Below are 243,146 nucleotides of genomic sequence, written 5' to 3' on the forward strand. Positions count from 1 at the left end.
ATGGAGTATCAAGCACATTCAATTGCATTCTGTTTCACCATATCAGAAAGTGGTGTGTGGGTGGGCAGGGAGATTGGGAAGTGTCAGGTCCAGAAAGCACTTCTTATAGATGATCATGGCCCTCCTGGCATTGTCCATTCACTCTAGAAACATCTGCTGATGCTGACTACAGTCTAGGCACCATTCAGGTGTGGAGAATTGAGTTTTCATAAAGCCCTACAGGAGCCTTGGTGGAAGAGACAGACCATGAGCACATAAGCAAAGGGGAGCTGAGCATGATGATGCACGCCTTTTGTCCTACCACTCAGGAGGCAGAGACAGGCAGAGCTTTGTGAGTTCAAGGCAGTCTAGTCTACTTAGCAAGTTCAGGCCAGCTAGGGCTACATGGTTGAGACCCTGTCTCAAAAAAACAAACAAACAGAGTGTTTGTGGGAGATTATGGTAGGAGGCCTGAGGGTGAGTTCACTAGAGGAGTTGTATCCCTTTGAATTGTAAGCTAATAGGAAAGGAGGAGCTGAATAAGGCTCAGAGGATGAATGACCCAGATCTAGGGAATGGAGAGGGCCAAGGAGGAGTCTGGGATGTAAGGGGCAGAGTAAAGATGGATAAGATGGCAGGAGTGAGAGCTTAGGGACTCAAGATGCCTCAGGCCAGGGCCATGTGGAGTCTGTGCAGCCAGAGCATGGTTTGAGTGCTAGAGCATGGTTTGAGTTGTCTGCTACACACACAAGGAACAGAAGGTAAGCTGGTGGGACAATGGTCAATTTAAAAGTGTCTACTGTGTAAGCCGGCTGTGGTGGCACACACCCTTTAATCTCAGCATTTGGGAGCAGAGGCAGGTGGATCTCAGTGAGTTTTGAGGCCAGCCTGGGCTACAGAGTGAGATCAGGACAGCCAGGACTGTTACACAGAGAAAACCCATCTGGGGGGGGGGGGGGGAAGAAAAAAAGAAAAAGAAAAAATGTTTACTGTTTTCTGTCTTGATGCTGAGGCTGGAACCCAGGGCCTTGTGCCTGTTAAAACAAGGGCTCTACCTCTGAGCTTCTGTTGTGTCTGTAGATTTTATTACATTTGTGTGTGTGTGTGTGTGTTGTGTGTGTGAAGGTCAGAGGATAAGTTGTAGGAGTTATTCTCTTTACCGTAGGTGTGCTTGTGGTGTATCATGGCCGGTTAGAGGGTAAGTTGTGAGAGTCATTTTCTTCTTACCATGTGGGTCCCGGGGTTAGAACTCATGTCTTCAAGTTTGGCAGGAAGTTCCTTTCCTGCTGAGCTACCTTGTCTGGCCTGGCTTCTACTTAGCCTGCACATTGCGAAAATCTGAGCAAGACTGGAGCTATAGCTTGTGTGATGGCTCAATCACTTGGATTGTGGATCGAGCGTCAGCGTGGGCTACAGTGTGAGATCCTGCATGAGAGAAGGGGTCGGGGAAGTTCAGGATCTAGAAGAAGAGCCAGGGCTAGAAGAAGGACAGTGAAGAAGACCTGATGCAAGTTTGGGGTGTGTTTGGGAGCGCCAGAGTTCCACAGAATTAAGCCCAGCACCCCTGAATCTCAGTAGATATGGGCAGAGGGGAATCCATAAAACCTCTCCGTTATCATAGGTTGTTTTATGGCATACGTCCTTTCTCTGACCCTGAAGTGGAGCCTCAGTGAGTTGCTGGACTGACTGCATGACCCATACTGGACAGTGTAGGACCCTGCCACCCAGGCGCTGGCAGTCTAGCCACTCCGTGCTGCCTTGTCCGTGATCTCAGACATCTGGCGTGTTGCAGGCTGCCTAACGCCAGAGTGTAGAAAAAAGAATGGCGCTCGGTGCACCAATTAATGGTTATGAAAGCTTCAACACAACTTCTAGTGCCAGACCCTCGCACTATTGGGTTGGCAATAAGATGAGGACCGCAAGTGATTCGCTTAGCATAGATCTCATTAGTTGTATCTGCAGGTAATTAGTAGGCAATAAACTGGCCGCGGGAATTCCCAGTTTACAGGGAAACATGCCAAGGGCACATAGGTGACCACGAAATAATACGTGTTTTCAGGCTTGCCGAGCGAGCTGCGTAGTCAGTCGTTGTCTTAAAGGCCCACGCCCAACGCTGGGAGAAAGCCGATGAAAGGTCGCCAGGAACCAACACACACGCAGGCCGTTTTACCTGGAGTCCTTTGCTTTGCCGCTCTATTGGATTTTCTGGCACGGATCCTGTTTTAAGCGTCTTCTAATCAAAGGCGCGCTCCATATTTTGCGAAGCCTTTAAACGAGTAACCAGTCAATGAAATTGTCCTCTGTTGATCCGTACGAGGGCCTCATCCTAGCTTACGTGGTGCCCCACTGCTGCGTGACAGTTGACTGATAGACATTTGTTGTACTTGAGGCCTCTAGGGTTAGTTTTTTAGGGTATAACTCTGGCTGCTGCGCCTCACCTTTCTTTTTCCTGCGAACCCAACCTAAGATTAGCTAGTCACCTCAGTAGATCTGATTGGGGACACTTGTGGCAATGGCCCAGATTTGCTTAGTTATACAGGAACATCACAAGAGGAGTAAGAGAGAATTATTCTGCATGTCTGTAAAGTGCGCACCTCGTCTACCCGGCCACAATATCATTTCCCTCTCTACGGCTGACTATAATTGGATTCGTGGGCACAGCTTGGGCCTTTAGTGGATTAGGAGCGGGCTGACTGCGTACTGCCGAAATCGTACTAACAGTTATGTCGCTTATTCCAGGTTTTTCCCTTGTCCCTCGTATACTTGCCTGTATAGCCCAGGAGAGATTCACCTGATGACCACTCCTAGGCCAAACTCCGCTAAAAGCTCATAGCATTCTAATTTTGGAAGGCTCTCTATCCAGCCTTCATGAGGGAGCTGGTCTCAGAACGTCGCATGATCAATACACTTGGCGCCCAGAAAATCATGTGGGCAGACGCAGGGTGCAGGGCAGGTACACACAACCTTACAGCTTGGATCTACCGCAAAGAGCAGAGAGGAGGGAGAGAGGACAGACAGCACACAGGATGACGAGCACAGACCCTTTCGGTGTGGGCTTTGGCCCGTCCTCCAAATTCAGCCCGACCAGTGAGCGCCAACTTCCTGCCCTGCAAAGGAGCCACCATCTCCTGTGTTAACAACCTACACTCTATCACACATACAAGAGTGCACATAATTTCCTCAGTGACCCTAACGAGCCGCCCGAACATCACTGAATATGACGCCTTCCGAATGGGGTCCATTCTATTTCAAACTCACCACACGGTTACCATCTATATAGGTTGCGCAAAATGGAACCAGCGCCGCCAATATCCACCTGTTATAGACATTTTTAGATAAATAGAACATCAGTTTGTCAAGGCCAGTGGGGATAACTCAGTGCATAAGAGGAAGGAGTGATGATTTCATACCGTCTTATCCTCTCTTGCAGACACCCACCAAAAAGTGGCGTAAACACGGAACTGAACGAACCACAGACTCCACACAGCTCCGTTGTCCTCGTGGACCTTCTGCGCATTTTAATGGCCACCCCTCCCCAACTGCCACCAAAATAAATGTAAATAAAAATAATATATCGGTTCAACATTCTGAAAATCAAAAAGCCTTCTTGGAAACACTGATTTACAGGTTCTTCTCTGTGCAGAGATAATATCCAAACCTGACCCAAAAACACCGCCACTAACTATCGCGTTCAGGTAGCACCTACGAGAACTCTCAGTGCTAGAGGGCAGACTCTCGGAGGAGCAAAGAGGATTGCCAGTGTCTGTGCGACAGGCTCCAGCCTGCTGGTACTTACAGACTTCGATACAACAAAAATCCAAAAAAAGCTAGCAAGAAAGCCCATATTCCTCCCTAGAAACCCAGTGTTGGAGTTGAGCACCCTGTGAAGTTGGACAGCTGCTCTCCACACTGTCCCAACCCTGCCTCGCTGCCGCCTTATCTGCTCGACTCTGACGGGTGTTTACAGTGCAGTAGGTGGAAGCCAGATCAGGGTTCAGAGGCACACAGGAAGTTGAAGTGGTAGACAGTGCATGGAGCGTGGGTAGACATGACACTGGGTCTTGAGGCTATGCTGGCACCACACTTGCCCCATTTCCTTCCCTTCTCCAAGACCTTGGCAAGTTTTTACTTCTTTGGCCCAGAGCTTGTGATTGAAAGTAAAGAATCCCAAGAACCTCGTGATGGAGAGTTGGTGCTAGTGAAACATGTCCAGCTGCCATGGGACAGGTCTTGACTGCCTTCTTTAGTCTTTCCCTTTTCCCTTCTTATCCTCTCTAGCCAGGCCATAAAACCTTTGCCCTCAAATTAGTGCGAGGTCACCATAGGCTTAGCTAAGAAACCGTGGAATGAATTTTGTCATCACTTCATTCTTCTCTCCCTGCATTCCAGACTGATGATCTCTTGAGAGATCTGTCCTTCTACAGAAACTGTGAGCTGTTCTTTCAACAAGCTTCCAGCATCAGGCTTCACGGAACTGCGGTCCAGTGCCGTCCAGCATACTGCCATTCCAGTGCCCATGGCGAAAGACTTTTAGCACCAATCCACGCAACTATTATTAATCGTCTAAATCTTTACTTTTGTGGCACGTTTTTTCTCTTGGGAGTGGTCTGTAGACTGACCTTGCTGGATGTATGCGATGGAATACATGTGTGCGGTAAATAACACAAGTGTGTCATGTTTGTGGATAGCGTGTGTGTGTGTGGTGTGTGTGTGTGTGTTGTGTGTGCGTGTATAGGGAGAGGTCGAGTGCGAGCGGTACTGCTCGTGTATGTGGAAAGACCACAATAGTGTGCTTGAATGGTATGAGGATCATCTAAGGCCTCTTCTACTTAAGTTTCAAGGTGATCGTGCGCAAGGCGTCGTCTCACGGCTCCGCAAAGGTGAACGCTCAGCATCTATCTAACCGTGAGTATAGCGCTGATCTCACTTAGCCAGCTTGGTTCTGGCTGGTATTACTTCACCTTCATCTTCTACGGCGGTGGAATCATCTAGAAAAGCCAACACACAATAACAACAACACATAACAAGCCTGGCCACTATGCAGGCTATCTGAGGTGAACCCAACAACCCATTCACACAAGGACCATTGACCCACGTCCCCAGACCACCCCCTTACCCTTCTTCTATATCTTTCTTTCCTTCCTTCCTTAAAGCAGTTAACAGCGGCTCCTACTCTGACCTCTTAAAAGTAATATCTATTACACTTTAATTTATATTGAGTGGAGTGCGTGCGAGTGAGCTGATTAATCGTGCGACCATCTATTACACAACGTGTATAGTCCCTCGGAGAGACAGAAGAGCGAGAGTGCGAGGCTTCCTATCTGTCTTACATTACACGACAATTTCGGTTGCATGCAACACTGCTAGAAATCTTCTTAAAGGTCCTTTCTCTGAGGAGCCACCGCAGTAGCTGCAGGCATCTCGTCCAGCCGCCTGCTAGTCCATCATTACATCGTCTCAGAGCGAAGCTCTAGACCTGTGAAGTAGTACAAAGTACAGTACAATTCATATCCCGTTTTAATGTATTTTCCATCGAGCTGAGCACAGATTATTTGAACCGGTCGGCTCTGTATGCCATTTACTATACGGCAAGCGCTCATCTACCTTGCTGCGGCTCTCCAACCTGCTTTTCCAGTATCTTTGCCCTCTACGCTTTGCCATCCTGTATGGCCTGCCCATGCTCAGTCCACTTGATGCAGGTTCCGCCTCAAAGCGAGGACCGAACGAACACAAGTGAGCGGGCACAGTCAAAGCCCCTGGAGGCTCGGTTCACTCTGCCTAGTCAGTTGTAAGGGGCAACGCTGCGCTCGAACACATGTACGTCTGGGTGGAAAGCGAAAGTGCACCGGTGCTCCTCTGTAAAGAAGTAATCCCAATGTCCGTCAAAACACTGAGACACTGCATCTTCCACAGCCACTACCGTGAGAAATTACTATAAGGATACGATGTGAGTGCCTCATTACCGCTTGTGCTTTAGTGAGCTGACGACGCGCAGCAGTGGGCCTGTACGCTTCACAAGCACAATTTCTGAGCAGACAGAATGACGAATCTTGCCAGTCCTTGCGCAAGAGGACAAAATATTGGGCTTCTGTTGCTTAGAACCTCCCCTGAGGCGGCACACTCTGGAGCATGATGAAACTAACTATGCTTTCCAAAGGCAGCTAAGCCATTTGTGTTCCTTATCCCAGCAACGGTCCTTTCACTCGAGAGTCCTATCTTAACTTGTATGATACTGCAGCGTGTTGGGTGGAAGGAATATATTAAATGTGAAAACGTAGAATTGTGCGCATAAACTACAGGCACAAAAGCTGACGGACAGCACACGCAACTCCTCTTTATACTTAGAACAACAGAACGAGATATATATAGTCTGTCCTCAGGCATGTGTCCATGAGAGTACGAACTACTTCAACCATCGATTCTCGCGAGGGTACCAACAAGTGCGCGTTTGTTTAGTTACCATGCGTAATGCCAGCATTCCCTGCGAAACTGCATACGCGAGCCACCATGCGCGCTTGTTCTTGTCGCGCGTATCTCGGGATACCTAGCATTTGTCACAACAGCACGGTCACCTATATACTTTTATTCCTCCAAAGCCCAGAAGGACGAGAATGCGGTGCTATACGCACAAGACCTGCCTCCTTCGTGCACGATGCTTCGGGTTCATTTAGCTCTCCAGACTACTTCTACAGAATGCGCATCTTGCCGATGGAAGGGGTCAGCTGGCAGCTCACCAAGTGGAGATCCATTTGCTTTCTTAATTCGCCTATTAATTGCTCTAGGTGAGCCTGGAAGTACAGATTAAATGCTGCATCGATCAGAATGACTGCTTCTCTCGAGCACCTCCCCAGCACTTTGCTGTACTGTCTTTGTTCTAAGACTAGGCTTAATGACCTGGCTGAGGGACAGTGACACATAGTGGTTAAGACAGTCTACCTCTGGCTGCTCTACTTACCAGCTTCCTGATCGAGCCAGTGTCCCAACCTCTTCGGGTCTCATGATCTCATCTGACGCTGAGTAAATAGCGGTGTCTATTTCTAGGGGGCTGGCGCGTTGATACATGTTCCCAGCTTGGAGCCCAGTGCCTGGCACATGCTAAGCACTGGTCACAGGTGCAACCCATGGTGATGGTGATCATGGTGCCAGTGATAGCAATGGTGACAACAGTTAAGTGCACACTTTTATGACAATGAGTAAAACCTTTCAGTCACTCACCTGCAGTTTACCTCTCCTTACTTTATTGGTTTACCAATGAGAATAATAGCATTCCTCTAAAGCAAGAATTACTCAATCCTCAGCACCAATAAAGTACTAATATAAAAAAAGCAAGCCTTTGGTCAATCTGGCCTGCTGCCTGCTTTTTGTAAATAAAGATTTATGGAAACAGTAATGCTGTTTAATGCCTATTATCCCATGGCTATTTTTGTTCTATAGTGGCCAAGTATCAGTGCTAGAGACTTGTAGTCTTATGACCTTAGGTATTATACAGCCAATAATACTTACTGTGTGGCCTTTACTTATCCCTGGTTAAACAAAAGTGGTAGTGGGGGTTCAGGAAGGTACCTCCAAATAGAAGCTGGCTGCAGACAGGGGCTGACTAGCATGGTAGAGCTGTTAGCAGCCAGAGCTGACCTGTGAATGCAGAACTCTGCTCTTGCCTGTATCCCCACCTCTTTCCCCTTCCTGACAAGAGAAAAATAGAGGGAGCAGCTGAATAGGGGTAGTTTAATGAGGGACACCGTGAAGATAGATTTGCATGTGTATTTTTTCTTGTACTATATTTCCATATGCACCAGATTTTACACACATGCATTAGGGCTGCAGTGGTGGGTCTGAAAAGCTGTGTCCTGTACTGTACATTATGAGTGGCTTAAGCTCATTTTCAAGGGTAATTTTGACATGATTTTCCTCTTACCTGATGACTTCCGATGAAGACATGACTCCCTCTAAATGGTAGTGGTGAATTATCTACATCTAGAGCAAAGTAAAACTGAAGTGTCAGATCCTAATCACTGACAATAAATCCTAAGTGCAGATAAAGCCCTTCTCCAGCCATAAATGGAGGGAAACGTGTTCTATTTACAAAGCTCAGCGGGTTCACGTCTCTTTTCATTTCCCCAGGCACACATCTGTCCTCCAGAGTGAAGCACACACATAGCATTTACATTCTGATTGCACGCAGGTCACCTTGCAGTGCAGAGAAAACACCCCTTTCATTTTGCAGGCGGTGTATATTGATATTAATGTCACCTTCTTCCACTTCTCTCTCTTGATTGTTGTAAGGATAAAAATGAGCTACAAGTAGGAAGACACATCGAGATGCCAGATGCAGCAGGCAGGTGCAGTGGAATCTGAGTACGTTCTTTCTGTTTTTGCCAAGAAGTGGTCATCATGGCACTCCCTGCAGGAGAGAGAGGCTCCTGGGTGTGAGGACCCAGCCAGCTTCTAGGGAGGTTAGATACAGATGCTCCTAATTAGAGTGCATTATCTTCATTGGAAGATAAGCAAATTATTTTCCAATTTAATGAATAAAGACACTTCTAATTAACTCCAGTAGAGAGATGTACCTTCAAGTTTTAAAGTAGTTAAAGTCTGTGTGACCTGCCTTCAAGTTTGTTTAACTTTGTTGTTGAAATTTTGTTTTTTTTTTTATTGTATGTGCTTGTGGTGTGTGTGGTGGAACACAAGACCTTATAAATGCTAGACAGACTCTGCTCCCATTAGGCCATTCCCCAGCCCATAATGGAATTTTAGGAGATGAAAAGCAAACCCAGTCATCATTTGGACTAACTCACCTTCATTTCATTTCATTTTTTCTTAGTACATGGCTCTAGCTGGCCTCAAACCCACAGCAGTCTGCCTACCTCTACCTTCCACGTGCTGAGATTAAAGGCATGCACCACCACATCCAGTTTATACACAATCCAGGAGGCAGCTATGCCCCAGAGAGCCTTGGACTTAGCAAAAGTTCCAGATTGCTCTGTGCTCTCCCAGAGCAGAGCCTCAGTTGGTGTGTGACGGGTAAAGGAAGGACCTTGCTAGACTTAGCCTGCTCGTTGGCCCCTAACTGCCCTCCTGCTCCCAGCCTTGCCCTGGGCCAGCACTGTCACCACTGTGGCTGTATCCTAGTTTTGACATCCCTGGCCTTGAGCCCATGTTGTTGCTCAAAAACCCAGAGCGAGCCAGATATTGGGGTAAATGCTGAAAGATCAGAGAGACAAAGGAACAAGCCACAGCTACTTCTCACCTCTGACTGAAAGCCTCTGAGTCCTCCACTGAAAGGAGTCAGCCGAAAAGGGCTTCTAGCTCCTGTCTCCTCACACCTTCTATGCCTTTCTCCACCCAGCCATATCACTTCCTTCCTAGTGCTGGGATTAAAGGTGGGTGTGCTTCCCAAATACTGGTAGCAAAGGCGTGAGATCTCAAGTGCTGGGATTAAAGGTAAGTGCCACTACTGTGTGGCTCTGTTTCTCTCCTAGACTGAGTCAATCTCATATAGTCTAGGGTGGCTTTGAACTCACAGAGATCCAGACAGATCTCTGCCTCCCAAGTGCTAGGATTAGAAGTGTGTGCCACCACTGCTTAGCATGTATGTTTAATCTAATGGCTTGTTCTGTTCTCTGGTCTTCAGGCAAATTTTATTAAGGTACAAACTATATCACCACACCATGTAGTCTCTTTGAGCTCAGACCCATCTGGGTCTGCTTTGTGTGGGCAGACCAGACTACCTGTCATATCATCTTCTCTGGCCAGCCCAAGGAACTGCTTGGAGTCCACAAGCTGACAGCCAGAGCAGGTGTGGTCAATGCTTCTGGATTGTTCTCTCTAGGTCCTGTCCCAGAACATTGAGTTTCATGAGACCATGATTAAATTAGTCCAATAACTATATCTCCTGGTTCTTAGACCCTAGTCTCTTTTTGGTTGACTTGATTTGTTTGATACTAATGCTCCAAATATAAATTAGTAAACTTTGTGTATGTTGGGGGCGGGGGGAGGACAGGTGCCTATGAAGACCAGAAGAGGCTCTGAATCCCTGGAGCTGGAGTTACAGGTGGATGTGGACTGCCTGATATGGGTGCTGGGAATTGAACTTGGGTCCTGCAAGAGAACTATGTGCTCTTAGCCATTGAAACATCTCTCCAGCCCATAAACTTTATTTTAAAGCAAGTTTATATTCACAGCAAAAATAAGCAGAAAGTACAGAATTCCTATATAACTCCATCTCCATAAAACCACCCTCATACTCATTTTTGTGATACTGGGGATGAAATCCAGGGCCTTGCTCAGTACAAGCCTTCCCCACCATGACACTCCGTGTCCCAGTACCTTATTATAGGCTCTTTAAAAATCACTGAATCCTAAGTAGTTCGTTGTCTTGAGTGTGGAAAACATACACTGTCACAAAAGCTGAAGGGGGTTGTCTGTGGATCAGAAAGCATGCTGAAGTTTCATATTGGTCCCTCCTGTCCTGACATTGCATCTGTCTGTCCAGGGCAGGTGATCCAGGGCAATGCACAGCATCAAAGCTCACAAACAGGATTAGCCCCACTTTGCCCCTCTCTTTGAGTATCAAAAACAACTTCAAGTTCCTGGGGCTGAGATTCTGCTGGGCTGTTTCTGGGCGGGATGCCATCCCTGATGTGACAGTATACTAAGATTCGGAGCATGGTGTTACATATGGCTATGGCTGCTCCAGGGGTCTAGCCCTGTGAACTGAGGAAAAGAGAGAAGATTGGATTAAAGGGTCAGTGTAAGCAGAGCAGAGGTGTTACCTGGTTTCTGTTACTGGAACCAATCCTGAAAATATCAGTTTATACAGGAAGTGTTCGTTTATGCCCGCACAGTTTGGGAGGTTTTAGTCCTGCTCTCTTGGCCCATTGGTTTTGGACCTGTGCAGCAGCAGCAGCATGGTGGAAACATTTGAAGGATGGTACTCACCTCATGGTGGCCAGGAAGCAAAGAGAGGAGGAGGAGGGCCGGGTTCCCAATAAGACTTAACTTCCCTCCACTGGTCCTTACTTTCCAAAGGTTTGCCACCTTCCAATAACCCCATAAGCTGGGACCAAGACATGTGGCATCTTGGTCACTTTTCTTGGTGCTGGGACAGAATACCTGAAAACAACAACTTAAGGAAGGCAGGGTTTAACTTGGCCCGTGGTTTTGTGTGTTCAGTGTGTCAGGAGAGGCATGGAAACGGGTGGCTTTGTCTAGCAGCATTCTTCGATGAGGGCCTGTTCACACGGCATGTACCAGGAAACAGAGAACACGGACCCAGGGGTGGCTCTAAGTTTCAAGGCCAACTCCCTGCTTCTTCCAGCCAGGTCCTACATCCTAAAAACTCAAAGCATGACATACGGACATTCAAGACTCAACTTTAGCAGCAGGTAACATGAAAACCATCGAAAACAAACCCCTTTTGTCTGAGCCTTGGCCCCATCTCCCCTCTCTCACTCCACGGTCACCGAGCCTGTTGCCGCTGCCTTCTAAGAGCTCTTCCCTAACAGGACCTGGGGTTGTGGCCGTCACACAGAGCCCCATGGGAGTCAAGTAATAGGGCAGTTTAGTAGACACACTGACAAGAAACGATGACTTCTGTTTTAGATTTCAATACCAAGGCAGTCTGCTAGGAGCTCTTCTAGTGGACATTCCCATCACAGGTGTGAAAACATGCTTTTGGAAAGTGCGTTTGCAGGAGATGATGCCTCCTGACATTACGCATACTTCAAATGCTGGTCTAAGGCTTTCAGAGAAAAGCAACGATTCTCTCTGAAATTGCCCATTATGTGAAGCGCATGTGATTACTGCTAATTCACTTCTGCACGTCACCTGAGCTGTGACTCTAGGGTTTGCTGCAGCGCCTCAGAATGCACCCACCTAAGTTTATGACTATGCAGACAGCAGAAGGCATTTTTATGGAAGGCGTTATGTAATTCCAAACAATTTAATAGAAATGTAATTCGACAGGGAAAACTACAGTCCCTTGGCCCTTTCAGAGTGCAGATAATGGCCCAGATTAAAGGGCTGGAGGTTTGTTATAGTCAAATACTGTGAGTGTGTGAATTACCATTTTCCTTGCCGTTGGTCCATTTCAAAAGTGTGCCATTTTCCCATTATAATAACAGGCTACATTTTCTTAGAATCATCTCATTATGATTGTCCCTGTCTTTCTAGTTTGCAAATAAAAAGCTTTTGTGGTGATAAACTGGTTGTTCCCAAGCAGCCTTAATCTCTGCTTCTGCTTTTGAACTGCTACAGGTCAGGCCCTGCGGGGTGGAGAGAAGTCGGTCCTGCTCTCGAGAGAGAAAGGAGGTAACTGCATCCACTGCTGTTTGCAAGAGCCTGGAGATGGCGAGGGTGTGAACAGGCGTTCTGTGACCTCCTTCTCCTTTCTCTTGAAGAAGAAGGTTTCCAGCCCAAATCCTAGGCCAAGTGAGAGCTGGCAGCTAGACACATCGACCCATTGTCATTTGTAATGATCTTTCACTGAGCACATTGACCAGTATGCGTAATGCTAACTCCGGATTTCAGCGGCTTGGAACAAGAGCCATGCATTTAGTCCCTGAGTCTGTGAGTCAGCAGTCTGGCTTTCCTTGAGAGTCTTGCTGACAGGCCAGGCTCCCTTGCTCTCAGCTAGGGCTCGCTTGTCTGCGGGCTTGTGTCTGCAGGTTGCTGCTAATCAAGGTGCCTTGTTCTCTACATGCTGTCTCCATCTCCAGCCATGGAGCCAGGGTCTAAGGAGGCCACCAGCTGCAAGAGCTCCTGAGTCTTGGGTTTCCAAAGAGTACAGAGTCACTTCATCTTTTCTAAGAATTTAAAGGGTTGTCTTTCAACCTCATCTGGGTCTAGGAGCTTCCAAACAAGCCATAAGGCAGGATAGGTTACAGTATGGGGAAAATAAACAGAAAGAAAGGGGGGAAGGGGGGGATTGGCTTTTTCTTTTTCTCTCTTTCTCAGATGAAGTCTCAGCCCCAGATTGTTGAATAGTCTAGAACTTGCAATAGAGCCCAGGCTGGCCTTGTACTAGAGACCCTCCTACTCCTCTTTTTTTTTTTTAATTTATTTTTTTATTATGTATAGTGTTCTGTCTGCATGTATGTCTGCAGGCCAGAAGAGGGCATCAGATCTCATTACAGATGGTTGTGAGCCACCACATGGTTGCTGGAAATTGAACTCAGGACATTTGGGAGAGCAGCCAGTGCTCTTAACCTCTGAGCCATCTCTCCAGCCCTCTCCTACTCTCTTAAGTTCTGGACTTACAGGTGTGTTCCACCACACCCAGGGCCAGGCCTCACTTCTTGTCTTTTTGGTTGTAAGCCTAGCCTTTAATGGTTGAGCCATCTCTCCAGCCAAGGACTCACTTTGACACAGTACTTGACCATTCTGGAAAGCTGCGCCACTGAGCCTGTTTGCTCAGGACCTCGGCACTGGACTGAGGATAGTGTGACAACAGTTGCTATGTGTGCTGTGTGTACTTAGAAGAGAAGTGCCCCAGGACCTTTGCTCTCCAGCGTGAGAAACATCATAAGGTAGAGAAAGTGGAGAGAAGGGCAGCAACCAAGTCTCCTAACCTGTCTGCAGAATCAAGAAAGGCTCTGCTGGGCTTGAGAATCAGTCAGCAGATTAAGCATATGCCCTGATCTTCCAGAGAACCAGAGTTGGGTTCCCAGCATCCACATAGGCTGGCTCACAACCACCTGTAACTCCAGTTCCAGATCTGACACTCTCTCCTGCCTCCACAGACGCCTGCACTCATATGTGCATACCCACACAGGCACACACACACATAAAATTAGAAATAAAAATTAATCTTAAGAAAAAAAGAAAGGTGGATAGGCCTATAATCTCCCCTCTTTGAAGGTCGAGGAAGGATGATTTGAAGTTCAAGGTCAGTCTAGCATGTATAGCAAGACCTTGTCTAAGGAAACATGAAAGAAGTCTTTGTGGAAAAAGATGATAGACAGGCTCCTCTTAAAGAATAAGCAGGAGTTTTTTAGTCCAAGGAAACAACATGGTCAAAGTCAGAGACATGCATAAGGAAAACACAAGACCTTTAAAGCTCAGGTGGGCAGGAAGTGGCATAAGGACCACATGTTACCATAGGGCCTCTTGATCAAGTCCTGTGTTCCTGGGCGGCCAGGGGTGTGTGTGTGTATTTGATGAATAAATCGAGCTTCCTGTTCTTTCTCCCTCTGCCCTCTCTTAGCAACAGAACCTCTTAATTGCTACTTTCCCAGCATCTCCATTGTCCAATTGCCTGAGAGCATTTCAGATCATTTCTCTTCTAAAAAGTGCTTGAAGTGAAAAACAAAACACAAGGCTGTTTATCTCAACGCCAGGTTGATTCTAAAAGATGTGAAGATGGCTTCAGGCCCTCTGAAAGAGAGGGGTGACGACTGACAACACAGTTCCAGTTTGGTTGAAAAAACAAAGAACAAGGCTAATAGCGCATTGCTGGCTTTTCCTTGGTCCCCAGAACTTGGCCTCCCCAACCCGCCCTCTCTGTACCCGTCCCCTCACTAGTCGTTGGCACTGTGTAGACTGCCAGCCGTAGATCAATCCGTGTCACCATGAAAGGTAAGGCAAAGATAAGCTGTCTCTTTGTCAGAGCTGCTTGGAATAAGCAGCTGGGGACGGGTGACATGTTCTTTTCTCCAGTGAAGTTAGTTCTGTGGGCCACTCCCTCCCCAGAGGGTGGAAATGCCGTTTCCACCTGGGTCAAATGAGGACTGTGCCTTCCTTGGTGTGGGTCACGGCTGACACAGTGAGGGGTGTGGGGGTCCCCGTGAGCTTGCCAGGCCACATTTAACCTAAAGTAGTGCTGTGTTTGGCTCCTGCCCTATTGAAGTCCTCTCTCTCCTACCTCTCTCCCTCTTTTTCTTCTTTCCCCTAAGTGTGTGTGTGTGGTATGCATGTGTTTGAGTCTATGCAGGTGCATGTGTGTGGAGGCCCAAAGTTGAAGTTGAGTGTATTACTTGCTTACTATTGGTCTTCACTTTACGTAAAGACAGGCTCTCTCCCTGAAACTCTGACTTTGCCTTTATCTAGTCTAGCTAGCCAGCTTGCCACAGGGATCCTGTCTCTCTGCCTCCCAAGTATTGATATTATACAGGTGTTGCCACCCCTGTCGGGTGTTGTTATTGTTGTTGTTTTGTTTTTGTTTCCAAGACAGGGTTAATCTGTGTAAGCTTTGGAGCCTGTCTTGGAACTCACTCTGTAGACCAGGTTTGGCCTCGAACTCACAGAAATCCACCTGCCTCCGCCTCCGGAGTGGGATTAAAGGCATGCGCTACCACACCCAGCCCCCTGTTAGGTTGTGTTGGTTCTGGAATCTGAATTCTTGTCCTTGCACTTGTGAGGCAAAATGCTTTATTCACTTACTGAGCCATTCTCCAGTGCCTGAACCTGTGATCGTCCCGCCTCTGCCTCCAGTGCTGGGTTTAAAAGGTATATGTCATCACACCCTGGCCTGTCTGGAGTTTTGAGCTCTTCTGCTAGGTCTCTTCAGACTGGTTCAAGCTCCAGGTGTGGATCCAGACACCCCGAATTTATTAACCAATAGCAGTGCCCACGTGCAGATGAGGATGAGAATGGGTTTCTAGAGCATGAGGCAGCCCTGCTGCTAATCCCCCATGTACTGTGCACAGCCTGCCTGGTACCAGCCCGCTCAGCCACTCACTGACTCCAGATGCCACAGACAGAGATCCAGAGGAGAATGAATGATGAACAGCACAGAATACCCACATAGGCCTCTAGGCCCCAGAGGAAGGACAGGCTCTTCCTGGAAGAGGCGGGCTGAGCTGAGAGGTGCTGGAAAGCCACATTTGGTTCTGAAAGTCCTTTGATGACTGACTCTCTGCAGCAGCAAAATACTTTCAGTTCCAGTTGGTAAAAATATTCTTGGGCTCACCTCTAACGAGTATTCATGATTCCTGTGCCTGTTAGAGATTTGTAGTTTATGGCCTCTGGTCATGAATTATTAATGATTTTGAAATTGTGGCCATTGTAGTTTACTCAAAAATCATTAGGAAGCAAATTTGTCATACGGTGCTTTTTTAAAAAAAGCTCAAGAGAAAAATCCAGGGGAAAGAGACGTTTTTATCCCAATCTAACCTAACCCTCCATCTCACAGTGGGCACACTGCTGACTAGGGCACATGGTGATGGGGACATGTCCTCCTGCTGCGCAGGACCCCTGAGCTCTAAGAATTAGGGCCTCAGTGTACACTGAGGGCCACAGTGTAGGTTTCAGAGTCACATAGATGTCACAGCTGAGCAGGTGGCCTCTAGTCCTTGAGCCCTCTGACTTTATTTGGCAATGCCATCCAGGAAGAGCTAGTATGCAGTGCAGCTACCTAGTTCAATTCCAGCAGCCTTTGCTCCATAGTGTCCCATGGATGTTTGGCTATCTATTGTGTTTATGTCAACAGGAGAAAGCCCGCAGTTACACTTCCTCTAGGGCCCTCCCTGGCACAGGCTGGGTTTTGGGTAGACTCTAGCCTTCCTACTTCCTGGATGGGTATCCCAGTAAGTGAGCCCTATTTAGGTTACCTCCTGAGCCTCCGCTCTTAACCACTCCATGAGCCTCTTGTGGTAATGGACTGCCATCTTTTGCAGTTGATTGGAGATTCTAAAAACCACTCATCTGTAAGCTCACTTTGTAAAGGACTGTAAAAAGCCATTTAACTCTCCCATTTAGAAACCTTAAGCTTGCCTGCTTGTGCATGCGTGCGCACTCTCACACACCATTCCTCTAGGTGCAAGATTAAAGGGGCCTCTCTCATTTCCCAGACAGAGTCGGAGAGAACTGGATCTCAGGAAATAGCGCATCTGTCAATTCAGTGTGCCACCAAGAGCAGGTTCACACTCTCTCTCCTTGCTCTCTTGATGCTTTTGGAATCACCTTTCCCTGTCTGGGAGCTCCATTCAGAGGTGGGCAGGAGGTGGGTGGGATAAAATCAGCTGTCCAATCAATATTTGAGAGAAGGGGCTGGGGATGTGGCTCCATGACAAAGCACTTACCTAGTATGTCTGAGGCCTCAAGTTCAATCCTTAGCACAGCAATAACAAAAGGTTTACTATGCTCCTGATAGTGGTCCTCAGTTCCCTTTTCAAGAGACAACCACGAATGTGTTCTTCTAGCTTAGTAGTCATAGGTGCCCTGTTCCCATCACCTACTTTCTCCTCGGTGGTTTTGTGTGCAGATGGGACTATGTGTGCATTTGTGTGCATGTGCCTGCGTGCCAGATGATATCATGAGTGATGCTCCTCAGGTGCTGTGCTGTTCATCTTTTTTGTTTGTTTGTTTGTTTTGAGATGGTCTCTCATTGTCCTGGAATCTACCAAGTAGGCCAGAGAGCACCAGAGATCTACCTGTCACCTGCCCAGCACTGAGACTGCAAATCTGTGCTACCACAGCTGATTTTCTAATTAAAAAAATAAACATCAGTTTAGGAATTGAACTCAGGTCCCTGGGCTTGCAAGGCAAGCTCTATACTAATTGAACTATCTCCCCAGTGAAATGGGTGCATACAGAAACCAGAATAGCCTCTCCATGGGTGAAAAGGGAAAAGGTTTATTTCAAATTGCCAAGGCTGTCTCCCAGGAAAGCGAAGAGAAGCAACAAGAGAAAGATTTCGAGGTAGAAATGGGAAGAGGAATAAGGGGGCTTGTGAGCTGGGTGGAGCTTGTGTGCAGGACTGGGGGAGCCTGGAGACTAGTATTGACCTTGACAAGTTAATAGACACCACAGTTAGAAGTTCATGGAAGAGCCACATGTTCCTCTTGCCAGAGAAAAGGAGAATGATACCGTTTTTAGCAAGCAGGAACTTTCTTTAAGTTCCTGAGGGAATAGGGGCCTTTATCTAAATGATGACTTTTCTTGGGGGGATCAGATACCCAGCCTTATTTAACACAGTAGTGTGTGATTTAATCTGGCTTCTCCTTTTGTGTTTTTGTTTCCTTGTTTGTTCATTTTTAGGGGAGGAAAGGGTTTATTTCAGGTTACACTTCCAGGTAGCAGTCCATCAATGAGGAATGACTTTCTTCTTTTAAACTGTGGTGCTGTGGATCACTCTCAAGACATCCAGCATCTGCCCTAGGTCCCAACCCCAACAGGTCTCTCTCTCCTTCCCTCCCTCTCTTCCATATCCCTTCTCTCTCCCTCCTCCCTCCTTCCTCCTCACACCTAACCAGTCTTGGAAGACATCCTGTAGCAGGACATGTAGACTGCCTTTGTTCTTTTTACGATGCCCTTCTCTTTCACCACGGATGTACTAGAACATGATCCTTTACTTGGAAACTTTGAGATAAATGTGTTTCATCTCCTTATGTCTGGAAAGTAACGCCATCCCAGTAGGTCCTGCCTGAATACCTGTGATGCAGCATGCTCACCTATGCACAGCACATCATGAGTAGCATACCAAGTGGGGTCAATACAGGCTGCAATTGCATGTCAGCTCAGATTGAATTCGGGTGCTAATTCATAACGTGAGTGTGCTACTAATTCCTGGTAATGACTGCCTAGGCTATTAATGGTCTCTTACTATAATAAAAGTATGTTAAGGGATAATCTAGAGCAGGGACTTAATACACATGTGCTAAAGCAGCCAAAGGTAAACTCCTTAGACTAGAACAATTGTATCAAAGGGTATATGCTTTATTGAAAACAACATTTCCAGTCCGTCTGCTAATAGTGCATGAAAAGGGCAGCGTTCTTTTTTTTTCTTCTTTTTATTACGAGATTTTCTATTCGTTTTACATATCAACCACAGAGTCCCCTGTCTTCCCTCCTCCCACCCCCCAGCCTTTCCCCCAACCTACCATTCCCCCATTCCCACTTCCTCCAGGGCAAGGTCTCCCCTGAGGAGTCAGCAGAGCCTGGTACATTCAGTTGAGGCAGGTCTAATCCCCTCCTCCCTGCACCAAGGCTGAGCCAAGTGTCTCAGCATAGGCCCCAGGCTCCAAAAAGCTGGCTCATGCAACTAAAGATAGGTCCCAGTCTCACTGCCTGGAGGCCCCCTGAACAGTTCAAGCTAAACAACTTTCTTACTTATCCAGAGGTCCTGGTCCAGTTCCATGGTGGTTCCTCAGCTATTGGTCCACAGTTCATGTGTCTCCACTAGTTTGACTAGTTGTCTCTGTACTCTTTCCAGTCATGTCTTGATAAGGACAGCGTTCTTGATTGCTGACCAGAGTCAAGTGTGACTGGCTTTGGCAGCACTGCCTCTTCGAGCCTGTGATGGGCCACCCCAAGCTTCCCCAGGCTACTTGTCTCCTTGTGGATGGCAGCAGGGCAGTTTGCTTGAGAAGGACTTGCAGGCATGTCTAGAAGCTCACTTTTGGGAGCCATCTCTTAGCCCTTAGCTCAGTGAGAGTAGCAAGTCTTCTTGTAGGGTCCCAGTGCCACCAACCGTCCAGCAACACACACCTCCTTCCTTCTCCAACTTAATTCTTTAGCACCCTTGCAACTTGGTCTTCTGGGTGACTGCGAGCTGTCCGTCCTCTCTCATACATATAAGATCTTGTCTTTGGGGGTCGGGGGAGTGTTTATACTAGGGTTGAGGCTCAGGGAGAGAGTGCTTGCCTTGCATGTGCATGCCTCTAGGTTTGATCAGTAGCACAAAAGGAAGAGGAGGAGGAGGAGGAAGAAAGCACTTGAAAGGGAAAAGAAGGAGTGAGCAAGGAGAGTGCACGCTGTGTCACTAGACCCTGCTGTGACAGTGGACTCTCCAAATGCTCACTCTGGCAGGAAGGAAACCTTTGAGTTCTGATTTCTGGGCCGAGAAGAATGAAATCCCATTTTGGATTCAACTGCCAAATGCATTCCCAGTGTGAAATTAGCATTGTCCATCTTCTGCACTGTGAGGTCCTGGTCTCTGTAGATTTTGAGAAATTGGCCAGCAGTGGCCCTTGGGACTTTAAACAGGGCAAGCAAGTCATGCAGCAAGGTAGGAAGCCTGTGACCCCTGCAGGAGGGGCTCTGGGTTCTAGGTTCACTCTGTCGCTCAAGTGACTCAGCCTCTTTGACTCCACAGCTCCCTCTCTAGGGTAGGGATGATACAGAATTGGTACCATAGGGTTGATATGTATTCTGTAGGGTCTAGGGGATGAAGTGCTTTAAGCCATGTCTGTATATCCCCAGAGCTCCAGAGATGATGAAGATTATAGTTTAGGGCTTGCAGGGGGAAGAAGCATGTTTGGAAGCAAATGCCCTCAAAGCCAAGATGCCGGGCTGGCCGGATGGTTAAAGGCACTTATTGCTAATCATGATGACCTGAGTTCAATCTCTGAGACCCATATGGTAGAAAGAGAGGATGGACTACCACAGTTTGTCCCGTGACCTATACACACTCCACCCTCCCCCCACACAAATAATTGTGGAAAGTTGTTTCAAAGCCAAAAGATAGAGTAGAAGTCTTTCTGGGAGAGAGATGAGCCCAGTGTTGGTTACCATGTAGTACCATCAGAGAGCAGCCATAATCCTTCCTGTAGGATTTGCCTTACCTCTGAACCCCCAGATGCCCTGAGACCCCTGGGAGCTGCAGAGATATATCTATAAACCCAGCCTCCCAAACCCTAGTTGAACAAGGGCAAGGCCAAGACTCATGTGCCAAGCAGCAGAGAGAATCAATTTCTGATAAAATGCCAGGAAGGAGATTGACATGTATAAAACCTTTCTGGTATCAGCTAAGCTCCTAGAAGAAGATTAAACTCTAGGAAAAAACCCCTCAGAGAGCTGCAATTTCTGAGCAGAAAGAGTCTGTTTTGGATAAGCAATGTGCCCTTGTACAGAGCATCATCAAAGTCTCCTCTATCCTCAGATCTGAGGCATGAAATTGCCTGTAACGCTTGCCTCCTCCCTCCCCTTGAAAAAAAGCAGTGTGTGGAATAGAGAATGTTATTAGAAATGAGAATGGTACCATCTAAGGAAAGGTGGCACATGCAAGTGCCTCAGGAAAGATGTCTCCAGGATGGAAGCAGCTTTTACCCCTGAGTGGGCAACAGTCGCATGGTCCTGGTCCTGTTGCCACCCCTGACGTGAGGACACTTGCTTCCCCGTCTGTGCTGTTAGCACTCTGGTCATCTAGGTCTGACAAAAGCCAGTGGCTTCAACCTTACTAGGATCCATAGTCTGTGTTGCCCTGGGCCCTGCATGAGTAATAGAAGTCCTTACACTAGCTTCATTGAAAAAGGGGAAATTGCAGCCTCACATTGCTGAAAACTTCATAGTAGGCAACATCAGTGTCTGGGTTAGGGTTTCTGTTGCTGTGATGAGACATGATGACAAAAAAGCAACTTGGAGTGGAAAGGGTTTACTTCCCTTACTCTTCCACATCACAGTTCATCACTGAAGGCAGTCAGGGCAGGAACTCAAGTGGGGCAGGAACCTGGAGGCAGGAGCTGATGCAGAAGTCATGGTGCTGCTTACTAGCTTGCTCCTCGTGGCTTGCCCGCCTGCTTTCTTATAGCACCCAGGGCCACCAGCCCAAGGGTGGTACCACCTACAGTGGGCTGGGCCCTTCCACATCAAACATCAATAAAAAATTAGACCACAGGCTTTCCCACAGGCTAATCTAGTTGGAGCATTTTTTTCAAATGTGGTTTCCTCTTTCTAAAGGACTCTAGCTTGTGTCAAGTTGCTGTAAAACTAGCCAGCATAATCAGGTATAGCAGCATCCAAGTGTTCAGACTCAGTTCCTCTGGACACCTCCTTTTCCTATGGCAATCCCTCTTCATGCATACAATTCCCTGTCTGTAGCAAGGTGGCTGCCAGCTACCCTAGGCTCACTGCATAAAGGCCAGTAAGTCTGTGCCAAGGGCTGGAGTCAGAGAGCCTGGCAATGAGTCCTGGCTCCTCCATTGCTCAGGAAGCTTGGACACCATGGAGCCTTAGTTGTTTCATATGTAATGGTGATGGAAGCGGTACCAGCCAAACTGGGAACCAGAAAGAGTACCTGACTCACTGTAGCCCTGAGTAAGTGGGAGGGTGCTGCTTTCCCTCACCTTACCCCCTCCTTTCTGCCAGTGCCTTCACTGTCAGCAGTTCTGGCAGTCTGGGGGTCAGCCAAGTCGAGTGCCCAGACTGAGACCCATCAGCCAGGTCACAAACGAGGAGTGAGGAGTCCCACGTTTACATAGTTAGAAAGGGATAACTTCCCAAAAGGAAATCAGTTTAGTATCACAGAAGACCAGAAAAAATATAGTGGGCAGGAAAAAGCCATCAAGCACATGGTCACTTTGCAACAGGAGTAATAGAGCTGACAGACACCAAGTGACGTCTCCACTCACTGTACTCAGCAGTGTTGTCCTGCTCTTCCATGTAGGAAGTCAGGTAGCCTAGTAGTTGTAGAGCCAAGCCGGTGTGCTACATTGTGCTGCCAGAGAAAGAGGTGCCAGCAGGAGGCCTTTTAGGGCACATTCTTAGCATCTGTCTCTGTATGTAGAATGGTGCTCAGCAGGCCTTCCTCTCCTAGTGATACATGGGAGGTGGGAGAAACACCAGGCCCAGCCCAACTCTGGCCACAAGCTGGCTCTCTTCCATGCCACATTTTCTCCTTTCCCCAAACCTTATTGTAGGCTCATAGCTACAATAAGGACCCTGGCTGTATCCACTGTCTGGACAGGTCAGAGAGCAGAGGTGGCAATGGCCAGATGGCGTAAGACTGAGATATTTTTCATCTCATACCTCTCCCAACCAAAGGAGTAGTTAACCGCAGTGGGTTCTGATCAGAGGCCATTACAGTCATTGTGTATCTCCCCATCACACAGTCTCTACAGAAGTTGCTTCCAGGGACCCCATGGATATGAGAAGCTCAGGCTGTGTTTGGCATTTGTGTGCAACCTACACATTGTAGACTTATGTCATCTCTAGATGACTTAAATCTCCAGTGCTGTGTGAATGTTCTGGAAGCAACTGTCAGGCTGTATTAAGGGTCTCTGTATGGAACTAGTCTCAGGCTGCAGTCATCTGAAGAGGAGGAAGCTATGGTTGATACTCTCTATAAACAGTCAACATTTGTACTCTGGACAGCCTTTGCCATTCTCCTGAGCCTGACCTGAGGAAGACTTGCCATTTTCATGGGTCTGAGGTATTGGCTCTTTGAGATGGGCATGTTCATATCAACAGTACACATCCAGTCAGGAATTCATCTGCTTCCCCAATAGAGAAATATAACACTTCTAAGACAGCATCCTCAGGCCACTCATGTCTGACTGATGGAAAGAGTTGGCATGGCAGAGCAATCCAGGTCAGGGTCTGGGTCACACGGCCAAGGTTTGCATCCCAGCCGTACCACTTAATAGCTATGCCATCTCTGGACGTTTATAACCTCTCTGTGCCTCAGTTTCTCTCTCTACAGAATGGAGGTGCCATTTACCTCCTTGTGGAGTTGTAGAGATAATTGAGGGGATAATATATGTAGAGTTCTCAAAACAGAATCTGCAGACTCTGTGTTTCAGTTTCTTTCTTCTGACCTAACCCTCTATTGACTGGCACCCGTGGAGCTGGAGCAGGAGGAGTGGACTCACACTGAGGACACCTGTAGAAGCCTGCACCATCTACATACATTTTTAGTCTTTTTCTAAGACTCTTTTGTTTGGTTGGTTGGTTTTGGTTTTTTAGTTTTTCAAGACAGGGTTTCTCTGTGTAGCCCTGGTGTCCTGGAACTAGCTTTATAGACCAGGATGGCCTTGAACTCGAAGAGACCCTGCCTCTGCCTCCTGAGTGCTGAGATTAAAGGCGTGTGCCACCACTACTGGCTCAAGATTCTTAAACTAATGAATGCTGATTGTAGAGAAACTAAAACATATATAAAACTATAAAAATGACTCTATTTTACTACCTAATTTTGTTTTAAAATATTTTTAATCATGTTCATTTATTTGTATGTCTTATTATTTATGTCTTCATGCATGTTCATGCCATGGGGCACATGTGGAGTTCTGAGGACACCATTGCAGGAGGTGGTTTTCTCCATCTACCATATGTGAATCCAGTAGATCCAAACCCAGTTCCTTAAGTTTGGTAGCAGGCATCTTTGTCCATCAAGCCATCTTGTCAGCCTCAATCTTACTTGTTTTTGTATTTTCTTCAAGCATTTTCCCTACAGAATTACAAATACTTTAGAACTTTTGGACATCTCATCATTTAATTAGAGATAGTTGGAAAATGTCTATCTTCCATTATACACCCTAATTAAAAAATTTATATTTTATGTTGTTATATATATGGGTGTTTTATACACCATGTGTATCCCTGGACCCACAGAAGACAGAAAAGGGCATCAAATTCCCTGAAACTGGAGTTATAGATGGTTGTGAGCTGCATGTGGGTGCTGGAATTGAACCCAGGTCTTCTGCACAAGCAGCAAGTGCTCTTAACTGCTGAGCCATCTCTCTCCCTCCAGCCTTAACCATTTACTGATTGAAGAATAATTTATGTATAATGAAATAGACATCCTTCTATGAACTTTTGTGTAAATGCACCCATATTCGCACTACCCTACATCAAATAGAGAGCACACCTAGTGCCCAGAAGACTTCTTCATGAACCTTCTCAGCTAACATTTCTCCAAAGTAACCATGACCTGGACAATTTTGCCTGTTTGAACATTATATAAGACAAATCACAATGTATGTAATTTTATGTCTGGTTTTTCTTTTAAATGTATCTATAAGTTCATCTCTCTCTCTCTCTCTCTCTCTCTCTCTCTCTCTCTCTCTCTCTCTCTCTCTCTCTTTCTCTGTGTGTGTGTGTATTTTATGTACTAGAAGTTCATTCCTTACCATTGTGAAGTAGACCTTCAGTTTTTCTTAGATAATTCAAGTTGCAAAGTAATTAGAATAGAATGTCATTATTAAAAATGTGTCCTTTGTATATTACCTAAATATACCCTTGGTGCTGAGGAGGTGTCCAGTGGTAAGAGAGCTTACTGTACAAGTATGAGGACTTGAGTTTGAGCCCCAGCACCCATGTAAATGTTCATATATGTTATAACCTAAGCATTGTGGGGAAAGATGAGCAGATCTGGAGGACTGTTTGGACATCTAGCCTTGCTGAAGTGTTGACTTGAGGTTCAGTGAGAGACTCTGCCTGAAGGAAAGTGGTTTAAGACACCTGGCATCCTCTGCCCCCCACCCCAACCTCCATGCATATACTCCCTACCATATCCAGTTTACTCCTCATCTCATTCTCTTTCTAACTATTAGCAGTTTGATCAACTAGTTTTTTTCTTTTCTTTTCTTTTCTTTTTTTTTTTTTTGGAGATAGAATTTCACTCTGTTGCTCAAGATAACCTTGAACTCACTATGTGCCCCAAACCTAATTCAGCCTTTGAAGTGCTGGGTTGTACATTTATACCAACACACCTGGCTCAGATGTTCATCTTTCCAGAACTTTGTTTGTTTAAGTGTTTCTTTATTGTTCAGTCAAAAGTACATTTGGTCGCAAATAACAGAAAATCCAATTAAGAATGCCCTAAACCAGGCATTACCAACCTTTGTTTTTTTTAAAAGGACCAGAAAATAGACATTTTAATGTTTATGTGCATATATAGTCTGTGTTACTCTTTTTTTTTTTTTTTTTTTGGCAGAGTTTCTTTACATAGACCTGGCTGTCCTGGAACTCACTCTGTAGATCAGACTGGCCTCAAACTCAAAGAGATCTGCCTACCTCTGCCTCTCAAGTGCTAGAATTAAAGGCATGTGCCACCACACCCCTCAGTTACTCAATTCTGTCACTAAATACAAAGCAGCATTAATGAGTGTGACTGTGTTCCAATACAACTTTATTTATAAAAATATGTGGCTGGCCAGTTTTAATCTGATTGACATTTGCAGGCCTTTAGCCTAATAATAGGATTCACTTGGCTTTTGTGGTAAAACTGCCAATAGCCTTATGAGAAAAACTTAATTTTCACTTCTAACAAGAAACTATAAAAGCTCATCTGATTCAAACCTCTCCAATAACAAACATTATACATCTTGCTGGCCCTTATTTCTGTGTTGTAGGTAAATGCCTCCATGTGATCTTCCAGAGCACTAATTTTCACTCTAACTTTATCGTCAGATCTGCATGGTTTCAATAACTAAATCTTCTTTGTGTGATTTCAAATTAACTCTTTCTTTTATAAGCTCTTATTGTTTGATGGATGTAATATTCCCCTTTATCCTTCTGGTAATAATAAATATTGTTATTGGGTTGTTTTGTTTCTTATTAATTAATTTATTTATTGGCTTCTTTCCAGAAAGGGTCTCACAACTCAGGATCCTTCTGCCTTGGCCTTAAATTACTAGAAAAACAAACAGGACAATTATGTGCCATTGGATATAGCTTAAAATATGTCATAAGGGTTCTATTTAATCACTATGTTTTTCTCTGGTTATTTTTCATGACTATTAAATTGGCCCCTCATCTTCCTGTTGTTTTCCTGGACGTTGGATGATTGTAAATATGTACCTTGATTGCCTGTCTTTTCTCTAGATCCTGATTTTGTCGTTTTGTTTTCTAATGTAATTTATCACTAGTGATTGTTGGGAAGGGATGGAATTTGCTGCAGTAATGTGACACTGATCTATTAGTTGGTCTCTGAGCCCAGGATCCCCCTTTCCTCCAGTTGTGTCTTGCCTTTCTGTGCTAGACATCCGCTGTCATAGTTCCTGAACACTGGGCAGGTGGAAGGACCCCTTTTTCACTTCTTGTGAGTTGCCATCAGTCTCTGACACCAGCTTGGGGCCTCTATCTTCCTGAAGATTTGCTGCCTCTGGGTTTGGAGCAGTACACTACACCCTTCCCTGTCCCCAGCTCCTTCCTACCTCTGTCTGCCATCCAGTTCTCAGGATTTCTTAACATTTAGAATCTGCCATTTGGCACCCTCTCATTTGCCCAGGCTGTCACTGCTTTTGGATGGTGTCACTTGTTTGGATGTGGGTAGGAAAGAGCTGCTGTGTAGATAGCTCCTCTGCCCGAGCTGAGCCAACCTGACCAGTTCTCAAGGTGACTTTCTGTAGGATTTCCACTTCTTGGCCACCTTCCTCTGTCTTGAAAACCATGAAGAAGTCCAGCTGTGGACCACTCAGTGTAGACTGTAGGGACAAAGTGTGTTCTCTAGGGATGACTGGTTTAGATGCTATCTTGCTCCAATCTACTTGGCAAAGTCTTTTTTTCTTCTTTATGTCTTAGCCCCTCACCTGTCAAATGAGGGCAAAGATAATAGCAGCTACTTCATAAGCTAATGAAAGTATCCATTAAAATAGTGCATGCCAAGTGCACAGGAGGTGCTTAAACACCTTCCCTTCTCTCGCCGAGCAAACATTCCTCTCCTTTCTTCTCCCTTCCTGTGTTGACAGTGTTTTACCTTGCCTCCCAAGTGCTAGGATTACGGATTACAGGTATGCACCACCACGCCTAGCTCAGAGCCAGTGTTCCTAGTACACGTATTGCTTGTGTTGTGTCAGTAGTTTTTGGAGCTATAGCATGCTTTGTGTGTATACATGTGTGTGCGGATATGTGCAGAGGCGAGAGGTCAATGGTCAGTCTCTTCCTCAATTGCTCACCATCTTATTTTTTGACAGGGTCTCTCACTGAACCTGAAGCTCGTTGTTAGCTATTTAGCTAATGAGCTCCAAGGATCCATATGTTTTTGCTCTCCTATCCCAGTACTGGGCTTGCAGCCCTGCACAGCCATGGCTGGTTTTTACATTTGTGCTAGGAATCGGAATTCAGGTCCTTCTGCTTCTATAGGTACTTGGTGTCTGAGCCATCCCCCGGGCCCCGGTGCTGTTGACTTCAAGCCCTGTCTTCTTTCTTCCCTGTGTGCTTTCTTTCAGTCCTGCTTCCCCTCCCAGTGCCTCTCCTTGTCTGGGGTCTTTCCCTTCCCAGTGCAATCTATTCTCTAACCTTCCTCAGTTCATCTCTAACCTGTCAAAATTGTCCTGAACTGAGATTCCATCACCCATTTCTTTTGTTTGTCATCCTCAGACTTTATAAACAGCCTCTAACAGCCATTGACAAAATTATGGCCTGGGATGGGACCAAGGACAAAGTCCCATGGCATGCCACCCTTCCTAGGAAGAGTAATTTAGATGGCTAGATAAGATGATTAATTTGTCCAGTTCCTGTAATAGTATGTCCTCGTGGCTTGATTATGAAAATATTAGCAGCCACATGGTGGGTGTTATTTACCATGGCTAGGCACTGAGGTAAGTGTTTTCCATGTAATGCTGGTATTTCTTACGGTACTTTTGCTAAGTATTGTGTTACTACTCAGGACTTGGATTAAAAAATAATAATAACACTATCTGGAGTGCAAAAGGGGACTGGGCATGACAATGCAAGGCTCTGAAGAGGGGTGGCTCTCAGAAGCCCAGAGCAGGGTGTGTGTGAGGTCATGAGCAGATGGACTGCAGACTCCCAGGACACCATCTCTCTGCAGCTCTTATTTTGATAGCTCAGTCTTACTGCAGCTTCTTCATGCTTGGTGCCAGCCAGCTTTCTGGCTTACTTTCTTATCTCTCATTTCCTTTTTCTCTTGAGACAAGGTCTTGCCATCTAGACCTCACTGGTACTTACTCTGTAGCCCAGATGGGCCTTAAACTCATCTAATCCTCCTGCCTCATCCTTCCAAGTGCTGGGATTACAGGAAGGCACCACCGTGACTAATTTAGCTTTCCTGATTTCTTAGTTCATCTGGCAGAAAATTCAGTGACTTCTAAATTCGTTTACCCCCTTTCATGAGAGTAGCCAGGCCTTTAATCCAGCACCCAGGAGGCACGGGCAGGAAGATCAGGCTACATATTGATGGAGGGAGGGAATAAAGCAGGGAGGGAGGGAGGGAGGAAGGGAGGGAGGGAGAGAAGGAAGAGAGAGAGAGAGAGAGAGAGAGAGAAGAATATCAGCTTCCTAGACCTTTTAATCTAAACTTCCCAGGATTATTGGCTCACTCTGGTGTCTGTTGCTCCTGGGCCACCCACAGCCAGCAACATGGTCACAGGTCCTGACCTGGCTTCCAGGAATCTTAGGTGTGACCTTATGACTGACAGGACAGGGTGAGTCCACAGTCCAGCTGTTTGTTTTAGTTTTGACAAATGAAAGGGCCTCAGGCTAACTGTGGTGTCAGGGAGGGCTAACCAATGCCTGAGGCCTGTGACATCAGCCCCTGTCATTTGTGCTCAGTGGGAGCCATGGTCATTTCTTTCTGGAGCTTGCTTGGCACCTTGTCTTTGCAGAAGTCTCAGGACTTCCAGTGTCATGGAGGCACTGATGTAAAATTCCCATTCTAGACCTTGGAGTCAGTGAGGCTAGGCTTCAACTCACACTCTGCCTCCCCGCTTCTACAGCTGGAAAACAGGGAGAATAGCAATGGCTGCTTTACAGTTGGGATGATCCGGTGACCTACCGCATGCAAAGCCCTTGGCAAATCCTCCACCCATCACAGAGCAATGGACCCTATTAACCATGCCATGGTGGGGAAAGGGCCCGGGTCCAGGGAAGAAAGCTTTGGCCTGCAGCACGGGGACCTCAGGAAGAGATGTCACTGAAGCAGCATTAGTGGGTGGAAAGGGGGATCAGGAGAACAGATTCAGCCCAGCTGTAAGCAGGAGCTCAGGGGCCACAAGCAGTCAGTCCCCTGTTGAAGAGAGGATAGCACACGGGGTTGATGTGGCCACTTATGTGGTCTGGGCTTCATAGTGAAGATCGTTCGTTCGTTCGTTCTTTTCATTCATTTCATTTACCAAATGTATGTGCTGAGTGCCTGCTATGTGCTAGGCACTCGTCTACGAAACAATGTATTCTTGGAATATATGTCCTCATGATTGGAGGCAGACTCTGAGCAATAAATAAAATATGAAGGACATCAGAAAAAACACAAGTGGGGTGGAAGCAACATGGAATGCAGAAGTTGTTAGGTCAGGTCTTGCGGAAGTCCCAATTGAAGAATGAGCTTTAGAGGAGGAAGTGATAAACCAAAAGGGTCTCTGGGAAACAAGAGATCTGCAGAGAGGAACAGAATGGGCTAGAGCAGTGGACCCAGGTGAGCACTGTGGGGTCCCAGCCACTGTGGTGGCTGTTTGGGGCAGCAATGGAGGGTGCTGGGAAGGGGCTGGTGGCTGTGTTGTTGGTAGGTGTAGGTGGGAGAGAATAAGATGAGAGGAAATGGAAGGAGTGGAAGTCTTGAGCAGTCAACTAAAGGTGGGAGAGGTTTCGAGGGAATGGCAGGAGGTGGCCCGGAGCAGGGTATGGGCCTCTCCATCTTACCATTGCAGAGGGCACAGCAATGGTACTCTGAACAGAAGAGCCACTGACCTATTTACTTATTTACTTATTTTGGAGGAGAGAGGTGATTTGACTGTTATTCAATACTGCATGAAACTAGCTAGCCTCCTTACGGATAAAAAACTCACTCACTGTTCACCAGGCTGAAATGCTGATCATTTTTCCCATCCTTCCCTAACCCCTCCTGGAGTAACTGTTGCCACTAAAACCTGGCATGTGTTCTTCTAGACTTTTTCTCCATGTGTTTACAGGGCTGAGTGGCCACAAAGTAGGTATAGCATTTGTGGTGGTCTGGACTTGGTGTTTAGCATGGATGGTGTCCCTCTGAAAGCACTGTTTTATAGTGTATGCTACAAGTTGTGATTTGTCCTCACTGCCTGAATGAACTCTGCTTCAAACCTATCCTAGGTGGCTTTTGGCTCATGTTTTTGAACCGGTTATAAAAGGGTAAAATATTTGCTGAATTTTTAAAAAGATAATTTCATCTAAAAACAGGGCATGGTGGCTCATAACCGTAATCCCCGCACTTGAGAAGCTGAAGCAGAAGCTAGCCTGGGCTACATCGTGAGTTCTAGGCCAACTTGGGGCCACAGAGGGAAACCCTGTCTCAAAAATCAAACAAACAAAGAGGACTAACAGGGACAGACATACTGCAGAGAAAGTTTAGCTGTCCCCTCTGGAGGACATCAGGGTGTTTTCACTAGCCTTTGGTACTTTTTCTAGGGTACCTATGAGTCTTTTTCAGTTGGGTTCTGGGGAATAGAAAGGCCCAGTCCCAGCAGATCAAGCAATATAGGGTTTTTGTTTTTCCTATTTCAATGGATTCTACTCCTTTGTTCCTTGAGTGCCTGTGTGAGCTGCTAGGGGTACAGCAAAGGACTCACTCATCTGGTTGAGAGCAGGCTCTTATAAGACCTTGTTCCTTCCTGTTAGATGGCGTGAACAGGAGGTCCAGAGGTCATGAAGGTGCTGGGCTGCTCCCACCCTTAAGCTTATGTTCCTTGCAGGATAAACACTACTTGGGGCAGACAGACCTGAGTCTTCTTTCTGAAAGCAGAGCAGCCTGCAAGCCTGACTTCTTTCCTGCCAGCTTCTGCATTCCTAGATTGCCTCTCAAGCTTGCAGCCACCCCTTTGGTAACAACGCCAGTAGCCGTTAGGAAGCACTATTTTTGATTAGAGCAGGCCAACTACCCTGTCACCAGTTCCCTTATCCTGCTGATGTTCCACATCCTGCCTTCTGGTACCAACCTGATACCATTCTATGCTGCCACTGTAACAACAAAACTTTCAAGGTTGGTGCACAGCCTCAGGCTGTGATTGTCACTCTCTCAGGCTGCCTGATTTGAAGGTGCGATGGCAGTCCCTTTCTGAGAGGCAGACTCAATCCTACCCAGCTGCTTTCCATGAGATAGTCTGCCCAGCCACTTCCTGTGTGAAAAGGAAAGTTGGCATCTTAAAAAAATTATGTTGGCTGAGATGACTTCGTAGGAAAAGTGCAATTTGAGGACCAGAGGTTTGAATCTCCACCACACATGTAAAAATCAGGCATGGTGGTGTGCTTCTGTAACTCCGGTGCCCAAGGTGCAGAGACAGGAGGATCCCTGGGACTTGCTTGCCAGTCAGTCTAGCTGAAATGGTGAGCTTCATGTTTCAAAAACGAAGGTAGACACATACCTTTTAACACACTATTCATGAGGCAAAGGCAAGCGGATCTCTGTGAGTTCAAGTCCAGCTGATCATATAGAGAGCTCCAGGCCAGCTAAGGTTATATAGTGATACCTATCTCAAAGAAACAAAAACCTACAGTGGAGAATGATTCTTCCACTTTTAAGATTCTACTCTGGAGGGAACTGTCAATTTTGGAGACTCTCCAGTTCCTTCCTTTCCTCTGTAACACAGCTCCAGGGGGTCTCACAGTGCTGACTTCCTTGACACCTGCCTTCATGTGTACATGAACGTGTACACCCAGGGACACACACACACACACACACCACAACAACACAACCAACAGCAGAACCCTTCAGTGTGCACAGCCAGCTTCTTCGGTCAGCCTGCTGCCATTTTTTAACCAGGCTCACAGCCCACAGTCCTGCTTCAAGCCCGCCCTCAAATATCAAATGTAGATCCAGGAACTGGGGCTTTTGTGATACACACCTCCATGGCAACTATATTTCAGATTAAAAATTGGAGACCATGGCCTGAGGAGTTAATTGCATTTAGAGACTTATGAGTGGACATTTGAATCTGGGTCATTGTGGGAAATCCTGGCTAAATCAGGATTAACCATGAAATGCACTGGAGGGCAGCCTTTGATGTAATAAGTCTCGGGCCTGTCCTAGGAGCCTCAAGGTCAAGGAGGAATCAAAACTATCTTAGGACCCCAAGTTTGATAACATCCCCTCCCACTTCTGTTCCTAGGCCTTGGTCAGAAAAGTTCCTTCCACCTCCTGCAGGCCTCTAACACCTGTCTGAGTAATAGCATAACTCTGCCTGCACCAGTACCCCCAAGGCTTCCTACACTCCTACCCTCTACTCAGGCAAGCCCTCTATGGCTTCCTGTTAGGTTGGTATTAAGGCAATTGTCCTTGCTTGGTCACATGGTCCTTGTAGTCTGCTACTCTCAGTCCTGTGACATACTTTGCAACTTTGTCCTCATGGTGGCAGGCCTTGGGTGCCCCTGTTCCTTTAAGCGTTCTTGCTCACCTGTGGTCTTGGTCTGGATTGTTAAGACCCTCTTCTCCACACATACCAGCTAGCCCGCCAGACAAGCTTTCACCAGCAGGAAGCCCTTAGACCCCATATAGTCACCTCTCTTTTCCCAAGTCACTGGTAATGTCGTCTACATTGATGCATGCATTGGTGTGTGGATGTGGGAAGTAGATTGTCTGTCTTCCCTGACAGACAACCAGTTCCATAAAGGAAGTTCCTAATTTGCAGGCAGGTCAGTGGACAAAGAAGGGAAAGACTGACCTGCCACATTTATATTCTCGGATAGGTATTACTTCATATGAAAGCTAGTGCTATCTTTTTTTTTTTTTTTTTTTTTTTTGGAGTGTTTTGTGCTTCTAGGGCTCAAACCCCGGACTTCCCATGTGTAAGCTATTGTCTACCACTGAATTACTTGTCTAGCCCTTCTTAATTTATTTTGAGGTAAGGTCTTGCTACATTGCCCAGGCTGGACTCAAACTCATGATACTCTGCCTCAGCTCCAGAGTAGCTGGGATTTAGGTGCCAATGATTGGTTTTGAGCCTAAATCTAGTGTGGGTCCCAGATCCTGGTGCTTTCCCTATATGTGCATGAGATCTTGGCACCAGCCATTGGTTAACCATGGTCTTCAAGCATGCTTCCATGTCAGAAGGCCAGGGCTCTCACTGTCTCTGTGATCAAATAGCATGTTCTGACATGTTCCATCCTGCTCCAAGATGGACCCAGGGTCTCTTCACATTGTGCTTTCACATGCACTGTTCTTTCCTGCATGCCCTTCCACCCCACTTTCCTCACCTAGTGAGTTCCTTTTGGACTCAGTGCCATGGGCTCCCACAAACCACCATAGGCAATGCAGGCTCTGCATTCTGCTTACTGCTGCATGGCATAAGCACCTTGTGTTACCTACCACATTGCATGGGAGCAATTGTTCCTGTTTCCACCTCTCAGATCTCTGAAAACAGGCTTTTATCTTCCTCTCTTTCCTCTTCTTCCTCCTCCTTCCTTCCTTTCCACAATACTCTGTCATCTCCTTGTAATGCCAGGAACCAGCAGCCACACTGAAAGATAGAGCATGAGCCTGTGAGTACCACCTCTGTCCTTGGAGTTGGGCATCATAAGGTGAAGCCATAGGAGAATGAACAGATATTTAGAATGAGAACACCAGGCTGGAAGGATGGGGTGGGTCATAAGACTGGGGTCATAGGAAACAGCCTAGAAGAGCTGCTCACCAAGCAAGCTCACACTTCCTGTGGAGGGCATTCTAGTAGGAGAGGCAGCAAGGGCAGCAGTCTGGAGATAGAGCAGACTTCTGAAAAATGGCCAGAAGGATATATGGCTGGTTCATGGATGTAGTGGAAGATGGAATGAGGCCCAAGGAGAGTGCTGGCAGCACATGACTGCCATTAACCTCTGTCTCCAGCCTGCTGCCTGGCTGCAAGAGAAGCACGGGGAACAGTGGTAGGGTTAATAGGAATGCCCTCCCCCATTTTCTCCTTGCTTTAAAGGTCTGGTGGGCCCCCAGGGTGGGCTAGGAGTGCTCAAAGATTGTCTTCTGATAGAGTCCCTGACTTGGGAAAGTATTGGGGTGTCGGCCAGGCAGGTGGAGACTAAGATGGGAGTCTAGAGAGGGACATTGCCACCTGGTCATCTTTCTTTCCCATCAGGCCAAGGGAGCATTCCAGCAGGACTCCAAAGCTCTAGGAAGTGAACTATAAAAGCATCACTATAAAAGTCTCACTGGAATGTCAGTGCAGGGATGCAAAAGTGGCCCTCCTTCCTTGGCAGTCAAAGGCTGTGTTCAGTGCAAGCCTGAGTTCCCTCCCTCCCTCCAGAGCACTGCTGGGAACTTTGGTCTCAACTGCAGGTCCTTACCAACTCAGGACTGGGTGCCAGAATGTCAAGTCTGTCAAACCCTCCAACAGCTTCCTGGCCACCTCAGCATAAGGTCCTGGGCTTCCTGGTGAGCTGCATGGAGGCTTGAGTCTGGCTTTCTCTGGTCTGGCCACCTGCTGTTACCTACCCCACCTGTCTCACTGGCCCTTGTCATGTTCCTGTCCAACAGCATCTGCATCCTACCACCTGGGTGCCTACTTTTCCAGAGACCTTCAATGTCAACTTCTTATAGGTCATCTAACCAAAGAGGCTTTCTTTCTTAAAAAACATTTACATTTTTTTTAATTTTTATTTTATAGTATGTGTCTGTGTGAGGGACTTGTGCACCAAAGTGCAGTGTCCTTCAGGATCAGTAGAGGGCATTGGATTCCCCTGGGGCCAGAGTTACAAGTAGTTGTGAACTGCCTGATATGGATGCAAAGAACGGAACTTGGGTGCTCTGGAAGAGAGTGTGCCGACTTAACCACTGAGCCACCTCTCCAGCCTCGGAAGAGGCCTTCTTGAGCCACTTGCAGAAACAACCCTCCTGCCTGCCCCTCCTGCCTGCCGGCACTCCTGCTCATGGCCTCCCCCCACTGAACTGTGAACCCCAACTGCTGCTGCTCTATCCCAACACCTTAGATGCACACCAGACCAAAGCAGGTTCTTGCAGAATATTGAAGAATGCGTGGATTTGTGAATGGGAGTTAGCTCCACCCTGCATGGGCGGGGCGTTGGTGTGTGAGTGGGGTGTCTTGCCTAGAGGGTCCGGTTTAAGCAGGTCTGTATTTATACCCACAGTTGCCTTCTGTTTATGGGGTGCTTATATTTTCCACTTACAGCTCTGATAGAAGATTCCTTTTAAAATAAACTCACTGAAGGTTTTTAAATCCTCTGCCTTCACCAGACTAGAAGGTAATTTATAATCCGTGTGACAATTTTACAAGAGAACTTTTCTGAGACTAAAAAAAATAAATAAATAAACGTGATTTTTTTTCTATCAGATGTGGGTTGAAAATGATTCCTCAGATGGCTATGGGGAAGATTTTTTCCCCCATAAAATACAGTATCCTGAGGTATGGAGTCCTGGAGGAAACCCGGATTCCAGATCTGCATGGATACTGTAACTCCTGAGCCAAGTGTGAAATCTCCAGGTCCGGTTAACAGGCAGCTGTGATGCATAGCTGGGAGGCAATGGCAGCCTGAGTTAGTCCAACACCTTTGTTTGCTTGCCCTGAGGAGTCTGTAGGAGACAGCAGGAGAAACCTTGTTTTCTTCTTGTTCTGTTTCATACCACCTTTAGGGGGCAGTCTCAGCTGCTGCTTTCAGTTTTATTGCTATGCTTCTGTTTGTGCTCCAGGCATATTGGATGTAGAGGATTTTTGAGAATAAGAGCCTGTCCAGTGGGTTAGTAAATGTGGTTGAAACATAGGCTTAGAGTTTTGACATTTAACTAATATGCGTGGAGAGCTCAGCACCCAACATTAGCCGTGACAGAATCTCCAGGAAAACAGAGAAGTTGGACCTGGGTGGGTTTTGAAGGAAGAATAGGAGTTGTGTATTATAAGATGCACGTAGTCATCCTTATTATGGGCATATGGACATTAAGAACATTTATCATATCTGGGCGGTGGTGGTGCACACGTTTAATCACAACACTCGGGAGGCAGAGGCAGGTAGATCTTCAAGTTCGAGGCCTGCCTGGTCACAAGTTCGAGGACAGCCAGGGCTACACAGAAAAACCATCTTGAGAAACAAAACAAAAGAACATTTATTATAAACCTCAAGGTATGTCTTAGTACTAGTGTGCTTGGCTAACATGTAGGAGGCCCTAGGCTTGGCTACCATCATCACCAAAAACCCAAAGCAAAGCAAAGCAACCCAAAAAGCATTCATTAAAGTATTGCTTAATCATCTACTGAATGCTTCTCTGAACCCTCCAACATGGCACAGGCTTTGGAAAACCATTAGCCTTTCTGCCATACTGTCCAGAACGCAGATCTAAGCTGTATTTACACAGTGCAAACTGGCCTGAGTAAAGAGAGGAGTGTAGCTGGGCATGATGGCACATGCCTGGAATGTCAGCCGTCAGGCAGAGCTAAGAGGATTGCAAGTCAAGGCCCGTCGGGGTCACAGAGAAAGTTCTAGGCCATCATGGGTTATAGAGCATGAGCCTGTCTCACAAAAAGGAAGGGAGGGAAAGGAGAAAGGGAGGGAAGAGAGAAGGGGGGAAGGAAGGAGGAAGAGAGAGAAAGAGAAGAAGAGGAGGGTGCCACGTTCTGTCTTTTATTAACAAAAATGAAAGCTACCTGAAGTGGTAGAGCGGCAGTTCTAGGAGGCTAGGAGCCAGGATATGAAGAGTTCTGTACATTAGGTCCGGTACCGCTCTGGTCTCAGGCATCCACTGGTGTGTGGGAATTTATCCCCGTGGGTAGAGGGCACCGACCGTATGCCGTAGTTTGAGCCTGGCAGACTAGAGGTGACGAGAGAGGAGAGGGGCTTTGACGAGTCTCTAAGAACTGGGGCCTGGCCTCACCCTCAGGCCCTTCTGCTCCTTTGCTGTTGCATTTGTACGTTTTGTAATGATTCTGTGTCTCTCTTTTGGGCTCTGGATGCCTTGAGAGCCAGTGCAGGTTGTGGACTCTTCCCAGAAGAGTCCTTTGTGTGGGTGTTCCCAGAAGCCCCTGCAGGGATCTGACTGGTGTATGGCTGTCGAATGGTTGCAGTGCAGTGTCCCTGTGGCACAGTGGCAAGGGGTACCATTCACATGGTTCACATGATACATGCTGTGAACGGAGCCTGTGCAGTGTAGCCCCTGTGTGGCAAGTTATTATCAGTATATCCACAGGCTGGGCTTCCATTAAACCATGGTTATGGGGCTGTGGGTAAAAAGCTCTTGCCTCACAAGCCCGGAGACCTGAGTTCAACCCTCAAAGCCTGCTTAAAGGTGGATGGAGAGAATCAACTCTATATAGTTCTTCTCTGACCTCAATGCATGTGCTGTGGCATGTGTGCCCTCCACACACACATCATGCACACAGACACAATAATAAATTTAAACCCCTAAAGTGTATATAAGGGTGCCAGCCCCATAGCAAGTACCCCACAAATGTTGGTTGAAAGTAGAGAGGATGAACTTGACCCTTTCTAGTTCCATTCCATTGTTGCCGGCTTACATATTCACCCCTTCACTTTAGAAATAAGGAAATAAAACTCCTGCTGTGTGAAGTATACATCTAAGTTGTCAGCCTTCGGTTTCTCTAACAGAGTACCTGAAACCAGGTAACTTAGAAAGAAAAGGAGCTTATGTGGCTCTGGGTTCTGGAGGCTGGGAAGTCCAGGGCATGGCAGCAACTTCAGGCAAGGAGCACCATAACATGATGGAAGGTGGAAGGTCGAGCAAGTGAGCACGTGGAAACAGAAACAAATAGACCGGGCCGCCTGCTTCTGTAACAGCCCAGTCTCACAATAGTGATTCAGTCTCACCGGAGCTCATTCACTCCTGCCATTACTAATGCATTGCTTGAGTGATACCAAGTCCCCTCCACAAGGTGGAGCTCTCGTGGGCTGTACACTTCATCCCTCACCACCATTGCTGTGGAAAGCAAATTCCAATCAAAGATCAGAAGGGACAGACACATCGGAGCCATAGCAACCTCTGTTCTGGAGGCAGCATTGATTTGGAACCAGGCCTAGACTCCAAGGCCCAGGCTCTGAGACGGTCAGACTTTCAGGCCAGGGTCTACTGAATGGTTTGGGGGAAAGCTGAGGTGGAGGGTCTCGCTTATTCAAGTATGACCTGCAGCCTGGTTAGAGACCCACAGGGCCTCCCAGCCATCCCAAATCAGAGCTACCCTGTCACCACAATCTCCAGGTGACCAGCATTTGAGAAGTGGGGGCTGGAAGAAGGGAAGCTGGCTGGATGACCTTGTCTATGTCTTTTGGGTGGTACCTGCTTCGTGGTGGAAGAGAACAGATACATTCTGGAGAGGGTCTGAGGTAAAAGCCCATGCATCCTGGCATACGCTTATATCTCTTTGAAGTCTGGATTTCTTCTAAAAATGCCACAAGATGTTTCATTCAGTAGCATAATGTATCAATGGTCTCTTTAATATTTCAAAATGGTTATGTAAATTGCTATGGAGTCAGTGGTGTTTTGGAATATGTACGGGATGAATTTCCTTGTCTCTTAAATAGGATGATAATAACTACCCCAAGAAGGGCTGCAGAGACTGAAAGAGAAGGCTGGCTGTAGTAACTCTTCCCCAGAGTCAGGATGCTACAAGGCTCTCTCTCAGTGCTAAGGTCTTCTGTGCTTTTCTGCATGTAGGGAGGAGCCAGGCTCAGTCCCAGGGACATGAGGAACCTCTTGAGGCAGCTCGGAAAGCCAGAGAGCTCTACCAGTTTTTAAATTTTCTTCTAATTTCATAATGTCCCCTTTGTACTATTGCTCACTGGCCGGGCAGCCAGGTTAGCTAGAATGAAGCTCAGGTGAAACTAAGGTTTGAGGGGCTGGAGATGTGGCTTGGAGTTATTGCCTAGTGTAGGGTCTTGCTTGTTTAAATGTAGTCCACGGGCATCAGCTGGGAGCTGGTTAGGGATGCCCACAGGGCCTTCCCTTCCTCCTGAGAGAATCTCAGGGTCCCAAGGTGACGTGTGTTCACACCATCACTTGAGAGGCAGGAGGCTGGGAGAAATAAGGCTTGCTGGATAAAAGGAAAACTATGGGTGACAGGGGAAGAGGCAAGAAGATGGCAGCGACCTGGGGTTTGCAGGACATGGGGGGAGAAAGGGGATTAGGCCGTTAGCATAGTCTGAGAGTGGTTGCTGTGTTTCCATCCCAGGGGCCCCAGTGCCTGGTGACGGGAGAGGTGAAGATGGAGAGGGAAGTAAACAGTTGTTTAACGTCCGTCCGCAGCTCAAGGTGGAGGAGGAAGGTTGGTTAGAGAAGGCCCAGGCAGAGAGCTGTACAGGAAGGGATCTTAGGCCTGTGGATGCCAAGGGAGAGCCAAGGGAGGACAGAGAGGAAGCAGTGGGCGCCCCTGGCTGGGCATCCAGCAAGTGTGGAGATAGGGGCAAGTGCCACAGATGCTCCTCTACTCACCCAGTGTACATCCCAACAAGCATGGTACAATCTGGAAATACCTTAAGCTGAAAAATGCACAAAGAGCCAGGTGTGATGGTGCATGTCTCTAATCCCAGCACATAGGCTGAGACTTGCAGGACTGCTGCAAGTTCAAGGCCAGACTGGACTATGAAGTTGAGTCTCAAATCACATATGCATGCATACATACATACATACATACATACATACATACATACATACATCTGCTTGGGCTTTCTCTAGCCAACTTTCCTCTTTTGCTCTCAGTTATAGATACTAAGCATTTATCTGCTTCTCTCTCTCTCTCTCTCTCGTCTCTCTCTCTCTCTCTCTCTCTCTATATTATATATATATATATATTATATATATATATATATATATATATTGTTATTTGTATGTTTTAGTATATATTAATAATACTGTATAAAATATCTAAGCCAAGCAAGGTGGCACACACCTGTAATCTCACTACTTAGGAGGTCGAGGCAAGAGGGTAACAAGTGCAGAGTCTGCTGGGGCTGTCATCTCCAAAAAACAAACTATACGACTGTTGTAGACTGAGTTCTGATAGTATATCAGATTATATGGCACAGTGCTTAACAGCCATTTGGACACAGAAGACAAAATGTTGTGTGAAGCTTCAAGGCAACACATGAACTGACAAATGAATTATCCAGATACTCCTTCGGGCATGGGTGGGTCCAGGGACTCAGAGTGAGTGTTAAGGAATCTGTTTCTCTCCATCACTTGACTCTGCTGTTTTTGCTACTGTTATTCTCAGGCTTTCCCAGACAGACCTGGACCCCCCAAGGAAGGAACAGCTCCTTCCTGGGAGTATCAGCAAAGTCCCAAGGTTGACTTGTCTTGTTCCCCCAAACCATGACTCCCTATGGCTGAGCAAAGCAGGTGGTGATTGTGCTTCCAAGCCAAGGCAATGTGACCCTGGGGCCAGAAGAACTGCCACAAGCACCCAAGGGAGCTGCTGAATTGAAAGACATAGCTGAGAGGCTACCAGAAGGCAACGCAGGGCGTTGTTGCCAGAAAAAGAGCTACAGAACCTGTTCTGTGATGACCAGGTTGTTTCTGATCATTGGGGATTCCTCTTGTAGGGAGAGGAAAACCTAAGGTCCTTTTTCAGCAGTTTGGGGTGATCTGGTAATGATGGACTGAAAAGGCTGAGTAGTGTGCATTGAGAAACATCTTAGATGTCAAGTTTGATTTTTGTTTTTGTTTGTTTTATTTTTGAGACAGCATCTCATTATGTAGCTCTGGCTGTTCTGGAAGATGCCAAGTCTTGTCAGAGTCCTGGACTTCATAGGGCATGGGGTGGGCAGTAAGGAGGCTGGAGAGCACAGCCTTCTTTCACAGATTGGTAAAGCTGTGTGTACTTGGGGCCCATTGGGTACCATACAATCCCTGGAGCTCTGGTCGCCAGAGTGATGCACCAAGGGGAGCTGGGCCCTCGTCAAGGTCGGCCTTCCAGCTTAGCCAGCCTCCTGCAGGGTATGTGCAGCGCCCAGCTTTAATAAAAGCGTCCCTGCATTTTCCTCTCACACCGCTCTGTTTCTTCCTTTCAGGGTTATACTAAGGACAAGTGACTGGTGACCAGACTTTGATGAGAAACATGATGAGTATTTAATATTGCTTCAGCAGAGAAACCGGTAAGAGCAAGCCACCTGACGGCAACTCTTGTTATTACCAAAATAAAAATTGATTTAGACTTATTAATAGCACAGGACACAGGAACGGGCACAGAGTCTCCCTCCATGCAGAGGCTGGGGTTATCACCTGCACTTGCAGCTCCACCCCTTCCCGCGATCCCCAATCCCATCCAGTGCTTTAGTTGCATCTTTGATTGACCATAAGCAAAACGGTGGGCTGTGCAGGTACCACTTCTTGTCTCATGATGGAGAGGTAGGGGCAGAGGTGTAACAGACCCTTGCAAGTCACCTGGAAATGGTAGGCTGCACCTCTTGGGCATACAACTTGCCCTGGAAAACTGAGTTTGTGGAAAGGTAAAAGTCATTTAAAGTTAGGGAGGGCTATTGGGTTCTTGTGCTGGTTTTTGCAGAAGCTCACACTACTACAGTATGTAGTGGTCAAGGTCATAGCAACCTGGTGTGATCTGAAGGCCTCTCTCTGTTTTCTTTGCAAGATCAAGCAAGTTTGATTTTAGTTTATTGTGGTTTGCATTCAGACTGAACCTTCATATGAGCTGTATATCCCTACTTAGAGCCTAGGAGTTGCCCAGTATTAAGGAGTGGAAGCATGTGTGATACCTGTAACTTTCCTCTCCACACTGCACAGGCGCTGCCATGGGTATTTGTAGAAACACAGGTGGAGGAGGGGGCAGAGAGCCTCCGTGCGGGCAGAGAAATAAGGATCTAGATTTGTGTTTTATGGTATTGGTAATGAATTCAAGTCAAACCACAAGCCAAATAGAATTCTGCAGAACCACTAACCAGATCTGCCTGGGATGGAAAGACCCAGCAAAGGCAGGAATTTGTGTTTATTGGAAGGTCTGTGTTATGGGAGTAGACTTGTATTGCAGGTAAGTGGTCCGAAAGATGTCAGCTCAAATCCTGTTCAAATCCCTTGTCTGGCTGTCTGGATACCTGTTGGTTTGGGGTGCCCTGGTGATGGTGCTGGGGTGTATGGGATATACCTCATGCATTATAGTGTAGTATCTCTACCCATTATAGAATTTCATTAAGATCCCTGTCTCTGAGCTGAGGATGTGGCTCAGTTGTTAAGATCTTTGCCTAGCCTGTATGAAACCTTGGGTTCTGTCTTCAGCACTGTATACAAGCTGGGTATAGTGCAATATGCCAGTAATCTTAGCACTTGGCAGGTAGAGGCAGAATGATCTGAAGCTCAAAGTCATCCTTGGCTACATAGTGAGTTCAAGGCCAGCCTGGGCTACCAAAGACCTTGGTTATATATACATTCCCTGTATCTATGACAACAAGACTCACTTTCATTTTCAAATATGCCCAGTGAGTTGGCAGTTCCAGAAGTGCTAAGTGGTGCCCTCTGTGCCCAACCACTTAGCAGAACTTTCCCAGCCTCCCAGGGGCAGGCAGCTCAAGTGAGAACAGCAGATAGCTCCTGCTGATTTAGACCCCCATGGGTGTTTATCCTGACATTGATGCCAGGGGGTTGGATGTTTTTATTCAGTCTCTGGCAGGCTGGATGTTGCCACTGAACACCTGGGTGATGGTTTAATCAATGCTCAGGTGCTCATGCTGGGGAGAGAATGTCTTAGCTCCTTATGAGCAGATTGTTTCTCATTAATCGGGGATCAATAAGTGTTATCGCAGAGTGCTGGCTGACAGCATAGATGGGAATTTCACAGATGAGGTTGCAGCATGGTGACAATTAAAAAATATATCGCAATCGAGTTGCTGGGAATGGTGGGGGTGGGTATCAACTGGATTCAGGCAATGAGAAGAAGCTGGAAAGGCACCCTCACCAGAGACTTGTGAAGAAGGGGATGCCCTGAATAGTGGTTAGGTTGGCTTCAAGGCACCTTTTCTAAGGTGCCAGCTTACATACTGGTGTCATAGTCCACTATCTTATCATAGGCCAACCAGACAGGCAGGTGGAGTGATTGAACCCATTTGATAGACAGGGAGTAGTCCAGTGTAGTGAACAGGAAGTGGTGGGACCGGATTATACTTTATTTACGATTATTCGACATTCTCATAGTGATCAAAAGTACCAAACCTGCCAGGCCTGCCAGTGGCTCCAAGTATACTAAGAAACGAGTTGGTGGGGCAAAGCTGTGGCTTACTTGGTGGTCAGCTTGTGTGCCTGGCATGATGGTGGAGGCCAAGGACTGACCTGGCCCTCAGGAGTGAACCCCAGGCTGCTTAGCTGGGTGCTGAGCCCTTAGAAGGGTGCAGTATCAGCAGAGATCTGCTCAGGATGTAATCTGCCCCCAGGATACTTATAGCCACGAGCCTTGTATTTTGGGAGTGCTTTCCATGTGCCTAGCCTCACCTAGGAAAGGAACTATTGTATGAAGAAGACAGACTGTGTTAATATTTTCATTTTGTTTTGGTATTTTTTAATTTAAAATTTATTTATGGGAAGCGTGTACATCATAGGGTGAATGTGGAAATCAGAACTTGTGGAAATCTTTCCTTTCGCCATGTAGCTTTGGGGAATTGAACTTACGTCTTCAGTATGGCAGCAAGCACCTTGACCAGCTGAGCAATCTCAGCACCCCACAGTTAGTAGTTAGCAGCTGATTAGTTTGGTTGTAAAGATAAAAAGCAAAAACAAAAAACCCAGGGTTAAATGGACTTATTAACTAGGAAACTGTTGACTTCGGGAGTGAAGAACTCAATCACGGGGTGGGGTACTGCTGAGTGGCAGTTTTGCTCACTAGCATGCACAAGGCCCTGGGTTCCACCACCACCACGGCACTCTGACTTCAAGCAGAGCCAGTTCCAGGTGCATAACTTACGTCATCAAAAAACTCTTTCCACTTGGATCTCCTCCTGGGGCAGCAGGTCCATCTCCCTTGAGGCCATGTTCTGGATGTTTCCCTCAACCACCTTTCTCAGGGACCAAATAACACAATTTGCCAGACTCTTGATCTGGTAAAAATCTACGTCCCCCTTCTGCTCCCCACACCACAACCCCCTTTGCTGCCAGCTCTCTAGACGTGAGCCTGATCTTCCCAGTCAGTCCTTGTCACTTCAGCCCCTCTGATCATGCTGCTTGATGTTGCTCAGATCTGCTCAGGTGTGATTACATCTCCAGTGCGACTGAGGGGCTAGAATCACCAGGGAGGTGCTAGGGCAAAGCAAAGCTGCCATATCACTTGAGCCTCCTCCCTGGCCTCCCTAGCCCTGCCTGCAGCACGTAACCACTCTCTGCTTCTGGACAATCATGGTGGCTTCATGCTTACCTTACCACTGCCAGGGAGTTCATCCAGGGAGAGGGTTGGGCAATAGACACGTCACCTGTTCCCTTCCTCTGCCCACCAGCTCTCCTCACCTTCCAAATACAGCTCTGGGAGTTCCTTCAGGAACAATACCTTTCCCCACTCACTTCGTGTGACTTGGGTGGGAGTGACTCCATAGTCCAGTTTCTTGGGTGGCCAAGGACTAGAGCACCTCACCAGAACAAACTGATTAGCGGGGGTGGGTGCGGTGGGAGGTGTGGAAATGGAGCTTAAGCCAGGCCCTAAGGAGCCCTCCTCAGGAAGGCTGTGCGGGAAGCATTAGGAAAGAAATGCTCTCTTCCAAAGTAGCATGTGGGTGGGGCCCTGCCATGACAGGACAGCAGTGGGCAGGCTCAGCTGTGGACAGTCGGGGACCCTGCACTCTAGACAGCCTTATGCAAACAGCTATCCATTTTAAGGAAGCATCTTTTGGTGGTGCACCTGAATGTCACTGCATTCATCTGCAGCAGGGGAGTTTCTTTACCCATTCTTTTCACAGTGTGAGCAATTATCTCCTAATTTATCAGTTTCATACATCCACATTCTCATAAATCATCCTGCTTAAGTAAAGGCCCACATGCAGTGCCAGCCCCAGATCCAGGGCCGCGGGACAATGTTTTAACTGTGTTGCTGGGACCAGGGCAGTCTCTGGAGGGAAGTCAGGACATGTTCTCCACCTGGCAGGTCAGTTTCCTGGCGGCCCTGAGCCTGCTCACTCCCCGGAGCACTCTTGAGTTCTGTTGCTCCCAGGAGTGTGTAGATCATCCCTGTGTGTAGATCATCACTTAGCGACTTGTGTTTTCCTTCTGTTCTGTGTTGTTGCCCAACAATCAGGCACATTGCAGGCTTCCAAGGGCTGGCAAGAGATAAGCAGTCTGTAAATCTGTGTTCCTGCCATCTTTGTTGAAAAGATTGATATGTCAGCTGCCGAAAAAATGGTTGGAAAGTAAACAAAGACGGCACCCATAATCGCCACCATCTTCCTCCACAACTGACGTCGTTTTTTATATTTATCATCTTCTGCTCAAGGCCCACAAACCCAGTTTTTCCCTTCCAATTCTGCACTTACTACATGCATACTGTTCTGTTTTGATCAATTTTTTAAAGTTCGTGTACAATGGAATTGATTCCATCATGGCATCTTTATGCAGAGATACCCCTCCCTCCCATTTACTGTTTTGTGTGTGTGCAAGTGTATGTTTGTGCACATGTGTGTGTACATATGGAAGCCAGAGGTCAGCCTCAAGTGTCATTCCCCAGGGCTGTTCTCCTTGGTCTGGGCTTGCCTTGCTAATCAGGCTACGGTGCTAGGATGTCAAGTGTGTGCCACCACACCTGGCTTTTTTTTTAAATCTGGGTGCTTGAGCTCATTCTTTATGCTTGGTGGGAGAGCACTTCACTGAGTGCTGCCCACCCCGACCCTGTGAGGAGACCACAAGTATGTTCCATGCAGCATAATCTCCCAACCTCCACTCCCTAGCATCGGGTGCTGGCTCCTGTTCAGGATTTGTTGGTCTCAATACTAACCTTTTTCGTGCCAGAGTTACTGCTTGGGAATTGCTGGAATGTACTTTCTGGGAAAGGATCAAATATGCAGCATCATCTGTGTTTTCCTCTTCCTCCTGAGAAGGGGCTGTGAGTTGTCAGCAGTGTCTGAGTTTGCCATACTGTCTCACAAGGGGTGACACGTCTGTTTTAATGATGACTCTGTAGTGACAGTACCAAAGTTTGCATCTCGAGCCTCCCACATAGCAGCTGGGTGACCTTGGGCAGGTTATTACCCTCTCTGTGTCTCACTTTCCTTATCTATGGAGAGGGATAATAAAGTAATCATGAAAAGGAATGTCTTCCTCAGTTGGTGTTATTTTTTGTGTTCTATCTGTGATTGGCAGCTCACTGGAACATGTTTCTCAGCATTCCCATGCAATTGCAGCCATCCTCAGATATACAAGGGCAGCAAAAATCTTAGTTGCTTGACACACTTTGAAGAGGCAAAGCCAGGAAGCTTCTGGTCTCCTCATCGTCTTTCCTATATGGCTGTTGAGGGACAGTAAGCACCTTGGTTTGCAGTTCTGTGCTTTTCTTGGTGGTTTTGCTGTTTCAGGTGGCTCAGGATTTGGTGTGTGTGTGTGTGTGTGTGTGTGTGTGTGTGTGTGTGTGTGTGTGTGTGTGTGCGCGTGCTCAAGTGTGGAATCCAGAGGATAAACCTCTGCTTTTGATCCTTGAGTACCGGCCACTTTGTTTCTGAGACCAAGCCCCTTGCTACGCTGATTGGCTAGATGAGGCCTGTCCCCTCCTCCTCAGCACTGGTTACCATGCCTGGCTTTGTTTGCTGCTCTGTCTTTTGAGACAAGTTCTCACTATGTAGCTTGGCTGGCCTGGAATTCAGAGATGCCTCTGCCTTCCTGAGTGCTGGGATTAAAGGCCTGTGCCAGAGTCTGGGGCTCAAACTCAGGTCTTCATACTTGCAGGGCAAGCACTGTACCAGCTGAGCTGTCCCTGGCCAGGTGTCTTTACTTTTATTGTTTGTTTCTGTTGAGGACAGGACTTCACATTCTAGCCCAGGCTAGCCTCAAACTCATTACAACCCTCTTGCTCCCAGTGAGGAGATTACAGGTATAACTACCATGCCTACCAGGAAGGTGTCTTTAAACACAAGCACAAGCAAGATGATTGGTGGACCAGCTGATGAAAATGCTGTGACCAGAGCTGGCAGGGACGCCTAACTATTCGCCATTAAGAGCTATGGATCAGCACAGGGTAGTTCTTTATTCATGGTGGCTTTCAGGAGCATGACCTGAATCCACTGTCTGTGTTGAGAGTCGAGTTTGGCATACAGTGATGGTTATTATTAGTCCAAAACTTTTAGTGTAGCCTCAGGCAGATTCTTCGGACAAGGGCAGAAAGCAGCGTCATTCTTTTGCCAAAATATCACAAGAATGGTCTCTAGTTCAGTTGCTAATATTGTTCTCCTCTGAAACCTTTGCTAACTTGGCTGAAGAGATGGCTCAGCAGTTATGAGATCTGGCTGCTCATCCAGAGGACCTGGGTTCAATTCCTGGCACCCCTATAGAGGCTCACAACCCTCTGTAATTCCAGTTCTAGGGACCCAACACTCTCTTCTGACCTCCATAGGCACCAGACACACATGTGGTGTACAGACATACATGTAGGCAAAACACCCATACACATAAAATAATTATTTAAAAATATTATCAACTTGCTAAGTGCTTGATCACTAAAGGGAAGCCCGTTTGTTGACTCGAGAATCTAATTACCATGGTGTATAAAGGTGTTTGTAAAGACTGAGAATCTAGCATCCCATAGCCATGGCTCTGGAGGTGCTAAAGAAGACTCTGCACACTGTGACAGTGTCATGTCAGCAATGAGTTAGGGACTGTCATAGTTACTTTTAAAATTGATGTGACAAAACCTTGACCAAGGCAACTTTATAAAAGAAAGCATTTAATTGGGCTTACAGTTTCAGAGGGATAAGAGTCCATATCCATCATGGCAGGGAGCCTGGCAGCAGGCAGTCAGGCATGGCACAGGCGCAGCAGCTGAGCGCTAACACCCTGATCTACAGACAGAAAGCAGAGATGCACTCTAGAAATGGCAGGAGTCTTTTGAAACAAGAAATCCCACCCCCAGTGACACTCCTCCCTCAATAAGGCTGCACCTCCCAGTCCTTCTCAAACAGTCTATCACCTGGGGACCAAGTATTCAAACATAGGAGCTTGTGGGGGACTGGGGGTCATTGTCATTCAAACCACCACATTCCATTCCCTGGCCCCTGTAGCCTCATAACCATGTCACAAGGCCAAATGTATTTAGTTCTATTTCAAAAGTCCCCATAGTCTTACACAGTATAAAACACAAATTTAAAAGTCCAGAAAGTCACCAGGCAGTGGTGGTGCACACCTTTAATCCAGCACTCAGGAGGCAGAGGCAGGCTCTGTGAATTTGAGGCCAGCCTGGTCTACAAAACAAGTTCTAGTATAGCCAGAGCTGTTACACAGTGAAGCCTTGTCTTGAAAAACAACAAGAACAACAACAACAAAAAGTCATCTTGGTATGGTGTACACACTTTAATTCCTAGCACTTAGGAGGCAGAGGCAGGCAGATTTCTGAAGCCAGCCTAGTCTACATAGGGAGTTCCAGGATAGCCAGGACTGTACAGAGAAACCTGTTCTGAAAGACATAATGCAGAACAAGTCTAAAAAGTCTCTTCTAAGACTCAAGGCAGTTTCTTAATTGTAGCCCCTTACAAAATCAAAAAGCAGATTGCATGCTTCCTACCCACAATGACACAGAATATACATTATGACTCCAAAACGGAGGAATAGGGGCATAATGAGGAAATACTGGACCAAAGCAAGACTGAAATCCAGGAAGGAAAACTCCAAATCCTCTAACTCTTGTATGATGTCAAAGAGCTTAGATGGCGTCACCTTCCAGCTTTGCTGACTGCAGCACACTGCTTTTCCTTGGGTTGGTTCCACTGTGTGCAGCTTCTCCTGGCAGACATCCCACAGCTCTGGCATCTTCAACATCCTGGGATCTCCAACGAACCCCGGCTTCACTTTCATAGCTTCATACAATGACCTTTCTGGTCTCTATGTAGGGACTCCCCTGCCACATGTCTTGCTTTGGCAGCTCTTTTAACCACAGAGGAAGAGACCACAACCTCTGGTATCTTTCATGACTCTAAAGCCAGAACCATGTAGTAGACACTGCCAAATTCTGCTGCCTGCTTGGGATGGATCCTGACACCTCCTTTAATCATATTTGCATAAGCTTTCTTTGTAGGTGCTTTTAGGTAGAGGAAATCCCTTGGACCTTTTCCTTTTAAAAAATTACAGGATTAGCTAGGTGAGTTTTTGCCCTGAGGGCAGCACTTCCTTTATTCCTTTTTTTCCATCAGTCCTTGCCTCATCTCTTTCAGCAAATGCCTTGGCTCCCACATTAAATTTCCTGGGGTTCTTGTTCTCCTCAAACTGTACATTTTGTATTTTCTTTTGCCCTGCTTGCTCTTTTTCATTGCTGCATAAGAGTGATCACTAGTAACCATGTGGCAGAATCAATATCAGGCTGTCTTGAAGTCTCCTCTGCCAACAAAATTAGTCCAAAACTTTTCAGTGTAGCCTCAGGCAGATTCTTAGGACAAGAGCAGAAAGCAGCCTCATTCTTTGCCAAAATATCAGAAGAATGGTCTCTGGTTCAATTGCTAATACTGCTTCTCCTCTGAAACCTTGAGCTGGGTCCCACAGTCCACATTTCACTCAGCACTACTGTCTTCCAAGCTCCTACTAGAATGGCCCATTAAGCTCTGCTTACAGCGTTCAACTGCTTTCCTATTCCCAAGTCCCCAAATCTTCCACATTCCTCCAAAAACAGCATGATTGAGCCTTTCACAGCAATAGCCCATTCCCAGATTCTAGCTTTGATTTTAGTTACTCTTTAATGTTGTAGTAAAACACCATGAACAAGGCAACTTATAAAAGAAACTGTTTAATTGGGATTACAGTGCCCTAAGAACCCTTTTACCATCATGGTAGGAGCATGGCAGCAGGCAGGCAGGCACGGCACTGGAGCAGCAGCTGAGAACTTACCCCCATACACGAAGCAGAGAAGTGGGTGTGGTGGGAGTCTTTTGAAACCTCAAAGTCTGCCTGCAGTTACACACTTCTTCCAACAAAGCCAAGCTTCCTAATCCTTCCCAAACAGTTCTACCAACTGAGGCCCAAGTATCCAAATATACGAGCCTATGGGGGCCATTCTCATTCAAACCATCACAGAGACATTATTATCACTTTGCCAAAGTAGTTCACTGCTGGCTTTGGGGACATTGAGGTCAGACACTGCTGAGATCCAGGCAGGCAATCTTTTTTCTTCTAGGCTATTAAAGCATTTGAAGGCCAAGGATCCTGTGCAGCTGAGGCTGGAGCACTTGGAACAAGGTTTCTCTGTCTATGTCAATGGGGCCAATTCAGAGCTGAAGACATCCCCACGGAAAGCTGTGCACACAGACTTCTCCAGAAGTGCCTCACAGGCTGAGGGGTCACAAGGTGAGTGTAGACCCTTCCAAGCCAGGCAGCAGTGTTTTTAGTTGAAAATTAAGGGGTGGGATGTAGCTCAGTGTTAGAACACCTGCCTGGCATAAACAAAACTCTGCAAAAGAAAATGAATTAAGGAGATAAGTTAGAGACTTTGGAAATACCCTGTGTGTATGAGCTCACCAGCAAATGCATTAACTGTACCCACCTGTCCAGAAAGATAGCCCAAGAGCAAGGGAGATGAATGAACATGCTTGAAGGTGCTAGGGATGGAGTCCAGGGCCTCACATGTGCTCAGCAACCAGTCCAAGCTTAAATCCATTTTTATTCCTTTTCAAACTAGATGTGGCCTCCACGCCCAAAACCAAAGGCAGCTAGAGCAAGAAAATTCTAGTTTTTATATTACCTGAGGCTCTAATGTCCATGATTTTAAGGGCTATTTTAAATAATACCTGATATGCACATATTAAACTTTAATACTTAACACCTATGAAATATTTTATTCCACCATTCATTTTTACATTTAGTTAATCCAGCCTTCATGCTTTAAAGGGATTTCATGTATCCACTGAGAGCCTGAGAGTATGATGGAAAAGTTCCCCACCTAGTCTACCCTGTAGGTGAACTGCAAAATGATTTGGTATTGAATGGATAGAATAGTTGAACAGGTGGAACCAGGCTTCAGATTGGCTGTGTTACTCTGAAGAATCTACTTGGTCTCTCGGTATTATTGTAAGTCATTGCTTTACAGGTATGCAAAGCTTCCAAGCCATTATATCCTGGGAAGAGAAAAACAACAACAAAGGGACAAGAGGAGACAGTGATATCCCCAAATATTCCCCTAAGAGAGCCACTGTAGTATTTTAAACACAGTTTCCCAGGAGCTTTGTAGGCCCTGGGGCTAAGAAGGAATGGCTTGGCTCTTCTAGCTTTTATTGTGGGCATGCTGCTAGTTGGTGGAATTACAGAAATCAGGGTTATCTGAACTTGGGACTGTAGCAGTATATTCATTCATTCCTCAGATAATGTCTCCATCCACTCTCTTTTACACATGGCGGCCTGCTGTAGGAACTACACCTTACGTCTATGTTTTGGTGATGGCTCTTTGTGTCTGCAGAGCTACCTGATAGGATATTAGACATGTCACTTTACAGAATGGATATTCTGTGACTCTTACACTTTGCTTTCTGCTGGGCATTGGCTTGCTTGCAGCTTGCTTCAATAGGACGATGCATCCATCCTATGCATGGCCTTGGGCAGCTGGACTGGATTGCAGATGTAGGCCATCAGTGTGAACTTGTTTTCCATGTCTCACCAGCCCCTTCTCTGTCTCTGTTGCAGATTATGGGCGAAGAACCCTGTTCAGAGAAGCCGAAGAAGTCTTAAGACGAAGCTCGAGGACAGCACCGGGAAAGGTCCAGCGCCGAGGATGGCACCAGGTCTGGAAATAGGAGCAGAGCCAGGACCATGGCTCTGGCACTTGATTAGGATGAGGAGCGGGCCTGTGGAAGTATTTAAGCCCCTATGGGTTTGGTGGCTATAGGGCACCCTGTCTGCATGGACTGGTTTCTGGGTTCCTGCCCTGCTGCGGAGACCCCCAGAGCCCACAGGGAGTGCAGTAAGAGCAGACTCAGGCTCATTCTTGAGGGTTCATTTATTCACTTGCTTTTTATTGAATACCTACTATGTGCCAGTCTTGGCCAGAGATAATGCAAGTGATCAGGATAGAGCCCTACCTGGTGAACTGAGGTGTCCTTTTGAGGTGGCTGCTGATGTTGCTGAAACATAGCCTTCGTTTCTGAGTCCTGCCCCTGAGTCCCAGCACTGCCCCAGCTACACAGGACCTCTCTGCTTTGCACTCACAGCACACCCAGAGCCTGGCTTTGTACGTTGTCTACTCTTATTAGGGAGCAGAGGAGGCAGGTGCTTAGAAAAACTCAGGGACCTGCCCAAGGTTATGGCTAAGAAGTGCCAGAATCATGACTTAGAACCACATCTTCAGCTCTGAGTTCTATATTCTTGCCCAACTAGACTTTGCTGTGGCCCTTACTAGCTTCTCTTGGGGATGGTTCTGGCTCTCTATGGAGGTGCCTAATGTACCCAAGTGTCACTCTATGCTATGTGTGTACTGAGGCTGAATTATGAGGTTTTAGCTCCTGTTGTATCTTTTGCATTCAGATGGCCTCGAGGACCATATACAACACAGATTGGGAGGCTTAGGCAGAAGCTCATTGTCATTATTAATCTGGGTATGGGGGAAATTGGGCATTGTGTTTCACAGTAGACTGCAGTAAAGGTTTTCATGTGCTTGCCACCTAGCATGTCTTCATAGCAATCCAATTGGTTGATGTGTGTCCTCATGGTGCTGCTCTAGAAATTGAGGCCCAGAAAGCCAAAAGCAGTAGTCCTGGGTCACCTGACCCCTAAGTGAAGAAGCTGGGTTGGGGTATGGAATGGGCCTGTTGCTGCAGACGCCTTGGTCTTCATACCTATGTTTATTGGAAACAGTTGTGCCTGCTTTAGCTGGGTCTGAAGAGCAGGCCCCCAGGACACCAGCCTGGGCGCTTGTGTCTGTCCCCAGCCATGAATGTTAATTTCTTGTTAATGAGGCCTTTCTTGCCTGCCTCACTCCACACAGCTCTTCTGCTTGTTTGGAGTGCTTCCTATTATCACAAGCCATATTTGTGTCTTAGACTGTGACTTAATGGCTGGCCCAGAGTCTGTCCAATTTAAAAGACTTGGCCTAAGATTAATTAGCATCCCTCCATCTCTCCTGTGGCTCCCACTTCACAAGACTTAATCAGGGCTAATTTCCCCTTGCCTCCCAAAGCCGCTCTGCTATAATTGCCCTTCTGCACTGCAGCAGTCAGGGGTCACTCAGTGCCTAACAAAAGGGACGGCTGTTTGAGTAGAAAGCTGGCCAGGCTGGGAGTGGTGTGCACATAGTCCTGGGCTGGCAAGCTGGGCCAGATTGGAGGGGGGCCTCCGGCCCACATTGCACAGCTGCCTGCCCTGGCCTTCTCAGGACAGCTGGGAGAGAGGGGACAGCCTCAGGGATGCCAAGACAGATCGTGTTCTGTGGCATGACCAGTGTGGGATGGAGTTGAAAAGCCTGTTGCCTCCAGGACAAGTGCTCAGAAGTAACAGCGACCTACCCTCTCTTCCCTCCTTGCATCTGTTCTCCCTGTCTGAGGCAATGTGATTGGCTGGACCTCCTTTGCACACAGACCCTGAGCCATGAGGAGCTTCAGTGACAGGCCGCTGATACCACCCTCGGGGTCCAGCACCATGGCAGAGCAGAAGTCATGTCATCATGTACATTATGTACTGTTTGTTCTACCATACTTCCTCTCCCCACCTGGCTCTTCAGGGTGTTTGAACTTGTAGCTCCTGGGAGTGGAAGAGAATGGGATCTGGGATGCTTCTTTTGATGTATGTTTTGGAGCTGGTAATGGACCTCACTGAGCTTTCCTTTATTATTGTCACAACCTCTTGGGACTGTTAGGAAGGCGTGTGTGTGGTGTCACAGGTGGCCTATGAGCAGTGCACTTCTTCAGCTAGGTGCCCCAGTGGCAGGTGAGGAGGCTGTGAGGAGGTTAGTGCTTGCAACCCCTGGTTATGCCACTCATCCTCTTGGTGTCTGCCTTTTCTAGAAGGTGGTCATAAAGGATACCTGCCTCGGAAGGTAGCTGAAGAGGATCCCCAGCTAGTGTCTGTGGGGCTTCCTGCTGTGCCTGGCACGGAGGTGGTGAATTGATAGTGTTGGTCATTGTTGGGATTGATGGAGGGGTTGAGGGTTTCTCAGTCTGGAAGTTTCCAGGCTCTTCAGTCTCACTTTTCTATTTATGTTTTTATTTTATTTGGGGAAGGGGAAGAGTGTATATGAGCAGAGGCCAGAAGGCATCGGCTGTTCTCTGTCTCCTTTTGCCTATCCCTTTGAGGCAGAATCTCTCTTTAAATGAACCCAGGATTTGCATTTTCTTAGCTAGGCTGGAACATAGCAAGTACTAGACATCCTCCTGTCTCTGCCTCTCAGAGCTGGAGGATGCTAACACCTTTCCACCATAGTCTACTGTGCTTTGCTCAGGAGGCCCTTCACGTTCCATGGTGCTGGCATCCAAACTCCAGTCTTCATGACGCTCAGCAATCTCTCTTGACTGCTGAGTTCTCTCTTCTGCACTTCCTCTGCTCAGTCCTGGTCATTTATGGAGCACCCTGAAGTTTTGGATCCTTAGTGCTGGTTGTTAGCTACAAGCGAAGCAGGCCAGCCCTGCTGCCCTGGAACTCAGGAGATAGGAGTAGGGGACAGGCCAAGCCAGCAGTGACCAAGAGTAAGTGGCAAGTACTATGAAGAAGAGCCATGCCTGCAGGAGGGACAGTGGCAGACAGCAAGAGGTACCCAGGGGCCCTGGAGCAGACCTGAGTATGAGGATTAGTGGTCTCCTTGGAAAGACACAGGGGAGTGTGATGGAAAGGTGAGCCGTGGTCAGTGCATGGTGGTGGAGAGGAGGAGCTGGGGACCTGGGTCACAGTTGCATGGCCGATCACACTGGCTGGAGGAGTCTTCATGGCAGACTGAGTGGAAGGGCTCTGGGAAGCACCAAGATGGGAGAAGCGGCCTTTGGAAATCTCTTGGCTGCCGTGTGCAGATAGGACCATCCTGTCCACCCCACAACTCAGGGCTTGCAGGATCTCCGAGGCTGTGTTCCTGAATCCACACAGCTCTTCTCTGCCCCTTCCCACAGCCCCACTCTTTAGCCTATCCTCTGCCTTCACTGACCCATTGTACCCTCCAGGTCATTTCTCACTTCTGGACTGGTTGAAACTTGTAAGAGAAATTATTTGAGTGTCTCAGCTCATCTGTGTTACTCAGGCTGTGGCCTGTGGTAGTTGTGGTAGTTGGACTGGGATAGTTGGCCTCGGTGTGGTGCTGCCTGCTGCCTGAGTGGCTATATGACTCAAGGTCACCTGTTGCTAATCTTGCCTGGCCTTGAACAGCCTGGCCGTGGGGTATGATTACAATTTATGGTCTAGGGTTCTGGAGTTGGGCAGTATAGCCTCGGTGTGTCACTACAATGTTTGTTATTGTCACCAGGATGAGAAGCTCATTGACATGCTCTGGATTGACATCCTCTGGCCCTAAGAAATGGAGTTAAGTGGAAAGTATCTCCAAGATAGAAAGTGCCAGGGACAGGCCTTTGGGTCCACAGAAGAGAGAGGGGACAGTCTCTGCACTCATATTTCTGGAGTTTAAAAAAAAAAAATTTTTTTTTGAGACAGGGTTTCTCTGTGTAGTTTTTGGTGCCTATCTTGGATCTTGCTCTGTAAACTCAAACTCACAGAGATCCACCTGGCTCTGCCTCCCGAGTGCTGGGATTAAAGGCATGTACCACACTGCCCGGCTGAGTTTCAAATTTTTAATTCTTTATTTACTTTTAAAAAGTTTTGAAGTGGGGTCTCTTATAGCCTATGCTGGCCTTGAACTCACTATGTAGTTGAGGCCTACCTTGAAGTCTTGATCCTCTTGAGGCACCTCCTCACGCTGGGATTACAGGTTTGAGATTCGATGCCCTAGCTGCTTCCATCTTTTGGCTGGGCTCCTCTGTCTTTGGGGGTAGCCAGGTGGAAGCTGGTGGTTAAGGTGGCAGGGTCCCAAGTAGCCAGTGGCCAGTTCTTAAAGCTACCCTACCAGGAATGGGACCATGACCCTGTCCCAGTCTCACGGTTTCTTTTATACTGCAGGATCCACCACAAAGGGCCAGTGGGGTCACACTGTCACTTCTGCTGGCCATGGCCTGGTGAACAAGGACTTGGTTATCACAGTGTAGTCTTAGCCTTGTTGACAGCAGCAGACGGCACCTCCCAAGCTGCTGTTCTCTGCTCCTGGGCTTCCTCACTTCTCATGTCTCTGTCACCTCTCCCTGCAGGGTTGAATTCCATTCTTGTAGGCCCAGACCAGCAAGTGGGAAGCACTTTGCTCCTAGCTACCGAAACAGAAGGGGCTTTCCCAGGACTACAGGTCTAAAGCTCATTTAGCCAGGAGGCTATAGAACCACCCATGATGCTCCTGTCCTTGGGGATAACAGAGGGAGACAGGTAGTTAAGGTAACAATGTCCCAGTGGCCAATTCTTAAAAGCCACCCCACCAAAAATGGGACCATGGCCCCGTCCCAGTCTCAGGGTTTCTCTTGTACTACAGAGCCACCATAAAGGGCCCGTGGAGGTCACACCATCACTGTTGCTGGTCATGGCCTGGTCAGTAGTGGGGCTTGGGGGCTCTGAAGGTTGACTGGATGAAGGCAGCAGGCTCCCAGGCCGCCGCCTTTCCTGTGGAGCAGCCTGCAGGTGATACCCTGGCATCATCCCTGCTGGCCGTTCCCTTGCTGCTTCTGGGCCTTAGATCTCTCTGCTGCCATCAGTGGATTAAGATTTATGGCTTCCTCAGCCTTGTAATACTTGGGTAGACAGTGGCCTAATCAACAGAGCCGCCGTTTACCAAAATGCTGTCAGCTTTGATAAACGTCACTGGCTCTCGGCATTAAATCGGTAGTGAAGGGATTGGCCTTCCGGTGATTTACTGTGGGCTAGACTCTCAGGAAAGGTCTCCATAGCAGGTTTGCTGTGGGATGAAAGTGGCCTTGGCTGCCCCTCACGGCAACATCTGCTTCCTGGGTCGCTTCAGCCGTATGAGCATCTTGAGTATAGCTCACCTCTAGGTTGGGAAGCTGGATCCCTTTGCTACCTTCTGACTCCTGACCATGTCAAGAGCTGACAAAACTGGGAGGAGCTGATCAAAGACCAGCTCCGCACCCCAGCCTGCTTTGGGGGATCGGTAGAACCCTTCTACCTCTAGAGGGTGCCATTAACATATTGCACAACCCGTACAAGCATGCAGGGCATCCCCTGTGCTTGCTCCTTTTGTGCTTGACAGTACACTTCAATGCACCGTCTTAGAACACTTTATGAGGAGGTGCAGAAGACACACAAATAATCCGGGCATGAACTGGGTGGAGTGTGGGCTGAGCTTGAAGTGAGCAGCTTTGGGAGGTTTGTATGGAGAGGCTTTTTAAAATCCTCCTCCAGCATAGGTACTGCAAAGGTCTGCCAGGGTCTGGGTTTGCAAGTAGGCAGGAAGGAGCAGCCACTTATAAACACCCACTCCTGGTAAAGCCGCATGCCAATTGGGGAGCCAACCCAGAGCGTCATCATCCCTCCATGCAAGGTGGAAGGTGGGAGACCAGGAGCATGCATGTGGCTGGGGCTGGAATCTGCCAGCCTTGGTGTGGGTGGGGCCATCCCCCAGGTTGTGGGCAGAGGAGGCTCCCCAGGCTAGGGCGGGAGAGCAGGCCAGATGGCGGCTATTTATTACCTCTGGGCACCCACTCAGTGTTGTGAGCACTTTCTGGACCACAGAGTTAATTTCAGCACTGTTGCTTCATAACCTGCAGTGTTCACTATGGTGCTGAGTGGACTCAGGGGCGGGGCACTGGTGTCTGGAACTTGGTGCAGTGAGAGCTTCGCGAGGCCTGCTGACTAAAGGCCTTGGGGCTGACCACAAAGCTGTGTTTGAATATTGGATATCCCTGGGAAGCTCTGCTGTGCTGAGCTGCTGGGGAGGAGGCTGGAAGTTGCTGAAGGTCTGTGATCCTGGTTCCTTGCTGGGTGTAGAGCTCCTCTGGATGTGCCAACCCAGAGCCGGCCAAGCTGCACCTTCTACTGTCACTTGCCAGCTTCCTTTCAGGTAGACCTCAACCTCCTACCTTTCAGGAGATTTTTCTGTGCTCAGGGTGTAAGAGAGCCCTAGCAGCTCCTTCCTTACATACTGTCCCTGAGTCTCGCGTCTCTCCTGTTCCTGGGAACTATCACTTAGTATGGTAGGCAGGAGAGGGAAGTGATATCTGCAGCTCGGGTTTAGGTCACATGTTCCATCTTATCCTGGTGGAGGAACTCAGTTCTACCAGAGCCACAGGATCCGTGGTTGACAGGAGTTCCCAAGAAAGAACTAAGGTGCTTTCTCCAGAGGCAAAGGACAGGACAGACAGGCAAGGTGTGTCCAGGCTCGTTGGATTTCTAGAAAAGAGGGGAGGCAAAGGTTAATATTACAGGTTCACAGGCAGCATTCAGCAGTAGCAAAGCCCTGGTCCAAGCCCTCCCCTTTCTAGAGAAAGGGCCAGAAGGCTCTAAAGGGTCTTGGTGACTGGTGATTCTGGCTACCCCTTCTGACCTAAGTCTGGTCAGCCACTTTCTTTTCTCCCATCTTCTCCTGGCCAATAGGTCCCAGTGTTAGGGTGTTGCTGGGTGGCCCAGGAGAAGAGCGTAGCATGCCTTCCTTGGCCTGGAGAGAAGAACGAAGTAGTGAAGTCTAGAAGGAAGCCATCCACCGCTAGTGCTAGCCCTGGGCTTTGAGTGAAGCGGGAAGGGGGATACAATGCGGATGTGTGGAGAACCATCCCAAGACATGGTTAAGAGTGGCCTGGTGGTCCTTCTTGTTTCTCTGCTGGGACATCTTCCTTGCTCCCATAGACAGTTGCCTGTTCTGTTCTCACTCTTGAGCCACACATGGACTGAAGGCAGGGAGGCAAACAAGCCGCAGAGACACAGGAAGGGGCTTCTGTGGGCTCAGCAGACTGGCTCAACAGTCACATGTGACAGAATGTGCAGGGATTAGTGTGGGAGCCTTGCATGCTGGGTGTATCAAGTAAGGTCTGGGTTTGCTGAGAGTGGCTTGAATGATGTGACAACAGATGCCACCTGTCAGCTGACTGAGTCCTTTTGTTCTACTCAGGGGGGGACCATGAGGAAGTGGGAGCAGCTCCTAGTACTGGCAGTCTTGGGCCCAAGGGAGAACTAAGGTGCTTCTCCAGAAGGCAAAGGACAGGACAGACAGGCAGGCTTACAGGCTGGACTGACAGACTCAGAGCCCTGACAGTCAGAGACAGCCCTAGGTGCTGGGGTTAGAGGTCCCCTCTTCTGAATACCAGTTGCCAGTAGTCAGGCGCTCAGAAGCTAGTAAGGTCCTGAGCTCTATGCAGTCAGGCAGCAGCATGTGCTGAAGCTCTGCAGCCAGTCTCTGTGGGAGGCTCAGTGGCTACCGTGGCTAGTGGTATAACTCTCAAGACCATGAGCTTTGGGGGTTAGCAGCTTCCAGAAACCAAGACCTGCAGCATCTTTTGTGCCTTCCACAGCCTTGGCTCACAGCCTGCTCTTTCTTCTCCATACCACACTGTCCTCAGTCATCTCCCCACCCCCTCTCTGCCCCACCCACTCTCTGGAACTCTAGCTGCTTTTTTTTGCCACTGGCTGCAGCTGCCACCGCCTCTGCTGGTCCTCTTTGTGTCACCAATTCAGCCCACTCTGCACAGGATAAAAACCACAAGTGGTAAAAGCTTTCTGTGTGGTCTGATGGTGCAACATCTGGGGGCAGCAGAGGAGCGTCTCCTTGTAAATCCGAATGCTAGCTGAGCTGGGCACGGGGCACTCCGTCACTCCCTATGACTCCTGCCTTTTGTTGTTCATATGGGCCCTTTGGTCCTTCTGAGCTGCCCAAGGGTGGGTGCTCATGCTGCGACGTGAGCACAGGGGAAGAACAAACGGGCAATAGAATTCTGGAGTGGTCTATAGCCCCCAACACCTGGTACAGGTGTTTGTTCCTCAAAGAAAGATGCAAAGAATGCTTGAAGGAAGGGAGGCTGCAGCAGGGGCAGCTCGTGTAGTCCAAAAAGCTCTTCAAGCTTCCTGTACATTTCACTTAAGCATACCTATGGTGTGTCAGCCAGGCTTTCCCAAACACAGGGTCAGGTAGTTCACAAGGCTCTTTGGGAAAAGGCGAACACCTATAAAAATTCTACTGAAAAATAATCATTAAAATTCTGAAAATTTCTACTACACACTTTGCAAATATAAGGGAGAAACAAGCAGAGTAGGATGACCCTGTGAAGCCGTAGCTGCTGAGCTAGGCACAGTGGCACAGTGGTAACTCCAGTGCTCGGGAGGCTGAGGCAGGGGTTTGCGGAGAGCTAGACTAAAGAGACCTGATCTTTAAAAAAAAAAAACAATCAAAATCCTGTCCTGCTCAGGGACAGTACCCTTTGAGTCCCATTCTTGTGGGCAGCTGTCCTTGAGCAGAATGGTATCTGTTCTCATTTCAACACTGAATTTCTGTGTCCAGAAATCCGTGCAGATCAGAACTGAAGCTGGCCTCGGCTCCACATTGAACCTCCTCTGGATTGTTCAGAAGATTTTGAGTCACCTAAGGATGTGACTGGCAAGGCCAAGGATACCACTGTGGATCCCACACAGGTAGGGACTGTCCTCAGCCTGCACTCGGGGCTCCCACAAAACGAGGCCTCGGGCAGTGCTCTTTCCAACACCTACTTTGACCATTATTCTCCCCACAAACTCACACATTAAAAAAAAAAAGTGTGTGTGTGTATGTATGTGTGTGTGTGTGTGAGAGAGAGACAGAGACGGAGGGGAGAGGGAGAGAGAGATGTGCAGTGAAGCACATGTGGAGGTCAAAGGACAACTTTGGGGAGTCAGTCCTCTCCTACTGTGGGATCCAGGGATTGAATTCAGGTCATCAGGCTTGTGCAGCAAGCACTTTTACCTGCTGAGCCATCTTGCTGCCCTTATCTCACACATTTTGTTACATATTTTGACACATAGAGCGTGGGCCACACATCTGTGTTCCTGGGTAGGTCAGCTAGCATCCAATCACTCTAAATGGAGAAGGGGCTGAGAGGGGAGGCGAGTGTAGCAGGCTTCCTTTTGGGCTACCAATCTGCTCTCAAATCATGACTCTGAGACTTAAATAATTATGAATGCTTGGCCTTAGCTTGGTTCATTTCTTGTTAGCTCTTATAACTTAATTTAATCTGTTTCTCTTCACCTACACTTTGCCTCAAGGCTTTTACTGTTCTTTCATTCTGTATGTTCTACTCCATGCCTTGCTGGCTGGCAGTTGCCTGGCTGCCTGATCCCGGGCATCTTGCTCTTTTTCTCCCTCATTCTCTCCTTCTCTCCCCTACTTATTCTCTCTGCCAACCAGCCCCGCCTATCTTCTTAGCTTAGCTATTGGCTGTTCGGCTTTTTATTAGACCAATCAGGTGCCCTAGGCAGGCAAGGTGAAACAGCAACACATCTTTACATAGTTAAACAAATGCAGCATAAACAAAAGCAATACACTTTCATAATTAAACAAATGCAACACATCTTTACATAGTTATAGTAACATTCTGCAACATAAACAAATGTAACACATCTTTACATAGTTAAAGTAATATTCTGCAACAGGTCAGGCCTGACAGAAAAGAATAACTTAGCTGGGGAGTCTTCCTGAAAAAGGACAGAATGCTACAAAAGAATCTGAAGGGGCTGAGGTCAGGCAGAGAGTGACACCCCATCTGCTGTATGTGTGTACCTAGGCTGTGAGGCATTCTATATCTCAGTGACCCCAGGCAGCAGACCACCCGTGGAGCACTCAGAGGCTTGGGTACCTGCAGCTTACAGCCATGTTTGTACCACAGCTGATGGGGGTCAATGCATACTTGCTGTCCCTTTTTCAGACCACCATCCCACTCCCAGTAATAGTATGTCCCAGGCTTTCCTGCCACAAGTGTTTCCTGACAGTGCATTCTTGAGCCTTGGCTTATGTTCTTAGCACCATAGACACAGAGATCAACAAAGCACATGGAGTGTCTGTTTTTTAACCAATTAATGTTCTAGGCGAGATAGAAATAGGAAGAATGAAATAAGATAATTTCAGGTATCACCAGGTTCACTGGAAGAAACAGAAGAGGGAACTGGGCATGGTGGTGCACATTTATAATTGCACTGTTCAGAGACAGAGCAGGAAGGCCCTGAGCAAGGGCGGCCTGGGCTACATAGGGAAACCTTTTCTAAAATAATCATAACAAAGTGAATGAAATCAGAAGAGGGAGATGGACAGCATGATGTTGGCTGGACAGGAGCACATAGGCAGGCAGCAGTGTGAAGAGTATCCCAGGCAGGAACTGCCTGTGCAGTTGGCAGGAGGCTGGGTTTCAAGGAGTTCAAGGAGCACGATGCAACACTGTGAGTAGGAGAGCATGGAGTGAGTGGAGACATTGAATAAGGAGACAGCAGAGTGGACTAGGAGGTGCATAGTGGGCCTTGGCTGGAGAGTGGGAATGGGATTGGAAAGTGGAAGTTGTTCTAAGGCAGTGGTTCTCAACCTATGAGTCATGACCCTTTGCGGGATGAAGGACCCTTTCACTGGGTCACATATCAGATATCCTACATATCAGATATTTACGTTACAGTTCACAACAGTAGCAAAACTACAGTTATGAAATAGCAATGAAAATAATTTTATGATTGGGGGTCACCACAACATGAGGAACTGTATTTATTAGAGGGTTGCAACACTAGGAAGGTTGAGAACCACTGTTCTAAGGGGACAAGCTTTATAATTAAAATGAATGACTATGGGGACTGGAGAGATGGCTCAGGGGTTAAGAGCACTGACTGCTCTTCCAGAGGGCCCGAGTTCAACTCCAGCAACCACATGGTGGCTCACAACCATCTGTGATGAGATCTAGTGCCCTCTTCTGGCTGCAGGCAAAACATGCAGTCAGAATACTGTGTACATAATAAATAAATATTTAAAAAGGAAAAAGAATGCATGAATACATATTCTCTCCATGTTACATAGAAACAAAATTCTGAGGAGATTTCAGGTGAAGTCAAGTTGCTCAGCTGTGGGCCTGCCTGAAGATTCATAGCTTCAGCAGGCCTTCACCTTCACTTTCTGTGACTTCTGTTGTTGAATTCGAGTGGCAGAAAGAGAAAGGATCTGGTGTGGGAGGACTGTCAGGAGCCACTTTGACCTCTGTTCTGTGTTTGCGGTTCCTTATTTGCTCAAAAGGGAGACACAGGGAAGAAGCTGGGACCCTGCTTCCTCCTGTGCTGTTGGAGACTTGCACACATTGCACGCGTGGAGTTGTTTTCTTTTTCTTTCTTCTAATATTTGTGTGTGTGTGTGTGTGTGTGTGTGTGTGTGTGTGTGTGTGTACACGTGTGTGCATGTGTACATGTGTGCGTGCTGAGGCTCATATGGGAGGTCAGAAGTCAACCTTAATGGACTCGGTTCTCTTTTCCCTTTACGTGGGTTCTGGGTGGTGAACTCAGGTCACCAGACTTGCACAGCTAGCGCTTTACCCATGGAACCTTCTCCAGCGTTTCTTCTCATCTCCCCCTTCTCCTCCATTTTTAATGTAGTCCAGCTAGCCTCAAATCAAGATGCTTCTGCTGGAACCACCACACCTGGCTCACCATTCGCTTTTGAATCCACCAACAGTCCCCTGCTTGGGAACAGTCTGTACAAAGAAACCTTCATTTTCTTTCAGCTGGATCCTCGCCATGTTCAGTCTGTTATAATCTACCCCCACACGATGTCCAGAGTGCTGTGTGCCCTGTGAGCTGGAGACCATAGTTGTTTGCCCATGGGGAAGCACCTGGCACCTTCTGTTAAATGGATACCTTGTTCCTCTTTGGCAAGCTCCAGCACCCTGCACACTGGACAGCAGATCCTCCCAGGCTTCTCCTGCCCTCAGCATTAGCAGCATTCCTCAGTGTACATGCTCAGTTGCAGCCCCTGCTTCTCTGCCAGCACTTCATGTTCCCCACTGTGAGCACCTGATTATATTTCTTTCTTGCCTTTCCCCGACATCTTGAGAGGGCTCTCCTTAAGGCTTCACAGTCAATTTCCCCTTGGAGTTATTTCCCTGCGAAAGGAGAGAGAGAGAAACAGTGGTGTACTTGCTGCCACCGCAGAAAGAAGCATTGAGAGATGCATCTGCACAGGGACAGAGAAACTCAGGGCGTGGCTAAATATACCCAGCTTGGCACGAAGCAAGGGAGGCCTGAGCTGGAGCAGAAGGAACCCTCCTCTTCATAGAGGCTTTGCACCTCACCTTTGCTGTTGGAACATGCCAGCCTTTTGCCTTCCATCACATCCTGTGAACTCCAGTTTCTTGGTAGCTTTGAGTTCACAGCCTGGAATGGTGGAGGCGTGCTTCGTCAGCCCCCAGCGCTGCTTACATGGTACTGTGGGAAGATTGAATTAGCAGTTGACACTGATGTAATCAGGAGATTCCGTGTGGTTATCTGAATTGGGGATTTCATTACTTTAAGAACAATCAGATGTTGGTTTTTGTTTTGTTTGGTTTGGTTTGGTTTGATTTTCTGAGACAGGGTTTCTCTGTGTAGCCCTGGCTGTCCTGGAAGTCACTTTGTAGACCAGGCTAGCCTCAAATTCACAGAGATCTACCTGCCTTTGCCTCCCCAGTGTTGGGATTAAAGGTGTGTGCCACCACAGCCCACCCCATAATAAAAAAAAGTAAAACCCAAATATAAAAGCATATAGTGTGTCAGGAGGTGATGGGGCTTGTAGAAACCGCAGAGCAGAGTTTCTGTTAAATACTAAGGCATGGCCTCTGATGAGGCAGTAATGAAGTGGGACCCTCAGGAGTGTGAGGGCGTGAGCCTGTGGAGCAGTGTCCCAGGCGAAGGGGGCAGAGAATGCCAAGGCCTGCAGTGAGGAGGGAGGAAGGAAGTGGGGGAGGTTTGAAAGAGCAGCTGTGAGTCAGGATGGTAGGTCTAGGGGACTGTGATAGAGACGGGATTTTCCTTAGGTTGGACAAGTAGCCTTCGCAGGGTTCTGAGCAGTTTTCCAATTCTGACAAGCAGAGGATAACTTTCTAGAGAGTTCAAGCCCAGTCATGGTATGTGTGCTGCGTGGGTGACTCAGTCTCCATTTGAGGAGGTGGCTTCTTTAGGAATCAAGAATGAACCCAAAATGTCTAATAATAGACAGAAAGTTAAAGTTTAAATTTAAAATTTTTTATTTATTATTATTTGTGTTGGGGAGCACATGAGTGCTACTGTACACACATGTAGAGGTCAGAGGACAGCTTTGAGGAGTCAGTTCTCTCCTTCAGCTGTGGACCTAAGGACTGAACACAGGTTGTCTGGCTTGCACCAGGCCATTGAGCCATCTCTCCACCCAAAAGTCTCTTTAGAACCCTGCTGTCCTGTGCATGCCTGTCCAGATTGCGTATAGATGGCCTGCCATTGTATGGGGTGGGAGTGACTCTCATTCTCGGGAGAGACACTTCCCAATTTAGTGATCACCAGACCTTGTTATAATAGCCACATGAAAGAATAATCACTGGGACAGCTTCCAGAAGGCCTTCACGGCTTTTCTTTCCATTGCACGTATATTAGTTTCATTTCTGTTGCTATGATAAAGTACCCTGACAAAGAGCAGTTTAAGGGAGAGAGGTTGTTTTAGCTTAGAATTTTGGGTTACAGACTGTCATAGCAGGGATGTCAAGGTGGCAGGAACTTGAAGCAGCAAGTCTCATTACATTCACACTCCAGAGCAGAGGGCAATGAATGAATTCCTGCATGTTAGTACTCAGCTGTCTTTTTCCACCTTACACAGTTGACGATCTCCTGCCTAGGGAATGGTGCTACCCACATGAGTAGTTCTTCCCATTTCAGTTAATGCAATCAAGACATGTCCACAGGCCAGCTTGATCTAGACACTAGATGTTGAGACACTCCCCAGGTGATTCTAGGTTGTGTCCACATCACAGTAAGGTAGAGATTTTACACTCACAGCTATAGCTAGTGTCCTTATTACTTCTGCATGCTGACATCTAAAAGCTGCTGTTGGCCAGGCATCCCCAGAGGAGCCTGCCCTGCCACATCAGAAGCTATAGCAGGTCCCTTCAACAGTGAGACTTAAAAAGTGAGGGCTGGCCTGCAGAGAAGATATGTTGCATGGTATTTCTGTTGGGAACTCTAGATAATACAACCTTTGAGCAAGTACCTTCTTTGTTTATTTTTATTTATTAGTTTTGGTGGTATGCAGCGGTGAACAAAGGCCCTGCATATGTTAGACAAACACCTTCCTGAGCTATATTCCCAGCCCTTTTTTCACATTTTAAATTTTAAGACAGGGCCTTGACAGGTTGGCTTTGAACTCACTCTGTAGCCGAGCAGGCCTTTGCCTTGCAATTCTCCTGCCTCAGTCTTCCAAGTAGCTAGGCTTGTCTCCCATACTTTTATTGCTGATCTAGCATAAGTGGGTTTGTCATCCATCCTATTTGATAACCCCACATTTTTAACTCCATAATGCAGCATGGCTCTCTTTCCACACTGGTAACTTACTCACCCAGTAGCTTAGAGCACTGCTTGCGGAGTACTGGCTTGGCCACCACGTATTGGCTGTGTCTTCAGTGGTTTTGACAGATGGAAAGCGTGTGCTCAGATCAGCTGTGGGAGTGAGAGCAGAAGGTAGTGGTTAGGAGAGGCGGGGGGGGGGGGCAGCAGAAGAGCGAGACCCCACACATTCAGACAGAGGTGCTGGTGCTGTGCAGGATCTCCGTGCTTAGGCCTAGGCTGCCAGTTCTCCCACCAGCTCCTAGCCCTGTCCTTTGATTTCTCCCTTCTGCACACAGGGACATCCCAGTGCTCCCTGCAGCACGGACAAAGACAGGATTCTCTTAATGATTCATGATGCAGGGTGAGATGGACTTTGAGCATTCACAGCCGAGCTCCTGAGTGAGTCTGGAAATGACCCAGATGAGTGGCAGGACTGCATTAGCATAAAGGCCTCCATGTGGAGGGGCTTCAGCGGGTGGAGCGCTTGCTGCATAAGCGTGAGGCTTTGAGTTCAGGTCCCTGGCGCCCAGGTAGAAAGCGAGGCGTGGAGTGCTCGTTTGTAACCCCAGTGCTGAAGATGAGGATAAGTCACGAGGCTTTCTCACCCAGTAAGCCAGCCAGTTCAGTGAGCTTCAGGATCAGTGGGAGACACTGTCGAAAGAAAAATGAGAGATGCCGGGTCGTGGTGGCGCACGCCTTTAATCCCAGCACTCGGGAAGCAGAAGCAGGTGGATCTCTGTGAGTTCAAGGCCAGCCTGGCCGGCAGAGCGAGATCCAGGACAACCAGGACTGTTTCACAGAGAACCCTGTCTCTCGAAAAAAAGGAGAAAGTGACCGAGGAAGACACCCAGTGTCAATCTCTGACTTCTACATACATACATACACACATCACACCTTTGGTGCACCCATCAAACATCTAAAATGACACCTGAGAAGTTTGAGCTCAGGGTGGATTTTGAAGTGACAGAGCTCACACTGCATAAGCACTGAGCAGTACACTGGTTGAGGCTGTAACATCCATTACACAGTCTGTGAGCCGAGTGCTAGGTGTTTGAAGAAACTGAGGAACAGAGAGACCTGTACTGGATGCCAGGGCCCCGAGACTCTTTTTTGCCTGTGGAGGTGCAGTCAGGCCAGGAACTGCACAGGGCTGGTTCTGCTCCAGAAGGTGCCACGGCTGTTGTGGCTGTTATTGATGTGAGCCCGGGAGCCAGGCGTGCAGCAGGGCCACCCATCAGTGCTGCTTCATGGCACTTTCCACAGTGACAGAGAGGATTCCTCTTAGCAGAATCTCTCCCTGGTGAGTGCACAGCTGGGAATGGCAGTGAGAAATGCCAAAGCCAAATGAGGACCAACAGCCCGAATGGAGGGCTGGATGGAGGGCTGGATGGAGGACTGGATGGAGGACTGGATGGAGGGCTGGATGGAGAGCTGGATGGAGGGCTGGATGGAGGGCTGGATGGAGGGCTGGATGGAGGGCTGGATGGAGGACTGGATGGAGGGCTGGATGGAGGGCTGCTCTACGAGGGGCTGTACAGAGTCCTGAAAACCGTCAGAGGCGCGAGAGACAAGGGAAGGCGAGAAACGCCCCAGGTTAACGACAAGACCTGCACCACACTGTGTGCAGGGGGATCCTGGGCCTGGGAGGACCCCTGAGTTTGGGGAGAAATTCAGTAATTGCCAAATTTGAGGAATAATAGACGATATATATGTCACAATATTGGATTGATGTTAAATTTCCTGAGTTTGATTTTTTTTAAACTGTGGTCTTCTCAGAAAACATCCTTTTTTCCTTTTTTTTTTTTTTACTTTTTTAAATAAATATTTATTTATTTATTTCCATTTTATGTGTATGGGTATTTTGCCTGCATGTATGACTGCACCATGCATGCTTTGTGCCTGTGAGGCTAGAAGAGGGTTGTTGGATTCCTGGAACTGGAGTTAAATAGTCGTGAGCATGTGAACCACTGTGTGGGTGTTTGGAATGGAACCCAGGTCCTCTGGAAGAGCAACCAGTGCTCTTAACCACTGAGCCTTTTCTCCAGCCCCTGAGAAAACATTCTTATTCCTTGAAGACATGTATAGAATGTAGAAGACAGAAGAGAGGGTCACAGTGTTACAAAGGCAACAAAGTAAAGTCTGTACTTAATGTGGGCGGCAGAATAACAGTTGGTGAATGTAGGAGGAAGATATCTGGGTGCCCATTATACTAATTTGATAAATTGTGGATTTTACATTTTTCAAAATAAGTTTTAAAAAAATTAAACAGCTAGGGCTGGGAAGATTGCTCAATGGGTAGCGCTCTTGCCATACAAGCATTGAGGACCTGAGTTAGAATTCCCAGAACAAATATAAAGCCAGTTGAGGAAGCCAGGGCTCCTACTGGGATGGAGGCAGACACAGGAGACTCCCAGAAGCTCCGCACTTAGCCTAGCTACAGTCTCAAACAGGTGTGAGGCAATGACCCAAGGTTGCCCTCTACCTAGCCCTCCATATCCATACTGTGGTAAAAACCATCACCCACCCCACCCCCAACACACACACACACACACACACACACACACACACACACACACACACACACGCCGGCTTGCTCTGCTTTGTCAGAACCAAGTCCCAGTGAAGGATGATGGAAGTAAGAAGACAGACAGCACAGTGGCATCCCATCCAAGTCCTTCTTGTCCCCATTGTGATGTCCGCTATTGTCCTGAAATGGGGGGCGGGGGGGGGGTCACTGAAGGGAGCGACTGAATTCCTCCCCAGTGAGACACAAAGTCTACAGTTAGTTCCAAATCAAGAGTAAACAATGAGCAAAGCCACTGGTTCCCTGGGCCTGCCCACTGAGATGGGTTCTGATCCTGGCTTGGGCTCAGATCCCCTTTCAGCAGCCTCCGACAAGGCTGTAATTGCAGCACTCCTGGAGAGCACACTTCTAAGGAGACAGTGTGATGTGTACAGGTCATGATGATAGTGATTAAAAACTCTGTTGGGGCTTAATTTGTAAGATAACAGAATTTGCATGCAGGGCATAGCCCAGGATCTCCTGGTGCTTGGGAACTGAGCCTACAGATCAGAATCCACCTCAAAAGGAAGGAGTGTGCTTTGAGATACTCTGTGGCACAGATACGGCAATTATAAAAGACAAAAATATTTAAAACCATAGTTAAAAGGCTGAAAATTGTCAACATTTAAAACTTATTTACATTTGTTATTTATTTATTTGGGGTGTGTGTGTGTGTGTGTGTGTGTGTGTGTGTGTGTGTGTGTGTGTCTAATGAGGACAACTTTGGGGAATTGGTTCTGTCCTTCTGCCTGGTGTGTTCTGGGGATTAAACTCAGGTCAAGTTTGTACCACAGTGCCTTTACCCACTGGGCCATCTCATTGATCTCAAATTGTCAACTTTTTTTCCCCTCTAAAAATTTATTTTAAATTATGTATATGTACGTGAGCCTGTTTGTAGGTATGTGCACGTGAGTACAGGTACCCATGGAGCCTAGAGGCATTTGCTCACCCCAAAGCCGGAGGTACAGGCCTTTGAGTTCAGGGAGCCAAACTCAGATCTTCTGTAAGAACAGTAGTACAGGCTCTTAACCACTGAGCTATCTCTCCAGTCTCTAAAATGATCAACTCTTAAGAGAAACCAAGGCACAAGGAAAGACAGAATTGCAAATAGGTTATATTACTCAGGGTTATTATTGCTGTGGTGAAATACCATGACCAAAAGCAACTTGGGAGAAAAGGTTTATTTGGCTTATGTATAGAGTCACAGTTCATTGAGAGGATGCCTAGGCCGGAACTCAAACCAGGTGGGAACCCGGAGGCAGGAGTTGATGCAGAGACCATGGAGGAGTGCTGCTTACTGGCTTGCTCCCCTACTCCCATCCCCTGCTTGCTCAGCCTGCTTTCTTACAGAACCCACTGACAACCACCAGCCCAGGGGTGGCCCCACCCACACTGGGCTGGGTCCAACACACATCAATCACTAATAAGAAAATGCCCTATAGGTCTGCCCTGTAACCAGATTTTATGGAGGGACTTTCTCAACTGAGGTTTCCTCCTCTCAGATGACCTTAGCTTATGTCCTTGGACATAAGCACATGGGTTGAGCAATAATGCCAAGGTCTTAGAGATTTCAAGGGGGTTTCATGTACTTGTTTGTTAGGATAGGATACGACTGGCTTCAAACTTCAGCCTTCAGAGCACTGGGATGACCTGTGTGTCTGTGCTGGATAGTCTGTGTCAACGTGACACAAGCTAAAGTCATCTGAGAGGAGGGAGCCTCCATTAAGAAAATGCCTCCGTAAGATCTGGCTGTAGGCCAGCCTGTAGACATTTTCTTAATGTCTCAAATTAGTGATTGATAGGGGAGAGCCCAGCCCAAGGTGAATGGTACCATCCCTAGGCTGCTGGTTATCCTGGCTTCTATAAGAAAGGAGGCTGAGCAAGCCAGTAAGCAGCATTCCTCCATGGCTTCTGCATCAGTTCGTGCCTCCACGTTTCTGCCCAGTTTGAGTTCCTGACTTGACTGTCATCTGGAAGTGTAAGCTGAAATAAACCCTTTCCTCCCCAAGTTGCCTTGGTCATGGTGTTTCATCACAGCAACAGAAACCTTAACTAAAACAGTGTCCTACCACCACCTAGCTTTAGTAAGTCTTAAAGATGGAACCTCTAGCCAGGAGGGAGATTATGTCTCGGTTGGAGGGAGATTATGTCTCAGTTCTGATTGGTCCAGTCAGGTTGGCAAGCTGTTTTTATAAGAGGGATACGAAAAACTTGTCCCCAAAAGATGTGTGTGTGTGTGTGTGTGTGTGTGTGTGTGTGTGTGTGTGTACAGGGGTGAAGGTGTTTTTCATGAAGAGCCCAAAAGAACAGAAGGTGTTCGATCCCCTGGAACTGGAGTTATATAGGTAGTTATGAGCTGCTATATGGATGCTGGGAACCGAACCTCAGTCCTCTGCAAGAGCGTAAATACTCTTAACTGCTAAACCATCTCTCCAGCTCCTGGGATCTGATAATTTAAAGAATATACACAAGTGAGTTTTCAGAGGGGGGTGGGGAAAGGGAAAACAAGGTAGTTCTTGGGAGAGGGTGGCAGTGGAGGCGTGACTGTGGTGACTCTCAGTGAGACAGAAATGTTGTACTTGATGAAAACTCCATGTTGAACATAAGTATAAGATGTAGCAGTTCTTGGCTTAGCGGACTTCAGTGTGGTCAGAGAAGGAAGCTTGGCTTGAACAAGGTCAAAGCTGAGTTAAACATAATGGGTTGTGGTGCTGATGGTAAGGCACATGCTTAGCACACGAGGCCTGGGTTCAATGACAGCCCAAAATAATTGTCTTCACATAAAATGATTCACTTTTGTTGTTTGGCCTTCTGAGACAGGCTAGCATTGAACTTAAGATCCATCTGTCTCAGCCTCCACGTGCTAGGCTAATAGATACATCTTGTTTTCTGCACTTCTGTCACATTCAAAAACATAATTCAGCTGGGCAGTGGGGGTGCACACCTTTAATCCCAGCACTCGGGAGGCAGAGGCAGGAGGAGTGCTGAGTTAGAGGGTTAGCCTGGTCTTCAAAACAGATGCCAGGACTGTTACACAGAGAAACCCTATCTCAAAAAAGCACAAAATAAAACAAACAAGAACCATACATCAGACCAGAAGGCAGGGTGGGGGTGGGGGGGTGGACAAAGCCAACAAGATGGAGTTGGGTAGGAAAGACCTGATTAGTTAAGACCTGAAAAAGAAGTGCTGAAATCCAGCTGAGGAGGAGGAGGAGCCACAGCCATGGGTGGGCAGAGCAGCCTCAGCGCCCCAGGCCTGCCTTCCGCTGCTGCGACCATCACTGTTGCTGTTTGGCTCTTAATTGGAAGACTTGTGTTTTCCGAAAATGCACATCAAGCTTTCCCTGGTCTGTCTCTACTCCATGTTGGGCGTGGTGACAATTCAGCTGCGTCTCCTGTTTCCTGAGGCCCAACAGCACAGATGGAGCCCACCAAGCCCAGGAGAGTAGACCTGCTGCAAACCTTTTTACAGCCTGGTAAATGGGGCCTTGGCTGAGTCACCTTCTCTGGAGCCCCATTTCCTTTTCCAACAGGAAGGAATGGATTAAGTATTCCCTCTCCCTGCCGTCTCTGAACTTGAGGCTCCTAGGTTGTAGAAGAACACCTCATATTCCAAACTTTATGTCAGCAGAGAAGGCATGCTATTCAGGGCTGCTCACCCTGGCGGTCGTCCTATAGGTCACTGGCGGGTAGACACCCCCAACTCCCAGACCCCAGCTCTGTCTTGTTGTCCAGTATGCTTCTGGACTTCATTGGGTTTTGATTTTTTCAAACAGAGCCTCACCATGTAACTCTGGCTCTCCTGGAACTCACTGTGTAGACCAGGCTGGCCTCCAACTCAGAGGTCGGTCCTCCTGCCCATCCTCCTGAGGGCTGAGATTTTTAAAGGTGTGTGCATGCCCAGCTGTGTTTTTGGACTTTAGAAAACCGCCTGGCCCAGTTAGTATGCAAACAAGTCTTTGTTAAGCAAGGGAATTGAATAATTGAGTGATTGGGTCAGTGAGAGGAAGAAGGGTACAGCACAAGTGTTCACGAGACACACCGCCACATTGCCACATCACCTTGGTGTAATTCTGGGGGCGATATTTTCTAAGCCCTGAATAAGGACACCTGAAATGGTAAAGAGGGGCCAGCAAATGGCCCAGCAGTAGAGGCAACTGCCAGAGTGTGAGTCCTGGGGCCTAAATGGTAGAGGGCAAGAACTGACTCATGCATTGTTGTCCTTTGACCTCCACAGGCATGCCAGGCTATGTGTGCATCCCTCACTCCCACATGTGCACAGATGGGTGAATGAATGTAATGAACTTTGTTCCAAAAACTTGAAAGGAATTTTTGTCCTACTTAGCATAGAGTAGACAGTGGGGAATTGGGATAGGTGTTCTAAATTTAAAGTCTATTAAATCATGTGACTCTAAATCAAGGCATGGAAGAAGTAGGGGGACTGCCGAGGATGGCCATAGTTAGCCATCACCATAAAATGTGAGGCCCTATGGAGTTAAGCTTTCTGTTTTTAACTGAAGCCAGGTAGCTGATGAGAGGTATGTTTAATTTTATAAAATTTTTATTTTTATGTATATGGGTGTTTTGCCCACATATTATATCTGTGCAACACCCTCAGAGACCAGAAGAGGGTATTGGATCCCCTGGAACTGGAGTTCTAGACAATTGTAAGCAGCCATGTGGGTGGTGGGAATTGAACCCAGGGTCCTCTGAAAGAGCAGCCAATGCTCTTAATCACTGAGCCACTGCTCCAACCCCAGATACCTTCCATTTTTAATGTTGATAATTAATTTATAATTTCCCATACTCCAAACAAAACATAGCTACTGGCCAAATTTGGCCCCTGCAACACCAACTTCTAACTTCCAGTTTAGACTGAAAACTTGATAGTCTGGTGAAAGAGGAGGACTTTCTCCTTCCGACTAGCATTAGAATTAGCCTCGGTGCTACCCAGGACCATTCAGGCAGCCAGAGATGTCCAGCCAGCCAGCTCAGAATGAAGCACAGACTGGCCTGTGGTCTTAGTAGGCCATGAGCCAGTGGGGCAGCCGCAGGAGGCCAGCAGAGCAGGGCTGGTGCAGTGCTGAGCGTGAATGATGCATGCACATGCATACAATGCTGAGCCGGCACTAATGGAACATCCAGAAGGGGCCACGTGGCCACCCAGCACCCCATACAGGCTTATGCAAATGAAGCTGCCAGATGGAATGTGGCTCACTAAAGCAGCTTTTCCAATTTACCAACAATAAAGAGTGACCTCCCAGTCAATAATAGTATAAATGGTCTGGCTTATGCCTCACATGTATAGCCTATTTAGAATTTCTTAAGTATTTTGCATTTTTTTTCTGTCATTTTATGTAACTGTTAATGCATAAGTGCTTTCTCACTAAGAAGATTCAAACAATCTAGAAGTAAGCCTGAAAAAGGCTCTCTGCTTTTAGCTGGATTGAGTTGGATTGAGCCCTGTGTACCCCACTCAGGCATCTCGTTGTTTGCTCATTTTTTTCTATTTCATGTCATTTTAGCCTTTACTTCTTCCTTCCCTAAACATTTTGGTTTATTTGGTTGTTCAAGCTCCCTGACCCTACTCCTGTTACCCACAAGTTCGTTGTTCACCCACCCTCAGCCTTGTCTCAGCCACTGCTCTGCTGCTGTGAAGCGTCCCGTGACTGGGCCAACTCTAATGAAGGAAAGCCTTTAACTGGGGGCTAACCACAGTTTCAGAGGGTTGCTCCATTATCATCACAGCAGGGAGTGTGGCGGCATGCACTGGAGGCACTGGAGCAGTAGCTGAGAGCAACATTCCGGTCCACAGGCTAAGAGAGAGTGACACTGGGCCAGACTTGGGCTTTTGAAAACCCAAGTGTGCCAGTGACACACTTCAGTGTGTGCAACAAGGCCACACTTTCCAATCCTTCTCAAACAGTGCTACTCCCTGGTGACTAAGCATTCAAATCTATGAGCCTGTGGGGGCCATTCTCATTCAAACCACCACAGCCCTGGTTTCTAGGTAAACAGGTTGAGTTACCCCCTAAGCAAGGCTCTGTCTTCATCCCACACACCTCACCATAGTGCTGCTGCTGCTGCTGCTGTCATTTGTTTCTGAAAAACTTAGGGTTTTATAGGAGTGTTCCTCTTCTCAATTTTAAAGGTTTTTTAGACATTCTGAGTAAGTAGATTTTATTTTTCTAATTTTGCCTTTCATGTTAATCTCTAATTGGCTGCATTAGTATCCTGGTTTGGAAGTTACTGAGGTCTGATTTATAGCCACCAATTCATATATATCAAATATCAAATATCAAATATCCTCTTTGATATTTCAAAAGAATAACTATTCTCTTTTTGGTGTAAAGTTCTCAATATATCTATTAAATTCAATCATGTTATGTGGTGATTTGAATGAAAATGTTCCCCATAGGTTCACGTATTTGAACACTTGGTCCCAGTTGGTGGCACTGTCTGGGAAGACTGTTAAAGAGAGTATGTCACTAGAGTTGGGCTTTGAGAGTTTAAAGACTTGAGTGATTCCTAGTGTCTTCTCTCTCTCTGTCTCTCTGTCTCTCTCTCTCTCTTTCTCTGCTTCATGTTAGTGGTCAAGATGTGAGCTCTCAGCTAGCTGTTCCAGCTGCTTTGCTACCGGCTGCCACGCCTCTCTGCCGCAGTGGTCATGAACTCTTATTCCTCTGGAACCTTAACCCAAATAAACCTTTCCTATGGAAGTTGTCTTGGTCGTGGTGCTTTCTCACAGCAATAGAAAATGATTACTGCAGATTGTCAATAGTGTCATTTAACTTGCTAAGTCTTAAAAGTCTAGTCTTCAACTGCCCACATCAGAACATCCAGACTGTTATTCAAAATGTGAGCTCTGAGCCTGCTCCCCAAAACCAAGGAAAAAGCTCAGTGTCACCACTAGGGAGGCAGAGGCAAGGAGATCTGTGAGGCTTCCTGGCCAGCCAGGCTAATCAGTGAGCTGGCTCCAGGTTCAGTGAGAGAGCCTGCTCAGAGGGAAGGCGGAGAGTGATTAAGGAAGATGCTCAGAACTGACCCCAGACCTACCCACCTGCACATGTGCACACAAGTCCACATATCCTCTCCCCACTTCCCCCATCTCATCTCACATGCCTAGAGATTCAGAGTACAATCTGGAGGAGGATGAAGTTTGTTCGTGGTGCTGAGGTTGGACTCGGGGCCTCAAGCACACAAGGCAAGCAAGCACTCCACTGCTCAGCTGCAGCCCCAGCCCAGCATTTGCATCTTGAATAAACCTTCCTAGGAATGCTCATTAACCAGCTCCTGCCATAAGTCTCTGCTGTTGGTTTGTTTCATCAGGCTGATGTTCATGGATGTGTCCATTTTCTTACATCTCTTTAGCTTTGCCTTGTCTGTTAAATTCTTATCTTTTTGTCTATGGTGGTGTCAAGATGATTCTTCATGGAGTGGACCTTTCTTCTATATGAATACATCAGTGTCAGTGTCTTTGCCCATTAAAGGTCAGTAAGAGGACTTGAGAGATGGCTCATTAGTTAAGAGCATTGACTGCTCTTGTAGAAGACCTGGGCTCAATTACCAGCACCCACATGGCAGCTCACAACTGTCTGTAACTCCAGTCCCAGGGGATCTAATGCCACCTTCTGGCTTCCACAGGCACTGCATACATGTGGTGCACAGACATCTATGCAGGTAAACACCCATACATTTAAAATTTAAAAATGAAGAAAACCAGAGTAGTTGAGGCTGCTCCATCTGAGTGTTTATCCTCTAGATCTTGATTTGGACAATATTATCTAGACCTCTCCACCCAGTAGATTTTGTGTGGTGCTTTTCTTTTGGTCTTTGGGGCACTGTATTCTTATGAAGTCACTTGGCATGATTTCTAGCATACTTAATTAGTCACCCTTTGGTGCTCTTCCTGACTTAATTTATCTTTCTAGAAATGTTAATGGTGAAATTAAAAGTTGTAAGATTGCTAGCTGCTTCTTTTTCATGGTTGAGTTCCCCATGCGTCTCTGTGGGGATGACAGTCTCCCAGCTTCTGAAGTCGGCTTCTGCCTCTCCTGTCGATCTCTCTTTTCTTGGGTAATAGTTCTTTCTTAAATTAAATTAATCCAGTTTGGTGCCTGTCTTACAAAGGGCTGAGTCACCAGAGTGTCTGTCCCTTCTTGGTTGTCCTGTTACTTTTTCCTGTGCTATTTGGTGCCTCCTGACATCAGGGGAGGGGAACAGGGCATGAGATTGGCTACAACATGCTCTTTATAAGCTGGGGACCTTGGCTTCTCCTCCAAATGGCGAATTCCCTGTCGAATTTGGGGAGGTTTCTTTTTGGAGTGTCCTCTGCTGTCTTGCCCTTAAGCCCACAAGTTGACTTCACATGCACTCTACACAGACAGACAAACAGACAGACACACACACACACACACACACACACACATACATGCATGCACGCACTACAGAGTGGGCCCTAAAGTTGGGATAAAAATCATGTGCTATGAGCAGTTTGTGACTTGAGAGCCCCTTGGCTGTGGGGAAAGGTCTCTAATTAAATGGCTGTCTTGTTGCCCAATCTCGAGTCCCATGAGAACAGGAGCTTCATCTATCCTGTCCATCTCTTCCTTGCCTTTATCAGCTGTGTCTACTTATGAGAGACAGATATTTTCAGCAAAAATAGTAATTTTTTTACATTTGTTTATTTATTTGTATGTGGATGTGCACATGTGTGGAGGGCAAAGGAAAACTTTATAGGAATGGGCTCTTCTTACCATGTGGTTCTGGGAATTGACCTCATTAGGTCATCAGACTTGTACAAGCATCTTTGCCCTTTGAGCCATCTGTCTGGCCCCAATTCTTAATTTTAAAAGTTATATTTCTGTATGTAGGTATGTGTATGTGTATGTGCACTCATACACTTGTGCGTTCTGTGCTATATGCTACAGTGAAGGTCAGAGATAATGTGTGCAAATTATTTCTCTCCTTCTACCATGTGGGGTCTGGGGATCAAAGTCATCAGGCTTGGTGGTGATTACTTTTGCCCACTGAGTCACCTCACTGACCCAAAAAATACTTCTTAAATAAATGAATGAATAAAAATGACAACCAATCAATCAACCAACCAGTGCAGGATAAAAAGTCTTTTGGGCCCAGGAGGTTTGTGTGAATGAACTTAGACCCACTTCATTCTGCTTTCTAAGGATGGTCCAGGGAGTAACGCTCCATCCACTAATGCTCAACATGTGCTATCTTAGCCTTAGAAAAGACTTAAGGGAGGCTCATGGATTCAGAAGTGTCATTCCACCAAAGCAGAGTGGACTGGCTTAGTTGGTGGCAGCACGAAAGGTTGTGCACATGGAAACAGACTAGGAAGAAGAAGTGCTGAAGCCAGGGCCAGGCTACAAAGCCCTCCCAAAGCTTCTACCGATTCTCCAAGTAGCATCAACTAGGGACCAAGGGCTCAAGTCACAGTCTTATGTGAGACATTTCACATCCAAACCATAACATACTTGAAGACAGGTACTCGCTCCTTGCAGCTTTGTGTCAAAGGTCACCAGATCCCTGCTGATCAATGACAGTGGTCACCCAGCACACCCAGTTCTTCTGGAGACATCTGCTGAGTTGGTACCCTAGCCTTGGACTCCGCCAGTCATTATCTGAACACTGGCTCTGCCGTTACCAGCTCTGTGACCCTGGGCTTGTCCTTCATCCCACTGAGCCAAAATGATGCCATTCACTGCAGCAGGGTGTCAGAGAACTGAAATGAGGCACAGAGAGTTTAGCTAGTGCCTGGTGTGGCTGTTACTGATGCCATGGATATTGTCATTGTCATTGTGAGACCTTGGCATTTGATAGTCACCCAGTTTTACTCTTAGCCCAGAGGAGAGAGAAGGCTTGTGGGCAGATCCTGGACTCCTGGCCATTAAACTATGGCTACATTTAATAGTGGTTTCTATAGCCATGCCTCCCATCTTCAGCATCCAGTCCCTTACCCCTCCTAGCTCCCATGGGAGGGTGTTTTTGTGCTCAGTTATGAGCTCAGTTCCTGTGATGTCTGCACCCTGGCCTCCACATGGAAGACTTTGGTTCCTGAACTTAGCATTTGAAACACTGAACATTGAAATTGAATATAATCAAGTTTTAAAGCGAAGTATAAAGTGTGTTTTCCCAGAGAAGATTCTGGGTGACAGCTTCAAAGCCCCTTATAGATCCCACAGCAGGGCATCGCTTTGAAGTGCCGGCAGATTGGCTTTCAAAGTCACCATCCCAGCCAAGGTCCCACTCTGTGCAGATGGAAAGGTTCTGAACAGTTTTTTCTAGAGAGAATGCTGCTTCTTAGCTCAGCTCCCCTTGCTTCTGGAACATATGGTTTCAGATCACATGAGCATCTCAGGTTTCTTGGGTCACTCACCTCCTGCAGGCAAATGGAGTCTTTTTCTTAGTGAAAAAAGTACAGCCAAGTAGAATCTAGGCGCACTCTCTTTCTCTCCTCTGTGTGTGTGTTTATATACTTGTAAATACTGTTTGTTCTCTACATTTACATTGACTTATGGAAGAAAAAGAAAGCAGGTTGAATCAGGGATTATTGAAATTCACTTTCTTTGTCATGAGAAATACTAGTTCATAAATGATCCATAAGCTTAATAAAATGATGAACGGACATTGAGCCTTGGGAATTACCATTTGCTTTACTTTCTGCTAGCTCCCTCAACATACTGTGTGTTCCAGTGAGGGCAGAGGTCTTGTCTCCTTGTTTCTACTGTGACTGGCCATCAGCACAGCAACCCAGCAAGCATGGGCACATGCTTGATAAGACTCTGATTCATAAAACCAAGAGCTGGGACTGTAGCTCAGTGGTAGAGTACTAACCTGCCAGGTGCACAGTCCTGGGTTTTATCCTCAATGTTTAAACACACACACACACACACACACACACACACACACACACACACACACACACTCACACTCACACTCCAAAGTGGGCCCTAAAGTTAAGGCACAAGCAATGTGCTATGAACAAACACACACACACACACACACACACACACACACACACACACTCACTCACACTACAGAGTGGGCCCTAAAGTTAAGGCACAAGCAATGTGCTATGAACAAACACACACACACACACACACACACACACACACACACTCACTCACACTACAGAGTGGGCCCTAAAGTTAAGGCACAAGCAATGTGCTATGAACACACACACACACACACACACACACACACACACACACACACACACACACACTCATACTACAGAGTGGGCCCTAAAGTTAAGGCACAAGCAATGTGCTATGAACAGTTTGTGACCTGGGAGCTATTGGGCGGCCGGGGATTTCTTATGGAATGGCTCTCTTCCTTATTGATGGAGAGCTACCTCATTATGTTCCTGTTGGTGGGCCATGTTGAATGTACTAGAATAAGTCTTTTCTCTGGGTTTTCTAGAAGGAATAAGAACTGGGGGCTGAGCAAAATTTCCACTTCTGCCACTTAATCACTGTGAGAAGTTATACAAGCTGAAGGGCTCTCTCTGTTCTTTAGAGATTCCCATAAATACAGGGCTACAGTCACCTGCCTGGAACTGGCAGTGGGTGGAGCTTCACTCTGCTTTGGATATCAGTGGGGACAGAGTGGGATTTCAAGGACAGTGGTAGGACTCACTCTCCTGTTGGCTCCCATTTCTTCATTGTAAAAGTAACTGGAGCTGGGCCGTGGTGGCCCACGCCTTCAATCTCAGCACTCAGGAGGCAGAGGCAGGCTGATCTCTGAGTTTGAGGCCAGCCTGGTTTGCAGAGCTAGTTCCAGGACAGCCAGGGCTGTTACACAGAGAAACACTGTCTCAAAAAATAAAATAAAATAAAATAACTGGGCTAAAATATAGGGGTTCATGAACAAAGAATGCTTTTCCTAGGAACTTAAGCTTACCCCCTTGAGAGTTTTTGCCAAGTTCAAGTGATCACGGGGCTTCAGGTTTTTTGTCTGACCAGGTTATTGTGAAAATCAAATGAGAAGGACCTGAGTGTTGTACAGAGCTCAGAGCATTATTTTTCTGTAAAAGACTGAGTTGAAGCTAATGCTGCCATTCAACAGCAGGTCTCCCAGGAGCTCATGTTTCCCTGGAGAGAAAGAGTAAATCTGTTGACCTCCAACTGCCCACCACAGCCAGACTTTGATGACATGAGCTAGGACCTCAGCGTGTAGCTCCCACGAGCTCTGCACAGAGCTCTGCGTGGCATTATCTTTTGGACACCAGTGGTGAAGGTGTGCTTGCTCCAACACAGGACTTTTTGACCTCAACACTGTCGACACTGCGACCAGATCATTCTTTGAAGTCAACGTTGTCCGCTGCCTTCCAGCAAGTCCAGCAGCATCGTTGCTGGCTCTCACCTACTAGCTGTCAGGAGCACTCTCTCAATACATGTTGTGATTAAAATGGCTCTAGTCACTGCCAAGAGTACTCTTGTTAGGGAAAACTATGCCCAGTTCAGACCACGGCTTTATTATCATAGTGCAGTGTATCAGGGACATGGTAAGTCAAATGATGGAGGTCAAAGTGTGGCTCAGAGGAGTAAATTAATTTGGTAAAGGTCCTGTCATTGATGTCACCTCCTCTAAGGTGTGTTGGTGTGTCCTGTCTCTGCTAAGTCACCATCCAGGCTTCCATGTAATTTACTCATTCAGCGAGTATTTATCAAGCTCCACTGTGTTCCAGACAGTAGTGCAGTTGCTAAGTAACCAGCCCGGTGCTGATACAGGGTGGGACAGTAGGAGAAGGAACTGGAAAAGACACAAATTCATATTGTGCTCCTGCTGCTGCTGCTGCTGCAGCTTCCCTTTGCCTTAGCAGCTTTCCTGACAGTGCTGGGAGTCAGGGATTCAGACTCACCATCATCAGCCTGAACTCAAGGTGTTAGCAGGCCTGTGTTTCTTCTGCAGGCTCCAGGAAAGAATCTGGGTCCTAGAGGTGCCTGCTTTGCGTGGCCCCATTCTCCCCATCCAGAGCCACCACCCTAGCATCTCCTCTCCTTCCTGATGTCTGCTTCCATTCTTAGATCTTGCTGATGTTGCTCTTCCTGCCTCTCTATGATTGCCCCATAATTCCCTCAGGCCTGCCTTGGTGATCTCAGTAAATCCTTACTTTCGTCTGGGAAGGTCCTTTGCCATAGAAGGGCACATGTTGACAGGTCCCAGGGAACATCTTTTGGGAACTTTTATTAAGTCTACTATTATCTGTTCTCTGCCCCCCCCCCCCCCCCGTCAACAAGATTCACATCTATTTTACCTGTGGAACATCAGGCATAGGCATTGAGACAAGAGGAAGACGAACCCTCCGACTCAAGCAATTTCAAGAGTCCAGGCCTGGGAGTAATTCTCTGTGTCTGCCCTTCACCCTCTCAGCCCCCGGCACAGTCCTCAGGGCCTTGCTTCCTCAGGGAAGACAACATGTGTTTGCAGATGAGTCTCTCCCGTCCCTTTCCTGCGTGTAGACAGAGCACTCTGAGAGCCTTTTTTCATTTGGTCTTTCATGCTCCTGTTCCATTCCAGCTTGAGTGTTTCTGGCAGCTGGACATTCTCAGAAACCACATGGGTTACTATGGGTGTCTGTAGGATTCCCTCCATTAGACGCTCCTTTTCCTACCTAGTCTTTCCTGGATAATCCTCTCTCTGCTAAGGTGGCCCAAGGAATCCACAACCACAGGGGAGATCTCGCCATTCCCTTGGTTTTCTCTCCAGGACATGCTTTCCTGACAGCCGGGGTGGGGCTCCTAGTGTTAGCTTCTTCTACTAGCTGAGAAGAAAATGAGCCCTTGGTTCCCCTCCCCTGGCAGTTCTTCCCTCAGCTCTGTCTCCTGCCTCTTGCCTTTTGCTCAGCAGCTAGAGGAAAGCAGACCTTCAACTTATCACTTAGCAATCTGTCCAGCTTTTAATTACCCAGGTTCAACACTGACAAGCTCTGTGTGCTATGGAACCCCAGGACATAGTTGCCTCAGAATTTTCTACAGGGCAGGATCCCTTTCTTCCAGCTGATTGTCCCTCATTTCCAGAGCCCATGCCAAGGGCAGCTCTCACATCCAGGTTTCCATCATCAGTCAGTTTGAGTTTTCCCACTTATTTTAAATACACATGCAATAAATTTTAATGATAATAACGGACTAACCTCTGAAAGCAAATCCCAACTGAATGTTTCCTCTTACAAGAGTTGCCTTGATCATCGGTCTCTTCACAGCAATAGGACGGTGATAAGACAGTACCAGAAATGCCGCTCCTTCATGTCCCTCTGACCTTTGTTTTACCATCTTCCAAGCAACACCAGCACCTTGGCTGAGATGCTGCTGGGCATTGGGTGGAGTCATTCTTTGGTTCAGAATGTCTGTTTTCACACAAGTCCTTACCTTTCATGTCTCCTGGGCTCTCTGCAGGAGCTGAGAAAAGGTCTGGGACTCAGCACAAACCTCCAGACGCAGGAGGATGGCTCCAGTGACGAGTACGACTCTATTGAGGAAGACGTCCTCTCTGAGACCGAGACTGAGGACCTCATACTGCCGGGCCATACCAGCAATGAGTTTCCTCTTCCCAGCCAGGACACAGTACAGAAGGATGTCCCCAAGGACAAGGAGCTGGAAGGCCCGCCTTCCCAGGGCATAGACACCCTTGTGGTGATGGAGTTTAACCCAGCTTCTAAAAGTGAGCTCTTCTCATGAGCTTTTTTTGGCCTCGAGTGTCTCTGTATCTAGTCCTAGGACTCAGTGTTCCACAGTGTTTGGAAACTCAGCCCGCGTGAATTCCACACCAGGGGAAAACAGCTGGGCCCTGTGTGCTGAGAGGGAAAGGCACCCAGTGGCTTCCAAAGACCATGGGCCTTCCCATGGGAACCTTCTCCGGTGTATTGTGCAAACTTTAGTGGCATTTGCATTTCACTGGCTGATGCAGAAGGGACTAGTTATTGCCTTGGATAACTGTAAAGGCCAGGGCTGGGGTAGGGTCATTGCCTCCCTCCCCTCCCCTCCCCTCCCTCCCCTCCCCTCCCTCCCCTCCCAACTGCCCTCTACTTCTCTTTCTTCTGCCTCTTTCCCCTCTCCTCTCTCCTATTGCTCCCCCTCTCTATCAGATTTCCCTTGGGTCAGTTCCACTCTGAGGCCGCTTTCAGGCAATCAGGCACAGTTGCCTTCACAGGAGACATGGGCCTTGTAGGTCACTAGGAAGTCAGCTTCTCTTTCCCGAAAGTCCTAGGTTTGGCCCTCAAATCACAGCAGCAAGTCTACCACAGGTCACTGCCATCTCAGAGCTAATCTCTTGGGCTGACCATAGGGCTGAGGGATGTGATTGCCTCCACCCATTCACGTGCAGGAGAGGTATGGCTAAGGAGAACCGGAGGGAGTAAGAAGGAAGCCAGGCAGGCGGAAACAGCTGCTGTCCACCTGAGGAGGTTTTTCAGAAAACAGCCTTGGAGAGCTGAGGGAACACTGCTGGGGCAGGGCTGGAGTGGGGGGACACCTGCTTGAAGGTGACCTCTGACAGTTACAGCAAGATGCTGGGGGGGTGCGGCTGGGCTGCTGGAGCAGGAGTTGTCGGGCAGCCTTCCAGTAGAGGTAGTGCTGGTCTGGCGCTGGACCAGCAGGCACAGGGGCTCCGAGGGGGCGAGGCTTGGTGTGCATAAGCACAGGATAAAGGTCAGTGTGGCCGGAACCCACTGAGTGTGAGCAGGGAGTATTAGTGAACACCTTATGCTTGGATGGTCTCCTCCTGGGCTTGCTTGTTTCTCAGGCCAGGATGTCCCCAAGTACAGGGACCAAACACTGTCCTCCTGGGCTTGCTTGTTTCTCAGGCCAGGATGTCCCCAAGTACAGGGACCAAACACTGTCCCTGCCTTTGGAGTCTTGAGGTGTTTTTTCATCTGCCCTTGATCCCCCTCCCTACAATTGTCCTGTGTGTGACTTTCATGTCAAGTTTGGACATGCTAGTTATACATTTTCCCATATACATTAAGATACAGAAATGTGTTCAGGGCTGGGCTGGGGCTCAGAGTGGAACCCTTGCTACCATGCCTGACACCCTGGTTCTGGATTCTGTCCCCAGCACCACATATACACAAGTTCATAAAGACCACCTGCCACCTGGCATCAGAAGTCACCTGTGTGCCCCTAGTGCGAAGGGCTCTTTTGGAAACATTGCTCTGAAGAGGGTAGGTTTGGCAGCAGTCTGAACTCCAGCGAGGACGGGCATCAGCTCCCAAGCCTTCATCAAGCCTTTGCATGTGCTGTTCCCACATCTGGTGGCCCTTGTAATACGCTAGTTACCCACAAGATCTCTCTCCATCATCACCATGTGTACCTTTGCCAGCCTGTCCTCTGGCTGCATGCTTCGTGACTTCTGTCTGCATCCTGTTTTTCTCATCTCTTCAGCCGTCCTTTTCTCCAGCTAGACTATGAGCCCTGAGGACTGTGAATGCATTTTACCATGCCCTTCATCTCCAAGATGCCCTTGCTGGCACCATTATTTGCACCAATTAAAGCCAGCGCCTCATTGGCTTGCCAACCACCCTAACTTTCTGAGCAATTGCCTCACCATGGTTGCTGTCTCTGTGTGTGTGCACACACTGTTAGTAAAGGCCTCTACTGTCTGGAAATGTTAGACACTGAAACCTGTGTCTGTTCCAAAGCATCTCATTTATTTATCATTGCTGTCTACAGATTCCCATAATCCCCTACCAGCAAGGTTCCTGGTACAGAAGAGTTCGATAAATATTTGTTGAGTGAATAAGTGAGCAAATGATAAACAAATGTCTGAGAGGAATGCCCTGCTCTCCCTATGCTCAGTGGCTGACAGAATCCGTTGTTTCCCCACAGGTAACAAAATGGAGAGGGTTTTATCTGCTAAGCGGAAGGACAATGCTGAAGTCTTCATCCCCAGCAAACCAGAGTCAGTCCTGAATCCACAGCCTCCCACTGTGTTCCCAGATCTGGAGAAGGCCTGCTCCAGTAAGAGTTGGGGGGCTTGAATGAGTTGGGGGTGTGGTGAGGTGGATACTCCCAGTGGGCACCACGATGAAGGTCTTGCTTCTTCCTTACCCTCCTTGGAGGGCTGAACTGACCTTGAGTCACTTGCTACAGTTTTTTTCTAGTGCTCATTAAAGTGTTACTATTATTAATATTATTTAAATTACTTTTTCCAGTAATTTAAATTACTGGGTGTGGAACCTATATTTCATTTCCTGTTCCTGTGATAAAGTATCCAGACAAAACAACTTAGGGGGAGGGGGCTTATTTAGCTCACAGCTCTAGGTTATGGTCCCATTGTGGCAGGGAAGTCAAGGCAGGAATTTGAAGCAGCTAGTCACATCATAGTCAAAAGCAGAGAACAAATGCGTGCATGCTTGCACTCAACTTGCTTTCTCCTTTTTTATACAGTCTAGAACCCAAACCCAGGGAAGGGTGCCACCCGCTTCTAGGCTGGGTCTTCACATATCAATTAACATAATCAAGATAATCACTCACAGACATGCCCAGCCTGACCTAGACTGTCCCTCATTGAGGACGACTGTCAGATTGACAATTAAAAGAAAGCATCATAGAGCCCAAGACCTCATACTTCCCCAACCACAGTCCATACCCAGCCTGACAGATGTTAATGCTGCTCATAGTTAATATGAAAACCTTTAAAAGATAAACCATATTTGAACTAAAATTGTGCACACTGAATTCGTTTGCAGGGCTCCCTGAACAAAGTGCCACCCACAGTTGCTTACACAAGGAAGGTGTTGACAGGGACATCCTCCACAGGTGCTTCAGGCTCCCTGCCATCTTCTGTAGCTCTGTGGCTGTGACAGAATGACCCACGCTCACGGCACTCTCCCATATGTGTCTCTGTGTCCACACTTAGCAGTTCTGTAGACACCAGTCACACTGCTTCCACCTTCTGGCCACATTTTAGCTGCTTCATTTGCAGAGACCCTTTTTCCTAAGGAAAACACATCCATATACACTGGGACTAGGACTCAGTGGGTGTGTGTCTGTGTCTGTGTGTCTGTGTGTATGTTGCTGGTGACTAAACCCAGGGTCTTGCACATAATAGGCAAGTGCCACTGAGCCACACTACCAACCCATCAATATCTTCTTAGGAGATATGATTCAAGATTCAACTCAGCTGTCACTTTGACAGAGCCTAATTAACAAATTAACTAATTCATAATAGCTTTCTGTCTCAAGTTTAGCCATGGTTTAACAGATTGAGGAGATGGAGATGAGGGAAAGGGGAAATGATAGCAGGAAGTGAGAAGGAGCCCAGGGATGGATGGTGGGTGCCTGGAGGTGAACACAGTTCTGGTTCCATGGCAAAGAAACACACAAAACACACAGGAATCCACATATCACCAAGTCGTCTATAGGAAATCTGATTATCCACGGTTTCTGGGAATTGTTCCATAGATGCTGTTTGAAATGGAGCCCTCACTTTGAACAGCTTATCAGTATTAAAGGTGGTTTTGTGACAGGCTGTTCAGTACCTGGCTCCTCTAGCAACCAAATATCTCAAGTTTGATAGATGAGGTGAAAGTGGAAAGCTGGCCTTGTCACCACAGTGTCCTAGGTACAGTTGGATCACAATGGCCAAAGCTGTCTTCAGAAGCCAGCAGACTGATGACCAGGCCAGCCATAGATGGCTTTGCAGACAGTGCCACAGTGTATGCAGCATCTCTCAGTAGACCACAAAGAATCTCACTCTAGGATGAGGAATCGTGGTCTCAGATGAAGCACTTGGCTTTGTTGTGGGGGTATAGGTTACAGGGGAAGTGTATTTCAAACCACAGAACTAGGCAGAGAGAGCTGGAATGTTCACACCACTAAAGGTACAAGGAGCCAAAGACATGCTGAGAGGACACTGAAGCCAGCACCCCATTCTCCCGCAGAATCTGAGGGTGGGCTGCTCCTGCGTGTTACCCGCGTTTGGGTGGGTGGTTGTGGTTTGGGTGTGTAAAAAGACTTCTCACGGTTTCCCTCGTTTGGGTGGGTGGTTGTGGTTTGGGTGTGTAAAAAGACTTCTCACGGTTTCCCTCGTTTGGGTGGGTGGTTGTGGTTTGGGTGTGTAAAAAGACTTCTCACGGTTTCCCTCGTTTGGGTGGGTGGTTGTGGTTTGGGTGTGTAAAAAGACTTCTCACGGTTTCCCTCGTTTGGGTGGGTGGTTGTGGTTTGGGTGTGTAAAAAGACTTCTCACGGTTTCCCTCGTTTGGGTGGGTGGTTGTGGTTTGGGTGTGTAAAAGACTTCTCACGGTTTCCCTCGTTTGGGTGGGTGGTTGTGGTTTGGGTGTGTAAAAGACTTCTCACGGTTTCCCTCGTTTGGGTGGGTGGTTGTGGTTTGGGTGTGTAAAAAGACTTCTCACGGTTTCCCTCGTTTGGGTGGGTGGTTGTGGTTTGGGTGTGTAAAAGACTTCTCAAGGTTTCCTCCCAAATGAGCCTTTCACTGTTACTGTCACCTCTCGTCTCTTGTGCCGTCTTAGAGCTACTCGGTTTCTTTTTTTTTTTTTTTTTTAAAGATTTATTTATTATGTATACAGGATATATGACTGCAGGCCAGAAGAGGACACCAGATCTCACTACAGATGGATGTGAGCCACCATGTGGTTGCTGGGAATTGAACTCAGGACCTCTGGAAGAGTAGCCAGTGTTCTTAACCTCTGAGCCATCTCTCCAGCCCTACTTGGTTTCTTTTGGCTAGTGTTTATGGCCTGTATCTTTATTTCATTCTTTTCCTTTCAAACTTCCTACATCTCTGTATTAAGGTTTGCTTTTTTGTAAGCAGGATGCAATTGGTTTTTATTTTTATCCTCCAACAATCTGTGTGTTTTAATGGGAGCACTTAGCCATTTACATTTAATGTAATTGCTGATATATTTGCATTTAAACCTGCAATCTTATTATCTGTTTTTTATTTGCTTTGCCTGTTTCATATCCCTCTTTCTTCCCTCTCTTGCCTTCTTTTGAGCCAATTGCCTTGTATTATTCCTCTTTCCCCTCTCTATTAGATTGTTAGTTATACATTCTTTTATTCTTTTACTCATTACTAGAGATTACAATGTGCATTCTTGACTTATTAGCATCTACTTTAAATTAGCACATTTACTGCTTCTAATTCGGCAGAAAGACCTCCAGCTCTAAATGTTTGTTCCCTCCATTTTAAATGCTATTGGTATTAATTTTAACTCCTTGCAGGTTTTAAATCCATTAAGCATTGTTTTTGTTGTTTTATGCAGTCAGTAGTAAGTTTGAGGCATCTGCACTGTTGACCTTTCCACACCCTCCCCCTGCCTGTTTCCAGGTCACTCACTCTAGGACTGCCCTTCCCTTGAGTCTATCACAAGCCATGCTCAGCTTCCAGCCTGTAGTAGCTCTTCTCAGCATCATGAACACCTTGAGCAGGAGGCCTCTCAGGTGTGTTCGCCTCTGCCTGCCTGCTCCTGGCCCTGTACTATTTACTTCACAGTCCTTCCTCCCCATAGGGACATGCCTTCAAATCGATTCCTTTTGACAAACCAAGTTCTGTAATGCTCAGACCAGGTTTTCTAGTTTTGCTTCAGTGAGCGATGGTTACATTAATTAGTCTGCCATTCTAGGATGGTAACCCATTGTCTGTACTCTCTACAGCTTTGTTTCTCCTCTTACCCCCTTGTCTTTGGCCAAACCCATCCCACTGAGCTTGTGTCCATTAAACACACATTTAACATGGAGCACCATTCTCCTCGCTCCGTGTCATGGTGCCTGCTTCTCACTCCTGGCCTGTATTGCTCCAGTGTCTATCCGTAAGCTTTCTAAAACTCATGGAATCTCTTCACAGAGACCTCTTGTCTTCTGGAAGGTGGGTGAAAATTTGTCTCTGGTGCAGGAAGTTTACTGTCCCTTTTTTCAGCATCTAGGGAAGTGATATATAGGAGACACTTTTCCCAGATAAGCCACCAGCTGCAGAAATACAGTAACACCATCAGCGTGAGTCGAGTTAGAGGATGCTGACAGCCCTTTGGTTAGTGTTCCTGTCCAAACACCTGCAGCACAAGTACCATATGTCAAAGTCCAGAGTCTCGTAAAATTCCAGTCAGTCCTCATTAACAGCGAGTGATAAAAATTCATACTGTCTGGGTATGCTAGTACACACCTGCAACTTAGTACCTGAGAAATGGGGGCAAGAGTGTTCAAGGTCAGACCCAGCTACATAGTGAGTTTGAGACTAGCCTGGGCTACATGATATTCTGTCTCAAAAGAAGAAAAAAATCAGACTTAAGTAACAAAGGGAATTAATTGAAGGTTCACCATAGACACAAAAAGCCCACATCTGTGGGTGGGGTCTTAGGCCTGTGAGGTCCAGGTGCTCACACTGTTATCAGAAAGGCATTTCTTCTGAACTTAGGTATATTTCCTCAGATCAAGTGGTTGTCAAACTTGGACTTGCCTCAGAATGGTTGAGCCCAGCCCCCTACTATCTGACTCAGTGGATCTAAACACCTAAGCATTTGTTCCAAGAGTTCTTGGGTGCCTCTGAGGTTGCTGGTGAGGAAACTCACTGTGGGAACCACTTCTCATTCACAAGCAGGCAGGCATTTTATTGGTGGCCAGAGATAGCCAGGGACTCCAGGCTCCTTTTTCTCTGCTCTGCAAGCCTGAAGGGTTGGGGGAAGATGCTCCTTTCCTAATAATCACAGTGTGAGTTCAAGAGTCTGTGTTTCCTGGCCCAGGCTGCAGCCTCTGTGGACAGGGAGAAATGATCAGACCTACCCAGTCTGAGAAGCGTGCAGAAAGGGTGCTTCTCTGAACGACACCATGGGTGCTGTGAAGGTCCTGTGTGAGGACAGCAGAAGCAGCTGCATGCTCCTGCCACAGGGGAGCCAGCACACAGGCCATTGTGCTGAAGCAGCTGTGGCTGCGGCCCTGTGCTGGCAGAGATGACTTAAGGAAAGCAGGATTTAATTTGGCTCACGGTCTCAGAAGGTTTATTCCCTGGTCACTTGGGTTGTGTTTCCTGGTCTGTCCTAAGAAGAACATCATGGTGTCCAGAGTGTGCCAGGGAACAACTTCTTCATGGTAGACAGGCAGTAGAGGAAAATGGAATACAGGAAGAGGCCAGTGCAAAGTCTAGGCCCCAGGGATGTGTCTCTAAGAATCTACCCATTCACCTAGGCCCTACCCCTAATGCCTTCATATTTCCATCAAGAAATAATCTGTTCATTGGTTTAGAACTCTAAAGGTCTAGACTTGCTGGGAAACACCTCACAGACACGTAGAGGCGTATTTCACTAATCTTCCCAGACAGTTCTTAAGCTAATCAAGGTGACGATTAAGATTAATCATCATATGCTTACACAAGAAAATGCATGTCACTGGGTCTATCTGGTAAAACTCAGATCACCAGCTGTTCCTGGTATTTTGGTTCTTAGAGCAGTGTATTAATAAGGGTTCTCTAGAGCACTGGTTCTCAACCTGTGGATCACAATGCCTTGGGGTCACATGACCCTTTCACAGGGCTTATATATCAGATAAATCAGATATTTACATTAAAATTCATAACAGTAACAAAATGTAGTGGTCTGAATAGGGAATGTCCTGTTGGTCACATTTGTAGAATGATTGGTCTGCAACTGGTGGTACTGTTTTGAGAGGTTCTGGAAACTGGCGAGCAGGACCCAGCTGAAGGAAGTAGGTCTCTGGGGACATGCCTAGACAGAAACCTTGCCATGGCCCTTTCCTCCTCCCTGCTCCTCACCTGCCATGAGGTTGACAGCTTCCTTCTCCCTGTCCTGCCTCCAGGGTGCTCTCTCTGCCTTCTGCGGGCCTGGAATCTGCAGGCGGAGGGCAGTGGGTAGAAGCGCCGAGGTCTTTCCTCTTGTTTCCATAAAGTATCCATTTGATTATGACAATGAGGGAGTGGACTAGTCCAGCATCTCTCTGCAGTTCTTTAAAAGAAACAGTGGAACTCCCATAGCATGTAGCCACCCATGTTTCACTGTTGCAGATCTCACTGTGGGTTGCTGGTTTGTGATCAGAACAATGGGTGCTTACTGATCTCACATTTCATCTTTGCCACTGCAGTGGGTTCCTGGGTGACCCTCTAAGACCCTGGAATGGAGTCAGAGGCAGTTTTGCTGGGGTTCTGAATTAGAGCTTGTTGAGGCGCAGCTGGGAGAGAGGCGGGTCACCTTGTGGTAGGTTCTTTGTGATGTGTTGGATTCATGGCTAATCTCCTGGACAACACACCTTTAGTTTTTAGCCAAGAGAAGAAAGCCAAGCAGCAGGGAAGCAAAGGGAATGGAGTTACTGGAAGAGGGATGGTTCTCCATCCAAAAAGAGCAGTTTGGGATAAATTAAAATGTGCAATTTGGCTTTTGCTAGTGGCTCAGATTTACAGAGTGAATAAATCCACTATTCCCTGGACCCGGTGTGAGAATAAATTCACCATCGTGTGACATTCAGGCCAGTGCTGGTGCAAGTGAGAGATGAGGGCGTCAAAAAGAGTTAAAAGGTGGTTGCGGTGGGAGGGAGCACACAGAAAGGTGGTGGCCGTCAGCAGTGTGACTTGGAGGACTCCGTATCCGGGGAAGGCAGCAGCGGAACAGCACGGGTGGTAGAACGCAGAGCCAACTATTCCTAATGGTGACAACTTCATACCCACCTTCTTAGCATAAGACTGCTAGCAGGGCACCAACAGCACCCATGATCGCGCTATGGGAGAGTGTGCCAAAGCCGTCACGCGGACAGAACTGGCCCCTTTCCCACAAAGTCAAGCATTGTGCTGGGTGGTATAGCCTACTGTGCCCTTGTCCTGGAGGCCATGCTGTGGACTTCCCAGCTGTCTCTGGGCCACTGTTCCAGTGCAGGCCCAGAACTCGGAGTCCAATGTCTACAAACTAGCAGTCAAAAGCCAAGGGTCACCATGCAGCTCTTTGGGCACTGATTTTTGAGGGTTGTGGGCAGGGGAGAGGTGGGTATAGTTAAGGACTGTCAGTGTTTTGGAGTCTGCTGTCCTGGCCAGCCTCCTGTCAACTGGACATTTTCTGATGCTCTTTGAGCTCTGTACATGGTCCTAGCTCCTTATGCACAAGACCATCTGGAGGGTCTGCAGCAGGTGTGGGCTTTTCAGCTGCACTTTCCTAGTTAGAGATTGTATGCCATTCATAAACACTGAGATTTACAGGGTTTGAGACTGAGTTTTCCCCACCATTCATTGACAGAAGTTAGAATGCCAGATTCAGACATGCAGCAGTAAACAAGATAGGGATGGCCTCAAAGAGTAGCTAAGGCCCATGGAACCCAGCTGCAAGCTCCCTAGACTTCTATCGACCCTCTTTAACCTTGCTGCCCATTCCAGCCCCCTGATCATTCTTCAGCATGCCAAGCTCTGCCTTCCTTAGGGCCTTAGCACCTGCCACTCCTTGGTCTGCAGCAGCCTCCTGGTGTTGGTAGTCATGGACTTGTTGCCTCCAGCCTCCTCTCTCAGATGTCCTCTTCCCTGACTTCATCTTGAGTGATAGATATGTCCGCTTCCATCATGTCCAGCCTTTTCCTCTGTGCCTACTCCATATCTGTCCCAGCCCTGTGACTGTAAGGCCAGGGAAGGCTGTCCCACCTGCTGCATTCCTTGCACCCAGAGCAGTGTCTCCCTCAACTAGGAAAGGCCACAGTATGGTGCAGGTCAGGAGCCTGCCACTCTGCACCCCTCACCAGGCTGGGAGTCCATTCCTGCCTCAGCCACCCCAGAATCAGAGTGAGTTTGTGGTTAGGATCTCCAGCAGAGAAGTCCAACCACTGCCTCCAGCTTCCTCCTTCCTTGTTTCCTGGCTCATGGCCGTTTTAGGTACACAAGCCCTTCTGTACCAAGTGTGGTCCTCACCACCCTCTTACCCACCTGGATTCCCATAACATTAAGGATTCCACATTCTAGCCATATATATGTATATGTACAGGTACATGTATGTATGTATGTATGTATGTATGTATGTATGTATATGTATATATAATTTATCTCCATGAGGAGCACAGTCCCTGTGGAGAATGCTGACTGGCATTAAGAAGCACACCTATTCCAGGCACGTGACTTGGCAGGCAGCATCATTGCCAGTGCCTGCCTCAGTTCCCAGGCATTTGCAGTGACTCTGACAAATACCTGAAAGGAACATTTGAGAAGCAGGGAGGCTTTTTGTCCACATCTTCAAAGGTTTCAGTTCCTGGTCTCTTGGCTTCACTGGATGGCCCCTCTTTAAGGTTTGACAGCATGGCAGAAAGGGTGGAGTGGAGCAGAGCTGCTGACCTCATGGTGACCAGGGTCCAGGCACAGTAGCAGATACATGTAATCCTCTGGGAGGCTGAGGAGTGTGACAAGTTCTGGCCAGCTTGGGTTATATGGTGAGACTTGTCTCAACAAACAAATCAAGGTAGGGCTCAAAGATGAGATACACCTTTCAAAGGCTCTCCCTAGCAACCTACTTCTCCACCTTCCTCAGTGGCACTTCCCGAGAGTCCATTCAGATTTTTCATAGAGGGCTGGCAAGACGGCTCAGCAGGTGAGGGAGCCTGCTGCCAACACTGAGTACCTGAATTCAATCCCCAGGCCCCATATGGTGGAAGGAGAGAACCAAATTGTCCTCTACAGTGGACATCATCTCTACAGTGCACCCCCCCACACACACACACGTATGCCCACACATACATAAGTCATTCAGTCACTATGTAAATAATTAAAATAAAGAAAAATGTAAAATAAAATCTGTTGGACTATGTTAATGATCTGACCCTCATGAACACTCACTCTCTGGGTGCTTCTCAGTGCAGTCCCATCCACAGTCAAGGTCAGTAGCACACTGGCTATCCTGGAAACCAGCCCAGGGAGCTGCATGTCTGGGGACCTGGGAACACAGGGCCACTGAGGAGGGCAGGTATCGTTGTATTCACCATGCAGTAATTGAACAGTATATAGCTGATCTAGGGTGTAATGCATGATGGTCACCTTGGGGTAGTGAGGATTGCCGTCTCCTCAGACATCACCATTTCTGTGGCAGGAACCTTTAAGTTCTCCTCAAGCTCTGGAAATGTCTGGTTAACTGCTGTGGACTGAATCACCCACTGTGCCATGAAACGTTAGAGCCAGTCCCCAGATCTTACTGTACCTCATCCTCATTACCCAGCCTCTTTGTATCTTCCCTGTATTCTCTTGTCCCCTGGCAACCGCTAGGGACCTTTCTCCTCAATTCCGTGTTGCTGTGTGGTTTTGTCCCTGCTAGCGAATGAGAATGTGATACTTCTTGCTGTGCCTGGCTTATGTCACTTAACAGAGCACCCTCCAGTTCCATCCACGGTCCTGCAAATGACAGGAGCCAACCTCGTTACCACAGAGTGCTCCTCCACTGTATGTGTACGGCATATACAAAAGATTAGTCGGCCACAAACACCTCGGTTGACTTAACTTTCTCCAATTGTACTGCAGTAAACATGGATAGTTGGGTAATTAATATTCTCTCTCTCTCTCTCTCTCTCTCTCTCTCTCTCTCTCTCTCTCTCTCTCTCTCACACACACACACACACACACACACACACACAGCCATTCTAACTGAGGTCCATAGCTTTTGATCTGCATTTGCTTAGTGTTTAGGTGTGGTTGATCGTTTGTTATATACTTGTTAGCCCTTTGACGAGTCTTTTTAAAAATAGATTTTGATGTTCTCTTTTTTTTTCCCTGAGGTTGTCTTTTATTACTTTTAATTCTGTGTGAGTATGTGTACATGAGTTCAGGTGCCCATAGAGGCTCTGGCCTGAAGCTAAAGTTACAGGTGGTTGAGAGCCACCTGATACCGTGGCTGGGAATTGAGTGATGTCCCCAGGATGAGCAGTACGTGTTTTTAATCACTGTCATTTTCCAGCCCTGTCGATTCTTTTAGAAGCATTTATTCAGGTCTTCAGCCACTTGTTTTGTTGTGGGGGTGGTTTTTGTTTAGTTGTGTGAGACCAGGCACCCTAACACTTTGGCTCCTAGGCTTAAACAATCCTCCACCTCAGCCTTCTAAACTGTGTACCTCCACACCTAGTTTATGTCCATTTAAAAAATATATATATTTTTATTTATGTGTGTCTGTCAGTGTCTGCCTGTCTGTTTGTCTGTCTGTGCATGTGTTCCTGTGTCCATAGAGGCCAGAAGAAGGTGCGAAGGTGTCATTTCTCTTGGAGCTTGAGTTACAGATGGTTTTGAGGTACCTAGTATGGTTACTGGGAACTGAACTCGGATCCTCTGGAAGAGCAGCAGTCACTCTTAACCAGTGAACCATCTCTCCAGTCCCAAGTCCTAATTTTTCAGCATTTTAATCAGCATTTTACTTATTTTTTGTATGTGTGTGTATATGCATGTGGGTGCATGATTTTGTGTGTGCACATTGCACATGTGTATGCATGCTTGTGGAAGCCAGGGTACAGCCTTGGGTGTCATATTATCCTCATGTCCTGTTTTGAGTCAGGGTCTCTCATTGGCCTTCATCTCCCAAGCAGGGTAGGCCGGCTGGCCAGCAAGCCCCAGGGATCCACAAGTCTCTACCCCCGAGCGCTGGGTTTGCAATCTGGTACCACCTAGTCATTTTTTCATGTGGACTCCAGGAATGGAACTTGGGTCCTTGTGCTTTTACATGACAAGCATTTAGCTGATTGAGCCATGAATTTAAAGGAATTTTTTTTGTTTGCTTGTTTTTGTTGTTGTTGTTTTGGTTTGGTTGTTTGTTTGTTTGTTTTGGTGACGGGAATGATATTGACTCTGAAGGTTGCTTTGGTCAGTATGGATGTTTTACCAATAAGAGTTCTTCCAGCCGTGAGCATCTAGTGCCACCCTCACGCTCATTCAGATACAGTGTTCTGATGAGAGCATGGCAGGAGAATTGAGGGCCCAAGCAAGAAGCTAATCAGCATCGCCCAGTGTCTGCAAAGGGCAGGAGTGTAGAACGGCACTTTTCCTCGGCAAGTTTGTACCCAGTCACAGCTGCCCTGGTGTCCATGAGGGGCTGCTTTCTGTCTCCTTTGCCAGTCATCAAAACAGTGACTGGCACAGCCTTTGTTATCTAGAGGTGCTTATAGTATGTATAGGGTGTGGGGGTTATATACAAACATGGTGCCTTTTATGTGAGAAACTTGAGCATCCTGGGATCTTGGTACCTGTGGTCTTCAGGAATCAATCCCCTATAGATCAGGGAGACTGAGGAATGACTCTCTTTGTTTATTCCTTAAACTCTTGGTAATAAGTTATAGAGAGCGTTCCCTTTGCACTCAACACTGCAGCATGGCTTTCCTAAGCACAAGCATGTTAGTTGTATAATACCACCGTCCACTCATAAACTTTGGAGTATTTAGCACTAGTATAAAACTGTTATCTAAGCCACAGGCTATAATCAGATTTCTTTCCTCGCCACAATAACAGCTTTCCCTATTTCTTTGTGTATACGTACATATATGCATGCCCATGCAGGTGCATGTGGTGGCCAGAGGTTAGCATTGGGTATCTTCCTCCATAGCATTGCTACCTTAGTTTTTGAAGCAGGGTCTCTCACTAAACCTGGAACTCACCATTTCAGCTAGACTGGCAAGCCAGCATGCCTATTAGAATCCTTTTGTTTCCATCCTAGAATTGGGGTAGATCTTACATGACTTTGCCAGCTTTTTACATGGCTGGGATATGAACTCAAGTGTTTCAGGTGTGTGTGTGTGTGTGTGTGTGTGTGTGTGTGTGTGTGTGTGTGCGCGTGCGCGCGCGCGCACATGAGTGTTTTACTGGCCCCAGTCCTGAGGTGTCCATTGCAGCTGCTTATTGTGCCTGCCTGGGTACTTTTAATCTGGAACAGTTTCTCCAGGCTTTCATCATCCCTCAAGACCTTGACATGTTTAAGGGGCTGGCCAGTTCTTTTACAGAGTGTCCCTCAATAAAAGCTATTGAATTTCGAGCTGTTTTTCTGAGAACACAAGCTGAAGAACATCTCTGCTTTCTTTCTACAGGACCTGGCAGCCGGAGAGACAGACCCTTGTCAGCAACCCGAAAGCACATGCAGCCGAGGATCGAGAGGAAGATGCCTCGGCTGTGCTGAAAGCCATCCAAGTGGAAAATGCAGCTCTGCAAACAGGTGTTTCTTGGCAAGAGCCTGAGCTAGCCAGCCCTCCACAGCAGGTACGAGCACCTGTGTGTGTGTGGGGGGGGCGGCTAAGGAGGGCTGGGGCACACAAGGCCAGGCAAGGTTGGAGCAGCAGCCCTCTCTGACCACAGACTGCATTTCACCTATTTATGGACCGCTGCTCTCTACCTGTCCAGGGTCCCACTTCAGCCACCATTTTGCAGCTTCTGGGTTATTTCTGACAGCCAAGCACTAACCTGTGAATCATTGATCATTTCCCTGCAAATTTGGGATGGCTTAGGCCTATGCTACAAGATGCCAGGCCAGTGTGGTGGCTGAATAGGCAGTAAGCTGTGGCTCTCCTGAAGCTGGTCCCAGAACATGAGCCACAGGGTCCCTGTTGTTCCCCTGGCCTACTTTCCTTGCTTGTGTAACTGTTCAGACCTCAGGAACAACTTAGAAGGTCAATGGTGGGGTGGAGCAGAGGCCTTGGAAGCTGCAGCCTTACATACTTCTCAGTATTCACAGTCTTGGCTCTGCTGCTGAGACCCTTAGCCTGTCCCACTTGAGGCTCATGGTGACCCCACAATAGGCAGGGTCCTCTGCTGGATTATAGATGTGGTCAACTGGGCTACATCTTTGTAAGGTCAGCCTGGCTGCCAGCTCACATTCTTGTCCATGCTGCTCTGTGCTCTCCGTCTGGAAGTGGTTCTTCTGGTTGGTGAGAAGAACCTTTGGCATATCTTCCCAGAGGTTGCCTTTTGCCCAGTCTGTCGGGGAAGTGTGGAAAGGGCCCTGCTTCTCTGCCTTTCTTTTTATGAGAGGAATGCAAGTAAATGGCTTCATCCCTACATATATCATCTGATGTGGTCTTTGCAGGATACCGAGGAACCACTAGCAAAATCATGGCCCAGTCTGCTGAAGGCCAAGGAGGACAACCCAGAGGTCAGTGTGAGGCTGAGCTCAACCAAGTTGGACATGCATATAACACCCTCACCTCGCAAACACACAGCCTTGATGGTCCCCAGCCATTTCCCTTCCACGGTCCAGGAGCTCCTCTCTGCAACCTGAGCACTGGCCTTCTACCCATTTCACAACTGTGCAAGTTGGAACTTGAGTGGCTTGGCCAAATTTGCAAATTGAAGCTGGAGCCCAGCCAGGCCTGGTGACCCCACTTCCTCCTTCCATTTCTGTTTCTCAATGAGATAACACCAAAGTAGATCTTAGTGTTGAGAATAAATAAGTTCTGTCTATCTGTCCAGGCCAGTCAGGCATCTCATAAAGGATGTGAATTAACAAAGCACCCAGGAAATGTCTTCATCACATTCAGGTGCTCCAGTGTTCTGGATACAGAGGTGGCCCAGATAGTCTACCTATGACTGCAAGGAGCTTGTAGGTACATCAGTGGAGCAATAGACAGATGGGGACAGAGTGCCCAGGAATGAGCCATGCTTGCTCTGACAAGTGGAAGGTGAGCCGGCAACAGCTGGAGGTGGCCATGAGCTAGCTACGTTAAGGACCAGAAAGAAGCCCAGTGTTGTGTGTGGGGTGGGTGACATGCAAAAGGGTGCCAGCACCCAGAGTCCCCAATTGAGTTTCTTTCTTTCTTTCCTAATTGCCTGTGCCCTACTAGATAGGCCATCTTGGCACTAGCCAGTCAGCATTTTCTGACTGCCTTGGGATCCAGGGTTCCTGAGTAGCCTGACCCCTGACCCTCACAAGGTTCTAACTACGACAGTCACCTGTAGACAGACATCCCATCCATTCCATCTAAAATGGAACAGATCATCTCAGGTGAGTGTGTTTGGGGTCCAGTCCTCTTAGGAGAGCCCAGGTGAGTTGAGTGATGAGTAGTGAGGTGACATTTGTTCAGTAGCTCATGGAAGGGTTATTTCCCAGAGCCTCCCTGGTCAGAAGGATCTGAGAATACATACAGGATTCTAAGCTGACCCTCCCAGGCTGGCGCTGTCATCTTTGTGCCCCCATAGCTACGTGGTGGGACCAGGCACCTGAAAAGCCGTGCCTTTGACTGCTGTCCTGTGAGGTGTCGGGCTGCAGGCTTCCACTGGATATCTGTCTAACCAGCTTTCCTGCCCTCTGCCCTCAGCTGCTTGCCGTCACTCCAGTGACCACCAATCCTGAGCTGTTCGGGGCAGCAGGGGAGCCAACGGCAGCAGCCAAGCCATGGACAGAATGGGCCCTTTGGGAAGCAGGTACTCTCCAAGCAGATGCAGAACCCAACCCAGAAGGCCCACAGCGGTGCAGGCCTCGAGGGTCTCACCAACCTTGGGTTTTCTTGTTGCAGTAGTCATTTTTGCTTAGCTTTGACTACAGTACCTAGCAGAAACAACCAAGAGCTTAAGGGGTGCACAGTTCCGGAAGTGTCAGTTCGTCGTGGTTGGGAGGTTGTGGCAGGGGAGAGAAGTTCCTGTCATAACAGCCAAGACAGAGACAGTTACAGGAAGGAGGCAGGCAAGATAACAACTTCAAGGACATTCCCCAGTGACCCCACCTCTCACTCTTTACCACCTTCCAGAATGCCATGATATCAGAAATTCCTCAGTGGGTAAAACTATCTATCGGTCAGAGCCCTTGTGATCAAATCCTGTCTAGCATGCCACAAGTCAGAAGCCTTGAGGTGTGCCTCTCTGTTTCTCAGATGTTCGCAATCCTGTCCAGTGACGATGGAGACCTGCTGTCCCGCCTATGTTTATTCAGAGTGTCTTGACTAGCACTTTAGAGTTGTACCCTCCCCTCATCCCCCAGAGCACAGCATGAGCACCCTCTCCTCACCCCCAGAGCACAGCACTGAGCACCCTCCCCTCACCCCAGTCTCAGAAGCAAGCACTGAGCACCTCCCCTCAACACCGCCCAGCCCACAGCACCACCACTCCCTCATCCCCCAAGAGCACAAGCACTGAGCACCCTCCCCTCACCCCCCAGCCCAGAGCACAGCACTGAAGCACCCTTCCTCCACCCCCCCAGCCCAGAGCACAGCACTGAGCACCCTCCCCTCACCCCAGCCCAGAGCACAGCACTGAGCACCCTCCCCTCACCCCCCCAGAGCACAGCACTGAGCCACCCTCCCTTCACCCCCCCAGTCTCAGAGCACAGCACTGAGCACCCTCCCCTCACCCCCCAGAGCACAGCACTGAGCACCCTCCCCTCACCCCCAGTCCAGAGCACAGCACTGAGCACCCTCCCCTCACCCCCAGAGCACAGCACTGAGCACTCCCCTCACCCCCAGAGCACAGCACTGAGCACCTCCCTCACCCCAGCCAGAGCACAGCACTGAGCACCCTCCCCTCACCCCCAGCCCAGAGCACAGCACTGATATGTTTCTTTCATGCAATGGCTCCTGGTTGTTCATTTTTTTCTGCACCTAAACTGGCTTAATCTGCCTCAGGTTTTCACCGGAGCACCCCACATAGCTTAGGAGAGAGCCTGTCCCCAAACTGACTCGTCACAAAGTGCCTCAAAGCATCAGCCCCTGAGACTCCTTTCTTTGTTGAAGTATGTTCAGTGCAGCATTCTGTCCCTTAGCATGTTAGCATAGGCCCTGAACATTGGCAAGTGCTACTAGCAAAATAGACTCACTTCTGATCTTCAGGGAAAATTGATCCCCAAAAGAAACACACCGTTGTAGCCTACAATGCACAACATGACTTTGGCACATAGGCCATACTCCCAGGCCATTATGCAGGACTGTGCATTGTTGCAGACTGTACAAAGTACCTGGCTGAGGAGCAGGAAGGGACTGGCAGTGAAGCCTGAATGTTGGTCACTAAGTGCATGACCTGCGGTGTCATCAGCCAGGAAGTGGGCAAGGCTATTGAAACTGTTGCACAGAGTGGGGGGGGGGTGCCAGCCAAGCCATGTGCCCTCCAAGTCTGAGTCCATCCCCAGGGAGCTCCTGTTCGTAGTGTGTTGAAAGACTGGATGGCTCAAGGCACAGCTCTCCATTCCTGCATATTTGCAAGACCCCAGATGGAAGCGGCTCCACTTTCACTGCAGCCATAAATCAGAGCTTCCCTCGGTTTCCAGCCGCAGGGCTGGTTTTGCATCTCCAGCTCTTGCAGCAGGCAGCACTATGCCAGAGCCACCTTCTTCATGCCTGGATCCTCTGCTTTGGGCTCTGCCACATGTGGGTGCACGCCAGCTATAGCAAAGGGTGGGTCTCTAAGCCTGGGGTTGGCAATTTCTTTAAAGGGCCTGCTGGGAATCCTGCGGGCTTGGCAGTTGGAGGTTTTGTTATTTGTTGTTGGTTTAACAATGCTTAAAACACAATAAAGCCACTCTTAGCTGCCAGGTTATATAAAACAGGCCGTGGCTTGGCAGCTCTTAGTAAGGCTGACTCCTTGCCCTGTCTGTGAGCAAGTTCTTAGTCAGCTGGAGAGGTCAGCTGGCTTCTCCACCTGGGCTCTGATTTCATTACTAATTGTCCAGCTGTTTACAAAAGGAGAGGAACCTGTATATGCCCTTGAGCTCTTGTGCAAGGTGCATCAAGCTTCTCAAGTGGATGCTAAAGGCTCTGTGGTCCCTTTCATGGGGTTGTTCTCTTGTGTGTATTGTTTGTTATTGCCTCTTTGCTAAAAAAATCCCATTTCAGACAACAACATAAGTTTCTGGGAGTCCTGCAGACCATGGAAAGTGACACTAGCCATCTCAGCCAGGTGGTTGTGCCAACAGAGAAGCCAGTACTGGACCAGAGGTGAAGAGCCTATACTCATGGAGACAGTCCCTACCAATGTCACCCTGAAGGCTGAGGAGAAGGCCCTTGGAGCACTCATTCTGGTTGGTGGGGATGACTCTGATGACGATCATCTGCAACATCTCTCTGCCGAGTCATACGCACGATGGAGCAATAGAGGCAAAAGAAGAAAGGTGTAGGCCAGAAGTTCCTGAAAAGAAACAGAAATAGCCCATAGCCGCAGGAAAATATCCAGAGTGGCCCACAGTTAAGAACTGAAAATTAAGTTGGTGGATGTGGTGACAACGTCTGTAATTGGTAGGCTGAGAAGGAGGATTTTGAGTTAGAGGCCACTTGGACTATATACAAAAACCAGAAGGAGAGAAACAAAAACATAAAATGTTAGGACTGGAAATAAGCTTTGAAGGTGAAGGTGCTTGTTGTCAAGCCTGGTGAACAAGTTTGATGCCAGAACCACACGATAGGAGGGGAGACCTGACTCCTGAAAGCTGACCGTCTTGACTCCACCTGAGCTCACACATGCAGCGCGCACGCACACACACACACACACACACACCACACACACACACACACACACACATCCATACAGTGAATAAGTAAATGTAAAAATGTAGTCATATAAAGTTAGCTGCAGATAACTGGTAGGCATCTCCCAATGCAGTGTGGCTGGAGTGGCTGGGAGCAAGATAGCAGGCTGTCACATGGAGCCAGTCGTCCGGATTCATGAGCACACAGGATGGTGAAGTGCCACTCAATGCCTGGCACAGGATAGGAGGAACCCATAAATAACCTGTTTCAAAGTCCATCTTTGAGAAATACCAAAGCTCCTGGCCCACCCCCATCCCCAGAATGGAACAGCTGCCTCTTGAGCTGGGAAGATTCACAATGTGTTGTAACTTGGGCACATTAGTAAGAACCCATATGGATTAAATTGCTGTATAGGAGACAGAAAATCCAGGGCAGTGTGACTTTCACAACAAAGAGAAACAAATTATAGGCACTTGGCACTGAAAACACTGAGGGTGCCTGGTGGCCACTACACCTGCAGCTCACTAAATCTCTCACTCCTGGTCTCCATGGAGTCATTTGCACCCGAGCCTCATCCCAGTGCTGGCCCCACCCCTGCTCCTTCTTGGAAGCCTCCAGCACTGCCTGTGAGAAGAGCTTGTCTGCACTGGCCTGGAGTATGGTCAACAAATCCCTCCTTCCTGGTGGCCAGAGGACAGCACACACTGATTGCTTAGGAAAGGGCCAGTCCCACTGTACATGACCTTATGACAGAGGAAGAATAAGTGATAGGTGGCTAAGCTCGAAGAAACCAAGTGGTCTGTGAGAGGGGCAGTGAGCGCAGGGACCAGTGCCTTCCTAGTCAGTAACTCCCTCAGCCTGTGTCCAGCTGGGATACTGACACATGGAGACACTTCTCAGTTCAGACTCCAGCCTCTGCATTTGGAATCTCCATTCAGGAATTGTGTGTTTCAGATTGCATTGGGCAGGAGATCCCCAGTCCTTTGCAGCAGTTTTCCTCCCATCTAGTTCCCTCCCTCCCTCCAGCAACAAACTCACTTGTCCCAGCATGCATCAGCTCAGGAGCCTGCCAACCTCAGAATCAGGCAGGCCAGTCCTACAAGCCTGGACTCAGGCCAGGCAGTCAAGACCTGGCTAGGCTACATGCTAGAGAAGGATGAGGAAACTGCATTCTTACAGTTCAACCAATCCAAGCTGGTGCTGTGTTCCTGCCAGGAGCCCCAAGCTGACCTGTCCTCACACCAAACCACCCCATCTCCATTCCCATTCTCATCGTGTGCAATCAGCTGTCCAAACCATGCTGGAGCACTCGCACGTCTCACTGGCTATTAATTAAAAAAATAAGTGGGGAACAGTTGCTGTTCATTTACACGGCTTCCTGCTCACAGAACCGTTGCAGATACTGATGCTAATTAACAGAGGCACGTGCACACAGGGAAATGCACCATTTCGTGAGTGCTGATCCGTGGTGACCAGCATGCAGTTGGGCCCTGAGGGCCTCTAGGAAGCCATGGCACAGGTTGCTGTTTATTGATGGCATTCACACACGCTCCCAGACCAGACAGCCTCCTAGGAAGGAGGGAGGCTGAAATCAGGGAAGGAGACCAGGGAACCGAGCCTATTTCACCCTGATCAATGTGGGAGTGGGAGGATGTTGGTGTGTGTGTGTGTGGGGGGGGGTGTCTTGCTTAACCTCCAGACTAGGATGGTGGCATCCTGCTTCCCCGCCAGGCTGGGAATGTCAAATGACTGACCAAGACAGGGAGACTTTGGTCCATGCCGTCAGACTACACGCGGTGCATACGCTGCAGCTTAAACAGCAGACTGGTCTTTTTCATAGCTGCAAAGACGGCGGTCCAAGGTCAAGGTGCAGCTAGTGAATTTCTCCTACCTTGCAAGTGCTGGCTTCCTCACTGGTCTTTTTCTCTGTGTGTCCTGGTGTTAGTCCCTGTGGCTCCAGACTTCCTCCTTTTCTAAGGCCTCCAGGCAGATGAGAAAGTGCCCTCCCAGCGCCTCCTTTGATTTAATCACCTCTAAAGGCTCTGACTGCAAATGGTCACATCCTGGGACAATGGGTTTGGACTCCAGCACAGCCCAGGCCACCTGCCGACTTCAGATGTTACAGCATCTCCTGAGCCACACCCAACCCAATCCTGCGTTTTAGTTATGACTTTAAGGTTTGATGTTTTATTTATTACTAATATTATTAGTTTGTGCGTGTGCGTGTGCATGTGTGTGTTTGTGTGTGCGTGTGTGTATAGGTTAGAAAACAACTTAGAGCGTCAGTTCTCCCTTTCCACCATGGTTCTGAGGGGCAGACTCGGGTTGTCAAATTTGGCAGCAAATACCTTTACCCATTGAACCATCTTTCCAGTCCACTCCCGATGTTTTACATACCTTACAAACAGGAGTCTTGCCAGCCTCGTAATAGCCACAATGGACAGGTGCTGTGAGGTACCATGGGGCTGAATGCTGTATGAAGGCCCTGGGGGCACAGAACAATGCAGTACTAAGTTCAGGCTTGCTGCCCTGTGGTATTTTTTCTTAGGAAAAGTGGAGAGCGAGAGCAGATGAGATTGAAGATGCCATCTATGTGACCATGGAAATCCTGTCTAACTGGGGCAATGCATCATGGTGGGTCTCACGGAAGTCCAGTTCTTTGACCTGAACAATATAAAGCTGTAGTCTCACCTCACGATGTGGACATCCGGAACGCAGTGTTGCCAGGAGAGCTGGGCTGCCTTGTCAACAGGGACTTAGTGGTAAGTGAAGGGGCCTGGGTTTGCTGTGTGTTCTCTTCCACAATGAGGATGCAGTCTCGGGTTGGGGAAGCATTCTCTGTAGCTAAGTGAGGAGAAGCCCATGGGTGTCTCTCCCTGAGGTCTTGCCTGCTGTGACCACTAAACACAGACCACCAGTGGTCACAGGGGCCAGTGCCTTCATTTATTTTGTAGATGAAAAAACTAAAACTAAGGCTTGGAGATGGGCAGGCACATGGCCAAGGCCACACATAGGAAAGTGGTGAGACCAAGTTCATGAGCTGCAGCCTGGCCCACACACTGTGCCCACACCTCCTCAGGGTGCTGCTTCTTGAGGCCATGGGTCCATACCCAACAGACATTGAATATTTTTTCTTTTAGATAGTTAATAGAGGTTAGTTTCATAAGCAATTATATTTTCCCCTGTTACCATCTTTTTGCTGTTTTTTATGGTTTTTGAGACAGGCTCTTACTGCATTGCCTGGGACATTGTCCTTGAACCTCACTACGAAGCCTAGAGTAACTGAACCAACAGTTCTCCTTCTGCTGTCCTGGTTCTGGTGTTAGAGGTACATGCCACCAAGCCTTGCTTCCTCCTGTCACATTCAAGTTAGCTGCACTGAGCAGAACAGCCAGCCACATGGCTTTTCCTGTGCCATGTCTGGCACCATTTCTGATTGCCTTGAAAGAGCCTGCAGAACTGAGATCAGAGGAGGGATGAGGCAGGTGTCCAGTGCTCTTCAGTGTCTCTTAAAGTCCTGTCACATACCTGGATGATGGACTCCACTGTGCTGGTTGGTTGGTTGTCAACTTGACATAAGCTTGGGTTATCTGGGAAAGAGGAGCCTCAGTTGAGAAAACGCCTCCATCATATTGGCCTGTGGGCACGTCTTGTGGGCATCTTCTTGATTAATGGTTACTGTCATCACCTTGGACAAGTAGTCCTAGGCTGTATAAGAAAGCAGGCTGAAGAGGCCATGAAGCACACTGGTAAGCAGCATTCTTCCATGGTCTCTGTTGAATTCTGCTTGAGTTCCTGCCCTGACTTTCCACAAAGATGGACTGTGATCAGGACTTGTAAGCCAAATACACCCTTTCTCCTCCAAGATAGGTTTGGTCAGTGTTATATCACAGCAACAGAAAACCTAACTAGGCCATCCACCCAAAATTAATGTTGTTCTTTAAAAGTACTGAAAATGAAAATATCGGAGCACCCCATGAGCAATAGAAAGCATCCCTGGGATCCCCAGGGATAGTTCTGATAGTAGCTGTGCCTCGCTCCACTTCCTGGGGCTGCTGAGCTGGCTAGTGGGTGACTTCATAGTTTTGGGTTTTTGGGAGCAGGGACTGAGTTGGGATACAGTTCAGCTGTGTCATCTGGGCTGCTGGATCTCGAGATCCTTCTGTGGGTGGGCTGGACCCCCTCATTTCTTCCATAGTCTTCCACGACTGGGTGACTAGAAAAGCCCTGTCTCATACACATCCAATGGCACTGGCTTGTACCAACCACAGCCTGATATTTTTGTCTCACTTGACCTTCATGTGAACCTTGCCAGAACTATCCTCATTTCATCAATGATAGGCCTCAAGGGTTTGAGGGACCTGAAGCTGGCAGGGTACCACTGACATCCGAGCAGAGAAGTACCTTTAAAAAGAGCAGATTTGAAGAAGTTGCTTCATTATAGGGAATTGGGGGTGTGTTGGTAGACTCTGGGGAAAAACTCCCTTCCTAGATCAGGAGTGGTGAGGATACTTGCCTGGGCTACATAGTGAGACCCTGTCTTAAACACCCAAATGGGCTGAGGAGATGGCTTAGGTGGTAAGTGCTTGCTATACAAGCATGAAGAACCTGGATTTAGATTCCCAGTACCTATGGCAAGGGCAGCGGGTAGGGTGGGGCCTGAGCACAGCAGCATTGTCCAACGCCAGCTCTAGGGAGGCAGATAAGTTTCCTTGGAGCGCACTGACTTGCCAGCCTGGCCAAATTAGTGAGCTCTAGGGTCAGCAAGACCCTGTCACAAAATATAAGGTGGACAGCAAGTAAGGAAGGGCATCTGATGTTGAACCTCTGGCCTACAGAGAGAGAGAGAGAGGGAGAGAGAAAGAGAGAGAGAGAGAGAGAGAGAGAGAGAGAGAGAGAGAGGAAGAGCAAGAAAAGCAGAAACAAAAAAGGAAAGAGCTATCCTTCCTTCTCTGTCCATCCTCTCTATTGCTGGCCCTTCGTTCTGTGCCCACCTCCCTCTTGTCCCTTCTATGTCCACTCTGTTCATCCCTGCCCCTTCTGTGTATACCCTTTCCATCCTGGTCCATGGTTTGTGATGTCTCCACATTACATATCCAGCCCTGTAGATTCTTGATCTTTTCTACCAAACTTCTCTCACCTTGCATCTTGTTCCTCAAGACTTCTTTGCTTAGCTACCCACACCCAGTGCTTACAGCCTTGAAATTAGGGATTCCCAAGTCAATAGTTATTTCCAGTAAATTTATTTTCCATTGTATCCATAAAAACTTGTTAAGAACTAGTATGCATACTTTTTTTTTTTTTTTTTGGTTTTTCGAGACAGGGTTTCTTTGTGTAGCTTTGCACCTTTCCTGGAACTGGCTTGGAGACCAGGCTGGCCTCGAACTCACAGAGATCCACCTGGCTCTGCCTCCCGAGTGCTGGATTAAAGGCGTGCGCCACCACCGCCCGGCTAGTGCATACTTTTATCCTGAGGCTACTCTCTCAGCTATTGCTTTCACGCTTACCCACGAATCTTGTGTCTCTGCTTCCCAGTGGATCTGACAGTGGACCTTTTTCATCTCCCCAGTCCTTCTCAGGTCCCAAATCCTGCAAAAGTGGGCTTCATTTCATATTTTCTCTTCCTGTTCTCCATTCTCTGTGAGTCAGGCTCTCTAGGGGAACAGAACCATGGAATGTATATTACAAAGGGATTTATGTATTAGATTAACTTACACAATGGGTCCAGGTGGAGGGAGCCCAGCAGAGGCTAAGGGCATTAAAGAGGCAAAGACCCCAGTAGCTGCTTAGTCCATGCAGCTGGATGCCCCAGTAGTCCCAGTTGGGTATTGAGGGCCTGAAGGATTCCTAGAGAGCCACAGGTCTCCCTTCAGCCATGTTGGAAGGCTGCAGGAGCTGTCTTCAGTGAAGATGAGGCAGCTTCAGAATAGACACTCAACAAGAGCAGTAGTCAGCTAATGGGAAGCAGGCAGGATGGCCTTCTCCTCAGATCTCATTATGTCTGCCCCCACTTCAGGAGGGGCTTTCCCTTAGCTAATCCTTCCTGGAAGTACCCTTACAGGAAAACAACAACAACAACAAATAACAGTTGCCTCTTGTCACCTGGGCAACTGGGTGGATAGGGCCCATAGTACCCTGTCTGCCCCCGACTCCTTTCTCTAGTAGTCTACCTCCATCATCTCCACATCTCTGGCATGCTGATCCAGATCACCTGTATTTAGATTTCACTCGAGTATCCCTTTCTCATCAAGGCTCCCTGCCCACAGTGTGGAGAGCCCTGTCCCTTCCTGCCCAGTCACTGTTGTCTTTGTTATCCTCCTCAGAGCATGTCTTACTAGAATAAATGCTCCTGTACCTGAGCTTATCAGCCTCCCCCACTTAACTGATTAGCGCTTGTCTGTCCTTGGTCACATCATATCTCTATACATAAAATCATGTGCTGCATAGTTTTAAAACTTTTTATTTGGAGACAATTATAGACCCACAGAAAGCTGTAAAAATGATACAGAAAAAAAAGACCATCAATAGAGAAAAAAGTCAATGGAACCAAAGTTGTTCTTTGAAAAGATCAACAAAATCAAGAACCTTTAGCTAGACTAATAAAAGGAAGAAGCAAAGATTTCAATGAATATAAAGGGAATGAAGGTGTGGTGGTATTTTGACAAAAAAAAGAGAGAGAGAGAAAATGTGGTGATATATTGTTTGTAATCTAGGAAATAAAGCTTGCCTGAAGATCAGAGGACAGAACAAGCCACTAGATTAAACGTAGAGGCCAGCCAGTAGTGGCACACACTTTAATCTTAGCACTCAGGCGCAGAGGCAGAGATCTGTCTGGATTTTTGTGAGTTCAAGGCCACACTGGCTACATGAAATTAATCCAGGCTAAAATAGAAACAGAGCCAAGCAGTGGTGGCACACATTTTTAACTTCAGCACTTGGGATCACACATCTTTAATGGATGAGACAGGAAGTGATATGGCTAAGCAGAGAAAGGAATATAAGGCCAGAGGAGACCAGAACTCTGGCTCTTGCAGTATGAGGAGGAGGTGGTGGCTGTGATTTGCTTTGCTTCTCTGATCTTCAGGCAAATTTTATTTGTTCAAAATATCACCACATGAATGGAGTATAACTACTGACCTTACAGAAATAAGGATTATAAGACTGTATGCCAACAAATAAGATAACCTACTTGTACTGTATAAAATGCCAAGGAGAGCAAATTATCAAAACTGACTCAAGACGAAATGAAAAATTTAAACAGACCAATCCCAAGAAAAGAAAGAAATTGAGCTGATTATCAAAACCCCACAAGGGAAGCCTGGGTGAGATGGTGCCACTGGTGAATCTGGCAGATATTTAAAGAATGAGCCTTTGACAGTCCCTTCAATCTTGTAAAACATAGAAGAGAAGGGAGCGGTCCCAATGGATTTTCTAAGGCCATCTTGCTGAAACAAAGCAAAACATTGTCACAGAAAAGTACACACCAGCACTCAACACGTACTTTTTGAAACCTCAAATGAAGGCCACAGTGGACTCAGTCATACCCTCTGGATGACCAGAACAAATGACAAGTACTGCTGAAAGCCAGTAGACCAGCCACTGTGGGAAAGAGCATAGCAATTCTCCAGAAAGTTCCACTCCTGGGTGTATAACCAAGAGATGTGCTCATCAGAAAAGCAAAAACAGCAACAACAACAAACAAACAAAAACAACAACAACAAAAACCAATGCAAACTCAACAGAAGATGGAAACAATCCAAAACACAGACTGATAGACAAGTAATGAAAAGATGATGTTAGACATACAATATACTGATACCCACCATGAAAAGGAATGAAGTGTTGGTACAGGCTACAAACATGCATGCATGGACCTTGAAAGCTAAGTATGAGAAGGCCACATAGTGAATGATTCCGTTTATGGGAAACACAGCCTAAGCAGATAAACAGACACAGGAACAGGCCAGGCATGGAGTGGGTGACCAGTGGGTGCAGGGCTCCTTCAGTGAGAAGTAAAATATGCTGGCAAAGATGGTGATGCTGTTGTAGCCTGTAAAATATGCTGGGAAATCATAGATTGCACACTTGAAAATGGTGAACTTTGTAGTATATGAGTTATATCTCAAAGCAAAAAGGACACACAGAGTTGCCATGTGTTATTGCTCAGTTTTCCCCAAAGATAACAGAATTGGCCACTGTACTCATAGACAGTCCTCCTATAGTGTGTGTGTGTGTGTGTGTGTGTGTGTGTGTGTTGTGTGTGTGTGTGCGGTTCTATACCATTTTGTCATGCGTGGCTTTATGGATTACGGCCCATGAAGACACAGCACAACTCTATCCCCAGGCCCATCCTAGCACCTGGAGCCACTTGTCTATTCTAATCTTTAGACTGTCATTCCAAGAATGCTGTAATGGAAGTAGTGGTCCAACTCAGTGGCAGATAGCTTGTCTAGCATGTGTGGCCCTGAATTTGATCCCCAACACCAAAAAACGAAAACAGAAAAAGCTGTCCAAATGCACATAAACACAATACAATCTGAAGACATTTGGAGGCTGGCTGGTTCCCAAGCAGAGTGCCCTTGACATCTTCCAAAATGTTGCTATTTTGTCATTAGTAGCTTATTCCTTTGGAAACTACTAGTTTCTTAACACAGTGTTAGTTCTGAGGCAGCTGGCATTTCTCTGCCTGTGCGTGGATCTGTGTTTAATCAATGCTGAGATAGAAAAGCACCTTTGGTTTCTGTAGTTAGTCCCCACATAGGTTTTCTGGGTCTTCGTGTGTCTAGCCCAAGCTGAAGAGGGTATTAAAGCCCCTAGAAGCAACCTTCAGCCCATGCTGGTGTGGGGATCATTGTGCCCCGTGGTTAGAATATTTTTGAGATATGTCCACACTGACTCCTGTCTCCCTGACGGTCTTTTACTCCAAGTGCTGGCAGGAATGGCTAACTTACTCACATACCCTTCACGAGCAGTCTGCCTCCCCTCTCTGCCTAGGTTTTCTAACACTGTCTACACACTTGCCCAGGGCTTTTTGCCTCAGGGTCTGCTACTAGAAGAATGTGAGTCAGAGTAGAACTTATCCCATGCTCCTTCTGGCCCCATAATCGCTATAATAAATGCTTATGATAATCACTGAGACAGAAGAACCCCCCACTCCACCATATGGCTATGGGCATCCTAAGGCAGACCAGAGGCCAAGTTGCACCTTCACCTTCCATCCACAAGGAGGCCCAGCAGTCTGCTTGCCCTAGGGTTCCAGAGTGCCTTATGCTGCACTGTAGCAGTAGCTGGAGGCTGCCATGATCCTTGTGCTGCCCCTTCCTTTCTGCCTGTGTGTGGGGAAGGTGCTATAGATGCTCTGCCTGCTGGCCTGGCTCTGGGTGTATCCAGGATATGCTGGTCAGTCTCTGGCTTCCCACACAGATTCTGTCTGAAGGGGAAACAGCAGAGGACCTGCACTAATGAGCCCGTGAGTTATCCTCAGGTTAATGCACTTGGGTTTCAAATGACACAGTACCCCTTGGTTCTCCTGCCATTCTCCTGCTGACAGAAGTGAGAAGGGAAATCAATTCCTGTCCCCTCTCTGACAGTGTCAGCCACCACAGAGGAGGGGTGAGCTTACCCGCTGATTTTGAGATGAGCATTCTTGACCCAACACAGCTGCTAGGAACACAGAGTTCTAGACAACCAAGGTGCTTCCAGAGTAAGTCAGCATCCCTTGAACCCACATTTCCTAGAAAGACTGCCTCTTCCCTGCTGAAAGCACCCACTATTGTCCAAAGACAAGCCCCAGCTGTTCTTGTAGCTGGAGCCAGGCTTCAGAACCCAGAGTCACTAGCCCTCATCCCCTGCTTCCAGCAATAGGCACATTCTTGGTGACAAGAGTCCTTAAGATGCTCTTAGGTACCAGGTGATGCCTGTTTGGAGTACAATATATTCCAAAGCCAAGATGGCTGTGGGGCCAGGCAGGACCTAAGAGGATGTGAGGGTAGAAACATTGATTGATTGAGGGGTGTGTAGTGATTGGTGGGCACTGAGGTACTGAGAGTGGCAGCCTGGCTTCAGGCAAATACTGGGCTCCAAGCCTGACTAAGTGCCAAACATTCTAAGTGGTTGGAGAATCCAGAAATCAGGCTCTGAGGGGTAAGCTGCCCCATTTTTCTGGCAATGAATTGGTGCTTACTTTTCCTTTCCGACATCTGAAGCACACAGATGGTTTTTTTAATTATATGCAAGGTAGTCTCTTCTGTAAAGCTGCAACCCTAGCATATATGATAGGAGACCCATGTCACTTAGCCACTAGGTCAGCGCTGGGCCAAGGAGCTGTACCTGACGCTGGGATTCAGGAAGGAGGGAGACGAGGGGTTCCTCTTACAGAGCACTGCTGAACTGCCGTGACAGAACACAGAGACAGTCTCCACTCACCTCTGCTACTACAGGCAGTCAGAGCTGCCTGAGGAGAGGCAGGTCACAGGAGGATGGGAATGAGGAACCACGTGACGTATTGTCGATTTCCAGGTTGAAAAGGGCAGCAAGCATGGTCCAGGCAGTGCCCACCAGCTGCCAGTGCTGTGTATTTGGGAATAGCGCTGGCTGGATTTTTTTCTTCTGTTTTAATTGCATTCTTTGTGTGTGGTTTCAGAGGAATAATTCTTAAGAGTTGGTTCTCTCCTTCCAACTTGTGGTCCCAGGAATCAGACTTGGGTTGTTAGCCTTGGCAGCAGGTGTCTTTACCCACTGAGCTATCTTGCCGGCCCAGCTGCAGCTTTGGTTCCCAGAGAGTGTCGAAATATCATAGGGTGTGACTGGAGCAGAAAGTCCCCTGATTGGGCTTTACCCATTGGCCACCAAAGCTCTCCCTCAGGAAATGGTGCTGGTGAGGATGCAGATTTCGGCAAGCATCTGGCTCTGGTGCCCTGTGTCTTCACGGGCAGTCTTGGCAACACCCTGGCCGCCTCCTGCCTCGGAAGGAAATGCAAGCAGAAGCCCCCTGCACTTAGAAACCCTGAAAGGAGCAGCGCTCCATGCTATGCCCTGTTCCAGCACATGGCTCCGAAATTTCTTTTTCTCCTCTCTTCTCAAATTTGAAAAATTCTACAGGGTTTGACAAAAGAAAATCAGAGGCTCTGCTTGCCAGGTTAATCAAACAGTGCCAGCAGAGGCTCTCTCTGGCCTCCTGGCATCCCTCCCTCCCCCAGTGCCCTCCTCAAAGCCCATTAAGCTGATTAAAATAAAGCCCACTGCATTTTGAGTTCCATCTGGCCGGCAGCTTTTTGCAGGGACAGGGCTATTGGTGCTATGAAGCGCAACTGGAGAGGGATGAGAGCAGAGGGCAGCACTCACGATGGAGATACGGTGGCCCCGCCCAGCCCTTGCATGTCTGCTGGCTTTAATTTTAGCCAGAGTCACTGGCCTCTTGCTCTGGAGACAGGCAGAAATATCCCTTACAGTTCCCATCTTTTGGCCTTTCAGAGCAAGAAGGACCCCCCAGTGTGGACCTGCCCCTTCACCCTCCACTTCAGCTCTACTTTATTATCCACAACATGCGACAGCTTCGTGACTTCGGTCTGGCCAAGATCAAGGTTCGGAATTACTGGACAGCAGTGGGGTAAGTGGCAGGCCCTGCCCCCTCACAGCTCACTTGGTGCAGTGTGCCAGTGGCCTGATGCCTGAGTTCTGAAATGAGTCCAACGAGAACCTCCGTGAGAGCCACCAGAGCAGAACTTACAGCTCCTAAGTTTAGGAAGTGGCGGTGGTAATACTCTATCATGTGAGTCTGAGAAGAAGAGCCTGTGGACTCAGACTCCAGGCCCGTCCATTTAGCCACTGCAGCTAGGTGTTACTCTGCAGGGACCAAGCTTGGAGAGCTTGCTGGGAAGCAGACTTTTCCTCCCTCCCTTCCTCCCTCCCTCCCTCTCTACCCCCTCCCTCCCTCTCCTCTCTCTCTCTCTCTCTCTCTCTCTCTCTCTCTCTCTCTCTCTCTCTCTCTCTTTCTTTTTTGTTTTTGAGACAGGGTCTTTCTATGTAGCCTTGGCTGTCCTAGAACTCTATAGACCAGGCTGGCATCAAACCCATAGAGATTCTTCTGCCTCTGCCTCCTGAGTGCTGGGCTAAAGGCGTGTGCCACCATGCATGGCAGAAAGTAGATTCTTTTTTGGGGGGGTTGGAGTAGTTGAGACAGGGTTTCTCTGTGTAGCTTTGGAGCCTGTCCTGGAACTTACTCTGTAGCCCAGGCTGGCCTCGAACTCACGGAGATCCACCTGCCTCTGCCTCCCAAGTGCTGGAATTAAAGTGTGCACCACCACCGCCCAGCCAGAAAGTAGATTCTTATTTGGTAGTTTGGTAGGTGGGACAGGGATTTTGTGTGTCAGACCTGGCTCTCGGGGTATAGAACTAGCTCTACATGGCTAGCTTTCACTGTGGCTGTGGCCCGTTCCAGAGTCCTTGCTGTGTCCCCTACACTGTCCTCTTGTCCCATCCTTCCCTCTCCAGCGTGTTCATGTGTTGATTTGCTTTAGTTCTTCACCTATATGGGCACAGCAGCACTGTCAATCTCTTGATATGTCCTGAGGAGACTGGTGCAAAAGACACAAACTGCCCTGGGGCCACCTTGCTGAGCCGCTGGCAGACAAGATGTAGACAAATCATGCAGTGTGCTGAAGCCCTGGGCAAGGTGGAGCCCCCACGGGGGAAGGAAGTGAGAACAGGAGGCCACACTTCCCGGCACACAGAGATGGCACAGAGTGAGTGAGGAAGGGCAGGGCACTGCCATCCGCCTTCTTGCCCTCTTCAGGAGACATGGGTCAGAAGTAGCCAGGCCTCATGCAAGACCTGAGGGACTAGCACGGAAACATGTGAGTGGAGCTGTCTTTCCAACCTCCATCTTGCTAAAAGACACTAGGGAACTGTGGGCTCTGTGGCCATCTGTAAACCTATAGCCAGAGCACAGCTTCTGTGAATGCCTCCATGGAGGAGACCTGGGCCTTGGTGGCACTTTGAACCATTCCCCTGAGCTTGGGAAATGCGTGGGGGTGCTTTTATTTGTTCCTTCTTTGCTTGTTTACTTATTGAGACAGGGCCTTAATATGTAGTTCAGGATGGCCTAGAATTTACCCTGTAGCCAAATCTGTCCTTGAACTTTTAATCCTCCTGCCTTAGCCTCTAGTCTGTCTCCAGCAGCCTCTAGCTTCTATCAAACTCTTCTGCTGCTTCAAACCCTTTGACCAGAGGCTCAAGGTCAAACTTCTGGTGTGACATCTGAGCTTCCTAATGCTTTTGTGCCAGTCTCAGCCTCCCCAGCAATGCCTCCCTTACTCATGCCAGCCTCCCGAGTGCTGGCTGCTGTGGCCACAGCCTTGTGCCTGCCCACCTCCCCATCTCACTTCAGCTCCAGACGCTTGCCCTGCAGATTCCTCAGGCGATGCTTTCTCCAGGGATCGGCCTCTGCCCTTGAGCCACTTCTGGGCCTCATGAGCCTTCCCTATCCTCCTCTGAAGGTTGTGGCTCCAAGACGGTAGGGCAGAGGTCTCCACCACTCATCTGTGCCAAGGAGATGAGCAGGTGATAGATGGGTGAATAAAAGAACCAGTGGGTGAGTTCACATTCCTGTCGTTCATGAGGAACTCTGCTGCCCTTTCTTACACCCAGGTGAGGGGCCTGAGGTTGAGGGGGTTGAAGCAAAGCTGGCAGTCCTCCAGAGGAGCCCCTAACACCTCTCCCTCTCCTGCCCTCCTCCTTCCTTCCCACCCTACCCTTGTTCTTCTTTCCTCTAGGTTTTCCCACAACCAGCACCCACCAACTGCTAGTAGGCACTGTAGGCCCGAGAGCCATGAGGTGGGCACAGTCCTTCTGGCTCTGTTCATGGGCCCTACTGCTCAGACCAACAGAAAACTCCCTTTGCTTTCTGCCTTTTGAAGTCTTTCTTTGTTAATAAATTCCTCAAGTTTAAGTTTGAGAAAAACAATTATCTGGAGTATGTGAGAAAAGTCCTATTGACCTGTGACCTGTGAGTTCCCTTCCTCCCTGGCCATCTCTTAAGTGCTCAGAGCCGCCCACTTCAGGATCTCAGGTTTGCTGGAACTTCCCTGCAAGTGTTCCTCACACCTTGTTCTAGAATGGAAGTGAGATGCTTGCAGCCTGGCCAAGCCCATGCCCCATGGCTCAGCATGGTCACTTAAGCATGAATTTGGAGCACATTTTATACACTGGACCACAATGCTGAGAAGCTGTGTGCCTCAGCTAAGACAGGCACTTATTTACCTGTACTCAGCCTTCCTGGGACATGCAGAATACAGAAAGGGCTCAGGGCCCTCTGAGTCAGGGGAGCGTCGGAGGCTTACTGTGGTGGGCAAGGCTTACTGTGGGTGGACACTCAGGGTGGAGCATGGAGTGGCACCGTAGAACACTGCTTACACGACATACAACATCTGTTGCCAGAACTTACCGGGGGCAGAAAAAACACAAACAAATGCAGCTGTGGCTTGGTCGATTTAATATTCTCCAGAGAACTCTATTGCTGTGTGTTTTGGAGGAGATAAAATGAGAGTTTATAGGGAATATAACTTGGCCCGCAGACATGGCTTGTTAATGCAATGTTTTTGTGTATGGGAGTTTGAGAAGGAAAGGTAAATGGGGGGAGCGAGGCTTACTTGGAATGGAGGAGAGTCCTAGAGCAGGGTTCATTTTGATTGGAATGTGCTGCTGATTACCTTCCTCGGGTGAACATTTCCAGGCTCCTCTCCCTAACTAGGTTGCATTGTGAGTGTTAGCTGCCCTAAGAAGAGGGACTTGGTAAGGGCAGTAAGAACAGGAGGCCACACTTCGTGGTAAAAGAGGATGGCAACAGCCATGTATGCTTTGACAGATGTTATCGGTCCACTGGGTGAGGCCTGTGAGAGGCACGCATGTGCAAGAATGAGTCACTGAATATGGGAACCATTTTGTGGCTGTTGGACAGTACTCCCTGGCTTGATGTTGAAGAAGCTGAGTCTGGAATGGTAAGACCCCACACAGCAGATGGACGGGGGTCTCTTTCGTCAGCTGATTGGAAGTGGATGCCTGGAGTGCTGCCCTGAGAACCTTCCTCTGGTTCATCGGGGATTGATTGGCTGTCTGCTTAGGGTAGGAGAATAGGATAACATGTCTGCTACATCTTTTTATGTTTCATACACATGGAAGACTTACCCCAGCTGGAAGGTACAAGGGACTGGGCTGGTTGGGGGGGCATGAGGGTCACATGGGTTTCCTTTATAAAGTGACAGTTATGGCAGGGAGGGAAAAACCATCAGTCTCTCTAGTAAGATGATTGCCTGTCTGCTGTGGTTTGGAAACAGACAGGCTCCATCTGATAGAAGCCATTCGGACACTTCCTGGGATGGTTTGACTCTGGAAAGTCACCTATAGGCTCATGTTTTGAATGCCTGTTTCCCAGTGCGAGGGATAGGTTTTAGAGACTTGGGGACCCTTTAGGAAGAGAGACCTGGCTGATAGAAGTAGGTCACTTAGGGACAGAACCTTGAAGATTAGCCCAGCCATAGCCCAGACCCCTGCTTCGCATTCTGCTGTGGTGAACTCTGCCATACTTTCCTCACTGTAGTAAACTGAGCCCTCTGAACCTGTAAGCAAAATAAACTTCTCCTTCCATAAGTGGTTTCTGTCAGGTATTGTTGTAGTGATGAGAAAAGTCATGCACTGCTCTTGGAAGGGGCCGTGCTTGTTCTCACGGGCCCTGTACTGGCTCTCAGGAGAGGGCTGCTATAAAGAGAGCAAGCTCTCTGAGCTCTGTGGCTTTCTGTCCTTGAGTGATCTCCCACACACTCCTGTTGTGATGCTGTCAGTGTTGAGACCTCCACCAAAGCTGAGCTGATGCCAGTACCTTGCCCTTGAACCTCCAGAACTGTGAGTTAATAAACCTCTTTTCTTGATAAAGTTACAGCCTCAGGTATTTTGGTATCCTGACAGAAAACAGGCAAATGAACCATCCACTCTCCATGGCTCCCCATGTGCCGTCTGTTTTCTTTTAAAGCAATCTTGAGTTGTCTGTGCTTTCCTTGTGAGCAGGAACACTGTCACCACCCTCACCATAGATACCAAGTGCAAGAGTCATCTCCAGCCCATACATCACAGGAAGTGACATGAGGAACTGCATTTCAAAGTTTAAATTGCTTTGTGCATAGCCCTGTGCAAGGCTGGTATGTGTGCAATAGGCTGCACTGCCCCCGGTGCTCAACACTGCAGGGAGCAAAAATAGACAGAACCCCATGTGCATAGCCCTGCACTTTCTGGAGGGTAAAGAAGGTCAAGCAAGGATACAAGTGAGTGCAGGATTTCAGGCAGTGCGCAGTGTTTTGAAGACAATGAACTAGGGAAATTTCCTGGCTGCTGGTTGATTGCTGTGACAAAACACCACGGCCAAGGCAACTTATAAAAGGAAGTGTTTCATAGATAAAAGGAAAGTGTTTCATAGGGCTTATGGTTTTCAGACAGAGTCCAGGATGGCAGAGCAAAGGCATGGTGGCAGGTGTCTAAAGAGCTCACATCTTGAGCCACAACCAGGAGGCAGAAAGACATATACTGGAAATGGCTCCAGTCTTTTGAAACCTCAAAGCCTGCCCCCAGTGACACTCCTCCAACAACAAGGACATATCTCCTAATCCTTTCCAAACAGTTCCACCAACTGAGAACCAAGTATTCAAACATATATGAGCTGTGAGGGCCATTTCCCATTCCAACCACCACAGGGAGTGAGGGAGAGGAGGAGTCATGGGCAGAAATGTTCCTGGTAGGGACATAGCAAGAAGCAAAGTCCCCAAGGGCAGGAACATGCTTAGCAGCTCTTAGGACAGAAGCACATGGATGGGCCTGATGGACGCAGAAGTTCAAGAGGAAGCCCTAAGAGGAGGCAGAGCCAGGTGGTGTGGCCCCGAATGGTAGGCGCCTTATTAAGAGAAACAAGAAGAGAAAGTCAGAGTAGGATCCCCTGTTAGAACCTGCCCACCAGGGGCAGTCTACAAAGCCCTTAGTCTGATGATACCATCTTCAGATCCATGGTTTACTGTCATAAAATGTTCTTCACTGAATGCATGTAGAATGCTCAGATGAGTCCTGGGCTTTCTACCTCCATGCAGATATACCAGCCTTTAGAATCACTGGAATGTTCTGAACAGGAGACAATCTGACCAAAGTAATCTAAAAGGCCACCCTGGCTGCTGTCTGAGGGATGCTAAGGCAGGGGGACCCAGGTAAGAGCCTCCAGCCCAGTCTAGCTAGGGACAGCATGGCTTAGGCATGGGTGCCTATGCTTGGGTATACCTGTTTCTCCCGTGATAACAGACGCGTTGGCAGCTGTTTGTCTGGAAGGGATTCAAGTAGTGCAGTGTGGAGACTGTTGAGTGTCAACCCAAGAGCATCCACCCTGCCACTCCTGTTCTATCCCAGAGCCTTTGAATGTGAGCCCTAGCTACGGTCCCTTTCATTCATGAACACTTCAGTGCTCTGCACACTCAAGTTTGTGGTCCTTTCTTATAACCCCAATCATGAGGCCTGACAGTAATTATTGTTTTGCTCTTAAATCACCATTCTGTATTTAAACAGCCCAAACTGTCTCAAAATGTTTTGTTTTTTAAACATTTGGTGTGGGGTCTGATCACAGCTAACATTGAGTCAGCTGAGGCAGGAGGCCTGGTGGCATTAAGCAAAATACTTGTGGCTGGGGCTGACCATCAGCATAAGGCTGCGGTGGTGACACTCAGAGGCTAGGCCTAGGCCAAGCTTTCCGAGTAGGGCAGGTACAAACTCAAGATGGCAGCTGAGGCCCATGCTCTTAGACAAGATCAGAGGGGGCGTGGCAGGGCAGCAGTGTGGCAGGACAGCTGCGTGGCGGGGCAGCTCAGTGGCAGGACAGCTGTGTGGCGGGGCAGCTGCGTGGGCGGGACAGCAGTGTGACAGGGCAGCTGCGTGGAAGGACAGCTGTGTGGCAAGGACAGCTCAGTGGCAGGGCAGCTCAGTGGCAGGGCAGCTGTGGTGGCAGGACAGCAGTGTGCATGGGCAGCAGTGTACAGGACAGCAGTGTGGCAGGACAGCTGTGTGGCAAGGGCAGCTCAGTGCAGACAGCTGTGTGGCAGGACAGCAGTGTGGCAGGGCAGCTCAGTGGCAGGAAGCTCAGTGGCAGGGACAGCAGTGTGCAGGGCAAGCTGTGTCAGGGCAGCTCAGTGGCAGGACAGCTGTGTGGCAGGACAGCAGTGTGGAGGGCAGCTCAGTGGCAGGACAGCCAGTGGCAGGCAGCGTGTGGCAGGGCAGGGGGCTGTGTGGGCAGGGCAGCAGTGGGCAGGACAGGCAGGAAGCAGTGTGGCGGGGCAGCTGTGTGGCAGGACAGCAGTGTGGCAGACAGCTGTGTGGCAGGGCAGCTCAGTGGCAGGACAGCTGTGTGGCAGGACAGCAGTGTGGCAGGGCAGCTCAGTGGCAGACAGCTCAGTGGCAGGACAGCTGTGTGGCAGGACAGCAGTGTGGCAGGGCAGCTCAGTGGCAGGACAGAAGTGTGGCAGGCAGCTCAGTGGCAGGACAGAAGTGTGGCAGGGCAGCTCAGTGGCAGGGTAGCTCGGTGGTAGGGCAAATCAGTCTGAGTCTGTGGATAGTGAGTGGATAGGAGCAGGGCTATAATGTCAGCCGACTGTTTTCTTCAGGAAAGCTTAGAGATGACCACTTGCCCAGCTGGCTGCTCATGGGGCTAGATCCACTGTCCATATAAAGAGAGGATGGAGGAGGGGAGCCAAGGTCACTCCAGCAGGGAGACACCAGGAAGATGGAAAGGTACCCATGAAAGGTCCTTCTCTGAGTTCAGGGCAGTCCCATGCTATGGCATTACTCTTTAGTTCTGGAGCTGTTACTGAGCCTGCCTGCCCGCCTGGTTGCTTTCTTTCCCACCCCTCTTTGCCTGAGTGTCTGTACCCCGTTCAGCCTGCCCTGAGCCAGGCCTGCCTGCCCACCAACCACAGCATCTTGACCTCTCTTCCAGTGTCTGGCTCTCCATCCTGTCCTGCCCCAGTCCTTTTGTCCCTCTGTGATCACCTGAGCTGTGGCCACCTCAACTGCAGTCCTTACCATTTATTTCCCAAGCTTTCCTCCTTTTCCTCACTTCCTTCCTCTTCTATCTGCTACCCCACTGCCTCCGTCTCTCTTGAGAAAAGTGAGTGTCCTCATGACAAAGATGTGTTGCTTTGGTCATCCTCCCTGAGGGACACGTGAAAGAGCGTTGAGTCCCCTCCTCAATAGAGCCAGAGCTATGGCGGCTAATGCGCAGGAGCTTGAAGGAAGGAGCAAATGTAGGCCTCAGGACAGAGGCCCACATCCTGGTGGGCACAGGGTACACAGATGATTAACAGAGGGCAGGAAGCCAAGTAGCAAGTCTGAGAGCCCAGAGCAAAGCCCTCAACAACTGGCATCAAGAGGAGAGACGACGTCAGAAGGGCTAGAGACTTCCTGGAGGAGGCTGTGCAGAGCCTGTCCTGAGACCGGGATAGGCCACTCTGGATACAGCAGCTTGCTCTCCAGAGTCTCCAAAGTCTGGTAGAACAAAGTGAATGCAGCAATATAGGAAGCAGACCCCACACCCCCTCCAAGTGTCCCAGAGCCTCTAGTTGCTTCCTCTTCTAGAACATTCTTTGGGTGCAGATAGGGAGGAGACTGGCTCACATTCTCTGTGCAGTGGGTCTGGTGTATGGATACCTCCAGCCTGGCACAAATGAAGTCCACTGTGGCTAAGTGCCACCCAAGGCACAGTTTGCTTTCCCAGACCTGCCTTGATGTTTAGACTCAGCCAGTTCTGTATTCAAATGCTTTGCTGGATAGGCTGGCCATGCTGAAGTTGGTAGTCACCTCTGGGAACAGTGACTTTAGAGCCCTGCACCCCTCAGCTCTGCCTCAGGGAAACCACATGACCACTCTCCTTGCTGAGTAGTAAGTATATTCATTAGAAGGGGTGGGGCAGTTATCCATGCCAGGCTAAGGAGGAGAGTGGCCTTGGCAAGCTAATTCAGTTATCTAGGCTGCAATGATACGTATAATGTGTTAAATGTGAATTATCATCTCACCGTGTCTGGTTCTAAGAACTAGAGAGAAAAACCGTAAGGGAAAATGAGCGCTGGGAATGGGATTATGTAGCAGTCATGGACTTCAGAGTGTCACTTGAGAAAGCATCACTACAAGTACCACCACATCTCTCATTAAACAAAGAAGGGAAGCAGGAGAGTGTACTTACACACAAGTGCACACTCACAAATGGTTATAGTGAGTCATTTGGAAGGATGGGATTTCTGAATGCACTGGATTCTGGGGTAAAGAAGGAAGAGCTCAACTGAAGCCCTGGTAACTGACATGGGCAGAGCCAAGTCTTCCAGCAGGAAAAGATTTTCCCCAGATCTATAAAGCATCCTTTTTCTAGAGCTTTGCTGAGGGGATGCTGAGGGGTACCTTACCTGCAAGCCCCCAGCCCCAAGGCTCTGTGGTGCAGTTGTGGACCTCCATCCAGCTTCCTAGTAACAATCCTTGAGGTCTGATGATGTTTTATATGGCCACCTACATAGCAACAGCCTTGCCTACCTGCAGGTTCCCATCCCAGAATTCAAACAGCAGTATAAAAAAATATTCAGGAAAAAAATCTCTATCGAATATATCTTTTTTCTTATTCTTCCCTAAACAATGTAGCATAACAATTTCCATAACATTTACATTGCATTAGGCTTTATAAGTCATTTAGAGATGGTTTGAAGGAAGCAGGAGAGTGTACATAGGTTATATATGCAAATTTGTGATGTTTTATACACAGGACTGCAGCATGAGACAATGCTGGTATCCACGGGACCCTGCAGTAAATCCCCCACAGATGCTGAGTGGTGGTTGTAGGTAGAACAAAGTCTGGAAGGATGTGTGTGCACACGCACACCCACTGCAAGGTTCCAGGACCATTACCTCTAGGGAGCAGGAGATGGTATGTGGGGACTTAATTAAGAAAGTGGGGGCCCAGAGTTCTACCCACACGGGTAGTTCAGTCTGTGCTGGCGATAGCCAGAACTGAGTTCTACCTAGACATACAGAGAGGAGGAGAGTTCTGATGCCTTCATATGGGGTGTCTGGGACTGTGGGACAGTGCAGACTTTTGTTTCTGTTCCTACCCAGATATCCCACACCAAACCTGCCCACAGGCACAGTAGTTTTGCTGGAAACATCAGAGATGCAAGCTGCAGGCCAGGCAGGGCCCTCCCTCCCCAATGGCCACAACCAGCTCTTGAACACCCCCGCCTTCCCCAGAGCTCACTGTTTCCTTACCTCCCTTATTCCCTTACGTGCCTTCCTCTGCCACAGTCATAATTCTTGAGGGCTCGACATCTATGGCCAGTGGGGCTCTCAACTGCTTGTGTAAGACATGTTTTGGGGGCCAGACATCCCATTAGAAAAGCTAGGTTGCCTGTCCACCACTGTCTGGATGGGAAGCCCATCTGTACTCCACCACCTCTTTAAATGACTGTTTCTGTCTCCCAGATGTTTCCATGGTGGTAATTTTTCAGAACTGCCCGTTGAAAGCTGCCAGTGCCATCCTCCTCCACGAGCTGTGTTCTGATTAATTCACAGCACACGCTTTGCTCTGTGCCTCCTCTAAACAGAGCGCACATCCATATAAACATGTAAAAGCACACTTTGAACATCGACTTTTCTGACAGCCAGCAAATAGTAGCCTGCCATCCTGCAATTGGATGATTGAAGCTGAGTTCCTGTGGTGGGATACGGGTTTGATGGCTCTCCTTCTGCATTGCTCTGCAACCCTGTCCATGGTGATCTAGGAATTTAGTTAGAGCACGCAGATTTAGTTTACAGGGAGGCCGAGGCATGGAGAATGAGGGCTCTGGGGCCTCAGAATCCATACTTGGTCAAACACAGATCAGAAGCCAAAGATCAGAAGCCAAGGGCAGAGTGGCCTGGGAGGAAAAGCACAAGCTGCCATCGTTCTTGTTCTTTGTCTTAGGAGAATGTCCAGATTAGTCATGTGTCAGTTCCCTCATGACGGCTGTGATCCTACCATGTGCTGTATCCTCAGGCAATTGTGGAGGACTTCTGCTGTCTTGGCAGTTCACTTTGTTAGGAGAGATAAATTAGCAGCCAAGCAGGCATGGAGGTGAAGGCTTTGCAATCCCAGCACTTGAATGCTATATCTCAATTCTGGGACCCTATCTGCAGTGAAATAGCCCCCTTAGTCAGCTCTGGTGGAGCATACCTTTAATCCCTCACTGGGGAGGCAGAGGCAGACAGATCTCTATAAGCTTGAGACTGGCCTGGTCTACATCGTGAATACATCAATAGTGGCCTAGGCTACATAGGGAGACTCTCTCTCCAAACAAATAAAACAAAACAAAAACCTTGCCCTAACCCTCCAGAAATGCTGATGAAGAGACCATTTCAGAGACTGAGGAACTCGAGAGCATCAGGATGTAGAGGGAATGGTGGAGTGCTCTTTAGAGCTGGTGTTAGGGAGTCTCTGAAGCGAAGAAGGAAGTGTGCTGTGGCATCAAGGAGCAGTATATGGAGGCCGGCAAACCGGGACCTGGGACTATTATGTTTAGTTGGGTTGACAGCATGGAGTCACTGGATGTTTAGGCAGGAGGCTGCTGAGCTCTGACTGAAGTTGTTTTTAAGCGAGTCTGGCTGCTATGTGGGAAATGAAGTGTGTGTGCAGGGTGACAGTGCAGAGCAGGCACAGAGAGACCAATTAGTTGATCTGGTGTCTCTGGAGAGATGGCAGTGGTCTACACTGGGCAGCAGTGTCTGTGGAGATGAAGTCAGATTGGAGAGGAGAGAGGAAGGCACTCCTGACAGGCTGGACGTGGCGGGGCCGGGGACAGGGTCATCAGAGGGACTGCTAGGATTTGGGAAGCTGACTGAGCAGGGAGAGGTTCAGCTTGGGGGACATGATGGAGACTCTGTTGGGAACTGTGACTCCAGCACCTAGAAGCCAGGCAGACAGAACCCATGTTCAAGGCTAGCCTAGGCTACATGCCTAGTGTTTTGTTTGTCTGTTATTGATTTCTTTTTTTAAGTATTTGATGATCTGAGGCACATAAAGGTTGAGATTCCAAGAGGAGAGGGTAGGAGAGGCATCATCCCTTAGGGGCCAATCGAGAGGTCAGGACCAGAGAGTCAGGAAATGGCATCTGAACCAGAGAGACATTGAGAACTTGGCCATAGTGAGTACAAGACACTCAGAAAGCTAGCCTTGGACCTAGGGCAGCCTAGTCACTGAGCCCAGCTGAGCTGGTGGGGATTGCAGGAGTGGAGATAAGCAAGGAGGCTGGCAGAGGAGTAGCCAGTTAGGCAGAAGCCAAGTAACACAGGCACATCATCACTGGAAGCCCAGCCATGGACATCATGAAGGGGAGGAGGAGCTGCCTATTCGTCTGCTTGAGCCAACCATGACAGGGGGGTGAAGAATCCGTGACTTTGGACATGGCCAGCCTGTAAACCACTGTCATAGCTGAGGGAAGGGCTCTGCTGTGATCACCCAGACAGCAGAGTAAGCCATGTTCTGCTGTGGGTGCCTTGGCACAGTGGATTCTACACTGAGTTGGGAGAGGACCTGATGGAAATGACAGTGACTGATTTCACTGTAGAGGTAATAGCACTTGTGGGGCGCCTCTGTAGATAGAATACTCAGGAATCAAAGGAAGAAAACACAGGCTCTCATACTCCGGCTGCATCTCAGTTAGGCTAAGTGAGAGAAGCCAGATGCAAAGGGTGCACGTTGTAAGCTCTATGTCAAAATTCTAGAAATGTGAGTGTCAGTTTATAAAAAGGGGGCTGTTGAGGTGTCTCACAGGATGAAACACTTGCTATCAGCCTGCTGACTTGAGTTCCATTCCTAGATACACATAGTGGAAGGAGAGAACTGTCTCCCCCAAGTTGTCCTTGGACAACGCATGCGCGCGGCGTGCGCGCGCGCGCACACACACACACACACACACAAATGTAAAAATCTGTAGTGATGAGAGAAGGTGGGTGGTTGTCTGGGAAGAGAGGGATTTCAAAGTGTGAAGAGGACCTCGGGGGATGGACACATCCTAAGTGTGGAGATTGTTTCAGGGAGATGTACATGTTAAGACTTACGAGTAGTGTGAAGAAGTATTAACTGTTTGATGTATGCATTATATCCCTTGATGGAAGAGTTCCACCACAGAGACGGGGGCTGTAACAGTAGCCGGGGAGGGTGATCTTATTTAAGCATGAACAGATAAGCATCAGATACATAATGACATAAGGCCATGTGTTTGGGTTATGAGGAAGCAGGGACCTTTCTTTGAAGGTCACATATGTCATGTTGTCCTGCATTCTCCACTTCCTTGTGCTATGGAAACATCTAGAAAATTTGGTCATAGGGCAAAGATTCCCTCAAAACTGCATTATCAAGGCTGTGCCTTGGTACCTGTTCACGTCCCTGGGTCTTTCCCTGACTGCAGCTGCAGCTGCAGTGAGTAGATCCCTGGCATGCTGGCATTGCTGCATCTGAGCTGCTTGCTGGGTGTCTGCTGAGCAAACATGCCCGGTTGTGATGTGTGAGAGCATTGGTTGCCCAGGGCCACATTCAGCAAGCAGTGGCACAAATGGACTACTTCTGTCTTTGGGGGGCATTTCCATGGTACGTGCCATGGACTCATTGAAGAGTCCCAGCAGGACGGAACCCAGCTGCCCCAGCAGTGAAGGGCTCAGGCACCTGGGGGCTTCTTCCTACCTGTGTTACTTTCCCACTTCCTGTCTACAGCCAGTCCTTGTCGTGGCTCTGCTTTCAAGACACTCAATATGAGACACTCCAGGAGTCCCGGGAGCCTGCATTTAACATGCACAACAGGTCTCCTTGATGCAGAAGCCTCAGAAACCAACTTCATTTTAGTTTCCTGAAAATACACATTTATTTTGTGTGTGAGTATGTGGGTGTGTGGGTTTTTTCATTTTGGTTTTTTGTTTTGTTTTGTTTTGTGTTTGTTTGTTTGTTTTTGAGACAGAGTCTCCTTTGTAGCGCATGCTGGCCTCAAACTCACTATGTCCTGGGGCCCTGAAAGTGCTAGGATGACAGGCAAATACCCCTAACACCAGCTGGAGCAATCTTTAAGAATGCTGCTACGGCTGTGAAAAGCCGGAAAGGGTGTCGCAGGGAGTGGTGGGGCATCTTTGCTCCTGTAGGAGATGAACTCTGGTGGCAAGTGAACCAGGTTGAAGCAGCAAGAGACCAGGAAGCCACGAGACCAATTAGTGGCCATTACAGTGTCCTGACAGAGTGATGAAAGCCAAGACAGCAGTGAGGCTGCCTCTTTGAGAAAGGGCTTTGATTCCAGAGTGTGGACGCTTTGCGGAGAGAGGAAGGGGGAGTCCGTTTCACAGCTGCTGGCTCAGCTCTCGAGTGCTCACATTTCTAGCATTTACATTTCTGTTTGGGGGCATCCTCACTTCACAGTTTGACACATCAGTCTGATGACACACGTTTTCCTTTGTTCCGTTTTGTGCATTCAGGATCTTGATATTGGTGGCCAAGAACGTGAAACTCTATGTCAACAAAAGCCTCATCTTTGATGGCGTGTTAGACAAAGGAGGAGGCAAAGCCCCTTTTGATTGTACCATCCTGTTGACCTTCAGAGCGAGAAGAAGGAGAGCCAGAGAAGGCCCTGAGTGCTGGCCGGGAAGAAAGCAAAGGTGCCCTTCGGATGGCTGGCATATAAATGGGGTCGAGGAGCTTGGCACAGCTCCTCACAGCCAGCTGAAGCCTTGTGGATATGACAGTTTCCTCACAAGGAGATTTCCTTGGTGAAAGGTGAATTCTACTCATTGCCCAAAGGACAGTTTGTCAAGTTACAGGAAGATGTCAGAGTGTTGGCAGCCCTGCCTCAATGGGTGATGGCCTAGTGTTCCTTCTTCTTCTCTCTTGGGAATATCCTCCTCTGGAAGAGGAGCCCTCTTTGCTCCAACAGCTGGAAAACCTCAAAAGCAAGAGAATCCCTGAACTGCTGGAAAACTCCACACTGGTTACAGCCTTCTCTAGCAGAGGTGGGCAAGAAACAGGCAGGCAGGAAGCCCAAACCCCGTGGCTCAGTCCGGAAAAGGATCTGGAACAGAAGAGTAGGCTTCCATTGGATGATGTCATTGGTGATGATCTTGGGAGAGGTGGAGGCAGGGAAAAAGCCTCGACGTGAGCAAGGAGGACTAACAGCTGGAGTGTCATCACTGAAGAGAGACCCAGAGGGTATCCTCCAAAGCCTGTGTAACGACTTAGACATCTTTAGCAGCCTCCCACCAGGGATCGCCCTGCTAGTGGGAGGAGGGCCCTGAAGAAGATGCCAGCGGTAGCCATGGTGATGACCAGCCAGCCAGCAAAGGTAAGCCTCGAGAAGCTTCAATTGGCATGAAAGCCATTTGTTTCCCTGGACCCTGGTTTCCTTATCTATAAAGCAAGGGGGCTTTTCTCAAGTAGGAGTCACATCTCCACTGTCTCAGCCGGAGGGTGGTACAAATGAGGGACAGCTGGCACTCTGCGTGTGAAACTCCTGGATGTGATTGTCACTGCACCAGCATCTATCTGTCCGTGGCCCATTTTGTTGCCATGCATGGTTTTTCCAACCTGGACTTCATTCTTCACCTTGATAAAGACATTTTCCCTAGTAACTTACCTGACTCTGTTAGAAGACAACCCCAGGATGATGCTGAACACAGCAGCACTAGCCTGGTATAGGAGGAACTTGTGGACATTGTAGGGTGGTAGCCAGAGGGTCCAAGGCATTGGGAGGAGGCAGCCACCCTCCACAGTCTTGTTGCTGGCTTCAGGAATGGTGGTTAGTATCGCAGTCTCCTTTTTCAGTACAAACTAGAGTAGATAAAGCCTTGCTTTATAGGGTTAACAACTGATGGTGATTATTTTGAAACCACTAGGGTGTGTGTGTGTGTGTGTGTGTGTGTGTGTGTGTGTGTGTGTGTGAAGAAATCATGGGGTTCATGGCTCAAGCCTATAATCCCAGCTACTTCAGAGGCTAAGCAGGAGAGTTACAAGTCCAAGGCCTACTAGGCTATAGAGTGAGTTCAAGGCCAGCCTGGTCAACTCAGTGATACTTTGTCTCAAAACAAAGAGGTAGAAGGGCTGGACTGTAGCTCAGTGATGCAGGGCCCAGGCTCATCCCCAGGATTGAAAATAAAACAGAAGGCAGAGTTCAGTTGAAACCATCATAGTCTTTGCGTGGGTTATCTATAAGGACATTCTGAATGTATAATGGGTTCAGGTGTGCTCTGCATGACCATCCTGAGTAAGGAGGGACTATGGGGCATTCTGTATCCATCTGTATAAGAGGCACCAGAGTGACCGTCCCTGTGTTGTGGAGTACCTTATAGTGAAGTCATCTGCATAAATTGGCTGTTCGCTCTCTCTGCTGAGCTCAGTGTCCTGTCTATGAGACAGGTTGGCACGCCTCTGTTGGAGATGTGAGGAACAAACAAGACAGTGGCTTCAGTGAAGCAACAGGGCCTGGCACCTGGGGAGTGTTCAGCGAGCAGTGAGTGAGACATCAGCTTGTGTCACGTACCACCTCACAGACCTACTGAGCCACTGAGTGTTAACTGCTTCCACCTGTTCCACAAAGCCTCTACCGAGCATCCCTTCCTCATCTGTGACGGATTTGAGCTGCACCACAAGAGTTCTAGATGGTTACTTGAGATTTGTGGGCTGTGTTTGGCAGGTACCTGGCAGAGAAGCATGCCAGCAGATGTGTCCCTGCTTCTGTCCCCTTCCCCAGCCTGTCACCTGTTCTCTGATTCTGCCTCTTGTTGGTGTAGCCGCAGGATCCCTGCTTGTCCTTGGTGAATCATCTCTGTTCACTGTGACAGTGTCTGCTTGGACCTCATGTGTCACGTCAGACTCTGAGGGCTAACTCACCTAACCACTGACTGCCCTCTGCATCTTTGCTGATGCCCACTCGCATTAGACTCAGGAATCCTCAGAGGGCATGGTGGGACTAAGCCTGGATCTCTCCACCCAGGGCACTGAGGCAGGAGTATCACCAGCTCTGACTGGCCCTGCTACATAGAAAGACCCTGCCTCAAGAAACACATTAAAATGGTCAGAGTGTGTGGGGGGCGGTAAGTAAAGTACTTGAGGATCTGAGTTGGATCCCAAAACCCACCTAATTCCAGCTCTGAGGAGGCAGAGACAGTAGGATCCTTGCTAGCCAGCCAGTCTAGCAAATAATGATATCCAGGCTAGTGAGAGACTTGTCTCAATGCAGGTCCATCCTGAAGATGACAAGTGTTGCCCTCTGGCTTCACAGACATGTGGATCTATGTATCCATGCACACATACACACACACTGAAGGAACAACATAGACAGAAAGAGAAGCTTCTGAGTATGAAAGCTGGCTCAGTGACATGCCGTGGGCAGGACAGTGGTGACAAGCAGCTGCAGGCCTGGGTCCCTGTGTGCTTGCTCTTGCCAAGGTCTGGTCAACCTTAATGATTCTGAACCCTCTTGACAGCCCCATCTTACAGATAAAAAGTGAAGTTTCAGTACTTTCCCGGGTTTTCCTTCCCACAGCCATGGGGCTAGTATAGAATCTGAACTCTAGTGGTTCAGCCTACCATCGTGCTTGGAGCAGTACTCCTGGGGCTGATTAGCATGGCTGCCAGCGGCTCACTGAATGGTCAGCCAGCTCTAAGCAGACGAGGAGCTGCAGGAGTTCTTGTGACAGGCAACGTCCAACTGTCCAACTTCAGAGGCTCGATCTCACTTTAGTTTCTGCCAGACATTTCCTGCTTGGCTCAGTGACACATTAAGAATCGAGCCCTTGAGATTTAATGCTTGTTAGCTGTTTTGCTAACGAGGAAAGTTGTCTAGAAATCGTGTTATTACCCATCACCCATGCCAAAGCCATGTCTGGGCTCAAGAAGCATGCTGGCTGAGTCCACCAGAATGCTAGTGGGGTGAGTAAGCTCACATGGCTTCAGGGCTCTGTCCTTACATGGGACTCCACCACTGTGTCTTCAGTGTGGCTCAGCAGGAACCAGATTTTACTATACCACATCTGCATTCTGGAAGTGTGGTTCCTTGGCACAATAGATGGGTCTCATCAGCCTTTACTGTGAGCATGAAGAGGAGTAGGAGAACCAGGCACTCTAACACCAAAGCTAACAGCATCCTCTCCCTGTCCCTCGGCTCTCCTCACAAGTCCACCAGGCCTCCATTTCCTCACTAGTTTGTTCCAGGCAGCCAAAGGCTCTCAGACCCGAGTGACTGAGTGCTGGCTCTGGTCCTACAGCCAGTTCCAGAGTCCTAGGGGCCTGATTGGTGGACTTGGGTCAGGTGGCCAGCCCTTGCCCAATCAGCAGTAGCTGAAGCAGGTTCACTGGAAGAAAGGCAGCTCTTGTATTTGCCCTGTCCATCTTGTTTCTTGTGTTAGTAACACTGATGCAGATGTGAGGGCAGTTTATAAATGCCTAGTTCATAGCTGACTACACACAGGAGGAGTCTTCGGCATCTTGGATCCGTCATGTCATCATCAGGGTCCTTTTGATGCATAGACTGCAGATGGATGCCATTGCTTTCAGCTGCCATCTGGTTTAGGATTGGGCCTGGGGACGTGGCTTAAAGAGACAGTGTTTGTTTAATGTGTGCAAAGGCTGTGGGTTTCATCATTAGTACCACAAAAAAGAAAAAAAGAAACTTCTTGTCTAGCAGATTTAGAATAGGATTGTCAGCAGTGACAGGCAAGCTTAGCTTAGTCCCAAGCAGTAGACAGAGCATGTTCCAGCAGACAGACAGACACAGGGAGACACATGGATGTCCAGCTGTCATCACACCCGAGAGGGCCAGGAGAAAGTCTACACTCTCCTTTAGAACCGAGTATGAGACTCAGAGTGGAGTCTGGAAGAAGACTCAGAAGGAATGCCAAGTCCTGCTCCCTGGCAGAGGCACACCAGCCAAGTTCCTGATGTGTGGAGCTTAGTGTCTCCTGGCGTGCTCGCTGGCCAACCCGCCATTGCTTCAGTCAGAGGAATTCAGATCTCAGAGACCAAGTGATGACAGCCCATGCTAGAGCTCCTTCTGCCACTTGTCACACCAGCCCGAGGAGAGAAGGTGGACTTCTGGCTCTTTAGTGGAGGCAGATAGGAAGAAGGGACAGGGCATGCATGGGAGAACCCACAGGTGACAGCTCCAGAATGATGGGGGGGCAAGAAGCTGGTGTCGACAGGCTTCCTGTCCCAGCAAACACTTCTTAGGTATTTCTAGCAGCTCTTGCTGTCTGTGTTGGTACTAGGGCACAGCAGGGAGCAAGGATGAGTGGCAGGGGCACTGGAAGGCAGTGACCATCTGGAGAAGAGCTCTCCCAGCAGAGGGCACAGAAGGGCAAAGCCCCGCTGAAGAAGACTCCTGATGCGTCCTGGACAGACATCTGGTGGTCAGAGCAGAATGGCAGTGTGCCGAGGGAGGCAGAGGTTGTAGAACTAAGAAAAGCCACGTCATAGCCCTGTAGACAGTGAGCAGGTCGTTTTCACTCTTGGTGTAAGAAATGATCATGACAGTGAGAGTGATATGTGACAAACCACTGTAGCTCTTGGCTAGGGTGTTGAAGTGACAGACATGTAGAGACGGCATAAGGTGCGAGGAATACATAGGAAGTGTGCGCTGCGACAGGAAGCCTGTTGACACCGGCTTCTTGCTTTCAGCCCCCGTGTCAGTCTGGAGCTGTCACCTGTGGGTTCTCTTGTGCCTGCCCTGTCCCTTCTTCCTGTCTGCCACCAGCAAGGAACTCAGTGGTCTGGTGACTGGGATTGAGGGACCCTGCAGAAGTGGCTGTAAGGGGTCCGGGAGACCCACGGAGGCTGAGAGGTGGTGCTGGGTTAGCACAGCGCCAGATGGAACCAAAGATCAGGTCTCAGCTACTCTGGACTTTGAACAAGAGGGTGGCACTACTGTGATAAGAAGCTGTGGGTAGGCTGGGTGTTGTGGCATACCTGTGCTCCTGAAATTCTGGAGACTGGGGTAGGAAGACCACAAGTTAGAGGCCAGCCTGAGCTATGTAGTGAGACCCCCATCTCAAAAAAAGGAAGAAAGGAGAAAGAAAGATAGATAGAAGGAAAGGAAGAGAGAGAGGAGGGGAAGGAAGAAGGAAGAAGGAAGGAAGGAAGGAAGGAAGGAAGGAAGGAAGGAAGGAAGGAAGGAAGGAAGGAAGGAAAAGAAAAGCTAGCTACTCTCTGGGCCAGGAGATAGAAAGCTGCAATGGTATGTCTCCTAAACCACTGGGAGAGAGACTGTCAAATTCAAGAGCTTTATCTGGGATGTCATGCATAAAGTAAAGACTGACAGAAGACTGAGAAGTCGCTGTCTCTTGTGGAAAGTCACGTCAGTGGGGAGTTCTGAGAACCATAGGTGTCTTAGGCATCCAAAGTACAAAAGCCACCAGGAGGGGTCTGCTCTTGGGAACAGGTGGATGCAGGAACTCAGATAAGGCCATTGGGGTTTCTCTGTATCTTTTGGCTCCTGCTCCCAAGTTGGCAACATTTTTAGGCAGGTTGCCCACTGTGTAGTCAAATGGGCCCTCACAATTCTGCCCTGTATCCCATCAGTCTGGCTCAGGCAGGGAATGAGAGTTCCCTTAGCTTTAGTGTGGAGGTCCTACAAGTGGGATGATCTCCAGAAAGCTGAGGCTTCTTCCCCAAAGAAGGAAGGCTGCGTTTGGGTGGGGTTGAGAGGCTGCTATTACCAGGAAACAGGGTGTCTGCACAGGAAAGGGGAGGACAGGCATGATGGGGTAAGCCACGGGACCTGGTACCCTCCCTTTTCTAGCAGCAGAGATTTATGCGTGTCTGCAGCAGAGCGAGCAGCAGGAAGCACTGGAGGAAGCGATGTTGGAAGATTCTAGAGAGAGGAGATAATTGATGGTACCAAGCCCCAGAAAGCAGCAGGAAGTGGAGTGCAGGCACTGCCCAGTATGAAAGCAACATAGAAAGGCAGTGCTGTGTGTCACTGTATTCAGAATGACACCTTTGGCCGTAATTGGCTGTGCTTGGCTGCCAGGATGGGCCACTACAGTGTTCACACTGGGCTCGTAGATTCTGAGAGGTGCTTCAGAGCATCCCTTGGAGGACTGCTTTGTGTCCTCATGCTCAGGACTCAGGCTTTGTCCCATGCGTGGGAGAAAACAACTGCCTTACCCTTTAATACACTTGGCGAAGGTAACTGCCTTGAACTTGTGATCCTTCTGCCTCCAGACAAGTGTTGGGCTATGCAGATGTAACATTTATTCTTGAACATCTTCCTGCTGTTAAATAATGCCTTGTAGTGCTGTCAGAGTCACATGACTGGCCAGCCTCCATTGCAGCCCACACTGTGACCAGCTCAGACCTGTGGGCCATGATGTGTCCCTGGCTAGGTGAGTTTCAAAGCAGGATAACTTCTAGTAGTTTCCAACACTAAAACAACCTTCCTGGGTCCCTTCCTGTCATCATGGTACCCGAGGCAGACAACTTTCAAGGAGAATGGATTTATTGTGGCTCACAGTTTCAGAGGCTCCAGGCCTGAACTATTTGGCCATGTCGCTTTGCGCCTGCAGTGAGGCAGCCCATGGTGGTGGCAGCATGTGTGATGGAGCTGCTCACCTCATGGTAGCTGGAAAGCAAAGAAAGGAAGAACATAGACTAACATCCCAGAGTCCCCTTCAGGTACATGGCCTGCCTCCTACAGGCCCCACCCCCTCCAGTCGTGCCACAGTCTGGAGGACAAGCCTACAACATACCAGCTTCAAGATTAGAACATTCAAGGTTCTAACTGTAGCCCTTCTCCTGATTTGTATAATAGTTGTACTCCTAGAAAGTTCAAAGCCTATTAAAAATACTTCTTGTCTTTTTCTGAAATGAGAGTCTAGCCTCCAAGGCCAACACTGAAGACCATGTGTGACAGAAAGCCATGCTTCACCCAGACCACTCTGGAAGCCTTGACCCACAGATGTCACAAGGGCGGCCTCTCAGGCCATGCCAGCCAAGGCAGCTAAGAGCCACTGCATGAGGCAGTTTCCAGGGTATGGCACTAACAAGTCCTAGCCCCTCCTTGTTCTCTCTTTCAGAAGACACCCAGGCCACCGGGACACTGCCTTGGTTGCAGTGGTATGGTGAGAAGGAACACGCACTGCATGCATCATGGGACTCCTCACTGCCTTTGACCGTGCCACCGGGGCCGCATCTCTGCCCTGGAGCCACAGGGGGACATCCTAGATGAGTTCCTGAAGCAGCAGAGGAGCAGTCGGTATGAGGAACCCCCAGCCCCTTGCAGAAAGGAGGAGCCGGAGCCCTCCATAGAGACAGATGGTGACAGTGACTTTAAAATCCCAGTCCTCCCTTATGGACAGCACTTGGTCATTGACATCAAGTCTACATGGGAGACAGACACTACGTTGGCCTTAATGGCATAGAGATATTCAGCTCCACAGGGGAGCCAGTACAGATCTCCAGCATTACAGCGGATCCCCCTGACATCAATATTTTACCAGCTTACGGGAAAGACCCACGTGTAGTTTCCAACCTCATCGATGGGTGAACAGGACCAGGATGACATGCATGTCTGGCTGGCCCCCTTCACACCAGGCATGACCCACTCCATCTCCATCGAGTTCACACACCCTTGCCAAGTTGCCCTGATTAGGATTTGGAATTACAATAAGTCTCGAATACACTCCTTCCGTGGTGTGAAGGACATCACCATGCTGTTGGATATGCAGTGCATCTTTGAAGGAGAAATTGCCAAAGCCTCAGGAACCCTCATGGGAGGTACAGTATATCTGTGGGGATATTCTAGAAGTCCTTGTTTGCTGCTCACTGAAATATTGAGGGAATCCCATGAGCTAGCCCAGATAGATAAAGTCCTCTTCACAGACATGGTGCACCCCTCACCTCCTCCAGCATGGGTGGGCCAGAGCTGGGCTCCTAACACTAAGTGTCTGTCCAGGGACCAGGATCCTAAACTGGAGAAGGGGCTTTTCTGCAAGTCGGAGTCATGAATTGTAGCATCTTTCTTGCCTTAAGTCAGAGGGGTAGGGTGTTTAGGGAGCCCATGGCCAGCCAGTCCCTAGAGCCCAACTCCCATGTTTGGGAGCAGAATACCCATACCTTCTAGGGAGGTGCTTTATAAAAGGGCCTACCGGAAGCCAGGCAGTGTATAGCTGTAGTCCCGGCACTAGGGCTATGCATGGATGATAAATCACCCTGAGACTACCCACTACCGCATACACACTGTTTGAAATCCCACTTCTCCAAAGGCTCCAGCCCGTGTAGGCTGTAGACTGAGTTCATGGGCAGTCTGGGTCTCTTAGCAAGGCTGTCTCAAGATTTAAAGCAAGCAGATTCTGTAGCTCTAGGTCAGTCGTGCATGTGCAATCCCTGGGTCGCATCCCCAGCACTGCAGAAATGGGCTAAAGGTCTAGGTTGGACATCTAGTGCCTCTCAGCAGGGACTTGTTTGGTGACAGATGACAAGGATTCTCATTCCATCCAGCAATAGATCATTGTGGCTCTCAGCTTGGTGAAATGTGGGGACTGAGCTGTTGGCTCATACCAGGAACGGTCAGCTGCTTGTGGTCACAGAGTGTTGGGACACCAGAACAAGTTCTGGACGGCAGACCACTGGGGCTGGGGCCAGCTGAACCTTCTCTCTTCTTGGTGATTTGCCCAGCCCCTGAGCACTTTGGAGACACTATCCTTTTCACCACGGATGAGGACATCCTGGAGGCCATATTCTGCTTGGATGAGACATTTGACCTGGATGCTGAGAGCCTGTGTGCTTTCAGCCTGAAGAGGCACTAAGGAGGCCTAGCACTGCGGACAGTGAAGGTCAGGACGAGCGCCTTTCACACAGGCCGGCTTGAATGCCAGGACCAGGTAGGGTTGAGTGGGGCTGGAGTGCCCTAAGTGGATTCCCTTAGTTGTTCAGGGCAAGGTCTCAGCATGCAGCACAGTCTGCCTTGAACCCATTGTCTTCCTGCCTCAGCTTCCCAAGTTATAGGACAGCTTCCTAAGCGGACTGCTGCTCCTAACTCAGCAGGAAGGGAGAGTAAAACAGATAGATATCCTTTACCCTGCTGAGGCTGCGGCCTTGACGATCCTCATTTTTCTATTTCATTTTCTATTCAGTATTTCATGTTTCATTCTCTAATTATCTTTTTTTTTTTTTTTTAAACCAAAGTGAAGTAAGGATTCAAATTTTCATCAAAAGCCAGGAAATACAGGCTGGATGCTGGGATCAGTGCTGTGTGTGTGTGTGTGTGTGTGTGTGTGTGTGTGTGTGTGTGTGTGTGTGTGTGTGTGTAATATAGAGGTTGGCAGCCCTGTGAGGAGATGGTGTGCTTGAGACGGCTTCTGATCACTCACCATTGTGAGTAGAATAGACATGCCTGCAGGAGGCAGCCTTGCAATTGAAACAATGGCCAAAGCTGAGCCTGTTCATATAGGCCTGGAAGCCAGCCATTCACAGGTCCAAGGCAAGTCAGGTATAGAATGAATTCAAGACTGGCCTGTTCAAGTTAGAGAAACTCTGTCTGAACAAGTGCAAAGAAGGTTGTAGATGTCATTCGTCAGAAAAGTACTTGCCTGGCATGCTTTAGGCCCAGGTTCTACCCCTAGAACCATTATAAACATAAAACAGTGAGCATAATTATGGATGCCTGAGCACATGACCTAACCCAAGCTCACTAGTGATATAGGCTTTGCAAGCCCGGCCCCATGATGATCCTTAAGTAGGGACTGTTGTATTCCTGCTGAGGGCATGGATTAAGTGCCTTAACTGAGGGTATATTGTGAAGGTATCAAAGCCAGAATCTGAATGCATAATGCTGAAAAAAAATGGGCAAGAGTGAGCCCATGTCAGGGTCCACTGATGAAAATGGAGAGGTCCCAGGGTCTCAGGGGAGGGTCTTGTAATGTAGAAAAAGAGGTGTGAAAAGGAGATGGGACAAGCAGAAGCCCCAGGAGACAGGCTGGCCCACAGAAGTGTGTGAGGAAAGCAGTGGCTGGCATGAAGACCACCTCCCAGTGCTGTGGGGCCAGGCAGGCATGGGGTAAGAGGGCAGTGAGTGGGGGCCTGAGAAGGGCCTGCAGCTCTGCCCGGAAAGCTCATCACCCACTGCTGCTTGTCCTCTTTGCAAGAGAAGCCAGAAATCTGGGTTTTAAACTATCTCAATTTAAAAGAGGCAATTAATTGAAATGTTCCAAACCTTCCTAAGCATGGCATAGTCTGTCCTCGACCCACGGGTCTCCAGAGAGTTGATCCTAAAGTCTTTTATCTGCCAGTGGTTCCCAAATGTCAAGGCCCAGGGGGACCTGCTAATGGACCTGACCTGCAAGGCCGGACGGGTCACTTGGTCCTAGGGAAGGCAAACATCTTGCTTCCTTTTGCCCTACACCATTCCTGTCTGAAGCACTGAAGGCTTCTTTGCCCAGGAGAATTAGTATTAAATAAAAAGTAATTAATCTTATATGGAGACTTCAAGCAGAGTGCAGCAGCCCACCGTGACCTGTCAGTAGACAGTACTGCTCGTTCTGGTTGCCCATGGGCATCAACTGGGAACTCTAACGATACAGGCTCTGAGCTCACCCCTTAGATGCCAGTTCTAAACAGCCACGGTGAGGGCCCACTTGCTATGGTTTAAGGCTCCTTTCTCCCTTTTCCTCCCTCCCTTCTTTCAACCTCTTTTCTGTCTATCTCCTCCCTCCGCTTTCTTCCTCCTCTCTCCTGTCTCCCTTCCCTCCTCCACCATTCTTCTTCCTCTTCCTTTCCTTGCCCTCTTCTCCCACGTCTCTGCCTCTTCCTATTTCCCTCCCCTTTTCTCTCTTCACTGTCCATCCTTCCTGCTCTCTTCCTCCATCTTTTCTCCTCCCTTCTTCCTCGCTCCTGACTCCTTGTCTCACTCCTTCCCCGAGTCCCTCCCTCTCCCCATCTTCCTCCTCCCATCCTCCATCCTTTTCTCCTTTCTCCTTCCCTTTCACTCAACAAGCATGTGGTCCACGAGAGACAGTGAGAAAGTCTGAATACCCTGGTGTAGCATCCCCCCTCAGCTGCCAGGAAGAGCTGTGGTAGGGATGTCGTCCCAGGCTCTAGACACCCCATACCTCATCATAGTCATAGGAAGACAAGGCATGCAAAAACAGACCAGGGATTTCCTGGGCACGGAGTGGGCAGTGAATCTGGTAAAGGAACAAATGAGTACCACTAAAACCTCTCTTCTTCTCCCTATTTCTCCCCAACCATCCTGCAGGTACCAGGGCTAGAGCTACAAGCCAGTCCCCCTGTCTCTGAAGTCACCACACCGGAGCCAGGCATCTTCTACGGGCTGTGTGAGTACCTGTCCCAGGTGCCTGGCAGGGGCCCCTTTGCACTTTGCATTAGCAGAGGGCCACTGTGGCATTTTGTACCCAGGCCATCTCTATGCTCCCTGGGGATCTGGATATAGGAGCCTGGTGGCCCCAGGCTGCTACAGCCTCAGAGGGTGGAGCTGTTCCGGACCTTCGCAATAGCTCAGCTTTATACAAAGCAAAGCAGTGTGTGTGTGTGTGGGGGGGGGTGTTTGTGGTGAGGGGTTCACAAGACCCAAAGTCCAGGTTCTCTGGAACCATGACTTTAGGCAGATGATGAAGTGTTGCTAATTTCACACATTGAAACACATGAGGTTGCAGCAGCCAGCATGCCTCCCTGAGTAGATCTCATCCCGACTCCCGGGCCTGTCCTCTTCCTTTCAGACAGTTCCTCTGAGTTCACTCACATCCATGTCAGTCCTTCATTATCTAGGGAAGCTGAAGCCAGGGTCATGGCTGTCTGCGATCCCCCTTCCTCCCCCAGGGCCCTGTTAACAGGCTCTCTGCATGCTCCGACTGCCTGGCTTCCTGCTCTTTCTTGCCCTACCTGCTGCTGGGTCACTTGCTTTCAGTTCCTCTCCTAAAGACAAGAGCTGTGACCCTACCCTGCTTCTTCAGAAGCAGCCTCACATCTCCAGTTCCCAGTTTGCCCCGGCCTAGCCGGGCCCCTCCCTCACCACTTTAGTGAGCGCAGGCTCTCATGGTCTCCTGGGTCTGAGTGCCTCTTCTGGCTCCCCGCCTGCCCAGTCCATGTGATCTGAGTGTGGGGTCTCTAAGGTAGCTCTGAGGGAGGATGACCGGAGCCTTCTATCCCCACGCTGAGGTGGCAAAGGTGGCCTCAGCAGCTAGATGGGAAGCACAGAAGCTGTGGTGGCGACTGCTGATGTCCTGAGTTGAGGGAGTGCTTAGTCTTCATGTCCCTATGTCCTCATGTCAGAGGCTGCATCCAGGGAAGGCCGGGGCTTTCTGAAGATAGGCAGTAACGCAGGAAGTGAGTGGGGCTGTGGCCTGTGGCCCAGGTAGTCTCCTGTCCTGGGGCAAGGGTCTGGGTGGTGCCTAGTGCACACTGCACCTCTACCTGCTGGCTCTTCTGCCGCCCTTTCCCCCAAATACCTTCCCATTGTCCTCCATGAGAACCCTCCCCTGTCCCTTGCCCACCCAAACGGAAAAAAATGGTCTCTTAGACAGAAAGAAGGTGACTTATTTTGAATTGTTACAGTTCTTTCTATTCCGGGTCACTAAATTACTCTAGACTAACGGACTAAAGAGCTTGAGAGGCAAGGACAGGAACACCTGAATTCAAGGCTAGCCTGTGTTCTAAGGGGAGATCGTGCCTGAATAAATGAATAAACAAACAAATGAATAAAGGGACAGGGAGATGGCTCATTTGACATACAAGCTGGAAGACCCCAGTAAATTCAGTTCCCAGCACCCACATAGAGCCAGGCATGGCAGTGTACACTGTAATCCAGTGTTGAAGAGATGGAACCAAATGAAACTCTGGGCTCTCTGACCACCAGTCTATCCTACTTGGTGTGCCCCAGGACCAGTGAGGAAGAACGACACCAAGGTTGTCCCTGGCTCCACATGCACTCATACCCTAATATACAGGAACACGCACACACATGCGCACACGTGGACACGCACACACACATGCACACACACGCACACACAAGAACAATGGAAATTGAATTCAGTAAAAGAAAATTATTGGTTTTATGCACCTAGAAGTTAGGGTCACTAGTTTCTTAGGCAACTGGATGTAGGCAGGGAAATGACACCATGGAGACTTGCTGTGTCTGTTTTTCTACCGTTTGCTTCCTGTTCTTCTTCATGGGGGCCATGCACCAGGGGCTCATGGGAGGGCCATGCACCAGGGCCTTGTGCTCACATCCACCCATTACTAGCAACCCAGAGTAGACGCGACTTCTATTACCCAGCAGGTACAGCTCCAGAATTAAGTCTTTGAGTCAAGCTTGTGTCTCAGGCCTGTCCATAAATCAATTATGTGGCTCACCATGGTGGAGATGGACAGGTAGGAGATATGAACACCATATCTGGCCAGACTAAGGTTGTTGGCTGTCCTGGTAGCCTGGTTAAGAGTGGCCAGCTGCCCAGACAACCTGGCTGAGCCAGGACCTCTCCCTGGAAGAGGAAGGCAGGTGAGGGTGCTGCCAGGCAAGAAGGCACCTCTGTCCTGTCTGCCTGCTAATTTATCCCAAAGGCTGTTTACCAATGTCCTTTGCACTGACCAACCCAGTCTTTCTCAGAAACGCTACTGCAGTGGCTAGGGAGGTTGGCCCTGGAATAGAACCCTGTGACTTTTGAACTTTGTACCGGCTAGGAAAGCGTTAGGCTCTCCACCTAGAGCTCCAGGATTCCTATATCTCTTCTCTCTAACCCCCATCCCATCCCATCTTCCACCTGCTCAGCAGCGTGTGCGAGTAGAATACACTTTAATAAAGCAGTCCTGGGGCAGGGAAGGGGGGCAGCAGTGGGTGAACGTGGCCAATCCTCTTGCTTTGAAAGGGAATCTATGACTTGCTAATTTGCAGATGACACTCATTTGGGAAGTTTTTGCAAAATATCAGCCACAATGAATAGGGAAGAAGTCGAGAGGGCCAGAGCATGAGAGAAATAACAAAATTAATTTCCATTTGTATAAATACTAATTGATGCACGCGAGGAAGATGAATATGGAACATGGATATCAGCTCACAAGGAGAGCCGTTGCATTCAGAGCCCTGGATCAATGCGATCAGGTGCCTCTTGCCAGACACAAAGGGACTGCAGGCATGGGAAAGGCTCCGTTACCAGGGGGAGGTGGCATTTCTGCCTCTCCCTGTCCCTCCCTTCACAATTTACTCCCTCCTCCACCTCCGGCCGTCTCCATCCCAGATACTCCCCACCTCACCCTGTCATCTGGATCAATCCCTTCTTGTCCTTCTATGCTCAAACCATTGGGCTCCATTGCCTCCTAAACAGACCTTGACCCTGTCCCCTGCTGCCCTCTCCCACTGTGAACACCCTCGACGAGGTCACTCTCAGCACCAGTGTCTTCCCTGCCTGCCTCCCTTTACAGTCTTGCTGGAGTCCTTCCAAGACACAGTTCGGCCCCCACCACCGTCCTGCTGCCATGTATAGGCCACCATGGTGGTGCACACCTGCAGTCCCAGTACTCGGGAGGCCAAGCCTGGAGGATCACTGGTTCTGAGGCCGTTCTAGATCACAAAGAGAGATCTTATCTCAGCAAAGCAACAGAAAAAGTAACCTGTTGTAACTTCCCGTTGCTATGTCATGAACATCTCAGCTTCTACGTGGGATTGCGCCCTGCCTCCTTTTCTAGTCTTACTCCTCTCCTCCCTTGGCCAGCTGCTTTCACATGTAGGCCCAACTTGTTTTCTCAATCTAGAATGTTCTTTAGAAGTGCAGCATAGCATGCCTCTTCCTGCATGCAGGTCCCAGCCCAGATGCCACCTCCCTCCCTAAGCACCCTGTTCCTACTCTGCCACACTCCACCTCATCCATCCTTCTGATTGGGCATGCGCGGCGGTGTACAGCTGTGGTACGCAGCATTTGCCAGGTGTCTATTGACTGCTGAATGAGCACTGCTCATGCTGAGACTCTTATTTCCCTCACATCTCTACTTCTAAAACCACAGTTGGCGCATACAGACGATCAGTGAGTATTCGTTTATCATCCACTATAAATTAGGGGAGACATATCCACTGACCACCCACCTACTTTTCTATCAATCAGAGGTTTCAAAACAAAATTTGATTAAGCATCTATTTGTTGGACACTGCTGTTCTAGCTCTGAGGATAGAGCAGTCAGTGTTGGCCTCAGGAAATCAACAAGCGCACTAATGCAGACTACCTCTTGAGGTTAGGATGAAAGCAAGTGGAACAAGGGCAGGAGAGTGGGGGACACTGTCAGGAGATCGCCGAGAGATGCCATTTTGAATATGGCCAGTAGAAGGACTCTATCAGTCAGCTTTTGCTGCAGAACAAGTCCACAGTGGAGTGCCTGGATGCAGTGCTCTGTAGCCATCAGTGCTGGCAGTTCTGAGCCATTCAGGTGTTCTCCCTCGGCCTGCTCTGAACAGCCAGCACGTGGACCAGCAACTGTGTGCATGTGCTGCTACTGGCCAGAGCAACAGGTGACTGAGCTGCCTTGGCATCAGTGCAGGGCAGAAAGAGGAGGCAGCCTCCTGTGCACACATTCCACTCTGCAGCCCAGACGCAGAGTGAAGAAGCTGGCCCACCTCTGTGGGAAAGCGGCAGGGCCACAGGCCAGAGGGGCAGCCAGCTTGAGTTGCTCCATACCCTGGAGGGTATGTGAACGTAACGAGCAGTCTGCTCAGTGCTACTTAGAACCCAAGTCCTCATCAGCTCCCTGGATGCTCAGGCTGACTTTGGCACCACAGAGAGCAAGTTTGAAGGCTGAGTCACAAAAAGGATGCTGGGAAATGACAGAGCACAGAACAAGATGTCGAGTTCAGGGAGGTGAGAGGTTGCAGCCTGGCCCCCAGGGTGTTCTGGAAGTTTGCTGGGCTTCACAGATCCTCCTGTAAGAAATATGGAGCACCTCATGACCCAGGCTTTCTGCCAGATCCACCTACCCTGCTGTCATTCAGAAGCCCAAAGAACTGAACTTTGGAACTCAGACAGGTGTTAAAACGGGTCAGATACCTCCATGGTTGGATTGCCCCTGAACTTGGCCCTGCTCTACTGGGAAAGGAGGAACTCCAGCCAAGAATATGACAGGGTGACAGGGTGTGACCCAGAGACCCAGAGAAGGGACCTTGCTGGCAATGGAATGAGTCACCTGGCATCAGTGTCCCAGGGCCACAGGAGGTCTCCTGATGTGGTCTCTGGTGAAGTGGGGTGAAAGTTGAGGGGGACAGATGGGGTCAGCTGCCACTTCCCTTACCCTGAATGCAGTGAGGGCTCCTAGGAGGAGTCCATTTGCATAAAATGTCCAATTCTGGTGTGACTGTCTCATTTAGTCACTGTCAGGCATTCATTGGCACTGAGCCTCCACTATATGCCAGGCACTGTGCAGTATGTGGGTACATAATAGTCTAGAAAAACGGGTCATTTCCTTAAGGAGTCAGCACCTGGCAGGTCACGTGGGCATTTACTAAGTAGTGGCCTCCAGAGTTTGGTAGAGGAAATATACAGAGACATGATGGGCTGTGAGCACAGTCCAGAGACCAGGAACCGCATGTGCAAGGGCCTTGCGGTAGAAAGAAAGGCCTAGAGAAACGAACAATTGGAAGATCATCTGGGTAGAAGCAAGGGGACGTTAGAAGTCAGGAGAGGAACACTGCAGTGTGAAACAGCATGAGGGAGCTCACGGGGCACAAAGCCATGTGTGGGTTTCCCTGCCTGCTATGTCCTGAGTAGGCAGTGGTCTGGGCCTGAAGACTCCTGAGAGAGAAGGTCCATGAGGGGAGAGTGGAGAGGCTGAGGGCAGCTCTTTTCTGGCTCCAGAGCCTCTGGTGGTGACTGGCTGCTCTCCTTCCCTCACAGGCCTCCGGCTGAACTTCACAGCTTCCTGGGGGGACCTGCACTACATAGGGCTGACTGGCCTGGAAGTCGTGGGCAAGGATGGCCAGGCCCTGCCCATCCACCCGCACCAGCTCTCTGCCTCTCCAGGGACCTAAACGACCTGCCGGAGTACACTGACGACTCCCGGACCCTGGACAAGTAAGTAGGAGAAGCTTGACTGTGGCAGTCGGGCTCAAGGGACAATGCTCTGTGTTCCAGGCATCAGGCACACATGAGACACTGCCTGGGAAGGTATGTAGCCAAAAGAAACAGAGGTGGCCCTTTGTACACGGGACCCCTGTGGAGGGGCAGGCAGCTTGCAAAGGGCTGGTGTGGCTCAGATGCTACATGCTGGGATATCAACACTGCCATCAGCTAGGGCCTTGCTCAGTCATAGTTTGTCAGCCTCGGTGTGACCCACTCCGCTTTGCACATGCCTGCCTAGGCCTCTCCTTCTGTAAACTGGAAAGTGAAAAGAAAGTCTCTGCAGGCGGCTATGGCGCTCTGCTTCCTACACATTCTGGATACCAAGACCAGGCTGAATGGACAAGCTTTTTTATAGCATCCATCCACAGATACCTGTCACTCATAGACTGGCACCTCACCTCCTGCTCTGGACAGCTGTCTTAGGGTTTCTATTGCTGCAAAGAAACACTATGACCAAAAAGGAAGTTGGGGAGGAAGGGTTTATTCAGCTTATACTTCCAAATTTCTGTTTATCATCAAAGGAAGTCAGGACAGGAACTCAATCAGGGCAGGAACCTGGAGGCAGGAGCTGATGCAGAAGCCATAGAGGGTTGCTGCTAACTGGCTTGTTCCTGGTGACTTGTTCAGTCCTGTCTTCTTATAGAACCCAGAACCACCAGCCCATACTATGGGCTGGGCTCTCCCCCATTGATCACTAATTAAGAAAATGCCTCACAGCTGGATCTCATGGAGGCATGTCCTCAGCTGAGGCTTCCTTCCTCTCTGATGACACACAAACCCAGCCAGTACGACAGCTATGTGAATTAACTAAGAGTCAAGGAGCGTTTGAGGGATGGGAGTTCAAATCTCTTTAAGCTTCCAGACCTCACAGCTGTGACAGTGAGGTCAACATAACCAGAAGTGCAGAGGCCATTTTGGAATGTTAAGTGCCAGGCACTGGGCTGTTAGGAGATTGCAGGTGTCCATCCATGAAAGCGACAAACAGACTAAGAATCATTAATGTTGTCCCTGTGTATAGAGGAGGAAGCTGATGTCAGGAAGTGGCCCTCGTACCCAGACTGGTTAAATGGAGTCATGATTTGAACACAAGCCACAGGATACTCCATCCGGGATAGACTTACCTGCTGAGTTAGGCGTCTCCTGTGCGTCACTTCCTCCATCCATAGAACTGTAGAAATAATCCTCCTGATTACAGGTTGGGAGCAGGGTGGTTGCATTGCAGCCCCTACCCTGACTCTGTCCTCTTTGTCCCTTTATGGTGGCCTTCACTGTGGACTTCTCCCTTCTTTGCACTGACTGCTTGGTGCCACCCTGGCTGTAGATCCTGATAGGTTAGCTGGAGGACCTAGACCTGAGCCTACAAGCTGCTCCTGGCCAGCAGCAGGAGAAACTCACACCTGCCCAGAGTGTCCATCCCTGTCACCCAGTTCTTACCACAGAAATCCTGACAGCCTCCTGCCCAATCATAACGTCATCTTGAAACACTTCAGTGCATATCTCTAATCAGGAAGTATTTGAAAATGCAAAACACACTCTCAATGTCCTTGTCACACCTACATCTGTGAGTAGGGGTCCAGTAGCCATATGTGCCATTGGCGGAGAAGCCCTCGAGCTTCAGGGGACTTCTTTTTCTCATTGACTCATTTCCCTTCATTTATTTTTATTTTTTAGGTTAGACTACAAAGCAACACGTTTCATTAAGGCAACTCACACACACACACACACACACATCATTACACTTGTTCTTACTCGTCCCCCCCCACCATCCTTCCCTGTCCCCTCTCCAGTTAGCTTCCTTTCTTCTCCCAGCTAAGCCACTTCTGCCGCCCTATTTTCAGTGTCCCATTATGCTTCTATCCCCATCTTGAGACCTCTCCCTTCCACAGCAATCCCTTTCTAGTTTTTTTTTTTTTTTTTTTTTTTTTTTTTTTTTTGGTTTTCAAGACAGGGTTTCTCTGTGTAGCTTTGCGCCTTTCCTGGAGCTCACTTGGTAGCCCAGGCTGGCCTCGAACTCACAGAGATCCGCCTGGCTCTGCCTCCCGAGTGCTGGGATTTAAGGCGTGCGCCACCAACGCCCGGCTCCTTTCTAGTTTTTTTGATATAAATGCACGGGTACCCCCCATATGTAATGTAAGGTTTAGGCTCCATAGCCGAGAAAACACACAGCATTTGTCTTAGTTTGGCCTGTTTCTCTTAACGTTCCTAGTTGTAACTTTTTCCCTGCATATGCCATGATGGTCACATTTTTCTTTATGGATGCACAAAATTCCACTGCATGTATGCACCGGGTTACTTTACCCATTCATCTATGATGGACATCTAGACTCAATCCATTTCCTGCCCGTATATGCTGCAGCAGTAAACATGAATATGCAAGTATTTCTTGGTATGCTGACTTTTGGTCCTTTGGGTATATACCCAGGGATTAAGCTTGGTCATATGGTAGGTCTATTTTCAGGGTTTTGAGAGACCTCTATAGTGATTTCTATGACTCCTAACAGCAGGAATGAGGGGCCTTCTTTATCCACATTCTCCCCAGCAATGGTTGTCATTTGTTTTCTTCGTGGGGTGAGATGGATTCTCAAAGCAGTTTTCCCTGGTCGTTAAGCTGAATGTTTTTTTCAAATATTTATTGGCCATTTGTATCTCTTTCTTTAAGAATTATCTACTTACTTCATTAGCCCATTTATTGATTGGATGACTTGGGTTTAGGGTGTTTGATTTTGTTATTTATGTATGTTGATATTAATCCTGTCTTATATGTAACTGATAAACATTTTTCCCATTCTATAAGTTCTTTTCACTCTGGAGAGGTGGCGCACCCCCCCCCCCCGACTCATAGTATATTTTCTAAGACAGGGTCTCTCAGTGTGTACCAACCAGACTTCAAGTTCAAGATCTCCTGCTTCAGGTCCAAGTGCTGGATTACAGAAGCATGTTACCCACTCATCTCCTCTGGTGTTTGTTTGTTTACTTGTTTTGTATATTTTTTCTTTTATTGAAAACAGATTTTTTTTTTCAACTAGGTGTGGTAGTACATGTCTTTAATCTCAGCACTCCAGAGGCAGATCTCTGAGTTCGAGGCCAGCCTGGTCTACAGAGTGAGTTCCAGGACAGCCAGGGCTACAGAGAGAAACCTTTCTTGACAAACAAAAACAAAGAAAAGATTTTTTTCATTCAATACATTCTGTTTATGGTTCCCCTCCCCCAACTCCTCTGAGTTCCTCCCCACCTCCCTTCCAATCCGGATCCACACCCTTTTGTCTCTCCTTTAGAAAACAAATAGGGATCTAAAGAATAATAATAAAATAATAAAACAAAACAAACAAATAGGAACAGGACAAAACAAAACAAACAGAAGAGCCAAAGAAAAGCATAAGAATGTCATGTAGACACAGAGCCATACCATTCACACACAGGAATTCTATAAAGACAACTGGAAAGCCATAACATATACACAAAGGACCATCAAGGTTTTAAAAATCAAAACAAACAAAAAACCCGACCCTAACAAAACATGAGCCCAGAGAACTCCAAAGATGCCACTGAGTTTTTTTTTCTATTGGCCATCTACCTGGGGGCAATGGGTGTTGGCCATCTACTGCTTGCAAATGGGTGCTTTGGCCATCTACTGCAGGCATGGGCTGGCCTTCTACTACTGGGCATGGTGTTGATCATCACTGCTACTTGGCATTACTGCTGGGCATGGGTGCTGGCCATCTACTGCTGGGCATGGTGCTGGCCATCTACGCTGGCAAATGGGTGCTCGTGGGCATGGGTGCTGGCCATCACATGCCTGGGCATGGGTGTGGCCATCTACTGCTGGCATGGGTGCTGGCCATCCACTGCTGGGCAATGGGTTGGGCTGGCCAATCCACTGCTGGGCCATGGAGGCTCCTTAAGCCATCTCTCGGATTTTATCCTTGCTGATGGTCCTCAGATTCTGGGAGTGCCTGTGCCCATTTATGTATTTTTTTGCAATATTTTTTTCATTTGTTTGAAGTTCTAGGGATGGAACCCAGAGCCTTTGCATGGAGGGCAAGCATTTACTACCCAGTGCCCACCCTGCCTCCCTCAGCCTTCTGATATGAACAGGATGGCCCAGGCTCTTCTTGTCCCTCTTGCCCCGCCTGGCCTCACACCATAGCCCTGCAATGACAGGGTCCTAGTGGTAAGCTATAGTGTTTTAGAGACCCCAATATAGCATGAAGGAGGCTTGTTACTACTGGGTGGTCTCAGGACAGAACCAGGTGACTGCCCAGGAGGGGCTTCTTCTGCTAACCAGCCCTCTCTGCCATCCATCAGTGTCCTTCATCTCCCTCTCCCGAAAGCCTGCAACAGTCTTTCTGGCAGCCAAGTCTCCAAGACGGAGGTAATTGCTTTGGAAGGAAACAGCAGTCCGCAGCAGCCAGCTTCCTTCACAAACAGCAGGGTTGGGCCTGCTGAATTTCCTCAGTTTTAACATGCCAGCAATTGTAAGACACACCATCCATCAATTTAAATAACAGCCTTTTAGAGCAACAGGAGAGAGAACGCTGTACCTCCGTGGATGAACACTTAGATTTATTCTAAACCTCAAAACTATCAAACAGTAAGGGGAAAAGTTGATTTTAGATAAGGAATTGTGTCCACAGCTGAGTTACAGGACATGTGGCCCCCCAAGGGTCTAAAGGTGGTGTATGGGGGGCCGATTGTCTCTGGGGCCAGGTTCTTCAAGTGACCATGCCACATAGAGACAAAGGTTGGGTCCAGACTGAAGAGACTGAGGCAGAGACAGATGCAGTGGGGCTGAGGTAACTGATTACGAAAGCCCTGCTGCTGGCTGGGGTTTCCCTGGGGCACTTAGACCTGGGGCTACCAAGCAGGTTGGCTCAACACAAGCATGGAGCCACCTGCCTCCTTCTGGCTATAGTCCCTGGCCCAGGTCTGCCTGGTTCCCTCGTTTTTTGGAGACCCTCACCAAGAGAGATGGGATGCACTTCCTCAACTGTACCTCTACATTTTCAGAACACTGGGACAATAGAGAGAAAGTCCATCCCACCCCAGGGCACCCCCTTCTGAGCACTGACGCCAAGGTCATGAACCTCATTCCCAGCGTGAGTTGGTCCCTGCTGCCTGTGGTCTGCCTGCCTGGGCACACCACATCTCATGAGTGTCGTTTTTCCCTGTTAACCATGGCACATCCTAGGGTACCCGCATCACAGCTGTGATGAGCTTATTTCTACAGCCAGCCTTCCTGACGTGAGGAATAGTAATCATTAGCAGAAGTTTCCCACCCTGGGCTCCCTGGGCTGAGGGATTGCCAAGGGGACACACCTGTCTGTTAGCCTGTGAAGATGAGTGCTCTCAGCACCTTGATGAGCATAAACTGTTTTCACTGCTTCTGAAGTATCATTGCTTGACTTCACTGTTCACCCACCTCCCAAGACCCGGGTGGTGAGGAAAGCGGACCTTCTGGAGACCTCCCACCATCTTGCTGATCTGTCCCTGTTGCCTGCAGGTTAATTGATGGCATGAACATCACCACCGAGGATGAGCACATGTGGCTGATCCCCTTTTCCCCTGGGTTGGACCATGTGGTTAGGATCCACTTTGACAGAGCCCAAAGTATTGCTGGCCTGCGCCTCTGGAACTACAATAAATCTCCCGAGGACACCTACCCGAGGGGTAAGCTGGGCAGAGCGGAGTCCACTGTCAGGGAGGCGCATGATGATGAATGGCTGTGTGGGTTGGAGAGGAGAGCATAAATCCTCCAGAACCTTCCAAATGGGGGTAGGGGGGACATCCAGGGGAGAGAACAAGCTGTGTTTCCTTTTGCACACAGCAGACCTAGCCCACAGCCCAGGGCAGCCTGGGAACTGCAGGGAGGGCTTGCCTCTTCTGTGACTGTGGGTCCCCTTCCCACACAGTCCCAGGCTTTACTGTCGCCTCTGGGCCTGCTGTCCATTGAGCACTGGGAGGCGCTGTGAGGCAGGCTTGTGTGCCTTCCTCATCTCTCAGGTCCCCACCCTGCCTCCTTTAAGTGCCGCCTCTCAGGGTTCTAAGGAAGGCTGGAAAGGGTTGCCACCTCTCTTGGGAACTACACAGCTAGAGTCTGGTCTCAGTCTGTCAAGCATGAAACCACATTCTCTTTCAATGCTGGTGGAAAGGCAGAGGTGGCAAGGTAGTCTCGGAATGCTTGTAGCCTTCGCAGTTTGCTGGTGGACCCCAGCAGCACGGCTAGAAAATTCCTGCCTGGACAGTGTGCGTGTGTGTGGTGTGTGTGTGTGTGTGTGTGTGTGTGCGCGCGCGCGCGGCGCGCAAGCTTTCAGTGAGCACAGTGCCATTACCTGTCAGAGGGACCAGCTGGGTCTCTGTTATGTACCCAGAAAGATGGAGGTTGTACACCTCCCAGGTGGAAGGGAGATGAAGGGAGGCTGGAGGTCTATACAGCCGCTGGAGCAGAGGTGCTCCTGAGCTAGTTGCCTGACCATCTCACCGTACTGCCACAGGCTACTGCCACTGCTGTCTGGGGTCCCCACCAAGTCCCTTGCCTCCCCTGGGACTGAGACACATGGATAGGAAGCACAAGTAAGCATCCTTTGGGCAGGGGCCTTACTCCGGTATCTTGTGCCGCCCTAGCATTGTGTCTGAAATGGAACATGACTGTCCCTGGAACTCAGGCCAGGCCAGATGTCCTGGCGTGGTAGAAAAGCCATCCACTGTCTTAGGCCTCAGGCAAGCTGTGTCTCCTTTGCTAGGTCAAAATTGCCCATGTGTCCCTGGACGGCTTGTGCGTGTCTCCTGCAGAAGGCTTTCTTATCCGAAAAGGACCTGGCAACTGCCACTTGATTTTGCACAAGAAATCCTCTTTGGGGACTACCTGCAGACCCGGCTGTCCACCACCCCCACCAGGAGGTGAGGGAGTGTGGGCTGGCCCCACCAGTGTCCTCTGTGTGTGCACCCTCAGGCTGGAGCTGCAGCTACATGTGTTCTCTAGAAACGACTCCTCCTCCCCAGCCCCAGTCCAGAAAAAGAGGTGGGAAAACTCTCATTGGGTTTGCCAGGCTGTCCTGGCCCAAGTCTCCAGCATCAAAGTGTAAACCGAGTAAGTTTCACCCATTTACAGCTCCCAGGGTCTGAGCACCAAAGGCCACAAGAGAGAAATAAAAGAGCTCCCTTCCCCAGTGACAAAACTGCAATCGTATCCTTGTGCAGCATAGTGCAAGGAGGGAATAGAGAAGCCGGAGGGGAGGGCGGTGTCATAGTTGTCTCTAGCCCTGGCCAGCCTAGAACTCACTATGTAGATTAGGCTGGCCTTGAACTCACAGAGATCTTTCCTGTCTCTTAGAATCTGCATTTGGAAGCTGGAATTTTATACCTATTTCACAGAGTGGAAACTGAGACCTGGACTGGGATGGTGAAGCCAGCAGTGCTCAGGGCTTCCCCTTTGTTTCTTTTCTCTTCTGCGTCCCCACCTGTCTACATTCCAGGGCCTTTGCTATGCCCCAGCTTGACTGCCGTGGGAGGCCTCCTCCCACCTGTACTCATCCAAATGGCCTGTCACACTCCAGCACCCTGGCCCATCAGCAGCACCCCAGCCCTCAGCCTAGCAGACTGCTCCTGTAGGAGAGCAGGGGTGTGGTTGAGAGAGTGACCCCAGAGGCACATCCCACTCAAGCACCCGCCAGCTGTGTGGCTTTCCCAAGTGGCTTCCCCACTCTGTCCAGGGTCTGCATCCATGTGTCCCCACCTCTGGGCTACTCTGTGGATTGTGAGGTCTGTAACAGAAAGGAGCTGGGTCCCCCACTGCCGCCCACACATGCATCCCCTGGGCAAAGGGGAGCTCACACAGGACCCCTGCACTGCTGTATCTGCAGTCCATGGCTGAGGAGTGTCTCTCAATGCCCTGGAACAGAAGGGCTCATGGTGCTGTTTCAATCTCTTTCCAGGCTGGATTCTAAGAGCCTGGAGCGAGCCAGCATGGACTACGAGGCCCACTCATGCCCTGTGCTGTATCCTTCCCCTAGGCCTGCTGGAGTGCTACACATTCAGTGTCGCTAGCTAAGCTAAGGAAGGTAGCACTCAGACAGAGTCACAGCAGCACGGGTCCCATCGCCTCCTGAAAAGACGGTTGTGGAGGTGGCACAAAGGACCCAGCTGAGAGGGGCTGGAAAAAGAGACAGGTGACCCAGGGACCTGGCAGGGAGAAGGCAGGGGCAAGAGGCAGCAAGAGCCCCTCCTCCCTAGTGCCACTTCATTGCACCAGCCCTGGGAGCAGGCTGCAATGGCAGCCCCACTTCCCAGCCATGAAAACTAATCACAGGAGCCAGGCATGCTGGAGCCAGGAGGATCCTGAGTACTAGACCATCGTGTACTACACAGTGAGACGCTGTCTCTTTAAAAAAGAGAAAAAGGAAAGCCAAAAGCTAAAAACAAAAAAAAAACAAAAGAAGCAATCAGAGAGGTCAACTAACTTGCCCTGATCTCTCGGAGGTGTCTAGATCCGGAAGGAAGCAGTGCCTTTGCCTGTGGCTGCCTGCGACGTGCCTGGGGCTCTCAGATCCTCTTCCACTCCTGCTCCTAGAAACTGGCACTGGAAGATCAAATCAAGGGTGGGCAGGTATCGCCTTGTGCATATGGACCTTTGTCAGTAGGAGTCATTCTGCTGAAGCCAGATCTGAGGCTGTTTCCCCACCCACCCCTAACATGCTTATTCCCATGAACTTGAAAGACACAGAGGAGGGAAGAGATTTCTCGTTCTAATCATTTTTATAACCAGGGAAACTGAGGCATGAGACAGGAAGTGTCCCACCCAGCACCATCTGCCACCTTGTCTGTCCTAGGACTATTCCTTCCTGTCCACTCCCAGGGCAGGTGGTGTGGCAAATGTGATGCTGTGTTCCTTTTGACAGAAAACCATCTCTGGGAGAGAGACTCTTCCGTCGACAAACAAGAAGAGCCCCTGTCACCTCCGCCACCCTGTGGCCTCCTTCTCTCTTCCTTAACCACAGCCGCAGTCATTTTCCAGTTCCAGCTGCTGTCCAGCTGGGGTGACCCCTACTACATCGGCCTCACAGGGCTGGAGCTGTACGATGAGCATGGCGAGAGGATCCCGTTGTCCCAGAACAGTATCCTTTCCGCTGGGAGACGGGTGCAGGGTCCCAAGTCTGTCATTCTAGCACTCAGGAGGTGGAGGCAGGAGGATTTTTGCCTGTGAGCGGCCAGCATGATTTTGAGGGCAGCCTGAACTACATAGCAAGGCCCTGTTTCCAAAGAGCAGATGATAGTCAGACATGTGGTGCATGCCTTTAATCCTAGCACTCGAGGGCAGAGACAGGCAGATGGCTGTGAGTTAGAGCCAGTCTGAGCTGCCTTGTCACAAAACAAAATGAAAGACCTGATGCTGTGGTGATGGTGGTGATGGTGGTGATGATGACTGATGATGGTGGTGGTGGTGATGATGATGATGGTGATGGTGACTGATGGTAGTGATGGTGGTGATGGTGACTGATGATGGTGGTGATGGTGACTGATGATGGTGGTTGGTGGTGGTGATGATGATGGTTGTAGTGATGTTAATTATGGTCGTTTATGATAAAGTGGGGGTGGTGGTGGTGGGTGATGGTTATGACGATGTAGTATGATGCCACTGGACCCTTAGAGCCGCTCTTAGCCACGCTTGCCAAGGCCACTATAACTGGTTCTCTGCAGACCAGAGTCCCATGGTTGAGAGTGCGAGGAGATCCCTGCCAAGCACAGGCCCTTCTCAGAGGGCGTAGACACCTGGTGTTTCTAAAAAGCCTCTGACAGTCTTCAGGAGAACTCAGTGGGAGAGGAGTGTATTGTGGGGGACCTTTGTTCATGGTGTGCCCATGCTGGAGCTGTTGATTGGTCCGGGAGTTCTGAAAGATTTCCGTTTGGTCATAGACACTTTTAGTGCAATAGCAGCTCTAGGACTTCCCTTGAGAAGCGCCAATGCCAGGCCCTTGGTCACCTGGAGTACAGTGACTAAACCTCACGGACGCCTGTTCAGTTTACCCCAGCGCTGACTCCTGAAGCTCTAGTTGTCTATCAGCCCCCCAGACTCAGTGCTTCCCAAGGGCTTCCTGTGTGCCAGGCACTGCAGGATGCGCCCCGTGCACCCACGGAAAACCTGTGGGGCCGGGCGGTGGTGGCGCACGCCTTTAATCCCAGTACTCAGGAGGCAGACCCAGGTGGATCTCTGTGAGTTCGAGGCCAGCCTGGGCTACCAAGTGAGTCCCAGGAAAGGCGCAAAGCTACACAGAGAAACCCTGTCTCGAAAAACAAAAAAAAAAAAAGAATAATCTGGGGTCCTCATTGTCCAGGGGAGGAGCTGGAGACCTGTTTACCTGAGGTCACACAGCCCGGCTGTAAAGCTTTGAATTCCGTTGCCCTGTGTTTCTTTGTCACGTGCTTAGCAGCAGCATCCTCCAGGTCGGGAAATGCAGCACAGCCCCAAAGCTTGTCCTGTTGTCTGCCTGGGGCCCTGAGTGTCTCTGGAGTTATTATCCTCCTCAAGACTTAGCGAATGGCTCCTGGCTCTGTATTGCTCCACTAATGTCACCAGAGTGCTCATAGCCAGTGCCCTCTGACTTCTCCTGCCCATAATCAGAGCATAAAAGTTTTCGGCCCTGTCCCAGCTGAGGTGGCTGGATAAGTGGTGCCCAGTGGCTTCACCTGAGATTTCCTGACAGATTTCGTCTGTCACAGTGATAGAACTGGACCGGATTCTGCACACGCACATTGAGGTCCCTGCTCTAATCAGCTCTTGTTAGGCCAGGGTGGCAGACCTGACAAGGCTGTGACCTGCCAGAGTCACCTGCCTGCCCACGTGGGTTTGTGACCTGTGCTTCAGAGCAGTGGCAGCACTATAATCCCTATCTGTGCTTCAGCAAACCCCTCCACTTCCAGCCATCCCACCTGTGGTCCCTGACTTTAAACTTGACCCTTGGCCCCACACCAGAGTCCTTCCCCTTGGCCACAACCCCACTTTCTTAGAAAATAGAATGCATCTATTTTCACTGTCATTTCCCAGTCTGCAAAAGTGTAGGACGCCAGCCTAGCATCTCCTGAGACACGGGGCTGACAGCCTGACAGCCACCTTGGGGGTGACTCATTGTGCACGCATATGAGTTTGGGTTACGACAGCTTAACCTAACCCCTCAGATATCGCTGCCTTCCCGGACAGTTGAATGCACTGGAGGGTGTATGCGGGGACGTGCGAACCCCCGACAAGCTTATCGACCAAGTCAACAACACCAAGTGATGGCAGGCACATGTGGCTGGCCCCCATCCTGCCTGGCCTGGTGGGTACCTGGCCCTGGGGTTGGAGGGGCACCTGCCCCTGTGCCCAGTAAAAGTTGAAACAGTTGGGATCCATCAGAGAGGTGCCAGCTGTGGCTACCAGCTCTGGGTGTAGCCCTTCCAGGCTCACGGTTCCTTCTATGACTCCATGACTTTAGTCAAAAAGGTGCCAGAGGTGTGAGGAGCCCCAGGGACCTGAGGTCAGGGTCCCTGCACAGTTGCTGGAGGGCAGGACCAACCAGCCTCGTGTGCATCTCTCTGCCTCTTTTGGTCAAGACCCTCCGCAGCCTGCTGCAGCCTGCATCTTCCCATTTCCCTCCTCTGCCCGTTTTCTGTTCCTTAGATCACTGCCTATGGCCACAGCGTGGCCACCTTGCCCTCGCTCTGGCCCCAGTCAGCAAGTCAGTCATTCTGACCACTGACTGCCTTTTCCCAGCTCTCAAACCCTGCAGTGAGCCTGATCCATCATCTCAGAGAGGGAGGAAGGTCCAGGAGAGGGTATAGGCCATCAGCACCCTCCACCTCAGGGTCAGAGCCTGTCAGCAGAATGTGGTGGGATCTGGGGTCCCTTTCCCACTCCTGTAACTGAGTATAAGATAGGCATTTTCCACACAAGGAGGAAACAACTCCCAAAGACCACAGGCCAACCTGTGCAAAGGGGTACACACAGCCCCTGTAGCCCTTAGATCCCAGCCAAAGCAGGAGTTCATTGCCCACCTCTGGCCACTGTCATTCTCCTAGTGGGAATCTCAGGGTCTGAGCAGGACACCCCCCCCCCCACCAGCCATCACTGTCTTCAGGTCATTGTGAGCTGCAAGCAGTCTCACCTCACGCTCAGTTCTTTAGTTGGCCTTCCAGGTGAGGAGGGAGGCTTTGTGCTGCTGAGCCTGCTGCATTGGCTCATTTCTGCTGATCTGGGGCTGAGCGCTAGCCATTTGGTATCCCAGCAGACATGGGCTGGGAGAAACCATGGTGCTGGAGTGCACAGGACTCTGGCTTTTCCTCTGTAACTCTGGGAAAGGATAAATGGGTCAGGACCATGCACATTGTTTGGTGGGGAGATGCTCCTGGCCTCTGCAGTGGGGACCATCCTGGGCTTGACCTGAGGAACGGAAGGCCAGGCTGCGCTCAGTTCTGGACCAGTATTTAAATGAGGGCCACAGCAGCAGGAGGCAGCAGGCCCTCCCAGAGCCAGCTCAGCAGTTTGTTCCAAACGCAACCACACGTGACTTGACTCAAAATGGGCTCTGAGGAGAAGAGGCATGGAACTTGAGACTTCCCACATGGGGAGTGCCGCCCCTGGCACCTGGGCCAGCTTCCTGCCCTGGTGCTCTGGGCCTCGCCCACAGCTCTGTTTCCAAACACAGCTGCTTTAATTAGCTTTGCTCTCTGACAGGTGAACCGGGTGTATGTCATTTTCGATCTGCCCACCACTGTGTCAATGATCAAACTGTGGAATTACTCGAAAACACCTCAACGAGGGGTGAAGGAGTTTGGCGTGAGTCCTCACTAGCTGGTGTGGGAGATCACTGTGCTCTCTGGAATTAGACTGTGGGCATTTACCATTTGCTGCAGTTTGGTGTCTGTCTTCGGTTGCAACTTTGGAAATGCCTGGTCCTCGGAGCAGGGAAACCTGCCACCCAGCCGTGAATTCAGAACAGTTTTGAAATAATCCAAAGCAAGCCTTGAACTTGGCCCTGGACTTGATGTTGCTTTCAGGGTTCCCTCTAGAACCACACAGCTTTGGAGGCAACTGGGTGGCCAGGTGGAGAGACCGAAGCCCCGGGGGCCGGAGGTTGAGTCTGCCTCCGTCTCTACACTTGGTCACCCAGTGTTGTGACACTGAAGCCCCAGCTTCCAAAGCTGCAGCCCAAGGGACAGCACACACCCTTCATGCCAGTGTGGGGAGGTCTGCTGTCAACACAGTCTTCATGAGCTTGGGACAACAGAGGGGCACACTGCTGGGGGCGGGGCAAATGTGGGAGGGAGCAGGGCCCCATTCCTGTTCTCTCTCTCAGTTGCTGGTGGATGACTTGCTGGTGTACAATGGCATTCTTGCCATGGTGAGCCACCTAGTTGGGGGCATCCTGCCCACATGTGAGCCTACCGTGCCCCACCACACCATTCTCTTTGCCGAGGACACTGACTTCTGTCACCAGGAGAAACACACCATCAGGTACACCCCTAATGAGCCCTAATGAGGATGGATGGCAGGGACCTGGCCTGGAGGCTGATGGCCTTCTGTCTGCTCCTCCTGCAGTAAGCCAGAGGAAGACCAGGACATACAGATGATGAATGAAAACCAGGTCATCACTACCTCAAGGAGGAAGCCAGGCACTGCTGACCCAGGTAGGTGGCATGCTGTGTCCTGCACATCCTGTCAGAGCTTGGTCTGGGTAGAGAGGAAGCAGGCATCAGGGTCTACTGGCCTTGCCTTGCCTTCACAGCACCTCTTTTCTATCTGGGAGCCTGTCCAGAGTGAGAAGCAGATTCTGGCTGCAGGCCTCCATGTGGCCAGGAGGGGAGGGCAAGGCACACTGGGAAAACCAGGAAAGGACACCAAGAGGACTCCCTGGGACAGGTGGCATTTGAGCTAGGTGCTAAAGATGTCTGGTAACATAGACAAAGGCCTTATGGGTTCCATGATAAAGCCTACTCCATGCATGCATGGGCTAGGCATGAAGGATGCCCAGAACTCAGTCTAGCCAGGTCTCCCCCTACCTGAATGGCAAGCCAGGTATATGACTGCTCTCAAGGACAGTGTAACTCATTCCTCCTGTGTCCTGCTTCCACAGCCTTACGCCCAAAACCTGCATACGTGAAAAGGAGACCTCAAGGCGTTGGCGATGCTGACTGGAACAGGAGGAGAGCCTCTCCAGGCTGGCTAGGCTCTATCACCAGCCCTGAACAGACCCGTGTTCCTCATACATCAGGGTTGGCCAGCTGGGACCCCAAGAGCTGGAAGAGCATGGAGGAACAAGGACTTTAATCACGGCCTTGGGAGCTATAGGGTCAGAGGAAAGAGTCAAGAACAGGGTAGCTGCCCCCTGCCACACTAGCTGCTTCTGGGAACCAGGGATACTTGGTTCCTCTCAGTCCTCTCCCATGAGGTCCATAAGAGCAGGCCTGTGGCACCCCAGTCCTAGGGAGCCCCTGACTCAGGCCCAGAACTCAGTACGTGACCATGGGGCCCATGCCCCTCACTGCACAGCCCTGCTCACCAAGGGCAACAGATGCTGAAAGACCCACGGTGTCACAGCTCCTCATCTGTCCAGTGCCTCCGGAGGCCGATGGGGCTAGTCCTAGGTGGCCTCTGTCCTCTAAGGGCCTCTGTCTGCTAAGGAGAGGAAGTGAGCTACAGTGAGTGCTGGAACTGCCCTCAGCCCCTGCCTCTCCTCCCATCACACACACACACACACACACACACACACGCACGCACGCACGCACGCACGCACGCACGCACGCACATACACACACACATACACACACACATACACGCACGCACACGCATGCACGCGCACGCGCGCGCGCGCGCGCGCACACGTCAAGAGTTGAAGGCCTGGGCTCAGGCTTGCCCTTCTCCCTGCAGCCCAGAGCCCCATGCCTGTGTGTACATCTATAGAACAAGCTCAGATCAGGGACCTAATCAGTCTCCCAGTAGTGGGTAATTTCTGGTTCCAAATATTAATCTGTTGTTTTCCTGGCTCGGGGCCCAGCGGGGCGGTGCCATGGTATCGAACTCAGTACATTCTGACGCTACCAAGAACCACAAAGGCCTCTGGGCGGCAACCACCAGCAGCTGTGCAGCTGTTTGCATTCGAAGCCAGCTGATGTGGAGAAAGGATTGCCTCTCTGATGAGAATCCATCATCTCTGCAGCCTCCAGCGGCCTCTGGCTCCTCCACTCACTCCCAGATGAGCCGCACGCCTCCCAGGAGGCCATCACACCAGCTCTTAGGAGGAACCAGCTTCTTCTAGTCTCAGGGTAGGCACAGGATTTTTCTGGAGCACCCAAGACTGACCTTGGTGTGCTCCCTGCAGACCTTTGGTGGGTGTTTATAAGTGTATTCCATGCAATCTCAGAGGGAAGGCACTGGTACAAGCATTAACTCTCAAATAAATGTCTATTTTTTATTACAAAATCAATAAAAGATGTTATTAAGAATAGAGTGTGGTACACCGGATGGGGTCAGCTAGAGGAGCCTTTGTTGCCTCCAGCCCTAAGCCAGGGTCGATCTGAGGCTTACTAAAAACTCACGCATGTGCCTGTCTGAGCTTTGCTCCCACACTGCCTTCAGGTGGGGACATGGCCCTGAACCACTTTCTCTGTGGAGTCCACCTGCCACACCAGAAATGGTGCATACATTACATACCGGCCACTAACCATTTAATCCATGCTATGTATAGAGGGGCTGGGGCACAGAGGCTGTGTGGCCTTCCTAAGACATGCAGCTTGGGAAGCTATTAATGGGTGCATAAGTCCTCAGGTGACTACAGGAGAGCAGGGTGACCGCCCTAGAGGGGTCTGACTACGGGGCTTCATCGGGGGCCGCTTCAGATTCCTGGGTCGTCCTTACACCTGCTGCCTTACCACCTCCTTCAGAAGAGGTATTGCTGGTTCTGGCATCAGGAGTCAGTTGCCCCTTGGACAGAAGAGGGAGACCAACATCTAAACCCAGGCAGCTACAGTTCTCTAGAAAGCCTCCTCCCCCAACTGTTGTGCTGGTGAGGAACATGGGCTCTCACCTACACACACACACACACACACACACCACACACACACCACACACACTGTGGTACTGGTAAGAAGCATGGCCTCTGTCCTGTGGGGCAGACTCTGGCCAGGCTGTCCCCTGGTTTCACCCAGTCCTTAGACCCTGCTTGGCCCAGATCCTGCCTCAGGTGGGAATGTACAGAGCAGCCTCATCTGGTGATGGGGCCAGTGAGGGTGTCCACACAGTGGCAGCCCAGACCCAGACCAGGTGAGTGAGGCTGGGTAGAGAATTGGCCTAGGATGGTGCTCTTCAGATGTCCCCGTGGCCCCTTTGTTCTGCTGGCTTTCATCTTCTTCACAGCCAGGAGATCATGTGACACAGCCAGGCGATCAAGGCAGGGTGCACATGTGAAGGACAGGTCTGGGCAGCAGTGTTCACAAGGAGGCCCCGGCCCTGAGGACCTGCTACAGGCTGAGGAGTTTGTATAGGCCTGCATGCTCCCTAGCGCCCAGGGCTGTCTCCTGAATTGCAGCTCTTGCATGTTTGGTCTCCAGCCTCTCTGGAAACTGCTCGGCTCACAGCCTGGCATAAGGGCAGCTCTTGGCAGCCTTATTTCATAATAACAGCAACAAAACCAACGGTCACCAACATACTTGAGACCCTCTGCAGGCGAATGGGCCTTGTGGTGCTGGACACTGGTCCTCATTTCCTGTAGGTGCCCTTCTCCAGCACACTGCATGCCACGCGATGGTTCTGGGGCCTGAAGACCAGGTTCAAGTGCGGGTTCCACCATCCTCTATTCTCCAACCCAAAGCACCCTCCCTGAGCACCCCTGGCCGTGTTACCTCAATGGAGTCTAGGCCCAGCCCCAGCTCCCCTACCCAGACTGCACAGCAGTGGTACCTCCTTCCAGGAGTTGTCACAGCATCCAGAGCTTGGGTCTCACAGTGCCCTCCTCCCAGGGGACACTCAGCTAAGTCTCCTAGTGACCGTCATTTCATGATGCACAGGCTTGAGAGCAGGATGCCTAGACCTGGTGCTGGATGACATTGGCAGGAACTCTCCCAGGGCAACAAGCCACCCTTCTGCCTGCCCGAGTTCCAGGATGTACTCAGCCTCAGTTGACTGCTCCGAAAGTGTCTCAGAGCCATTGACTGGACAGAGCACTGTGCCCACCCTCCACGCCTACCCTGCAGGATGGTCCCCTTTCTACCAGTTCTGAGACTCTTCACCTAGTTTGGTCCCTTCCCAACAGAGGGAAGGGAAAGGGGACTCACCCCAGGTGGCCCTGTAACCAGCTTGGCCTCTCCTGCCTCAGACCTTTACTTCCTACCTCTCCCTGGTCCCCCAGCCGGCTCCGCCCACAAGCCATCAGCAGGCCACGGTCCTCCAGGAAAGCAAAGGTGATTCTGTGGGAGCACGGTGAAGAGTAGTCCAATGAGGACTGGCCAGGGGGCAGGAGCTGTGCTCCTTGCACGTTTCCACTTGGCCCGCCTCACCCTGTGGCTTTCTTGTTTGGGTTACATGGGTAACCTCTGCAGTGTTCTCCATCTTGTTTCCCTGTGGCAGCGCCGTGTGCGGCTGTGTTCTGTGCGTGCACCTCCTCGGGTCCTTCGGTGATTGGTTTTCAGGTGGGCCAGCCGCAAGTCTGAGACAGGGCAGGCGTCACACCCAGGCCTGTCCAAGTGCACGTCAGGATGCTGTCTGCAGCCCTTGCGTCCTTGCAGCGGTGGCTCCTGCCAGCCTTGTCCTCAGGCCTGGCAGCAAAGGCCCATGAATCAAGCTGACATTTCCATTACCTGGGAGATGAGTGTGTGACCGGGTCCAGGTGCTGTGGCGGGGGTGGGTGGCAGGGTGGCCACTTCATCAAGACCACAAACCAGGGAAGAAATGGAGACTGGGGCCTGCCATCAGCTTTGGCCAGGGAAAGACTGCCATGGGTCCCTCTGCGCATGGACAGTGGAGTTGACAGACATGTGTGAGGGCATCAGGGAGCCTGCAGGCTGCAAGGAGGCCCAGTATGAGTGCTTAGTGCTTAGTGGGGGGGGGGGGGGGTGTCATGTACCCAGACCTAGGCATGGATGCTGGGCACTTCCTAGCATGGTGTCTGTGAACTGTCAGCCTGGCCAAGGTCAGCTACGGAAGCTCAGCGGCCAGACGTGGTCCAGACTTGGGAAGGGTAAATAGGCATCCACCAGCTCGGGCTGTGAAACAAGGATGTGAAGCCCATTCAGACTAGCCCTCTGCTTCCCTTCCTGGACTCTGGGTGGTTTGTAGCCTCTCCCAGGTTTCAGATCAGATGGCACCTTCTGGTTGTTGCTCCAGGAGGGACACACAGTGCTGTTTACTCCCAGCAGGAAGACAGCCCTTAAGAAGGTGACTGTGAGACCCGTGTCATCACTAACCTGGAACTGCTTCCTTCTACCTAGCCAGCAGTCTTCCTGCAGTACTAGAAGACAGCTGGGTTCCAGCCACTTCCCAGAAGGACCTGAAGCCTCATGGCCCTGTGTCCATCCTCCCTTCCTTCCTCCTGACGATGGCCCCCATTCCAGTCACCCACATACCATAATCACAGACCACTTGCATGATTATTTATTTAGTATTTTTCTTTAAGCCAACTTTTTTTTACTGAAATGCCTATTGTGGTTCATCTAAGCTGCAATGCTTGACACGTGTATGGACACGCCCGTACAGTTTTCTAATACACATTTACATAAACACAGCTATTAAAATAGATGACAGATTTGAAACTAAAATCATTTCCTGGGCCTCCTCGGGCCCATGACCAACTTCACAAAGCCTGGATGACCATCAAGACCGACAAAGTTCCTGGTGGTGGGCCCAGATTCCAGACCATGACCTTGGACCCATCACTGTGGCTCCACTTGCACAAGGCCAATGCCACAGCTCCCTGTGCTAGCCTTCTGGGGCCTTGATAACTGTGTAGGAGTCTGCCCAGGCCAACTTCATCTCTGCCACAGCCCCCCATACAACTGTGAATGCAAAGTCGAAGAGAGGTGCTCTCAAAATAACCGAGCACAGACATGCATGTACACAGAAGTGTGGGGTCCACCCTTTGCCCCAGGTGCCCAGCCTGACACAGGACAGAGACCTGAAGCTCAAATCCTTTTTCCTGCATCCTCACCCATGCCAGTCCCTCCTCTTGGCCCCTGAGTTGCCACCTGACTCTCCCACAAGCCTCTTCCCTCAGCCACAGCACTCTCCTCTCACTCAGGGCCTGCAAGGCACAGGAGTCCTGCCTTAGTCATCTGCTCTAGTCCAGAGCTGGGGTGACTTCCTAGACTATACATCTTGGCCAGTCCCACTCTACACAGAGCACCCAGCCGTCCCAGGATAAACTATGGGTCCCTTGTGAAGCTTTGAGTCCTCTCTCTGCCCGGTTCCACCCTCACAGCCCTCCTTTTCCTTTACGCTTGTCATTTGGACCATTGGAAAGTCCTCTCATGTCCTGTGCTTCCCTCCACAACCTGACACCAGCAAGATGGCTTGGGTGTCATTTCCTTGATCACCTACCCTTCAGGTGGTCTCCAACAGGCACTGCCTCAGCCCCATGGCCCAACTCCCTTGCTGACATCGTGGCAGGGTGCTTCCCATGATCCAGACTCTGCCCCCACCACTGTGCTCACAGGCACCAATCTGTGTCACCTCCAGCAGCTGTAAGAGGTAGATACAATGAAGACTCCCATCTGCAGGATAAGGCCATGGGGGTGAGGAGACAGGACCCGATGCTAGGCAGTCTGACTCCAGGGCAGGTACCACACCCAGCATGCATGCACTGAACTGTCATCTCCCATTTCATCACTTGTCTACTTCTCTGGAAGCTTCAGTGTTCCATCTCAAGGCCTACCACAGTGTGTGGCACACAGTAGGGGTACAATAGAAGACACCTGTTTGCAGACGGGTGGATGGATAGCTAGATGATGAAGATGGCCAGCGAATTGGTGGATAATTGACAAGAGAAATGGCAATGATGGAAATGGATAGTTGAATCATGGGTGAATGGATAATTGAAGACAGATATATGGATGATGTATTCATGGTTAGTGGATGGATGGACAGATGGATGGATGCTGGATGGGTGAGTAGGATGGATGGTTGGATGGGTGATGAGTAGATAGATGAATCCTGAATATATGGTGGATAGGATGGATGTTAGCTAAATGGGTTATGATCCATGGATGGGTGGTGGTTAAATGATAGATGGATGATGGGTGACTGGATGATGAATGATGGATCATGTATGGATGGTGGGTGGACAGATGAGTGGGTGGTGGGTAGACGATGGTGAGTGAATGTTGGCTAAATGGATGGTGGTAGGTGGATGGGTAACAGGTGGATGAATGAAGAAGACCACATTCTGCCTTGCTCTGCCAATCTCTAGAAATCCTTCAGGGCAGGATGAGGCCTCTTAGGAGATTTAACCAGGAGCGAGTGTGGTTTAAATTCACTCTCCACATGACAACTCTAATTCAAGCAAGAAACTTCCTCTCTGGACCCCAAGCTCTCATGGTCAAGACAAATTATTTTTCCTCAGGCAGCTGAGTCAGAAGTATTATGTCGTGGCCCTAGACACAGGGTAAAGGGTCCCAGGGTCAGGGTGGTATCACATTGCTTAGGTTCCTGAACACAGTGCTTCCTCCAGCTCCTAGTCTGTTCTCCTGCCATGCTCAGGACCTGGCAGCTCTGCCCACCTGTCTCCATCCTGACCTCCCAGGCCAGGCTGGACTCTAGCTCATTGATGGATGACTGACCCTGACTTGGTGGCCAGGCTCACACCTCCAGGGCAGGATAATGATGGGGAAGCCAGCCACACATAGCAAGAGAACAGGTTCAACAAGCATTTATTGAGCCCTGCTGTGTGCTGCTGTATAACCCCCCGCAGAGGAAGCCACTCACTGCCTCCTTCAATAAGCCTGCTCCCTGTCCCACAGGACCCTGCCCTTTGGGCACTGCTTGCTTTGTGTCTGACTGTGGGTATCCAGCATTCAGTGGTCAATGCCCATGTCCTTCCTGACTTCCAGCTGGGTGGGGTTCCTAAGTGTGGTGGTGGCTGCTGTCTCCAAGTCTCTGTGCAGCCTGGACAGTCCTCAGGCCTGCCTGACCCGTCTCTGGGGCCCAAGACCCAGGCAGCGGTGGCAGTCTAGGCCTGGTGTCTCGGTGACAGGAGAGCTGAGTCCACAGCACACAGACCAGGCTTCATGTCCTGTGGGAGGGGTGGTGCAGTGATGGCAGGAAGGCAGGGGCTGGCTGGGGTCACATCACACCAGTGCCCCAGGACCCAGCACTGACGGTTCAGCTCTGCCGCCTCATGAGCTGAGCTCCGTGGCCAGGAGTCTCCCATGTGTGGCTGGTGCCCTGCAAGAGACAAGGCAGAAGTTGCTGACAGTGGCCTACTTCCATCCGTACCACGTTGGCCTCTGGCCCAGCCCCAGCGTCCATCTGCTCCCGTCAGCCCACCACACTGCACTGTCCACCACCATCCACTAACTCACCAGCACATGGAACCCAGCCAGTGCTAGCTGCCAGTCACCAATCAACCCGCAGTGTCCCACAGCCCACTCACACACAGCCTACCACCCAAACTCACACGTGCCCTCCACCCAGCAGCCCCCTGCAGCCCATAATCCTCTTCCACTCCACTACATACCTACCAGTCCTCTTTCCACACCACATCTGCCTGTAATCCTGGACATTGAGGCTCTAACCTTGCACTCACCGGCACACCCACCAACAGTCTACGATCTTGTCTGCCTTACCCATGTGTCTGTCCATAGACTCGACAGTGCATATCAGAGTGACCTCCCACCCTACCATCTAGTCCACTTCCTTCAAACCTTCCCTTCAACCCAGCAGATTCACTGAGTCCTCCTCCTCACTTACTACCCACCACCCACCCATCCATCCACCCACCCATCCATCCATCACCCACCCATCCATCATCACCCACACATCCATCCATCCATCCACCCACCCACACATCCATCCACCCACACATCCATCCATCCATCCACCCACACATCCATCCATCCACCCACCCATCCATCCATCCATCCACACATCCATCCATCCATCCATCCACCCACCCACACATCCATCACCCACAATCCATCCACCCATCCATCCACCCATCCATCCATCCATCCACATCTCCATCATCCATCCACCCATCACATCCATCCATCCATCCATCCATCATCCACCCACACATCCATCCACCCATCCATCCATCCATCCATCCATCCACCACCCACCCATCCATCCACCATCCATCCATCCATCCACCCACACATCCATCCACCCATCTATCTATCCATCCATCCACCCACACATCCATCCATCCATCCATCCATCCACCCATCCATCCATCCATCCATCCATCACCCGTCCATCCATTTATCCATCCATCCACCCACACATCCATCCATTCACCCATCCATCCTCCACCCATCCATCTATCCACCCACCCATCCATCCATCCATCCATTCCAGCCTTTGCCGTACATCTCACACCTTCCCACCCAACCTCATTGTCACGCTCCTCATGAGCCTGGAGGAACTCAGAAGGAACATGGGCCAGAAGGCATTAGGGGTGGGTGACTCCACACCCCTAGATTTTATGCCCACCCAACAGTGAGTATGCATCGGTAAGCCCAAGTTGACCCCGAGTACACTGTCCCCACCAACACCCGCCACTGCTCTGCTTTTAGAGACCTGGCAAGCTGAAGGACATAAGGCCCCTCCTCATCCTAACGCTCTCCCCTGTGCTAGATTAGTTCTTGGACCTACCACATCTTCCCTCAGGGCCTCTTCAAAGTTTCTCTGATATGCACAAGCATCCCTGTCACTTGTTGAGGACCACTGTAAGTGACCTGGCACCTGCTGTCCAGTGGAGTCCTCCAGACCAAGCTCAAACTGGCCCTTATAGGGGGCTTGCCCTGACATCCTCCCCTGCCTATCAGGCCAACATGCTGTCCCCATATTATCTAAGAGAGGGCAGAGACGCACCACAGACCAGCAGCTGGGTCAGTGAGGCAGCCATACGGAGCTAGCAGGTCGGTGCTCCCTGATTCCAGCCATCTCCATCAAGAATCGCTGTGCTTTCCACCCTGAGCTCCAGCACAGCAGGCATCCTTCAGGGTCAGACGGCTCTTGGGGAGCACCCATCAGGATGAAAGTCTGGGCAGATACTTGCATACCTCTGATACTTGCATACCTCTCAGGACAGAGAGCTCACTGCCCTCCATCCCTGGCACTGGCCATGAAGAGCTGCTCTCTGGATGCAGCAGTTGGGAGGGGCACGAGGAGGTTCTCATTTTGTTCTTTTGCCTTTCCTCCCTTCTGTTTTTAATATTCCTTAATGTTAGTGTTTTGTACATTTTGCTGTGTTTTTAAAGGAGTGAAAAACATTTTGCAAACATTCTGGAATCATTTGGCCTTGGGGAAGGAACATTTGTTTTGGCCCCAGCTAACGAAACAGTTGCAGTCTTTGGATGAGCTTGTTGCCAACATAAAGGTGTTTGGGTTTTTTGTTTGTTTGTTTGTTTGTTTTTTTCCTCTCTCTTTTAATGAGAAGCAATATTTGGTGCATAGAAAGGTTGGACTGTTTTTCTCAATGAGTATTAAAAATGACTGTAGCTGCTCTCACGGGAGCTAGCAGGCAGAATGGCAAATGGGAACGGAGGAAGTGGTTGTGTGGTTTTTAAGGAAGAGCAGGCCGAACCCACCTCACTCCTAGAGGTAAAATGAGGCTTTCTGACCCCTCACTCTGTGTGGTCACCCACAATGGACTGGAGCTCCCCTCTTTCTCTCGCCTTCCAGGAGGTGCTCAGGGCCCAGAGCCATTGATGTTATGTCTCATCAGCCCTGCAAAGCCCTCCCCCCGACCTCCCTTCTCTCCTTCTCTCCTGGTCGCTTCACTTTGAGGGCATCATCAGCCAGAAGGCTTGTGCTGGGATTTGGGAATCCCAGCTCAGCTCTGCTTCTAGACCCAAGACCCTGTCACAAGTGGGTGATGGGGAGAGAAGCAGCCTGCTGCACTCCAGCCAATATCCCCACAGGAGATCTGGGTTCAGATCTTCCAGAAGGTTCAGAGACACTGAAATTTCTGACTTCAAAAATAAAACTATCTGTCTTTAAATGAATGACAATTAGCATGTTTAAAATATTTTCAGTGATACTATGGGCCACAAAGCCTGACTTGACCAAGGGGGGCTGTCTGTGCTGCCTGGCTGTTTTCTAGCCTGTCTTTGTCCTGTCATTTCCCACGCCCTGTCCTCCAGCTGGAAATGCCTCTGGTGCGTCACTGGACACTCTATCCCACCCCATCTGGTCTTTCCTGTACTCTCTCTCCTGGGAAACACTGAAGGGCCCTGGGTGAAGGCCCCTCCCTGTTCCTGCTCCCACCCCACCCCTGCCCTTCAGTGCATCTTACCTGGGGTGGGGCCATCTATATGCCCAGATGGGAGCCCATAACCCGCTGGCCTTTGGCCTGGTCCAAACAGTCCTAAGCTGACATTTTCTTAAGAATGAAGCCAAGAAGAGGGAGTGGGGGCTTCTAAGTTTGGGGGTGCTCTCCTCCGCCATGCTATCTGACATGTGTGTGTGAGATACAGCAGTTCTCTGTCCAGCCCCTCCTCTGATGCGGGCTAAGGGGATAAAACTATACTTAGGTCTGATGGTCAAAGGTTCAAATCCACGCTCTATCAGACTCAAGCTACATGACATGTGTGTATGTGTGTGCGTGTTTAGTTGTAGGTGAACATGTTCAAATGTGCATGTATGTGTGTGTGCACATGCTCAATCATGTGTGCTGTGTGAGGGTACAGGTGCATATGTATTCATGTGTAGAGGGGGTGCAGGTATGGATGGGTGCACAAGCCAAATGTGCATGTGTGAATGTGTGTGTTAATGTGTGGGTGCATATGCTCGAATGTGTGTATGTGTGTGTTCATGTGTGTGTGTGCACATGTTTGAAAATGTATATATTGTGTGTGTTTGTGTTTATGTGGGGGTGCGCATGCATTCACCCTCATTTTTGTGGATGCCAGAGTTGAAGGTCAAGTATCTTGCCTCACTTACTCACTCTGCCACTTTTGAGACAGTCTTTCACAGAGCTGGAGCTCACCAGTTCCAGACTGACATCCAGTGAGTCCAGAGCTTTGCCTCTCTCCCCTGCCCCCAGTGCTGGGTTCGCAAGCACACCCCCCAACCTGCCTGCCTTTTTTTCAAGAGTACGGGGCATCTGTCTTGGGTCTTATGATATGGCAAGTGCTTTGCCAACTGAGTCACTCTTGGCCCCATCCCCCACTTTGGTTTTTCCAGACAGGGTTTCTCTATGTAGTCCTGGCTGCCCTGAACTCACTCTGTAGACCAGGCCGGCCTCGAACACACAGAGATCTCCCTGCCTTGCCTCCTGAGTGCTGGGATCAAGGTGTGTGCCACCACTGTCTGGCTCCCAAGCACATTTTAAAAGCTGTGTGGCTTTTGACAGGCAGCTTCACCTCTCTGAGCCTGAGCAGATAGATGTGGGATGAGACAGAGCAGTGGAGAAGGCCCAGCGGGTCCCTGCACTGAAGCCCTTCAGTCCCTGGTCTCCGGACGGTGTGCAGATAACGAAGTTCAAGTATTCGATAGGACTGGTTTCTCTTCTCAGATGGGGAAACATAGGTTTACAGTTGGAAAGAAATTGGCTTAGGCCCCCCGGGAGGGTTGGTAGCATGGAGTTTTAATTTCCCCTTAGACCCTAACCCACCTAAGCTTAACAGAGTCTTTGACGTGTACAAGGCTCTGGAAACATGATACTCATTACTTTTTATTTTCTTTGTTATTGTTCATTTGTTTCTGAGACACGGTCTCACTGTGTTGAGAGGCTAGCCTCAGCTTTATGACTCTCCCGCCACAACCTCCTGCTCCATCACACCCGAACCCTTTCTTTTAAATTGATATCAAAACATGAACACACACATCATCTGGCCTGCTCCAGCCTAAGCACACAATCTCTCCATGCCACACCCTATTTTTATCTTTCCCGAGGGCACAAAGGTCTATTGGCCTGCCCCAGCACCAGTTCAAGGGATTAGCCTACACCTGCTATTACGGAATGGGTTCATCAGGGTGTGAGACCCTTCAAGACCAAGAATATCAATGCTGCTGTAAATGTGTTTCAAGGAAAAATTGGGGTGCTCCACAGGGAACTGATTCTCTTGACCCAGAATCACTTTGTAACTGGTAAAAGGAGGGTAGGAGACTGCAAAGGTGAGCCAGTGGTTGATGTAGTGGATCTCAGTTGCCTGAATTAGGGGAGGACTGGGGCCTTTGGGAGGGCGGGCCGCTGTGTGTGTGTGTGTGTGTGTGTGTGTGTGTGTGTGTGTGTGTGGCAGTGGGGGGTGGCTAGAGTGTGCAACCCTCACCATCCACGGTTCTGAAACCCACCTTCTAGGCTCAAGGTCCCACTCTAGTCTCTGGTACCTCAAACAACATCAGCCCCCAGCAGGGCTGAGGATGGGGCTCAGTTGGCAGAGTGCTTGCTGAGTTCAACCCCCAACACCTTGTCCACTGGATATGGCGACACACATCTATAATTCCATCTCTCTGGAGGTAGAAGCAGGAGGATCAGAAGTTCAAGGACATCCTGGCTGCATAGAGAGTTTGAGGCCATCCCAGGCTACATGAGATCCTTGTAAAGGAAAGAGAAAGATGGAAAGAGAGAGAGAGAAAGACAGAATACATAGGGGGCGATGGAGAAAGGAATTAAGGCTAATGTCAAGGCACCTGGCTTTGGTGACCCAGCAGCTAGAGACACTGTCATGCTCTAAATGACCCAGCATCAGTGTGTTCCTGACTCTCCATATACCTCTACCATGAGGAGGCTTCAGATGCACTATGGCATTGACAATATCGGTCCCCATTTCCTCCTTGTCTCTTCTTTTAGGCTGCATGTCAGAGCAGGACAAAGGCCAGCTCTGCTGGCATGCAGAGAGGGCTCCCAGCCACTGGCCCCATGCTGATGGCACAGGTCTGTTGAATGACTAAGGGTCAGGACAAAGAACAGGCTTTCATGGAGCCATGTGAGAGAGGGGAGCCATGGTCTGTGAAGGGCGTTCAGCCCGCTTTGCTGGGGCCCTGTGCTCTGAACATCACGGACCCTGGTCTCTTCTCACACTGGGATCAGGCTGAGTCTATTTGGTGCATCGTCCCAGAACCACCAATTCCTTGGATCTTTCATTAAGCATGTCCCCAGTCAGACAGGCTGCTGAATCACACATATGAGAAACCATCCCTGCTTCCAGAAGCTCACAGGGAGGGACAGAGACAGGCATGGGTATGAGAGCTGTCCTGTCATCTGGAACCAGCTCTTATGATCTACACCCTGTAAGGGAGGTACTGGCTGTTGCTGTAACCATTCATAGCTGAGGGACCAAGGTTCCCCTGGGGAAGTAATTGGTCCAGGTGTCAGCACTGGGGTTTGAACTTGAGCAGTCTCACCTAAACCTGGACTCCAAGCACCATGAAATCTTGATTGTCATGCACTGGACTGAGAGATGCTAGGAGATCAGGGTGCCTGTGGGTGTGTTTCCAGGACCATTAGACCAGGGCTCCGAACTAACACATCCAGTTAATTCACTGATGAATTAAAATCTGCATAGACTATTAGGAAGGGTAAACTTGGGGAAGGTGGAGCCTGCTTGAAGAAAGTGGGTCACTGGGGTGAGCCTGTACTATTTCTACTTTCTGGTCACGGAAAGGAACAACTTTTCTCCCCTGTGCCGGTCTAACCATGATGTCCTGCCTCACCCAGGCTCACAGCAACAGAGTCAAGCGAACATGCATTGACACCTCGGAAACCGTGAGCCAGATCAGCCTTCCTCCTTCAGGCTGCTTCCGTAAGGTGTTTTGTTGCAGAAATGGAAACCTAACATGTCTTCCTTCTGCTCTCACAGCACATGGAGATATGCACAGCTCTCCATGAGGGGACACTGGGTAGTCTGGACATTCCAGACACTGTGACTGGATTTTACAAGAGCTCCAGATTCTGCTGCAATTTGTTTACTGCCCTGTTGGAGGGCAGGGACAGATCACTTCAGGCAGAAGTAACAAGGTGGAAAATAGATTCTCGGCAGGCTGGGAAGCTTTTAGAAGGTGTGAGTGCCCCGCATCTCGTCACTGGGGGAAGTCAAGCAACACACGGCAACAGAGAGAAGGGGTGACTGGACCAGGTGCTAGGCCACTCATCCGGTCTCTGAGGCTTCAGGAGTCTGTCATAAGACATACCATGCTTTACAAGTATGGATCCACACATCTCAAACAAGGAACGGACTCTCCAGGGAAACGTAACAGATTGTTCTGTTTGCTCGGCTTCTGAGACATAGTAAAACACTATGTCACCCAGACTGGCCTCGAACTTGTAAACCTTCTGCCTTAGCTATACTTGGCTTACAGGCAAGGGCTACCTTGCCCTGCAGCAACCTGTGTTTTAATAAGAGTCCCAAAGAGCTTCTTAGCAGCAGGCATGACTAGAATACTGTTGCCTCGACCAAAAACCAGACAAATAAAAAAGCATCAGCATTGGATAGAGTTTAGAGTTTGTCAGGCCTGTGACCTGGGCCAAGTGACAGTCCCTAGAGCCAAGTTCCTTTGCTGCAAGACAGAATGCTTCTGATTCGCAGGGACCAAGTAGGGTAAGTCACTACCAGAACTGCAAGAAGACTACTGTGTGGATACAATGCACTACCACTGTGGGTACAGCAACAGGGTCCTGTGCTGGCAATCTCCACACTCTGGTGGGGAGAGAGTGGAAATGAGCAAGTTAGCTAGGGGGCCAGAGAGAGGGAGTGAGCAGCAGGCAAGAGGAAAGAGGCCCGGGGAGTGTTGTGCCATGGAAAGGACCCAGGGGAGGGTGGGGTCCAGAGCTGGGAGAGACAACTTCAGGCTCATGTCTCATGAAGATGGGTGAAGGAGATTGTTCCTAGAGGCAGCAATCTCCACCTTCAGGCTGCTGAGTAGCCAGCTTGTGACCAAGGCAGGCTGCTGCAAACAAGAACTGCCCTGAACTGGATCTGTCACAGTGGACCCCAGAGGCACAGGTAAGACTTATGGCGGGAGCACACCCACACACCTGTCATCTCAGTCCAGGTGGTGGAGGCAGGAAGATCTCTAGTTTGAGGCTAGCCTGGGCTACATCGTGAGATTCTGCCTCAAAACAAAATGCAGAAACCCAGCTTGAACCAGATCACTCTTTTTTTTATTTTTATTTTTTTTTAAGATTTATTTATTTATTATGTATACAGTGTTCTGCCTGCATGTTTTGCCTGCAGGCCAGAAGAGGGTATCAGATCTCATTATAGATGGTTGTGAGCCACCATGTGGTTGCTGGGAATTGACCTTTGGAAGAACAGCCAGTGCTCTTAACTGCTGGGCCATCTCTCCAGCCCCCAGATCACTCTTTATTCAACTCTCCACCCCAGCGTGATACCAGCTGGACCCCTGACCTCCAGATGGCAGGTCTCAAATGTCCTCAGGCTGCATGCCCGTCTGTGCCCAGCAAATTGGCCTTGATATTTATTTTGAAAATATGATCTGGTCTGATTCCATTTTAATAACGGCAGCGACTCTGGAAGTGTTCTATTGAATTTGATTTTGATCTAATCAAAATGCCAAGTTGCTCTGGGCCCACAAAAAGTCTTCCTTAAAATTCGCTCTGCTGTTCTGAGGGCAGCTGTAGCCGAAGCCCATCTAGACAGAGTTCCCACAAGCTGCCTCTGTGCTCAGAGAGCAACGAGCTCTGGCAGAGCCCTGCCTTACAGACACACCTGACAAGTCAAAAGCTTGTCCCAGGCATCGGACTTGACAGGAGCCATGAGCTGAAAACCCCAATCGCCCCAGAGGACGATGCAGATGCCCAGATCCGATGGCAGCATCGCTTCCATCCAATGTCACACCTGATGTGCTCCTGAGCTAGCTGGTGGTACTGCCAAGCCCCAAAGGCAGGTTTCAAAGGCAGCCTCTCCCAGGAGCGGAAAAAAAAGAAAGGTGGCAGAATCTGTATCATGGAAGGACCGAGGAAAAAGCAGCAACTTTGGCAGTAGTTAGGAGAATGGAAAGAAAGTTTATATAACTCTTCATGTTAGATTAGCTGCTCTGGAGGAAGTGGTGGGAGACAGGCAGAGGTGCAGAGGCAGCGAGTGAGCACCGACTGTATGCTACTCACCGATCTGGGTACTTGGGCTCTAGACACAGACAAGGTGTTTCTCGGAGAGATGCAAGAAATGGGAGCACGTGCATAATAAAATGTTAAGTCAGAGAAGGACAAGTGCTGGGAAGAAAAGAGCGTGGGATGGGAGAGCACCTGGGAAACTAGTCCACAGACCACGAGGCAAAGTGAGCCACACAGAGCTTTAGAGGGAGAGCACAGGTATCAATTACCAAGGCCTCAAGAAGGGACGGGTTTAGCATGTGTAGCTGCTGCCTCAAGCGGCAAGGGGGGAGGCAGAGAGGAAGGTGATGAGGTGGGGGCCCTGGGGTAGGAGCTGGAGCCCACAGTAACCATGCCAGGCTGGGGTTCATCACAAACCGGATGGAGTGAGGTCTCTGCTCAGCAAAGTTGCCTGGCAATTCTCCCTTCTCACGTCCTCTGGATCAACCCTCGAAGAGCTAGCAGGCAGGAGCTTTGCAGAGCGCACACAGCAAGTGGTTAATAATGTGGCTCCCTGACACCTCCTCCCCATGCCTCCTGCCGGCAAGCTGTCCCGGCAGGATCTGAGCAGCTGCTTCAGAAGGAAATATTGCAAAACTCGCCCAGGCGGTTCCAAAATATTTTCTGGGCAGCAACCCACAGTCGCTAAGAGGCCGGGTTCTGGGGACTGGCTGCTTCTCTAGCCTGTTAGCACTCTACTCTTGCTGGGCCCCCATCCTCAGGACCCAGCCTGGGGAGACGGGTCCACACAGACAGCTCCTCCACACTACTGAGCCTGCATGTCCTCTGATACTGCCTGATATGATGATGTTGGATAAGCCCAGTCTTTGGTTTGCTGAGACAGGGTCTCACTATGCCGTCTAGGCTGGCTTTTGAACTTAAGACCTTTCTGCCTTGGCCTATGAAGACTGGGATGACAGGAATGTTCCACCATGCCTGGCTAGAGCTATTTTTTGGCCTCCTAGGATTCCTTATCCTGTGTGCCATGAGGTTGAACTGACTCAGTGAGTGAGAGAGATCATCCTCTCTAGCCCTGTGCTGTACCCTAGATAAGATGCCATACTCTGATGTCACGGGTGACATCAGCAGGGACCCCACTCTTGCCACACTATGCCGTCACAGCATGGGTCTTGCTGTCCTACAGGTGTGAAAACTTGTTAATGAGGCTGGGCAGCAGTGGTAGCGCACTCCTTTAATCCCAGCACTCAGGAGGCAGAGCCAGAGCCAGGCGGATTTCTGAGTTCGAGGCCAGCCTGGGCTACAGAGTGAGATCCAGAGAAATCCTGTCTCCAAAAAAACCAACCAAAACAAAACTTAAGGTCCCACAGTTGGCCTTGCTTGTCTCCATTTCTGGAGCCCACAGAAGCCCATGAGTAGTATATGAATGAGTGAATGAATAAATAAGAGAGTAGCTGGGGGTGTGTGGCACACACCTTTAATCCCAGCACTCGGGAGGCAGAGCCAGGCAGATCTTTGTGAGTTCAAGGCCAGCCTGGGCTACAAGTGAGTTCCAGGAAAGGCTCAAAGCTACACAGAGAAACCTGCCTCAAAAAAACAAAAAATAATAAATAAATAAATAAATAAATAAATAAACAAATAAGAGTAAATGAATGAATGTGTAAAGGAACAAGTGAATGCCTTTCATGCATCATAGAAACAGCCTCTTCAGGTAAACTGATTCCTTCCTTGCTTTGCCATGGGTACCCATCCTCTGTACTTGGTGGTCCCCAGGAACCCAGGAGCACAGCCATCTCTACTAACGGCCCTGATGGAGGACACCCAGACAGAGATGCTTGGGCACTGAGGCTCTGTGAAACCAGGATGGAGAAAGCCTTCCCCACTCACGCCTCGGAGCCCTGGGGCACAGCTCCCTGCAACCGACCCTTCTCCACAAATGATCTCGCAGTCTCTCAGTGCTAGCTGTCCAGTTCACCTCCCTGCTGGGGTCTGTGATCTCCTTCCATCCAGCCTCCACCTCAGGGATGCCCATCCTACAGCCCCAGACTCAACACTGCAAAGCCTCAAGTCTTCCAACCAAACTCTTCCATTGGCAGCCACACACACCTTTGAAGGCTCCTACAGAAGTTCTGGGCAACCCCGAGGCTCCTCCCTCCCTGCCCTCGCTCGATCACGTGTGTGATCATGGGGCACACCTGCAAGTGCAGCTAGCTAGTTCATGGTTCCACACTCTGGAAGTCCCCTCCAATGACATGTAGAGCTCTTGTCACAGACGAGGTACGACAGGCTGTGTCACTGTCTTGATGTCCTCTGCTAGAACCAATGAGTTGCCTCTTCCTTGAGTCCCACCCCCATTCCAACTTGTGACCCTATGGATGGATGGATGGATGGATGGATGGATGGATGGATGGATGGATGGATGGATAGGTAGGTAGGTAGATAGATTATAGATAGATAGATAGATAGATAGATAGATAGATAGATAGATAGATAGATAGACAGGCAGGTACATATACATAGAGACAGATGATGTGAATGAGGAAAGTACTGAGGGTCGAGGACTCAGGCTTCAGACTCAGCTCCCAGCATTCCTGGCCTTCAAGCATAGTGACTCAGGTAGAGATGGAAGCCTCCGAGCATCTTAAAAGATCTAGGGGGTATATGCTGACTAGCAAGGCTGTGTGACCTGGGGCAAGTTACTGTACCTCTCTGAGGTTTTATTTGCTCATCTGTTAATCTTCCTGCCAGTGGGAGTTAGGGGTCAGCAGGGTCATGGGATGAGGCCTGAAAAACACCCGTGTGGAGATGGAACAGGCAGAGAAAAGTAGCTCACTGAGATGTAACCGCCTCACCTGCAATCTTCAGCAGCTCCTTCTTTTCTGATGTGAGAAAGGCCCTCAGCTCTGCTCCCTTTGATGGCTGGAGCTGACACTTGTTCTCATGGCTTCCCTGAATTCTTCCTAATATGTCCATCAGAGTGAGGCAGATGAAATGAATGCACTCGAAGCCCCCAAGCAAATCACCCTCTCCTTACCTCCGTAGATCCAGCCTAGGGCTAATCTCAAAGGCTATTGGTGAAGTCAGGCCAGGCCTGGAGCTGTCAGCCTCAGCTTAGTCTGTGGTGTGTGTCTAGGGGAGGATGCCTGTGCAGGGGTTCCCAGCTCCCTGTCAGCCCAGCAAGCACTTACGGGTGGGGTATCTCTCATGGCGGCAGGCGAGACGGAAGTCTTCCTCTTCGCTCACATCCCCCTTCTCAATCCTGGAAAGAAACAAGAAAATCTCAAAGCTGCAATGAGAGGGCAGGCAGAGCTGCAGGCATCCAGGGCCTGAGGAGCACACACCCACTTTCAACACAGCTTTCCCCCTGTGCCCACAAACCTTTACCCAGGCCCTGAGATGATGGTGCCACTTTCCCAACTGAGACACAAAGCAATTGGCGAACATCTATGCGGCCAGGGCAAGCGCGCGCGCGCGCGCGCCCACACACACACACACACACACACACACACACACACACACACACACGGGAGAGGGAATGGGGAGGGAAGGAATGAGGGAGGAAGAGGGTACACCACACACATATGTAAATAAAATCAAGTCCTGACAGTAGGCTGGTTGTGTCAGCCCCTGGCTGAGCTCAGGGGTCTCACCTTGGCTATTGCTGGAAGTTACCCACTAGGAATTTAAAACTCCATGTGGGCTAGCCTCACACTCTCTCTGTGTTTCCTCTCTCACTCCTTCCTTTCTCCTACAGTGCCAGGTCCTGGGCTTTAGTTCTTGAAACAACTACAGAGGCACATTCATGGTTTGCTATTATGAGCATAGTGGGGACCACATGTGGGAGGCTGCTATCACTAATACAGCAATGACTGCCCTGCACCCACCAAACACATAAGGAAAATGAGGTCACACACACAGGGTCACACTGCTTGTCACCGATGAACTGAGCTCCACAGTTCCCCCACCCCAGTGTCCCAGGTCTCCAGATGTCCAGAGCCTCTCTTGGCCCCTGTGCTTTCCTGCTGGAAGTAGACACTCAGCTCCAGAAGACAGCAGAAGGGTGGTCAAGCCCTCATCCAGACCCACTTCAGGGCTTAACCCTCCCTTTAGGCACAAGCTCTGCCACAGCCCTGCAAAGCCTGCAGATATGGGACTTCACTGGAGAATCTTCCAGAACTGACTCTGTGAGAGGAAACCAGCTCTTTATAGAATGGCCACACGGGAGGTTGAGGCAGAGAGATCATGAGTTCGAAAGCAAGACACCGTCTCAACGAAGGTTAAGAGAGGGAAAAAGCAAAACCATGGCGCTGAGGCCCAGCAGGCTAGGCCTTGGCTCCCAGGTTGTCAGGTCAAGTGTCACCTCAGCCTCCAAGCCTCCGTTGTCCACACACAGTAGCTTCCAACCCTGGCTGCCTCTGGCCACAACACGCTCCCCACTTCTGCCCCCCGCAAAGGGACATCAAGCTCTTGTTTGAAAACAGCTGTAAATGTCATGAGGTGACCCATCTTTGATGTGGGTAGAAATGTCCTGGGAAATACATTATGTCGTGTTCACCTTTTAAAGGATGGCGGGAGCTACCTCAAGAGACCCAGACGGCGCTTTGAAGAACTGACAGGGCCTTGGTGGAACCTGCACTCTGATGGGTGGCAGGTGGGACCGGACACCTTGGATGTGACGCATGCACCCTCCTGGGCCTCAGGTTCTCCTGAGTTGTGGCTCCACCCTGTTCTGGTTCGTCTCTGATCCTCATCCGGTGAGCAGGCGTATACTACCTGTTGCTTAGGGCTCTGGCCCGCCACTGGACAAATTCATCAATCGGTGCAGAACTGCCATCACGGCTTGCCCTCATAATTGCCATAGTCCCATCGGCGGCAGCAAGCTCAGTGTCACTGTGAAGCTCCAGGAACAGAGAGGTACTCCTTTGCCACAATCGGTCCGTGCACTCCCCTTCCATCCCAGTCAGCTCTCTTGGTTGCCTCAAGACTCTAGGGTTTGTTTGTTTGCTTTGTTGTGAGACAAGGTCTCATTATGTAGCCTGTGTGTTGAACTTCAGGTCCTGCCTTGCTCCTCCTGTGTGCTGGGATGCCAGGCCTGCTCCGCCTTGCCTGACCTGACAGCCATGTTTTGAAGGAAGCAGAAGACTTTGAATTGTCAAGGCTCTGGTCCAGGGTCAGCGGTTGCAGCACAGTCTCCTGACCCAGAAGCCACTGAGTTGCTCTACCTGGGCCCAAGGGCAGTCAGAGCCGAAGCTGAGAGCAGCACCCAGGAAGTGAGGGTGGCCCCACAGAGGTGCCCTGAATACCCACGTTTGGCTCCCTGAGGGGAAGAAGAGCCTGGAGCACAGGGGACCTCTGTGGGCTGAGTCTCCTCGTGTGGCTAGATGGGTGGGGACCCATCATCAGCTTGAACATGAGAACTCCCTCGTGTTCTCTATTGCACAGTGTCCCATCAGCGCCACCCTCAAAGCCAGCATCCCTTCCCTGACCCTAGACCAGCTGTTTCCAGCCACTGCCTCCATCTGACCCTCCATGCGTCCTGAACCTTTCTGTGAGAAAGGCTTCTTTCCTCCCTGTTCTCAGTACGCCAGGAACTTCTACGGAGTCAGCCCTGCCCATGCACACCAGATGGGTTTGAACTTCCCAGCTACGTCAGCTGGAAGAGCCTGCACTGGCCGCCATTTCTGTGTGGTCACTCTGAAGGTGTTGGCAGACAGCACTGGTCTACAGGCTACACTTTGAGTAGCCCCCGCCTGTCTGCTGGCCCTTGCTGGCCACATCACCTTCTGGATCCTGAGAGTGGCTATCTGCTCTGTTTCGCAGCCCCATGTTTCCCAAATTTAAAGGGCACAGATGTCAACTGAAGACATGATTATGCAGATTCTGAGAGGCCGGTCTTGGGTGTAGGGCTAGATTATGCTTTTCTCACGGGCTCCATGGCAGCCCATACTGTGGGTCACAGATGCCAGTTGGGTCTCAGAACATCTGCTGAGCCTGGGTCTCCCAGCTTTTCCCATAGTGTAGGACCTGCAGGAGGGACGTTGCGGTGTGGTGCAGGATTCTCCCCAATACTTTCTCTCCCCAGCTGGTTGGTCCTAGAAGAAGCTCAGTGGTTCAGGAAGTGGTCATTTCTTCCAGCTGTTGCTTCCGAATGTTCCTCACACCCTTCCTCCATTGTTTCCCACCCTAAGGACTACCCTGTGTTCTAATCTTCCCTTCCAATGCTGTTGTGGATCAGCAGTGTCAATGACGTCATCCTTGGAGTGGTTCGAGGGTGTTGCATGTCTCCTGGGCATCATCCCTAAATCCTGGGGTCACACTCCTCCCAGGAATAGCAACTTCAGAGGACCCAGCCTGGAGCAGTGCCCTGCAAGGAGTCCCTGGGAAGTCCCTTCAAAGCCTCCTCAAAGATAGATGGGAAGACAGAGCGAGACTCAGAAGTCACAGATCCGGGAGACAGCCTCAGAGGACAAAGAACACATTGATTTTTAATGATCAATTTAGAAAGGAATGAAGGATAGAATTAAAAGGAATAAAAGAAATAAATGACCCATAGATAGTAAATTAAGATTCCGTAACATTCCACCAAAAGGGCAGTTGCAAGAAAGGGGAAAATCGATGGGTTTTGAAAAGATGTTATTTTCTACACCCCGTCCCCTTTTCTTTTGCATGATAGCATCATTTGGAATATAACAGGAAAGAGCAGTTCCCCACAGTGTTCACGATCTGGCCTGGTCTTTAGGGGTGGTTAAATTTGTCTCCATTTCTGCCAAGAGCCCTGCAGACACCTTGTGAATGGCAAGAGTAGAAATCACTCCCTGGAAATACACGAAGTCTCCAGCATTAGTCCCGTGGGAACACCAACCCTCCACCCCACTGTTGAAGTCTCCCCAGGCTTCCTCCCATCACAAGGCCCCAAGGACAGTGTGATAACCTCCTGATTTGTAGCAGAAGACTCTTCCACCACCCTGAGGCGTGCCCCCATGGGGAAGGGGCACAGCGGGCAGTCATCAAGCCAGGGTGCCTGTGGTATGATCATGTGCTCCTGCTTGAATGCCCAGAGTGCAAGCAGGACAGAGACACTGGAGGAGGAGAAGAGTCAGGCAGAACACATGGGACATTCCAATGGTGTCCTGGGGGACCCCGGAAGTCTCACTAGTGCTCCGGATGGAAAAGTGAGTCCGTTATCCTGATCACATCAGAGTGCTGCAGAGCAATGGCTGCTGGGAGAATGGATTCCAGAGTCAAAAACTGGCCAGGAACAGGTGAGGGGGTTTCTGGATTCACCCAGGGGAGTGTGAGGTGACTCTACTTTGCTGAGTGACCAAGGGTGGAGGTGGGAGGAGTAAACCTACAGCTATTCCCGACTCATCTACCAAGGCACCCTGAGACCCCACTGGGTCCTGAAGCCCAGGGCTGTGCCAAATCCTATACAATAGACTGTTTTCCCTCTGCACACACCCATGGAAAAAGTTAATTCATCAATCAGGCACCGTGAGAGATTAACAATAAGATCTGGTAATAAAACAGTAAAAACTTTTATTATTTCAAGACATAATCTCACTACATAGCCCAGGCTAGCCTTGAACTCATAATCTTCCTGCCCCGAGTGTTGGGATTATAAGTTTGTGCCTAGCTAAAATAAAAAATGCTTAGAACAAGAAGAAGTAAGACATAAAGAAAAGCTACTTAAAACTTGGTCCGGGTCTTTAATTCCAGCACTCAGGAGGTAGAGGCAGGTGGATCTCTGTGTGTCCAAGCTAGCCTGGTCTATATAGAGACTTCCAGGCTGCAAAGTGGATACTGGCAGGGGGTATTTAAAACTTATGGTTTGCTGGTCTGTCTCTTCCCATGTGTTTTCTGTGGGTCCCTGAAGCTGCAGAAGGGACATGTAGTTAAAGGAGGCTCTGGTGGTTTAGTCACAGGCAATGAGCTGTTTGAGAAGGAGCCGAAGGATAAGAAGATGTGTCCTTGTTGGAGGAAGTTGTCACTGGGGGTGGGATCGGAGGTTTCAAAGGCTGACACCAGGCGCAGTGCCTCTCTCTGTCTGCTGCCTGTGGCTCAGGATGTGGCTCTGGGTCACTGCTCTAGTGCCATGCTCCTCCCGTGCTCCCGGCCATGACAGTAATGGACTAAGCCTGAGACTGTAAGCAAGCCCCAGTGAAACGCTTTCTTTTATAAGCATCGTCTTGGTCATGGTGTCTCTCCACAGCAACAGAAAGAGCAGTGACTAAGAGACCTAGTGTGGGGAGAATTCACTGTCTTGGGGTGAAGAAGAGCTGTAGGACCAGGGTCTCATCAGAACTTGACCATTCCAGCCAGGCGGTGGTGGCGCACACCTTTAACCCCAGCACTCGGGAGGCAGAGGCAGGTAGATCTCTGTGAGTTGGAGGTGAGCCTGGTCTACAGAGTGAGTTCCAGGACAGCCAGGGCTACTCAGAAAAACTCTGTTTCAAAATAACTTAAAAAAAAAAATAGAACTTGACTATTCCAGGCTTTCACCAGCTGAGACACCTACGGAAAGAAACGTGCAACCAGGACAGAAAGAGCAGACTGACTGGGTTTGGAGAGGAAGTACGGTGAGTTTGGCCATGCTGATGGAGGGAACTTCAAGAAGCCGGAGTAGGAAGTACAGCGGAACAAGGAGTAGGTTCCTGAGATGTGGGGGTGTCCTCGGCCATGTGTCACTGAGGAGAGAAGAGGGGGGCTGAGCCTGGCCTGGTAAAGGGGGAGAAGGCTGGGAAACAAGAAGACAATACCCAGTGTCCATGCTCTGGTCTGACCTTTGTGCGTGGTCAGCTTTGCCACACTGCTGCGTTTCAAAGACACAAATACCTTGCAAATGGAAAGGGTAGAAATCACTCCCCCAAAAAACATTAGGAAGAGTCGGAGGGGACTGTGGAGGGGGGTTGGCTGAAGGAAGGGCTACAGAACCAGGGCAGCAGATCTCTGAAGCCAGGACTGGACAACCATGCTAGAGTGTGTGCACTGGCTGCCGAGAGCGCCTTAGTGGGTCGAGGAGGGCCTGGGAGGCAGATGGGTGTGGGTAGTGTCGTGAGTGGGAAGTGAGAACGGGAGAGAAGCCTTCCATGCGTCCCGGGAGCAGGCAGAAGAGGGGACTGTGGTGGTGGGGGCGGACTCAGCACACCCTCTGGGACCGCTGAGATGTGTGGTCACTGGGCAGGCAGAGGTACCCTGCACCCCCAGGAATGACAGTGTCCAGCCGATCTCTGCTGTGCAGGGCAACTTGCTTTGTGACTATGTGGGGAACTCCGTGAGAGCTGGCTTCAGGGAAAGGGCTTTGTAACTGTTTTCTGCTCCACGTGACACACAGAGAAAGGAGACTTACTCAGTGTGGCCACATTGGGAAGAGGAGCTAACACAGAAAACCAGTGACCCACACACACACCCTAAAAATGTCCATCTTTGAGGCCCTGGCATGAGGTTTGGCTTAAACAGAAGATGAGAAGTATGCATAACTAAGCAGTCCTGGTCAAGGTGTGGTCTGTCCACCCATCACTGACCCATCATTGCTGTGCTCTGGTCTGGTCTGGTCTGGTCACGAGGTGCTTGATAAGTCCTCAGCACCCTGTGAAATCTCTCCTAGAAGACCAGCTGCTCCCTGGCTGCACCAGGCTTCAGCATGAGATGCCCAGGAAATTCCAATTCCTTAGGGCCCCTTGTCTCAGTGAAAGGAGAGACACAGCGTCTCTCTTCGGAGTTCCCACTCTTCTGCTGGGATGGTTGGTTGGTTACAGGAAGAGAAAACACTCAGCTTGCGGGATATCACATGCCTCTTCCACAGGAGGGAGCATTATTCCCCCTGCACAGAGGGGGGTCTCAGAAGTGAGCAGTGAGCCAGAGAAGATACTCCTGTTCAATCTGCAGCTCCTGTCACCCAGTGACCAGGCTGGGAGGTAGGACACATCCACTTTCCAGCCGACAGCGGGACGCACCAAATGTGAAGCAACTTGTGGGGGAACTTGTGACTGGGAAATGCAGGGTCATTCCATTTATTTTCATATAATATGTGTGTGGTGTGTGTGTGTGTGTGGTTGTGTGTGTACACGTGTATGTATACATATGTACACATGTATACATATATATGTGAAGTATGAAAAAATACATATTTTTGAGACAGGGTCTCACTATGCAGACTAGACTGGCCTTGAAACTTATAGAGTTCTGCCTGCCTCTGCTTCCCAAATGCTGGACTAGACTAAGGCATCTGCCATCACACCCAGCCTCTTCTTTTTAAAATTTATTTATTCTTCTTTTTAGAACAGAGTCTCACTAAGTTGCACTTGAACTTACTCTGTAGCCCAGGAAGGCTTTGAACTTGCCATATTTTACCCTCAGGAGTATCTGAGTTTACAATCTGTGCCACCCGCCCAGCTTGTAGACTCAATTCAAAGTCTGATTCCACAAGGACTCAGGACTCAACGCAGGCACAGAGCTAGAAGGGCGTTTGCTGTAGGAAACCCCAGCTGACCTGCTTCTAATTAACAAGACTTTGCGTTGCAGAGCCCTTGTGGCTCCAGGTGCTGGGACAGGCTGGGAAGCAAGAGCCAGCTTCCTTCAGAGGGAAAGGCTGATGCACAGGCAGTGAGCACGTGCTGCGCTGTGAGTTCATCAGGAGGGAGGGGAGCAGGGGCAGGAGGCCACCTCGAGTGGGAGCTCTGGTCTCTTGCTCCCCACAGGCTACTACACCCACAGGGAGGCAGGGTGCTTGTTCAACATGGCTGACTTCTCTCCAGGGTCCAAACCCAACGGGTCTTATTTTTCTCTCACATGCTGTAAACTAAATCGGAGCATTTAAGTATTCAAGAGAACCTGATCTGCAAATATTTGCCCACCTCCAGCAGCTCCCACCCACTCCCCAGGAGGCCAATTAAGACTTCCTCCTTGGGGACAGCAGACAGCCTGCTGGTGGGACTGCTGAATTCCAGAGGCTTCCCAGCCTGGGATGCACCACTCCCAGCTACCAGGGGGCTGGATCAGCCCCTCTGCTGGCATACCAACCCCATCCTGTGAGAATGATATGTGTTAACATGTATACACACACACACACACACACACACCACAATGTTTCAAAGCCCCAGCCATTCAGAACCTACCTAACAGCCCTCACACTTTTGAAGGAAAGAACACTCCAAAAGGACCTGGGTGGCACTGGGGCAAAGTAGGAAGGGACAGCCCACGCCCATGTGCCCAGGGCAGCAGCTTCTCCCAGACCTCAGGAGGATAGATGGAGTGGGACACAGGCTCCTCTCCTAAAGATGCAATCGGGGTTACCAGGAGCCAGCACCGTGCTATGACTGCCGTCCTACCAGATGCTCACACTTCCCAACCTGCATGCACCTGCCTGCCTCCCACACTGGCTCCTCCAATGGAGACCCCTCACCACCCCTCTCCGCTCTGTACCTGCCACACATTCATCATCAGGCCCGAGATTAAATGCCATGGTGACTATGTGGCCTGGGATGGCACTAGCCAGCTGCATGGCCTTGGACAAATCACTGAATGTCTCTGTGCCTCAACTTGGCATCTGTAGAATGGGATGACATTTTTACCCACACCTCCTAGAGATGCAGTGGGAATCAATGGAGTCACATTTGGGGTGTTTAGGGTGTATGGGTCAGGTTGAGCTGTGACAAAATCATCAGTGATCCATCTGAAGCAGCACTTTCCTGCCCCCATCACAGGGGGTTGCTGCACTCAGAGGCCCAACAAGGCCATTAGGAGAAGAGACAGGGATACACACACACACACACACACACACACACACACACACACACACACCAGCCTTTGCATGCCAGGCCCTGAACCCAGGATATGACAGGGGAACAAAACCATCATTCCCAGATGCCAAGCGCTCTAGATTCTTCCTTCGTGTGCAGAAGACACAAGCCCAGAGTGTTTGGTGCCTAGAGCCAGGTCACACAGAAGTAAAGAAACAAATCTGCCCATGACACCCTCTGCTTCCCATCAGTCTTCCTCCTGAGTGTCTCACTGCCGGGGGCTTCCAGTCCCGCTCAGCCGCCCTGCCCTGCGAAAGCCAAGCAACAAAGCCATGTGCTCTGAGCTGCTTGTAGGCAAAGAGCAGGAAAAAAAAAAAAAAGAAGAAGAAGAAAATAGAACAGAGCAGCAGAGCTGAAACACTCTCCTCGGAGGGAAGGGAAATCAAATTTGATGAACCTCTGCATAATGTTAAGTTATGAATGTGCAAAGTGATATTCTGCACATATGCTACACTCATCGTGGGCCTGAGCAATCCGGGGCTGCGGGAACTGTGGCTTGATGAGAAGCCGCTGCCTGGGTGAGGTGCACATGGTCTGAGCTGCTCCCTCAGCCATGCAGGGTGCAAGCCCCAAGTGGATCCTATCGAAGTGTAGCAAGCAGTCTCGGTGTTAATGGGGCACCGGGGGCTTTAAGCCCTTCACCACAGCTCGAAGCACTGAGTGTTGCCCCCTTCCAGTCCTGGCTACTGATGCCTGGGCCGGGACAAGCTCCTGACCGTGCTGGGAATGAACGGCCTCCCTCCCAGGACACTGCGTCTGCAGACAACGAGGCTGGAGCTAAATGCCAGGCAAAAGGGAGGGAGGCAGCAACCAGGCTTCTCAAAGATCACCGGATCACCAGGAAAGCACCCCATGAGTTCCTACTAGGTTTCTGGAACAATCCTGGGGGTTCAGGTACTGTGAGTGGCACCAGGTGATACTAGCCCCAGCATAGGTATGTGGGGCACACATGCAGAGAAGTGACCAGAAAGAGGGGTGAGCTGATGTGCACCCCAAATGGAGCACCAGAGTACAAAGCTCTGGGATAAGGAAGTCTCAGAGCGCCCATGGGAGAAAGGATGGGCAGAGGAAAGGTCTGGAATAATCAGAGAGGGGCCTGCCTCCACTCCACGTGGTATACATGTTCTGCCTGAAAGAACCTCATTGCCCAGCCTTTCCCCCTCTGGTCCTCTGCATACCCAGAGGGCATTCCCCTGGGGAGACCCAGCTCCATTGAAAGTACTGCTTTTTACCTCATCCTTTCCTCCCCCTCCCCCTGCACTCAAGGACCGGGTACCGGGCTCACCTAGAAGGTGGTTGCAAGAAACACAAGGAGAGAGAAAGGGACAAGAAGGGAGAGATCAGGAAAGGTGTGCTCATGGGCGGGCTCCCACTCAGGGCTCGCCTTCCACTGAGAGCAAGCCAGGTGCAGTTCCTCCTGGGGAGGCAGGCCTTTGTCCACCACTGCTGACAGCCTCCTGGACACTCTAGCAGGCACCATGCCCTTGGGAAGGCTGACTCCTGAGTCACAAAGAGTCCCACCTACCTGCAGCAAGAGCCCCACTCCCACCCCCAGACACACACGTCTGTGAGCACTGGGCAGACACGCCCATGGTTGGAGAACACCTGTGTGACACAAGCAGGTGCCTGGGTTTGCTGTTAAGTCTGTTCCTTCCCACTGAGCGGCCTGATCCTCGGGGACGTGGCCAGCCTGAAAAGGTTTAAACTTTGAGCTGCACAGACCTGGGCCCATTTCCTCCATCACTGTGTGGTTTTAAATAAGTGTCTTTACATCTCTGAGTCTCGTCTATCAAATGAAGCAAACGATGCTCACTGGAAGGTCACAAGCATGCTGTTAGATGCCTAGACACAGGACCTGGCACAGTTGCATGAGGCAGCCATTGCTGCTGGCTCTGTCTAGGCCTCCACTCAGGGGAAGGTGGTGTGGGCGGTGGTGAAGCTCAGTGGGGGGGTGATGTTAGCATGCATGAGACCTTGGATTCCACCCCAGCACTGGGGGGGAAACAGAAGCACCCAGGGAAAGCACTGAGAGTGGAGACCCCAGGCCCAGATCTGTCCTTCTTAGACTCCCACAGCAGAGGCGCTCAGGCAGGGTGGGCTGGCGTGGCCAGGACGGGAGGCAGAGTATCTCTGCCTTTGCCTCTGCTGTTATCAGTCACTGCCAGCCTAGGAGGTGCACAGAGGAGGCAGCACTGGCCATGAGGGTGGGGCCTGCTTCCTGGGCATGCAGGAGGCGGCAGTGAGGGCAGGGCCTTTCATGGCCCAGAGGAGATTCCGGCAGCTAAAGGTAGGCGAGGCGGCATTAGATAGTAGCCAGCCCACAGGAGTGACTTTGGATGGAGCTAGGACAGAAGAGGAAAGAAGAAGGTGGACTCAGAACCACTGAACTGAGGCTGGATAGAGGACACCCAAAATACCACGGTTCCCCCAGCTGATGCTCTGAGGGCCTTCAGAAGAACAGTTAAGAGGACTCCAGCATACCGGGTCTCCAGCTTTTAAAATCCTGACATCCATCCTCCACCCACATGCCTACCTATCATGCCATGTATTATTACTCCTTCCATAGATCTATCCATCCAACTCATCTACCCATTTGCTATCTACATATCCACCTACCTGATTATCCATCCATCCAATCACCTAATAATCCAATCACTCAATTATCCATCTATTCATCCATCTGCTCATCTGTCATCTCATCTACCCACTCATTCACTTATCTTTCCATATACTCATTCATCCACCCATCCATCTGCTACCATCTACTCATTTACATACTTTTCCAGCTTTTAACCATTCAAACTGCCTATCTACTCACCCAAGCATTCAGCTATCATCCATCCATCCATCCATCATCCATCCATCATCATCCATCCATCCATCCATCTGTCCATCAACCCATTCACTTATCTATCTAGACACCCATCCACTATTTGTTGCCACCCATGTTGTTCCCAGATCCCTTTTGAAAACATAGGTGATTGAGTTTTGTCCTTGACCTTGAGAAGTCACCAGCTTCTGGTGACCAGCACCAACACTACTACTGGATCCTTTCACAGCACCATTACAGGGCCCAAGAAGGAAGTCATCATGGTTCAGCCTTCTTCTGATCATAGCCCAAGTCACCCAGGACTTAAACAGTTACCACTCACATGTTGTTCCTTTTTGACTATCCCATAATTTGATCACATAAGTCCTAAGCAATCATTTTTTTAAAGATGTATTTATTTATTATGTATAGTGTTCTGCCTGCATGTGTCCCTGCACACCAGATCTCATTTCAGATGGTTATGAGCCACCATGTGGTTGCTGGGAACTGAACCTAGGACCTCTGGAGGATCAGCTTAACCTCTTAACCTCTGAGCCATCTCTTCAACCCAGTCCTAAGCAATCTTATGCCCACAAAACATTTGATGTCCCAGAAATCCAGAAGTCCATACTCTCTCTTACCAGCCTGTCCCAGATCCAAGATCATGTCAGTCAGACCATTTGCTCCAGTCTTGAATGGGGTCTTTGGGCTACTAAGGTCAGGCCCTGGCCTTCAGAATCCTAGTACTAACCAGATGTGAGCATGTATACACTGACCTCTCCGGAAGTACTTGATGGCCTCGGGTCTATGAAGGTCGGCTCCTCCCGGTAACCCTGCTCAAAGACTTTGCGCTTGTGCCGGAACTCAATGACTGTCTTGGTGTAGGAGTTGAGCGTAGTGACAGACGCCGCCATGCAGCAGGTAAACGAACCCCAGGCCAAGCTGCCAAGAGATCAGGAGAGAGATGCCACAGTGAGGGTGGGCAGGGACAAGAGCCTCATCCACGCGCCATTTGTCTACCTATCACAGCTACAGGCCCTAAGACTTGTTCCCACTCCACTATAATCCAGGAGAATGACGGTGGTCTTCACGTTGTGACAAAGACACATTATTGTGAGAGCAAGGAGAGGGGATCAGGGGCAGTTATCCAGAATACAGTGATGACCATGCTGGTCCTGGTAAAGATGAAGAAGTCCTGGCCAGAGAAGAACATTCTGGGAAGAGGGACCAGTACAAGCTATGAGAGACATGAGCAGCAGGACACACACACACACACACACACACACACACACACACATACACACAGAGTCAATGTGCCATGTCCACACACACACACACACACACAACAGTCAATGTGCCCATGTCACACACACACACACACACACACACACACACACACACAAATGTCCTCACACACACAGTCAATGTGCCCATGTCCACACACACACACACACGCACACACACACACACACACACACACACACACACTCACACACACACACACACACACACACACATTGTGGAGGCAGGGATGCTGGAGTGGGGGTGACTGAAGATACTGAAGTTGAATGCTGGAGAAGGAGGTGGGGCCTGTTTAGCTTGAGGGTTAAGTTGCCTTTGCTCTCATGCCCCTGGAAAATATACTTGACCTCAGTGCCATGCACTCCACACGGACAGTCTTGTGGACAGCATGGCCGTTGCAGGAATTAACACGCCAGACTAGTGGCTGGCACATGGAGGCACTCAGGAAAGGCTCGCTGTCACTGCTGTCCCCCTCCTCGACAGGCATCCCTGCTTCTTTATGACTCAGTCTACCAGCTCTCCCTCTGGGAGATGAAGTTCTGACTGCTGCTCAGTTGTCCACTGTTATCTTCCCTCCTGTAGCTGGGCTGCTTGGCTGCTCTACCTGAGGAGTGCACCCCAAAGCCAGAGAACCTACCCTAACTGCAGCCTTACTTTGCAGAAGTGGCCTGCCTGATTCCTCTGACCTGGACTGTACACACCCGTTTAGTGTCAGGAGTCGGGGGAATCCTCCTGGCTCCAGTTCCCACCGGCCTGGTTTCCATCCAGGCTGCTGGTCTCTTCTGGTCTCATTCATGGGCTCCTTCCACAGTACCTGAGAGCTGCAGGTTTTCCCTGCCTACAGCCTACCTGTAGCTCTCTGAACATTGTCACCCCTAGTTCCCTGTTATCAGGGCAGCCCTGCCTCCTCTTAACAACAGCCTCAGCAAACCCAGAAGGAAAGGGAAAGGTCTGTAGATTTGGCCTTTTTCAAATGGATCTTCAATAATCACCTCTTTCCGCTCATGCCCAACCATTAATAGATTCCTCGCACCTTTTGGAGCTAATTTAGATCTTCTAGAAGCCTGGGGTGTCTATAATGGACATTTTTAAGGTGTCAGCCTCTCCAAGGACTTCCATGGCCATTAAAGTATTCAATGTGTTTTACACACACACACACACACACACACACACACACACACACACACACACATACACGGGGTGGGGGTAGACAGGAACAGAGACAGAGACACGGAGAGAGACAGAGGAGAGAGGGAGAGAGGAAGGGAGGGAGGGAGGGAGGGAGAAACAGAGTGGAGAAAGAGGGAGAGAGAATTATAGATGACTGTGGCCAAAGCGGATCCAATCAAGTGCTCTTTCCTAAGCAATGGAGCTGAAATGCCAGCTTAGTCTGGGATGTCTCATGATGGAAACGTACAACCTGAGGTTTAAGAATGAAGACACATGTTTGTTTGGAGAATTTGGAGAGTGTATTAGTCTGGACTGCCCAGTGTCCATTCCTGCTTCTGATAACAATACTTCTATACTCTCAGGCCACATAGGTTAGGTGGATCTAGCCTGCTTTCAACCCCTAGGGATGAGCACCTGACTAGGCCTGGCCAATCAAAGTGTTGCTTCCTGTTGCTTCACCCCTTGGCTTAGGGATGGCCCATGGCCGGTCTGGATCAGGAGATACCATCTCAGAACTTTGGCTGAAGCTATGGAGACGAGCTCCTATCTCTCCTGGGCTGCTGAGCTGGTGAGCTGTCTGCCAGAAACTGCCGGGGACCATCTTGCCACCACCCAACCCGAGATTTAAGGTGACCCAGGAGAAAGCAGAGGCACTAAGGAGCCAATGCTATTGTCCTTGAACCTGTCGCTCATGGGAACCCAGATCCTTTTCCTTGGATTTTCCCCCATGAGCCAGCTCCTATTAGCTTTCTGCCACTGGCAACAGAAGCCCTAATTTACTTACCCATGTAAACACCTTCTTTTGCCTAAGTTAGTTTCGAGGTAAATTTTTAGTCCTTACATCCAGAAATACTAACTTTAGCTAAGCCTTTACTCCCAGCCAAAGGATAAAGCAGAAAGTCTGCAAGCAGAGATCTGAGCAAAGCAAGAAGGCTGAAGGGAGAGAGCCCAGTCTGTAGGAATGATGCCTAGGCTGGGGATGGCGCCTAGGTCACCGGGATTGTCCCGGCTAGTTTACTGTCAGCTTGACACAAGTTAGAGTTACCTGAGAAGGGGGAACCACAATTGGGAAGTGCCTCTGTAAGACTGTCACATAGGCAAGCCTGTGGGTACATTTTCTTAATCATTGATTGATGTGGCAGTACCACCCCTGCAAAGTGGTCCTGGGTGCTATAAAAAAGAAGGCTGAGCAATCCACGAGGAGTGAGCCAGTAAACAGCTCCACCATGGCTTATTCCTTCCTCCAGTTCGAGCTCTGCTTGAGTTCCTGTCCTGACTTCTCCTAGTGATGAGCTGTTTCTGGAGAAGATGAAAAACTCTTTCCTCCCAGTTTGCTCTTGGTCATACATAGTGCTTTTTTATCACAGCAGTGATCCAAAGCTATAGGTATGGAGCCTAGGATGTAGGGATGCAATCTAGACTGTTGGATGAACCCTAGGTGTAGGGTGGAGACTAAGATGTAGGGATGGAGCCTAGGGTACAGGGATGGAGCCTAGGATGTCAGCATCATAGGTAGAGGATGGAGCCTAGGAGTATGGAGCCTAGGAGGATAGGGGGATGTAGGGATGGAGCCTAGGATGTAGGGATGTAGGGTATGGAAGGATGTACTAGGATGGGCTAGGCCTAGGATGTAGGGATGTAGGATGAGGGCCCTAGAGGATGGAGCTAGGGTAGGGGATGGGGCCTAGGGTGTGGGGATGGGAGCCTAGGATGTATAGGATGGGACTAGGATGTGGGGATGGCTAGGGTGTGGGGATGGAGCCTAGGATATAGGGATGGGACCTAGGATGTGGGGATGGGCCTAGGTGTGGGATGGGCCTACCCTAGGATGTGGGGGATGTAGGATGGGCCTACCTAGGATGTGGGGGCCTATCTCTAGGATGTCCTAGGTAGGCCTAGCCTAGGTGTGGGGATGGAGCCTACCTAGGGTGTGGGGGTGGGGATGGGGGGAGGGATGTTCCAAGGGGAAGACAGTGCAGGGGGGCACAGAGGCAAACAGAAACTGCTGGGCAGACACAAAAGCACGCTGATCTGTAGACCATGTCCACACCCATCTACTGTTCATGCAGCACCTTCAGTCACAAGAAGTGCTACCCTGGACTAGCTCAGCATTGCACATCCCAGACACCATCCAGGAGCCTGGGACTCTCTACTGTCCAAGCGTTTCACAGGCTCCCAGGCCAGCTGTTTACTTCTCGCCTCTGCTGTCACCTCCTCAGCCCCCACTCATTGTCTCTAATAAGCCTCAGTCCTCATCACACCCTATAATTTTCTTGGATCCTTTCCCCCCTTTAATTATCCTTTGATTTTAAATTAATTAAAAAATGTATGATACTTATAGATTCGAATTAAACCATAATACATACAGAGAGATGGGAGGAGTTAAATTGTCTTTAGTCAGTTTCCCCCAATATTAGAAAATGAGTGCAACTGTGGTACAGTATCAGGACCAGGCTGCTCCCTAGTCACAGCGCACAGTGGATCCCTTCTTTTGCTGTTTTAGAGTTACATACACTTTCTCCCTGACCTCCTCTGGTCCTTGGTGACCACCAATCTGTTCTTCATTTCTAGAATCCTGCCATTTCCAGAATTTGATATAGGTGGGAACATACACCATGCGTGTCTGGGCTGGCTTTTTTCACTTAGCACAGTTCTCTGGGGAGTGACTCCAGTTGTATCCATCAATAGTTTTCTTGGTATTGCTGAGAATGTGTGTGTCTCCACACCCCACCCGCATTTGCTTGGGTCACTATTTGTTATTTTAGCTGGTCTAAGAGCCATATAGTTCTAGCTCATCGTGGCTTTAATGAGCATTTCCTAACGGCTAAAGGTGTTGAACTTTTCATTTGCTTGTTTGCGATCTGCACACCTTCTTGCCTGTTCACTTTTTAGTTGGGAGGTTTTGTTGCTCTTGCTGTCTTCTTTGTTTTCAGAGTTCAGCTCTTTATGTACTGGGTGGGTTAGCTGCTTTTCTGTTACTGTGATAAAAAAAAGGCAACTCAAGGAAGAGAGTTTATTTGGGCTCATGGTTCCTGAGGGTTGAGTCCATCAAGGCAGGGTAGGGGCATGACAGTAGCAGGCCTGGAGGCTGGAGCAGGAAGCTGAGAACTCATACCCTCAACGGTAGCACAATCAGAAAAGAGGAACTGTAGGGTGAGAATATACAACCTGAAAGCCTGCCCCCAGGAAGCAAGGCTGTACCACCTTAACCCCCAAACAGCACACCAACTGGGAGCCAAGTGTTCAAATACCTGTGCCTATGGGGGGCATTTCTCTTTCAAAACACCCTTCAGAGTTAGCCCCGTATCAGATGTGTGGTTTAAAGATACTCTCTTGCAGTGTGGCACGTCTCGACAGCTTCACAGAACAAGGGTTTCATATTGAGGAAATCCGATTGGTTGATTTTTTCCTTTTATGCTTTTGATATGAAATCTAAACATGTTTGCTGAGCCTTCGTTCCCAAAGGTTTTCCTCCTATATTTTCCTAAAACTTTTATAATATTACATCTTCTGCTTAGACCTGTGATTTGTTTTAATGCAGCATTTAGATGAAGGTTGTTTTTCTGTTATGGGTGTCCAATAACTCCAGCACATTTGTGGAAAAGCTTGTCCTCACTCCACTGAACTGATTAGTGCCTTTGTCAAAAATTAGGTGGGCGTGTTCTTGGTCTGTTGCTGAGTCCCTTTGTCTTGTCCCATTGATGGATGTGTCTACACCCCCCATACTCTCTCTCTTCTCTCTCTCTCTCTCTCTCTCTCTCTCTCTCTCTCTCATATCAGTATAGGTTACTATAACTGTAATAGGTCTTGAAGGGTAAAATGAGTCACCCTACTTTCTCCTTTAAATTTTTTTTTTTAGCTATTCTATCTCTTTTGCATTTCCATTTCCATTTTAAAATATCCTATCCATATGTATAAGTCTTACTAAAATTTTGACAAGAGTCATATTAAACCTGTATTCCACTTTGAGAAGTGCTATGGACCTCATGTTGAGTGTTTTGATTCATGAACATAGTCTACTTATTAGGATCAGTGATTTCTTTCATTGGTGTTTTTCAGTTTTTAGCATATGAGTTCTAGAAATGCTTTATTGGTCTAAAGCCTATGCATTTAATTTTCTTTCTAGTATAAATATCATTATGTTTTTATCTTGTGTCCAAATTTTTCGTTGCAAGTTTATAGAAATAAAACTGACTCCGTGTTTTCTTCTTATAACCTAAGGCTGTGATTAATTCGCCGATCCAGTGTGAGAAGTTTTTGACAGGTTTCTTGGCTATTTCTGCATAGACAATCATTATCTGTATATTCCTTTCTGATCTGTATGGCTTTTATTGCCTTTTATACCTAATTGTGCTACCAGAACTTCCAGTTGAGCAACAGTGGTGTTTTCAACATCACAGAGAAAATGCCCTTCAACATCATTTCAGCGCTTATCTACAGGTGCTTATCAGTTTTTTGTCAGGTTGAAATTCCCCATTCATCTTTATTTTCTGGGAGAATCTCTAAGAACATGAACTAGCTCAGGGGCTTTTTCCCTATCAGTTGATATGATCGTGTGATGTTCCTCCTTTGACTGCTAATGTGATAGATGACACTGACTGAGTTTCAACTCCTTCATCACTGAGTAACTCTCCTCAATACGGTATATGCGTCCTCTCTCATATTCCAGACCCCTGCTTGCTTTTCTTTTGTGAAGGATTTTTAAAACTATATTCAAGATTGCTATTAGTCTTACTTCTCTCTCTCTCTCTTTTTTTTTTTTTTTGTTTTGTTTTTGTTTTCGAGACAGGGTTTCTCTTGTAGTTTGGTGCCTGTCCTGGATCTCACTCTGTAGACCAGGCTGGCCTCAAACTCACTGAGATCCGCCTGGCTCTGCCTCCTGAGTGCTGGGATTAAAGGTGTGCACCACGCTGCCTGGCCTTACTTCTTTGGCACTGTCTTTGTCTGGTTTTAATATCAGAATAACACTAACCTCATAAAACAAATTGCTAAATGGTCTCTCGTCTTCTATTATCTGACAGAAAATAGGTATTAATTCTTATTTAAATATTTGGCAAGATATCCCAGTAAGATCATGTGGCCTAGAGATTTCTTTTTGAGCATTTAAAAGCTATTATTTCAATGTTCTTAGTGGTTACTAGAATGTCCAAACTGGAATATCCCATTATTTCCTGCTGGATGAGAAGTACCAGTCTGTGCTTTTACAAGAACTGCCTTGTCCCATCCAGTTGTCAAGTTCACATGTACCATGGCCTTGCCATATTCTGATGTTCTCAGGGTCTGTCATGGCTGTGTACTATGATCTGCCATGTTCTGATGTTCTCAGGGTCTGTCATGGCTGTACTATGATCTTGCCATGTTCTGATGTTCTCAGGGTCTGTCATGGCTGTGTACTATCTTGCCATGTTTTGATGTTCTCAAGGTCTGTCATGGCTGTGTACTATGATCTTGCCATGTTCTGATGTTCTCAGGGTCTGTCATGGCTGTGTACTATGATCTTGCCATGTTCTGAAGTTCTCAGGGTCTGTCGTGGCTGTACCTCATTTTAGTTGTGAAAACATTAAGGGTCTGTCAATTTTATTCGTCATATTTTCTAAAAAGCAGAATTTTGCTCCATTGATTTTTCCCTACTTTTTTTTTTTTCTGTTGTTCATTTTCAGTTCTGCTGATTTCTGTTCTTTCTTTTGCTTGTTTTGGAACTATTTTGCTCCTTTTTTAAAAAACAATTTTGGAGTAAAAACTTTCACAACTGGTTTAAAACACTTTCCCTTTTTTAAAAAAAAGATTCATGTGTTAATTCGTGTGTGTGCCTGTGTTAGTGTGCATGACCGCATGTGCACATGTGTGCAGGTACTCAGGTATGTGTGTACACAGAGGCCAGAAGGCATCAAGTGTCTCCCCAGCTCTCTCTCTTTGCCTATTCCTGTGAGGCAGGGCCTCTCCCTGAACATGTGGCCTGTATTTTCATGGCTCGTTTGGAAGCTCCAGTGATCTTACTGTCTCTGCCCCACTCAGAGCTGGGGTTACATATGTAGAAGGTAGGATCTGAACTCTGGTCCTCATGACTGGGCAGCAAGCACTCTTAACCACTGAGCTGCCCCTCCCATCACCCTCTTCCTCTTTGATAAGGAACCAGTTAGCGTTGTTCTTTATCCTCTTGGTGATACTTTGGCTCCACAATGTTTGAAATGTATTTTAATTTTTTTCACTTCAATGTATTTTAAAGTTTTCCTTGAAGCCCCTCCTGTGGCTCAGGGACTGTTGAGAAGTATGTTCTTTAGCTTACAAGTGGTTCCTGATTTTCTTCTATCTTTGATTTCTCTGTGGCCAAAAAACACATTTTATTTTGTTTTTTTTTTTTTCTCCTTATTATTTTGTTTTTTTTTGTTTGTTTGGGTTTTTTGTTTTGTTTTTTTCGAGACAGGGTTTCTCTGTGTAGCTTTGGTGCCTGTCTTGGAATTCACTCTGTAGACCAGGCTGGTCTTGAACTCACAGCGCTCCACCTGCCTCTGCCTCCCGAGTGCTGGGATTAAAGGCTTTAATTGCCACCACCACTTGGCTTCCCTATTTTTTTTTAACACTTGGAGTTTGTTAAATGGTCCAGGATGTAGTCTGTTGGCATGCTACTTTAACAATGCACATTCAGCTGTCGTTGGATGGGATGGTCTATAAACATTCCTGGATGTTTGTTTGAGATGGTCTTAACCTGCAGCCCTAGCTGACCTGCACCTGACCATGTAGCTCAGGTTGGCTTAAAACTCACATTGATCCTTCTGCCTTAGCCTCGCCAAATTCTGGGATCACAGGGGTAAGCCATCATGTCTGGCTCATTTAGGGCATTTCTACTGAGATCCTGGGTCTGGTTTGATCCTTCTGCTTCAGCTGACTTCCTTTGATCACGTTGTGGCAAGGAAAATGAGAGCCCCACCGGGAAACTAGCAAGTAGGTGTAAGAATCAAAGTTTCCCACTAGGCCACCACTGCCCTTCAAGGTGGTAAGGGTTCCTGACTTCTGCTGGGCAGGGGTTGACCTTCCTGCTGCTCATCACACCTCGATACTGACACGACCTGGCAGAGACAAACAAGAACCGGTTCCTTGTGGCCTTCTATGGCTCCATGGGGAGGGTGGTTTCATCACCATTGGGTAAGCTGGCAAAATCCCTGGCTCCCCGCTGATGCCTCCAAGGGGTTTGCATGGGGTGTTTGTCATACCTGCAAGAGTCCCTAGTCCACACATCCACGTGGTCTCCCCGGCACTGAGTGGGAGGCCTTGCTGCTGACCTGAGAGTGGGCTCCCTATTCTGCTGCCACTCAGCACCTGAGGAAGCTGGGGACCTCGGTCAGGTCTGCTAAGGTAACACCTCAGCTCCATCTGTGCTGCCCGGAGTGGGGAACCACAGGGATTTCCTGGGTGGGGGCAGTGGTGTGACTGGAGCAGGGAAATTTTGCCTTAAAGTGTTCCTCTCCATTAGCAGCTGATGAGAATTAGTGTTAATTGTCTGACAGGACCTGAAATCACCTAGGAGACAGCCTCTAGGCGTACCTGTGAGGCATCCATTATTCGGTTTCTAGACTTGCCGGTGAGGAACTATGTTAAGTCACTTGAGGCGAGAAGACCCAGCCGTTGGTGATGGTACCCTTCCCTGGGCTCTAGTCCTGGCAGCAGGAAGGGAGAGAGTGAGCCAAGCGAGCATTCGAGCATTCCTCGCTCTCAACTTCCCGACTGTGGTGTGATGTGACCAGCTGCTTCCAGCTCCGGCTGCCTCCACCTCCCAGGATGGACTGCCTGGAGCTGTGAGCTGAAATAAACCCTTTCTCCCTGGAGTTCTTTTGGCCAGTTTATCACAGTGACAGGAGAAGTGACCAGGACGGTGACCCTTCCTGACCCTTGGCTGTCATTCTGTCTGCGCCTTCTGACATGTCTGTGTGTCCACTCCATCAGCTCCAACTCTGGATCTGCGCACGAGGAGGGCACATCTGAGTGCTACTCCTCCGTCTAGTCTCCTGGCTTCTCCACCTTCCAGCATCTTCCGGTCTGTTTACTGTGGCCCATCCAAGGACTGAGCTGTGTAGAGTAGGGCAGTGGGAGACACGTCCTCTCTGACTTCCTGGAAGTGGAAGTCCTGCTTTGTGTGGGTTACCCAACCCCTCACACACCCAAATGCTCCGTCTGCTTCACTGCTACGCCACGTCACCTAGAACAGTGCCTGGCACACAGCAGGTACTCAAGAAATAAATTATGGAATGGATAAACAAATGAGTTAACAGAGAATAAAAACTGGTTAAAAGCAGATAAGAAGACACTGTTCCCTGGTTTGCTGGGGTGGGGCTCAGACTACATCCCACAACTCTGATCTTCCAGGCCCTCTTCCCCAGAACCCCCGGGGTACCTGCACATGGCACAGCTTGAAGTCTCTGGGCCTGGAAACTTCTAGTGTCTGCATCACACTGCTGAGCTGGTGCAGGGAAGTACAGGGGTGGCTGGCTTGGGGTCACAGCTAAGAGCACAGTGGACACTTGGGGACAAGAGAGAGGGTGGTGTGACAGGAGAGTGTGGCTTTCCACCTCCTCTGTCCCCTGGGAGTCACAGAGGCATGCTGGAGAGTAGATCTGAAGGCACCCATCTGCCGCTTGGCAATGGACCCCAGCCCTGCATAGAGGGGGATAATAACAGAGCATCAAGGGGACTCCCACAGACAGCTGCAGACTGAGCACATGGGTTCACTGTAGGACAGGGCACAGATGCCTAACCCAGGCCACCCTCTGAGCCCAGGAGCATTGGGAGCAAAATGACTGTAGGCTCTAGGGGCCTCCAAGGACACCTGTGGGCAGTGCAGTCTGTTAGCTGTCCTGACCTTAGAGAAAAGGAGGCCAGAGTTTCTGCTGACCACAGCCTCTGGAAAGAGTACCAGCCAACCCAGCAGAACTCCCACAGTGGCCTTGGGCCCTCAGGCAATCCTAGAGTACTGCAGCAGAGGTACCTGCTGGGCCCAGCCTGCAGAATGGGGTCCAGTAGTCCTCAGCAAGGAAACAGCCCGGAGGGCCCAGCTCCCATGACATCAGGGAGATGGGAAGGAAGGAACAGCAGTGAGGCTCCCTTATCCCAGGGGACAGGGGGCTCAGTGCAGAGGGTCACCTCTAGGCCAGAGACAAACTTTTCAGGGACCCAACTCACTCTTCTCCTGTGTGGCCTGGGCTGAACTATTTAGCCCCTCAGGGACTTTTAGGGGCGTGTGTGTGTGTGTGTGTGTGTGTGTGTGTGTGTGTGTGTGTGTTTGAGACAGATCTCCTATGTAGCCCAGGCTGGACTCAAATTCATAATCCTCCTGGCATCACCTAGGATTCCAAGAATGTGCCACTAGGCTGGCTGTTCTCATCTACACTAGGGCTGTTCTGGTCTACATTTATGGATGTTCTGGTCTACACTAGGGCTTTCTGGTCTACACTAGGGCTGTTCTGGTCTACACTAGGGCTGTTCTGGTCTACATTTATGGATGTTCTGTCTACACTAGGCTGTTCTGGTCTACACTAGACTGCTGTCTACACTGGTCTGTTCTGGTCTACTTTACTGGTCTACACTTGTTCTGGTCTACACTGTTCTGGTCTACACTAGGGCTGTTCTGGTCTAGGGCTGTTCTGGTCTTAGGGTTGTTCTTCTACACTAGCTAGGCTGTTCTCATCTACACTAGGGCTGTTCTGGTCTACACTGGGCTGTTCTGTCTACACTGGAGCTTTCTGGTCTACACTGGGGCTATTCTGGTCTACACTAGGCTGTCGCTGTTCTCATCTACAGTCTTCAGAGAGACTGCTTGGGATGGGATTTGCTCCATGTGTTGTGCTAAGTCAAGAAGCCCTCTCTCCCAGCATTTTGATCAAGAGCAGAACAGAAGGAAAATGTTTGTTCAGGACGGCATCTGTACTCTCTTGGCCCTCCCAGCAGGGTCAGGCAAGTGAGGAGGCAATAGTTCATGATGGAGACTGGAGAGAACTGGACGGCAGAGGTCAGTCACTGTTTGTCCTGCCTGAGCCACGATGTCACCCAACATGGATGGTTAGGCACAGGCCAGACAGGTCTTCCAACAGGCCACACGCGGAAACCTGCACTGCCACGTGGTGGCCTAAGCTCTGCAGATATTAGAAAACTACCAGTTATGTAACACTGAATGTTGGTGGCTGGGGCATCCTTCATGGCCACTGTTTGTTCACAGAACATCTGCCTTGTATGGATACTAGAAGCTGGCCTCGCACACACACCAACACGCCTGTCAAGCCTGAGTGACCATCTCAGCCTGGGTGGCCCCAGAGCACAGCCTCACGTCTTTGCTTCTGTCTACGAGAGCTGCTACCAAGGGCCACAGCCCCTGCACCTGGCCTTGGACCACAGAGTGCCACATAGTGACACAGGACCTCACACACAAAGCCTTCGGTTTCCACCTGGGTCTCTTGAAATGCTGATCATGGGCACTGTCCTTGGGACCGGCCACCATGCACAAGAAGCTGCTCTGGCCACCAACCACTGCTAGCAAGCTAGGACCAACCTGCAAAGCCATATGAGGTAATGCAGTTTTCCTTGAACCCAGTAGCTGTTGGTGATGTACTCTATCCATCAACAGAGAATGAATGGACTGCCACCCTGAAGCAGAAGTGGCAGTCTCTACCGTACAAACTGACAATGCTGAGACACAGGGGTAAGGGACTGGGCCATCAGCTTTGAACTTGACCTCACCCTAAGACCTGTCTATCACCCTCAGCATTGCCACAGGCGCCTGCTGGGCTGCTCAAGATGCAATTTGAGACTGGGTGCACCACACACATAACCACGGGGACCTTCAACTGCAGCACGGGTGTCCGCCAGAGAATGCTCACCAGCCTTGAATGCTCACCATCCCAGGGTCCTCAGCCCCGTACTTCCTGATGGGCCTCAGGCTGGAGGCTGGGGCTTCCTCCCTCAACACTGGTCTCTCACGTCCTGCCTGGAGTGAGCCAGGGAGGCTTGGGCGAGAATTTTAACAAATGGCCTCGCATATATGAAGCGAAAGAGATGGCCTCCTTTGGCTCAGTGGACAAGGAATGAGAAATGGGGCTGTCTGTCCCGCAGGTCTCTGTGACAAGGAGGGATGTGTCAGCCTTAATCCAGGCCTCATGGTGGGCGGCTTTAATAAGTCCTGCGGAATCTGGTGCTATGTGGGAGGCAGTGTGGGGAAAGGAGCCAGGCCGAAGGGAAACACAAGTCCCATGGTCAAAACCAGCAGGCTCAGCGTGGAGGAGCCCAGTGCTGCAGTGGGAGCCAGGGGCTGCTGAGTGGCCTGGGGTGCAGTCAAATCCCAGTGCTGCACAAAAGCTGTGTGACCCAGGGCAAGCAGCCTACCCTTTCTGAGCCTTGGTTCCCACATAGGCAATAAGAGGTCACTGTTCAGGTTAAACCCTGGGTGGTAGCCATCTAAGAAGTCTGTGGAGTGCTGCAGGTTTGGAGAACCATACCTAGAACACCTGTCGCTCATCACTGTGAGCACCAGACCGCTGGACTCCATTCCGTTCTGCTGCCAGGCTGTTCTCCTCAGTCAGGTTTCTTGAGTTGTGTGCCCCCCCACCCCCCCCCACCTCCCACCCCCGTCTCTCTGAAATATTGACCCAGAACCCTGTTAGGACCCATGGGACCTGAGCCACCACTGCTGCATCTCCAGCACTGTGGAGAAAGGCCACAGACTAGTCACTGTGTGTCCAGAGCCACAGCGCTCAGGAAATAAGCTGAATCACCCAGCCAACGTGTGTCCCCAGCCACCAGGGCAAGGCCTGTGTCCTTTTGACTCTCTCCACTCGCTGTGGAAGGGATGCTCTGGACCATGTGACTCGGTACAACCCTTCAGATCCTTCTCATTTCCCCAGGATTTAAATCATGGCTCATGGAGGATCACATAAGCCAACGAAACCATTCCACCCCCACTTCCTACCCCCACCCACCCCCCACCCTGCCCTTTTTGGTTGCAGTACATGTGTAAGGTGTTCTGGAGTGGTGCTTGGCAACCATCTTTATCACCACTGTGGAGGAAAACTGCCTGAGACTGAAGCCATGAGAGACTGAGGAAGGAGAGAGAAAGACTCGGTCCCCGAGGAACTCACTGGATCTGGATCCAGCTGTGCCTGAAGCAGACATTACAGGGCTCACCCAGCATGCGGTCCACCTAGACACCTTGGGATCCTTCCTAGCTCCAGAGGTTGGCCTGCTTGAGCTGAAACACTACCCTCAAGCCACTCCCCAGTTGCATGACCGTTCAGGAGAAAGAAAAGGACATGTGTCCATCAGAGGACGGACGTTCAGGACCTCAGCCCACGCTGGAGAAGGAGGCCTCATCTCTGCATGTGAAGGACACACGGGCCATGGGAGAATTTGCTTATCACCGCTGAGCCCCAGGGTCTCTTTGTTCAGATTGATGGGACAGGATTTTGTCACAATCTAGAGTACCAGATGGTTGTGTGTGCCCACCTCCACCCCCACCCCTCACCCCTGTCCCATACACCACCCACACCCTGGCTTCTGGGTTAAATCAATGAATAAGCACCCTCGTTCTTGTAAGCATGGGTTTCTGCCCTTCACAAGCCAAAGGATCCTGACACACTCCTTTGTGTACCCAGCATGACTCAGATTCTGATACCTGAAGGTCAAAGGTCACTTACCAGAAAGACCACCCATAGTCCCAGGAATGAGGTCTCCAGTCTTCAGGGCCAAGGCTCACGGTGACCTGGAACACCTGTGTGTACATCATGTGCGCAACCATTCCAGGAGGCCTGTGGACAGAGCAGGTGTCAGGATCCAGGGAAGGACCTCATCCCCATGTCAAGGACCACCCCCCCAGCCACTTGCCAGCCGGCCTGTTAGTATTGAGAGTGCATGGACCCGATGGAAGGAACATTAATTATTGGGAGCAGAGGCTGAGAGGCCGTGGGGTGGTCTAGAGATCTAGAGCAGCCCTGCGGAAGTTAAGCAGAGCTTAAACTTGTTAGAAACCAGTTCCTAAAGTGGCCACAAGTAAACATTTGAGGCTGGGGGCCAGGTGGTCTCTGTTAAAACTATTTAACTCATCCAACTGGCTATGGGTGACATGTTAACTTACGAGTTTCCTCAATAAAACTTTTTTATTACAAAGCAGCCAATGGACTGGTTTCAGCCTGCACTCAGGCTTGCTGACACCTGTGTTAGAAAGACCCCACGGAAGGAGTGGCCTCCAGTGTTCAACCTGTGGGTCTGACCCCTTTCTCAGGGCTCCTAAGACCACCAGCAAACACAGAGATTTACATTAGGATTCATAGCAATAGCAAAATCACAGTTATGAAGTAGCAATGAAAATAATTTTATGGTTAGGGGGTCATCACAACATGAAGAACTGTATTAAAGGTCACAGCATTAGGAAGGTTGGGAACCACTGTTGCAGAGGGTTATAAAATCAACTTCACAGATTTCTTTTTAACACAACCAGTATTTTTGAAAAGAATGGGATGATGATGATGTGTGTGTGTGTGTGTGTGTGTGTGTGTTGAATCTTAAATGCCCCCATGGAATGTCCCCACTGTCTCACGTTTTGAACACTTGTTCTGCTGCAGCAGGGGTGCTTTTATGGAAACTGTGGACACCGTAGGCAGTGAGGCCCAAAGGTGTAGGTCACAGGGTGGACCCATTATCCCCGCCTCTTGACCTGTCTTGTTCTCTGCCTCTTGGTCCACCATGACCTGAGCCACTGCATACACCTGCTGCCAAGAAAGAGCCACACAGCCTGCCTCCCCCGCCACGGTGGACTTGAACCACGAGCCAGAGTAAACCTTTATGCTTAGGCTGCTCCTGCCAAGTGGTGTGGTTACAGGGACACACGAGGAACCCACGACACAGCCAGTGCAGCTGGAGGAAATGTTCCGTGGACTGTTGAGCTCTGAGCGTGTGCAGCGTTGTGACGTAGGGGTAACTCACTAGTTGAAGAAGTGTGAGCTGGAGGACTATGGGGATGGGCACTAACACACTTTCTCTGTGTGTTTGGGGCTAAGCCCGTGGCCTCTCTGAATCTCCAGTCTTTCTGTCATCCTCAAGCTGAGGATCGTGGCATGTGTGGGAATCTCAAGGGACCCAAGATAGGGCAGCCTTGGTATCGGATGCCCACCGGGCACTAATCTTTACAGCCACTGGGATCATTACAAAACAGAGCATGTCTCTTGGGGATCGGGCTATAGACTGTCATCTAAGGCCTCCTGTGTGCCAACCCTAAGATATGGGAGTGTCTTGAGCAAGAAGGTAGATGTACATAGGTCGTATAGTTACATTTTATTATGCTGAGGGCCATCACGCTAGGTTACACTTGAGTTCCTAACTATGGTCCTAAGCCTATCTCCCAAGGCCACTTGCCCATGCACATATCTTAGCTGAAGGTGAGGTCCAGTCTCTAACAGAAGTCTCTGATTTGAGGGTCAGGATCTTGGGGGTAGACTCTCGAGCAGCAGGGCAGATCAAGGTGGGGTCTCTCCAAATGTGCAGAGCAGAGGCCTTGCTCTTGGTCTCTCATATGCTGTCCAGTGGGTGTCATGGGGTCTAGGACTGAGTCTGGTTATCTTGAATGAGTGAAGTCACTAAGTTCTGGTTATCGGGTGCAGCCATGGGTGTCATGGGGATCCTGACTAAGCTGTGTTTACATGTCTAAAGGGTCTAAAGGGCATTTTCACTATGCTCATTACAGGGAGACAGTCCTGATGAGAAGAAGAAAGGAGACCAACATGTTACAGCTCTCAGGAAACACCCATCATGGAGGAAGTCAAGGCTGGAGTCCAGGGAAGAACCTGGAGGCAGGAGCTGATGCAGAGGTCATAAATGAGTGTTGCTTACTGGCTTGTTCCTCATGGCTTGTTCAGCCTACTTTCTTATAGCACCCAGGACCACCTCCCCAGGGGTGGCACCTCCTACAGTAAGCTGGACCCACCCATATCAACCATCAATCAAGAAAAGAACCTGCAGACTTGCCTATAGGCCAATCAGATGGGGGCATTTTCTCAGTCAAGGCTCCCTCTTCCTAGATGACTCTAACTTATGTCAAGTTGATAAAAACAAAACCCAAAACACTAACCAGGACAGGCTCAGATGTAGATTCGCTTGAGTTTTGTTGTTGGTGTTGTGTGGTTTGTTTTATGTTGTTCTGGTTTTTGTTGTTGTTGTTGGCCTAAACCTTACCTTATAGATCAGCGTAGCCTTGAATTTAACAGCCATATGCTCCTGAGTTCCTGAATTCTGAGATCACCACCACACACTGAGCTTCCAAATATTCTTTAAAAACTTTTCTTGGCGCTTGTTGTATCCAAGCATTTACGATCAACTATGTATGCATGTATGTGTCTAGATGTGCGTGGGGTGGGGGGAGAGGCCAACACCAGGCATCTTCTATTGCTCTCCACCTAATGGAGCCTGGAGCTCACCAATTGCCAAGACTAGCCGGCCAGTGAACCTGACCCAGATCCTCCCTAGCAGTGGGATTGGGGGTGCACCACCTCACCCAGCTTTTATGTGAGTGCTGATGATCTGCACCCAGGTGCTCACCTTGCCTAGCAGGCACTTTACTAACAGCCATCTTCCAGGGCTCCAGACGGTCTCAAAGCCAGGCCTCTTCCCACGCTACCTAGACAGCAGCTGTGCCCCCCCCCCACTGCCTCTGTCGTGCCTGGCCCTGCCGCTAAAGAGAAGGCAAGAAAGAAGTGGTGATGAGAAACTGTGGTGAGGGCAGATGAAGTAAAGGAGACGAGGAGATGGGAGGAGCGCCGTGTGGAGGTAAACGCCTAGCAACTCCAAATAGAAGGAAGGTGGAAAGGAACGGGAAGTCCTATTTGTACCGTTTACCCCGTCCCACAGCCAGCCTTGAGCTCCCAAGGTGAAGTCCCAGGAGTGGAGCAGAGGAGAGGAGTACACTACACCGTGGCCCTGTGAGCTGAGCCACAGCCCTCACCCAGCCTCCCAACGGGACCCCAGGGCTCTGAGACAGAGGGTTCCAGGCTGTTGTAGGTCTCCGGCCAAGGGCAGGTGACGAGGAGCAGGCAGCTCCCTGCAATGCTCCTCCCAGGCCTTACCAACGCTTGATGCTGTGAGGTACTAAAGAGCTAACCCTCCCACGGCCACACTGTGTGCTATTGTCCCTTAGTGCCACTGAGCTGGGCGTTGCTGTTTATGAACTGATCCTGCTTCCTCCTCTTTGAGTATGTGTGGCCGCATCCTTCCTCTGTCTTGTGTGTGGTGTGTGTGTGTGTGTGTGTGTGTGTGTGTGTGTGTGTGGTGTGTGGTGTAGGTCTGTGGTGTGTGTGTGTGTGTGTGTATTGGTGTGTGTGTGATAGGGTGTTTGTATGTTGTGGTAGGGTGTAGAATGTGTAGTGCAGGTGAGTCTATGTGTGATGTGTGTGGTGTCTGTGTATGTATGTATGGTGTGTGTGTGTGTAGTGTATGGTGTGTGTGTATGTAGTGGTATGTGTATGTATGTCTTGTGGGTATGTGTATGTGGTGTGTGTGGTGTATGTGTGTGTGGTGTGTGTACTATGTGGTATGTATGTGTGTACGGTCTGTGCAATGTGTGATGTGTGGGCACATGTGTGCAGGTTCTTCTGGAGGTTGAGGAGGACGTTGGGTGTCCTGGTTTACCGATCTCTACCTTACTCCTTTGGTCTGTTATTGAACTTGGAGCTGAGCTGGTGGCCAGCAAGTCCCAGCAGCTCTTCTGCGTCTGTCGCCCATCAGAACTGGTTACAGTCGTGCGCAGCACTGGGTTCTGGATTTCAGAGCTCAAGTCCTTGTACTGGCTCATCAGGTGCTGTCCCCACTCACACATCTGTCCAGCCTCGCCCATGTGCATCTTCTACACCTATTTCCTTAGGGAGCTGGGAATGCTCAGTGGATTGAATTTGGTGCTGCAGGTTAGTGTGAGGACCTGCATCCAGGTCCCACATAAAGCTAGCCAAGTCCAGCTCTGTGGGTGGAGAGAGATGATCCCTGAAACTCACTGGCCAGCTGGCCTGGCTGTTCAGTGAGGGACCCTGCCTCAAAAAAGAAAGTGGAGACCAACAGAGGAAGACACAGACATCAACCTTGGATCTCCATGTGACATTCATACATGTAAACACCCCACGTGAACACATACATCTGACATATACACACTGTACTCATTACACCACATACATACACTACACCCCCACACATATACCACACTATACCCCCACATACAACACACAAACACCATGCCATACTACACCATGCACATATCACACACACACACACACATACTCTCGCACATATACTATACATACTCATACATACCACACACACACACACACACACACACACACACACGCACACGCACGCACGCGCGCACACACACACATACACATACTGTACATACTCACACACCACACACACACACATACACCATGCACATACACATTCACACCATACACACACACACATATCTCTATGGCATGCTGCTAGAGTTCTTATGTACCCAGGCTACTAATCCTGGCTGTTGAATGACGGCAAAGCTGACTGCTTGTCTCCTCTGCATCTTTCTTTTTCAGTAACAGGTTTTGTTTTCCTGAGAAGTTTGATTGGCAGGCAGAGTGCTCATAGCCTCTCCCCACCCTCAGTTCAGTAGTCAATTTCTTTCCTCCTGTGGAGAGCCAAAAGTCTAAGCACTGCTCTTCACCAAAACTCTCGGTGAGTCCCATGACTGCTGTTGGTACAGCACACACGGCTGGCATCTCTGTAGCGATATGTGTCCACCATTCAGCGCCATCCAAAGAGTTTCAAGTCTCAAGCTCTCCTGGTTCACCTGCTCACCATCCTCTCCACACCTGCTAAGCTGGCTGCAGCCTTTCATCTGTTTCCTGTCTCCACAGTCCTGTGGTAATGTTGGAGTCGGATAGTGAGTCACCAAGCACTAAGCATTTTCTGGTCCCTTCAAGTCCTCTCATGGCTGGAATGCTCATTGTTTTCATTTCTGAAGAAATGTCCAAGGTCTGGGCAGACCACAGTTCATTTGTTCCTTAGTCTACAGGCAGGCGTCTTGGTTGCTCCAAGGTTTTGGCAATTATGGATAAGCTGCTTTTGCCTTACATTTCTGCAGCTCACTGGGTCGTTTGATCAGCCTTTTCTGGCTTTGCTTCTTGTGACCCTAGCACACTCTCTTGTATTTTCCCAGCATGCTTACAGAAGTTTGTCAGTCCATCCAGACTCTAGAGTTTAGCTATTACAAGGTGTGAGGTAAGGATCTGACTTCATTTTCTCAGTGACTGGCTTATTGCTTGAACCCTGACAGATGGCTCCTTCTTTGTCCACTGGTTTTAAATGATTCTTTTATGCAGGTTGAGAATACCAAAAATCCAAAATGCTCTAAAATCACAAACTTCTTCAGTGCTGACAAGCAGCAGGCTTACCCCTGACTTCTTGTGACAAGTCACAGTCAAAACACAGGTGTGACATCATATAAAAATTACCTCCTGGCTGTGTCTGAGGTGTAGATAAACAAGAATGAACTTCCCGTTTAACCTTGGTCCCTCCCAAGACACCTCATTTGCATATGCAAATAACTCAAACCTGAAAAATATATTCTGAATTTTTCTGATCCCCCAGCATTTCATATGAGGATGCTCACTCACACAGTATTCCAAGTCTCCTAATATACACAGCTCTATTTCCCATCCCACCTGTGTTCTGAACTACCAATCAGATATCCCCTACTCACACTGTGTCAACACCACACTACACCTTTTTTTTTTTTTTTTTTTTTTTTGGTCTTGTTTGTTTGTCTTTTGAGACAGAGTTTCTCTATGTAGCAGCCCTGGCTGTCCTGGAATTCACTCTGTAACCAGGCTAGCCTTGAACTCACAGAGATCTGCCTGCCCCTGCCTTCTGAGTGCTGGGAACAAAGACCACCATGTCTGGCCATACCACACTTTTTTTTAAATTTTATTTTATTTTACAATACAATTCAGTTCTACATATCAGCCACGGATTCCCTTGTTTTCCCCCCCTCCCGCCCCCCTCCCTTCCCCCCAGCCCACCCTCCATTCCCATCTCCTCCAGGGCAAAGCCTCCCCCGAGGACTGAGATCAACCTGGTAGACTCAGTCCAGGCAGGTCCAGTCCCCTCCTCCCAGCCGAGCCTAGAGACCCTGCATAAGCTCCAGATTTCAAACAGCCAACTCATGCAATGAGCACAGGACCCGGTCCCAGTGCCTGGATGCCTCCCAAACAGATCAAGCCAATCAACTGTCTCACCCATTCAGAGGCCTGATCCAGTTGGGGGCCCCTCAGCCATTGGTTCATAGTTCATGTGTTTCCATTTGTTTGGTTATTTGTCCCTGTGCTTTATCCAACCTTGGTTTAAACAATTCTCGCTCATATAAACCCTCCTCTTTCTTGCTAATTAGACTCCTGGAGCCCACCCGTGGAATAAAGGCATGTGCCACCATGTCTGGCCATACCACACTTTTTTGTTGTTGTTATTTTGTTTTTTGAGACAGGGTTTCTCTGTGTAGTTTTGGTGCCTGTCCTGAATCTTGCTCTGTAGACCAGGCTGGCCTTGAACTCACAGAGATCCACCTGTCTCTGCCTCCTGAGTGCTGGGATTAAAGGCATGAACCACCACTGCCCGGCGTAAACCATACCACACTTTTTAAATCATTCCACTTTACTATAGAAACCATGACCTGGAAGGACAAGGCTTTCCCCTGTGCTTCTGCCCAGTGCTCATTTGCTCTGATATTGCTGTCCTCTCAGAAGCCCCGCCCTCTGGGTGAGCCTCCCCACCTCCTGCCTACCCCAGCCTGGTCCTGTAGTAGAATATTATTTTAAAGTGTGTTACTTTTGTTTTGGTTGTATTTGTTTAACTCTGTGAAGCTGTGTTACTGTGCCTGTCTAAAAACACCTGATGGTCTAATAAAGAACTGAACGGCCAATAGAAATAGGCAGAGCTGGCAGGCAGGATACATAGAAGGAGAAATCGGGGAGGAGAGAAAAAGAAAGGAGATCTAGAAAAGAGAGAGAGAGAAGGAGGAGGACCCAGGGGCCAGCCACACAGCCACACAGCAAGCCACGGAGTAAGAGTAGATTTACAGAAGAGAACGGAAAAAGCCCAGAGGCAAAAGGTAGACGGATAATTTAAGTTAAGGAAAGCTGGCATGACATAAGCCAAGCTAAGACCAGGCTTATAATTAAGAATAAGCCTCCACATGTGGTTTATTTGGGAGCTGGGTACTGGGCTCCCCTAAAGAGTAAAAGAGCAAAAACAAACAACGACATGGTCCAGTCCCTTCCCCAAGGCTGTATCTTGCCTTTGCTAAGAGGCTCTAAGTGTCACTGGGACAATCAGGAGTGTGGTTTCCTCCTTTGTGAAATGGGTCCAGCAGTAAAAGCCCTTTCTGTACAGGCCTGACGACCACAGTGGAAGGAGAGAATTGACTCCTGAGAGTTGTCCTCTGACCAGCTCCCCCCCTCACGGGCTACCCCCCCTGCACACACATGAATAATAAGTAAAATATGCATTAACGGTGTTAACAGTGGGAAGCTTCCATGAACATTTTGACGGAAGGAAAACATTAGTAAGAACAGTTACAGAATGGTTGTGAAATGCCCACAGAAGGCTCACATGTTCTGGGCCTGGTCCCAGCTGGTGGCTATGACTTCTTCCTGCGCCTCCTTCACCAGAGAAGCTCTCATCACCATGATTGCTCTGCCCAAGAACATGGGCCAACTGATTACATTCTGAACCCTCCGAGACTGTGAGCTGAAACAGACCCTGCCCCCTGAGGTTTTGTGTCAGATAGTTCACCATGACTGCAAGGCAGCTTCAGGAGCTGGCGAACCTGGCCTCTGTTAGGGCAGAGGAGGCAAGGCCACATAACATCTAATACAGGATCTGCCAGCAATGCGCCAAAGCTAGACCCAGCTACCAGTAGAGTGATTCATTCCCCAAGTCTTGGCTTAGAACAATGGTTCTCAACGTGGGGGGTTAAAAGATCCTTTCACAGGGATTGCCTAAGACCACCAGAAAAACATGGATATTTACATTATGATTCATAACAGTAGCAAAATTACAATTATGAAGTAGAAATGAAAATAATTTTATGGTTGGGGTCACCACAACATGAGGAACTATTATTGAAGGGTCGGCAGTATTAAGGAGACTGAGAGCCACTGGCCTAGAACAACATTGATCCCTAAATTGAATTCCACTTATCTCTAAACGGGAAGGGCCTCACTTTAAGAAAGCTCAATGCATGAAAATTGTGCATCTCTCAAAGACACAGTGGAACTCTCTGCCTTTTCAAGATTCTGCTTTGAAAACCAGACCCATGGCTGTGCATGCTAGGGATCAGTCCACCATTGAGCCTCAAGTCTAGCCAATTTACCTTTTAAATAAAACTGCAGTTAGTTACTGGTCATGGGTAAAGTGGGACGGTTAAGGGGAAGGGAAAAGAGAGGAGGCTGGGTAAAGAGCTGAGTTGGGCTACTTGGTCCCAACCTGGAGGCAGTTCTGGGCAAGGGTTGAAACCTAGAGTCACAGTTTATGTGTGTCCCACCAAAACTTGTCATATGTTGGAAACATAGCCTATAAATTTGGATCTAATGGTATTTGGAGGTGTGACTTTGGGGTGATTAGGGTTAGATGATATGTTGGTCTATAGCAGAAGAAGGAGACTCAAACTGCCTCACTTGCTCTGCGTCAACACTCAATGGTTCCACCAGGTGCCGGGGCACCACCAGACCTGACACGCTGATGCAGAGTGGATGCTGGTGTCATGCTCTCAGGCTTCCCAGCTCCAGAACCATGTACTCAATAAACTTCTGTTCTGTCTCAAGCATTTTGTTTCAGCAACAGAAAAAGATCAAGTTTTATGTCCATAATATTTGCTGGTGGCTGGATGTGGGTGGCAAGGCTGTCTTAAAGTCCAGGCTGGCCTTTGGTTTGAGTGTTGGACAGATGATGATGCATGTGTTGAGACAGAAAAGCCCAAGGGAAGAAGGGAAGAGGTCTGGGTGGGTGAAAATCCTTTGGGGCCATATTCTCTTGAAATGCTTATTTCCCATCTTTGTGGATATTGAGCAAGCAGTTAATGTACAAGTCTGCAGTTGGGAGCTGTCGAGCTGGAAACAGACGTGCACAGCATCAGCACAGAAGAAGAAATGAGGGGGCAGCTTGGGAGAGATGGTAGAGAGAATGGGAGAGCAGAGGAGAGGCGGGGGGCTCAGCAGAGGGGGCGGGACCAGCCGAGGAAGCAAAACTGGGGACAGAGATGGGAAGAAAACTGGGCAGCCCGGAATCAGGGGAAAGGCACCCAAGGGAGAGAGTAGATATCAGCTGAAAGATGATGAAATAGGAAAGTGACCCTTGGGCTAGCCAACGGAGATCATAGGTGACCTTGACAGGCTCCTCTGGAGTATAGTGGGGGGGGGGTGCTCAGCTAGCATGGATTGAGAAAAATTGGAGCAGAAATGATAGAGGAGGCTCTGAGCCTAGTGTCTCGGAGTGGGGCTGGGGGTGACGATGGGAAGGGGTCAGGTAGGAGATGGAACTTCTGGTCTACTGTCTACCTGGACAGATCAGGTAATAGCAGGGGGTGGGGTGGGGTGTGGTGTGTGCACCTGGTGAAGGCTAGCATTAGCCCAACCCTAGAAGCAAAAGAAAAGGTAAGCAGGTAAGAGAAGGTTCTAGAACCCAGTGGCTGGCTGGCAACCCAGATGCTCCACCGAGGGTGCAAGAGAAAGAGAATTTGAGTAAGATTTGAATTGAGCCGGGCAGTGGTGGCGCACCCTTTAATCCCAGCACTCGGGAGGCAGAGCCAGGTGGACTCTGTGAGTTCGAGGCCAGCCTGGGCTACCAAGTGAGTTCCAGGAAAGGCACAAAGCTACACAGAGAACCCTGTCTCGAAAAACCAAAAAAAAAAAAAAAAAAAAAAAAAAAAATCTTGCACCTCCTCAGGTCCTGTGTAGCCAGCCCAGGTTTATATAAATGGGTGGCAGAAAGGTAGCTGGGATCTTGGGTGGGGATGTCATGACCCCCTTCCTTCTATGAGGAAACACAGGCCAGACCTTGTGAAATTCTCCTGCAGGTACTCACAGAGCTCAGACTGAGCTCCATGACAAGCAGATCCGTGACTCTCCTCACCGCCGCTGAGCAAGGACAAGTTAAGGTCACTAAGTGTGAGTGAGCCTAGGCAGGCACACAGGGGCACCAGAGGCTTGAGGGTTAAAGAGACATGAAATTGTCATTCCAGAGAGTAGAAAAGTGCAGACAAGCTGAAGTGTCTGCTGTTTCGCAGCCTTTGGGTCCTGTGCTCATGAGCAAAAGCCAGCCCAGGAAGCAAGACTGGGGGATGCCTGTGGAGAGAACGGTTAACCTGGCCATTCAGGGCTTGCCACATGGCATTTTCCAAATCATGGTTTGCCACACTGCTGGGGGCAAGGACTGCTTCCTAGTCTCCCTGAGGTCTGGCAGATCAGGACCCAGGTTACCTACTTTGAAGACACACTCTTCGATCTGGAGACAACACCTGCATCAGATGAGGTCTTGGAGCAGCAGCAGCGACCCAGTTTCCAGGCCGTAGCTACTCCTAGCCTGGCTCTCTTCTGCAGTACTGAATGCTTTTATGATTGCCATGCTCCATTTAATGGCACGATCGTGGGGTGGCTGACTAATTAGCTTATAATTAAGGTTTGTTATTTAAAGATGTTATTAAAGTCTCGGTTATTACAGAGAACACTTGGGGAGCATTCATATCTAAATAAATATTCTTGCATGCATTGGAAGTTGATCTAGAGCTGCTAGCGGTCCTGGAGTCACATCAGGGACTTGAGAACCAGAAGAGCAGTTGGGGACACACCACGAGCTGGAAGCTGATACAACAGGGCAGGAATGGGGTAATGGCAAGCCTGCTGGGAAGCTGGAATGACATGCAGTCTCACTGAACCTGTACTGAGCGCTGCTGGCTGCTAGACTTTGCTTTTTCTTTCATTTTTTTTTGTGATGGGAAATTAACTTTATTCATAGGCTGCCTCGAGTGCATTGCCAGACAGGTCATCTTGAGATGAGTGAACTGAGAGGCCACAGATGAAATTAAAATGCTCAAATCACATGCTTATGGAGTCAATAATGCGGCTGAAGGAGGGGATGGGAAGACTTAGGTGCTTAGGGGAAGTGCATGTTTCCCTGGATGGAAGGAATCCTGGGACCATCTCCAAAACACATACAGAGGTTCTGTAGGGTTCTGGTGGCCAGCATAAGCCTGCACTGTGGAAGGGACACCAGTAGGATTTTACCATCTCTGTGACTAGCCTGCGTCTCACCTCTGCCCTGCCAAGAAGCTGTGACTTTCAGGGGACAGTAGCTCCCCAGTGTACACCTGGGTTCACTTCCAGCCTGGGTTCCTCCGTCTCTGTAACATGACCAAACTGATTTTTGTTTTCTGTTCTAAATGACTCCTTCAGCTGGGACAGAGCTCAGGGTTAGCCTGGAGTGAAGGCTGTCACTGGTGTGTGGTTCTCTGCTGTCAGGGCTAAGCTCAGCCTAATCTGTCCTGGTCAGCTGGAATGGAGCAGGTAGAAGGGACAGGCCACTGCAGGGAAACTGCTCACTGCCCCCCCTTACTTCCTGCCCCCTCACTTGCCTATTCTCCTCTCCCCAATGCCTCTCCAGAAGCCAAGGCTGGTCCCAACTCCTGATCCTCCCCACTCTGTCTCTAAAGCTGAGAACTGTAGCACGAATCCTAGTTGGTCTTAATAATAAAAACCAGAGTCAGATATCAGGGTGAAAGCTGAAAGATCAGAGCAGCAGAGCAGCCAGCCACGAGAGCTCTTACCTCTACTGAATCCCAGCCTGAAAGACAGTGAGCTCCTGTCTCCTCCTGCCTTATATTCCTCTCTCTACCCAGCTATATCACTTCCTGTCTCCACCTCCCTAGTGCTGGGATTAAAGGCGTAAGATCCCAAGGGCTGGAATCAAAGGTGTGCACCACCACTGCCTGACTCTGTTTCTCTTTAGAGTGGATGAATCTTGCGTAGCCCAGGGTGGCCTTGAACTCACAGAGACCCATCTGCCTCTGCCTCCTGAGTGCTGTGATTAAAGGTGTGAGCCACCACTGCCTGACCTCAGTGGCTAACTAGTGGCTTAACTCCACACTCTGGTCTTCAGGCAAGCTGTATTTGTTAGAACACAAACAAAATATCACCACAGGATCTCAGGTTGCTACACCTGGCAAAAATGAATGATCTCTCATAAGGCAAATCCACATGGCAGCTGCCTCTTCCGCCCACTCCCCTGTTTTTTCAAGACTGAGTTTCACTTGGTAGCCTAGGATGGCCTCAGCTTCCCAGGTACTAGGCTTACAGGCATGACCCACCACACTGAGCAGTGTGCATCTTGACATTCCTCCACTCTGTCAGCTCAAAGTCCTCAGGGCTGAAGCACCAGGCCTTCTCTCTGGGCAGGAGGCATGTGTCTAGGGATAGATGTATGGACTTGCCTCCAATAGGATGCAAAGTTCTGTGTGTGTCAAGGCAATGAAAACAGGAGGTCCGGGGTGTAGGGTGTGAAGGCCCTGGAGTAGGTACCCTCCAGGCTGAGGGTCTGAAAGAGGCAGGGAAAAGAAGTGTGGCAGGCCTAGAAGGGCTAGACCATAGCTTCCTGTCAACTGGAGCTGAGATGGGGCTCGGGTAGGGCATGCAGAGCTGAGAGGCCCTGGAGGACCAGCAAGAACCCTTTAAGGAAAGTCTGAAGTCATCTAGAGAGTTTGGACTTGATCCTGAGATGGTATGGGCAAAGAAGGGGGTATCACATTCCTACCGCAAGACACACTTGGGGGTCGTTTGTTTGGTCAGTGGTAGGACCCAGAGCTTCATGCATGGCCTCACACTCTACCATTGAGCTACACCCCAAGTCCAGACCTGCTTCCGAAAAGCCCTCTGGCTGTGTACTAGGGAAGGGACTAGAGAGAAACAGCAGGATGGAAGTCAGGGAGAAGGGCTTCTGTCCTCTCAGGGAGTCGGGCCCTTGGGGAGCTGAGAAGTAGGCAATGCAAGAGCTGTCTGGCTCCAAGACAGATGCACCCCCTCAAGCTCTCAGAGCTGGGGTGCAGCAACAGGGAGGGCCAGAGCAACCAGAAGGAACTGAGGGTGGGTGGTGGCTGGGACCAGTGCAGACAGACAGCACCAGTGTCCTCCCTGTTAGAGCACCGAGACCCATGCGTGGGTTCAGAGGGGCTGTGGAAAAGGCTGCTTCTCCACACGAACCTGAGAAACCCAGACACCATCCCAGCAGGGATCAATGTCTGGGGCTGATGCCCTTCTTGGGTTGGGGGACAACAGGACCTGGTAGACGGCACTGCAGACCATCCCCATGCCTGCGCTGACAATGTTTAAAGCCGCCCAGACCTATTTTTACAGAAGGAGCTATTTTTAGCCTCTCTGTGGAGAACCCGCAGCCTCTCCTGGTAGCATATTTCAGAGTTGAGAAAGTTCCTTCTTACATATAACCTAAATCTTTCCAGCTCCAATTTGAGCTAATTTCTCGCTCTGCCCTCTGAGGACGAGGGCGCGAGCTGGCTGGCATCCTCTCCAGAGTGTGGTAATTAACGGGGCGCCCTCCACCCAGCCCGCTCTGCAGAGACCATAGACTTTCTCTGCCCTTCTACAAAGGTCTAATCTCAGACCACTTGAGTCATTAGCTCTGTTCTTGTGTGGATCCTGCCTTTTAAAGTGAAGTGGCCCAAATCAGAGGTGGCATTTAACAGGGGCCTCCCAATGTCACACAGTGGGTTTCCTGGGCTCCCAGCCATCCGTGCACTCGTCTACCCTGTTCAGCCTGAGGCTATGGAGAAGCTCAGGCCATACAGGTGAGGTCCACAGGGGTCCTGTGGCCTTGGGTGACCAAGGGCAAATGTGTAGGGGGTGATTGTTAATATTAACAAATATGCCCCCCCCCCACAGTATTCCTGGTAGCCCATGCCCTCCTCACTGGGCAGCTAGCGATGAAACATTCATGGCCTCGGGGCTCAGCTGCAGGAGAGGCAGCAAGCAAGAGGCAAATTGTGGCTTTGGGGATTTCAGAAGCCTGCATCGAGGAAACAGGACAGGAGGAATACATAATCAAGCAGCTTCCCCTCCACTACCAGGACCAGGTAAAGGGGAGGCGGAGGGGGTGGGAGGAGACAGAAACTACGGGGAGGGGAAGAGAGCAGAAACTAACACTGGGAGGAGAAGGATGGATGGGAGGGAGAGGACGGAGGACAAGGGCTAAGTCGAAGAAGGGGAGGAGGGAGGAGAAGAAGGGAGGGAGGCATGGGGAGGAGGAGGAGGAAAAGCAAAGGAGACGGAGGAGGGGAAGAAGAGGACAGGGAGGCAGGCAAGGAGGAGGTGTGGGGAGGGGGTGACAGAGAAGAGCAGGGAGGGACGAGAATGTGAAGTGAGGTAGACCCACCAGGCTCTCTGAAAGGCCTGGCCTCCCTTCAGGTACCTCCATGACATCCCTCCCCCAGTCAGCCCCCCAGACACACATTCCCCAGTCAGCACCTGTTCCCTCTGGTCTGTTCTTGGATGTCTGTCCCAGGAACTCACTGGCCACAGCCATGGCCTCTAGCTGCCTTCAGGGGGGATGGCCTCTGGCCCTTGTCGTGAGACCTGTGACCTCGGGGCTGTGATGGCTTTCTCAGAAGCACCTCCCGGGGGCTCTCAGATATTATGCATGGTTCTAAGAGGCTCCCCAGTCCAAAGGTCAGGGCTCAGAGGATGGTCCTGCCAGGTCTCAGTGCCCTGGGCTCTCTACCTGCCCTACAGGTCTAGAAGATCTGGGGGCTGGAGGATCAAAGGAATTACTGCAGGAGTCGGGAGTTCTGTGAGAGGGAAGAAGGGCACTGTTAACAGTTACCTCCTTGCCAGGAGAGAGCAGGGCAGTGGTAATGCTTGGGAAGTGAGGTCTTGTCTGCAAGGCTGCATCTTCCTCTGCTGAGAGGGTCCCCTGGCCAGGTGGTCCTGCACACATGTCAGTTTGGAAAGCCAAATGCCAAAGGGGCTTGAAGGAGGCATGCACCCAGCAGGCATGCTGAGTCCCAGAGCAGACGCCATGCCCCTGAGGCCAGCTTCATTCACTCCCTCATTCCACACTTAACTCATAAGAACCTGCCCTGGCATCAGCACTGTGCCCAGAGCACTGAGGACTGGAGAAAGATGAACTAGACAGAGTCCTGCTCACTGGGAGCCTCTGTTCTAGTGAGGAACATCAGGCTGTGGGAGGTAAGAACCACCAAGAGGAGGGCTGGAGATATGGCTCAGTGGTTAAGGGCACTGGCGGCTCTTACAGAAGACCAGGGTCCCAGCACCCATGTGGTAGCTCACAACCATCATAACTCCAGCCCGAGGGGATCAGACACCCTCTTCTGCCCTTTCTGGGATTCAGGCATACACATGGTACACATGCATACATTGAGGCAAAACACCCATACACATAAAATAAAATAAATGAATCTAAAAGAAATGTTTTTAGGAAGAACCATCAAGGGCCTGGGCATTAGGAACAGGGACCCAGGAGTTCTGGGTTCTGGAGGCCAGGAAAACTTCTCCAGGGTGGATGTTTCTGCAGAGCCTGGAGGCTGAGGCCCTAAGCTGGTCAGTACTGTCCCAAGCATGTGCACATCTGCTTGGAGCCAGCTGATTATGGATGGAGCTATGGAAACCTCGGCACTACACACATTTAATGATGGATAACCATTGGCTGGGGCTGTCCTACATACTGCAGGCTGTTCTGTGATACCCGTAGGCGCTCTCTGTTAGATACAGGGGTGTCAACATGTGAATACACACATGCAAAAGCACATGCATACGACACACACATACACAACTGCAGTATGACAGTCAGTGTCTACAGACATTGCTGAGTGTCCTGGGAGGAGGGCAGGAAGGGAACATAATCGTCCACAGGGCAGTCTCCCATGTCACCTGCAACACGGTTCCCAGTGACCACGGTTGATGTCGCTGTCTTCCTCTCCTGCCAGTGGCACTGCCTGTTGATTCCCATAGTGACCTGGGGCTTCCTTTCTGAGTAAATCTCAGTACAATAGAAATTGAGTGACTTACACAAAGATGCTAAGTCAATAAAGCGAGTTTGGCCTGTGGCAATGGTGGCAGTCGCGTTGTGGGGGAGGGGAATGTTTGGGGAAGAGGGGATGAGGGGCACTCCAGAAGCTGGGGCTGTGGCAGCCCTCTAGGAATCTGGAGGCATGCTCTGGAAGTATGACCTGCAGGTGACACGGCTGGGCAAGCTGAGGCGGAGCCCCAGAGGGCAAACTTCCTCACTGGGAAGTTCCTTCAGCTTCTTTTGGCTGGGCACCAGAGGAAGGGTTGGTTTGACTTTGCAGACCATGGGGGCTGAGCCTGAACACTTGAACTCACCCCTGCCATCCCAGCACCTGGGAGGCAGAGGCAGGAGACTCTTGAGTTTGAGATCAGCCTGGGCTGGGCAGCAAGACTATGTCTCCAAAACAAAAACAAAATAAGAGAATGCAGGCTGCTGGAAATGCCTCCTAGCAGGCACAGGGGCTCTGGGACCTGCGTGAGACCCTGCACAGGCTCCCCCGCCCAGCTCTCTCTCTCTCTCTGTGTCTCTCTGTCTGCCACCTGGCCAGTGCTGCTCCTCTCTTGCCTGTCCCTGTTCTTCTCTCTGAATGTCCCTTGATTCTCTCTCTGATTTCTTTCCTCTCTCTAGCTCCCGCCCATGTCAGTCCCCCCCCCCACAAGCCATCCAGCTCATCTGTCCACAAGATAAACAAGCAAAGATTGTTCCCATTTGCAGCTCAGCACTGTAGCCTCTCCCATTCTCCCATTTTGCCCGGGAGAATGCTACATACACACAGACAAGCCACAACATGTTGAGGACTGATACATCATCAGCCTGCCCACTGCAGCCCAGCCTCCCTCCCAACCCTCCATCCCTGTCCTGGCATCAGCTGAATATCATGTCCTGGTCTGAGCTTCTGCTCAGGAAACTGCCTGCACATGAGGAAAACCAGGGGACAGGCTCCTTACTGTCTTGCTGCACATCCCAGAGAGCCTAAGATAATAGCCTCAATTCTCAAGCACATTACAGTTTGCAAAATACTCCAACCTCCTGCACTGTTCTGGCCTTGGCCCAGGCAAACCAAGATGGTCACAGGCTGCTGACAGTAAGAGTAAAGCTTAGAGGGGAAAACACCCACTCAGGGCAACACATTAAAAGGAATGGTGTATCTGAGCAGAGGCCTGTTCAACCTGGAGTCCAGATGTTTTCCCACTCCATCACAGCCAGTCATTCACTTTTCCAGTCAACCAATCTCAAGCACTAACCATGTCCCATGTTCAGACCCCCACCCCCAGGACTATCAACGTTTTGCAGTGTCACATAGGCAGTTTGTGACTTGGCTCTGTCCAGAGTTGGGGCCTAGGAGACAGAGCCTTTTTTTCCAGCAAGACATCTTCTGTCCTGTGTCATATTCTACAACTGCTACCTTCCAGTGACAACAGTGGGCTAGCCTGTGCTCACTTCTTGTCTCAAGATAGCTACTGGGGAGTTTGCAGCTTCTGAAAAAGCAGGCTGCATAGGCTATGGATGAGGAGAGTGGTCCCTGAGTGGAGAGTTTCCATCAAGGGACATGTCCTTCTCAGGGCTCTTGGACTCCCTGGCCATCTGCAACAGTAGAGCAGGCATCTATGTGAAGGAATGAGGTGGGGTGAAGGAAGGAAGGCCCAAGGAGAAAACAGTTTCTCAGGGGGATGACCAGGTGGAGATGGAGCGAAGGGACAGGAAGGACCTTACAAGCCAACACAGGGCACATTCCCCCTGTAGAGGGGACTTTGGCGATGGCTATAAAGGTGACATTGCTTCCTTAGAGTTAGCAGGCCCAGCTCTCGGCACATGCCCTGAGATACACTTCACCACAGACAGATATGTGGTCAAGGACATCTATTATAGCAGGAGATGGAGACCCCTAAAAGTCCACCATGAGAGTCTGACTAAGCTATGACAATGGAGATGTAATATAGTCACCTTGACCTTAGCTCTCGCCCCTTATCCTCCTTGTTACCTCTAGACTGCCGAGGCATATGTCTGCCTCAGGACCTTTGCACCTACTGTCCTCACTCCTAGAGAGGTTCTTCCCTGAACTCCACCACTTGCTGCTTGCCTCTGGCTCAGGCTTCTCTGCATGGCATGGCTAAGGCATTGGAGGTTGTGTTCATGAGTTTCGGAAAAGCTAGGGTAGACTAGGCCATGCTAATGATATTCTTGAGCCCAGGGAAACCAACATCCCAGGGAACTTGACTGCCTCCAAGGTGACTCAAACCAGAGGGAGGGGTGGTGTTCTGGCTACTTTTATGTCAACTTGACATAAGCTAGAGCCATCTGAGAGGAGAGAGCCCCAATTGAGAAAATGCCTCCATAAGACAGGGCTGTAGGGAAACCTGTAGGACATTTGCTTAACTAGTGATTGACGTGGAGGGCCTAGTTCACTGTGGGTAGGGATATCCCAAACTAGTAGTCCAAGTGTCTAAAAGAATGTACACGAACACACATAAACACATACTCATGTATACACACATGCACATACCATGTGCTCACACATACAAGGAAGAATGGTACACAGCTTTGGAAAACTGAGTAAGCTGGGTTCAGATCTCAACACATCTGTTATTGTTCTTTGAGTTTCTGACAATGATATATTGTTCTCCAGGGGTTTGTCTGGGGCGGGGGTAATATAATTCTCTACATACTTAGTAATTCTAGCTTACCAATTGCTTTTTTGAGTCATCTGTTTTCTGTTTCTGAGCCTGTTAAAGACCTCTGACTACAACTGTGGGATTATCTATTTCTTCATGAGGTTCGGCCGGTTATTGTTTTGAGTTGTATCTAACTGTCATCGTTATTTTATGGAGCTAGGGTATCATGATAAGCAATGGCTTGGCACTTTGAAGCCTGTGTTGCCAGGGAGTTGCGTAACTATAATGAATAAATGCTTCCTCGGTTTGTTATTCTTTTTATATCTGCCATTTCCTTCCTTGACCCTTATGATTTTTGGGGGGTCTTAAATTCCATTTAGTCAGATAAGGAACTGTCTATCCAGATCACTTTGGTCCCTGTTTTCCAGGTGTGCCTTACCCATTCTTCTCTCATCTACATGTCTACCTCTCTTAGAGCATACCTCTTGTACTGTTGAATCTGGCTTGTTTTTATTCCATAACCCAAGAGCTCTTCCTCTTCGCTGCTGAATTTAACCCAGTTACATTTAATATAATCAGATTTCTTTGTACAGCTTCAGCACTTGCTGATTGGGCCACCACCCATATCTCAGAGGCACAGGCTGACCCAAGAAAGCCCTAGGCAGCTCACAGGAACCTTGTGGTTTTAATATGATGATCAGAAAGTCCAAACTCTTTATAGCGGCAGTGGAACAGAGCCAGAAGCCCAGGAAGTTTCTGTGGCTCCACGAAGACCCTCCTAACTGCCCCTCACCAAGGACTTGGTAGTCTGTGGTAAGCCATGTGGCCCTGTTAGAATTGTCATGGTCACAGGTGAGGACACAGGTGCAGCTAAGGTGAGAGAAGCTACAATAACTCAACACTGAAGGCACGTGAGCCGCACACACGGGTACATCATGAGTTGGGTGTTGGAATAACGAGGAGGGAAGCCTGTGTCTCCTGAAGCTTCGGGAAAGTTTCCTTCTTACAGTGACCCCACCAGCTCCAAGCTCAAGCTGCTAATCCCAACAGAGCATCACAGATATCCACCGCTTAACACTCCATGTTTACCCCTGAATCAAGTATGATGGAGTTGGAGCTGGGATGCTTGGATTGGCCAGGCTATGGGACACGGATGGGATGGATCAACATGGCCCAAGACTGGAGAACAAGTGTCCAGGGACAGCCTCCACCAATTTAAAGAAAGCAGAAAGGTGAAGCAGAAATCCACTGGAAACATTGCAATCTTATCATACTCAGACACCCTACTGTACCCCCAAGCCCCACTATAACCGCCTTTCCTGCAGTTCTCAGCCATGCCTTCGAAAGCCAAGGTCATCAGCTGGACCGAATCTTCTCAGGAACAGCTGCCATCTTCCCCTCTGCCACCTGCAGCCACCAGCAAGCAATGCATCATGAGATGAAATTACACGGTGACCTTCAGAAAACTACCACTCTGCCTCAGATCAAATAAGTTCCAGCTGCATGGACCTCAAGTTAATCCCAAGCCAGAAAAAAATAAAATAAAAAAAAAAATCTCAAAAGGCTCTGGCAGCAAAGATGAAGGCCACAAGGCCCTGTGGATGGCTCCCAGGAAAGCTCTCAACCTCTGCCTAGGAGGCTAGGACCCAGCTCTGCACTCTAGGGCAAGGCCCTCCCTCCCTGGGTGGCTGTACACTAGCCACAGGAAGGACCACCCACATGCACAGGCAGCCACAGAGTCCAGTGATCTCCTCAAGTGATGCTCAGAGAGGCTGGCTCTCAGTGGTTCACGAGAGATGCCAGAGACACAGAGGGAACCTAACAGTCAGCACCATGGGCTCAGCAGCTGCTGTATGCATTCCTGGGCCTCCTCAGACTTGGTCCAGCTCTGCTGCCTGATGCTGGGGCTGAAACAGTATGCCACCTACATATATACCTGGGCTCCTAACCATAGTGAGCTTTGGTCCCAGAGTCCTCCTTGCTTCCTCCCAACCTTGATTTTAGTGGCCTGTGCTGTGGACCTTAGGCTCCCGGCGTAACTGTCCGCTGGCTCTGGCCTGGACCACCAAGTATGTCTTTCTGAACTGAACTCATGGGCACTGGGAACCAGCCTCGACGCTCCTCCTGGTCACCTTGTTTAGGGGTTTCCTACACCAGCACAGCCTGGGAGCATCTTCTGGCTGCTTCCATGTGACCAGGAACCAGGAGCCTTTCAAGCCTTGGGGGATGCAGCCCCTGCTGCACAGGGGTGAGGAAGATGGGGAATGGGAGGTGTGGAGTGGAGGCAGCCACACTGGGATGGTGTTGGTAACAGGGCTTAGCACCATGTCTGTCTCTCAGCCTGAGAACCTCCATGTTCTCTTCAGGTTTTCTCTATGACACTCTCTGTATGTCTCTCTGTCTCTCTCTGTCTCTGTGTCTCTGTCCTGTCACATAGGGATACCTCCATCCTTCTCTGTGACTGGTGGTCTCTGACCCTACCCATCGTGTGAATCAGAGGCCATGCCACTAGGCTCCGGGCACTCTGTAGTGGACACCCTGGCCTTCATGAAGGCCACCATCCTGATGACCACAGAGTGATCACTGGACTAGTTCAGTGGGTAGAAAGTGTCCAGTGCATACCCCAAGAGTGACTCGGGGTCCTAATGGAGCTCACGCCGTCCCCTTCAGAGTGTAAGGGATGCAGGGACAAAGCTCAGCGCGGTGGGAAGGAGAGGTGGGATAAACGCCAAGGTGGGGCAGTGTGCAAGCTCAGGGGGGACCTGGGGGCTCTGGGTCTGGTCGCCTTAGCATGCTAGCTCATCTCTTTGAACTCACTTTTCCTCGTCTCTAAAAAAGGGGGTTCATGCCCAAAAGACTGGTGCATTGGTGGGGAGATAGGAGATGGGAGTCCCGGGGTTAATTGGGTCCTTCCTGGGTCAGGCACAGGCAGTATGAAACTCTCCTGGACACAATGGAGTACGGCCTTCACGTTGTGTTTAAGGATTCCAGAAGCTTGATTTTTTCCCCGCCATGGGGTTTTGACCTCAGTTTCTTTACTGGCTCCCTACTTAAGCTCTTCCTCTAGGCCTGAACCTAGACAGATTTCTGACCATGCAGAAGAAGGTGGATAAGACCTAGAACTGATGCCTGGGAGCCCTGTCCCAGACTTCTGGCACATTGCCTCTGGGCTCCAGCATCCTTTGCACCACAGGTCCTTTAAGTCTATTAAAACTGATAGAAAGCAGCCGTTCCACCAGCTCGGGTTTTACTTTCCGTTTTTATTAAACTTGTTAAAATTCCTACCTCCTCCAATCCCCTGAAAGGCCAGCTTCTCTCTGGCCCTGTGCCTGGGGCCAGGCTCATCTGTATGAACGGCCTGGTGGCCTGCACAGTCCCTGGCTTACAGGAGTGTGTAAAGGATATGGCAGAATTTGAATCACAGAAGACCAGCAGCCGCTTGTCCTGCAGACCGGCTTCTCATGCTTCCAGGCTGCCCCAGCCAGCAGTGCCTGGCTCCCCTCTAGAACCTTCAGACCCCACGGGGGCTGTAGCATGCTTGGAACCCTCTGCCTCATTCCCTGCACAACACGCAACATCATCTAAATGCCAGGCATGGGGACAGCACAGGAGCCTTGGCACGGCTGTTCCCCGAGGCTAATGAGGAGAAGGACGTAACTCGAAGTAAAATCAATCATTACATATACAGAAATAGAAACACGTGCCGTCGCGATTGAAGCTGGCAGCCGGAGGGCTGAATCCAACCCGCAGGTGTTGGTGAAAGCCAGGAGAACGGATGAGGCTTTTGGCCAACACTTAAAAACTGGAGGATTTCCATTAAAATATGGCGTTTTGGCTTCTCTTGTAAGAGTCAGAAATGTTGGCCTCCTGGGTTTCCATCTTCCTGGCGGCGGCGGCTGTGGCCTGAGTGTATATCCCGATCAAATTCACTTGCCATGATGCTGGAAGCTAGGCATCCGCAGGTAGCTCTTGGAAGTGATTAGGTCATGGTGGGTGGAAGCCTCACACTGGATTAATGCCCTTCTGAGACTAGATGGCAGGGAGCCGTGTGGTTTCTGCCAAGCCGCGGGGATGTAGCTAGAAGGTGCACTTTCTAAGCCAGGAAGCCCTCAGCAGGCATCCAAGCTGCCAGGGCCATGATCCTGCACTTTCTCAGCCTCGGGAGCCCAGTTTATGGTCTTTTCATTCTAGATCCCGTCAACTCAGGCAACACTCTCCCCTTGAGCTGTGTGAGCTGCCCTGTAGCGGAGGCTCAGAGGGAGCTGAGGGAAGATGGGGAATTTGATAGAAGGCATACCGAGGTGCCACCAGCTCCTTGGCCACTGTCCTTGGCTGTCATCCTGCAATATCCCAGCATATTCACATGCCCGCGTTTCCTTCCAGGATGCTGATAGCATTTAAGCTCCGACATGAAGGGAGAAGCATAGCCCTGTGTAGCTTGGCCATCCCAACAGCTTCAAAAAGGAAGTGAGCTTGGAACCGCGAGTGTGTGAGCGAAATGGCCTGTTTACCTGGGGGTAGTGAAAGAGGCTACCTGCTTCCAGGAGCCTCAGGTGAGTCCCAACCTCTATCCATCTCCTTGCTCTTACCCTAGAAAGCTAAGAACACGCATCTGGGTGAGGAACTGCTATTTTGGACAAAGGACCACACCAAGGAGGCCCCTCAGTTGCAGGGGAAGGGGCTTGGGGGAGGGTCTAGGGCTCACTTCTTTTTCAGAACACTAGGGGTGGATCCCAGGACCTTGCACACACAGGACGAGCATTCCACCGATGAATTGCTTCCTCTGGCCTCCTTCTATATGTTTACAGTTTTTATTGCGAGACAGGGTCTTTCAAGGGTCAGGCAGACCCTGACCCTGCCTTCTCAGAAGCTGGGAAGATGGGCCTTGTCTCGAGACTCACTTTGCATGGCAGTGGGAGAGATGGGCCTATGTGGCTGTGCCCTGCCTGTCTGCCTCACACTTCCTCCGTCGCTCCTTCTGTCCCTCTCTGTCCTTCTGTCTCCCTCCACACAGGTGTGTCCCTCTGTCGTAGTGGGCCCGGTCACCATTTTCCGTCTCCTTCCTGCTTAGGCCTTCCCTTCTTTTTTTTTTTTTTCTTTTTCTGGCTCCCCTCCATCCACGCTCTGCAGAGACCTAAAAAAGAGTGCTGTTTCCCACTGTTATTTCTGCCTCCAGCCTCACAGTCCAGGAGCTGGGCAGGTGTTCCAACACCTGGACCATACACCAGTCCCATCACAGCCCCTCATGCCTCTTCTCCAGCCCACAGAATCTCCCTGGGCAGGGGTGGGGGGTGGGGGTGGGGTGAGCTTACAGCAGAGGAGGGAGGGATGGGCTGAGGAGAGGCCCATCAGGCAACATGGAGCCAAGAGAGCACCAAGAAATGGGAAGTGGTGTTGAGAGGACCACAAAAGGCTGCGTCCATGCCAATGAGCTCGGGTTTTAGTCTACCAAAGGAGTAAATGTCCACGAGATGATAGATCCCAGACAGTTAAATGAGGCCAAGGGCAAACTCAATTCGTAGACTGTGACATCTCTTAAGGGACTAGAACTTGAGTAACACAGAGAGTTGGCTATACATTTGATAAATGCCTACCTTCAGTCAGACATCAGGTAGAGATCGGTCACTTCACCTGTGGGCCCCACCAGGGGGCACAGTGACAGGAGATGGCCAGGTATTGGTTTGTACTTTTCCACATTCTTCTTTTCCTTTTGTTTTTTGTTCAACAGGCTCTGGACTCTCACCACTCCCCACCCACCATAGGGTAAGGAGGAAGCAAAACCTATTGACAAAATGCTTTCTGCTTACTTCCCATCTTCAAAGCCTGAATTTATTGAGCAGATTCTGCTGGGGTGAGTTCTAACCTGGGGGGCATGGAAAAGAGGCAGGTGTGACCTTCAGGGCAGGGAACTGGGCTAAGGGTCTGGGGTGATTTCTCCTTGGCTAGCACAATGGGTTAAAAGCATGTGACCCAGCAGTTCCTCTCCTAGGCTTATGCTCAAGAGGAACAAAATGTATGTTCACAGAAACGCTTCCTGACAGTGTCCTTAGCATGATTATTCCAGCAGTCCGAAGGTGGAAAGAGCCCAGAGTCCTCCAGCTGAGGAGTCTACAGAGAAAAGGTGGTATGTCCATGCAGGGAGCGTGTATGCAGCACAGAAAGGAATACGATTCTAGCATCCTGCTGCAAGATGGATAAATCTCAAACAGATCGCACCAAATGAAAGAAGGCAGTCATAAAAGGCAATATACCATGACCATATCTATGAAATGTCAAAGAGGCTAGATTATGGGTGAAAAGGTGAGTAATGCCACCCAGGGTTGGAAACAGAGAGTAACTGTTCCTGGATTTGAGATTTATTTAAGGTTAATGGAAATGTTTTTAAATTAGACTATCATGATGCCTACTAAAAATTACTTAAAAATTCCATACTTTACATGGGAAAAGATTACGATATGTAAATTACACCTTAATAAAGTTGTTTTTAAAACATTTTTATAATTAAAAGTAAGGAGATTCTTCCATAAAAAACCCAGATTTTGGCTTTCCTTGAATGCCATGTACACTTCTCCATGGTAACCATGAGCTGTGGGACATGCGTCCCCAAGTTTACCCTGGCCACTGCACTGCCTGCTGAGGTACACCTGGGTGGCTTCGTTAACATGTGTTACTCCTACGAGATGCTTGCGCACTGGACAGGAGCCTCAATCAGAATGGTAAGACCACAGGTGGCAAGGCTCCCAGCCCCATTCTCCTTCCCATGTCTGTCCCCAGCAGCAATGTGCCCAGGATGAGAAAGGCCAATGTGGATGCAGGTGGAGGCTCCACCCAGTACTGAGGCGTGTGTGCTGTGAAGCTAGTGTTGCTGATGGAGTCTGTGTCTCACTTTTCTCAGCTGTAAATAGCAACGTCCTAGCACCTGACTAGCAAACAGTAAGAGCAACAAAATGTAAACTACCGACTCAGACATAATTTTAGACAGGGCCTTGCTATGTAGTGCAAGCTGGCCTAGAGCTCACTATATAGCCAGTTGGCCTTGAACTCACAATCTCCCTGCTTTGGCTTCCTGGATGCTGTTATTAAGGTGTAAGCCATCGTACCAGGTTGACTCTAATATCTCGCCCTGCTTTTACAATTCCCAGAAGTTCCAAACCTGGAGATTTTTCTAGAACTCATTTGGCCATAGAAATGACTTGGCTTGACTCATAGACACACTGCTGACCAAGGGCATCCCTGTTACCATGTGAAATGTGGGCATGTGAGTCCAGTGTGCTGCAGGCTGCTTCAGTGTATCTGAACGGGCAGTCTATGTATTATGTTACTTCCAACCCAAAAAGTGTTGAATTCTAGAACATTCTAGTCCCCAGAAACTGGGAACTGTGGCCTGTATGAGGAAGAGGATTATGACCAAGGCTAAACTCTGTTCTGCTTTGCTGATATCAGTAAGACTATAAAACTATGGTGAGGCACCAAGGACAGTAGGGAAAAGGGCCTGAACATTTCCGAAGTTGAATCTTCTGCACCTTGGGGTATGGATGCTTAGAGTCAGAATTAAGATCCCAGGAGAAGCAGATGTGTGCTGCCCTGTACACCTTAGTTCAGAGATGAAAGCAGCCATGGTCATGTCTGGAGGACTGTATGTATGGAGAACTTGGCTGGGACCACAATCTCAGGGCACGAGAGGGCAGAAGTGGTCACTACAGAGGCAAAACTGAAACATCTCACACTCAAGGGGGTCCTAGATGTCCAGGCCTAACAATGCCTCTTCCTGTAGACCTTGTGTCAAATAGGGGAGCTGTCTTGGCCCCCTCCTCTATGCTATTGGTCTCTAGTTTCCCCAACAAGGCACAGCTGAGAACAGGTACCAGCCTGGCCCATTAGACCTTGTTAGGAAATAAACAATTCGACTGGCTTTGACCCAGAGGGGAAGAGTTGCTCTATAATCCTCAGAACTCCTCTGTATTAGGAATGTCTGTTACCCAGGAGCCCTTGCACTGTGCATGAGCTTATGCTGATGAGATGAAGTGACTTGGTCTGGTCCAGAACAGTTTGAAGGGTGGGCTTTAACCAAGCCTGGCAGGAGAGAGACAGGCAACAACGATGCCTAAGAACTCTAGACATGGAACGTGGTGAACTTCTCAACTACATGATCTTCGGTTAGAACAGTCCAGAAAGGACTGAAGCATCCAGTGGTTTGCACCAGAACTGCACTGGTTAGTGCACACACTTGGTCTTCGTGTGACTTTCTGTGGCAGCCCCAGCAGCCCAAGTCAGGCCACAGGCCCCTGCCGCTTCAGATTAACTGGGGCTCCTTCTCAGCACCTGGTCTCTTGGATGAGAGATGTTGGGAATCTCAGAGTGCAGGAGGGACCCTAGGTCACTACTGGATGGGGGCTAGCGAATAACGACCTTTTGGAGAAACTTTGAGCAAGCACTTCTGGCTGGGCTCTGACACCTCTAGGAACCCAGTGGCCACGGTGATCACCTTTCCTTGCTTTGCTCCTCTGATCAGTTCTTCACACTTCTGGCATACTCCCTGGGATTGCCTCTTCCCTGAGCATCATGGGATTGCCTCCTTCCCCCAAGCATCCTGGGATTGCCTTCCAAAGAACCTCAGTTTAGGGTCTATGCTAAGGCTAGTGTATGAAATGAGGCTTATAGGCTCACATGTTGAGCACTTGATCCCCAGCTGGTGGTGCTATTTTGGAAGGTTCTAGAAACTTTAGGAGGAAGGGCTACATAATCCTTAAGGGTTTATACATTGCCCTGAACTCTCTATATCTTGCTCTCTGCTTCCTGGCCTCCATGAGGTGAGCAGCTCTGCTCCATGTTGCCTGTCTAACACCAGCTCTGGAAGCAGAAGAGCAGCTGACCCATGCTGGACCTCGGGCACTATGATCCAAAACAAGCTTTAAGCTACTTCTCTGGGGTATTTTGTCACAGTAACGTAAAGTCTGATTAACACTCAGAAAGCTGGTGCGGAGAAGTAAGGTCACCGCTGTGACCGCCTGACATGTGCTTGGGAAGTTTCTTGCCTTTGGATGACAGAAGTTTGGAATTGGCAGATTCAGGCTAGAGCAGCCCTAGAACCTGCTTGTGAGCTTTAGTTTAGTGGGGATTCTGGTGGGAGCTCAGAGGACAGGGCAGAGGTGGGAATGCAGACAGCATGCTGTTGAACTTTCGTTCAGAAACAAACTTTTCTTGGGAACTGAACTAGATGCAGTCATGTTGCATTGTGGCAAAGAACTTGTCAACATTTTTCCATGCCTGAGACTCTGTGGAAAAGCTAAGTCAAAAAGCAACGGACTAAGTAATCGGTGGGGGGTGGGGGGATTTTAAGGCAGCCTGGCATTTAGAATGTGGCTCTCAAGAAGCTCATAGTGATCATTAGGAACAAAGGGCAGAGCAGGCAGATTCGTAAGGCTCCTTGTTTGGTCTGAAAAGGATACACTTAATGCTGTTGACATGAAGATGGTTGTTAAGAGAATGGGTCATAAAAAAAAAATCTATGAAAGTATTGAGCAGTGAGTATGATCCAAGAATGGTGTGTGTGTGTGTGTGTGTGTGTGTTGTGTGTGTGTGTGTGTGTGTAAATGGCTAAGAAACACAGACTTTGTACAGTTTGATACGTGCTGATAGAAAAGGCAGGTGCTTTGTGCCTGGACAGTAGGAAGGGTATCTTGTGGATATCTTGGAAACTGGCAAGACTCTACCACTTTCAGGGATAAAAGTGAAAACACATCTAAAAGACTATCCTTGAGGAGAATGCATTGCAAAGCTGCACCCTATTCTCAGATCAGGACCAGGCACTCAGCTGCCACCCAAGGTGCCCTGGCTGCTTTTCAAGTGCTGAAGACCCTGGCTTCATCCACACAGTACAAGTTTTGCAGGCATACATAAGTAAGAGTTGCAGGAACATGCAGGCTTCCACCCAGATTTCAGAGGATGGCTCAGAAGGACAGACGTTGTACGGCTGAGCCAGATTCCCTGAAGGTAGCCCTGAGAGAATGATTCATGAAACTATAGGGGTTGGGGGAGGGAGAGTTGGGGAGGAGCTGCAAATGGAGACCCAGGAAGCTGGAGATACCAGAAGCATGTAAGGTCAGCTGAGGAGACCAAAACACAGCAGCCAGGAGAGAAACTAAGTGGATTACAGCCAGCATGGCGCGGCGGGGGTGCTGGTGCTGCCCAGGTCTTCAGAGATTGCATCGTGCCACCACGTGTCCCAGGTGCCAAACCAGAGCTACAGGAATCAGCGTTTGGGCTGCTGGTTTCAGCCCTTCGTTGGGACAATTGTTGCCTCATTTTCCTATCCTCTGTTTTGGAACAGGATTGTGTACTCTGATGTATGGACTCTCTCGTGTGTGACTAGTTCTTTATGGCTCACTTTGTTGGGTTTTAAAACTCTTACCAAGCTAACAGTTCTCTTTGAGTCTCAGAGGAGACTCGAGACTTCAACTTTTGAACAATGCTGGAACTGTTAACACTTCGGGACTCTTGGATGTAGAACAAATGCATCTTGCATTATGAAATGGCCACAAAATCTCAGGACAAGTGTGGGATGTTATGGTTTGCACATCAACTGTCCCCAGGCTTATATTCACCTGGGGAGTTGCTGGAAACTTCAGAATAGGGCTGACTGGGGGAAGTAGGTCAGTGTGGGTGTGTTCCTGGAGGCTGTATCTTGCCTGGACTCCCCCCCCCTCACTTTTTTCTCTTACCATTCTGTCTCTCTGTGTGTCTCTGTCTCTGTCTGTCTGTCCTCTGTGTCTGTCTGTTCTCTTTCTCATTCCTGGCCACCATGATGAGATTGGCCTGCTACAGCATGCCCTTCCTCCATGATGCTCTGCTTACACAGGACAGAAACAATGGAACCAGCCAGACCATAGCCAGAACCTTCTGGAAACAAGAACCAAAATGCATCTTTCTCTGTTAAATTATATCTCCTGGTATTTTGTCTTAGGATGAAAATGTTCACAGTTTTAGTGAAAGAATGCTTATTCCAAGGACCCTGAGTCCCTTGTCTCCACTCAGAGCCTCTGCCAGCCTGTGACTTAACAACCATCTGGACTTGTTGTCAGCTAGTTCTCTGAGCTCACCATTGCCAGACCTGCTTGGTCTGTGTGCTAAGCCACAGCATGGAGGAAACTCCAGGAGCAGGCCTTTCTACTTCCAGGACTTCCGTGAGTCTAGAGTCCCATGACTAGACTTCTGTCCACACTAACAGAATTGGAGAATGACTGCCAATGCAGGCAACATTCTAAGGACCGGACACGGCTGTCCAAGGCTTGGCCAGCCATGCTTCCAGTCACTGAACAGACTGATTCCTGTCACCACCCTCTCCTCCTTCATCAATTCGATTAGGTTCTTGTCACCAAAGAATCTTAGTAATATGCAAATATTCATTTATAAGACGTGGACCTCTGCATTGTTATGGTTTAAATCTTCGATGTCCTTCTCAGGCTTATGTTTTAAGTGCTTGGCTCCAGTGTGGGGCATGATTTTGAAGGCCGTGGAAACTTTAAGGGGTGGGGATTGGCTGGAAGAAGTAGGTCACTAGGGGCTGGGAGGGTTGTACACTCTGCTTCTGGGCATCATGATGTGAACAACTACTGCCACATACTCCTGTTACCATGGACAGAGCAACTCCACCTGCCTTCTCCACTATGACGGACTGAAATCCTTGGAAACTGTGAGCCAAATGAGCCTTCAGCGCATGAGCACTTGTCAGAGCTTGTCACAGTGACAGGAAAGTCACTAACACAGCATTGCCCCTCTTTCTCCTCCTCCCTTCTCTCTTTTTGAGGCAGGGTCTCACTATGTAGTCCAGATATGCCTCAACCTCATGAGTCTTCTGCCCAGCCTCCTGAGTGCTGGGACATGCCATGAGCCACCTCATGTGACACCCTCTGCAATTGTGAGCCACAAAAATCAACCTAACTACTTGGCTCTGGGTGTGTGGGCAAGAGACCAAATGAACTACAGAAGGTGAGGGCCTAGCAGTGAGGGTCATGGGTGGCGGTTCTCACAGCATGCATTTTGATGGTAAGGTAGAGAGTGGAATTAGGCTCCCAGGGAACTCATCCTGTCTGTGGCAGGCTACAGAAGGAACTAAAGCACCACAAACCACCAATCACCAAAGTAGAGTAAGCTGCAAAACCACAGACCAGAGGAAGAATGAATGAGGGCCTCACCCAGGGAGGGTAGGGACTGGGCATGGCACTCCTACCAGCCTCCTACAGCCAAGGGAAGACACACTTGCCAGTCACAGGTCGGGTGGGCTCATAGTTAGCCCCACAGACCAGGGTGAGATGAAGGATTTGCAGATGAATTAGAACAGAACCGAGAGCATTCTAGCCCCAGGTGCCATGATGGGTAGAGGTAGCCACTCTTTGCTTCCCACCTAGTTTCTCAGGCTAGGGGTGTCTGCAATGTAGGGGGGGAACCCTTGACATCCAGAATTTAAACCCCTTGCTTGGTGTATCCATACCTCTCCTTTCCTGGGGCCTGTACTGGGACTCACAGCTCGCCTTTAAAATATTACCAAACCCTAGTTTTCAAGTCCTTGTTAAATTTTTATTTTATCCCTAAAGTTCCTTTTTTCATTATGTAACAAAAATAGGCTGTTGCTGAATTCACACAGCTGGTTATTTCCAGGGAAACGGACAGGTGTCTCTTCATGCCACGTGGATCTTACTGAAAGCCCACAGTGAGCTGGGACGTGAAGGAATTTTCCAAATGGTTTGTTTTCCTAGATCAGCTGCATTTTCTCCAGGAGCTGGAGGAGAGCAGACGTTGTCCTGCTGCTCACAGCCTTTCTGGGGCTAAGGCTCTATTCCGGGAGGAACAGAGGAGGTTCCAACACCCTCAGCTGACACCACAGGGTGGGGGAAGAGCCACCAGTGTGGAACTAGTCCCCCTTAGTCCCAAGCACCAGAAACCCTGTGGCCCACTTTGGGTCTCCACATGGTTTCCATTGGCGTTGAGCTCTGTTCCTTCATGAATGCAGGATTGAAATGTCTTTTTTATTGCTTTATTTTAATTTTCAGACAGGGCTATCTATGTAGCTATCTATCTATCAGAATTTTCAAACTTCTTGTCCAGGGATTACAGATGCTTAACACTATCCCTGGCTCTTTGGTTGACTTTTAATTGTATAAATATAAATACCACACAATCTGGAACATTCTTACAACTTTGTTATTTTTTTTGAAAATGTTAAAATTTTAATTAAAATAATTCATACACTTTTGTGACACTGTGAATGGAACCAGGCTATGCACGAGCCGTCAACCAATGAGCTATGACCTCCGTTTAGTGTTTTTATTTTAAGTGATATACAGTAATTGTACATATTTGGGGGTGTGCGACTTCCATCACAGGCATGTGGTGTGTTGATTAGGATAGTTGACATATCCATCTGCGATGTGTCAACCTGATAAACTTTAGAATTACCATGGAAACAAACCTCTGAGTGGGCCTATGAGGGTGTTCCCAGAAAGGTTTAGCAGAGCACGGTGACACCTCCCACCCCGCATATGGGCGGCACCATTCCCTGGGCTGGAGTGAAAAGGGTAAAGAGAAAGAGAATTCATCTTCTGCTTTCTGATTGTGGACGCAGTGACCAGCTGCCTCATGCTCCTGCCTCCGTGTCTTCCCCATCAGGGCAGGCTGCACCTTTGCACTGTGAGCCAAAATAAACCTTCCTTCCCTAAGTGGCTTTTCTCAGGTGTTTGTCACATTCACAAGAAAAACAACGACTGATAGACATCACCTCCAACATTTAGCTGTCCTCTGTGTTGGACCCATTCAGAATCTCCTCCTCCTCTTCCACCCTTTTCTCTTCCTCCTCCTCTTTTCCTTCGGGCAGGGTCTTGCTATGTAACCCACAGACAATTATTGTCAACCATAACCACCTTTCTATACAATAAGACATGACTCCTCCCTCTAACTACACTCATTTAGTTATTTATTATATTAATTTTCTCTTCTGATTCAAGCAGTTGGACTCAGGGCACTTTGTGAGTCCCTAACAAGTGTGGTACACCTCAGGCCCCCCAAGTTCACAGTGGAGCATTGGGACAACGTTGTCATTCTAGTCCTCAGGACCACCTGTACAATCACTACTGTTCTACACCAGATAGTCACCAGGGCCTGACACCCTTCACTGAGGATCCAGATGAGTGCCTGGGCCAGGCCCACCCAGAGAAGGCATCTCAAGGACAGCTAGAAATATTGATGATGGTGGCAGCCTGAGGACCCAGGCTAAGCCTCGCTCTGGACAGCTCAGTACGGCAGGCACCAGGCTCAATAGCTCTCTAGCTAGGGCTGCAGACAAGCCGGCTTCCTAGCTGTACAGTGGAAACAACAGTCTGGTCCTCGCCACCATACTATGAGGAGTGACGGAGTGAGCCCATGGCAGGCTTGCCCCACTGCAGCCCCCACTGCATGGTGCCACTGTTAGAGACACAGATGTGCAGATACTTTGGCTAAAGACGTTATGAGAAGACAGCTCAACCCTGAACACAGAATGCCTTACAGACATCACCTTGTTGTGTATTACAGAAACCATACTTTGGATTTTGAATTATTATCTTTTTCCTGCCTGGTGCCATGCAGTTGGATCCTTGCAACTGGTCTCTAGCTCATAATTCTCCTGCCTCAGCTTCTTGAATGATGGAGTCCCAGGAACGTGATCCCATGCCTAGCTAATGGTGGAAGATTTCATTCAACAAACCCAGCCAGATTCTCATTAAACCAGACTAAGCAGGCCAAGGATAGAGCTCAAGGTCACGACTGGTTCACATGAAGACTCAGAGGGGCCTGAGTCACACTGGGTCACAGGAGTCTGTCTCCCCCATAATGCTGCCATCATGACCAACTATAATCAGTGGGCTAATTTTCATAATTGCTAATTAACCCTAATAACTAGTTTGCATAAGAGCTGCCTGGCTCTGCTTTCTCCTCTACCAGAGGAATATTTTCACCTTGGGCTCATCTGGTTCAGCAGATGGCAGGGTCCAACACACCCCAGGAGTCAGCACTGGCCTCTGTCCAGCCTGGACTGCCCCTCTTCCTGGACTGCAGTAGCTCCCCCACCCACCCAGGGGAACCACTGACATCCTCCAAGGTCCTCAAGGAGTCACCCCAAACCAGCTTCCTGTGTCTTTTCATCAGTAGGTTGGACACCAGTCTTTCTTATAATAGCCCTGCCTGGCTCGGCTCTCCCCGTCTCCCGAGTGTCTCCTTCTCTCTGCCACCTGATAGTTGGGTCTTCGCTGCTTCATCTGGCTGCTATTAACTTCTGAGTTCTGCTTTCTGCAGATTAATTGAAAAAAGAAAAGTCTTTGTCCTCCTACCTGCTCACACCCACAGTAGGACTCTGTGAAAGCAGTACAGACCCTTTAAAGCCAGCGGAAAGTGGCTTAATTCCAGTGCCACAATTGGCCAGCTACGCCACCCAGCGCAGGTCAATTAACCTCCCTGGGCCCTGACTTGTTCAGATGTCTGGAGTTATAGAGACAGCCAGTTTCTCTAGCAGCTCTAGCAGTGGGCTCCTACTGGAGGAAGCGCCTTTCTATTTTTTATTTTTTGATGGGCAGAGGCCGAGACGAGCCTCTGGAAGAAGCTAAGGAGAATGGAGATGGCTGCTGTGTTAACTGCTTTCTCTCATTGCTGTGATTCCTGACGGAAGCACCTTAAAGAAGGAAGGGCCTGTTTTTGGCTCACAGGTCCAGGGTACACTCCATCACGGCTGCTGGAGCGCAAGGCAGCATCAGCATCAGAAGGCAGGGGGAGACATGTGATGCTCAGCTGGCTTTTTCCTTTTCATGCAGCCTGCCAGCCCAGCCCGTGGAATGGTGTTACCCAAGGTGAAGATGGGTCCTCCTCCTCCATTAGCCCAATCTAGACCTCCCTCACAGACATGCTCAGACGCTTGTCTCTAAATCCTGTCCAGTTGACAATATAACCATCACAGCGGCTTTGGCTGACAACTGACGCGTACTTGTTTGGACCGAAGAAGGTAGAGAGGAGAACAGGAGGCTTTGGGGCAGTGGGAAGGGTGCCTGGATGAGGGGCAGAGGGGAAAAAAGGAAGAGAAAGGAGGTTGCTAGCCAGAATTGAGGAGCACACCCAGCCCCCGCCAGCACTCTGACCACCTCCCTCTTGGATCCCCGCTGTCTCCTTAGTCACCCCACGCTCAGCCTGTCTAAAGTCAAGGGCCAGCTCTGGACCTCTGCATGACTGGGTCAGAGGCTCCCTGGCCGTCTGGACCCCTCCTCACAACGATTCTTTCAGCTGTGTAAAATGAACGCACACGATTACAGAGGGAACCAATCGAGGGGAATACATTTAGCAAAGCACTGGGACTTTTCGGGTGGGAACATGCACACTGTTTTGTGAGCATGTTAAACAAGATTTGGTGGATGCCTAATAGGCGCCCTGCTCCGGAGGCTGCACGTCAGAACACCTGCGGCAGCTGCTGTGGGATGCGGAAAGGATGGGCGCTGCAGGTCACTGCATCCCAGCGTCCGCCCCATCATCCCGGTGCAGGGAAATGACGAGTGACATTTACAAGCTGCAGAAATAAGGGTGTAAATGGTTTTCTAAACCGGGTCCCAGACTCTGAATCTGTGGACTCCAAGCCTGACCTCGCCTTTCTGCCATTCCCTAATAGCTGCTCCTCCACTGTCTCAAAGTCCTAGGGGCCTCACCTTTTTCGTGGAGAGGTGCCTGTTCTAATCTCCTGCATCCACATTTCTCACATCCACTATTTCTCACCTCGATTTCCACAGCAGCCTCCCTGTCTCTGTTTCCGGTCTCTCTGGGTCTCTCCACCCACCCCCACCCAACCCCTGGCCCTTCATACCTGCTAGGCAAGCCCTGCCACTGAGCTATAGCCCCAGGTCC

General features: G+C 49.4%; 2 pseudogenes; one reads left to right on the plus strand and one right to left on the minus strand.

The window, feature by feature from the left end:
• Window positions 1-41,373: 41,373 nt before the first annotated feature.
• LOC114700318 lies at window positions 41,374-161,386 on the plus strand (annotated as a pseudogene).
• Window positions 161,387-161,455: 69 nt separating this feature from the next.
• On the minus strand, window positions 161,456-215,222 carry LOC114700319 (annotated as a pseudogene).
• Between the last annotated feature and the right edge of the window lie 27,924 nt (window positions 215,223-243,146).

The sequence above is a fragment of the Peromyscus leucopus genome, unplaced genomic scaffold, assembly GCF_004664715.2.
Source record: "Peromyscus leucopus breed LL Stock unplaced genomic scaffold, UCI_PerLeu_2.1 scaffold_471, whole genome shotgun sequence".
Taxonomy (NCBI): Eukaryota; Metazoa; Chordata; class Mammalia; order Rodentia; family Cricetidae; genus Peromyscus; species Peromyscus leucopus.